This window comes from Acinonyx jubatus, chromosome A2 (genome assembly GCF_027475565.1).
Source record: "Acinonyx jubatus isolate Ajub_Pintada_27869175 chromosome A2, VMU_Ajub_asm_v1.0, whole genome shotgun sequence".
Lineage (NCBI taxonomy): Eukaryota > Metazoa > Chordata > Mammalia > Carnivora > Felidae > Acinonyx > Acinonyx jubatus.
The window spans coordinates 13,119,266-13,407,623 of NC_069383.1; the positions used below are offsets into that span (position 1 = coordinate 13,119,266).

Consider the following 288,358-nt stretch of genomic DNA (forward strand, 5'->3'; position numbering starts at 1 on the left):
TTCTTGCCTGATAGCTGCCTTCCCTGCCAGGCTATAAGCCTGATGAGAAGCGATATCTGCCTTCTTCCTGGCTGCCCCATCACTGTGTGCAGGGCTCGGCATATAATAGGTAGTGCTACTTCAGTGAAATTCGGCCAACACTTTAGGCACAATGAAAGGGGGAAGGGCTTGAGTATCCAACAAGGAGAAAATGGTTAAGTAAATTTTCAAACATACATACAATGGTAACCATTAAAATGATGCATACAAAAAGTTGCTAAAAGGACACGAAAATGTTCCCGGTCCGATGTTAAGGAAAAAAAATACAAAATTGATGTATGGTATGATTTCAACATAAACATGGAAAACTTTTCATTATATCATGTATTTTAAGATACAGCATTATTTTTACATGCCACTAAGAATTTTAAAATGCCCCAGGTGAGGAGTCGAGCACAATACCCCATATACACCTGTGGCAAATAAACCTTCCACATGGACAGGGCCAGGTAGGGAAACTTGTCTCTACTTTGTCATTGGCTGGAGGGAAGAAAAACATGTCGCCCAAGAATTTGCACTATCAGCCGGTGTTTGCACTAGCTTGCGTTTGAATTCACACTACCAGCACGGTCCAAAGAACCTCAAGCACAGGACTTAACTCAAAGTAGTCTCTGGTTGGCTGTGCCTGCAGAAGGCCGGCAAAAGTAAACACAAATCTCCTCGGTGAGAACTCGATCTCAGTGGGGCTGGCAGCAATTAGGAGTCACCATAGCAATGCTAGCAAGTGAGAAGCTGCACCCGAGAACTAGCGAAAAAGATAAGCAAAATCTTAACAGTGGCCAACCCAGTGGTGAGATTATAGATCAAAATCACTTTTATATACTACATTTTATATACATTACGTGTTTTATATCTTATAGATATATAATGTAGATATGCTCAGTATTTGGGAAAATAAAATAATTTTATTTTAAAATTGAGATATATGGCATTCTAGGGGAACTCATTTTAAAATATAATATCATCCAGGGCGCCTGGGTGGCTCAGTTGGTTGAACATCCCACTTTGGCTCAGGTCATGATCTCGCGGTTCCTGAATTCGAGCCCCAAGTCGGGCTCTGCACTGACAGCTTGCTCAGAACCTGGAGTCTGCTTCGGATTGGTGTGTCTCTTTCTCTCTCTGCCCCTCCTCTGCTTGCTCACGAGCTCTGTCTCTCAAAAATAAATAAATTTAAAAAAAATATTTTTAAAATATAACATCATCCTAGGGTCCCTGAATCTGACTGCCCTTCATTTCTTCTTGCCGTTCACACTCCTTTCCCACCAGAGCTATTCTAATAGCTAAATTTAATTAGTTTCTTTTCCTATCATTTCGTGAAATTCAGTAGATACAGAGAAGATAAATCTGATGGTCAGATGTAGAGCCCTTTCAGACTGTGAATGTGTTAAGAGGTCTGTCATCACCATCATTAACATTTTTGAGCACGTGTTAAGTGCAAGATGCTAGGTTAAGCCTGGCAGGAGGAGCCAGTTGTACGGAGGTGTTAAGTCTCTACTTTTATTCATCTGCTTAGTTGACAAATGCTTCTTGTGCACCTGTTATGCAGGGCACTAGGAATCTGCAGATAGACGTGGTGGCTGGTGAACTAGGACACATACGTTAATAAGTGTGGGAAAGGCTCTATAGGTTTAAGGTTTGGACATTTTAGTCTTTTGTTTATATAGCAAATTATATATAGCATTTATATATCTGAATATATATAGGATGGAGATTATGAGTTTATTTCCTGGCACATTCACAACTTTTGGTACCTACACAACTTGAAGGTACTAGACTAGGGCGTTCTGGGTGGGGTTCACACAAAAGACCAGGAAAAAGAAGTCCCTTAGGGGAGAAAGAGAAAAGCTGATGGCTTTGGAAATTGAGGATTTTCTATGAATCCCCCGTTTTATATTTAGAAATTATATTTTGAATGCCCCAACCCTTGGGTATATCTGGTGGCTAAGTAATCAGAGGAGGTGGGAATACGAAATAGCCATTAAAATAATGGAGGAGCCCCAGCAGTTTGTGCACTGGGTGTCACTCAGGCAGTGCTGAAGAAGAAGCCTATCCTAAGTGCCAGAGATACAATGAAGACACGATTTAACCCCTCTTCCTAAGGAGATAATAAATGACTGCCCGGGGCTGCTGTTTCCAAGCCAAAATCTATGACATAACCATTATCTATTTATGCGGCATTTAGCCTACAGAAGGGGGACTGCTTTCATCGTTTGTATATTTGGCTCAACCTCCCCTTCCCGGGCCCAAGGGCAAGTAAATGACCATCCACCACCTTCTCTGGAGGTTTAGTCACTGAAATGGATGAGCCCCAGGCAGGGTCCAGGGAAGGCCGGGCCCAGGCAACAGCCGACTGGGTTCTGCACGCAAAACTACCTCAGGCAGCACACCCAAGCCCACAGCTCCAGGAGGCCAGGCCACATCCAAAGCCCAAATAACCCCGGGGCGGTCAAGGCTCCCTCTCCCGCTTCACTTCCCAGCCCAGCGCAGGCTTCAGCCACACTTCCAGGATTATGTAACACATTTCTGTCATGGTCCATATGACCAGGGAGATTACAAAAAGAATGGTGGCGTATAAAAATTCAGGGTGGTACAGTTATCCGACGGACTCCTAGGTGAGAAGGCACCTCACCCCAGCACAGGTGGACGGATCCAGGTGGATGCGCGTCCATGCCGCCAGACGTTTCCCGTGCACCGGCACACACATGCACCCGCGAATCCCAGCCAGGCACGCAGTTGGGCGAAGCCGGTGGGGAGGACGCCTCCTCCGGCTGGATCCGAGCGCCGGCCCCGGCGGGAGGGCGGCGGCGGCGGCGGGCGGGGCGGCGCGGGGCAGGTGCGGCCTCGGGCGGTGCGGCGGCCCGGCCCGGCCCGGCCCGGCGAGGGGAGTTCCCGCAGCCCGCCCCTGCGCCCGCCCCTCGCCGCCCGCGGCTCCTCCTCGCTTCGCCATGGTGGAGCGGGGAGACGCGGCGCCGCTGCTGCGCTGGGCCGAGGGCCCCGCCGTCTCCCCGCCGCAGGCCCCGGAGCCGCAGGCCGGAGGCCGGGGCTGGGGCAGCGGCGGGGGCGGCCGGCCGGCCGCGGAGCCGGCCAGGAGGCGGGGGCCCGAGGAGCTGGGCGCCTCCGAGGTGCTGCTGCAGCCCGGGCGCCTCGAGCTGGGCGACGTGGAGGAGGACCAGGTGGTGGCCGTGTTCGTGGTCACCTTCGACCCCCGCTCGGGTGAGAGCCGCCGCTCCGGGGGCCGGGAGAGGGTCGCGCACCCCGGGGCTTTGGGGGCGGCGGGGGAGGGGCTCGCTGCGCGCGCACCCTCACCCACACACCTGCACCCCCCCCCCCACCCCGCCGCCCCCGCTCGCTCGGAGCGGCCAGAGTGCCCCCGCGAGGTCCGCGCGCGGGACGCGGGGCTTTGTTCGCGGAGTCCCCCCGACCCCCTTCTCCTTCCCGTCCCGCGCGGCCTCCCGGCAGATCCGCGGTCCGCGCCCGGGTCCCCACAGCCCTGTCTGCACTTGTCCAGTGCTGCAGGATCCTGTCGGCGGCCGCGGCGCGCTGCCTTTTGTTTTCTGGCTCTGCTGAAAGGTGTTTTGTTTTTTTTTTAATTTTTTCCCCATCAAGAGGAGAAACGCCCCCCAGGTGAACTCCTGAAACAGATTGTACTGAACTTCCAGGTTTTCTGCTTCCCTGCCCTCGCTCCCCGTCACTCCCGGCACGGTAACTTTCCGAGCGGCCAAGTTCACTTGCTCTGGCAGCATCATTTTGAGGAATTAGTGCCGCGAGCATTAAGGGATAGGACTGAGGGATTAAACTGGAGGCGGATTAAAGGAGAAGCCTCCTCAGGTAGACCCTTGATGGTTTGTGTGGAGAATTAAAGGGTTATCTAAAATAATCTTGAGCCTAATTAACCAGGAAGGAAGTGTCCAAGTGAGTGGTGAAAGACTTCGTGGGGGTTCAGAAGTGAGTAAATACACTCTCTGGGAAAGCCTCAGGTGGTTGCTGCGGGGGCCTCAAGCCCGAGCTCATCAGCTCTCAGCATTGAAGGAAGGAGTGCCCTATTCCTGGTTCTGGGGTTTTAGGAAACCCAGATATTTCTGACCCTAACTCCCCGAGGGGAGTCCTGGAATGAAGAGCGCCTGGTAGTGAATGGAAATAACTTCTTCGTGATCCTCCAGGGAGGAGCTGTAGAACTCATTCACAAGAACCTGATGGGTGGCCGTGGGGTGGGAGGAGAAAGGCCTGGGATCTTCAGGTGGCAGAAGGTAGCGTCCAGGCCGGGTAACTGACCTAGGGTCCGGGATGATAAAGCAGCAAAGATGCAGGAAGAAATGGCACAGAATAGAAAAATAGTTGGTGGAGGGACTAGGCCTTTCAGCCTCCTGTCTGTTCCTTGGCCCTTATCCCAGTGGCGTTCAAACTTTTTTGATTGTGTGTGACCCACTGTTGGAAGTAAATTTGACTTCACGACCACTACACTCACAGGCATACAAATGAAACTGAAACAAGTTTCATGAAATAGTCCTAACCCCTTCTGCATGTGGTGCATACTGGTATTCTCCTTTTTCTTTTTTAACACCTGCTGGTTGACTCGTATGGTTGGGACTCCTAGATACCAGTAATTTCAGAAGCTACTGTTTCTGACCAAAAGCAGTCTTTATTGGTAAATAAAAACGGATACTTTGTAACTAATAATATTCCTTATCCCCTATCCCATCACCTACAGGTAAATGGACGCAGGCATGGGACTGTGGGAAATGCTGAAGGCTAGCTAGAAGAAACGGCAAGAGAGCACTGACAGGGTCCGATTCCGCAGTAGTATAGCACTGGCAGTAGAGTCTAGGGAGGGGAAAGAGAAAAGGAAAGCCCTACACTAACCATAGATGCAGTTGATGACATTAAAAAGCACTGCAGAGCTGGGACCCTCCCCCTGCCTTGTCAGTCCCAGCTGTGACATCATTTGGATGGGTATATGTATATGGAATATACATACAAGGGGATATGTATGTAATGTTTTCAAATTAAGGTTAGTGTGGACAGAAGGGATTGTAACTGGTCCTTGGACTCTTTGTGCAGGCGTTTTACTATCATGGTGTTTCATGTAGTTGTAATCCTCTCTTTTGATCCCCGTTCGTACCCAGTTTATACATGAGCAAGCAGACCAAGGGTGATTAATTTAGAGACATTAACTGGCCAATACATACTTGACTCTTAAGTTCAGTTGTCTAATGTATCCCACACTGTGTGAACCTCTGCCCCCCAACTTTTCATCCTTACTGTGTCCAGAGGGTGGAAAGGAAGGGAAGGAGTGGGAGAGAGGACAGGGGAAGAGAGAGAGAATGTGTGTTTAGCTTTGGTTGCCTTTGGTTTTTGTTTTTTCTGAAAGCTGCTGTTCCCTGCCCATAAACCTACCTCTCCTTTGTCACCTATCCCAGTCCAACAAGTCTCTTTGCATCTTGTAAAAATACTCTGGAAAAAAAAAATACTCTGGAAAAAAAAATATAAAGTACCTCTATAAAGTGAAAGTAATATGGTGCATCTCCTAATGTAGAAGTTGGAATGAATGAATGCTGAGGTTCCTGGATCCTCAAAGGTTAGCACTAGGGCTCAGAGCTCCTGCTGTGTCCCTTATCTGGTGGTCTAGGCAGTCACTGTCCGGAGAGGTGAGATGCCAGTTCTCAGTTCCCCAGTGACCTGGAGACATCACAGGACCAGACCATGGTTCCTGGTTCAGTTCCGTGTCCTCCTCACTCTGCTACTGAGGCTGATCTGCTATGTGTTACTCTTTAATCTTGGTCCATGTTGTTCAGTTGGGTTAGAGCACAATGCTAGTAACCTTGGTCCACCAAGACTTTTGCCTTCCTTAGCCTTTGATACCAAAAATAGTAAAGCAATTACTGGCTTCTTTATAAAAATCAGAACATATCACAGAGCTTCTCACGTGGGAGAGATTGGAGTTTTTTTCTCTTGCCTGCCTACCTACCCACTCCCCCGTGTTTCTTCCACCTGTGTCCTGTTTCGTTCCCTAGGAGCCCCTCCCTTTTACCCTGGCCTACCCAGTCATTTACTGCCGAGCCCATGGCTATTTCATTCAGCTTCCCATCTGGTGGAAGTAACTGTTGGCACGCGTGCACATGAGAGGGCGAGAGAGAAGATGTGGGAGGAGAGAAATCCACGGTTGTGGTGCACCTTGCAGCTGGGGGAGGGGGGCGGAGAAGGTTGTGAGTGGCCTGTGGTGAAAGCGGATGTAAGAGGGTGTGAGGGAGGAGTGGGTCCTGGTGAGGGTGTGGGAGGGTGTGGTTGGACGTGTGCATGAGCCCATGCTTCCAGCGGGAATACACTTAGGGATTCTCAGGCTGGTGTATGACAATGGGAGAGAGCAGTTCTTTTATACTTGTGGATACAAGTTTTGGGTTGGACATCTGTAGGAGGGATCAGAGAAGAGGGTAGAGGCGTAATGCATGTGATTTTCATTGGATTCATGGTTTGAAAATTATGGTGGTCGTGTCTACAAATGACGTGAGGACCGGGTCCTCAGGTTCAAGTGCAGCAGAGGCGCGCGCGCGTACGCTCTCTCTTTACTCACTCACTCTCACACACTCAGTCTCTCTCTGGAGCAGGGAGCCCTGGGATGGCAGTTCTGGCCATCTGGGCTACAAAGCTGCTATTGACACCAGGCCCAGATGCTTACTATGCAAGCCAGGTGGGAGGGTTTGGCAGCCAGAATCTTGCTTTTTCATTGTGATCAACCCATTATTCAAGCCTTCGATTCTTAATTTCTGTTTTTTTTTTCTGCCCACTTGTGTGTGAGCCTGCAGCAGGTAAAGCTTTGGACACAATGAATCGTTGGGGCTGTTTCTTTATAAGAGGGTCACCTTATTTTTATTTAATGTTTATTTATTTTAGAGCATAGGCAGGGCAGGAGCGGAGAGAGAGAGGGAGACAGAGGATCTGAAGCGGGTCTGCCCTGAAAGCAGTGAGCCCGGTGTGGGGCTGGAGCTCACAAACCGTGAGATCATGACCTGAGCCCAAGTCGGAGGCTTAACCCACTGAGCCACCCAGGCGCCCCTGTAAGAGATTTGCTTTAAACTGCTATATTCCCCCCAGCCTGAGTTATTTCGTGGGGGGTCTGCAGATAATTCCTGTGTGGCGTATGCTTGCTTTGGACCGCTGAGGAGGGCACAGGGGAAGGCTGAGGGGAGGAGAGCTGAAGTTTTTGAGATAACCTCTTCCTTTTTGTTCTTCCTGATGAGGAATGAATTACTACCCGTTCCTCCCTCAGCCGCTAGCCACCCCCTAAAGTACATCTAAACACCTGTTTCATTTTGTGAGTCTAAATGCCCCTAAGTTTATGTATTTAAGATCACTCACACACCAGTTTTAATCTCCATACGGTCTCCAAAAGACCACACCGTACAAACACGTTCTTTTCCACAGCAGACATGAGGGGGCACGGCAGGATTAAGGTTAGGTGTGGTGTCTGAGACCCAGCTTGGAGCACGGCCCACGTCCCCTGACTTGTGCAAATAGTGGCTCCAGCCGTGACAGGGGCGGTGACAAAGTAGAGTGAGAACGGAAGATGTGGGACATAATTTTGAGATGCAAAGAGCAGCCCTAAGCACGGCCAGCTCAGAGGGCAAAGAGAGGGCGCTTTCTGCCAACCAACCAGGAGGTCCTTAGAATGATCTAACTGCCACATCCTTTCCCAGAGTTCCCTCAGATGTCAGTGGAATGCAGTTGTGGTTAATTTCATTAATCCCACGTTGGCAGAATCTTCCCCGGCTGTTGGTGATTCACCTGCTTGTGGTTTTCAGGGAAAAGTCAGTCTGTGGCCATCTGTGAATTCTGTTTCTTAAGAGAGTCAAGCAGGAGTAGGAACCATAACACCCACCACTTACTGGGTCCCCACTTTGCGGGGGGTTTCGGGGACCTGGTCTCTAATCCTTCTGACGCTGCTTATCACGGTAATGGCTCAGGGCTGTGGGGGGGGGGGGGGTGGGCAGAAGATGCCCTGAATTCAAGGAGCAGAGAGGTCAGAGCCCAGAGGCCAGCCAAGTCTCCAGGGCCAGTGCTCCCTCCTCACACCACTGCCCAGGGTAATATGATACAGAGTCTGTGAACTGGAAGGGTTTTTCCACTTGAAATTAATGCATCGGAATTCAGCCATGGATTGGTTGAGGGCTGACTTGAAATCACCAGGATTGATTTCTTCCTGCCCCAGGTTTCTTTATCCTGACTCTCCTTTTGCTTCGCGCATACTCTCACCCTAGGTGGTTTTAAAATTATTTAAGACCATTTAAGACCAAAAATCAATAGAAGCTATTTCCTTTTCTGGTGTTTGGAGGCTGAACCAAATAATCTTCTGAGGTTTCTTCCCTCTCTGGCATTTGGTGCCCCCCCCCCCCGCCAAGGAAATGGTTCTGTAGAGGGAAGGTGGGGAGGGGAGGCGCCACATACCCCTGGATTCTTGCCTTTCTTCCCGAGACAAAGTTCCTTTTTACTTCCCAGCTAGAACTAGGGCTCGTGTCTATGCTGATGAGAAGATGGAATAGGTGAAAAATCAAGGCATATGTTGGGGAGGGGAAAGGGGGCACAAAGCTCTGCTCCTGAAGTCAGAAGGAGCTGTAGGACGTGTGCTGATGCAGCCACCGATAGCAAGACCTCAGGAGGAAATCCTTGATTGGAAACCACCCAACAGGAGGGAGGAGGGGGAAGGAAAGTCACGCGTTTCCCGTTAGCGATTATTTCTGTGAAGATCCTTGCTCTGTCTACTTTAAATACTTTGAGATGAACTTTGTAACGGGCAGCAGCAGTAACAGCCCACGTCTGTTCTCCCAGAGCAGTGGTGGTGCCGAATCACCTCAGTGTACACGGAAACAGTCCCGTTTGCAGTAGATGGGACAGAGCAGATCTCGCCCAATGCAGGAGTTCATCAAACATCAGCCCTGGGAGGCTCTGCTGTGGACACAGCTGCCAGGCTGACCTTCCGAACCGTGGAGAGGCAGGTTCAGACCATCTGTCCATCTGCACCAGGCTCAGCCTCGCCTTCTGGTTTCCCCTGGATGACTGGGCTGCCTGCGCAATAAGCTGGGAGTCCAAGTTCCACGGGGACATACATATTTGCCTTTGCATGAGCCCAGCCCCTGGCACTGGCTGCCAAGTTATGTTCTGCCAATATTTATTGAATGGTCGGCTGGACGTACATAATGCAGATTGCCACATGTGACCCTCGTGCGCTCATGTGGCCCTTCCCCATAGGTTGTCTTTGCAGCTAGAGATGAGGCTGGGCCTCCAGGTGGGCCCACGGTTGCGAAGGAGAGAAAGTGAGGCGGAAAAGCACTTGTCATTGTCAACTCATCTCTTTTTGATCGATTACCCCTCGGATGAGCCCTTCTGTAGAATCCTTTTGGGCCCCAGTTTCCTGGCTGAGTTCGTAAAATATGGTGAGGGTATTTGGGAAGCCAATAATAGTCCGAAGACCAAGACCGGGGTAGTTAGCATTCAATGGGAAGTTTTTCTGGCATTCAATGGGTTTTATTTTTACAGAATCACTTGTCTTTAAGTCTCTACAAATTTTATATGTAAACTGGCTTCCAATTTTTGTGAATGGTGTAATATTTCTGGAAAGGATGACCTTTAGCCATGATGCCTCATTATTACCCTACTTAGTGTAGATTGCCCCCATTTATTTTCCTTTTGCAAAGTCCTTTCTGCTTACCTTATGTTTTTTTCACATCCCTATCATTTAAATTATGTTCTCCAATTTGTTGAAATTTTTTAAACCTCAGAAAAGTCGGAGGAATAGTACAGTGAATACTTCGAGCCCGTCCCCATTTGTGGACATTTTGCCATATTTGCTTTTTGCGTACACAGCTCAGCTCTAATGTGGAACATGCATTCCTAAAAGTCACTGTGCTGTGAAAGACTTGTGGTAAAAGTCACAAGGTTTATGGGGAAGATGGGGTCAGGGTACAGCGCTCAAAAACTGTCAGTGACACATTTTTTTTAAAAAAAGGGACCCAAATAAAAATGGTAGGACAACTTTACATATGATAACTAGTTAGGAGATGCATAAATACTCAAAGTTTGGCACTTTACCTTAAGGCACCTGGGGAGGTGGAGCCTGTGATTTATGGTGAAATGAATGAAAGCGGAGCTGTGTGACATTTGATGGACAACAGTAGGCCTGGAAGTGATAGTCAGGGCTCTTAACTCTGAAGAAGGTAATGCGTGAGTGTTTGAGTTTGGGGGGGGGGGGGGTTGTGTATTTCTGTGTGTCTCATTTCAACTGGGTGCAGTTTTCTGCATTCACATTGTGATCCTTATGATCAAAATCACCTATCAGCAAACACGAAATCCCCTACGATCAAACGGCTCCCTAATGTATCAGTTGCTTTGGATCGAATTCAGTTGGCGTTATAGCAGAACTGACTATATATAGAGGTGTGCTTATCTTTTTCTGCTGAACTATTTGACAGTAAGTTGCAGACATCATAACATTTCTTTTCTGAATACTTCAGTACAAATCTCCTAAGAATAAGGCCGTTTTCCTACATGACCACAATATCATTACCAATCCCAGGGTAATTCACCTACATTAACTGATCCGTTACCTTCTTTTTTTAATATTTTTTTTACGTCAGTTTCAGATTTACAGAAAAACTGAGAAGAGAGTGCAGAGGGTCCCATATCCCGCCTTCGCACCCAGTTTTCCGTTTTTATTCACATCTAGCATCAGTGTGGCATGTTCGTTACAATTGATGAACCAATATTGATAAATAATTATTAACTAAAGCCCATAGTTTACATTAGGGTCTACTCTTTGCGTTGTACATTCTATGGGTTTGAAAAATGCACGATGTGGGGCGCCTGGGTGGCTCAGTCGGTTAAGTGTCCGACTTCGGCTCAGCTCATGATCTCATGGTTTCTGAGTTCAAGCCCTGCGTCAGGGTCTGTGCTGACAGCTCAGAGCCTGGAACCTGCTTCGGATTCTGTGTCTCCCTCTCTCTCTGCCCCTTCCCATGCCCCCCACCCCCAGAATAATCATCAAAAAAAATAAAAATGATTGCTTTAAGTACATATAAATCATGATGATTTGATAAAAGGAGTTTTAACATTATTTAACAAAGCATACCAACTGTGAAAGAAATATAACAGTTTTATCCTTGGGGTGTCTGGGTAGCTCAGTTGGTTAAGTGTCCAACTTTGGCTCAGGTCATGATCTCATGGTTCGTGAGTTCAAGACCCACATCAGGCTCTGTGCTGACAGCTCAGAGCCTGGAGCCTGCTTCGGATTCTGTGTCTCCCTCTCTCTCTGCCCCTTCCCACTCATACTCTGTGTCTCTCTCTGTCAAAAATAAAGAAACATTAATTTAAAAAAAATGAAAAGAAAAATGTGCGATGTTACATATGCGCTGTAAGAGTATCCTACAGAAAGGGTTTTATTGCCCTAAAAATCCTCAGTGCTTCCCCTACTAATCCTTCCTTATTTGCTGATCTTTTTACTATCTCTTAATTTTTTCTTTTCATGGATGTCACAGAGTTGGAATTATATAGTATGTAGCCTTTTCAGATTGGCTTCTTTCTCTTAGCAACATGCATTTAAGATTCCTTTATGTCTTTGTGGCTTGATAGCTCATTATTTCTGAACAGTATTTTATTGTCTGGATGTTCCGCAGTTTGTTTATCCATTCACCACTGAAGGGCACCTTGGTTGCTTCCAGTTTGGGACAATCAGAAATAAAGCTGCTGTAAACCGTGGGCAGGCTTTTGTGTGGACCTAAGTTCTCACTCTTGGGATAGATGTGAAGGAGATGATTGCCTGATCATACGGTGAGAGTATGTTTAGTTGTAAGGAAATGCCAAACTGTCTTCCAAAGTGTTTGTACCATTTTGCATTCCTACCAGCAACGATGAGACTTCCTGTTGCTGCATGCTCTTGCAATTAGCATTTGGTGTTTTCCATGTTCGGGATTTTGACCATTCTAATAGGCGTGAGAAGAATCTTGTTTGGATTTGGAATTCCCCAATGACATGTAATTTTGAGCATGTTTTTCATAATCTCATTTGCCATCTGTATATCTTCTTCGGTGAGATCACTGGTCTGATCTTTTGTCCATTTTTAATATTTTTTTAAGTACACTCCACGCCCGGCATGGAGCCCAACATGGGGCTTAATTGAACTCACGACCCTGAGATCAGTACCTGAGCCGAAATCGAGTCAGATGCTTAACCGACTGAGCCACCCAGGTGCCCCTTGTTCATTTTTTAAATTGGGTGTTTATATTTTTCTTAATGTTGTATTTTAGTTCTTTGTATATTTTGGATTTAAGCCTTTATCAGGTATGTTTTTACAAATATTTTCTCTGTGTATGGCTTGTCTTTATTCTCTTCATAGTATCTTCCACAGATCAGAAGTTTTTAATTTTAATGAAGTACAACATACCAATTTTTTTCTTCATGGATCGTGCTCCTGGTGTTGTATCTAAAAACTCATTGCTAAACTCAGGGTCACCTAGATTTTCTCCTTTGTTACCTTCCAGAAGTTTTATAATTTTGCATTTTAGTACACTATTCATACTGAATTAATTTTTGTGAAAGGTGTAAGTTCTGTGTCTAGATTCTTTTTTTTTTTTTTTTTTTTTTTTTTTGCCTGTGGTTCTCCATTGTTGAAGAGATAATCCTTTATCCATTGTATGGCCTTTGCTTTGTTGGCAAAGATCAGCTGACTGTATTTGTGTGGGTCTCTTTCTGGGCTCTGTGTCCTGTTCCGTCAATGTGTCTAATCTTGTCTAATCACTGTCTTGATTACTGTAGTTTTCATGGTAAGTCTTAGAATTGGGTAGTGTCAATCCTCACTTTTTCTTCAGTCTTGTGTTGGCTGTCTGGGGACTTTGCCTTTCCATATAAACTTTAGAATTAACTTTTCAATGTCCACAAATAATTTGCTGGCATTTGGATTGAGATTGCATTGGATCTCCAGCATAAGGAAATGTGAAATCCCTATGCTCAGATCGTTATTTAATACTTCAATTGTGTTGGGGCACCCGGGTGGCTCAGTCGGTTGAGCATCTGACTTCGGCTCGGGTCATGATCTCGCGATTTATGGGTTCAAGCTCTGTATCGGGCTGTCTGCTGTCAGCATAGAGCCCACTTCGGATCCTCTGTCCCCCTCTCTCTGCCCCTCCCCTGCTCACTCACTCTCTCTCTCTCAAAGGTAAATAATCTTAAAAAAGAAAAATACTTCAGTTGTGTCGACTCTAGTTCAGCAAGCAATGTGTCAAAACTGACTATATACAGATATACTTTTTTTTTTCCTGAGCCTTTTGGTAGTAAATGCAGACATGATGATCCTTCTAAATTCTTGAGTATAAACCTCCTAAGAAGAAGGACATTTTCTTACATAACCACAGTATCATTACCCCTAGGATAATTAACATTAATTCATCAGTTGGCTCTTTAAAAAATGCCTGCCTGCAATAAAGCTGTTTTTCTTTCATTATTGTTATTACTACGTAACACCCATCCTGTACCGTGCTAAGCGGTGTGCCGTGTTGGGATGTGACGATCAACGAAGTTCCTGTCTTTAAGAAGTCCCGTCTCCTGTGGAAATAGACCCGTCTCCTGTGGAAATCACCTCCAGTGATTACATAGGCTGGCATGAGGACCGAAGTAGCTTCGTCTACTTCATTTACTTTCCTTTCATTCAAGGAGAGTGTCAGTAGGTAAAGGTGAGGGTAACTAGTCCCAGAGCAGTGCTCTGGAACCCGTGCTCATTCCATGACTCCCCAGCCTGACCCTGATGGAACTTTCCATCTGGGAAAGACCCTGAGGGACTTACATCCATCTAGAAGTCAAGACTGTAACTACCAGATGTCACTCCCTCCATCTGAGTCTGTCAGTTTCTGTAGCGTGAGGACCAGACACGCACAGAGGGACGAGGGTGGCAGCTTTGAGAGCCAGGCTGAGGAATGGGGGCTTTCTTCTACAGGTCAGCGGTGTTGGGTAACATGTGGGTTTGGCCATGAATACCAGGGACCCAAAGTAACGGTGGCTTAATCAAGATAGGAGTTTATTTCTCTCTCATGCAACAGGAGATAGCTGGCCTAGGGCTGGAAATGCTGGCTCAGTCCAAGCGGCCATCCAGGGACCTAGATTCATGACGGCTTGTCACCACATCCACATTCTAGACAGCAGGATGGAGGAAGGGGCAGCACGTACACCTGCCCTTTAAGGTACTTTTTGGCAACCATACACCTCACTTCTGTCCATTTCCCATTGGCCAGAATTGACTCATGTAGCCATTCCTACAGGCAAGAAGATACTGAGGAACATAGTTGTGATTTGGCTAAATATAGGAGGTTTTGTTCCCTGTAAGAGTGGATATTGAGGGTCAACTTGCAACTCCTTGTGTGCTGGCATTTCTTAAAAAAAAAAAAATGTCTTCAGTAAAATTAGTCCCTTAAGATGCTTCTTCCCCCCACTTTGGTGGGCTGTACAGGGGATGCTTGTTAAGAATAGGTTTATTAGCCCCCAAATTTTGGAAACATTAAGGTCTCGTAGAGGTCCACAAAGCAGAGTAACATACTAAAGGCTCTGAGAAGTTCTGCAGTAAAGAAATGTGTCTATCCTTGTTTACCCTAAGATAATTTGGCCAAAATCCCTTTTGAAAAATGTGTTTTGTTTTTGTTTTTGTTTTTGTTTTTTTGCAGAAGCTCTGTCAACAAAAGCTTTGGGAAACACTGCTTTGGGAATTGTTAAAGAGCTCTTAGTTAGCCCCGATGAAGACATTTTTACGGTAGTTCTATTCCTAGGGATGTTGTCGACGGAAATGTGTACATATTGTGTCAAAGTTTAATCGAAGAAACAGAACCGCTAGGAGATGTCTAAAGGGATTTATTGCAAGAATTTGATCTTATGCAGTTGTGGGAACTAGGTAGGCAGGCTGTATAAGGCTGTGGTCTTTCTGCCTGATGAGGGAGCTGGAACTCTATTGGGCCGGCAGCTATGGAAGAAGAGAGTATAGTTGGGAACATGGAGAGAAGCTGGAACTCATGTACAGGAACCCGGGTCAGTCCGCCTCCAGCTTTCAGGATGTGGGTGTCCTGATGAAGTTGATGCCCTTCATTGTGGAACGAAACACACACCTGGCTTAGGAGTCCGAGAAGGTGAAAGAAGATCCAGGGGAGGGTGGGTCCAGCATTCATGGGCCTGGCTGCCACCCCCAGACCCCCCGAGGTGGTCCGCAGACGAGCAGTAATGCACACAAGCTGCCTGGTGCTCCTTCCCCAGCCTCCTGATGTGCATACGATATGCCGACTGCTGCCCTGCCACATCACTCCCACATCCCACATCCCACATCCCACCCGTCTCACCTGGAATTCACGAGGAAGGCAATTCTGAGAGATGTAGTTCGGCCTAGCCCGGCTGACCTATTACAAAGCCACCCCACATGTGTTCACCAGATGACTTAAGTATAAGACCTTTTGTAGCGGTCTGTTTGTAACAGCCTCAAATTGGAAATAGGCTAAACGCACATCAACAGTGAAATAGATAATCTGTTACATGCATAGGGTGGAAGTAGCTTCGTGGATCCACATGAATGAATCTTGCAAAGAATAGTGAGCAAAAGAAGACCTAAAAGAATGTAAACTACAATTGCATCGATATAAATTTCAAAACAGCCAAGCTGATGTACAGCGTTAGAGGTCAAGATAATAGTTCCTGTTGAGAGAGGGTCACGAGGGGGACAGCGGGGCTTCTGGTATACAGAAGGCTTCTCTTTCTTGGTCTGGGTGCTGGTTACGCAGGGATGTGCATGTTGGGGAAATTCACTGAGCAATAGTTAGGATTTGTGTGCTCTTCTGTACTTAGCTGTCAGGAAAAAAATTTTAGGTAAAAAGTTTTGTTTCTTTGTTTTAAATGTTTATTTTGAGAATGTGTGAGCAGGGGAGGGGCAGAGAGGGAGAGAGAGAATCCCAAGCAGGCTCCATGCTGTCAGTGCAGAGCATGATGGGGGGCTTGATCCCCAGGCCGTGAGATGATGCCTGAGCTCAAAATCAAGAATTGGATGCTCAACCAACTGAGCCACCCAGGCACCCTGGTGGTGTTTTAACAAGTTTTTTTGTTAGAAGTCATGGATCGGCTGGGTTGGAGGAAAGAAACAGTGTTAGGGCTCTCTGAACCCATTATGGAGCGGCAGCGAGGGAAGAAGGCAGCGGATAAGAGAAGAGGCAGGTTGGGTAGGCGAGGAGGACGGCGTCTACCTGAGGGACACTGCAGCAGCCCTGTCCCAGGCTGTCCCTTCCTAGGCCGGCCACCTGTTCCCATCACAGAGGGTTAGGGCCGTGTACACAGGCTGAAGCAGGAGCTCGCCAGCAGAATCCCCATGTGCTATGAGGCAGGGACCATGATCCTGTATATCGGGGATAGGTCCCAGCACCCTTATAAGTTCCCTGGGTGTCCTCATACACTCCACAGGCCGAAAGCCACTGAACCACAGAGATAGTAGACATGCACAGAAGGGGAAAGATGGAAATCCCTTTATCCCCAAGTTCACCCCTCTTTCAGTGTGCAGCATGCTTTTCCTGTCTTTAACCCGGACACGCACAACGTCATTCTATCCTTTCTGTTTTATAAAATCCTAATTCCCCTTTACACGCTTTTGGGTTTAGCTCTTTGTTAGAGCCATGGTTCCTCTCTTGAAAGTAAACTATTTGAAAGCACCTTAGGCTCTGAAGGTGAGGCCGGATAACCCTCCGTGGTGCCTGCCATGTTTGGAGACTGGACCCATATGTAGGTAGACGGATATGCAGCTTCTCTGATGCTTGGAGCACGGTCTGAAAGCACTGTTGGCTGGATTATTCACGGCATCTCTCATGCCTAGGAAAGTAGGGTTTGGAGTAGTGATAAGAAGTTTGTTCTAAAATAAAGTGTCATAATCCTTCCCACCCCTGTTTATACTCACAGGGCCATTGCCTACTCCTGGGCAGGTCACCCAAGGCCTGCCGCATCTGCTGCCCTCACCCCCCAACTCTTCCCACCTTTCTCTGCCCTTGAAAGGGTCATTTCACACGTTTCTTTCCCACTTGGCTGAGGCCTGTGCCAGGTGCTCAGAGCACAAGGGAAGTGGGCGAGCCTCTGTCTTCAAGGAATATGTATTCCTCTTGTACTGGATACTTGGGAATTTATGTTTAATTTTCTCCCCCTCATTGTAGTTGGGAATTAAAAGCTAGAAGCAATCTTACAGGAGAGTCAGCCTCCTCACGTATTGAATTGTCTTCATTTTACAATAAGGAAACCGAGAATCCAAGAGCTTTTACCAGAGGCCACACAGCTTGTGACAAAACCAAGCCTTGAAGCCAAGTCTAGCCTGGGCTAAGTGCATATTTAACTGCTCCCCCCACACCGCTGTCGGGTGACTGGTCTAGCTTCATGCAGGGAGTCCAGGCCCGGCCTGGAAACCAGCTCTTTTTTTTTTTTTTTTTTTTTTTTTTTAAGTTTATTTATTTTGAGAGAGAGAGAGAGAGAGAGAATGAGCAGGGGAGGGGCAGAGAGGTTGGGGGACAGAGGATCGGAAGCAGGCTCTTTGCTATCAGCATACAGTCCAATGCAGGGCTTGAACTCAAGAACCAGGAGATAATGACCTGAGCCAAAGTCAGACACTTAACCCACTGAACCCTTCAGGTGCCCCCGGAACCCTAGTTCCTGGCAGCCCCTGAAGCACACTAGCTCAGCTGGTTAGGGGTGACTCTGAGCAAGTGCTCTATTTGTCTCTTTGTTTCCTCGGATGTAAAAATGGGAGAACGTTGAAAATGTGGTAGTTGGTTGCACAGCTGACTATACTAAAAGCCGTTGAATTGTTTGCCGTAAGTGAGTAGATGGCACGGTGTGCGAATTGTATCTCAAGCTGTTAGAAAAAATAAAATAAACTCACGCATAGCTCGATACTGTTATTTTGAAAAATTTTGAACACACAAGAAAACAGTAGGGAATATTCCATAGTGTTCTGTCAGTATGTGTTCTGTCCGTGTTCTGGGTAACAGTGCTATTGTGCAAATCTCCGATTCCCTCAATCTGATAGATGCTCATCACTGCTCACATTCTCGTCTCTCATAGCGTTTATCCCCTGGAACTGTAATCTGTGGTCTCCTTGTTTATCTCTGGATTCTAATCTCTTTGCAGTCAGGGACTATGTCTTATTTGACTTTGTAGCTCCAGCGTCCAGCTCGGTAAAAAGTCAGTAACTGATGATGAGTGAATGAGCCCCGAGGTTCTGGAAGCAAAGAACTGAAGGCTAAGCCTTGGATATGGTCCTCACCTAGGGAGAGAAGAGAAAGACTTTGGGAAGGAAGCAGAGCTACCTAGACAGAGAAGTAGGGAAAAAACCAAAATAGTATTTTGTCATGGGAATCAAGGCAAAAGAGGAATACACTTTTGAGGAATTCTCAAATTCCACAAAGAGGTCAATGACAACGTGAATTAAAAAGAGTTCAGGGTTGTCAGAGTCATCAGTAGCTGTAGAAGGAGAAGTTGGAACAAGATCTCAGGGGGTTAGGGAAAGGAGACGGGGGGTAAGAATCATGCCCTCGGAAGTAAAGCCATGAAAGGAAGGACGTTTGAAAGTAGCTATGCAGAATGGAGCACCAAAGACCATATCGTCACTAGAAAGAATGAGCTCCTCTCTCGGCAGAGGGCAAGGCTCCTTTAAGGCCTGTCTCCTGGCCCTCTGGAGTAACTGGGGAACTCTGCCAGCGTGTGGGTGGTGGATGAGATGACCCACTTAAGCGTCTCGGTGGCTGAGCCAGCAGTGCGTGCATTGGGCAGCTGTATGCCCTCAGCCCTTGTACTACGTCCTTTTCTTTGAATGACTTTGTTTCTTTTAACTTGTCACCTCCCTTTCCCACAGGGAACATGGTGGAATGGTGCTTACCTCAAGATATTGACCTTGAAGGTGTTGAGTTCAAGTCTATGGCCAGTGGGTCCCATAAAATTCAGTCTGACTTCATGTAAGTATTTCAGAATGTAAATCCCTGTACCATCTCTCTCTTCTCACAGACTTTCCCCACAGCGTAAGGGCTCTCATCAGGGGCTCTCATCATCTCTTCCAAAGGTGTGTAGAAATGCCCTGAAAATATATAGATAGATAGATAGATAGATAGATAGATAGATAGATAGATAGATAGATAGATTTGTGTTTATATCAGTTTTCCAGCAAGAAGGCCCCCAGCTTTCATTAGGTTCCCAATGGGTTTCATGACCCCAAAAGTTAAGAACTATCAGAGGTTCTCTCTCCCTTTTAAGAAAACGCTAGGTCTTACCTGAGGTTTGGCTTTGTTGAAAGAATGGACTTTCAGTACAGTTTGGGTTAACTTAAGCCATTTGTGGGCTAAAACTTGAAAGTCCAGCTTTCAGTAAGGCCAAGTTATAGTCCTGTGTAATTAAGATTCGTGTGAGGAGCAAACGAATAGAACACGAGGGTAACCAGAGTAGCTTTAATCTTCTCACTGGGCTGAAACCATGACAGAAGTTTAAGAAAGGGGGAGGAGATAAAGTGACAGCTGTGGTCATCCGCCCTGTTAAAAATATCAGAGACTCAGGAAGTGAGGAAAGAATCGACGTGGCTTATGCTACTAAAACAGAGCGCCCTTCCAGAGGGGCCTGAAGATGAATCTTTGTTTTGGTTCCTTACGGCATCAGTAGTTATGCGGGAGCGAAGGAATCTGTCCATGGTCATGGGCAGTGCAGCAGCAGACTTGCCAGAGGTCAAGTCCTAGCTCCTGCTGGGTGACCCTTGGTGAGTTGGGTAATCTCTTCATACCTGGGTTGTCTCCTCTGTGGGGTTGAGTGGCCTGGACTGACATTCCCCTTTGGTTCTAAAACATTGGTCTTCAGACTGAGAGCTTTGTCATGCAGACCCCTGGACACAGCTCTCTGTCTTCCTTGGGGCTGCATCTCACATTAAAAACCGAAGCCAGGGGCATCTGGGTGGCTCAGTCGGTTAGGTGTCCGACTTCAGCTCAAGTCACGATCTCGCGGTCTGTGACTTCGAGCCCCACATCGGGCTCTGTGCTCACAGCTCAGAGCCTGGAGCCGGCTTTGGATTCTATGTCTCCCTCTCTGTCTGCCCTTCCTCTTGCTCACATACTCTGTCTCTCTCTCTCAAAAATAAAAAAATAAACATTAAAAAAAATTTTTTTTAAACAAAACAAAAACCGAAGCCAAACAAAATTTCTCTTCTCTGATTTTGAGCCCCACGACGCATTTGTTCCATTTTAGCTATTTCCGAAAGGGACCCTTCTTCGGCCTGGCCTGCTTCGCCAACATGCCTGTGGAAAGTGAGCTGGAGCGTGGTGCACGTATGAAGTCTGTGGGCATCCTGTCTCCGTCCTACACCCTGCTTTACCGGTACATGCACTTCTTGGAGAACCAGGTTCGGTATGTGGCTCGCATACATGTGCAGGGTGGCCATGGGAATCTGCCAGCCAGGTGTGTGTGTGTGTGTGTGAGTGATGAGCCCTCAGAGACATAGGTTGTGTGTCAGAACAGCAGATGCCCTTGCTCGAACATCCATGGCCACATTTCATACCTCAGGTGGTGGTCTTTTCTCTGTCAACCCAACTCATGGCCTAAAGACTCTTCATGCCGGGGCGGATTTGCCTTCGGTCTGTGTCAGTACTGTCCTCAGTTTTGTTGAATGACATAATCTGTTAATAAATATGTGATCTTTGTTTACCCTAAGCCACAGCAATTACCTCCATCACCCCAGGTAGGCAAATAGACTCTAAACTCTTTTTAAGCCTCATCGTTCATTATTCGGGGTCATTATTACTGCTTGTGGTAATAGGAAGGGAATCTTTAACAGAAGCAGCGAAACTATTCGTTATCTTCTATAGTTTTCCATTACTCTCATTTCAGATTTTGAGAGAAATCTATCCCTAACCCCTGAAGCACTATTAAAATCTTAGCACCTTTGCCTCTTTTCTGGTACACACGTGTATACTTTTTTAAAAATGTATATACTTGGCATCATACTACGTATACACTTTTATACTTTTAGAATTTATTTGAATTTTTTAACATAACAGTCATTCTTGATGATGATCTTTGAAAGAACATGAAATTTGTTGCTTGTGGGAAAAAAAGTTTATTATTTAAAATGTATATAAAAGTACAAAGAGGGGCATCTGGGTGGTTCAGTGAGTTAAGCATCTGATTCTTTTTTTATTTTGTTTTAATGTTTGTTTATTTTTGAGAGAGCGAGCGAGCAAGCACACAAGCAGGGGAGGGGCAGAGAGACAGGGAGACAGAATCTGAAGCAGGCTCCAGGCTCTGAGCTGTCAGCACAGAGCCCCATGTGGGGCTCAAACCCATGAACTATGAGATCATGACCTGAGCCGAAGTCAGACGCTTAACTGACTGAGCCACCCAGGTGCCCCACTTTTTATTTTTTTAATGTTTAGTATTGAGAGAGAGAGAATGAGAGAGAGGGACAGACAGAGTGCAAGTGGGCGAGGGGCAGAGAGAGGGAGACACAGAATCCGAAGCAGGCTGCAGGCTCTAGGCTCTGAGCTATTGTGGGGCTCGAACCCATGGCCTGTGAGATCTTGACCTGAGCCAAAGTCAGACGCTTAACTGACTGAGCCACCCAGGCATCCCCGATTCTTTGTTTGTTTGTTTGTTTGTTTAATGTTTATCTATTTTTGAGAGAGGCCAAGTGTGTGCGTGTCCCTTTTGATCTATAGATACATCTTTTATTTTTAATTTCAGGAACGTTTCCTCCTGTAAGAAAATATTCCACTTTTCCATTCCATTTTTTTCCTTCTTTATGCACTGGTTAGGCATATGTTTCCTCTGCATTGTCCTCCATATGTATCATTTTATCATTTTGATGATTATTTTCATAATTCTGTAATGCTAGAGCTGTTCTTCAGCTGTCTTCATTAAGTTGTCTTCATTATTCACTATGGTTGTCTGAGTCCTGACTTCGGCTCAGGTCATGATCTCACGGTTCATGAGTTCGAGCCCCGCGTCAGGCTCTGCGCTGACAGTGTGACCTGTGCTCGCTCACTCTCTCTCTCTCTCTCAAAAAAATTAAACTTAAAAAAATAGATAAAATATTTATTATTCACTGTGGTTGAGCACTTAGCGTGTTGTTGTTGTGTTTTTTTTTTTATTGCTCCTCTACATTTTGGAGCTGTGGTAAACACCTCACACAGATCTCTTTTTCTGTATTTGAAGTATTTCCTCAGTTTTGTGCCCCAGAAGTAGTATGACGGAGTTAAAAATTTTTTTGATTGGGATCCTGACACTTTGAAAAAATTGCTCCTTTTGACAAAATTAATTTTCCCAAGTAGACAGTATTGTCTCATGGTTCAAAAGTTAAAAGTGATAAGGAGGTATTCTATTAGCATCCTGCTACATGGCAGTAACAGAGGCCCCAAAATACAATGATTGAAATGAGACAGAAGACTCTTTCTCATGTAATAGTCTAGAGGTGGGCCGGTGGTCCAGGTGGGTAGCCTGCTGTTCTATACAGCAGTTTAGGGACCCAGACCACTTCTCTCTTATGATTCTACAATATCCTAAGAGTGATTTTCGTATTCTAAGATGTCCTTCTCCAGTGTTCTGAGCTGCTCACCTCTACTGTCTGCATCTAGCCCCTAGGGAAGAGGGAAAGCCCCAGAAGCTGCATACATCACTTGTTACATACCATTGTCAAATTCTCCAACACAAGGAGACACCTAACAGCAAGGGAGATTGGGAGAGGTAGTCTCTAGCTAGGTGACCCTGTGACCAGTTAAAAATCTGGTGGTTCTGTTGCAAACAGGAAAAAAGGCACAGAAGGATCTGGGGGCAAAATCAACAGCCCCTGTTTCAGTGCGCCCCTCTTGCAATCCTGATATCCATGTGCACTCTTCTTCCCACATGGAGAGAACATTCCTCCCACCCTCCCTCTCTGAGGGAGACCTCAGAGAGGCTCATTGAGTTGATGCTTCTAGTCTACGGTCCAGGATTTCTGGGTGATATGAGGCAGTCCTTTTCGATAGATCAGCCCATGGTTCTTCATATCCTGAAAACCTGCAGAAGAACAGACAAGTTCATTCACTCTGCACTTCCTAAATGCAACATCGAAGGTGAAGTGGGAACCCCAGTACAAGCTCCTATTTGGAAAAAGGAAGGATAAGAAATACAAGTAGCCATTAGTCCATCATGCTCATGAAATTCTGCTGCAGGGGCTGCAAAGCCTCCTTGTCCTGGTGGAGTAGTAAGTTCACTGGTGAAACCGTCGTTCTGTTATTGAGAATCCCCTTGCCCGTTTTCCTCCGTGGCTCCTGGCTCTGCCTTCCAGGAGATTTTGTACCCATTTTCCACCACAACCACTTCTGAAGCAGGCATGGGGGAACGTGATCTCCCTGAGGCTGCACACCTAGAGAGCACATTTCTTGCTGGTGTAGGTTGGTGGGTGTAGTGGTTTCTTTAAGGGTGGAGCAGTCACAGGCTTTTATAGGCCAGCCACATGACAGTACAGATCCCTCAAAAACCGAATAGGCTTCTGATCTGTTTGCTTCTAGTCGGTCCCAAGTTAAAGTATCTGTTGCGAAAGATTCTTTTGGGTCTTAGTTTTTAGTGGACTGTAGACCGGTTACTGTTGTCTGTTCTTGGCCTATCCATCTTTTTCTCATTTAAATGGCAACTACCATAAATACATACATAAATACATACATATATATATTTATATATATATATTTATATACATATATATTTATATACATATACATATATATATTTATATACATATATATTTATATACATATACATATATATATTTATATACATATACATATATGTTTATTTATATATATTATATGTATACACACACATACACACACACACACACATATATATATAAAGTAAAATATGATGCTACCTTGAGGCCGTACCCTAAATCTGATCTTTGCAAATGGGTCTGTCTCCCATGACTCTACTCTTCACTGGAGAGTTTCATAAAAGCTTTGAAGGAAATTCTTATCTCCTGGTTTTGGGGTACAAAAGCGGTTGGCTTTTCTAGTCCCATGGGATCTCAAAGAGTTGGAGCCTCAACTAACTTATATTGCAGAACTCAGAACACACTGTCCCTTAGGCCGTATTTCTTCCCATTTTGGCCTGCAAAGTGGCCAGTTCTTGCCTGTCTTCATCTCACTCTTATAGCAGCTCACGGCAAATGAGAAGCAATCAACGTTTGATTTCTAAGTGCTTCCCCTGGAGGTACAAGTTCACATGACACGGGGCCTGTCCAAGTTACTGAAGTTCTAGCAGGTTTTTGCTACAGGGGGACAAGGGTTACCAGCTTTCTAGTTATAACACCTACTTCCTTACCACCTTCCCGTGCCAGCTGCGAATTCAAATGCCACAGTGTCTTGTCTGATAGTGCAGCAACTCATTTTTGGGCACCACTTTCCGCTTTAGCTAGAGCACAGGCTACGTTGCTACAACAAAGAGACACAAAATCTAGTGACTCAAAGGAGATAGCTTTTCTAGCACAGCAGCCCTGGAGGGGGAGAGGCAGCCCCGTGTACTAGATGGCTCTGTTCCGCTGGGTCATCCTGGGACCCAAGTCTTTCTGTGTCCTATGCTCCTGTCTCCTAGAGTATTGTCCTCATCTGCATGATAGAGGAGGACTCACCATTACCAGGTCATGGTCAAGCCTCCAAGAAGAGGAAGAACTCAGGAATCCCCCAAGTTAAACACATCACTTCTGCTTACGTGCCATTGGCCAGTTCATTCCTAGCCACACCTAACAGCAAGAAAGTCTGGGAAATGTGGTCCTTGACTAGGTGACTCTGTAATGCGCTACAATCAGAAAGTTCTATTATTCAGGGAAGAAGAGAGTGGCAGTCTCTACTACTGGCATAAAATGAAAAGTCTTATCCCAGTTCCAATATTCATCCAATAATCCCAGCAATTACTGTTAATTTCTCTTCTGTCTTTCCAAAATGTGTGTGTGTGCACAAATACAAATATATGTTCTTTTTTCCCCTCCTTTTCATGCAAAAAGTATCAGGTTGTACATGTTGTTTTACACCTTACCTTTTTCAACGAACAATATATCCAAGGAGATATCAGTACAGAAAGTTTATCATTTCTCACCATTGTATTATATGCCTTGTCTAGAAGAACCATGCTTTATCAAGTCTCTTATTGATGGACATTTGGTCATTTCCACTCTTTTGTTATTACAAATAATGCTGCACTGAATACCTATGTGCAAATATCATTTCACATATGAACAGAATATGTGTACAGTAAATTTCCAGAAATGAAATTGGTGGTTCAAGGGGTAGAGGTATTTGTAATTTTAATAGATTCTGTCCAGTTGTTTTCCATAAAGGTTGTACAATTTTGCCCACCCAGCAGTAATGCAGGAGAATGCAGTTTCCTCACAACATTGCCAACACAAAAATAAAACTTTGAGGTTTTTGGCATTCTGTAGGGTAAAACACCATGCATGAGCATGGTTTTAATTTGCATTTTTCTTAGGAATGAGATTGAGCACCTTTATATTTATTTGAGTCACTTGTTTTCCCTCTTCTGTGAACCATTTCTAGCCTTTGCTCAGTTCTGTTTTTTTGTTTTTTTCGGTTGTTGACCTTATTAATTTCCAGGAGATCTTTGTATAGTAGGGACATTTGTTCTTTGCACTATAAATTATTTTTCCACTTTGTCATTCATCTTTTAGCATTACCTTTTGTCATGCAGATATCTTTCTTGATTGAATTCATTAATCTTTTCATGGCTTCTAGATTTTGAGTCACAGCTAGGGAGGTTTTCCAGCTTGCTGATTACAGAGGGCTTGAGGTGACCTGAGAGGGAGGGACTTGCGTGACAGTGTGAGGGGGAGAGGAGCATGTGAGGCAGGTGCAGGTCCGGGCACGGGGCTGTTAGTCTAAATTAACTAGACTTGGTTCTGAAAACACCGAATCTGTGTTTTCTGTCCATTCTTACTTCTTGTACCCAAACTTATTTATTAGATTTCCTCCATAGACCTGGGCTTCAGTATCTCTCTAGCTAGTCCTTTCTGTGACTAGTTCTTATTAATCAGAAGATACTGGAGAACTGTCTTATAATTTAAAAACTAAATTAGAAAAAGGGGAGCGTTCTAGCGTAAAACAGGCTTATAAACATGTTAGTTACCATATCTCTGGACCCTCCTTCGATCATGATTCAAACAACCAACTGTAAAATATTTTGGGGACAGTTGGTATAATTTGAATGCGGACTGGCTATTATTTTGCATTCGGGCTTTGTTACTGATTTTGTTAGGCAAGATAATGGCATGGTGTTTAAGCTCTGTTTTAAATACACTTTATCAATTAGAGATGCACACCAAAGTGTTTATGGGTAAAATATTATGATAAGGGATTTTCTTTAAAGCATTCGAGGAAAAAGTGGTGTGGGGGCAGGGATATGGTGTAGATGTAACCATACTGATAAAATATTGATCATTGTTGAAGCTAAATGTTGGATAATGGGGCTTATTATTCTTTTTTCTACTTTTTGTAGAAGTTTAAAATTTTCCATAATGAAAAGTTTAAAAGGACTAAACATAAAATTATCACATACTTATTGCAGAAGACTGAAAAATAGACAACCCCCCCCCCCCAAAAAAAAAACCCAACCATGATCCCACTAGCCAGCCCTATCTGCTGTGAACATAGCCTTCTGGTCTTTTCCCTGTATAAATATATACATTCACAATTTAAAAATATATATATCAAAGTCATTCAGCATCTAAAATTTCTAACTTCATACGTTAACCTTTCTGTGAATGTCGCTCATAATAGTTCTCAACATCATGGTGATTTCAAAGCCTCTCAGTATGTAGACGTATCATGGTTTATTTCACTATATCCCTGTTATTAGGCTTTTGAGTTGTTTCTTATTTTTTGCCACTGTAAACATGAGCAGCATTGTAGGTAAATGATCGTTCGTATCCAGATATGGTTGTTTAGGTCACCTTCCCAGAAATGGAATTGCTGGGTTAGACAGTATATGCAGTGTACAATTTGATACAGATTGCAAGTGACCCCTCAGAAGGCTAGTACCATTCTATACCCACACCAGCAGTAAAAAAAAAAAAAAAAAAAAAAAAAAAAAAAAAAAAAAAAAGCCTATTTTTCTGTACTTGCAAAGCCAGAAGCCAGACTGGGTCAGACCAGCAGTGAATACACCAGAGTGAGGAAGGGTACCTATCCCGCAGACGCATCTCGGACTCTGACGCTGGCCACTTCATTGCTGGGTATGTAGGGGAAGCCAGGATTAGCTGCAGTGGGCATCTTTGTGGTCACATGAGCTTATGTTATGTCCGTGAAGGGGCTTGGGCTTAAGGAGAACCCCAGCGTCTCTGGTCCTGCAGGGGAGCCCTCGACTTAGCCTAGAAGCCTGAGGCTTCAGATCAGTAGTATCTATTCTGCCGTCATTCTCTAGTTTTTACAATGTCCTATGTTTTGGACACTTTCCCTAGATGACTTGGCCTGCCTTTCAGTGTGGTACTATGCGTCCTGAGAGGCAAGATCACCCAGAAACTCACCCCTTGCATGTCTTTGAAGCTCACCATCCCTTCCAGCTCTCAACCTTGCTACAGTACCTTTGGGGTTATCTTGATACTGAGGCTTGATAATCAGTGTTGTTTATTGCAAAATCTCCAGTGTGTTCAAATTTTGACACTTTCATACAACACTTGTTTAACATTTATCAGGAACTGCCTATTTATATTCCCATCCGTCCTCGTATTCTGTCTTCCATATTAGTGCCTTGTTCCGTTCCATCAGTCAGTGATATCTTAGGCTGTCAGAGGACAGGGTCCTGAAACTAGCTTTTTGTCAAGGGACTCTAGCTTAGTGAGCTTTTTCTTTAGAAGCTGGGTTCAAATATAGCATTCAAGGCAGTCAAACAGAAAAGACACTGAGCAGCAAACCAAGAACCTAGAAAATGAAAAATTATCATAGCAGTTACCCCCAGCCCCCTTTACTGCAGAAAACAGAGTACTGAGAATACAGTAAACTGATTCTCATTGTTCTTTCAGGGAAATTACGTCCCAGTGAAAACACTTTTGAACTTAATCATTTTTGAATTATTTTGTATTAAGCAAATTTTCATCAGTTTGACACATGTCCTTGAAGAGTATCTGGAATCTGCCATCTTCTTAGAATTAAACACAATTTAGCCACCACAGGGTTCCCATCAAGCACATGAGTAGGAGTGAAAAAAGGATTATAGGCACCCACTCCTCATGGTCATTTATTGTTATATCACATGACTTCCTTCTTGTGCAGAGCTTAAAACAAGGTATAGGAACCCCCAAATTAGCCTCCACTCTAAGAGGAACTTATCTTAGTAGTGTGTGTGTGTGTGTGTGTGTGTGTGTATTTAATTTTAGACAGAGTAGGGGAGTAGGGGCAGAGAGAATCCTGAGCAGGCTCCAAGCTCAGCATGGAGTCCAGTGCAGGGTTCGATCCCACAACCCTGGGATCGTGATCTGAGCCAAAATCAGGAGTCGTATGCTCAACAGACTGAACCACCCAGGAGCCCCTGTAATAATTTTTTTAAATGTAGTTGATTTTTTTAATGTTTATTTTTTTGAGAGAGAGAGGGAGGGAGGGGAAGGGGCAAAGAGAGAGGGAGACACAGAATCTGAAGCTGGCTCCAAGCCCTGAGCTGTGAGCACAGAGCCCAGTGTGGGGCTTGAACTCACGAACAGCGAGATTATGATGTCGGATGCTTAACCAAACTGAGCCACCCAGGCACCCCTACTTGATGTTGATTTTTTTTTTCTTCTTAAAAGGTGAATTTGCCTGTAGATCTCTTCCAGGGCTGGGTTTGAATTTGCCCCATTTACCCAGTGTTTTGAGCCCTCACTGTGCACCTGCCTAGATGCTGCCGGGTCGCTGGGGAGGAAGGAACCTAATGTTTGTGAATGACTGAAATGTGGCACAAGGCATATGAGGCTCTTCCTGGTTTATTTCATTTAGCTCTCAAAATAGTATTGAGTTGGCACTAGTACCTCTCTTCGAGGGAGAGGGGGCAAACAGCGGATTTTAAAAAGCGTAGTAACTTCCCGGAGATCACCCAGTGCAGAGTGACAGCTGGGTGGCACCTTGGCATCAGGAGCTGGAAGTCATTCTGGAGAAGAGACCGTTTGAGGGCAGCTGGCTCCCTGTTGGAGTAGGAAGATCCTGACTCTGAGCGGTTTGAGGAGGTCTGAGGTCTGAGCTTGGAGGAGGCCAACAACGATGGACTGGGGCGGTGGGGGGTTCCCTGTTTTAGTCATTGTTGCTCCGGGGGCCAACCATAGTTTGTATGCTGAGTCTCTCTCACCACAGTATGATGGAGATTGTAGGGCGCCAAGAAGATAAGACTAAAACGGCTTTACTGCCTTTTATTCCTCCCTATATTTGTTTCCTAAGGTGGTCGTAGCAAAGAACCCAAATCTAGGGGACTGAGAACAAGAGAAACCCTCCCACAGCTCTGGAGGCCGGCAGTCTGAGGTCAGGTGTCCGCAGGGTCGATTCCTTCTGGGGCCATGAGGGAGAATCTGCTCCTTGCCTCTCTCCTAGCTTCTGGTGGTTTGCTGGTGATCTTTGGTCTTCCTGGGCTTCTAGATGCGTCTCTCCCGATGTCTGCCTTTATCTTCATGTGGCGTTCTCCTTGTGTATGTCAACCGTGTCCAAACTTCTTCCTTTTGGTAAGATCAGCAGTCATATTGGCTTGGGACCCACCACAATTACTTCACTTCAACTTGACTCTGTAAAGACTCTTGTCTCCAGAGGGTCACATTCTTAGGTATTGGGAGTTAGGACTCCAGCTGATCTTGTTTCTGGTGGGGTTGGAGGGGGACAGTTGGACCCATAACACCCCTATCAAACATAGCGCCCACAGCACTCCTGCGCTTGACTCGAAGGCAGGATTCTCCATTGTCCAAATGGCCCAGGGCTTCACTGAGGCTTTCTTGGTCTTGCGGTCGGTTGACAGGGTTCCCCACAGCCCAGTCTCTGTGGGCCCGAGCAGGTGGGTGGGAAAATAAGAGATTCTGAGTCCGTCCTTCCTTCCTTCTTTCCTTCCTTCCTTCCTTCCTTCCTTCCTTCCTTCCTTCCTTCCTTCCTTTCTTTTTTAATAATTTTATTACTTGATGCAGAAAGTCTGAGGCCTGGTGACATCCAATAATTGTTTTCCCTCATTTGAGACGTTGAGGGGTAAGTTCCCTCTGAGTCTTCTATAACGAAGCAAACAAGCATGGTTTCTCAGCAGAGAGCAGCTGTAAGCAGGGGATTTGTGGCCTTCCACGTTGTCCCTTGGCTCAGCCTTCCCTGGGAGGCGCCACACCCTCTTCAGCACACCTTGCTGGAGAACAGTAAACATTAGTCACGGTCTGTACATTCTGGTGGTTTCCCGCGAGGAGGCGTGTGTCCCATGGTGTCAAGGAGAACCAGACCCCACGTGAGGATCTTCTGTAACGCCCGAGGGGGCGTTCTGGGCAACCTCGAAATGAGGGTCTTTTTGGTTTATCGCTTCGTCCCGAAGGGTTCCAGCCCTTGGGGCAGGGCGACCGAGGGGCAGAGCCGGGGCCAGAGCTGTTCTCACTGTGTGTGCGTGTGTGTTTTCAGACACCAGCTGGAGACGCCAGGACATTACTCTCATCTGGCTGCGTTCTATGAGGACAAGAAAGGGGTGCTCCATGCCGGTCCGGGGAGAGGCGGCAGCCTGCCCCCTGTCTACTGGCTGCCTTCCATCCACCGATACATGTACCCTGAGATGAAGGTGAGCCTGGCCAGGTGCTCGCGTGGGCCTGGGCTCGTGTCTGCTACAGTGGTTGTTGATTATTTTTTTGATTCATAAGGAATTGATGTCTTGGGCTTATGCCCAGAGTCTGATTTTGATGGAATAGGTTTCTGACGTAAGCATTTGGGTTCTTTGGAAACCCATATGCTTTCCAGACCTTTCTAGAACCATGGTGCAAAACCATATAGGATGATAGGGCAGGCCAGTTGTGGTAGATTCCTAGCAGAGAAGAAGTGGATTTGTTTCTGCTGTTTGCTTTAGATATTTAAAGCCAGACATTGGAGTCGAAAAGACGAAAGATGAAGAATTTGATGAACACATGTTGTATTTCGTAGTTACCATATTACTTTTTTTTTTTTTTTTTTAAGATTTTATTTTTGGGACACCTGGGCGGCTCAGTCGGTTAGGCATTCGACGTTGGCTCAGGTCATGATCTCACCAGTCATGGGTTCAGGCCCCACATCAGGCTCCGCATTGACATTTCAGAGCCTGGGGCTGCTTCGGATTCTGTGTCTCCCTCTCTCTGTGCCCCTCCCCCTGCTCTCTCGCGCTCTCTCTCTCTCAAAAGTAAATAAATATTAAAAAAAAAAAGATTTTATTTTTTAGTACTCTCTACACCCTCCATGGGGCTCAAATTTACAACCCAATATCAAGAGTCGCGTGTTCTACCTGCTGAGCCAGCCAGGCTCCCTGTAGTTACCATATTCTTTTTTTTTTTTTTTTAATTTTTTTTTTTCAACGTTTATTTATTTTTGGGACAGAGAGAGAGCATGAACGGGGGAGGGGCAGAGAGAGAGGGAGACACAGAATCGGAAACAGGCTCCAGGCTCTGAGCCATCAGCCCAGAGCCTGACGCGGGGCTCGAACTCCCGGACCGCGAGATCGTGACCTGGCTGAAGTCAGACGCTTAGTTACCATATTCTTGATATGACTTTGCGATGCACTTTTTCTGAAGCACTTAGCTTGTGTACTAGAATATGTTCGCTTACAGTTGACAAGCGTGAGGCGTTGGTAGGGTACAGAGATGACTGTGAACATGAAGCTCCTCCTTCTCCCTCCCCTGTAGGTGGCCACAAGGTACTTCAGGAGAAACCTAGGGCTCCCCGGTAGAGAAATTATGCCAGGGCTTTAAGGGTAAACTCTGGAAAGGCTTCTTGGAAGAAGGGTTAGTCCCCGAAGTATTTGGCCAGGTGAGAAGTGAGGGAGGCTGGTTCCAGACTGAGGGAACAGGCCAGTGGGGGCCGTCACCTTCTCAGCCCCTCCTGTGAGGCTGGCTTTCTGCCAGCTATTTATCTATACCTGTTGCAGCATATTTTGTCTTAATTTTAATTTTAATTTTATTTTAATGTTTGTTTATTTTTGAAAGAGAATGGGAGCAGGGGAGGGGCAGAGAGAGAGAGGGGGCGACACAGAACCTGAAGCAGGCTCCAGGCTCTGAGTTGTCAGCACAGAGCCCAACGTGAGGCACGAACTCACAAAACGGTGAGATCATGACCTGAGCCAAAGTCAGACGCTTAACCAACCGGGCTGCCCAGGCGCCTCTATTGCAGCATGTTTTAAAGTAAATGATTGTTTACTCTCTGTTTCCAGATAGGCCAACTGTGGTCTGTAAAGGTCCAGTGACTTACCTAGGGCCTTACAGCTAGTAGGAGATAGAGCCAGGACTTAAACACAGGACTGGTGCCAGAGTCAGTGCCAGCTGCTTAGCCCACCACCTTTGTGAAGGGGTAGGCGTGAAAAGGCCCAGGCAGGTTCATGGAGCACGAGCAGGCCACAGGCATGTCTGAGATCCCGCGGGTTCGGCTCCAGGCCATGCAGGAAAGCGAAAGCCGCAGTAAAGTGAGTCAGATGAAATTTCTGGTTGCCCAGTGCATTCACAAGTTAGGTTTATACTGTGCTGTAGTTTATTAAGTATGCAATAGCACCATGCCTAAAAAACGATGCACATCCCTTAATTAAACCATACTTTATTGCTACAAAATGCTAACCATCATCTGTGCTTTCAATGAGTCATAATCACTGATCACAGTTGACCATGACAAAAAAAATAATAATGAAAAACTTGAAATATGGTGAGAATTACTAAAATGTGACACAGAGATGTGACATGAGCAATTGCCATTGGAAAATGGCACCAATAGGCTGGCTCGATGCAAGGTTGCCACAGACTTTGATTTTATAAAAAAAAACAAAAAAAAAAAAAACAAAAAAACAGTCTGCACAGCCTGATAAAGTGAAGTGCAATAAAACGAGGTCTTCCTGTACCTGGACTGGGACGGAATTCCTGTGTCCACTGAGCAGGAGAGAAGAGAGTGGAAAAATAGATTGGAATCAAATGGTAGAGAACCTTAAACACTAGACTGTGGAATGTGAACCCTAATAAGTACCAGTTAGGGTCTCGTCAGGAAAACACAAACTATGTTAGATATTCCAGGCTACTTCCATACAGGGAATCCATGATCTAGGCACTGGAAGACTGAAGGAGTAAAAAGGGAGCAAGGTAATACAGATACTTCTAATTGGAGATGGCTACCACCTTATATTAGTTATCGCCGCATTGAAAATTATCCCCAAATTCACGGTTTGAAATAGTACAAATGTATTATCTTACAGGGTCTGTGAACTAGGAATTCAGGCATGTTTTGGCTGGGTCCTCTGCTTCATGGTCTCCCATGACACCACGGGCAGGGTATCGGCCAGGGTTGGGGGCTTGTCCGAAGGCTTGACTGGGGCGGGGGCAGTATCCACTTCTGGGCTCATGTGACTGTTGGAGGATTGGTTTCCTTGAAGGCTAGTGGACCAAGGCCCTCGGTACCTCCGCCTCTTTGTTGTCCTCAGTCCATAGCCAGGTGGGTCTCTCCAACATGGTGGCTTGCTTCATCAAAGGCAGCAAGTGAAAACAAAAGGGAAATCAGAATCCTTTGTAACCTAATTATAGAAGTGACAGCCCTGCAATGTTGCCATATTCTGTTGGTCAAAGCAAGTTACTCACGAGGAAGAGGGGATTACGTACGGCTGTAAATACCAAGAGGTGGGGATTACTCAGGGCCCTCTTCCAGACTGCCTGTCACACCCTCACGGGGCTGGGGTAACTGGAGAGGTGATGTTATCAAAACCGTGGCAACCTGAGGAGGAGTCCTACACAGCCTGTGCTCAGGTGTCTTAGGCACTGTGTACCTGCTGTTGCCGGACCCTCTGGGGGGTCTGGCTCAGCTGGAGCTGCGGCTGCTGGGAGAAACTGGAGGTTAGAATCAGACGCGTCCTCTGCTGCTGGCAAAATACCAGCATGAGTGAGAAAGCGGAGAGCTCCCTCTCCCTGCCTTCTGCCTTCCAGTCCCCAGTCATTGCCTCCCGCGGATGAACTTAACTGGAAGCCAGCTGCCATGGGAGTCCAGGGAACATAGTTTAAGGATTTCCCCACCCCATGGCATGCCCTGAGAGGCAATAATCAAGAAATGGTCAGAGGGTCATTAGGGCGTTCTGGGTCTGTATTGACTGAACCCTGCTCCTTTTCTCACCACTCCAAACTCTGACCCAGCTTTTGCTCTGAGTCCAGTTGCTGCTGGGCTACCTTGAACCCTAAGCAAGGTGACCTGGGTCACTAGCATCTGACCTGGGTGTCCCCAGATTCCTCTCCCTTACAGGCCACAAAGGAGGGACAGAGGAGAGAAAGTAAAATCGCCATCTGCTTTTCTCCAGTGAGGGCTGCTCATTAACATGCCTACCAAACTCTAGTTGATGTGATGCGGGAAGAAGTGTACTTTGTTGGTTGCAGATGGAGATGTGACTGGTCTTCCAAATTTGTTAGGGGGTGCCTGGGTGGCTCATTTGGTTAAGCGTCCAGCTCTTGGTTTCGGCTCAGGTCATGATCTCACAGTTCGTGGGTTCAAGCCCCACATCGGGCTCTCTGCTGACAGTATGGAGCCTGCTTGGGATTCTATCTCCCTCTCTCTCTGCCCTTTCCCTGCTCTCTCTCTCTCTCTCTCAAACATAAATACATAAAAACATTAAAAAAAATCAAAATCAATTTGTTAGTACCTATTGAAAATACAAGTACCCTTTGCGTTAGCAATCCCACCCCTTAGGATCTGCCCTATATTTGTAACCCAACAGAATATAATGATGTCTGTATAAGAATGTTTAAGTCAGCATCGTGTAGAGCGGTGGAAAATTAGAATGCCCCATATATTATACAGCCATTATAAATAACGCATTAGAGCATACATAGTTGACGTGCAAGGTTTACCAGCAAGTGTTTTTGTGTGAGAATAGCAAAGTACAGAAAACCGTTTGTGATACGATCATACGCTTTTGTAAAATAATGACAGCCTCAGGTGCAGAGATGATAGGTACACATACGTGCATATATAAACATGAGGCAGTGTTTGGGTGTATATGCTAGGTTATTAATATATGTATTACCTGGGGATGAGATAAGGTATGGAGGGATGGTGCTTATATATGTAAAACAGGAAAGGACCAGGGGAAAAATGGCAGCACTGAAACAATAAATATATGATATGATTCCACTGGCTGTTTATGGACTATCATATATAGGTACATATAAAGAAATTTGTCTGTAAGCTATTGAAACACCATATTTTGTCCCCACAAGTTAAAAGAACACCATACATATAGAGTTAAGTGAATTTTTACAGAGTGAACACATGTATGAAGAACATGTAAAGTCGGGGTCAGATCTAAGGCTGTTGCAGAGTCAACACTAACTGGCAAGGGAGGAAGGACTGCCAGAGGCCGCTCGGAGGGGTCCAGCAGTGGCTGGTAGAGGCCCCTCCTTGGGAAGTGGACAAGTGGGGAGAGAGAGAAAGGAGCAGACGGAGTCCCTGGGCGGGGGCACAGGAGAGGCGAAGGACAGAGAGAGCCCAGGCGTTGCCAGCACAAGCCAGGGAAAGAGTTCCTTGTAAAAGCTGCAGCAGAACGAGGCCCAGAAGGGAGAGGTGGATTTCAAGAGGAGAAACGTCTGTTGTGTCGTGTGGTCGGACAGGGTCAGGTCGAGAGGGGTGCGTGTTCTCTGCCATGGCCTCCAGAAGAGGGTGGCTCTTCCTCATCGTGGCCACTTCCTGCATCGCCCTGGCGCAGCCCAGGCCCAGCGCCTCAGCTACTGGCAGTTGCGTCCTATCTCCGGGCCTCGGCACGCGCTGGTCCCGCCACCAAGAACGCCCTCCCTCCAGTTACCCTTCGTGTCAAAGATGAGACACGCTGCCTCCAGGAAGTCTTCCCTGTCTCTCTAGAATCAGTCTCTCCTGTGCCCTCCTGCAGCCCTGCCCTCTCCCATTTCGGCTCTCAGGCTGGGATTGGCTCACGTGTGCACCTGCTTCTTCTAGTAGTCTCCACGCTATATGGGGGCAGGGGCTGGGCCTTGCCATTCATTGTTGGGCTGAGACTAAACAGTGTTTGTGCAAAGTATGTGAGAACTATTTCTTGTGTGTGTGCGTCCATGCATTCATGAATGAATGAATAAGATCAGAATTAAGGATTGGTCATTTATTCTGGGATCCTGGGGCCCAGGACACGTTTGGACAAAATGCTGGCAGGCCTTCCCGGTGCTTGGGGCCTGAGGATCAGCGGAGGGGAGCTGGGAGGGACCTGAACAGGCCTGGGCTCCCTTTCCTCTATAGTTGCCTTTGTTTCTTTCTTATTTAAATTCAAGTTAGTTAACATACAGTGTAGTTTTGGTTTCAGGGGTAGAACTCAGTGATTCATCACTTACACATAATACCCAGTGCTCATCAGAACAAGTGCCCTCCTTAACACCCATCCCCATCTAGCCCATCCCCCCACCCACCTCCCCTCCAGCAACCCTTAGTTTGTTCTCTGTAGTTAAGAGCCTCATGGTTTGCCTCCCTCTCTGTCGTCTTATTTTTGCTTCCCTTTCCCTATGTTCATTTGCTTTGTTTCTTAAATTCCATGTATGAGTGAAATCATATGATATTTGTCTTTCTCTGACTTATTTCACTTAGCATAATACGCTCTAGCTTCATGCATGTCATACCAAATGGCAAGATTTCATTCTTTTTGATTGTGGAGTATTCAGTGTGTGTGTGTGTGTGTGTATTACATCTTCCTTATCCATTTATCAGTTGATGGACATATGGGCTCTTTTCGTAGTTCAGCTATCGTTGATAGCACACTGCTGTAAGTATTGAGGTGCATGTGCCCCTTTGAATCAGCATTTTGGTATCCTTGGATAAATACCTAGTGAATGTTGGGTCGTTACCTTTGGACTTTTGTGAAAGATTGTGATTGTAGGAATCTGACCAGATGCGGTGGCTCGGCGCCTCTGCCCCTGGAGATCTGGGAGAGGGGCAGGCACAGGAGCAGGACAGGAACCCTCAGCGGAGGGCAGCCTTTCGGCCCACTCGGGACAACTGAGAGGCAGTGGTGCTGGGGTGCTGCCTGGGAAAGGGAGGCTCTGGTGCCGCGTGTCTCAAGGTCTCCTAGCCAGCAGGCCCAGGGTACCGCTCCTCTGAAGTGCTCTCACCGGCGCCCCCCAGGGGTGGTGAACGATACTGCTTCTGACACTTGTGCTTGGAAGTGACGCTGCGCATTTATTTGTTGCATCAGCTCCTGTGTATATCATGTGTTTTCTCTCATAATCCTGGAGAGCCATGTCAGGGATGGGATGGCCTCCCCGTTTCGCATGCGGAAAGTGAACCGGAAAGGTTGGCTACTTTCTCAAGGCCTTCCCTTACTAAATGGCAGAGCCGCGTTGGAATTCAGCTTTTCTGAGGTCAGAGCTTCTGGGGTATTCCTGGCTCAGGGCTCCTAGAAGCAGTCTGCAAGGGCCGATAGGCTCTTGCATTTATCGAGAAGGAAGAGGCTAGACCCGACGTGCAGTGATGGTCAGGCCGGGGAGGGGGCAGGGGGTGTGGGGTCTTCCTGCCTGCACAACCCCTCACTTCACACAGCAGCGGGTCCCTGAGTACTTGGGGAGCTGATATGAGACCGTTGGCTCGTCACTGTACTCCTTCCAGGGCTCAATCACGGTTTCGAGTTGGATGTTCTCATTGAGAGGTACTGTCATTTCAGAGACTTTTCTGACTCTTCAAAAGTTAGGTTCAGCCTTGTTTCCTCTGTGCCTCTCTCTCCTGAGTCCTTAATGATCCCTAAACTCAGACCTCACTGTATCAGGGGAGCTGTTGCAGTATCGAAACCCAGCATAAAGGTGAGACTTTAGAGTGAAAAATACCATCTTGTGTGGAAGTAACCGTCCCTTAATGCATCTGTTGGTTGTACTTTGTGATGTCTGTGGTGCAGGGGTGTGGGGAGTGGTTAGCACACATCTGCATGGAACGTTTTTCACATTTTTTAATAAGCTCTTCTCCTCTCCTTTATTTTTTCAGATCACTCACCCAGCCGGCTGCATGTCTCAGTTTATCAAGTTCTTTGGAGAACAGATCCTCATCCTTTGGAAATTTGCCTTACTTCGAAAGCGCATTTTGATATTTTCTCCCCCTCCTGTGGGTGTTGTATGTTATAGAGGTAACTAAACACCAAGGTCGGGTGTTGTGTCGTGAGTTTCTCGGGGCAGAAACTGCTCGAGTCTTTGCATTGTTGACCGAGTTCAGAAATGTTGGGGCTGTCCCAGGAGGGTCCCAGGTTTTCAGCCTGGGAATGCCAGGGCCGGACTTGCATTCTAGAATGTGGGTTCTGGCGGCCGTGAAGAAGGTTGGTTGGGGGACGCATCCGTGGTCTAGTGAGAGGTAGGTGGCGAGAGGAGATGGGGATTCTGATACAGTAAAGAGGAAAACTTGGCAGGAGTTGGTGTGTGATTGGGTTGGAAGGTTCTGGTGTGTGTGAGGTAATGGAGGAGGGGTCCAGGATGACGAGGATGGGGGGGGCCACCAGATGAGGGTCCAGGAGGAGTAGGGGGTGGAATGACAGCACTGGCTTTGAATACGGTGCGTGTCTGCTGTGAGGCCTCCGTGAGGTGGACACAGGCGCTGGTGCAGGTGGGTCAGGACTTGGGGGGAAAGCGAGGCCGGCGTGTGGAGTGTCAGTGACCGCGGGACAGATGGCGTCACCCGGGAAGAGCGCGAGTGCAGGGAGGTGATGCGGGCACAGGAGGTGGAGCAGTAACAGTGGAGGACAGAGGAGACTGCGGTGGGGCCATCAGAAGCAGGGAGGGAGCCGGGAGAAACAGGGGTTATCACAGGCGGGGGGTTCGGAGACGGGGGAAGGTCAGCAGTGCCAGAGCCTAAGCAGGACGCCGTGAGCCGCGCACTGGAAGCTGGAGGGGGTGAGGCACCGTTGGCGCGACTGGAGGTCCGGTTCCGCTGTGGGGCCCGAGAGGCTCGTGCCCCCGCCCCACCCCTCAGAATGCCAGAGCCTCCTGTGACTCCAGTGCCGGGACAGCGCAGAGCCAAGCCCTCCGCGGCGTCCCCAGAGGCTGACTGCTCCGAGGGGGGCGGGCCACACTCCTCTCTCACCTCCCCTGTCCCACAGTGTACTGCTGCTGCTGCCTGGCCAACGTCTCCCTGCCTGGCATCGGGGGCGCCATTCCTGAGTCCAAGCCTTTCTTCTACGTGAACGTGGCCGACATCGAGAGCCTGGAGGTAGAGGTGTCCTATGTGGCCTGTGAGTACGGGGCCCTCCCTGCACCCCGCCCGCACATCCTTGCCCCAGGTCCCTGGGCCGGCTCTGCCAGAAGCCAGGCTCTGGCCTTCCAGCTCGCTCCCCGGGGGCCCCTTCTCCTCACCTCGCAGTGCGGGGCTCCCGGACCCCTTGTTTCCCCGGTGGGGTTGGGCTGCTGCCTCTCAGCGATGGCCTCCGGGTCCCCATACCCTGAGCTTGGCTGTCACAGGCACCACGGAGAAGATTTTCGAGGAGAAGCGGGAACTGTATGACGTCTACGTGGATAACCAGAATGTGAAGACGCACCACGGCCACCTGCAGCCCTTGCTGAGGATCAACAGCGCCGACCGGGAGAAGTACCGGCGGCTCAACGAGCAGAGGTAGCGGGAGCCGGTCCCGGCACGTGCGTGCCCACGCGGGGTGGCGGGCGCGGCCAAGGCCAGCACACCCTGAGAGAGAGGGCCCCGGGGCACTGCCCTTCTCAGTTCAGCCGGGCCGGCCGACTGCCCGGGAGGTGGGGGACGAAGGGGAGCCTGGGGCGGACGAAGCCGGGCTCCTGGCGTGTTGGCCTGATACGCGGGCGGCGAGCGTGTGGAGGTGACCTCTGGCTGATGGGCTCGGAACCGGGGAGGCCCAGGGAAGAGCGCGAGCACCTGGCGAGCACAGTGTTGGCAGCTTGCCTCTGCGTCATCTCCCGCGGTTCTCAGGAGTTTGGTTACCCCGTAAAGTAAACGGCACCCCCTGGTACCGGTGGCGAAATAAATACCATCACCATCCCTATCCCTGTTTTAGGGGCAGTTACGAAAGATTGCCACTTGCCTGAGGTCACCCAGGGGCAGAGCTGGCCCTGGACCCTGAGGGCTTTGGCTCCAAGGCCCGTTGATTCCCTTCCGGTCTCCCTGCTTTCGGGTTGGGGGCAGGGGCCGCCCGCCCCGTGCAGGTGCCTGACCCACGACCTGGCCGATGTCCGGGGTCCTGTGACGGCACCGGAGCGTGACGGGGGCCTCCTTCACCACAGGCAGATGCTGCTATACTCCCAGGAGCTGGAAGACGACTACACCCCCTGTGAGGAGGACCTCTTTGTGCTGTAAGTCAGCCCGGGCAGCGGTCGTGGGGCTTCCCCGGGGATCCCTGAGCGCTCGCCGCCTTGGGCCTCGACCCCTCCCGTGTCACGCTTGGCAGGCCAGGGATGGCCTTTATTGCTGCCGGGTACACTGAGAGCTGGGCTCCGTGAGCCCTAAATGCCACTGGGGGACACCCAGCGGACAGGGAAGAGAAAAACACAAGTCCTGATGTTTTATCTTTCCGTTGAGCGTGTGCATCCAGATGTCCACTGCCCAGAAGCATCTGCCCTGCAGGGTACGGGGGCTTCTCATCTGTTGCTTCGCTCGAATAAAGAGTTCCTTGCGCTCAGTGTTACGGGACGATCAGAAATGTTAACTTTTGAACCTAATGAAATCCCCTGCCCCCAGATATGTTGGTTCGTGGTCGGGGGCAGGAGCCATAGTCTTTATACGTTACAGCATTTATGTAACTTCTGAGCAGCTTGTGAAACAGCGCTCGGCAGGGCGGACAGAACTATGATTGGAACGGAAACCAATTCTCCTGGCTTCCTGTCTGGCCTTCCTTCCCCAGGCCCCGGGGTCGGGGTGAGGAACATGGCACTTGCAGCGAGAACCATCTCTGGCTTGGATGTTGAGAACTTAATGTGGACATTTCAACAGAGGTGTAGTTCTTGGATTCTACTAAAGCATACCTCCCCACCCATGCACGATGCTGAGAGGTACAAGTTTTCGGAAATGAGCGGCGAGCCAGGAGGCTCGTCAGGGTCTGATGCGTTCCACTGCACCTGAAATTCACGAGCAGTTAGAACTTCTTTGGGCACTTAGGTGCCTTGGTGGAACCGGAGAGCCCCTTGGAATACATCTGAAAAGTCTAGACAGTTCACGCCTTTTCTGAACATGGCTCATAAATTTACGTGGCACCATAAATCGGTGACACATAAGTCACACTCTGTGTATAATACCCCCCCCCCGACACACAAAAAAAGTAACCAAAGGGAAAGAAATACCCAAGGATGGTGGGGAGCTAGGGCAGTATAGGTGCCTACAGTGGGGCTCCATGGCCCCTTGGCCTTTCACTCCCAGCCGTGGTGGCTACAAGACATCCCCGTGCCTGCCCCAGCCCCGAGCTCCACCTCTTCCTTGTGGACGGCCAGCCACAGCCTGGCGTGCTCTGCGGTGGCTCTCAGGCTGGGGAGCCTCTCAGGGCCCTGCTCTGTCCCCACAAAGGCTCGTCTGTGCTGCTGGCCCCAGTGACCTGTCGGGGGCTTTGAAGGTGAATTTTAGTTTCTCACGTTAAGTCTTGACCTCAGAGCTGGATCATCAGGATTTTTTTAGGGTTTTGTCTTTTCTTTCTCTTCCCCTTCTGACTAAGCAGAACAAAGAACACAGTGTATGTAGTAACCTTCCATAGGAAAGTTTGTTTTTGGCAGGCAGGCCAAAAGTCCCCAAGTTTGGGGACTTTGCAGGTCATACCATGATTAATGCCAGCAGTTTCTTTGCTAAAGTTGGTGTCACTTTAGTAACCCTTGAACTTTGGTCCTAATTTTCTTATTTTTTAGAGATCATTCTGATTTTTGAAACCATTTAAAAGCATATTAAAGCAATGTAGTTTTGGTTCCCCATGTGTGGATTATTTGGTGACCCTTTTTTTTTTTTTTCTGCCCTCCCTTCTGTGTGTCTTATCTTGTGAACACAGGTTTTTCCTAGAGCAGAACAACCGGATATTTCAGACTCTGTTGGAGGTGTCCGCCAGTCAAGACAAAACTCTGACCGCTGAGCACGCCAGGGGCATGGGTCTAGACCCCCAAGGGGACCGGAGCTTTCTGATGGACCTGCTGGAGGCCTATGGCATTGACGTCATGTTGGTCATTGACAACCCCTGCTGCCCATAGGAAGAGTGAGCCCAGACCGGTGAGCCGCTCCTCATGTGGGGAGTTCACACTGGGCCCCCAAGGACCTCCTTTTTTATTAAGTTGACACGAAGGAATATGGTTTATACTTCCCAACAAATGTGATTTTTTGCAATCTCCTTTCTCCCTTCCTTCCTAGTGGTAAGATGAGACCACCTTGGTTTTGTGCCCTGCCCTGGTGCCATGTTGGAATGGACCACTTTCTCCCAGAGCTACTGCCTGGGTTTTGTCATAGGCATTATCCGAGTGGCTTCTCTTGCGTCCTGGTCGAGTGACTTGAGGGGATGTGGTGAAGGCCATGTGTCACTGGGAGCGGGCTGAGCTCGGAAACACTGGGGTGTGCTGTTCAGAAAGTCTCCAGGAGTTTGTCCCTTGCGGTATTCTGTCCAGGGTGGCCTTGTACGTGCATCTCCTCAAGATGGAAGCTAGAGCTCATGACCTTTCGAGGTGTTTTATCAGTTCTGGGAGTCCAGTGTTGGGATCAGATCCCTTTTCCTGTTCGCTGGGGCTAATCTGTCTTCTCTGTTCACGTGAGTGGAGACCTCAAAGAGGAACAAGAGGATGTTTCCGTCACAAAGCATGAGCTTCTCTAAGGACAGAATGACAAGAAGAGGTTTCTTACCAGCCAGCTGGAAACTAAAATTGTAGCCTGAAGCGTTGAAACTTTCCTCAGAGTAAGTTAACAGTGGCCACTCAATGTAAAACTACTCCTTTTTCTGAATCCCGTTCCTTCAGGGATGGCCCTGGAGCTTGCAAGCAAATTCATTTTACAATTGAGCTTCCTTTAAGGGCTAACTATGCTCTTAGAACAATGTTTGTTCCCACCAAAGGTAGAGCAGTTGGGGTTCAAAGAGGATAGAGCAGAAGATGTTTCTCTGAGAGTTCTCTGGACATATCACCAGCAGAGCCTCGGGATCAAAACAGAGATTCACTGGATTCCATATTCCAGCAAGGATCCGGAGCTGGTTACTCAGAGTTTGAAGCATGGAACAAGACTGTGTACCAGTCTGGAGCCCTCACAAACAGATTTCTTGTCAGCAGAGTTGACACGCCTTGAGCTAAGCAGTTGGGGCCAGAGACAGAACACGTTTGTTGGAGAGCGAATTTGATAGTGCCTTCACCTAGAGAAGTGGTTGGAACCCCCGAGCATCAGTGATGAGTTTACCTGTGTCCCTGTGACATGTTTTGGTCTGGGACGGCTCCTGTGGGTCCCTGCCTGTTCTCTTTGGCTGTGCATTCCAGGAATGCCAACTTAGGTGAGACCGTAGGTATTTGAAGCCAGCTCCTGTGAGTAGAGGTTAGGGCTTTTTTTGGCCATAGTTTAGGATTCTGACTTGGGCTCCTGGGTTGTTGGTGACCATTTCTTCCCTCTCGATCTTCTTGCCTGGCTGTGTTATTGGAATAGCCATCCGTGTATCCGTGTCTGTGACCAGGTTCCAGCCAGGCTACTACACACAGCAGAGAAATGACTTCCAAGTGGATGGCACACAAGTCTTACAGCTTTTCAGGGCTCACTGCTTTATTCAAAAATATTTTCACTGTAGTTCCAAGATAGGGGATTCACGACTAAAGAAATTCACATGTAAAAATGCAAATACATATTGATTAATCAAAGTAGGTTCTTTTATGTAAATATATAAATAAGTTTGGGCATTGAAATGTAAACTGTACAACTAATACACTTTTCTCCTCTGCAGTGTGGATTTAGCCATTTCAGTAATATAGATGTTTACAAAAAAAGCCTCGCCGCCTCTTTCCTTGAAGAGCAACCTTCTCTTGTCTCTGGGGAAGGAGCAGCCTTTCGGACTTGGGTCAAGTCATGGTGACTTTTAGTGCTATCTGAAGGCTCAAGGTTTTCTAAGTTAGGGGGATGGTCGATCGGAAGCAGGAAAGGTCGGATTCTCTTGGTGGACGCAGGCCCCCTTCCTCTGGAATTGAGGGGTTTGTTGGAAAGGACTATCTTAAGGCACGTCCGTCCCCGCGCCCTTCTGCATGCAAACACTTGTGTTTCTGTGGAATTGTAACTCCAAGCTCATAAGTGCTCACGTAAAGGTCGTAAGGTGAAAATAAGGTTTCTGTTCTTTCCTTTGCGTGGCGGGTCGGGGTTCTGGGTTCCCTTTAGCTGCAGACTCTTCCAGGCGGTTGTCTGGTGGCTGTGGGCCGCCCCCTCGCCCTCGGGCAGGGGGCTGGGGGATGGGCACGGAGGGGAATAATACGAGTGAGCCTGGGCTCAGCTGACCCCAGAACAGAACTTCTCCCCCTCCTGCCCTGTATTCCCTCTGTGAGGAGACCCAGCCGTCCTTCCCTTGCCAGCATCGTTATCAGCCAGAAACCCAGCACAGCACCTCTGGCTGACTGAGCAGCATGCCCCGTCGCTCTGTAGTCAGTCATACGGAGGTCCCCTTTGGAAGACTTGCTCTGTCCCCCTCCCTCTGCTTCCATCCCCCTGTCCTCTCCCCAGTGTCTCCAGTTAGCGGCTGCCCCTTCTCTAGAAGGGGAACCGGAGAGTGAGGTACCCGGCAGGACTCCCTGCAGTTACAGAAGCTAGAAGCCACGTGGACCAGCTTTTCTGTCACTGTTGAACTATTTCCTTAAAACCCTTCTGCTTTCGGTCAGAAGACATTGGTCAACGTTCTTCTTCACCGCCTCGTAGATCGATAAGCTCTGGAGGGCGGGGATGGTTGCCACCGACTCTTGGGGCAGAGCTGGAAGCCTAGGTGGGGTGGCTGGACCCGTGGTAGCCTTCTGCCCTTCTGTGCTGTTGAACCTCACCCCCTCCCCTGCCTCATCTCAGCTGGCTGGGTCCTTCTGAGAACTTTCAGCCTGGTCTAATGCCATGCTATGAGCCATGTGGTCACCTGGAAGCTGACCTGAGACACCTGGGCTGCTGCTGCCGTTGAATCAAGGCAGAAAAAAACCAGGTGGCAGGGCTCCTTGTGGGACCAAGAACCCAGGCCTGGGGTTTACTGATGTCCCGCCAAATGTGACAAAGGCCCATTTAGGTGGATTTTTCCAAATCTGCAGGCTCGGCAGATGGTAATAGTCAGCCTTGGAGAAAATGTCTGGTTGCCCTCTGGCTTAGGCTTCTTTCTTCAGGAGTCAGAAACGGTAGGATTTATCTCCTACGAGAGCAAAAAGGGTGGGCCAATTTGTGTAGAATTAACTATGGCTTTAGACAAGCACGGAGCACTCCTTAGGCCCGGTGTCTGTTCCAGTATCATTGTGCCATCTGAGGCCTTGCACGGTCCTCCGGCAGCCAGGACGCCGTGAGTCAGAAGGCTCTCGCCTCCCACAGCCGCCATCCAGCATGGCACCTCTTCCACTCAGCCGGGGAGGGGTGCCGAATTCATTGGTAATGATAGAAATAATTGGCCCAGAATTTGCACCTATAGCTTCCCTTGTTTTGCTCCTCGTGAAAATCAAGATGGGAAATTGAAGTGTAGCACAGGGCACAGATCATTCTAAATACCACCTGTGAAGACTCATTTATCAGTGTAACTCCCTGATATTTTAACCGGAAGATAAAAGTAAAGAGAAATCCGAGCTGAATCGCTGTTTTTCATTCCAGTGGCTACGAGGATGAACTTGCTATTCGTCTTGATCCACTGAGAGCCCTTCCAATACAGTAAAAAGATGAGATGATTCACCTTTAAACCGAGGCCTTCAGGGAAGCTTTTGTAAAGGGCAGTCATGAATTAACGTTTTAATGGTAGGACAGCAACCCTCTGAGAAGAGGCAGGGACCTCAGGGACCTTTTTTTTTATCCCCCCCCTGAAACTGCATAGCCCAGGGAATGGATTGAGATGTTTTCCCCAGTCCCCGTACAGATCATACTTGGAAAGGTAAAGGAGCAGGAGGGCGTCGAATAAAATTGTAAGACAACGTTCAGCTTGACAGTGAACTTTCCTTCGTAGGATGCCAGTTCTGAAATAGGAAAGTCAACATGGGGACCAACAAGTCATGCGGGGGCTTTCACCTCCCTGTCCAGTTCCTCACTAGTGGGCTCAGGATCTGAGGTCCAGCCCCAGGGTCTTCCCGCACTTCGTGCCCTGCGGTGAGGCTCCTCCAGAGCCGGGGGTGCTTACCTCCGCTGGCCCCCACCTGCCCCTTCTTGTTTCAGGAAGACCCTTCTCTGATTTCAGGTAGGGGAAGAGAAGGGGTCAAGGGCTCCTCTTACCCCTGAGTCCGTGGGTTTCGAAGATTCCATCTGATGACTAATATACCTCTGTTCCCAGGAGCTGCTAGGGCACTGAGTGTTGGTAAAAAGGCTAACTGTGAATTAAGTTACTGTTTTTCTTATGAGAAATGGGAGTTTATTTTTATGTCGATATTATTATGTGATGAATTAAGTCTGCAGATGTGGAAACAGAAGAAAATCTCTAAACTAGAATCCTGGATGAAACAGAAGTTTTGTAACTTGGAAGCAACTGAAACCCCATAGAAGTGTCATTATTCGTCTTTGAGCTTGAATAAGGACACTGTGCTGGGAGACTTAGCCACGCTCTCTGGGAGGTGAACGGGAGGGTCTTCGTGAGGATGGCACGGGCAGCGACCTCAAGGGAAACTCTTGCTTCACGTGAGGAGGCCCATTAGGCAGGCCTCTTCCTGGAGCCGCGTGGTCTTCTGCCTGGCACTTTCTCTCTGGAGCCGGAAGACGGGGGCAGTTGGGTAAAATTGCACATTTAGAAAGGAAGTAAGAATTTTCTAGTGATTACAAACAATGATGGGGGGGAGGGGAAGCCCTCTTTAGAGTTATTCCAGAAGCTCAGCATAGGATGGGCTTTTAGCAGTAACGTAATCGAAATTCAGAAAATGTATTTACTTACCGTAGTGTAAGGAAGGATAGATGTGAATTACTTACGTTGGCTTTAGAAGGCGTGTTTAGACTAACGATACATTTAGTCTGCTTTCTAAAGACAGCTGGGGAATGCAGGGGTAGAGTAGGGCAGGGCCTTAGAAATTAGCCAGGGAGGATCCACAAAATGAAAAATCCCCAGAGAGGTCATAGAGTTAGCTGGTTGCAAATAGATTTCATTGACGTTGGAGTGAAAACCTCCTTCGGCCAAATGAAGCGAAGATAAAAAGTGTACAAAAACTTGGAAGGTGGCCTCAGGAATAGTTTGACTTGAGTGCCCACAAAGACCATAATGAGGAAAGGTATGAATTCTGTGCTGTTGAGCAGACCAGCTAGGACACTTCAGGGGTACAGAGGAAAAGAAAATCAACCTCCTTATTTACCCAAGCTTGTTGGCTGCATTTTTTTTTTTTTTTATAGGTGTGGGAAGTCAACCTTTTCTGAAAAAGGAATGGTTGTAGCCTTGGAAAAATGGTTTTCCTATTTCTCCCAAGTTAGGATTAATATAGCCTCCCTGTCGCCTTAAATGTCAAACCCCTATTTTAATACCCCGGCGTAAGAGTTCTAGCAATAAGAGACACTGAATCTATTTTTGTTTAAATTCTTGACCTCATAGTATGAAGTTAGTAAGACAGTTGATAAATTTCACCCTGAATACTAGTCGCATAGGTACGTTCTTCTGTTTTGATGGTAATGATTTTAATGCCCTAAAGAAAGCTGGTGTTAATCCTGAAGCTACAAGGAGTGAATGTTTCTTTAATGATTGTTTTGTGGTACAAATAACATCTGTGTATATCATATCTGTATATATCGGAACCAAGTTGTGTGCAGAGAGGTTGATATATTTACAGAAAACAATTTTTACAATTAAAATTCACATTTTAACATGAACGTGTGCGTTTCAGTCCTTCCCTGGCCCGAGAAATGTGGTTTGTGGTAGGAAGGAGGGATGGCCCAGTGTAGGAGCAGAACCTGAATGCGGACGTCACAGTGACAGAGCAACCGGGGCGCCTGGTACCTGTTCTCCTAGAGGCCACGGTCTGCATGAACATCCTCCAGGTAATGGGGACCAAAGCTGGGAAGAATCCTGCCGTCCGGAAGAGCCAGGACTGGGCGTACATATATACACCCACACACTGAAGTTTTCTTTCATTTTTAACCTTTGGGGGAGTGAGTGTAAGGGTAAAATTCCTAACATCACTGATGCTGTATCCGACGCCAGGTTCCTGCTTTCCAAGGCACATGACCGTATGATGTTACCGGCTTCCCAGGGATGGGGTGAGAACACGGCAAATCTGTTGTGTGTGTAAACAAAGCACTGCACGCAGTCACGACTGCCATGTGCCCAGACCAGCCATGGCACCAAGCAAAAGACTTGTGTGCTAGGAAGCATCTGGATTTGTATTAGAAATAATCTGGCTTTTGAGTAAAATTCGTCTTTCAAAAGGTTTGTGCCTAACAGGAGTGTCCTTCACCTGGATGTTCTGCGCCAGGCCCATGGAAGGAAAAAGAGCATGAACGATAAGAAACCACGTTCTCACGGGAAAGAGCCTGAATCAAGAAGGCAAAATTCACACCAGGGAGCCTAGATTTCAGAACGAATACAGATATTAATCTATTCGATTTCCTTCCCCAGTTGAAATCCCACTATTTCACCGCAAGGACCCGATTCACTAAATAAATACACATGCTGGTAGCCGATCAGGGAGGGAGCGAGCCGGCTTCTGGGCTCGTCCTTTACAGTCTTATCAGAAAACCAAGATGATGTAAGATGCTCCTCACTCCCGTACAAACTTTTCCTCCTCCCACAGCATCCCTGCTCCCCTCTGTGGGCACCAGGGTGTGGGTCCTCCTTCCACTGCAGGGTTTTGGAGGCCAAAGCACGGCTTTTAACACCACTCTGAAGGATACAGAGCTGAACAGGTAAGCCTTGTTTTTTTGTGTGATCTTCATTCATGAGCTTTTTGTAGCTGCTTTGTAATCCTTTGAAGCATTAGTCTTCACTCTCCAAGGGACTCATGGGCACAGGCATACATACGGTCCTAAAACTGATCTGCCCAAGGATGTGCCTGTAGCCAAGGCCTGCCCATCTGCCCTTTTACACTCCTGTTTCCTCTTTACAAAGAGGAAGGTTCACATCTCCTCCAACCTGGGCATCACCTTCTGGAGTCTGAAAACCTCAGGGGCACCAAAGGGTAAATCCCGATGGTAGTATTGAAAGTAAAGGGCTATAAAGCCTGGTTAGCAAATCCTTCTCAAATCAGCCAGTTTCTGGTTTCTGCTTTCAACAAACTAAAGGAAGATCATTAATAATCTTTGACATGTAATTCCAGAGGAATTCGAAGAACTGTATGTATGACATTAGAATCATCTCTTCTGCTTATGTGCTTAGATCTATAAAGAACAAGGAATATCAATGATGTTGAGTCCTGTTCTAAGCTGTAAGTAACATGTGTTCTTGAACTCGTTAGGATAAAGAGCATTCTCATAAAGTGTTTATAGTATCCATTTTTGGTAATTAAAAATTACTGAAATAAAATGGATGAAAACAATATTAGTTCTGGGTTAACACTAAAGAATTTCCATTTATATTTTTTGTTGGCAAGAAAATAGGGCAAGTGATAAAATTTCAAGCATGAAAATAGATCACGATAGCATTCTTTGCTGAAAGTGTATAGAAATAACCAAAGAACCTATTCGTGTATTTTTGTAAATGGAGGATGAGAGTCAAATTGCTGTATATTTAAATTGCACCAAATATGTTTAAAAGAGTGATATAACAGCTTTATTTTAAAATAACCAATATTTACATGACACCAGGAAATACACATACTGGCAACTCTTAGGTTGATATCTAGAAAGTGTGAGGGATACACGATCTTCCAAAATACTCGTAGGGGTGCGTGAACGGTGGCTGGTGTGCTTTGCCACACTGACCAGCAAGGCTGGGGGACCGCATGGAGTAGAAGCACCTGGGCTTTTAATTAGAAATGCAGATCCCGGGGCTCCACCCCCAGCTTGAGTTGCTAGGTTTTCGGCATGCACCCCCGGGTGGTTCTCATGCAAACCAATACTTAAGCGCTACTGGAAAAAATAATACAAACTAGTATCTTACAGCATCGCGGCTGAGGGGGAAACACCTCACAGGTTTCCGGACTGAGGGGAGGACGGAGACCAGCGACATTCGAATCTGAGCTCAGAAAGCAGCAGCACCCATGGAGAAGCCGGCTGCACCTGGGGGCCGGCGCGAGGTCGGGCCCCTTTCCCTCCACCGCACGCGGGCCCCCGGCGGGGACGGCGCCACGGAGGGGGACAGTGGTCACACGGAAGGAGGAGCATGCGCGGCGAGGGGGGGGGCGGGCCGGGGCCGCGGGGAGGGGCGGGTACTTGCCGAGGCCTCTGCTCCCTTTTGGTCCCACCGGGGGTGCCGCCGCTCCCTGGGCGCTCACGGGGCCGAGCGCGGCAGCAGCTGCTCCCGCTTCCTGGGGTCGCAGAAGAACTGCAGCTTCCGGGGCAGCAGCTTCACCTCCACGGGCATCGCCTCGTACTCCTCGCTGTCGATGCTGAAAGAGCCCCCCGTGCCCTGCGGAGAAGAGTATTCGCAACGGCTCTCACCCCCGCAGCCCCCCGACAACGTCACCCTCGCTCAGGGAATTACCCTCCCGTTCTTTAATAAAAAACCCGTGTCACTCTCTTGACTGGTGCTGGTTCCGGAAATGTCTCCATTCTGCCACCGGCTCTTTTTTTTCTCCCCCTCCCCTTGTTTGGCTTCTCTCTCTTCCCAGGGTATTTTTTTTGGGAGTCGAGAAACAAGGTTAGGATTTTAAAATACTTACTAAAATACGGGGGTCCTGCCACATCTTACAGGACGTCCTAAACCTAACAACGTTCTAGGACCTAGGAAAACCACTCTGTCCCCCTGATGGTTTGCATGGTTCTTCTGGAGGACTTGCTTAGCCTTATAGCTAAAGCACAGCAATATTAATATTACAGGTGCCACAAAACCTTCCATAATTTGTGCATTTAGTTCTGAAACTGTGGTGCCACCCACGGTGGGGACAGCTTCTGTTTTACCTACAGTCCTTTTTGAATGCCGTGGGACGATGAAGCCTGCCAAAGCCATCTGCAGCAACCCTTTTTCCTGAGGTATTACTCACAGAGTAACTACGTAATTTGGATTATATTCCTAACATTTTCCCCACTTCGATGGGTTATTCTAAGCTTGGCATTTTATAATACAGAAAAACTTACTGCCATCCCCAACGTGGTTTCCTGATCCTTTATAAAAAATGCGAAGGTAGAATCCACGAGGAGTGTCTGCCAGCTAGAAAATTCTGTGATGGCAGCCTGTGCCTACTTTACACTCAGAAGAATAAAGGCTGAGGAGCCACAAAGGTCGCTTTACACAACCGTGGCTTGAAAACACCAGAAGTCTGCGGGAAGCCCGCACCTCGGTCCCGGTCCCCGTCGCAGGCAGGGGGTGCTCTCGGCTCCCCAGGTCTCCCAGAGCCTGGCAAAGTGCTCTCGGCCCATGCTAGGCGCCCACGTGCGGGTCTGGCACTAGAAAGGCAGATGGACCAAGACAACCCGGAGCTGTGGGAGCGGAGCCCCCCACCCCCGCTCACCTCAGGAAGCAGCAGGGTGCACTGGCTGGCCTGGAGACACTCGGTGCCAGCCGCCCGCAGCCTGGGGTCCCTCACCTTTTTGCTTCTGTCGGTACGAGAAAAAGCACACTTGGGCACCGGCAACTGCGTTTGACTGCCGGAGCACAGCAAGTTCTTTTGTTGAGAGTGAACAGACGGGCTCGTGACAGGATGAACCGCGGGGTTCAGTGAAGAATTTTCCCACACTGATTCTTGCTTAGCCGTGTGATACATTCTAGATTGAGAAGGTTAATTTGCTGAAAAGAATGGTGCAGCAAGTTAGATGGAGTGATTTTGTACCTAATTCTTGGGCTATTAAAAATCCTCCATTTAAAAGTTAGAACGAATTGAAATTTTTGTAGGGAACTTACTAAACTTCTGCTATCTGATACTTGTGAGTCCATCATTACTTAAGGAGAAAATATCTTTATGCTAATTTAAAGGAGACTTTTCTGTTATAGATGTATATGAACAACCAGTTCTGGGGACGCTCTATATTCACGTTTAACAGACCACTTGGCATATACTGCTATCTACCTGGGAGCACAGCGAGCAGACCACACACCCGCCTCATGCACATACACCCAGGAGAGCTTGTCACGGTCAGTGGAGAGAGCAAAAGCTAATCCAAGGTAGTCCGTTCTTTATCATTAATTGATAACCAATTCGTTAGTATACGGAACTTCAGAGGTTTCTAAAGCAGCTTCACGATGTTCTATTCAGAGACCCAGAGGAAACGGACATGACTGAATCTCGCTTCCCGTAGAGACCAAAGGAAACCGTGTTACTGCTGCCGATGAAAATGTCGACGGCAACGATGCAGAGCATCATGACTTCACCTACACGAAGCAACATAAACATAAGCAGTTTTTGGTCTCAGTTTTGGACGTCAGTATTATGAAGGAAATTTGAGCACAGCTGGCCCCGTGGGCCAGACTCTCAATCAAGACAGTGTGTGGCTTCTGAACAACCTCTAGGAGAAGGGAAAGGCTTTTCCCTTCCTCCTTCTACGACAGATACAGCAAGGAAATCAAAGGCTGCAGAATCAGCTATTCAGCATTTGAAGACTGTAGCAAAAGCAAGAACAACACAAACCAATGAAAGCCATTCTGCTGAGGGTTCTGGTGCAGACAATGGAGTAGCCATGGAGACAGGGCTGCGGCAGCAGCAATGTCTAATCCTTAGACGGGCACAAGAGGGAGCTCTGGGACAAAGCACAAAATAACATAGCTGAGAAGATTACCAGTTGGCATGGCAACACGCAGGCTCCTCGGAGGGGTGGAAGACTGGTGGGGGGAGGGTTTAAGCCGTTCTTAACCAATAAAACTCTGGCAGAGGTCGGCCTTAACAAATCAGGACTGGAGAATATTTGCTAGCGGAAAAGGGGAAAAGCCTGGAGAATGTCCAAGGTACTCAATACCTTTTCAGGTTTTTCATTACTGCCCTGGGAATAGGACAAGGTGGACCGACGTCCATGGTAACCCACCCTCTGAAGTGCTTCACAGCAAGGACTTTCCCACACATACTCTCATGTGAGACTCAAAGACAACCCTGAGGTAGTGAGATGGGATTACAGTATTCCTTTCTACACACAGAGGAAAGGATCCAGAGAAGTTAAAGCGTTTGCCCAAGTCACGAGGCCAGGACGTGGCAGATCCAGGTTTGTATCCAGTAACTCTGACCCTGAAGCCAAAATCCTGGACACTGTGCAATGCTACACAGAACCCTTCACTTCGTTGGAAAGGCAGCGCGTGCTCCCACGACGTGATTTTCCCAAAATGAACAGGGAAGGCCAAAGCAGGAGAGCTGTGCTCTACCCGTCAGCCCAGCTATTTGAAAGAAAGAAGGCGTCTCGGTCCCCAAAGCAGATGAGTCCTCTGCCGGGTCTCCATCTGAGGCTTCCTGGGCACGCGCTCTGAAGAGTGTTTCTGAGGATACAAACACTGAACCCTCACTTCCTAGGAGCCCAGTCCACTTACCCTATGGTTATGAAGTCTCCTTTGCTGACAGTGTCGGGTTCAATGCAGATGTTCATGAAGTCTTCTTTGCTCTACAAGGTCAGGAAGACGAACATTAGCACTCTACATTTTGGCGAACGCGGCCTGTTGTCCTCCTTTGCCCCAGAGTTTTATACTTTGAAGCTTTTTATTATACAAAGGCCTTTACTTGCAGTAACTCCATCCTGAATACAGTCCCTTTCTTTTACCTTAAGACTCTGGTTGAGGTACAATTTACGTAGCATGAAGCTAATCACTGCTTGCTTGTTCGGTTGGTTCCTATTCCCCAGACAGCGAAACGAAAACTCAGGTTTGTCGGAACTCCGAGCAGGACATTTGTGAGGCTTTCACTCGTCATCGGAGCTGTTCTGGTGTGTACGGTTCCCTCCCTTGTGGGCCAGGTTTCAGCCCTGCCACCGGCAAAGCCCGGATCCTCACCGTCCGCCAGCATCACCCCACACCGGCTGGAGCCGCTGCTCAGTGTGTGGGGCCCCACTACCTGTGTTTTTTAATGTTCTACGTGCAGTTTTGATATGCAACCAGAGGTGAAGGTCCACAACCTCGTTTCTGCCACGGTAGTGTTTTTAAAACTTTCCATTACGGACCACCGAGAGCTCTGGAAGAACGGAGCTATGAGGAAGTGGCTATAAAACTAGACTGGGCTCTTGTACCCTCCGCCCCCGTTTACTACCAGTTGGTGGCTAGCGATACAAATCTGGTCTGTGTCTGCTTCAGGCAGAGGTTTTGTTTTTTTGGACAGGTTCAGAATCTGTTGCCCCAGGATATCTGCTGAGAGCAGACAGCCTTTGCCTAAGACTAAAGAGCGCTACCAAAGCACAACTTTCTCTCTCTCCCAGGAATTACAGATCATAGGGGGGATGACTGTGCTCTAGGTTCACCTTTTATCCAACAACTTGCTGAGTGTCAACTACCATAAACTCTTCTAGGTGTGTGAGTTACATCAGTGAACTAAAAAAAACAATTATTTCTGCTTACGAAGAGTTTATATTTGACTGGGGAGTGGAGATAACCAAAAAAATAAAAAATAAAAATAAACCCTAACCATAATAAGTTATAGAATATACTAGAAGCATGTGAGAGTGTATCAGTGCAAAAATAGCAAATTACATAGAAATATACATGGTAAATTACAGAATATATTAGAAAACAAGTATATTAGAAGTATAGGAGACTTTATTAGGAACGTGAGATAAAAACTAGCACAAGAAACACCAGATGGTACGGGTGGTAGGGGTCCAGGTGAGCCTTACTCAGGTGGCAGGGGTGTGGGGAGAGGGTGATCTCTGAGCAGACACCTCAAGGAGGTGAGGGAATTAACAACGTGGATATCCAGGACTGTGGTTCTCAGACTTCAGCAAGTATCACCTGCAAGGCTTGTTAAAACTCAGACTCTGGCCCCATTCTCAGATTATGGCTCAGTAGACCTGGGGTAAGGCCCGAGAATGTCCATTTCTAACAACTTCCCAAGGACTGTACTCAGAACCACTGGCCTAGGGAAGAGCAATCCACACAAAGAGAACCACCAGGGCAGGCGCCGAAGATGGAAGCATGCTCGACAAGCCCAAGAGCAGTGAGGAAGCCAGTGTAGCTGGAGTAGAGCGAGAGAAGGGGAAAATAGGAAGTCAGAGAAGAAGGGAGGCCAGAGCCCTAGGGCCTATAGACCATTCCAAGGAATTTAGCTGTTAGGTTGAGTGAAATGAAGAGTCACTGGAAGGTTCTAAGCAGAGAAATATGATCTGGCTTCATTTTAATAGGACCTCTCTGGCTGCTGTAGTTAGAATAGGAGGAAGGTGGGGGGAGCAGGGCAACCACTTGGGAACCCACTGGAATCACCCAGGCAGATGATGGTGGCTTAGAGCAGTGACTCAGGGAGATCATGTTAAGCACTGGCAGTAATTAGAAGGTGAAGCCACCAGCACTTCCACAAAGATGTGGAGGGGAAAGAGGGTGGCTTCAAGATGTTTGGCCTGAACAACAGACAGAATGGAATTACAGTCAACAGCAATGGGGAGTCTGGATGGAGCACCAGCATCCAGGGGTGGAAGTCAAGAACAGGAGCTGTTGTGGACACACTGAGATTGAAAAGCATATTAGCCATCTAAGGGGAGAAGTAGACAGTTATACACGGAAGACTAGGATTTGTTTTTTACAAATAGTGCATGTGCAAAAATCAACATCGTAGACACACAGAATTACATGAGAAGACTCGCTCAGTAGATGCTGGAAAGGGACGTGATAAAATTAAATATCCACTCATGATAAAAAAAAAAAACAAAACAAAAACCCTTAGCAAATTAGGAACAGAAGGGAACTTCCTTCATCTTCCAAAAGGTGTCTACAAAAAAATCCCATCAAGGGGCACCTGGGTGACTCAGTCAGTGAAGCGTCCGACTTTGGCTCAGATCATGATCTCGCGGTTCATGAGTTTGGGCCTCGCGTCGGGCTCTGTGCTGACAGCTCAGCCTGAAGCCTGCTTCAGATTCTGTGTCTCCCTCTCTCCCCACGCCTCCCTTCACTCACACTCTGTCTCTCTCTCTCTTTCTCTCAGAAAAGTAAATCAACATTTTTAAAAAGTCCCATCAAACTCAAGAATGAGGCAACGAAACCTTTCTGTCTACATCGGAGTAAGACAATGACATCTGCTAGCCCTACTTATACTTAACACTCAAATGAGGTCCCAGCCACGGCGATGAGAGAAAAGATTAGAAGGCCAAGTAGTTGAAAGGAAACACAAAACTGGCACTACTTGCAGCTGATATGGATGAATCCATAGGAAATCCAAAGGAATCCATAAATGATAAATCAGAACTTGGTCATAAGATTGTTGATCACATATCTATAAAAAATCAATTACATGTCCACCTAAAATATTTGAAAATGAATTTTTAAGGGATACTATCTACAATAGCATCAAAAATTAAGATAACCAGGAATATATCCAACAAAAGACAACATGTTAGAGAAAACTATAAAACTTCATTGAAAGGCATTAAAAACCTAATGAAGAGCTATGCCACTTCATATGATAGCAGAGTCAATATTATAGAAATGTCATTTCTCCTCAAACTGATCTACAGATTCAGCGTAATCCTGATCAATATGACAGATTTTTATGTGAAACCTAATAAACCTTTTAAGAAATTTATAGAGGTCAAAGAGCCAAGAACAGCCAAGAGATTCTTTAAGAAGAAAAACACTGAAGGACTTATAAAACGATAATAATTAAAAGCAGCATAGTACTAATCCAGGCCTAGAAAATCAGATCAATTGAAGAGAGAAACTGCGAACACGTCCATGTATACCTACACTTACAATACAACGGGGGTTTACAGCAGATGGGGGAGACGAGGGTGAGGAAATTCAGTAAATGCTGCTTGGACAACTGGCTTTCTATCAGAAAAGATTATAAAACTGAAGCCCTGCCTCCATCATTCACCAAACTCAATTATAGGTGAAAGTGTTTCTTTCTTTTTTCTTTTTTTTAGAGAGTAAAAGTGTTTCTTTTTAAAATAAAAATAGAATCATGTGATGCATACCACACTAGCCTGGTTTTTCACTTAACAATATATGATAACTATCTTTCCATGTCCGTACACAGAGAACATTTTAAATAAATGCACCAGAATGTATTTAACCAGTCCCTTGGTTCATTTGTTTCATACACTTTGCTATTATAAATACAGTGAACAAAGCTGAACAAGAGATCCTAATTTGCACACACTCCACACCCCTTAAAGCCTCTTTGACTCTGAATGTACTTTTTTAAACGATAAATGAATTTTGAGCTATTACATGGCGGCATCATTGTCTTTGAATTATTTTATTGCATTTGCTTCTATTTCTACAAAGAGGTGTGGAACAAGGAAATGAATGTGCTGCTACGGGTGATAAGCAGCACAGTACCCTACACTCTCCTAATTGCATGTGGCTAATCTTGAGCCACAATCACATCCTCGACTGAACTCCATCCATTCACTGGTATTCCATCATCAGAGAAAAGAACGACGATGAAGAACATGAACAAAATACTAGAAACACACATTATCAAAGACTGGGTATAAAAGCAATGCGTAATTAGAAATTTTATCTTTCTTCTTGAAATCCTCCGGAACAAAAACTATTTTTTCAACCTTACTACATTCACTCCCACCAGTGTGTTCAGAATCCCATCATGTAAGAAGGGCATGTCTACACTATGTACGCATCTGACTGTTCCTGTACCATAAATTCTGGAAACATACTCAACAGGGCCAAAGGTGTGCTTATGTTTTAGATGCCTCATAGAGATCACCAAGATGCCATCAAGAAAGGGTGTTCTGATTTACCATTCCAGCAGAAATGCACGAGAGTGCCCACTTGCCCACCGACCCCAACAGGGCACACTAGCATGCTTAATTTAGGACATTTCAATAGTTATTATTTTAATTTGCACTTCTTCGGTGTTGAGAGTCTTTTCTGTTTCCTTGCCCATTACATGTTTATAAAAGTTACATCTACCTGATAAGGTAGTTCTAAGGATCCCATGAGTTGACACTATGTAAAATTCTTAGGACAGTGCCTCGCTTACATTCAGCAAATGTAAGCTATTTTTTCAGGTTTATGTCCTTTGTGAATTTCTATTCTTGTCCTGTGCCTATTATTTATATTAGTACTCTGCCTATTTCTTAAGAATTTGTTATAAAAGAAAGCTATTAACTCCTGCTCTATCACTTCTTTTTCCCAATTTGTCATTAAAAGTTTGTTTATAGTTTCTTTCATTATGAGTAGGCAAATGCATCAATATGATTTTTGCTTTAGATGCCATGCTTAGAAAGACCTGGTCCTCCCCAAGTTTACATCAATAATCACTTAGCTTTCAGTCGAGTGCTTCCATGGTTTTATCTTTCTAATTTAACTCTTTAATCCAACTTGAATTAATCTAGGGGAAGGAAGCTGTGTTATCCAAATCTTATAGAACGGACACATATTACTCTTATAGTTGGAAAACAAATCAGTACTCTGTTAACATTAGAGGCGAACTCCCCACTGTACTCATACGTTCAATCCCCACGTTCAGTCTCCAGACTGACTGGGTCAAGTGTAAACATACTACTTGGATCTACATAAAACCCGATCTTAGTAATTGGTCCACAGGTTAGGACAACTTTTCTATTAGCATTCTCACTAGCATAAACTGCTAAGGTTTTCTCTGTAGCAGGGGTCAGAAAACTCCGAATGGCCCGAGAGTCAATATTCTAGGCTTTGGGGCCAGAAAGTCTGTGGCAACTACTCGACTCTGCCGTCATGGCACGAAAGCAGCCAGACAGCATGTATGTGAATGAACGTGGTTCTTCCAATTAAACTTTACTTATGGACATTGAAATTCGAATTTCCTATTCTTTCTGCACATCACAAAATATTCTTTTTGATTTTCTTACACCCATTTAAAAATGTAACATCGATTCTTAGTTTGTGGGTTATACAAAAACAGGTGGCAGACCAGTGTGCCGACCTCTGTATTATGTCAACATTTTTTGGTGCATTGTCAATAGGGACACGATCCAGAACTTTCTGCACTAACGGAAACATTTTGTATCTGTGCTTTCCAGTGTGGTAGCTACTTGCCACTATGGCTAACGGGCACTTGAAATGTGGCTATTGTGGCTAAAGAAATGAGTGCTAGAGTTTATTTAACCCAAAGAGCCACGGGTCTAGAGGCCACTGCACTGGACAGTGTATGTCAACAGACTGGATTCTATGTATGTATATATATCTTTTTTTCTCCTGGGGACCTAAGTCCATACATTTAATGTAGTCACAAAAATAATGGAGAGTCGCTCAGGTAAAGTTCCACAATTTTCTATTCCCGCGACAAAAAGGAACAGGTCAACTTTTCGTGTCTACTAAGCAGTGGCCAGAATCCTTGCTCAGAGCCCGTTAAGCGGGCTCTTCACTTGCTGTTTCTTTTCATTGCTATTATTCCTTAAAAGCACACCACACCCTCTTCTTCCCGATTCCTTTCCTCTCTCTCGGTCACTTTTCCCAGATACCAAATGCTCTCCTAATAAAGAGCCACACTCACCGTCAGGTCCAGCTGGCTGTTCCGTGTGGTGATGGACAGTTCAATGGTGGACAGCTGCACTTCTTTCCAGACCTCGGGGCTCAGCTCCTGGGACAGGGCTGCGTGGGTGCATGAGACTCAGGTCAAGTGCTCCCGTTAGCGTTCCACCACTGCCCCATCAAGGGCCAGCTGCCGGCTGCTCCGCTTGGCCTCCTCAGCCTGGCTGCTGACTCTCCCCGTTTCCTTCCCCAGCTCTTACACACAGGACAAAGAGCCACGCGCCAGTGGCATCTCTACGCCTGCGACACCCCTACCCAAGCAGCCACAATAACATCAAGCTTGGTGACAGAACGGGGGAGCCGCAGTTGGTCAGCAAAGGCACGGGCTGCTGCCACATCCGGGACGCTGTGCTGACTCGGGTCCTGCTCTGTGGCGCACACACGGCTAATTCAAGCATCCTTGAAAGGCTCCCCCTGCGCAAGAGAAGTCTCTCGCGCTGATCTGGGGCCCGCGCCAGGCAGTCCCGAACGGGCCGCGGCACCACCACACGGCTCACCGTCCTGCGGTTGGGCCCAGTAGGACGCGAGCCTTCGCAGGATTCTCCTGTACAAAGAGGGCCGGGGAGGGGTCTCTTCTGCTCCACTGGGAAGTCTCTCTGTGGGTCCCGTGTACGAGATAGAGGCTTGATGAGTCTGAGGCCACTCCTTTTAATGTGAAGAGAGAAGCTTGTCAGGCACACACCGGTCCCAACTCTGGGAGTATCTCTACCTGCACCTGCCTGGACGCTAATTAATAATCTCTCACTGACTGGAATCATCTCTACTTTGGAGCGTGGAGTCCCCAAGCTTTCTTTTCCTACCAAAGGCCTGTCTTCTATCTTGAGAACCATGAACTCCGTGACTGCTGCCTCCACGGCTCTCACAGAGCAGAAGGTCCACGTGGACTAACCTCCACTGCTTACGCTTCTCCAAAAACAACCATTTGAATGAGCATACAATCATCCCATAATGAGTTTATCTTCGGTTTACAGAAAATGACACAAAAATGACACGCGTGCAGTCCCGCTGCATCGAATACCTTCTTCACTTCTGGAATCGTACTCCACACAGAGGCCAGAGTGGCTTCGGCCAGCCTCGTGATCCAGCCCAAGGCTTCCAAGTCCATCATTCTCACACTCTAGATTTTTTTGTCTTCTACTTCCTGACACCCCAAGCCCACCTCATCAGTGACTACAGGAATAATTAAAACAACACCCTAGCCTCTCAGTCCTTGACATCATCTCTAATCCCCGCCCCAAGCCACCCATTTCCATGGCCACATCCTGGTCGTTCCTGTTACCCAGAACTATTCCACCATGAAGGTCTAAAACCTTGATATCCTACTCTCTAACCACACCCCATATTCTTCTTTTGACTGATTCTTTTGTGCTCAATATACCTCTTAGGGTGAACCACTCCTCCCTGTTCTCAGAGTCCCATGCAGTGAATTACAAAGGAGTAACAATTTTGGTTTCTCTCTCTCTCACTCTCTCTCTCTCTCTGAAAGCGGCCGTCCTGGGGACTCTGCTTCCTACAGCAGTCTGCCCTGAAGGAGACGTTTTAAGGGGATGAATTCAATTTGGAGTACTCGGAAATCTGATTGTGACCGTATTATCTAAGCTGTGTCCTTTACTCCTGCTGACATTTATAAGGCTGGTATTTTGATCTCCCTCTGCCTGGTTCCTGCATTTGCTTTCATAACCTGGTTCAGACTCAGAAGAGGAAGACAGGGGTGTTAGTTTTAGAGCCATGAAGATCCTAACCACACCACATTTCTAATCACATTGAGAATTCCTGTCCCTGACCCCATTTCCTTCAGTACCTAATTAACAGTTGATTACTTCAAATTGCTCCTTTCCCATCACTGTTGGCTCTCTTATGTCTTTGGTGTTCCATAGTAGGGGCCCTGAAAAGCCCCTATTCTGGATCAGTCTTATCACTAGGTTTCTGTACTTGTACATCATGGCTCAGTGTTATTAGGAGGGCAAACAACACTCCAGCTAAGAACTGATACAGGGAAAGGGGCACATGAGTGTCACAATTCTTGGTCTCAGGTTCTCAATGTCATTTGATAATCCTTCTCAACCTCCCTGTGTTCATCTTTCTTCAAATCCCCCCTCCCACTACCACCCACCTCGTTTTCAACAGATCACTTTGCTCCCTACGCTTCAGCGAGACTATCGAGACATCAGTGAGAACTGCCTCAACACTCTGTAAACCTGTTTCCACCTGGACCTCTGCTTTATTTCTCTTCTGTCTCAAGGAAAAGGGCTCCCCTTCCTCTGTTCAAGGCCCGTCCGTGGGCCCCACGCCCTCCTTCCTGCGCGTGCATTTTGCCACCTCAGTCACGCTTTGTGTCTCCCCTCACCTGTCCCTAGTCTCCCTTTCTCGTTTCAGGGTATAAAGACACGGCTCTCTCTCCAGTCAATAAAAACAACACTCCACCGGCCCCATATTTCTCATTAGTTTTTGCCTTTTCTATCTCCTTCCCGTCAAAGTCAGGCTTCCTGAAGGAGTGGCCCAATCCTCTGTGTCCACTTCTTCCCCTCCCATTTATTCCCTAACTTGCTTCAATGTGGCTCAGCAGCTCCACTCAGGAGGTGACCAGACCTTCAGAGGCCGCCGAGCTCAGGGGACACTTTCCTGCCCTTATTTAGCCTCTGTGCCACTGCCTCACGAGGCTCTGGCTCCCACCAATGTGCGTGTGTCCCCTCCGGGGACTTCCCTCCCCTCGGGCTCCGGCTCCGGAGGAAGCTTTGAGGCTCTTTAAATGCTTACATTGCTTGGGGCCATCCCTGTATCCCTGACCATCTGTCCTGCACACATCCTCATCCAACCCACAGTCACAATGGCACTCAGACACTTACGATGTCTACACCGGCTTCTTCAGACCAAAGTCACAATTATGCCTCCACTGGCCTGTACCACAGGGAGGTTACACTCCGTATATGCCAAACTGAACATTTCATTTCTCTTTACAAACTTGATCCTACTCTAATATTGGCAATGTTGATGGAAAACTCTAGGTAGCCAACTAGTCCCTGAGACCAGAAATCTGGGGGTCCCATACTCTCCTTCCCACTTGTGAGGGGTCAACCTCAGTATCTCTGTAATCTATCCTCCTTGTCGACACGCACTGTTCTCACCCTATGTGGGCCTCATCCCCTCCCACCTGACTTACTTCCACAATCTTCGATCTGATGCCCTCGCCTTAACCGCCCACTGCCATCTCTTGTCTACACTGCTGACAGGTAACTTTTCTAAAATGCATACCTGCTCATGTCTCTCCCCTGCTTAAGACTCAGTAACTCCCCAACACTTTAATGGTATAAGTTAGATCCCACATTCAGACCTGCCGTGACCGGCCCCTCCCCAACCCCCCCAAACCCCCTTCCTGCCATTCTATTGCACTGGCCATGTGACAGCACAGGGCCATCCCACAGTGGCTCCTCCACTCAGAATTCCCTTGATCTAGTCTTGTACAGATTTCAAACTTTAGTAAAACTGTTCCCTGCTCTGAAAAGACTGCTGTCCCTGAGTCAGATATGAGTGCCCCTCCTCTCTGCTCCCACCTCATCCTTCCATGCTCTCCCAGCACTTGCCAAACCACGGATTTATTTGTCCTTCACATTCTCCTTCTTGGGGGCAGGAAACCGGACTTATTTGACTTTGTATTCCAAGCATTAGCAGGGCTTGCCACAAAAGATATTAAAAACCGTTCAATGGGCACCTGGGTGGCTTAGTAGGTTAAGCATCTGCCTTTAGCTCAGGTCGTGATCTTGCAGTTCGTGAGTTCAAGCCCCACATCAGGCTCTGTGCCGACAGCTCAGAGCCTGGAGCCTGCTTCGGATTCTGTCTCCCTCTCTCTCTGTCCTTCCCCGCTCTCATTCTCTCTCTCAAAAATAAACTTAAAAAAAAAAAATAACTGTTCACTAAAGAAATGGTGGAACCAGTTCACATTCTCCCTACTCTACAACTTAAATAGGTACTCTATTCTTCCTAAATGCACCTACTACTCCACCACTGAAATTATTCTCTTAAGCAAGAGTAACAATGCATTTTGCGTTTTAGTCTGCTTTCGGTGTAGAAACGCATTGCCCTCCAAGTTCGTTTTCATAATCATGTAAATTGGTTACCCCTAGTACTTTAGGGATTTCATGTTTTTACATTTCTTTAACATAGTGGGAATTTATTTAGAAGGTAAAGGGAGCTTTGTTTTCCAAATGTTTTGCAATGGACATACATCACTTTTATAGTTAGAAAAACACTTGATACTCTGAATATTAACATTAGAACCAAGGTTTTCACTACAAACTTCATCTGCAAATTTTCAGATTGACCTGCCAAATTTTGTGTTTAGAGCTTTGATTTATATAAAAGCTGAATATAATAGATCACCCACAGATAAGGATGACTTTTCTATTAGCATTTCCATTAATACACATTGTTCAGCTTTTCTCTATGCCAACATTTTTCAGTGTATAGTTTATAGCAGCAGCACTGCCCGACAGAACATTCTCCAATGTTGGAAATATTCTTTATTTGTACCGTCCAAGACAGTAACTACTACGCATATTTCGCTAGCACTGTCTGAAGCAGACTTCATTATACACAAGTCTGTACAATCATACATTCAGATAACAAATCTCCAATTCATTTCCAGATACTAATACAGATACCCTTACAAATCACTGATGAGATCTAGGTCATTCTGTTTCAGGTTTGTCTGGCAAGAGTGAGTGAATAAATAGGCAAAAAGAAATGGAATATCAACAACAAATTAAGTATGGGTTTGGTAATGGAGGGAATGAGCTGGTAGAGGAGGGGTGACTGCTTAGTTAACAGGAATGCTTTCTGCATTCGTACCTATGTAAATATCCCCCATTTTACAGCATTGGAGCATGTCATATGTATCTGTAGCAAGAGATTTTTAAAAATCCAAATACACACATCACAGACTAACAACACAGTAACACAGGGCAAATTTCTACACTGTAAATTGCATTTACCTTAAGAGTACTGAAGAAGTGAGCCGCTTTGGTTTTTAGGGGACCAAGGTACCAGTACCTGAGAAAGATCAAGATAAAAATCTAATTAGAAAATTAAGAGAACTGGGGTACCTGGGTGGCTCAGTTGGTTGAGCATCCAACTTCAGCTCAGGTCATGATCTTACGGTTTGTGGGTTCAGGCCCCACGTCAGGCTCTGTGCTGACAGCTCGGAGCCTGGAGCCTGCTTCGGATTCTGTGTCTCCCTCTCTCTCTGCTCCTCCCCTACTCACACTCTGTCTCTCTCTCAAAAATAAATAAAGATTTTTAAAAAATTTTTTAAAGAAAATTAAGGGAACTATCAACATGATAGAGACCATTCATGAAGGACACTACATTCGATTTCTGCCTCTACTGGGAACACTAGTCATAAGCCCCCTAGTGTGAGCGGTGTACTAAGAATTACACTCTACTCTGAGCTCTGGAGGCTTAGGGATTGTGCTTTAGCAGAAAAAAGTAAGGCAGTTAAGTTTTTAATCTGCATTTCAATGCTGCGTCGAACAGCGTGTAATTAGTTATACACTGGATATAGATCCTTGCAATTTGTAAGAAATACATAATCAGCAACTCCCTGACTCTCTCAATTCCCAGGTATCACTGTAATGTACACTTTCAACCAGAGAACATAGTGGAGTCTACATTCAAAAGTGCAATGAGTGGAGGACAATGAAGCCACAATGAGAGGCAGATGCCAGGTGATCTGGTGTGTGACTCACAAGCTAAGTGACTGTATCCTGTATACCATGTTCTCTCTCTCTCTCTCTCTCTCTCTCTCTCACACACACACACACACACACACACTCAGAATTAAAATCTGTAAATCAGCATAACTTCACATTACTCATGTTATACAGCTTTAAAATGGCAAGTGTTAAATCTAGGAATGAAGAGGGTCTTCATGTTGCTAAATACATAAAAGCCTGGCGTAAAGAGAAAGAGGACTACTGGAAACTAGAAAAGTGGCATAAAATAGATTCCTCTTCCTCTCCGGCCCCTACCAGCACATCTGAAGTGCTCCCTATTTGATTCTGATCAATATGCATTTATTTAGCACTTACTATGTATATGAAGCAAACAGAAGAAATACAGAGTATAAAATTCCTGCCTTTGAAGGCTTATAATTTGAGAAAACCCAAAAAAGTAGCAGAAAATGATAAATGACCATGCATATATATATTGGTATAAACCCATCGCCGTTGATTGGTAAGGAGAGTCAAGAAGGGATAAGAAATCACTGAGGGCCGAAAATCGTCAGAGCAGCCACGCCTATATAACGAATGGCTCAGGAGCAAAGTAAAGGTGTGGGATTTAGAAGGATCGTTTGGATTTAGATACATGGAAGAGGGAAAGGAATCATTCTAGGCAAGAAGAGAAGCAAAGGCACAGGAACCACTGAGAATAACACCCACAGCAAAAACTTAAAAGTAAAGATCTGTAACTATGGAATTAGAGTTGATGACAGATTAAGTTGGGCCTTGAATGCCAGAATAAGGAGGTTTGCTAGGCTCCAATGAGCCATGTGGAACCATCCTAATTATTATCCAGGTTAATACTGTGATGCTACTAATGAGGGCCTTGATCATCTGATTTAAGCTTACGTAATAATTGACTTCTCTTCCCAGCTAGCCAGAGAGAAAGGCGGTTTATTTCTCACTATCCATAGTTCCACTCATCTCTACCAATAGCAGAACTTGAGATGCACTCGTAGCCTGATGGCCAGCTAGGAAACCATGGCTTGCAAGCCTACTGTTTCCCACACAGCACACGGAGCAACTCGAGTCCTACTCGAGGTGTTAGAAACCACCACCCAAAATTTTAAAGTCCCTGTTCCAAAACCAACCAAAATACAGACAAGTGTGTGAGATATCCCTATGACCTATGCTAGTGTTCAGTTGTCAATGAACACATTTCAGGAAGCCATTTGTTCTCATCAGACTCTTTCAGGGAAAACTAAGCAATTCCTCTTGATGGAGTTGCTGGTATTCGAGATCACAGATAAAACCTAGGGTGACTGGTGCAGTCAAGGTAATCATGGCAATCTTGCAAATAAAAACAATGTGAAACGCTGAACAACTGCAGGGCATAGTGTAATACAACCCATCCCTGACATTCCACTCTCAGGAACTTCATCGACAGGATACAAAAGTGAGACAAGTACGAGAAATTTCCGTAAAGAAAGTGTGGTAGGAAAGCCTATGAGGAAAGAGTTTTTTTGATGAAAGCTATGTGTCAGATCGATCATAACTCATTTAAACTGCACTAAACCTGTAAGTCCGATGTTAAGGAAAAAAAAAAAAAAAAAAAAAAAGGCACCACCCACCAGATATGGACCAAACCTCATGCAGTGTCTCCTTGGTCCCACCTCAGGAAGCCTTTGCCTGCACCACCCTCCACTTCTAACAGAACACGGCACACCCTCTCTCCAAGCCAATAGTTTCATTTAGCACAATGAACTTTGCAAAAATAAGTCCATTTCTGTGGAAGCCAGCGACAGCTTCTCATCCCTGACTCCACGGGTTTGTTTCTTCCAGCTCCAAACACCACCAGGCGTCCACCTTTCTTCCCTCTCAGATAGGCAGCCTGCGGTCTCTCAATCTGCTAGGCTTGAGTTATACAGTGGATAGATTTACAAGAATATACAAGAAATACATAGTCAGCATCCGCCTGACCCTCTCAATTTCCAAGTATCACTGTGTGTAGCTAGGCTTTCAAAAAGAACACATCTCAAGAAGTTGCTCTGGCCGAGGTCCAAGAGGTTTCTGCCTGGGTTCTCTTCTAGGATTTTGATGGTTTCCTGTCTCACATTTAGGTCTTCCATCCATTTTGCATTTATTTTTGTGCCTGGTGTTCAGAAAGTGGTCCGGTTTTCCCAACACCATTTGTTGAAGAGACTATTTTCCCTCAGATACTCTTTCTTGCTTTGTCGAAGATTAGTTGGCCATACAGATGTAGGTCCATTTCTGGGTCTTCTATTCTGTTCCATTGATCTATGTACCCATTTTTGTGCCAGTACCACATTGTCTTGATGACTACAGCTTTGTGATAGAGCTTCAAATCCAGAATTGCGATGCCTCCAGTTTTGTTTTTTTCAGGATTGCTTTGGCTATCCTTTTGTGGTTCCATACAAATCTTACATTTGTTCTGGCTCTACACAAAAATGCTGGTGGTATTTTGACAGGGGCTGCATTACATGTGTAGATTGCTTTGCATAGTATAGATATTTTAACAATGTTTGTTCTTCCAATCCATGAGCACGGAAAGCTTTTCCATTTCTTTGTGTCCTCTTCAATTTCTTTCATCAGTGTGCTATAGTTTTCAGAGTACAGAACTTTTACCTCTTTAGTTAGGTTTATTCCCAGGTATCTTACTGTTTTTGCTGCCATTGCAAATGAGATCAATTCCTTGATTTTTCTCCTGCTTTGTTATTGGTGTATAGAAATGCAACAGATTTCTGCACATCGATTTTGTATCCTGAGACTTTGCTGAACTCATGTATTAGTTCTAGCAATTTTTTGCTAGTCTTTCAGGTTTTCTACATAGACTATCATGTCATCTGCAGATAGTGAAAGTCTGACTTCTTCCTTGCTGATTTGGATGCCTTTCATTTCTTTTTGTTGTCTGATTGCTGAGGCTAAGACTTCCAGTACCATGTTAAATAGTCATGGTGAAAGTGGACATCCTTGTCCTGTTCCTGACTGTAGGGAAAAGGCTCTTAGTTCTTCCCCATTGAGGATGACATTAGCTGTGGGTCTTTCGTATATGGCCTTTATGATGTTGAGGTATGTTCCGTCTATCCCTACTTTGTTGAGGCTTTTCATTAGGAATGGATGCTGTATTTTCTCAAATGCTTTTTCTGCATCTATCAACAGGATCCTATGGTTCTTATCCTTTCTTTTATTAATGTGGTGTATCATGTTGATTGATTTGCCAATATTGAACCAGCCCTGCAGCCCAGGAATAAATTCCACTTGGTCATGGTGGATAATTCTTTTAATGTACTATTGAATTCAATGTGCTAATATATTATTGAGAATATCTGTATCCATGTTAGGGATATTGGCCTACAATTCTCCTTTTTAGGGGTCTTTGTCTGATTTTGGAATCAAGGTAATGCTGGCTTCTGGCTTCATAGGGTGTTTGGAAGTGTTCCTTCCATTTCTATTTTTTGGAACGGTTTGAGAGGAATAGGTATTAACTCTTCTTTAAAAGTCTGGTAGAATTTCCCTGGGAAGCCATCTGGCCCAGGACTCTTGTTTGTTGGGAGATTTTTGGTTACTGATTCAATTTATTTGCTGGTTATGGGTCTGTTCAAATTGTCTATTTCTTCCTGTTTCAGTTTTGGTAGGTTGTGAGCTTCTAGGAATTTGCCCATTTCTTCCAGATTGCTCAATTTGTTGGCACGTAATGTTTCATCGCATTCTCTTATAATTGTATTTCTGTGGTGTTGGTTGTGATCTCTCCTCTTTCATTTGTGATTTTATCTATTTGAATCCTCTCTTTTCTTTTTGATAAACTAATCAATTTTGTTTACTCTTTCAAAGAACCAACTTTTAGTTTCATTGATCTCTTCTACTGTTTTTTGTTATTGTTGTTGTTTCTATATTATTTATTTCTGCTCTAATCTTTATAATTTCCCTTCTTCTGTTGGCTTTAGGCTTTACTTGCTGCTCCTTTTCTAGTCCTTTAGGTGTAAGGTTCTTCTTACTAGACACAAGGCTGAAGGCAAGGGAAAGAAAAGCAAACAGGTCTATTGGGACTTCATCAAGATAAAAAGCTTCTGCACAGTGAAGGAAAGAATCAAGAAAACTAAAAGGAAACTGATGGAATGGGCTAAGATAATTGCAAATGACATATCAGATAAAGGGTAGGTATCCAAAATCTATACAGAACTTATCAAACTTAACACCAAAAAAACAAATATGGGCAGAAGACATGAATAGACACTTTTCAAAGACGACATCCAGATGGCTAAAAGACACGTGAAAAGATGCTCAACATCACTCATCATCAGGGAAATACAAATCAAAACCATAATGAGATACCACCTCACACCTGTCAGAATGGCTAAAATTAACAACCCAAGAAACAACAGGTGTTGGTGAGGATGTGGAGAAAGGGGATCCCTCTTACACTGTTGTGGGAATGCAAACTGGTGCAGCCACACTGGAAAACAGTATGGAGGTTCCTCAAGAAACTAAAAATAGCACTATTCCTATGATGCAGCAATTGCACTATTATTTACCCAAAGGATACAAAAATGCGGATTCAAAGGGGCACAGGCACCCCAATGTTTATAGCGGCATTATCAACAATAGCCAAACTATGGAAAGAGTCCAAATATCCACTGACTGATGAATGGATAAAGAAGATGTGGTATAGGGGAGCCTGGGTGGCTCAGTCAGTTGAGCGTCCAACTTCAGCTCAGGTCATGATCTCACAGTTTGTGAGTTTGGGCCCTGCATCAGGCTCTGTGCTGACAGCTCAGAGCCTGGAGCCTGCTTCAGATTCTGTGTCTCCCTCTCTCTCTGCCCCTCCCCTACTGGCACTCTGTCTCTCTCTGCCTTCAAAAAATAAAGTAATAAAAAAAAAAAAAAGATGTGATATATATATACAATTCAATGTTACTTGGCAATCAAAAAGAATGAAATCTTGCCATTTGCAATGACATGGGTGGAGCTAGAGTGTATTAAGCCAAGCAAAATAAGTCAATCTGAGAAAGACACATAACGTATGATTTCACTCATACATGGAATTTAAGAAACAAAACAGATGAACATATGGGAAGGGGGTGCCGAAAGAGAATAGAGGAAGGCAAACCTTAAGAGACTCTTAAATACAGAGAACGGAGGGTTGATGGAGGGAGGTGGGTGGGGGATGGGCTAGATGGGTGATGGATACTAAGGAGGGCACTTGTTGGGATGAGCACTGGGTGTTGCATCTAAGTGATGAATCACTGAATTCTACTGCTGAAACCAATACTGCACTGCATTTTAACTAACAACAATTAAAGTTTTTTTTAAAAGGGGGAAAAAAAAACCCAAAACACCTCTCAGGCAGTCTTGAGACCAGGGCGGTGAAAGCTCCACAAGGCTGGGGCTCCAGCACTGTCTTTCACTTGGTGCCCAGCTGAGCAGGCTGCAGTATGATAGGCAACTTCTGTGTAGCATGAGCCTAACCTGCCCTCAAATATGACCTCCAGGGACAGAGATGCATCTCCTCCACTCCAATACCAAGCTGGGGGGGGACAGGGAACCGAACCTTCCCTAACTGCTCTGTGTGGAAGATACAAACCTCTACCTGTATTAGTCACACATAATTCAACCGGCAGGCCCACCGGATTTCTTCCTAGAAGATCACTGTAGATCAAAATGTCAAGGACAGGAGCAAAACAAGATTTTTAAAAAATCATCCCACGGCAGTACAGCAATCCTTTACTTGCTAACTTTGACGCCAGCGTCTCTGAAGGATCCCCATCGAAGGCCGGTCACTGCAAACACTGGCTTTTCCTTTGCACCCTGGAAGTTAAATACATTCATTTTAAATTAATGATTACAGTTAACTTGGAACTCTCTATAGTTAAGTACCCAGCAAATGCTCACAGCCTAGTTTTCCTCAAACCAAATTCTAAAAAGGGTGTTCAAGGGGTGCCTGGGTGGCTCAGTCGGTTAAGCGTCCGACTTCGGCTCAGGTCACGATCTCGCTGTCCGTGAGTTCGAGCCCCGCGTCGGGCTCTGTGCTGACTGCTCAGAGCCTGGAGCCTGTTTCAGATTCTGTGTCTCCTTCTCTCTCTGACCCTCCCCCGTTCATGCTCTGTCTCTCTCTGTCTCAAAAATAAATAAACGTTAAAAATAAATAAATAAATAAATAAATAAATAAAAATAAAAAGTGGTGTTCAAAATCTCAGAAATTAACTGAGCACTCAGTAAAAGGACCTGAATAAACCATCCTGTAAAATGAATTAATTTTTATATATTAGGCCTCATGAATCTGCTGGCAAGGGAACATATTATCATACTTCAGACTGTAAAAGAAGTACCTAACTATGCTGGCTTTTTGACCAATCACAAGTCGGGTCAGCCAGAAGTACTTCTCTCTCAGACTTGCCCAAGGCAAAGATCATTTCAGCCTGCATTCTCTTTAGAGGTCCAAGTGTTCTCAAGTAAGATCAGAATCCTGGTACTCTAGAAAGTTTCACCTGAGCATCTAACAATACAGCCAGATATCTGTCACAACAAGTCAGAATAAAAAGTGATTCGGATTGGGGCACCTGGGTGGCTCAGTCGGTTAAGTGTCCCACCTTCAGCTCAGGTCATGATCTCACAGTTCGCGTGGGTTCGAACCCCACGTTGGGCTCTGTGCGGACAGCTCAGAGCCTGGAGCCTGCTTTGGATTCTGTGTCTCCCCCTGTCTCTGTCCCTCCCCCACTCATGCTCTGTCTCCGTCTCTCAAAAACAAATTAAGAAAAAAGAAAGTGATTCAGATTTAGCCCAATGCTTTATGGCAAAATACTGCAATTACCATCAGTGAGTTACTAATTAATCTGCCAGTTAAGCATTATATAGAAAACATACACAATAGAGTCATTGTCTTTAAGAGTTTATACTTTATAATGGACCTTCCTTAGAATATAAAAATATATAAATATATAGATATAGACAGATCAGGATCTATCTATATCTATCTATATAATATATACAAGATCCAGATCCTAAAAGGGACTTTTCCCACAGCTCAGAATTAGAGCTAAAGCCCAAGAGTGTGCCCACATTCTAAACAGAGCAGCCACACGCTAGACATAACTCCACAGAACTTGCTAAATGGGGGCAGAGCCAGCTCGATTTCCACCAGGCCATCAGTACAAGCAAAGATTAGGAGCTGGAGGAGAATCCTGGACACCATAAATTGCTGGTCTAGGTCAAGTATATCAAGTGTTCTCCTCGGGGAGGGCATGCTTCCCCCTCAATCCCACGATACCGAAACCCAGTGAGAGATTTCCAGGAAAATCACACACTCACAGGGGCAACTTGTAAACAAAGATACTGGCCTCCCATTCCTTGCTTGTGTGTCTGTTCCAGCAGATTTGCTTTTCCGCTCTCTGCACCAGTTAAGCAAGGAAAAGGGAACTAGACAGAGATGGTGGAGCACAGAGGTCATGGTGAGGCACCTTGGCCCCTGGCACAGGAGGGGTATGTTAGTCCCCTAGGTGCCAAGTGGGTATTGTGGAAAACAGCAGGACTTTGAGCCATCCTGATGATGGAAAGCTCATCTTTTTTTTTCCCCATGGAATTATCATTGACAATATGATACATTAGGGAGTAGTAATAAAAATACCTGCTCTCCATTGAGGAGGGCACTTGCTGGGATGAGCACTAGGTGTTGACTGTAAGCAATGAATATGGGAACATAACCCAAAACCAAGAGTGCACTGTATACACTGTATGTTAGCCAACTTGACAATAAATTAAAAAAAAAAAAAAAAAACCTGCCCTCAAAGAGCTCAAGGTACAATGAGGGTAGACAGACACAGACAACCACAATCCAATGCAGGAGGTTCCCACCACCAAGAAATGCATCGAGTGCTATGAAAGCACAGCAGGTGCGACTGGATGTGGTGTGTGAGGGGATCAAAGGACACACATGGTCAGGGAAACACAACATCAATTTTAAAACAGAACAAATTTTAAAGAATAAGGTGTCTAGATTGAGGGAGGTTAGAGAGAAGCACGGAGAGAAAGAAAAGGGAGAAGAAAGGTCTAACCTGAGGAAGAGAAGCAACACTGTGTGAGTCTGCAGTGGACTATTTCCCTCAACTGTTCCATAAGGGGTTTGTAAGCATCACAACTAATAATAATGATAACTGTAGAAGATTCCATGATGAAAGGAGTTGAGAAATACCAAAATTCGTTGGTTTGAAACAAGGTATGTTCACTACAATTCTTCTTGGGGTCTTTAATATGTTAATGTATATTATAAACTTCCAGAAGGAGAAATACGAATAGTTTTCCTGAATTGTTAACCGTGCAACCCTTCCCTGGGAGGCACTTTGTGTAACTAATACTCCTGGGGAAAGGCTGATCAAAAGCACATAGTCTAACACGATGTCCTGGTTTTAGTATTGAAGACTTCCCAACTGGTGCTCTAAAAATGTTTTCTCTGTCTTCATTGAGGAGGATTTTAGGAATATTCTGGGAAGATTAACTAAAAAGCCTTGTAACTTCAAGGTGCTACTGATTTGGGGTGCTATGTCCTAGCAAGGGGTAGGAATGACTCTGGACACTAGGAAATGAGTGTGGAAAGATCTAGAGAAGCCCAGCTAACAACCAGATGGTCATAGGGCCCTCAGGATTCAGGAGAGGACAGAGGGTCAGTAATGAAGGGACTCGTCCTTGTTGGGGTACACAAGAAAAATAAGGGTGGTTGGACAGAGGAGAAGCCAACAGACAAACTACCACTGGAATGTTAACCTGATGAAGGTCTGGGTAATTGAGGATCAGATGGAAGGGTCAGTAAACAAAAACAGATAAAAAGAGGCACACAACCAGGTCTTAACAGCAAAGGACATATGTTGTCCCAAGTCATAGACCCTCTGCAAAGGGAAAAGGGCCTACTGGTTTGCTAAAGAAAAATAACTCAGAAACCTGGCTGGAATAAAAGCTTAAGGAACAGTGAAAAGAAAACAATTCTGGTCAACTAGATAGGTACCTAATCTAGGAATTTTAGGAACTCTAGATGAAGAGAAAGAAAATAGGAATTCTGAAGTTCTGAAGCAGCCCTAAGCGTCATCTTGAGAGAATGATCAGTCAGGGTTAAAAAAAAAAAAAAAAGGAAACCAGGAATGACAGAGGAAAGGGGCAGATTCTAACTTCAACCAGCAACCCTATCCTCCTCTTTGGGTTCTGGGTTGGCAGATTCTATGAGCCAACTGAAGTAGCAAAAAGAAAGAACTAGAAAGACTTCTGTAAGTCTTTAAAGCCTTTGAAGTTAAGTACCAGGCTTTGTAGATGTCTATATGGGAAAATGCCATTTGGAAATCACAGGATGGTGCCAAGAGTGATACCACCTAGACAAAGCAGTCAAGTTGAAAAGCAATGGACTATAAAACAGAAAATCTAGACTCTACTTCTGTCTTCAGCGTGACTAGTCAGATGACCAGCTGACTTTTTGTTTTCACTCTGTCAAACGAAGATAATAATACACATCTTGTCTTCTTAAGCTGGAGGTCCAAATGAGATGTGAGCATTCAGTAGAAACTATAAAAAGCTAAATATAAAGCATTATTATAGCTTCCAAGGACTATTTTTGGGGACTCTTCAGTTATACAGGTTTAATTGGGTTTGGGTTTGTTTTTTTTTTAAGAAGAGGAATCCAGTATCAGGCTTTACCTATCATGCTGCCCCCATATTCTGAAAGCAATTTCTAGGAATAAGGAAGAAAGAGAAGACAAATTCAGCTCTAGCTGAGTGCCTCAGAAGCCACAGAGGAGGCTGCTGCACTATGTTTTCTAGGAATTAATTTTCAAAGTTTTCTGCTTCCTGGGCTGTGTCATCAATACACGGAGCCTGTGGCAAATTTGATGCTGGTTTCATCAATTCACAAAATCAGTACATTTGGGAGAAAAGAAAAAAATCAGAGAGAAGACTTTTAAATACAAGCACAGTCAACAATTTCCAATTAAATCCTGATTACTCTGGAATGTATTACTCCTCACACATTTATAAGCAGCAGTTAATTACCTAGTTATTATAAGATACAGCCTGACTCCCCTCCTTCGGTAATAACAACATTTTAAGATAATATCTTCATAGATGCCAATCTGTGGTGCGTTCCTAGGCTAGACTTTCACCCAGCTCTTGCATTTTGTTCAGAATGACTTAGATTTATTATCGCTAAAATACAACTTAAGTCACTTTTATCACGATCAATGACATCATGGTGGGAAGTCCAGACATCAGTGCAGAAGAACAAAGGAAAAGGGAAGGAAAACAGGCTGCAAGTACATGGGTTCACCAGTCATAAATATGCCTATTTGCATATATGCATAAATATGCATATATGGCCAATGCTATATAATTAACACCAATATTTTAGGACTCAGGTTTGGAATTCTGACATAGTGTGGAACATTCTTTCAGAGATATCAGGAAACTTGAATGAATATAAAATGTTCAGAGCCTCTGAAGGACAACCAGAATGTAGCCAGTGCATTTTAAGACCAAATCTCAGTCAAGGACACAGGGCTCACTGTTCATACAATTGTTCGGCTTTATGGCTTAGCCTTCTCGGGAATCTGTCCTTTTGTTGTGGGGAAAGAGGGGAGAAGATCTGATGAAGAAGGAATGGTTACTTAACTGCTGCCCAGTGAGAATATCCTTCGTTCCAGGAATTAAATTCTTTTCTTTTTAAATGTTTATTTTTCAGACAGTGCAAGCGTTGGAGAGGGGCAGAGAGAGAGAGAGGGCGACAGAAGATCTGAACTGGGCTCTGCATGGACAGCACAGAGCCCAACGTGGGGCTCGAACCCACTAATTGTGAGATCATGACCTGAGCCTAAGTCAGATGCTTAGCCGACCGAACCACCCAGGTGCCTGGGAATTAAATTCTTCTTAAAGAGAGGATTCCAAACAGGAATCGGGAACGGCTACTGGGTCTTCTTCCCTCCAAAATTTTTCGTTCGGAAAAATGTCAAACCAAGAAATCCTTTAATGTACAATGAACACCATTTACGTCTTTCACCTACATTCACCAGGCAAAACATTGTCCCCTATTAGCTTTATCTGTCTACGTGTTTTGTAGTTTTGTTAAATCATTTTCAAATACGCTGAAGACTTCATGACCCTCACCCCTCAAATTTCAGCACGTCTCCTAAGAACAAGGACAGACATAAACATAATGCTGTCACCCTCAAGAAATCTAAATTGACATAGAATATCTAATATACAGTCCCTATTAAATAGCTCTGATCGTTCCAATAGTATCTTTCATGGTCTAGTTTTTCATTCTTCTAATCCAGGATTTTGTGCCAGATTTAATTCTATTACTTTAGCTTCTGTAATCCTGAATACACCATCTTCTTTTGGATTTCATGACACTGAAATTTTTGAAGAGGCCAGACCAACTGTTGTTTTTAGAAGGTCCCACAATTTGACGGACTTTTTTCTCGTTATTATTTTCAGTTAGATTCAGATAATTTAACATTTTGAGCAAGAAACTATATACATGATGATTTATCCTTCTTGATAGATCACATCAGAAGGCAGATAATGCCCATCTGTCCCATAACTGATGATGCTAAGTTTGATCACTAGGTGGTACATGCTAGATCTCTCTACTGTAAAGGTACACTTTTCCCTCTGTAATCATTAAGTAGCCTGTGATGCTTTAAGACTGTGTTGATATTTGTTCCCCAACAACCCTTTTATCCAGCGGTTTGAGCATCCACTAATGATCTCTACTTGAATCAATTATTTCATTAGTGATTGCAAAATAATAACTATCATGTCTTCTACGTTTACAAGCTGGAAATTCTCTAATATTAAACTGTAGGCTTATAGATTCTTCATTTTTACTTATTGCATTATAATCCATCAGCATTATTCTTTTTGATGTTCAAACTATCCCAAAACTGGCCAGGAGGATACCATCAGACTAGCCTCCTATGTCTTTTCCTGTTGTCTCCATCAGTTTCTGAGTAACTCTTTGCTTTGTTCTTGCCTTGCCTCTGGAAGCCATCTTTTCACAGAGCCCTGGTCATGTTTATTATGGAACACTATTTAGAGACCAAAATCTGAAGGTCAGGTACATTCTTTGTTGTTTAGTGTCACTGCTTCTAAGCCCTTTGAGTGTGCAAAGCCAGCAGAAGTTTTTTTTTTTTTTTAAACAATTCACAAGTTCATCTACAAATCAATAAAATGTTAGACAACCTAACAGAAAAATGGGAAGTCCTGCTCCCACTGAACATTAGGGTGGAACATTGTTTCCACCCTAAAAAAAAAAAAAAAGCCAGATAATTTACAAACTATCATTTTTCTTGAGCTCATCAGAGAGAGAAAGCAGAGGCTGCAAGACATCGAAGTAACCTGAATTCCAAAGGACGGATGTGACATGAGAAAGGTTTCACCTTTAGCAAAGCCTGAGGGATGGCCACCATGCAAACAGGTTCAGATGAAACCAGTCACTGTCCTCAATGCTTTGTATAATTAGCTCTTCTAATATTCCAAACAACCACATGAGATAGAGAAATTATATGGTCCAAAGGTAATCAGTGGAGGAAGTACAAATAGTAACAACTATATTGAGAGGAGATATAGAGGAATTCTTACAGGGTACGGAGAGGTCAAGAGAGAAAGTCTGACACCGGTAAGTCAAAGGCAATGTTATATACTGAACACTAATGATCAAGTGTACACGTAAAAAAGGTTATGATGGTAACTTTTCTTTTGTGGGTTTTTTACCACAATTTTAAAAAGGAGTATCATGAGCATGTTAACTAGTGATAACAACTAGAATAAACAGGTAAAGTTATTTTTCTCTGGGAGTTATGCCTGGGACGGAAACAATATTGTTTTCATTGTAACCTCATTTGAACTGCTACAGCTCCTTTCTTTAAAATGTATGTGTGCACTATATTGTTAAATTTTCAAACTCTGGGAAAAACAGACTTTACCTTGATCTGCAAGACATCGAGTGGAATGGTCTCTCCTTTCACAATGGCAAGTGTAGCATCTGTAATATGTCTAAAAGACAAAGGGAGGAAACGATCACGTGCGGAAAACAAGCAGCACTTCCCCCATCACACACACACACACACACACACACACACACACACACACACACACTCACTCTCTCTCTCCTGTCCAGAGTACTAACAGGTTCAGGGAAAAGGCAAATTCGTTCAAAATACTCCAAGATAGCAGAACAAGTGAATATAAAAGAATTACTGATACAAACGTAGTGAAAGGCTCTGATACAGACTCAAAAGAGAAGGCTTTGGCCAAGAGAAGTTTATACAAAGTGCCAGTCATTTGTTTATTTCACGTTTGACTCTCTACTAGGTGTCTGACTCCTATCACTGGAAAATAGGATAGTTAATATTAACAGCATCTTTCACTCATTCTAAGAAACCCAAGCACTTGAAAAAACATTATTTCTTTTTACTCTATTAACCCAAAGGGTAACTAAAGGACAGGTTTGAGTTATCTAAGCAAAATATAATCCAGAACCCAAGACCTATTCCTCTGACTTTCCAGGATTACAAGGATGTAATTTTAATTGCTGATTCTTTTGTTCAAGGACACGAGACTGTCCCTATCTACATTCTGGTTGTCAGTTGAAAAGTCTATAGGTAAAAAAAAGCTTGTACTATCAGCAACCGTTCAGGGCATGTGAAACTATGCCAGGCTTGAAAGTAGTTCTAGGTTCATACTCTAATTAGATCCCAGGTCAGACACACATTAGGATACAAAAGACAGTCAGCAAAAGAAATATTAAATCAACAAGTGGCCAGACAATAAGACATTTTCTCTTGCAGCAGAAAGAACAAGCAAACCCACACTGAATACTTTCCTAGCCCGGCCTGTCCACCCCTCCTGTCACTTACCCGCTGTCCCTTTGCATGGCTCACTAGTCTCACCCTTCAGATCTTGCTGAGATGTCACCACTTCCCCTAAGCAGCCTCTAGGCCCTTCCCTATAATTCTCTATCACTGAACTGTGTTCATTTTCCTTCACAGCAGATCACAATCTATAATACATATTTTTTATTTACATCTTTATCATCTGCCTCCACCTGGAGACTAAAAGTTCCACAAGGTTGGCGATAATTTACATCCCTTATTGACCAATATAAAACCTAACACCTAGCCTAGTGCATGGTGCATACTAGGCAATCAATATTAGATGGATGATTTTATTCTATAAAATTCCAAGCATATAAAAAAAGTACAGAGAATAGTATCATGACTCCTGTGTATTCCTCATCCAGCCTCAACAATTATCAATGCACAGCCGATCTTATTTCCTTATACACCTCCCACCCACTTCTCCCCATCTGTATCAGAGCAAATCCCAGATATCTTAACACTTTATCCACAGATATTTCTTTATGTATCTCTAAAAGATAAAAAGGTTATTTAAAAAAAAAACATAAATTGCTATTATATCTAAAACACTTAAATAATTCCTTTATATCAACATACATTTAGTCAATGTCAAAATTTCCCCAATTAACTCATATTCTTTTCAGCTTCTTTGTTCAAATCTGGGCCTAATAGATAAGATCTATACATTGCAATTGGCTTATATGTCAAGTCTTTTCAGATCTACGGAGTCTCTCTCCTTTTCCCTACTGATTAAAGAAATGGGTTGTCTTACTGTGTTGCTGAGGATCTGGATTTTACTGATTGCATTCCCATGATATTAACACGTGTCCCAATTCCCTGCATTTCCTAAAAATCTGATTGAGCATGGAGTTTTTGGCAAAAATACTCCAGAGGTAGTGGTGTGTACTTCTATCAGTAAATACATGAAATCTGTTTGCCTCTTTTTTGTGTGATAGTAGCAACCATTGACAATCAATGGCTAGATTTACTAGTTAACAGAGAGTTGCAAAATGGTGACCTTTTAATTCTATTATTCCTTCTTATTTATTATCTGGTCCACAAAGAGAAACTTTCCTTCATCCAAAATTTGGTACCATAAAATTGAGGTCATATGAGAAAAATCAATAAATGCTTTTTTTTTTTTGTTAACTTCACCAATTTTCAAAATAAGTTGATATCCTTAGTATCCTCTAAAAAGGACCAGTAACTTTTTCATTTTTATTTCCTAGTATCATTATGAATGCATAGCTTTAAATATATTTGATATGTTTCAATACATTACAGTTATTAGCCTGATACTCAAATTGTCCCAAATGAATGACCTGCAAGGGTGGGGTACAAGGGTCAATAGATAATCACAAAGAACAAAGAGAAAGAGGAGCCAAGGAAGGTCCAGGTCAATGTCAACCAAACTGAGAAGCGACTAACACTTCCACCCAAGCACTTATTCACCCAAGTAGAATTATCTAAGCTTAAAAGAATTAGTTTAATATTTTAACTTCTTTTTTGAAGTTAGATTTATTGAGATATAATTTATACACAGCAAATTTCATGCTTTTAGTTATACGGTTCTACAAATTTTGACAAATGCCTTCAGTCATGTAATCATCACCATGACCAAGATACAGAACATTTACAGCATCTCAGAAAGTTCCTTCATGGCCCTTTGTGGCCAACCCACTCACGCCACCATCTGCTTCTGGCAACTACTGGCTGCTTTCTGTTTTCCAGAATGTCCTACAAATTGAAATAAGTGTGAAGCCTTTTCACTAGCTTTTTAAGACTCCTAGCACGAGTACGAGGCTCATGCTGTTGGATGAATTTAAAGACTATTTCCTTTTATTGCAGAGTTGCATTCCGTTGTATGGAAGTACACAGTTTATCCATTCACCGATTGATGGATGTTGGGACTGTTCCCAGTTTTTGGCAGTTACCAATGAAGCTACCATAAACATTCCTCTATAGGTTTTTGTACTGGCAGATGTCTTCATTTCTTTTGGGTCAGCACCTATAATTATGGCTCACAGGTTTAATTTTATAAGCAACTGCCAGACTGTTTTCCATAGTAGCTATACCACTTGGCATTTCCATCAGAAATATGAGAGTTTCAGTTGCCTCATATATATGTCAGCACTTGATGACGTCAGGTTTCTGTTTGGCTTAAGCCATTCTAATAGATGTGTCTCAAAGTGGATTTAACTTGCACTTCTCTAATGACAAATGCCATCTATGTCTTTGGTGAAGTGTCTGTTCAAATGGTTTGCCCTTCTTTCTACAAGGGAGTTTGTTTTCTTATTAGTGAATTGTGAGAGTTATTTGTATACTCTGGATACTGGTCCTTTACCAGATATGTATCTTGCAAAATTTTTTTCCCAATCTGTGGCTTGATTTTTCATTTTCTTAACAATTATTTTCAAGGGACAGATGTTTTAAATTTTACTGAAGCCCAATTTATCTTTTTTTAAAGGCTTCTGCTTTTTGTGTCCTAAGAAATCATTGCCTAACCAAGATCACAAAGATTTTCCACTAGAAATGTTACAGTTTTAGGCTTTACATATAAGCCTATGATCGATTTCATGTTAATTTTTATATATACTATGAAGTATGTGTTATGGTTCATTTTCTTGCATGTGGTTAGCTCACTGTTTCAGCACCAACTGTTGAAAGAGTTGGTCTTGGACTGTTACAGACTTAGTCTTAGAATCAGATAGGGTAAGTCCTCAAACTTAGTTATTCTTTTTCAAAGTTATTCTGGGTATTCTAGTTCCTTTATTTTTCCATATAAATTTTAGGATCTACAAGTCCATTTCTATAAAAAATCTTGAAAAAGAGATCAATTTGGAAAACAAACATCAAAATATTAGTCTTGAAGTCCACGAACACAGGTCTCTCCATTTATTTATGTTTTCTTGATTTCTCTCTTCAAGGTTTTGTAGTTTTCAGCATATACATCTTACACATATTTTGCTGGATTTATCCCTAAGTGTTTCATGTTTTTTTGTAAAGGCTCAGCAACGTTAGTATTCTATTACCTTTATTGTTATATTTTAGAAAAAAACAGTAATTACTAATAAAGTAAAAGATTTGGTGTGTCTAGCCTTTAAGTACAACTATAAAAAAGGAGACATTTAGAAATTACTATAATCTCTGTTCAAAAAAGTGTCGTTTCTCTCCTAATATGGCTCCTCCTAATCCGTTCTGCTCTGTACCCCACTGGTAGGAAAAAAAAACCTTTCTATAGTAAAATGTTCTTTCCTTTAAAAATAAATGCTTTTCCTGGGATGCCTGGCTCAGTCAGTTAAGTGGCCTACTTCGGCTCAGGTCATGATTTCGCAGTTTGAGAGTTCAGGCCCCGTGTCGGGCTCTGTGATGACAGCTCAGAGCCTGGAGCCTGCTTCAGATTCTGTGTCTCCCTCTTTCCCTGCCTCTCCCCAGCTTTCACTCTGTTTCTCTCTCTCAAAAATATATAAACATTAAAAATTTTTTTCTAATAACAATAAATGTTTTTCCTTAGGTGAAACAGCAAGAGAATAGAGGGTTGTCTTTTTTGATTTATGTTGTTTTAATTATAGAATCTAAACTCATTAATTGTACAGTCAGCCTATTTCTTATTTACTATTTTCCATCCTAAATCACCAATAAATATGCATAAAGTCTTATCCCATGGTTTACCAAGCATAATTGCTTGTTTACCTAACTAGTCCTTATTTTAACTTGTTAATCTTCTGAGGTACTATTGTTGGGCATCTGATAAATGCAGGTAAAGAAACTGACTCAAGAGGGAGATTTAATCATATTCTCAAGATGACAGGGCAAGCTGGTGGCAAAACAAGGTTCAACTAGGTCTAATTCCAAGGGTGCACTCTCTCACCTTCTGAGATTACTGTGGACGTACCAAAGGAGTACCTATGGTTCCCAAAGGGCAAGCCCATGACTTATAGGCCTCCTCATCAGTGCGATCAGACTTAAAATGTAAACAGCTAAGTCAGGAATCACATCCACTTGAATCGGCGCTTCTAGCAAAGTTACATACAGTTTAAGACACTTTCCCCAAAATATACACATGAACTCACTTAGAGTACATTCTGGGTTCCCCGGTAAGCAAAATCAAAGTGAAAAGATGGCCTACTTTACTTTTCCATATTTCTCTATCGACACGTCTTTACCCCATTTTTCCCCCTCCAGTACAGATGCTATCCAGGAAGGAGGCAGCAGTTTAGAAAATGAGGTTCAATTTAGGAGAAAGCAAGCAGCATGATCACAGGTTTAGTTAGATCCTATAAATATATTAATTCTGAAGGAAGCTCTTAGAAAGGATCCAAAAGCTCTGGACTTGCTCTGAGTAACACCTAGCACATTGAGGGGTTTAGGAAGAGCTTTTGAGAGACTGACCTTAAAATACAATGTTGTGGCTGAAACAATCTTTTTTTTTTTTTTTTTTTTTAAAGTAGGCTCCACACCCAGCAGAGCCCAGTGCAGGGCTTGAACACATGACCATGAGATCAAGACTTGAGCTGAAATCAAAAGTCAGATACTTGGGGCGCCTGGGTGGCTCGGTCGGTTAAGCGTCCGACTTCGGCTCAGGTCATGATCTCACGGTCCGTGAGTTCGAGCCCCGCATCGGGCTCTGTGCTGACAGCTCAGAGCCTGGAGCCTGTTTCAGATTCTGTGTCTCCCTCTCTCTCTGCCCCTCCCCTGTTCATGCTCTGTCTCTGTCTCAAAAATAAATAAATGTTAAAAAAAAAATTTTTTTTTAAGTCAGATATTTAACCAACTGACTACCCAGGTGCCCCATGAAAAAGCCTTTTAATATTATTTTTTCCCCAAAAATTATGTGGCAGAGAACAGCTAAGACACAACTCCAAATTTATCATTCTCTGGCAGTAATGGAAAGTTCTGAATAAAGCAGCACTGTAGCATGGAACAGCTATTTTTTAGGATTATTTACCTGCAACATTCCAGAGGCAAGACTCTTTTTTCTCCTGTAGTAATTGTGGTACAACACATCTTGAGAGCAGTGCAAAAAACAAAGCCTTGTTCTCTTAAATGGCCTTAGGCATCTGCCATGTTGAGAGGTCTACAAAGTTCCAAACCCAGGGCAAATTTACTTAATTACCTAAGAGCCCTTGGGCATGCTTATAAATTAAGTTTTATAAATCTTTAAATTATAAATAGAAGCAGCAACAACATTAGTTTAACCACAGGGAAAATCAGCTCCCAAAAAACTGAAGACCTTCAACAAACTAAGACCTTGAGGGCAGCTACGACGCGCATAAGCTGGCTTTTTGGATAGGCAAGGTGTTCTCCAAGGAACATGGTCTCCCTCTGGATCACTGACATATTTGGGAACATTGGCTAAACAATTCAAATAATCTGTATTGACACAGAAAGAAAGACTAACTCTTTAAAGTAGCCAAGGCCCAAACCACATAGAATTTATCTCAGATAAACAAAAATGTTTGAATAATTCATTTTTTGTTATATCTACTGCTCCTCAGAAATTCTAAATTGGGAATAACAAGTCTGGCAAACTGAAATGCCATGTCAGGCTTTAGGATGACTAATGAAGAACTGGACATCCCACACAGATTAAGGATTGAAGCAAGAGACGTTAGATGAAGGCCTGATATATGTCTATGTTTATGCCTCGTGTTTGACATACGGACCAAGACTTTTATAATATATATGTAGGTGTACACATATGTGTGTGTGTGTGTGTGTGTGTGTGTGTGTGTATGTGTGTGTAGATATATATACACAGAGAGAGGAGAGAGAGAATTGGTAAGAAGATATAAAATAACTCCTAAAATTGTAAATCAAAAATAAATCCACAGAAACCAATTTAATCAAAATCCCAAAAGCAGAAAGAAAAAAAAAAACCCAAACAGTGTATCACCTGAACACTATTATTGTTATGATTCTAGAACCTTATATAACCAGAAATATCACGAGAAGATTTTAGTTAACACATTCAACAAGTATTTATTTATTGATCTCCCCTAACTGTGTCACAAAGCTGACATTAAAGATCAAGCAACTAACGAGAGCCTGCAAAGGATTTTCTCAGTTATACTATTTGTCACTGTTCAAAGCCAGGACTCATATTCAAGATTTCCATCTTCTCGAAGGACTACAGCTTTGTTTACATAAGGCTTTTGAGAGAAAAGAACAACAACAACAACAACAATCTGCCCGACTCCTGAAGACAGATTCACAGCAATTTCATTTCAATGTTGCTTCCCCAGCTGCTTTATCCACACTGCCTTCCACTTTAGGCATTTCCCAAAGGATGCCACTATTACTTGGTATTCTAGCTACTTATATTATCAGAATAAAGAAGCCACGGCTACCTGTTCAGTTTTCACAAGGGACATGCTGTTTGTGATCATGCATTTTTAAAGCAAACAAATGATCAATGCAAACCTGTCTTCACTAGACAATCTTACAACATAAAGGCATAAAGACAGTTTGGGTCAGGCATGCAATCTTCAAAACTGACAAAAGGACATCAATATTCATCTCTACACCTGACCTGGGCACTTGATATCAGATCACCAGGGTCCCAGAACCCAAAAAAGGAAACTTCCCAGTGAACAGAAAGGTTGAAATTTGATCTAGGTCTTGCGCTTAATGATTTGAGGTTTCAGGCTATCAAAGCTAGAAACAAAACCAAAAAAATCATATCACCCACATGTGAACTGTCCATTCCCAGGCTCAGTCTCCCACAAATGCTACCGCCCCACATTGACAACCTACTGGACTTTGTTTCCACTTTCGGCAAAGAGAGTATGACTCAAACTACTGGTCTGTCCCAGTGGGATAAATCCGATGGGGATTTTACTGAAGGAAGCCTAGGGGAAAAAAAGAAAAGTTTTATGGTTATGGTCAAAAAAAGTCAGGCTGAACAGAGACACAGACGCGTCCACTATGACAAAGTAACTGACCCTAAGTCCACTACCCTGTCTCTCCCTTCCCTAGAGCAGCAATCAGGTAACATTAAGTGAGCAGTTTCTAGAATGAGAAAGCCCTTAAAAACAGGACTCTGAATCTGGGAGAAATATTTGGGTACTCATTAACGGCAATTGGTTCAAAGAAATTTGGTTACAAAAATGAGGGTCTTAAAGATATTAGACAAATGTGCTATTGTGACAGAAATTGTATTATGTTGTCACAGTATTATTTGAAAAAATTGTGGATAAAATTCAACTAAAAATATCTAACCTTTGTAGAGTAACTAATGACAAGGCTTTATAAACAATCTCCAGTATAAAGAAGGCAAAGAGAATAAGCACATTCAAGGAGAAGTCCTTCATCGGTTTCCCTCCCTCCCTTCTGAGAGGCAACCATTATCCTGCCGCTGATGGGATTCCTTTCCAGCCACATTGTTATTCTTTTACAACATATTTAGGCATTCATCGATAGTATACAGTATTGTCTTCTGAATTCCAAAACCTAGTAGTAATGCCTAACATACTTTGGCAACCTGCCTTTTTCATTCAGCATTTTAAAATTTTTATATGTACACATAAATATATATGTGTATACACACACACATAGAGAGAAAGATCTATGAATACTTATAGATCTAATTCATTCATTTTCACTGCTCCATGGCTTCCAGTATATGGATATACCACCATTCATGTATGAAGGAATTCTGTGAACAAGAGTTTCCATGGGAAAATTTTATATTCCAAACAATAGCTTTTCCAGTAAAAAGCTATTGGGTACTCTGGAATACTACAGCAGAGAAGTCTGCCACAGATTAATAATAAAAGTGTTCTAGGACACAGGCAGCAGTATTTACTAAAACCCAAGGAAGCACCTTAACATATAAAATGGTAAAAAAAAAAAAAAAAAAAAAAAAGGTAAAAGAAGAGAAAAAGAACAGAAATGCAGAAGTTAAAATGCAATTGCTCTTTCTTTAAAGCTCACCTCATCTGCTCTTTGAAGAACTCCAGTAATAACCTACAAACGTTAAAAAAAAAATGTTATAAACAACGTGTATTCCCCTTATCATACAAGAATTAGACTCAATTTTCATGGATCACAAACTTGTTCCTATTTTCTTCCTAGAAACTATGTGAAAAGATGTACTAGCTCTTCAACCACAGTATTCTGCAAAGGGATCAGAGCTATATTAGATTTTATTCTTGACCTAAAATCAATAGTCCAATAGAGGCTAAGACAAAATAATTATAAAACCTCCACATCATATTAGCAAAATTGTTTTAAGTTCTATAAAATGGATACAAGTGTGAGGCACCATCAATCATACGGAAGAGCTGAGGTTGTACTATAAGTGCACATACAGGAAAAAACTAACTCTTTGCTACACGCGGGAAAGTCTCTGCTCAATAAATGTTTCTTATTGATGAAAATGAAGACAAGGGGAAGAGCGGCCCCGCTTTTAAAAGATATTTTTAATTTGAATTTGTACATGTTTTATTTTTAAAATATAATACACAGGTCTTGTAAAAGTGGTGAAAAATACCCGAAGAAGAAAATTCTTTCTCAAAGTCCCACCATGCAGAACAACCATCATTAATCAGTTTTTTATGTTTTGGCATATTCAGTGCCTATTTTTATATGACTGTGATGATCCAGGTACGCGATTTGGTATATTTCTTAAAAACGTTTTGTGAAGTACAGGCTGATGCCAATCTTCCCCCTTCACCTCCCGTCTCACTGAATTTCAGGATTAAAGGGGGCTGTCGTGAGGTCTACTTCATTCTTTGTTGGCATGCTACCAGTATTCTTCACACTTCATTAAAAAGCCATAAAAACAATTACAAGATCATTAGCACAGCCTTTCTAAAAGAAGCTTACTAAGGCTCACATAATTGCTAAGTCAAACATAGGACACTGCTCTGTCTGCTGTTAGCTCCAGATCCCTCAACACTGAGGAAACCACCAAATGGAGGCAAAAGGCAATCAGAAATGAGGCACAAATGTGAATTATGGCCCATGGGATGGAAACACTGAGCCGGAGGAGGGGCACCTGACCTGGCTCTTCAGGGGTTTCCAATACATAATGAAGGTTTCAGTCTGCTGCCCTCCAAAAGAAGAGCACTTCTAGGGCAACATACTTCCTGTCCTCATTGGACCAAAGTAAGCATTAAGGACATGAAGTTTTAAAAGAGAGGCAGATACATACACCTAAATATGTAGACGCCAGCCTCTAACTGTACTATTAGGAGATAACATTCCATGTGATGGAAATGATGTGAGGACAGGCAAATGCATTTTGTTCAAAAGGGGATTTTTAAGTTTATTTCAGAAGAATAAAATTCTTCCTAATTAAAACTGATTCCCTAACTCCCTAACCAACAGGGCTTCTCCATCAGAGTCTCTAACGTATAAAAATCTTATTATACTCAACACCATTTCTTCTCTGTATTCATTTTTATCCAACTTCAATTTGATAAAACAAAAATCCTTCTATATGCTGGGTATAAAGTTTATCCAAAGCGATGAAATAAAAGCACATGAGGAAAACGTAATGCTATGCCTGTTTCAGAGAGTAACAATCCTAAAAAAGTAAACTAAAAATAAATCATTTCCTTAAGTTGTAACCACTTTGTGCCATTGCTCAACCATCTAGTTTCCATTTTTCTCACCTTCAAAATGGTTTCAAACAGAACAACAGCCATACCTCCTGCAGTGTCCCATCTCCCCCTGCAACAATGATCACATCTGTGTTTTCCAACAGTTCCAGGAGTTTCTTGGCTTGGCCCTCATAATCAGTCTGAAATACAAAAGAAGACTTTGGTAAATTTATCATCCTAGGGCCATAAGATCAAAGATGTAAACATCTGGGATATTTTCTTTAAAGTTTTACACAAGTCTTTCCCCAAAGTCTGCATAATTGATAGGCATGAAAAACTAAGCAGCTATCAAAGCAATTATATACATACTTTTGTACTGTTTAGAGCTGGAAGGGACCTCAGAAACCATCTTTAAACTTCTTTAAAATATAAAACTCGGGGTGCCGGGGTGGCTCAGTCGGTTCAGCATCAAACTTCGGCTCAGGTCATGATCTCGCGGTTCGTGAATTCGAGCCCTGCTGTCAGATGTCAGCACAGAGCCTGGAGCCTGTTTCAGATTCTGTGTCTCCCCCTCTCTCTGCCCCTCCCCCAGTTGTACTCTGTCTCTCTCAGAAATAAACACTTAAAAAAAATGTTAAAATATATATTTATACATATTTTTATATATATATTTATGTTATATAAATTTGTATGTTTATATATATATATATATATATATATATATATATATATATACACACACATATATACATATATATAAAACTCAAACCCAGTGATCTGTCTCCAGTTATACAGTTAGCTAGTCAAAGGACTCATTTCCAGTCCGGTGCAGATTCAATTACACTATTTACTGGGTGCCTTTCATCTGAAAGCAGGAAGTCATGTGTATATGCAAATACAGAGTAACAGATGTAATGAAAAGAGCACAGATTTGGGAACCCAAGAAACCCAGATTAAAGGCCAACCCTGCTACTTTTTAGCTGAGAGGCCTTAAACTCTCAGGAGCTTAATTTCCTTATCAATGAGATTATGTGTGTTGGGGGATGGGGTAATAATAGCTTCCCCTTAGTACGGTTGTAAAGCAGTGTATAAAACTACTAAACTAGCAAGGTAACTGTTCATAACTTGTACTGTACTTAAATGAAAGGTTAGGTTTTGCTATGACTACACGTTAAAGATGTACAGGTATGATTCAGAGTAGTTACAACACAGTACCTAAACCTCACCATTTTTACTGAAAGTATTTCCTCAGATACGTATGCAGACTTCAATGAATCATCTAAGCCACTACCTCTAAAACCAAACATTAAATTTTAAAACACATAATGCAACTAATACTAAAATAGGAAACAGCCCTTCCTATTGACACTGTACAAGACACACTAATAGGCAAGGTGCCTGAGCACAGTTAACACAGAGGAAAAAAGAAGCCCCTGAACTAACACCATTAATCTTATGATGAATTATCCCACTTTTATTCTAAAAATGAAATGGCTGGCTTTATAGTTAAACACACATTTGCAAATAGTTAATTTTTTTTAAAAAGAATATATGTCAATCCTGATTAAGAGGATGGGTTGTGAGTATCCCAAAATAGGCGATCGTCAGGAATCAGTATGGGTTCGCTAAGAACGAGGCATTTTGGACTATCCTCATCTTCTTTGACATTACTAGATCAGTAGATATGGGAAACTAGACAGACATTGTATCTGCTCTTTAGCAAGGCACCTGGCAAGCTATGTGATGAGGTCCTCGGGGACAAAATAGAGAAATGTGGGAATGATACGCTAAAATTTAAGCAGGTTAGTTAGGTACCAACTGAAGGTCTGTGCTCCAAGGGAGCAGCTCAGTGAAGTGACATCAAATTGTAGGTAGATTCCCAGTGATATTTCTTTAGGACTCTCCCTTGAGCCTTTCTCTATACAACACTATCAACAATAGAGGCAAAAGGTAATTTACTGAATATGTAAATGACACCCCTATTCCTCCTGGTCCTCTTACTCTACTTGATATTTCTTCCTGGCACTCATCACCATCCGACAAACCGTATGTTTGTGTATCTGTTTCCTATCTGATCCTTCCCTTTCCCACTTTGAAGCTCTTTAGGGACAGACATGGAAAGCTTATTTTGTTCAGCCTGTATCCCCAATACCTAGAACAGGACTTAGCTCACAGTAGACAGTCAATAAATACTTGCAAAAAAATTAATAAATATGAATATGTACATGAACGCACCAAAATTCTAAAAATTTTTGACAGATTTAATAGACAGTTATTTAAAAGATTACATTTATAAGGATAACATACTTGAAGATGAAAATTCCAAATGCACCAACAAAGGAAGGATTAAAAAAAAAAAAGTGGCCTAATGATATTAAATAAAGAAAAGTGAATCAAGACACTAGCTCACATGACATGACATGGTATTAGAGAACTGTTACTTGTGCTGGGTATAATAAGGACACCGCCGTTACAAAGAAAGGTAGTCTGATTTTTTTTTTAAGTGCATACTGAAGAATCTAGGGATTAAAATGACATGATGTCTGTAATTTACTTCAGAGAACCCAGCTGCCAGGTGAAGATGTGTGCTGGGGACCACATGAGCCAGACAGCAGCAGAACTGACCCACAGATACATGAGTCAGGCCATCTTAGGCCATCCCTCCTCAGCCAGGCCATGGGTGAGCCCAGTGAGATCAGCACAAGGGCAGCTCTGAACAGACCACTGACCAACAGAATCAGAAGCAGAGAAGCAGTTGTCAAGGTATTTCTTATGTAGCAGTAGATATCTAGTGTAGAAAGAAATACGGCACTAATTATAATAAATGTTAATGGATTCAATGGTCCAGTAAAAAGACCAAAAAAAAAAAAAAAAAGTTGGATCCTTAAAATACCCTGTTTTCAAGCCTTTACCAGCAGTATATCTAAAATATAAAGATACAAAAAGGCTGAAAGTAAAGGGATAAAAAAATATTACACCAAGCAAAAACCAACCAAAGCAAGCTAGAGTCACTAATACTAGAGAAGACAGACTGTGGCAGAGGTAATACTGGGGCTAAAGAGAATTGCTCTCGACAGGGTCAAAGTGCAAGACAAATGAGGTGACTTGAAACGGGAGAGCAATCTATCAACACCATCTCAAAATATAAAAACCAAAAATGAGCAAAACTACATAGAGAAATAGAAAAATCTGCACTAACGGTGGGAGCGTTCTAATACCCCTCTCTCTATAGTTAAAGCAGAAGGAAAAAACTCAGGACACAGAAGACTAGAACCACACAACGAACAGACTTAACTCATTGGGCACAAGCAGAACATGGTACCCAATGACTGATACTCTTTCATGCATACGAGGAACATTTATGAAAACAAAACACGCGCTAGGCCACAAAACAAGACTCGATAAACTTCCAAATGCTGGAATTGTATAGACTACATTCACTGACCCATAATGCAATCAAATAAGAAATCATTAACAAAATGCTAACTAGGAAAAAAGATAACTAGAAAAACTTTATATTTGGAAATTTAAAAACGGGTCTAAAGAACTCACTGGCCAACCAAAATCATGATGGAAATTAGAAAATATTTTTTAATGAATGTTAATGAAAATATCATATATCATAACTTGGAAGATGCAGTTGAAGAAGTAAAGCAAAATTTATAGCTTGAAATAAATACAATGAAAAACGGTAAAACATAAATAAACATCCAAGTTAAAATGTCAGAACAGAACAGCGGGAAAAACCCTAAGTAAGTAGAATAAAGGAAACAATAAAGACAGACTAGAAATTAATGAAACAAACATAAACGAGAGGATCAACATGCCAAAAACTGATTCTTGGCAAGGATTAAATTGACATATCTCTCACAAGACTAATGAGAGAAAAAATGGGGGCACATATAAACAATATGAAGAATTAAAATGAGATACTACAAGTATTACAGAAACTTAAAGTCAAAAGGAGGAAATTAGGAACAACTTGGTATCAATTAATTTGAAAACTTCAATGCAATGAACAAATTATTTGAAAATCATGCCTTGCCAAAATTAATTCAAGAATAGAACCTCACTACTTCTAGAACCATACAAAACAATCTCCCCTCGGAGAAAGCTCCAGGTCCAGATGGTTTTGAGTTCAATCGAACATTCAAAGAAGAAATGTCAGTCCTACATAACAATTCTAGGATCTCTCATACGTGGAGCCTGAAACGTGCATTACAAGAACTCAGATGAATGTTAGCTCTCTTCCCCCTTCTCCCGTCCCTGGAGGTGGACAACTGAAGACCACATCTCCGACCAGCTGGACATGATAGGTCAACACGTCACGGTAAATTGGATTCAATTACCTTTTAATCTCTGATTTCATGAAAGTGTGTAATATTAAAAATAAACTACAGACTTACAAACATGAGAAGAGTGATTTTCAACAAATGCACACGCCTCAGTACCCCCCATATACATATTGCTTCAAAGTTTTGGGGCTTTGAGTGGAGTCTTGGAGCGTCTTCTCTATAGCACAATCCTTCTAACTTACTTTTGTCTCCTTGTCTTAGCCAAATGTCACAAATTCTACAGCTTTACCACTTAAAATTCCTCACCAGAGAGAAAATGTTTACCTGTCTGTGGCACTACCAAGTAATTAATTACTCAAAGTGGAAATTTTTTTATTTTCAGGAAAAGAATTCTTACAGCTATTCCTACTTTCATCTTCTAAGAGACAGTAATTCCACGTCCTATCTTGCAGATGAAAGGAATCAAGTTCATGCTTCCATCTAATCTTACTCTGAAAATGAAAAGCTGGCAGTGCTTTGAAAAAAATAAAAATAAAACCACTTTTATTAATGATCAGAACAAAGACACAACATTGATTCCTCTGTTCCCAGCTTCTTGTGTGTTAAGTGATTTCTGCTATGGAGTCAAGAGAAGAAGGTAAGTTATAAGAAGTTATAAGTAGCTCGGAAAAAATCAACACTCTGGAGCGTTCTTACCTTAACGACAGTCACATCCATGCCAGATAAGTGTAAAATCGGGGCAGCATTTTTTTCAAATAGAGTCCTGGCTTTGCTGTAGACAAAGGAAAAATACAAAAATGTTAACACAAGTTCTCAAGAGGGAGAATAAAAAGCCCAGCCATCCTCGCTGGAGTAGAACAAGAAGCAAATTTCCTCTATTTGTGCAAGTACAGGAACTTGAACAATGAGTGATGAGCTTCTATGGATAGAAATGTAGATGCTACCACTCTGGGGCCTCCAGGAGTTTACCTTCTAATGCAATCAGCTCTTACCCATCTGGGATGCTTACAGTTCAGAGTCTAGTTCCTCTAGAGGAAGAATGTTCACTGCGTATGGCTCCCCTCAGGAAACAACATTTGATTCATTCAGCAAGTATTTACTGAGGACCTACTATGTGCTAGACACAGGTATAGGGGCTAGGGACACAGCACAACAAAGCAGACAAAAACAACTAGAACTTAAGTATAATGTAGTAAGTCCTCATGGAACTGATTTATATTCCAGGGGTAGAAGGAGAGTGTATTTAACATTTTTCATATGGCCCAAGGGAATAAACTGAACCCCACAGAATATTGATTAATTCTAACTCAGTGGACACAATTTTTGATGAAGAAATACACCATTTTTAACAGTTTCAAATACTAGAGATATCTCCATTTCTTGAGTTTCAAACCTGTAGTGAAATCCCAGGAGAAGGAGCAAAATTCTTTTCGATGAAGGCAGAATTTCGGCTAAGAAGGGGTAAGTTTGAAATTAATGTAACTTTAGGATAACCAACAGCTTGTCTGAAGCTCCCAGGCATAGTCACATCCTTCTCTTTATTGCCCTATCACTTTGTATACACCTCTCTTAGGAATTTTCCTATTGCATGACGATCAGTGATCTGGCAAGACAGTCTTTGGGACAAGACTGAAAGCCTTCCAAAAACAGACACCGAATCTTATAATCCTTGCAACCCCCGGCCTCTAGGATTACGTCTGGCACACTCAGAAGATATTTAATAAGTATCTGATGAATGAATGCACTAATGCATGAATGAATAAACCTGCCCCAAATGTAGACATGTAAATTCTGTGGAAAAGGAAACGACACAATTGTGAGGTGATCTAAGAACAGAAACAGAGTCCTTTGAAGAACGTCTGTGTTTAAAAGCATCAAATACATCATTCTGACAGTGACTCTTGTCCAGTGCAGGTGAGGAGTCAGAAACACAGCCCAGGAATCAAGGGTTGCACAACTTGCAAAGAGTCCCCAATGGCATAGTCTCAGAGTTGAATAAATGTTAAGCATACCAATCAGTTGACCTGTTTTTTGCCCAAACATTTTCAACTATTACATCGAAGAAGAACAAAAGCTAGAAGAACTTTCAAAACGCCGAACCTCTAACTTTCACATTCACACTTACTCAGTCCTCTTTCAAAGACTTTTTTTGTGGGGGGTGCTTGGGTGGCTCAGTCGGTTAAGTGTCCGACTTCGGCTCAGGTCATGATCTCACGGTTTGTGAGTTCAAGCACCGCGTCGGGCTCTGTGCTGACAGCTTGGAGCCTGGAGCCTGCTTTGGGTTCTGTGTCTCCTTCTCTCTCTGCCCCTCCCCCACTTGTGCTCTGTCTCTGTCTCCCAAAAATAAATAAATGTTAAAAAAAAAAAAAAGATTTTTTTTTAAAGCAGTTATGCATGCATGCTTTGACTTTCTCACAGGCATTTTATACTAGGAAGAGATGCACAGGTAGCTCATGGGCCACATGTGCAGTGAGGCACAGACCAAATTCAACATACTTTAAAAAGAAATAAGCACCAAAGGGCAGAGAGAAACACGTAACATTTCTGATTCTGAATTAAAATAGAAACGGAGAAGGTTGGACAAATTTTCACGAGAACCACTCAAAAAGTGTGTCTCCAACTCGTGATTTACACGAGCACGTCAGAAGCAAAGGGCACAAATATCCCCTGCCCCGTCTAGTGCCCTGAATGCTTCTTAGAACAAGCAGGGAAGGCTACATGAAGACCTCCCTTTTCCAGCTCACCATTTCTGGGGCTTCACCCAACAGCAAAGGGCTGAGCTAGTAATACTACAAATGCTTCTCCTTCCAGGGTTGTTTTCATTACTAGATTGATAAGAAAAGATCAGCTAGAAGTGGATCAGCTCTCACTGAGAAGCACAACTATGGACCAATCTCAATCTGCTATTTTAATCATTTACAACAAATCGGTAAACTCCTCCAAGTTGAAGAACTAGGATTTGAACATTTGGGCTTTTATTCACGTCTTTACGGGATACGATGGCTACAGACAATCTCTAAAATGAAAGTGATTTTTTTCCCTTCTCATGTTCGATGTAAAAAATTGAAAGTGTTACCAGGAAGAAATGCATTATTTATTACATAATTAAAGGTGAGATAGCACCAGAGCTAAAGGAAAACTTTATGTACCTACAGCAATTTCCAGGTTCACATACACACCAAAAAAACAATTACTTCTTAATGTATTATTTATTAATGCTAAACACACAGTTATCTTATTTCTTAAAGCACCCATGTAGTTTTAAACCAGCACTACATAATGAAATAGCTACACGATGAATTATGAATTATGCGTCAGAGCAGAGCCAAGATGACAAAAATAGTGCAATTAAATAGTGAAAGCTTAGGGGAAAAAAAGATGCTGGAGAGCTGCAGAGTGGCGGCTGGCCAGAAGCATACAAGGGTTCACCTTGCTAAAAGGGACACTAACTTTAGAAGACTTTCCCTTGCCTCACCTTTAAAGATAAAGATTTCATACTCTTAGACAATAATCCACCTTTAGAAATGCCAATACCTTCACATGTAAAAATGTACACAGAACCTAAACTGCTCTAAAAAAGTTTAATTTTTTAATGTAAATATCTAAGTAGGAACTTAATGTGTCATATTTTTCTTCATCAGAATTAGCAAGTTGCTAACTTACTAGGTCTCTAAAGCAATAGGACCTACAACAGTTATACTACAGTAGGCAGGGGGGAGTTACAAGCACTTTCGAGAGCAAGTAGAGAGCGTTTTGAATCTCGCCAACAAGTCAAAGTAATCACAGCGGCTTATAGTCCCCTTTTATCCAGTGCTTACAGGAAATAGAAACGCCCAACACATTATAGGCATTATCTCATCTAATCCTAAAGGCGTCTATTCTATATGGCAATTGTATAAGGTAGGAGCTATTACTTTCCCATTTCACAGATGAGTACACTGAGGATTTAAGTTATGTAACTCCCGTAGTACACAGAACCGAAGAGTATACAAGTCTGGTCCTTCCAACTCTGAAGCCCACAGAGTTCTCTGCCAGCTTCTGCCACAGGCCACCACTGTTTAGTTATCTTGGGTATTTTGATTATGTGGTGTGAGGACGAATGATCAACAGGCGTTAAGATTGGTATGTTCATGGGGGAGGGAGGGGGCTCTGACCAAGCCAGTCTGATAGGATTCAAGCAGGCAGAGTCAGTTCAGACAATCTGTAGTTAAGTGTCAGAAACTGCAGAACTAAAAATAAGGCCTGACTCCTCCTTCTATCTGTAAAACCACACTCACTATTCTCAAGAAATTACTTCTTTCTTACTCAAGAAACTTATTTCAGAGACCCTGCGTTTTACACAAGACTACTTAGAAGCTGGTCCCAACTATTCTTTTTGTTGTTGTTCTTAATATCATTTGACTTAGATCTTAAACGATCCAACCTAATACGTATTTATTAATTTTCTGATCCTCAGAAAAGACAAAAAGAATTGTTCTGGTCATTAGGGAGAATAAAAAATATTATTCCGCCCAACAAACACACACACAACCTTTTAATCCTTACTATATTTTAAGAATAATTTTGCACCTTAGGGGCGCCCAGTCGGTTAAACGCTTGGCTCTTGATTTTGGCTCAGGTCATGAACTCACAGTTTGTGGGTTCAAGCCTTCATCAGGCTCTGTGCTGACAGTGCAGAGCCTGCTTGGGGATTCTTCCTCTCTCTCTCTCTCTCTGAATCTCAGACGCGCTCGCGCGTGCTCTCTCTCTCTCTCAAAATAAACTTAAAAAGAATAACTTTAAGTTTTAAATGATTTTTTCTAAAAGCCTTCAAAATCTTTTTAAATTCACCTTTCCAACTAAATGAGAGCAGCACCTAAGAATGAAAAAAAATTTTTTTCCCTTATGGTTTTTTAAAATTTATACACCTTATTATTTAGAGCAGTTTTCAAGTCCAGAGTAAAAATGAGCACAAAACACAGAGAATTTCCACGGACGCTTTGTCCTGCTAAATGCACACACAACCTCCCCCACTCTCAACGTCCTGCACCAGCACAGGACCCTTGTTATGATAAATGAACACAAACATGTGATTATTAACCAAAGTCCCATGGATTCCTCACACCTGAATGCCCACCATGTCTTCACACAACTCTTCCAGGCCAGCCAGACCAGGTCACAGACTGTCATGGGACACAAGAGGGACCTAACTAGTCATTCCTGTCCCTAGCACAACCCCCGCCCCCTGGCCCATCTCCTCCATCAGGAAGACTGAGTGCTGTCAGTCTGCCAACCTCCAAAGACCTAGCTCAAGGTTCCCTCCTTCTGGAAAGGTCATTTCTGACTTCACAAGCCCACAGTGCTCTTGGCCATCGTGGAACATCCTGTGACAGAGAAGTCTCGATCATTGCCATCGCAACAGCAGGGGCTGTCCCCACACAGGGAAGACTTATGTGAGAGTGGGAATTCTGGGATTTTTATTAAACTGCAGCTAGACACGTTGGCTAAGCATCAGACAGCTTTACAAGTTACAGCTCATTAACTGCTATTTCTCCATTACAAATTAATCATATTGCTAGATGAGTACTGAGCCTTCTTCTTCCAATTCCACACAATCCAACTAGCTGCCTGATAGTCCAGGATTCCCCCCACCCCTTAGGAAAAGGGAGGATGTGACAAATCACAAACTGAGCTACCCTTTGCAAGCTGCGGGATTGAGAAAAACCGTGGCCTTCTTCACTTGCGCATTGGGAGGAATGAGTTGGTTGCCAAACACCTAAAAAGGAAAGAAGAAAAGTTTTAAGCAAATGTCTTTTTATTCAGTTAGCGATGACATATATTCTTTCATTCCAAAGGCATTTACTTCCAGGAGACACAGTATCTACTCTGGGGGAAAAAATGTTCTTTCCGGATTTCATACTGACAAAAACACTGTGGGCAATAACAAAGTCTACCATTATTTAATGACAATCACCTAAATTCTAAAAGAAAAAAAAAACCCTGCTTCATCTACTAGAGGTAAGTAACTTTTCTGTTCTCCATAGGATACGGCCAGGTTTATTATAAACACATAATCAGCAAGGCCACAGTCGATCAGAAGGGAAGTTTAACTGGATTTGTCCTCAGTTTTCAGAGTATAATCTTTTTCTCCTTCAATTTATTACTAAAGCGTACTCATAAAGAACCTATGTGTTACCAATTAATCTTCCTATTTTCAAAGCGCCTGGGTGGCCGAGTTGGTTAAGCATCTGACTTCAGCTCAGGTCATGACCTCGCGGTTCATGGGTTCAAGCCCCGCGTCAGGCACTGCGCTGACCGCTCAGAGCCTGGAGCCTGCTTCAGATTCTGTGTCTTCCTCTCTCTCTGCCCCTCCCCTGCTCATGCTCTGTCTCTCTCTCTCTCTCTCTCTCTCTCTCAAAAACAAACATTAAAATTTTTCATCTTCAGATTTTCATACATATAGAAAATAAACCTAATAGTCTATTGCCTCTTCCTCTTTGCGACCTTGTATAACTTGATAGCCAAATAGCATTAACTAGCAAGGAAAAGAACGACGACACTTACTAAGCACCCAGTATTTGCCTCTGTCCTACACATTATTCTTAGTTCTCAGAAACTAAGGAGGTATTAAATGTTCCCATTTTAATAGTTGAGAAAACCACGATTCAGAAAGATTAAGTCATATAGTTAATAAATCACAAGCCTAGAATTTACATGCGACTCCAAAGCCCAAACTTCTTCTATCTGTCAGCTCTGAAAAGCAGATAAAGGAGGTGGTGGCACTCAGAAACACGCAGAACCGGATGCGCAGAACCAAGCTGGGAACAAAGGTGAGCTGGCGCTCTCCCACCTGGGCTGGAAAAGACCATCACCAGAAGGAGTGAGTAGGAAAGCTCCAGAGCCAAGCTTTCAGGTCTTTGATTGTGGAGAGCAGGTCTGGGCCAAGGAGGCAGACATCAAGTGTACAAGCACAAAGTAAAGTCAGGAGAAAAATGAAAGTTACACCAAGAGTTTTATTAAGTGACTCTAAATCCACTGAGTCCCTGACAGTCCTGGGGAGAGCTGTTCTCACCACGCACAGTCTTTTAAAACAAAACAAAGCAAAACAAAACACTTTCTGAATGCTTCTGAAAGACCTACCATGTGTTTGTAAAAAGTTTCTGGTGTGCTCTAATTTCTACGGTTTTCAGTTTTGTTGAATTCAACCTTAAAATTTCACTGCCAAATCTCCAAACATTGTAATGTGTTCTTTCTCTAGCCATATCTTTTCTGGAATGTGGCCAGAAGTCATTTAATTAACTACTTTCTCTGGCCTACCAATTCCAGATCTACAGTTCCAGATGATTCTCCCATGTCCTGGTTTCCTAGTCTCTCCAATTCTTACCTACCTCCAGTCTCAGGTTTACAGTGGGCTAAGGAGCTTATGTGAAGCTACAGTACGTTGAGTTTACGGGAGATTAAAAAAAAATTCTTTCAAGAATTTAGACTGTAAAAGGAAGGACATAAACACAAAGAGTAATGAGAGTAGGCTCTAAGGATGAATTCACTTCCATCTGCCTGATGGAAGGAGGTCCATGGGTGCTGAGAAGTAAAGAATTAGAGCCGTGGGAAGAGGTAAATATGAGGGAGCAAATGGCTAGAGGAGCAGTCTCTAAGAAAGGAAGAGACGGCACTCAGAACAGAGGTGGACACATTTTCCTTAAACAAGAAAGAGAGGACCCTGTAACCACTCTTCCTTAGGGAGAAACAAAGAAGAGCGTCCCCTCCCGAGAAGATTTTCCAGTTGCTAATGGAAAATTAGCTTGGGGTGGGAATCACCTCGAATTTAATACTGAAATTTATTTGAAATTATATATATATATATATATATATATATTTTTTTTTTTTTTTTTAAGAGAGAGTGTGTGTGTGAGGGGGGGAGAAGGGCAGAGGGAGGGGAGGGAGGGAGGGAGGGAGAAGAGAGAGAGGGAGGGGGACGGAGGGGGAGGGAGAGGGAGGGAGAGAGAGGGAGAATCTCAAGCAGGGTTCACACTCATCACGGAGCCCAACATGGGGCTTGACCCCACGACCCTGGGATCATGACCTGAGCCAAAATCAAGAGTCAGACGCTCCACCGACTATGCCACCCAGGCGTCCCTTGAATCGATTTTCAAAACAGCAGAGCCATAGGAGATAAAAACAAACAACATAAGTAATCAAATTCTTAACCACAGATTTAGAACAGTTAGATAATCACCAAAGAGAAGAATTTATTAATAGTATCTATTGTCATTGTCATCTATGAAAACATTTCAGTAACAAATATGAGGCTTGCCACCACATCTTCTAAATACATCATACCTTTGCCGTTTTTTACTTCATGTTTCCTTTTTGGTATTTCTGATATCATAAGCTTAAATGACATACAACAAAAAGGCAACTTAGGAACTCATGGAATTTCACCTGCAAGGTATAATGTACAAACTTGGAGGGGATGGAAGAACAAAAACATGGTCTTGAACTTGAAAGGATTTTTTTTTTTAATGTTTTTTATTTTTGAGAGAAAGAGAGAGAGACACAGAGTGCAAGTGGGGAGGGTCAGAGAGGGAGAGGGAGACACAGAATCCAAAGCAGGCTCCAGGGTCTGAGCTGGCAGCACAGAGCCTGATGTAGGGCTTGAACGTTGAGATCAGACCTGAGCCAAAGTCGGATGCTTAACCGACTAAGCCACCCAGGCGCCCCATTCAACTTGAAAGGATTTCTAATTCAACCATAACTAATGCAGCCAGATAGAGGAATATTTAAGTGCAGTATCACAGGCCTGGGAGAACAACACACACATGGTATGAATCAACTGTGCTAAACAGGCTTTAAAAATATGAATCAACAGTTTTAAGAAGATTTGACTTCGAGGGGCAATACCTGCTCTGAACGGACATCCTTGGGGGTTATTTGGAGCAGGGGAGATTCAGGGCTTAGTCTGATCTTCAAGGACAACCACAGACATGAACAAACTCCCCGAGCTCCAACCGGCCCACTTAATGCACTCTTAGGTCGAATCCAGAAGTAAGCATGTCTAAGGGGGTGGGCGTTAGAACTGCTCTTCACCAGATGGCTAACTTCCTCCAGCTCTCTTCAGAGCTGGCTCTCAGCCTGACTCATCCGGATAGTAGGAAAATCTCTCCAAACCACACCGAGGCAAGGCACCGCGCAGGTCCCCTGGAAGAGCCGGGGTGTTCTGCGCAGTGGAGATAAAGCGGGTTTTCACTTTAGCACATTAAGTGACATTACCTGAGCTTCTTGGCAGGCGGCTCTCCTTAGCAGGTTATCACTATCAAAGCAAACAAAGAGAATGAACATTAGCTTTAGCAAGCAGGTTAAGATCCAAACAAGTAAGACTGGCTTTTTCAAGTATTTAAAAAAAGAAAGTACAACCCTTCCCTATAAAATACCCAAGTGAAAGTTTCTAAAAGACCTGTAACAAAGCACAGGCACTTGTGAAAAGTACTTTCCCTGAATGAAATCCTGTGTTAAGTATTTACATAATGGTAGACAAAATACCACTCCCTCCAGGACGCCCACATCCTAATCCCCAGAACCTGAAAATATGTCACCTTACTTAGGTGGCAAAGGGGCTTTAACAGATGTGATTAAGTTTAGGATCTAGAGATGGGAAGATGATCCTGGTTTTATGCAGGGGAGCGTAATCTAATCACAGGGGTCCCTAAAATTTCCTGCCTGTGATCAGCACCAAAGGGGACTATGGAAAAATTGTCAGAAAGGTGCAAGTTTGCTGGCCCTGAGGATGGGAGGAGGCCGCCAGTCAGCGAATGGAGGTACCTTCTAGAAGCTGGAAAGGCAAGGAAATGGCTTCTCCCCCAGAGCCTCCAGAAGGAGTGCAGTTCTTGTGGACACCTTGATTTTAGCCCAGTGAGACCCGTGTTGGACTTCCAACCCCAAGAACTGGAAGATGATAAATTCTTGCCATGTTAAGTCACTAGGTTTGCAGTGGTTTGTTAGCCCGGCATTAGAAGATTAACGTACCTATCCTGTACTTTTATTATCCAGTGGAAATTACTCAGGTCATTCTCCAGAAATAAATCTGATGTTTAGTTGCTTCTGCTACTGTTTTATCTGAATCTCTTATTTTTTATATCCCTGTCAGACACTCAATTATATCACAAGTGGAAAATTCTGGCATGAGGTGAAATTTTGGCTTGCAAAAATGAAAACATTCTGTCAGAAAAATGTTTGTCTATTTACCATAAAAGGTTCCTAAAATGTGTCTATGCCATTTATACTATAAGAGCATTTTAAATGGCTGATTGCCTACCAGACCCCAGGTCTTCTCCTTGTAAGAGTCTATCCTAATGCATGTTGATGGCGCGAAGATAGTAATTTGAACCTGGTTAACCACAGTTAAAAACACTAATAAACAATTTATAGGAAAGAACTGAAAGGAGAAAAGGGTTCTTTCACTTAAATTATTTCTAAAAACAGAAAAAAAATACTCTTTCTAGACCATTCTCATAACATTGGAGACTTTGAATTTTACATTTTTTAAAAAAAAATTTTTTTTAACGTTTATTTATTTTTGAGACAGAGAGAGACAGAGCATGAACAGGGGAGGGGCAGAGAGAGAGGGAGACACAGAATCTGAAACGGGCTCCAGGCTCTGAGCTGTCAGCACAGAGCCCGACGCGGGGCTCGAACTCACGGACCGTGAGATCATGACCTGAGCCGAAGTCGGACGCTTAACTGACTGAGCCACCCAGGCACCCCGAATTTTGCATTTTTACAGTCATTCAAAACCTAATTTTGAGTTAAGGTTAAACTGAAAGAAATTAAACAACCTTTCGCTTTTTGCCATAGCCGCGGTCAAAGGCTACTCAATGATTTTTCTTCCACAGCCAGCCTGGAGAACCACCCCAGATTTCACAGAGCGGTCAACTTTCAGAAGAAAGCACTGTGTGAGGGAAGCACCCATGCCGCCCATCTGTGGGTTTTTACCAAAGCACAACAACACTTAATTTGAAGGGATATGTGTCCCCCTGTGTTTACTGCAGCATTATTTACAACAGCCAAGACGGGGAAGCAACCCAGTGTGCATCGACAGATGAATGGATACAGAAGATGTGGTATATAAATACAATGGAATATTATTCAGCCATAAAAAGAATGAAATCCTGCCATTTGCGAGGACATGGATGGAGCTAGAGAGTATAATGCTAAGCAAAATAAGTCAGAGAAAGACAAATAACATGATTTCACTCATATGTAGAACTTAAGAAAGAAAGAAACCAAGGGGAAAAAAAAACAAAAGAGACAAACCAAAAAAGAGACTCTAACTAAAGAGTGGTTAGAGGGGGTTAGAGTGGTGGTTATGAGAGGGGAGGTGGGGGGCGGGTAAAAGAGGTGATGGGGAATAAAGGGTACATTTATCATGATGAGATCGCTTCTTGGCCTTTTGGCTAAGATCAAGTATATGATGGTGAGCACCGGGTCATGTCTGGAACTGCTGCATCACTGTATCGTGCACCTGAAACTAATATAACACCATATGTTAACAATACTGGAATTTTCACTTAATTTAATTTTAAAAGTGCTCCCCATCTGAAACCTAAGAACAATGTGCTATTAAAATTAAAATGACACTCAAAAGTGCAGGCTGCTCTACAACAAACATTTTAGGGGGGCTAACCCTTTGTGAAATCTAGATGACAGGCACCTTTTACTGCCAGGCTCAGTCCCCACTTGCTTGAGTGACCATTCCCTCCTACCCTGTGGCAAAAGGTCGCTGCATAAGCTTCTCTCCTCTCCCCCACCAGAGATTCATAAATATTCATGTTTTGCTCTTCTACCCAAAAGCTCTCCATCAACTGCGCTCAGTGAATCGTCCTAACAGCAACAGTTATATATGTAATTTAAACACACGCGCACGCGATTAGGGAAATTCAAGGCACAAAGTAGTAAAATATTTAAAAGTGATTAACATGACAACACCACTTTATAGTTGACTTGACACCTCACATCCACGACTTCTCTACCATGACAAGGTAAAAATACTAAACCCTTGGTAACCAATAGATCACCAAAGAAAACTGGGTTCCTTGCAGCAACCTGAGCATTTGTCACTGGATCCCCTGGACTGGGCTAATCCTCAATCCAGCTTCCACACTGCCCTGGGGGGACCACTACCACCACGCAGAACTATGCTCCTCCAAACACCCACTTTAATGTATTTTTCCTATAAAATTACCTGTGCCTCCAGTCTTTTATACGACAGATACATCCTACGGATTACTCTCTACAAGGCCTCTGTACTGCTATAAAAGCTGCGTACCTGCCTGTATGTCCCCATCCCTTTCTCCCAGCTGGCTCCCCTCCTAGCAGGGGCAGGCCCTTGAATGTGCCAGGCTCCTCTGGGTCATTACTAGATACCATCTGCCTTACTGTATTTCAGCCACATGGATTCCTGCAGACCTAGGTAAAAAGAGAATGACCCCAACTACAGACAAGAATATGGATAGCACCTTGGATCATTTTTTTCCCCAAATTCTTTTTCACTAGAAGTAAAATTTTGAATGTTAACTTGTGATTAAGTATATGATTAAAGACCTCAGTTCTCTTGAGCTTGCTAATACTACTTGATTTATCAGAGCACTATTCAAAATCAAAAGACTTTTTTATAATTAATTCCCTGGATTTTAATGTGCCAGATGGAATATGCTGTCAATGCCACCTGTGAGAAAGCTAGAATATGTACCAATTTAGATGCTACAAAAGAAAATCTCATTATAATCACAATTTTTTTAATATCAAAAATGGTATTAGCTATCTTGATCTTGCTCTCTGAACCAAGCTGTTTCTAAAAATCACACATCCTCAAAGAAAAAATGATTTCTCCCATTGATATATTCTGATGATCTATAACCAGCTCTGAAAACTATTTCAAAAAAGAAATTCCAAAAATGTTTCAGGAAAGGCAGCTTTGTTGGAATAAAAGAGAAAATAACTTAAAATTCATAGAGCGACTTCCATGTGTCAGATATTATAGCAGCTGTTCTCACAAACCTTTAATCTTTGTAACAACCTTGCAAGACAGGCATTATAGTCTCATTTTATGTATGAAGAAGTTGAGGCTCAGAGCAGGAACTGACTTGCCCGAGACCACCATGTGACTAAATGGTAGAGCTGGCATTCCAACCCATGCCAACTTGACCCTAAAGTGCATGCTTTAATGCTTCCTCTTACCCTCAGAGAATCGTGAATGGGCAATACTCATTCATCTATCTACTTTATAGCACATTCATTCAATTAACCACATTACCTCCTAATCTCACTTAACTTTTAAAATTTGCATTCATATAATGTTTTTAGTAAGTTCAAGTACAATAAAGTTCCCCAAAGCAGCAGGTGAAATATTCATTGAACACAAAGTGTTTGGTACGGTGCAACGAACCAGATTGGGTCCTGACCTGAAATAGCTCTTGGCAAGTATTAGTGATAAAGTAAAAGACGGGTTTCTTGATAAATGATATGCCAGGCGCTGTGCAGATGTCCTGGATATACTAGTGAATAAACCCAGCCCTCCCCTCATGAAGTTTACAGATTAGAAGGGAAGAAAGACAATTTGACAGGCAATCGTAAGGTGATGTGACTTTTATGTGTTCTGTAAAAGGGGCACATTTAGGAATACCTAATCGAGTCTTGGGGGAATTAGAGAAAGCTTTTTATAGGAAGTGGCCCTCAAGTGTACATTTAGGGGAGAAATAAAAAGTAGCAAGGCAAAAATAGGGAGGAGAACGCAAAGGAAACAGCATGTACAAGCCTGAGAGCGTGAGGCAGGGCCAATATGGGAAAGTGAAAGTTCAGGACAGCTGGAGGCCAGCCTGCGATGGGAGAAGCCATGGAAGAGGAGGGGAGGCACAGGACAGACTGCCACGGTCCTTTTAAGCTATTTAAGGAATCAGGGCTTTACCCTTAGGACATAAGAAACTTTTTTTTTTTAATTTATTTTTTAATGTTTATTTATTTTTGAGACCAAGAGAGACAGAGCATGAACGGGGGAGGGTCAGAGAGAGAGAGCGAGACACAGAATCTGAAACAGGCTCCAGGCTCTGAGCCGTCAGCACAGAGCCTGACACGGGGCTCGAACTCACGGACCATGAGATCATGACGTGAGCCGAAGTCGGACGCTTAACTGACTGAGCCACCCAGGCGCCCCAAAACTTTTAAAAGGTGTTAGGAAGATACAGGATGTGGCCAGAGTGATGTGTTAGGAGGACCATTCCAGCTGCAGCGTGAAGTCAGCCAGCCATGGTTGAAGCAAAGACTGGAGCCAGGGAGGCCAGGGAGGGTTCTCCAGGAATGCAAGACAGCCAGGACGACAGGATGACCACGGGAACCAGGATCCAGGAGAGGACAGAGGCAGCAGATGTTTTGGAAGCAAACCCAAGGGCTGGCCTGTGGGGAAGAAAGGGAAGGCAGGGGTCCAAGGCAGTGTCCACATTGTTGCACTGAGCCATCGGTGGAAGGCGGTACCACTCAGAAGCGGGCTGTGGTAGGGGACACGGGTTTAGGAGGGCGGAAGCTGGGCTTAGTTCTGGATTTGTCCATCGGAGATAGGGGTGAGTCCAGGTAGGGGTGTCCAAGGGACAGCTGGAAATACACGTGTGGAATTCCAACAGTAATCTTGACTAAAGATACATGTGGTAATGGAGGGATGAGAGCGGATCGGATGGTCTACGTGAGAAGGTGAGAAGCAGAAGCAGCCGAAGAGATGCCCTGAGCCCTGGGACAGATGACAGAGAACGCCAGATGAACCTCACGTACACAGACTGTACCTCATTTGAAAGCCAAAGGAAAAACGCAGTGGATAACTGAGGAAAGAAGTTAAGAACCACTTCCTTATCTCCTGTCATGCTCTTGATGCTGCAAAAACCACACGCTTTTGCTTTTCCTAAAACAGTGAACATTCCCCCTGCAAGGATCTGATCCCTCTATCCCCCATCCCTTTTAAAAACTAGAAAGGCCACACCCGATGCCACCCACACCCTTAGCCCACCACACACAAAACTGCTGGTCTCCCCTTTCTTCCTTCACTATAACTGCCTTGAATTCATGGATAATTCACCATTTTCTCATTTTCTCTTCTGCACACAGCACCCCTTGTAGATAAAAGGTACTCAATAAATAACTGCTCAATAAATAAGTGGCAAATGTTTGATCAAGAGAGACTGACTCACTGTGCTCACAGGCAGACTTTGTCCCGCAGGAAAAACTGAAGGTGATTCTTTGTATGAATGTTTGGCATTCTTGAAGCCACAGACCCACCTGAGATAGCTCTTCTCTGTAATTACCACCAAAGGGCAAGAGAAGAAATCACCGTGGTACAGTTGAGGATGAAAAGTTAGAACAGTCATGGAAACCTGACCAGATCAAGAACCGTGTGTGTGCGCGCGCGCTTGGGGGAGTGGGTAAAAGAACTAGTTAAATGAGGAACTAGAAAGCTAAATGAAGAACTCCTTCTGGTATACTAAGAAGCATCCTAAGAACTGTCCCAGTGGCTGAGTCTGTTATCAGAGAAATTCTAGATTGCTCGTGGATCAAAAATCTGAAGGTGAAGCTGAAACCCTGACACACGTGCGCGCACGCACACACACACACACACACACACAAAGTACCGTATATAAATTCCAAGTCCATGTTCTTTCTACTACATCATGTGGTCTCCCAAGAGAACTGAAGTTTAGCACAATTTAACATGTAGTCACATCAAAAAGGGGTCCCTGAAGGGGTGCCTGGATGGCTCAGTCAGTTAACCAAGCAGCCGATTTCAGCTCGGGTCATGATCTTGCGGTTCGTGAGTTCGAGCCCCAGGTCGGGCTCTGTGCCAGACAGCTCAGAGCCTGGAGCCTGTTTCAGATTCTGCGTCTCCCTCTCTCTCTCTGAACCTCCCCAGCTTGTGCTTGCTCGCTCGTTCTCTCTCTCAAAAAGAAATAAACGTTAAAAAAAAATCATTTTTTAAAAGGTCCCTAAAGATCTATCTGCTCAGTACTAAAATGCAGGTCCTTTGACAGAAATCAGAAGCTTCTGGATTAGGAAGTGAAAAAAATCTGCTGATGTCACTCTGCCTGAGGCTTTAAAAGAATACAAACATGCCTACCACAGGAAATGGGATGTTCACAATTTATTCTGAGCCATAAATGTTTTATTTATTACTTTAGGACTGCAAAGTAAGATAAGTTGTAATTTCAATAACAACTTTGCATGTTAACAAAAAAATCATATTGATCTATCCAATTTCCCAAAAACAGACATTTCCCACTACAGTCTAGAAGCAAACTGTATAGCAATTTCTACCACCAGCTTTTCCCCTGGTGCATGCAACCCAGTTTCTGTTTTATACAAAACAGATTTCAAGTTTAGATGTTTACAGCAACTACTTGAACTCACCCAAGCCTACTCGAGTAATTAAGCATGATATTGCCAGGGGCGGTGAGCACTGGTTGTCCATGGAACAGCCTGGATGGAGTGGAGATGGAAGGAGAGACAGAAAAAACCATAGAGAAGGGATTCTCTTATGTGCACAGCAGGGAGCTTTGTCAAGCACACTTCGCCCCCACCCAAACAGATAGTGGCGGCGGCAGTGATCAGTGTCACCCGTGAGAAAATGGTGATCATCTCCGCCCAAGGGAAAGACTGGTCACCAAGCGGGAAGATATGCAGTGTGTTCAAGAACGCTCGAAGATCTATTCTGGACCTAAAGAAGGCTCACTCGGAGAGACGTAAATGGGGAACGTGATGGGTTACAAACTCTAGGAGAACGATAAAAACACTTATGACTTTGAGAAGGATTTTAGGGCCTTCCGGTCTGGTCTTCCCGTTTAACCAGAAAATGATGTCCCTTCTGGTTCTCCAGGCCTCTGCATGATGTGCTACCTGAGACTTCAGAAATTTGTATCTTCTTACCTCTCCCAACCATAATGAGATAAAGAAGCTCCCTAATGTCGTGAAAGTATCAAGCCTCAAGAAGAATTACTACTGATAAGCATACGTTGAGTGGTGACTGTCTTCATTTTAATGACCCTCAGAATGCACAAAAGAAGAAAGAAAATAAGGAGGCAGGCAGGCAATCGCTGGCATTAAAATTCTGTCACCCCTGGTGCTGTCGGTGAGGTTAAGCAAAGGAGGAAGGAAGCTAAAGTCTACCATCAACTGTAAAGGACAAGGGTTCTGGGCTAGTGACAAGGATACACCGAACTTGGGTTCAGGAGTTCTGAGGTCAAATGGTGGTATATTTGGACTTCTTTCCCTGGTGGTATATTTAACAACGCAAGGATCAACATTTCCAATAACACTATAATGAAAGCCAAGGGCATTTTCCCCAGACTGTATTTACTAAAACAGGAAGGGGGAGTGGGGAGAGCCCAAGTCACTCAAGTCCACAAGTGAACAAGAATGGATAATGCAGCACTGAAATTAAAAAGCTAGTGGAAACAGCTACTCTTGTCAGTTTTACACAAAGTACTCTTATCTACTCCTGTATTAAAAGGCAAGAGAGAAAACGTTACAGAGAGGTTATGTCAGCTATTCGAAAAGATACCGTAGGCCGAGTCCCTTCTTCCCTTCCTCCTACCCTCCGAGTTGTGCTCTATAAACCACATGCATAAAGGGGTATTCACCCTGGGCTCCAGAATACAGGACAGACCTTCTGACCTATAAACTCATCAACTATTGTCAGTATTTGTGCTGTTTCGTGACATACAATATTGGAGATGTCAGTTACCACCTACAGAGGGGTTAGTTTAGCCTGAGCTTCGACTGTTCTCTCTGCAGTGCTTGGAGCAGCTAATACCACTGATAGAAATATCACTAAAAATGATGTGAAATCAATAAAACAAAACATAACTTAAATATATCTCCTGCCCTTCCATCTCAGTCCTCTCCACCCCACCCCACCCCCCCACCAATAAACATATGGGAAAGAATAATACAGATTTTTTACAAAAGAACAAATCTGTTTTCTAAATAAAATGACAAAAGGCTAAAAGGAGAGGGAATATAATTAAACTTCATTGCACTTGAAAAAAAAAGTTCCTATTCCCTATCAAATCTGGGCTGACAGGCATGTTATTTAATTGCCCATAAATGAGCTTCTTTAAATAGCACCTATTAATACCCCAAACTTCAGCATCAGCCTGCACAGAGAGAGAGAGAGAGAGAGAGAGAGAGAGAGAAACCTGAAATGGCTGAAAAGCAAAACAAACTGCTTTCTTAAAACCACAATAAAATGTGAAATGAGGAAAAGCCAGGAGGGGAAAAATCCCTCGCTACCTTCGGCCCGTGCTGGACCAGCCAGGCCTGGGACCACCGACTGCAAAGGCAGAGGCTAATCTCAACGGATGTCAAGGTAAAACATCTGCTTTGTCAGAACCCCAGAGATCCAGAACAAAATGAAGCCCAAGACATTACTAAAACCATAATGTGTACCCAAAGAAATAATACAGGTCTAGTCAAGTGTGGCGCATGCATAATTTACCCCTGGAATCTAACACATTTCCCCCTGGATCTGCTGTCAGAGTCTCTAACTCAACATAGCTTAAAGGGAAGAGAATAATACCTCCTCCTTAAACCAATTCTCCCTGGCGACTTGCCTCTTTCTGTATCACCAATTATCCTAGTCTTGAAACCAAAAAATGACTTACCTTCCTCTCCTTCAGCCAAACAGCCAGTCCATCATAGAATGATAATAAGAACGAGCATTTACCAAGGGGAAGCTAGGAGACGGGCACAGTAGCAGGTACTAGGAAATGCATCATCTCACTTAATCCTTACAACTAACCTGCAAAGCAGATCTCATTAGCGCCATTACCCCAGAAGGTGACTGGGGTGCAGAAGTTGAAGGGATTAAGTACTTGATAAAAGTCGCAGCTAGTAAATAGCAAAACGCAAACCAACCAGCAGGCTACCTGCCTACAGTGCTCATGCTCAGATATTAGTCTATCACAGTCTTATTCCACCCATTTATTTTCCCCCTCCCAATGCCATCACTGTGGTCTGGCTTCTCTTAGCTTCTATGATGAAATGCCCTCCCAAACCACACGCCCTCCCCCTCCAACGTATCTTGCCCAAGGGTGCTAGACTAAGCTTCCTGAGTGCCACTTTGCTCATGACATGCTCCTCTCCTTAAACATCTTCACTGTATCTCCACTGCTCACCAAATACTACAAACTGCCTACAAAGACTTCCATAATTGAACTTTTTCTCCTATTCTACCAAAAAAAAAAAAAAAGAAGTAACTGTAGTCTATAGTGAAGTCAAATTCTTTGCTAATCTCCAAAAATACACTGCATTTCCAGTTTCTGCCTATGCTCAAGGCATTCACATCACCTAGCACACTGTCCCACTCACCGCAAGGCCCAACTCCAAACAAATCTTTGTTATGAGGCTTTCTCTGATAAGGATGGAAAAGCCAGAAGACGAAGTGCTATTTCTGATGGAGAGCTTTTTTGTGCCTGGCCCTATTCTAAGAAAATCGGCATGACAACCCAAAGAAATGAGTTCCACTAGACAGAGAATTGAAGTTAGAGTTTAGAGAGAATTGAAGCACAGCGAGGTTTCACAGCTGGGCAGATGGAAAGCCGACATTCGAACACGTATGGTCACGCCTCCTCTTAACCACGTGGCTCTAGTAACTCTAAGAAGCCACGGTCTTCACTTTCTAATGGGTGGACTAAGCTGACTGCCTCCCAATCCACTGACCGATCTTAATATCCGCCAAAGCAGGACAACCCCACACCACGTACTTCCTGACACGATACGGGAAGAAATCCACAACACGTGTATGAAGCATGCTTCCCCTAAAAATTAAACCTGAATCTAATTCTGCCTTGGGAGCCGTGATCCTCAATCTCAGTATACACACAAATCCCCTGGGGACCTGGTTAAATGCACATTCTGACCCAGCAGGTCTGGGTTGGGTCCTGAGACTCTGCGTTTCTAATCCATTCCCAGGAGGAACTGCGCTGCAGGAGCACAGCCCACGCTTTGGACAGCAGCAAAGCTCTAGCACCTGGGTCTGATCGCCAGTTTATAAGACACAGGAGAGACAGGGGAACAGATTAAATGACTCAGGGCTGAGACTACAATGAGGCGAGTAAGGCATTCACCTCAGGTGCAAAATTCACGCCAAAAAAACCACAATGGAGACAATTAATAATTCTAAAAATCAAAACGAATGCAAAAGACCCATGATGAACATAGTATCACGGTTTGAAATAAACACAGAACCAATATCACCGATTTTTCTCCTTGCCTCAGGCCCCCACAGGACTCTGCGCAGCACTGAATGGTATAACTTATCCACCAAATCTCGATTATGAAAAACTCTCCAGGGAAAAGGCAGACCTGCCTGGTTTTGAAAATAAATAAATACTTTAAAAGAAGGAGGGGGTTATAGTTCGAGAGGCTTTAGAAATAGATACTAAATGCAATGTGTCAAAACTTGTTTTGATATTGATTTGAACAAACCATAAAACAAAAAATGGGGGGATAGGAGGGAAAATATAAACAGGCTGGATATGAGAAGACATAAAAGAATTTCAGTATTGTTAGGTTCATAATAATGCCATTGTGATTTTTTAAGTTCTTACTTATTAAAGACAAGGTACCGAAGTATAAATGATAGAAGCTAGAATTTCTGAAAATCTGCATCAAAATATTCCAGAGGGGGAAAAAGAAAAGTAGAGAAATGAAATGAGATCAGTAAAATGTTGGTATTTATCGAGGCAGGGTGAGAACACATGGGGATTATACTATTCTGATTTTTATATGACTAAAATCTCCATAATAAAAAAATTTTAATCTTTTCTTAGGCACCCCTGACATTTACTTTGTACCTTCAAACAGGACCCAGCACAGAGCGCCTCATGCATTCATAATAAAAGTAACTGCTCTTTTAATTTGTGCCAGCAGCTGTGATTATGTCTCCTAAGTGTCACAATAAGGTTGTCAGATGTTATATGGATGAATAAGGTGAAGTTTAACAAGGTTGAATAATCTGCCCAAAGTCACTCACCCAGCAAGTGGCACACGCAAGGCTCGGACCCAACTAGCTCAGAAGCCCAGACTTGAAGCACTACGTTAAAGTATCTGTCTTATGTCCTATGGGGTCTATGACAGAAGACAATCTTCAGTTTACGGCTCTTCATTTCTCCCCGGCTCCCTTAGATACAGGAGCCATTTCCAGAGGTTAAGGTAAGGACTACGTGGTTTGGTATCAGGGCTCTCCCACTTTTTAGCTGTGTGACCTTGGGCAAATTACTTAATCTTGCTCTCCCTTGGTTTCTGCCTCCTTCTAGGGTTATTAATCTCACACTAGTAGGAGATGAATAACCATCTCAAAGTTGTTCGGAGGATAAAATGAGTTAATAAACATAAAGTGCTTAGAATCACGTCTGGTATATGACAAGCCCTGATCGAGTGTGAGTGATTATCATCATTACTATTACCAAGTTCTCGATAAAACTGAATGACACTCAACACACCCCTCGTGCCAACTTAAAACCACTTATTTTTACTTCTTCTAAGCAATTGTTTTTTGGCCACAGAACTTGAAAGGTGAGCTCCCACCCATGCTGGTGAAAGCTGATGATACAGTAATCAAGATTAACCTTTCTATATTCGGAGGGAAAAAACTCCAGTATCAATAAAAACCTAGGGACACACGGCCCAGGACCATCACTTAGCTTCCCATTTGCTTTGCAAGTTTCACGTTCAGGGATTAATAGTGTCAATGGGACTTTAAAATCCCCAAGAAAGTATCAAGAGTTCTGGCTGAGAGACTAGATGCCCCACAGAAATGAATGGCGGGAGCCCTGGGTCACAGGCCCAGGTGGGTGACTGAACCAGTGCCGGAGCACGGAGCCAAAGGACGGAGCTGGGCACGAGGAGCCAGAACAGAGGAAGAGCAGGGCTACTGTTGACTGCGGAGCCAGGAAAGGAAGTTCAGAACCTGTGCCAAGGCTCACCAACCAATATCCCAGGGAGAGAAACCAGACCCAGGACGAGCAAGCACGAGATCCCCAGAGATGAAAGCAACAATGGGAGCTAAAATCAGATGCATGATGGTCCAGACCTAGCCAACTGTAACTGCTTACGCCCCGCCTCGTCTGGGGTTATGTTCTGTCGTAAAACCACACTTTCCAAGCTGTCCTGTTCCACGTAAAGTGAAAGAATAAGGCTGAGATCTTATTAGACCATCTGGCAGATCCTGGTCTTCCTTCCCCACCGGTTGTCTCTCAAATCATTCACTGCCAGTTACCAGAAGTAATTCATTTTAACTCCCAACGTACTGAACATCAAATTTACTCACAATTACTAGCATTTGTCAAACCCCATGTCTATCAGGCACTACGCTAACAGCTTTATGGTTCCTCACTCAATCCTTCAATGACCCAGGGAGGCACTCTTATCATCCCACTGTACAGGGGGACCTAGTTTAGGGAGCCCGAGGTCACACTGCTAGGAAGCGTCAGTTCTGACTCCGGAGACAACTTTAAGACTACACTGCCTCCTCTCCCCCGCACTTTTTATTAGTAGATTCTGTGCTACTGAAGGGTGAGGAACAAGAGAGGGACTGTTGCAGGGAACTGCCGACACGATGAACTAAAGAACCTGGAGCATAATCGCCCCCAGGGAGCCCAGAAAGCCTAGAAAGAGCAGTTGAAGAGGAATGAGCAACACTTAAATTCACTTTACTTTCAGCAAACAGGGTCATTTCCTCCTCTTCAATTGCTCTTGCTGAGTCCTGAGAGCAGCCCCTGCTGCTCCTGCTCCGGTGGACTCCAGCAACTGGCGGTGGGGAAATTATGCAGAGGGAAAAATATCACAGGTTTTCTTCCTTGAAACTGAGAGGAAGGGAGACTAAAAGGGGAAGGCACTCCCGAGGAGGAAAACTTACAAGCACATTAACAATGGAAAAGAGCCTGCAAAATAATGATACCTGGGTCAAAAGGCAAATTAAGGGCAGCAACCAAAAATGGAACAGATCAAGAGGAACATATGCAACTTCTTCCAAATCTGTTGCAGAAAAAACTTTTCCTTAGAAAAACCATGACCATTATTAAAATCTCAAAATCAACATTAAAATACAGGCAACTGTTATTACTGGCACGTGAATCCTTTATCAGGAAAATTGTTTTTCTTTCAAAGGGAAGAAAAAAGTCAAATACATATAATCAAACATTTGTCTGGGTTTTTTTTAATGTTTATTTTTGAGAGACAGAGAGAGAACATGCATACATGCGCAAGCAGGGGAGAGGCAGACAGAGGGAGAGAGAGATTCCCAAGGTTCTACTGTGTCAGCCCACAGCCCAACATGGGGCTAAATCCCACGGATTTTGAGATCATGACCTGAGCCCAAATTAAGAGACACCTAAACGACTAATCCACGCAGGTGGACCACAATTTGTATTTTCTAAAATGAGTAATGCAAAATATTATGTTCACCAGTCTCAGAAATCAAAATCAAGGAATTTACAATTCTCTAAGTATAAAATATTAACCATTATAATATGCTTACCTTCTATTGAGCAATATAAAGGAGTGAACTATAGATAAATGCAATAGCACAGATGAATCTCAAAGCCACTGTGCTGAGAGGAAGAAGCCTTTCAAAAAAAGAATGTATCTTATTCCATGTACATAAAGTTTGGAACAGGGGGGAAAAAATCAATCTATGGTGGGGGAGAAAAGAATCAATCTATGGTGGGGGGAAAAAAATCAGCAGGACAGTTACCTCTGGGGGCAGGGGACAGAGATTGACCACGAAGGGACATGAGGAAAACACGCAGAGTGATGGCAACATTTTGTATTGTGCTAGGAATCTCAGTGATACACGTATATGCACCTGACAAAAACTCAGTGCACGTACATCTAAGATCCGTACATTCCAGGGGCACCTGGGTGGCTCAGCTGGTTAAGTGTCTGACTTCAGCTCAGGTCATGATCCCAAGGTTCTTGGGTTCAAGTCCCGCATCCGGCTCTGTGCTGACAGCTCAGAGCCTGGAGCCTACTTCAGATTCTGTGTCTCTCTCTGCCCCTCCCCTGCTCATGCTCTGTCTCTCTCAAAAATAAACAAACATTAAAGAAAATTTAAAAAAAAGATCTGTACATTCCATTTTACACAAATTCTATAACTAAAAAACCACCATAAGCAAATACTAATTTGCCTATAACCGAATTACTGATAAGCATCTTCAGGTATTTAGGTGGTAGTACAGACCTCTACAAATTATTTTGAAATGCATCAAAAAGTGAGACAGAGAGGGATGGACAAATGGAGAGATACGTGATAAGGCAAATACAGTAAAATCTAGACTCCAAGTAATAGGCAGGTGTTTATTGTAAAATGCTTTCCATTTTGTGGTATGTTTGAACATGTTCAGAGAATTTAGGAAAATCCACTCATCTACTTATCAAGGAAGCTAAAAAGGGAAAGGCAGAGGGAAGGGCAAGAACAGTGAGCAAAAGGGGAGTCAGACAAAGGTATCAACAAAGACAGCTACGGAGCACAGAGGAACCAACGACACTCTGGAGGTTTCGAAATAGGTGTCTTGGTCCCTGGCAGTGTGTCCGGTTTTCACCACGGGTGTATAGTGCATGCTAATAAAGGTGTTCTAAGGGTTTTATTCCATTGGAGCAGTTAAAACTACAACAGGAACATTACAGAAGAGTTCTGATAAAGTTACACGAAAGGCAGTGAAAAGGTAGTGTCATTAATAAATACAGTGGTACTTATACACAGAAGTGAGCATTGCTCTCCAAAGTCGTCATCAGCAAAGAAAGGACATGGGATTTCGGGTAGGATTTACCTGGGTCCAAATCCCACCAGCTACTAATCTACCTGAGCCTCAACTTCCTAATCTCAGGTATGGAAATCTTCTTACCCCTCTCACAAGGCAGTTCTGAGGATTCGATGAGACCACACACACGGAAATGACTAGCCTGGCACGGGGTTAAAAGTAATTCCTCAACACATTGTTTTGAATAATGAATAATTGAGTAACTGTTGTTTTTCTTTCCTCTTAATCTGAGAATGCCACCTCTGTGACATTTTTGAGTTAATGACCAGGTGAATAAAAGTCCAGTGTTTGTGGGGAGAGGGAAAAGAACACACACAAAGAGAAGGGTAGCAGAAAACAGGCCTTCTTTTAGGAACCGCTGGAACACAGGTCGAGCTGAGGTGGGACGAGAAGGGACCAGGAAAAGACTGGAGAGGAAGACAAGGGCAGGGTCACCAAGGACCTTCTGTGCCAGATTAAAGAAGTGGGTCTCTGCACTCTAAGCACTGGAGAGCCATTTACAGGCTGTCTGCTGAGGAGGGCCATGATCGGAGTTCTCTTTTGGAAAGGATGTTCTGATGGCTGATCCCAGGGTAGAACTCCAGGACCACTTATGTGCAGACAACATCAAGAGAATCAAGGTAAAGACTAGAAAAATAGGACTCCAAAATCGATACATCATACTTACAAACAGTAGTGTGGTTATGACCATCTAACCAGTGTGTGGAATAAAAAGAGGAACCCAGGAGAGTCCAGCATTTAAGGGATGAGCAGAGAAAGACACCCTACAGGTAACTAAAAGAGAGACAAAGAGAAACTAATGTGGTCGATACGGACTGAAAAGTATCCATTGAACTTGACAACCATGGGGCTATTAATGACCTTGTCAAGAGCAGGTTCAATCAAAAGATGAAACAGAAATCAATTTTACTAGGCTTACTCTAAAGTGAAGGTAGAGACTGAAGATGTGGGATATGCTTTCAAGATGGCATCAATGGGGGGCACCTAGGTGGCTCAGTTGGTTAAGCATCTGACGCTTGGTTTTGGCTCAGGTCATGGTCTCATAGTTCATGGGCTCGAGCCCTGTGTCAGGCTCAGTGCTGACAGTGTGGAGCCTGCTTGGGATTCTCTCTCTCCCTCTCATTCTGCCCCTCCCCCAAGTGCTCACACGTTTTCTCTCTAACATAAAAAGATAAACTTAAAAAAAGAATGGCATAAATGAAAGAAGACAGAGCAGTAAATAAATGGAAGTACACAGTTGAGAGACAATATGTTTAAGCCACAGGGGTTCAACAAGGAGGAGGAAAAAGCAGGAAGGATGAGATTTAAAGATGAAGTGAGGGAGAGGATAACCCATGAGAAAGAACAGAATTTAGATCAGCGTTGGAGGGACTGGCTTTGGACACGATGATAGAGACCTCACCCAAGGAGACAGAAAGGAAGAACATAAGTGTGTGTGCAGTGGGCAGGGAAGAAATAATGTTCAAGACTTGGAGGAAAGGTAGCTGGCTGGGGAAGGAGGGAGGGGAGAGTGCTCCAGGAGGGAACAAGATGTGTGAAGGCCCTCCCAGGAGCCCTGAGACAGAACCTCAAGGAAAGTGAACTTCTTCCAAAGTGACCTGAGAGTTCTATAGACTAAGGTGTAGACGTGGCAGGGCTGGAGATGTGCACACACAACACCAAGTCAGGTCGAGTCGAATCCAAAAGCAATAGCAACCCGCACTTCTTTAAACATCACTCTGGCAGTGGAGTGCAAATTAGATACAAACCAGGCAGGAGTAGAGGCAAGAACAGTTAGGATGTATTTAATAAAAATCCAGGCAAGAGGGGCATCTGGGTGGCTCAGTCAGTTGAGCGTCTCACTTCGGCTCAAGTCATGATCTCACAGCTCGGCTCGTGAGTTCAAGCCCCACATCAGGCTCTGTGCTGACAGCTGATAGCCTGGAGCCTGCTTCAGCTTCTGTGTCTCCCTCTCTCTGTTCCTCCCCTGCTTACACCCTGTCTCTCTCTCTCTCTCTCTCTCTCTCTCTCAAAAACTAAACAGAATCCAGGCAAGAGATGATGGTACTGTGGTGGCGACAGCAGAGCTGGCAAAAGAAATCAAATACGTTCCGAGATTTAGAAAAGGCAAAATCGCTTAGAATGTACAGCCTGAATGTAGGAAAGGAGAATGAAGGACAGATGGGGGATGAGGTTCACATCTCTAGTTTGGGAGGTGAGATAGATGGTGAGTGGTACCAATCACTGAGAAGGGCAGGTGCTGCCAGTGAGCTTTTGCTCTTCAGCCGGCCGAGCTTGAGGCATCTATCTGTGAAGCATGCAAGCAGACGCATTAAGGAAGCAGGTGAGTGCACATACAGGTCTGGAGCCGCGAAGAGATCTTTAGGGCAACAAACCTGGGACTGGTCTACAAACAGCTGGAAACTGCAGGCATTGAGTAGATGAGATTGAGTAGATGAGATTGAGTAGAGAGAGGACGTAACGGGGCAGGGCCCGAAGGAACCGCTTCCCTAATATATGAGTGGAGAGGAGGAGCCAACGAGGAGGAGGTGGAATAGTCAGACATAGACGAGCAAAAACAGAAAGCAATGAAAAAATTATTTCAAGGACAGTAACTGTGTCTAAAGCTGAGCTGTCAAAAAGAATGAAGTAAAACTGGTGAGAATAATTCTAACAAAGACTGCATGGGATATAGAATGAGTAGGAGGTAGGGAAGAAGACAAAATCTACTCAAACAGCTTAACTGTGAAAAGGAGGAGGAATGAGGGATAGAAAAGGCCAGGGAGGACACCTGGGTGGCTCAGTCGGTTGGGCGTCCGCCTCTTGATTTCAGCTCCGGTCACGATCCCAGGGTCATGGGATTGAGTCCTGAGTCGGGCTCCATGCTGTGAATAAGGGAGGGAGGGCTGCCTGCCTCTGGCTGAATGGAGTCAAGAGAGGGCCCTCAGGGTGCCCGTAGGGGCTCCCAGGTGGGTACATAGCAACAAGGCCGTGGGTGGAGTGCCAGCCAAGCCATGAGCGAGGGACAGGGGAAAGAAGAGGGCATTCCCCAGACACAAGCACCCCTGAGCCAGGCAGGAGCAGGCTGGAGACAAGACCAGCTCTGAGCACCGTCCTAGGTGAAACATCCTCTCAGAGAGGGGCAGCTGGGGCTGTCACATGTCAGCTCAAGATCCCAGGGTGATGGGACAGAGCCTCGTCAGGCTCTGTGCTGAGCATGGAGTCTGCTTGAGATTCTCCCTCTCCTTCTGCCCAGCCCCTGCATGCACATGCTCTCGCTCTCTCTCAAAGAAAAAAAGAAAAAGCCAGGAGGACTCGTGAAAAGTGCAGCTGAGAAGTGTGTGACAGGCGCATCAAGAAATCGAGGGAAAAAGTGAAGAAAGCAGCAAAGAGTGATAGATTTGGAAGAAACTGGAGGCTCTCGGGGACAAGAAGTCTTGGTAATATTAAAAAATACGAGTAAGGTTGGGAAACGTGGAATAACAGAAGTCTGAGAGACTGCGATACTGAAGTTCCAGATTTCAGAAGAACAGGGGCAAGCAGTGAGAAGGTCTCAGCCACGGAGGGTCGGGGGGACCCAGAAGAAGGCGGAGCAGCAGTGAGAGTCCTGGAAGTAGACGAAGTCAGGAAAGGAAGGCCAGGCTGGTACACGGGTCACGCGCATGTGTACTTGGGGTACACGAGAAGGTAACAAGACTCGGCGGGAAAAGGACACTGGTCAACCAGGCACTGAAGCCTACAACTAACATAAGTGAGATCCCAGAACGCCAGAAGGTTTACAGTTGTAGGATATAGGCAGATATTCTGAGCCTCAAAGGAAAAGAGACTTGTGTAAGAAGATGGAAGACAAACCGTTTGGAACAGGTACTGAGGAGCTAAGAGATGTCAACCCCACCTTACAACCCATTCGAAGGAGCAAGGCAGCTCCTACTCAAGAGAGCCGCAGAGAAGATTTTCTCAGGAAAAAAGTAGATTAATATAAAGGACGAATGTGAAGATTGCTATATGAAAAGGCTGAGGATATATAGGGGTGCCTGGGTGGCTCAGTCAGTTAAGTGCCCGACTTCGGCTCAGGTCATTATCTTGCTGTTCAGAGATCGAGCCTCACATCAGGCTCTGTGCTGACAGCTCAGAGCCTGGAGCCTGTTTCAGATTCTGTGTCTCCCACTCCCTGCCCCTCCCCCACTCATGCGCACAGGTGCTCTCTCTCTCTCCAAAATAAACAAACGTTAAAAAAAATTTTTTTAAGGATAAGGATATATAGATAAAAGGAAAAAGACAGTCACAAGAAATAATCTGAACATAACCAAAGAACCCATGTGTAAAGCCCACAGCTGACACCATACTCAACAGTGAGAAACTGAAAGCTTTTTCTCAAAGATCAGGAACAAGGCAAGGATTTGCCACTTGTATCCGGTGTGGTATTGGAAGTCCTAGACAGAGTAATTAGGCAAGAAAAAGAAATAAAAGGCATCCAAATTGGAAAGGATGAAAAATTATCTGCTTGCAGAGGACATGATCTTTTACACAGAAAACCCTAAAGATTCCACACAACAAAAAAACACTGTTAGAAGATACAAATTTAGCAACATTGCAGAATACAAAATCAGCACATAAAAATCCAGTTTTTATATACTAACAATTAACAACCCAAAAAGGAAATTAAGAAAATAATCCCATTTACAATAGCATCAAAAAAAAAAAAAAAAGAATATTTAGGAATAAATATAACCCAAGCAGGTGAAAGACTTGTACACTAAAAACTACAAAACACTGCTGAAAGAAAGATACAAGTAAGTGGAAAGACATCCGTGTTCATGCACTGGAAGACTTAATATCATAAAAATGTGCGTACCACCCAAATAAGCTGCAGATTCAATGCAATCCCTATCAAAATTTCAGTGGCATGTTTTGCAGAAATAGAAAAAAAAATCTTAAATTCATATGTAACACAAGGGGCCTTGAATAGCCAAAAGAATCTTGAACAAAGTTGGAGGCCTCACACGTCCTAATTTCAAAACATATTACAAAGCTACTAAAGCCAATGGTATGGGCATGAATATAAAGACCAGCAGAACAGAACAGAGCACCCAGAAGTAAAAATTTTAAAAAACGGGCTGGCATATATGATCGATGGATGTTACACAAGGATGCCAAGACCACACAATGGGGAAAGGACTCAAAATGGATTAAAGACCTAACTATAGGACCTAAAGTTATAAAACTCCTAGAGGAAAACACAGGGAGGAAAGCTTCCTAACACTGAATTTGGCAGTGAATTCTTAGATATGACACCAATAAGAGAGGCAACAAAAATAGACAAATGGGATTACACCAAACTTTAAAACTTCTGGGCATCAAAGGACACCATCAAAAGAGGGAAAAGGCAGCCTATGAAATGAAAAGAAACATTTGCAAATCATCTATCTCCTAAGGGATTAAAGAATTCCTACAACTCACCACCAACAAAAAAACCCCAAGGAACCTGATTTTTTTTTTAATTTTTTTTTAATCTTTATTTTTGAGAGAGAGAGAGTGTGTGTGTGAACAGGGGAGGAGCAGAGAGAGAGGGAGACACAGAATCCGAAGCAGGCTCCAGGCTCTGAGCTGTCAGCACAGAGCCCAACGCAGGGCTCAAACTCACAAACTGTGAGATCATGACCTGAGCTGAAGTCGGACCCTCAACCGACGTAGCCACCCAGGCACCCCGGGAACCTGATTTTTAAAAACGGGCCAAGAATTTGAACAGACGTTTCTCCAAACATAAACAAATGGCCAAACAGTATGTGAGAGGATGCTCAACATCACTAATTATTAGGGAAATGCAAATCAAAACCACAAGATACCCATATCATACCCATTACGATGGCCATTATCAAAAGCAAAGCAAAACAAAACACAAATAACAAGCCTTGGTGAGGATGTGGCAAGATGGGAAACCTCGTGTCTGTGAAATGGTACAACCAGTATGGAAAACAGAATAGTGCTTCCTCAAAAACTTAAACCTGGAACTGCCCTATGATCTAGCAATCCCACTTCTGGGTGTACACCCAAAAGCATTGAAAACAGGATCTGGAAGGACTATCTGCTCACTCAAGTTCATTGTAGTAGCATTATTCACAATAGCCGAGAGGGAGAAGCAACCCAAATGTCCATCAACAACGACTGGATAGAGAAAATGTGTTAGGTACACGCGTATGATGGAATATTATTCAGCCTTTTAAAAGAATGAAATCCTGCCATCTGCTACGACATTGATGAACCTTAAGAACGTTACGCTAAGTGAAATAAGCCAGTCACAGAACACAAAAACTCTATGACAACACTCATGCAAGGTCCCTAAAGTAGTCAAACTGACAGAAATAGAAAGCAGACTGGTGGTTGCCAGGGGCTGGGCGGGGAGAGGAAATGGAAAGTTGTGTTTGATGGGTACAGAGTTTCAGTTTTGTAAGAAGAAAAAACTCTAGAGCTCACTTGCACAACAATGGGAACATACTTAACTCTACTGCTGGTACACTTAAAAAGGGCTAAGGTGACAAATTTTAGGTGTTTTCTACTACAATTTAAAAACAGAAAGACCACATGGCATGAAAGAATGGAGGAGAAAAGTCGGAAGAAAGGAAGAGCAACAGGACAATAGGGGTTTGCATTTTGAATGCACCCTTGAATGTCAAGGATGGAGGCAGAGCCAAAAGAAGCCAAAGGCAGGCTCCTACTACAAGATCAAGCTGTTTCTGATCTAATTCAGAAGGAGCGGGCCTCTTTTAAAGTCTCAAGATAACACTGGCAAAAAATTATTAGGGTGCCTACAAGACATCTTGAACATGGTTATTTCCTCAAATCTTCACCTGGTAGCAGAAATAACAGTGATCCTTAGGGTGTGGGATGGGCAGTTGTCCCAAATGGACTTCCCTGTCGCCTGGAGCAGGTGCTCCTGCAAAGGGCGTCCTAGTTCCCACCCAGGTAGACGGTGTAAGGACTCAAGGGTGGTTAGAAAAGGGAGAAAAAGCACACATTATAGGTTTCACATTCCATTTGTGATAACATTTCCTCCACTTTTTTTTTTTAAACACACTACCAATTTTTTTTTTAATGTTTATTTATTTTTGAGACAGAGAAAGACAGAGAGTGAACGGGGGAGGGTCAGAGAGAGGGAGACACAGAATCCTAAGCAGGCTCCAGGCTCCAAGCTGTCAGCACAGAGCCCGACGTGGGGCCCGAACCCACAAACCACAAGATCATGACCTGAGCCGAAGTCGGACGCTCAACCGACTGAGCCACCCAGGCGCCCCCAGACCTGAGAAACTTAAAATTGGTAGTATACACGGGGCGCCTGGGTGGCTCAGTCAGTTGAGCGTCCGACTTCGGCTCAGGTCATGATCTCACAGCTCGTGAGTTCGAGCCCCGCATCAGGCTGTGCTGACAGCTCGGAGCCTGCAGCCTGCTTCATATTCTGTGCCTCCCCGTCTCTCTGCCCCAGCCCACTCACATTCTGTCTGTCTCTCTCAGAAGTAAATAAACATCAAAAAACATTTTAAATAAGCTTCTCAGTTCTGTTCTTTACATGCTAGCTAATGGAATTCAAGTGCTGAGCCTTGAGAATACTTGGGGGGAAAGGGGATATGTCCCATTCAATCTACAGCTGTGAAAAACTAGACACCATGCAGCATCCCCAGATTATCTCTGACAGTGGTGAACTGAGATGATTTACAAAAATATCAGTATGAATCTCCTTTTAAATGTGGAGACTTCCAATGTGGATTACAAAAGCTTAATCCCCAAAATACTGTAACTTGATTGGCTCTCTTAATTGTTTGGATAATTTTCATATAAAAATGTTACTGAAATCTTATTATCATGCTAAATCAGAGGGAGCTCTGGCACTTTCTTCTCCCTTCATGCCTAGAGGCTAATAAAACCCACGACTGTTGAACTCCTTATTCAATCAAAAGGTTTGAAAGTCTTTGTCTCATTTAAATTAACCCGGGCTAACTGTATAAATGTGGAAAGTCACAGGGGTTGGAGGAAACAGATTCACTCAGGGTCCTACAACAGTAGTGATAACAGATCAAGAGGCTACAGTAAGAAACAGAAGGAATGAAATCCCGAGGAGACATAGGAGTTCAATCCCTGTCTACTAAGAACTTGGGAAGTGACTCCTCTCTCCCTAGGCTGGGCCTCAATTTGTTCAGCTTCTGATCTCACTACTACCATCTATACCCGCTGTTATCCAGTGTTGATGGCACTGTTATAGTTACAATTTTCCAGAACTGATTACAACAAGAAGCCTTGGTCTTTGTGGTTTTAACATTTATTTTTCGTTTACACCACAATGTGTTCTAGAGAGGAGCACAGCTAAGCAAGATTTTGACCTTGGGCCCTTTTATACTGTTGGAGGTTGAAGGTGGGGTGGGTGGGGGCTGTCCGATATTTACCAGTGTTTTCCATACAGCCAATGGCTTCCCCATGTCAGCAGACAGATCCCAGCTGTAGTTTTCTTCCAATGATTTCTAAGTGTTTTAAAGAACACAGTCATCTTCTCCTAGGGATTTGCTAGGTTAATAGAAGCAGAAAAAGAAAAAGGTCAGTACCCAAGGTAATTGTGTAGAGGCCCCATGACGCCTTCCATCTGCCCATCCTGCCCGTTTCCTTCCCTCACTCCTGTTCCTTATTACCATTCCTCTGGCCTCTTCCCACCTGCTCCCTTCCGGTCTCACCAAATCTTCTCACTGCCCACCTGCCTCTTCTTTCTTTCTTTCCTTCCTTCTACCTGAACTCAATTCTTCCCCTCTCTGCTCCCTTATGCCTCACTGTATTAGAAGCAAGGGGGGGGAAGGGCAGAGAAGAAGGCAATTCCAGGCCTCCTGCTTTTTCTTTCTTCCTACGGTCACTATACCACTGTTTAAGAGTGTCTAAATAAACAGTTTTAAAAATTAAAAGAAAATAAAAACTAATAAAAGGGGTACCTAGGTGGCTCAGTTGGTTGAGCGACTGACTTTGGCTCAGGTCATGATCTCTTGGTTTGTGAGTTCAAGCCCCGTGTCTGGCTCACTGCTGGCAGCACAGAGCCCCTTTCAGATTCTCTGTCCCCTTCCTCGCTGCCCCTTCCCTGCACTCTCTCTCAAAAATAAACATTAAAATTTTTACACACAAACAACTCAATAATAGATAAGTAATATAAAGAGCTTATTCAAAATAGAGGAAAACACTAGCCACTCAACAGGAAAATAAACAGAGCAGAGAACACACACACACACACACACACACACACACAGAAAATTCCATGAAGCACTAATACAAATGGCTGTGTGCAGTTTTCAACTTCCTGAGTAATCAAAGACATGCAAACTACAAGGAACTATCACTGTTCACCTCTCAAAGTAACAAACTTTTGAATGATCGTATTCACAGACGACAAAATGAGAATCGACCTTCTCGTGCACTCCTGTGAGCAAGGTAAATTAATACAACTTTACTAAAAAACCAAGTAACCATATAGATTCTTATTCTGTTTGTTTTCTTCACAGCACTTATCACTGGATGATCTTTATTTGCTGATTTCTTTAGTAGCTCACCCCAAAGGAACATAAACTCCACGAGAGCAAGGACTTGGTTCTGGTCCCTGCTGTACCCCCAGGGCCTAAAATAAGATCGGGCACATAACAGTCAATTGATAGCTAGCTAACTGCTGAATGTGACAGGGTTCAGGACGCACTACCCCCAAAATATAGCAACTTAGCATGGTGAATATTTTAAGCTAAAGGAGTCTGAGAAACTGTCAAAAGCAGGAAGGTCACTTTAGCCTCACCACCTGACTCGTCTTCCCTGAAATCGGTCATAAAATCCTCATATATGAGGTACTCTCCCTAAACCTAGAAGGAGTATCACCTGCAAAGAAAAAAGGATGCCAAGAAGAATCCTAACAAACATGCCTTGCTAAGTTTCCCGTTAACTTCAATTTCCTGGAACTCAACCTACCATATTCCTCTGTGACTGTCCACTCTTCATCAAACCTAATTTTCTATCCACTGACCACCCCCCCCCCACGCCCGCTCCTGGCCTAGAAACCTCACTTGCCCACTTGTAGGAAGGGAAAGCAGAAACCAAGCCAGGTTTGTGCTTGGGCGACCGACTGGATAAGGATTTCCATCATTAGATCTGGAATGTAGGTTCGTGGAGAAATGTAATGTGTGCAGTTGAGGAGATAGTGAGTTCGAGATGCCTGCAGAACATCCAAGTGGATATCCAAATGATCAGTGGATGTCTGGATTTGGCAGTTTGGAGTTAGGAGAAGTCTGGTAGAAGATACAGATTTGGGACTCCTCAGTGTGAAGGAGGTCAAGTTTGACTGCAGATAAAAAATCACCCAAGGCCGGGGCACCTGGGTGTCTCAGTCCATGAAGTGTCTGGCTTCGGCTCAGGTCATGATCTTGTGGTCTGTGGGTTCAAGCCCCTCATCAGGCTCTGTGCTGACAGCTCAGAGCCCGGAGCCTGCTTCGGAATCTGTGTCTCCCTCTCTCTCTCTCTCTGCGCCTCCATCGCTCACACTGTCTCTCAAAAAGGAATAAAACATTAAAAATAATAATTTTTAAAAAAATCCCCCAAGGCATGGGTAGAAATGTCAACAGTATTGGAGAACAATTTAAGAGTCAATAAAAGTCTGTTTAAAGATCCAATGGAACTCCCTTTTTGTCACAAAACAGTGATTCGTACATTATAAAAACGTGCAAACACGCAAGCACTCTAGTGTAGTGGAAAAAGCACTGGTACAAGGGTCCTGAGGCCTAGATTCTAGAGTCGCTTAATTACTTCCAGACAGCGAGAGCCTGGGTAAGCCATTTAACCTCTACCTCTCTCCCCTTGTCAGTAAAATCAGAATACACCACCGGCTCCTTTGGCTCAAAAGATCACGCCCCAAAGAACTGTGAATGCACTTTGTAAATTTCTCTGTAAGTATGTAAGTTGTCATGGCAATGTGCAATGTATTAGCTAACAATGCATATTCCTTCTAAGTACCCAAAAGAATTCTTACTCCTCAATCTCTGTGAAAGTCTCAATGTTATACGTTCAAATCAACATCTCTCCTCTGAAAAAGCAGATCGGCAGGTTGGTTGGTTGGTGGTGGTGTTTTGTTTGTTTAAGAACTCCCCAATTCTAATTGTATTCAACCCTCCTCACCTGTCAGGTGGGGATTTTCTCACTTGTCTGTGAACCCCTCGTGGGTAGGTGCTGTCTATGCATCTCTAGCAAACAGAACCTAGTAAAGCATCTGGAATGAATGAACCCATCCATCGATCAGCAACTACTCGCCCCATCTTGCAAGTGAGTAAGCCGAAGCCCAAAGGGAAAAAGGGAGTAAGGGTCGCACAGGCTAGCGACAGCTCCAGTACCAGAACCCAGGCCAGCTGACTCCCAGCGTGACAACCGGGACCCCGCCATCCCCCCGCCCGCACCCGCCGCCCGGACCCCCGGCCCAGGCGGGCTCCCGCGGCTGCGCCCCCGCGCCCCGGAACCCCCGGCCCGGCCCCGTCCCAGCGCCCCGGGCTCCGCTCCCCTCCCAGGCCCCGCGCCGCTCACCCGGGCCGCTCCCGCTCCGCGCCCTGCCTTCCTGTGTGCTCCCTCAAGCTTCCCCCGCGCTTTTAAGGGAAACCGCGCCTCCGCCCTCGGGTTCCGCTGCGCCTTCCCGACGCGCCCGGACCGTGCGGCGTGCGGGGGCCGCAGCCTGGGGGCCGCCTTCGTTTCTGCTTCGCTCATTTTTTTGTCCGTTCGTCCCTTCACCCCTCCGTTTGTCGCTCCACAGTATTTTATGGGAAGCCTACCAAGGCAACGCTGTTTTGGGACCTGGTACTAAATCGGAAAATAAACGAACAGGGTAAATTGAGATCAGAAGTACGAAAAAGAAAAAAAAAAAAAGAACCCGAAATGCGTGGAATCAAGAGAGTGAGGAGGAGGCAGTCTCAGCCCTTCCGAGTAAGGGGCAACCGATCTGAAGGAGAGGGAGCAGGTCCCCAAGGATCTGGAGGCAGGGAGCGCCTGGGGGAGGGAGCAGCCGGTGCAAAAGCTCTAAGGCCTGAGGCAGTTTGGCAGGTGGCCGTCAGGGCAGGCGAGGAGGCAAAGGAGTAAGCTGGGGAGGTGGGCCCAACAGGCCGTGGTGGTAAGGAGTTTGGACGTTATACCGCCGAATGGGACGTCACCTGGCCTGGGTTCTGGTGCCAGAGCTGTCGCTACCCTGTGTGACCCTTACTCACTTTTTCCCTTTGGGTTTTGGCTTACTCATTTGCAAAATGGGGCAAATAGTTCCTGATCGATTGGTGGATTGATTGTCTCATTCATTCCAGGTGCTTTACTAGGTTCTGTTGGCTAGATATGCATAGACAGCACCTACCCATGAGGAGTTCAGCCAGAGGGGCGATGTGATGTGGTTTACATTTTAAACATCTCTCCGCCACCACGTATTGAGTAAATTCCAGAGAGCAAGAGAGCTAGAGAAGCCAGGGCCAATGCTGACCACCAGATGGCAGTTTTAATTCTGTCCTCTTCCCACCAGTACCTCTCCCTTCCTCACCCCCACCCCCACTTCCAACGTTGGTGTTAGAACCAGTCAATCCAGATTTCTTTCTTACCTTCTTTCCATCATTCCCTCAACCAACTTTGCTGCGTGTAGACTGGGGATGCACTCATGCACAGCACCCCGCATGGTGCCTGCATTCATAGAGCTTGCATTCTAAATTCCCCATTTGGGACATACAGACATGCATCCTTCCTATCTTCCCCTGGATGTATATTTTAGGAAAAATGAGAACATCCAGTGAGGTTATGGGGCAGTAAAGCGTTTTCTGCCAGGTTCGAATCCTCGCTGGGCTGCACTAGATAACGTGAACCTGCTAGTCCTTTCTCCTGAGGTTCTGTCTGTATATTAGGGGAGGGAGAAGATCATCCTAAAACATACCTTCTAGCTATAAAATGTTGTGATATTGAAGGCATGGGAGACAGTTATTTTCACTTCTCCTGTCCCAACTATTTAGAATATTTGCATTTGAAAATGAGTTCCTGGGGGCGCCTGAGTGAGCCTGGGTGGCTCAGTCAGTTGGGCCTCCAACTCTTGATTTCAGCTCAGATCATGATCTTGCGGTTCCTGGGTTGAGGCTCCGCATTGAGCTTGAGATTCTCTCTCTCCCTCTCTCTCTGCCCCTCGCCCCCCTCTCTCTTTCTCTCTCTCTGTAAATAAATAAATAAATAAACTTTAAAAAAAAAAGAAAGAAAAGAAAATGAGTTGCTGAACTGTATCCCTGCAGGCTAGAAAAGTCTGGGTCTAGATGCTGGATGGTCCAATGGGCAGACTAAGCTTTAAGGCTTCAGCAAAACAGTAGTTCCCAAAAATAAGAGAAGTTCTGCGTGGATGAAATTACCATAATTTTCCAATCAGAAAATCAAGAAAGAAGTTCTTTCTTAAAACTTAGGAGAGGAAAACTTGATTTTAGTTGAGTGGGAGCCATGTCCTGTTGGAAAGATCAGGCATCACAAGGCAGATGCCCAGAGTGCCGGTGAAGAAGGGTGGGCTGGCGGGTCTCTGTGACCTGGGAGAAAGCCACACCCCAGAAGAGAGGCAGCCGCTCCCTGGGAGGGCGAACACAAACATACACAGCATAGCAGGCCTCACTCAGAACCACCTCTAATTGAAAAGTGCTCATCAGGCCATGGGGGGGGTATTTGTGAGTTTACATTCTTCCTTTAATAGGCAGGCTTTAATTCACTGTGGCCAGCATGGTGGCAAATGGGGACGTCGATGTCACTCTGTTGTGCTCCCAGCAGAGAAATCTGGAAACAACTCCCGGGCTTCTATATGGATTATGAAACTAGAAAAGATGAGACATCTCCAGAGAATACAAACCTCAGAATTCCATGTGCAAAAGAGGAATGTGGTGGGGGTGGGAGGGGCATGGCAGGTCTCTGAAAGACATTTTGTGTTCCCTCCTTAAATTGCACGCTTGTATAGATAGAAACAGTGGGTCCTATGACTCAGATATGTCACCTGCAAATGGGAAATATCTGCATCAAAATAGGACTAAGTCAGAAATTAGTCAGAAATTCATCTTCAAGGAGTTAACGGGACCCATTACATGACACGTATTTACTGACATTTTAATGCGTTGTTGTAATACCCCATTTAGTTTTGAAGTTATATAACTCATACTATTAATATTTTCCCTGTAGTAAGTACCTTTTTTTGGCTACCATTGGACAGTTGGTTAAGTTAACTATTGTCCCCTCAGATTGCTTCCAGAGGGACACAGTTATAAATTAAGGATTGTCCATGCTTTATAAAACTTAACCTCCCACCCTAGGAGGGATTATAGGGAAAGCCACATCTTAAAACATGTAGCTTGCACATGCGTAAGGACACAAATGACGCTAAAACATGGAAACTTCCCAAATGCTCTTTTCAGGCATCATTACCAGCATTGAGTGTTGGACATAGAGATGTACCACCTGCTGCCCCAGCTGCTGGGGGTAGTTTGGGCAGACAGCCTTCAGCTGTCGGCCCCTTCAGGGACAGCCTCCAATGCAGTGAGCCTTCTTAACCAAGGTCACGCCTTTCTGCGGATGGCCCACGTGCAGTGACTGATCTAGGAGGGAATTCAAAAGCTTGGTCATTTGGCGCAAAGTAAAACACCTCTGAGAGCCCCACAGCTCCTCACGGGGTCAGCTGAGGCTGTCCGGATACACCACAGCTCTTCTCCCTCTGCCCAATCTTGTGTTCTTCTCTCCCTTCTTCAAAACCATTAGTGCTGAATGAGAAACACTGTGGTAGAGAGAATAATGACCCCCTAAAGATGCCCTTAACCCCTGGAACCTATTGTTCCTTTGCGCGGCTGGTTAAGTTAGGGCTCCTGAGTTGGGAAGATTATCCTGAATCATCCAGGTGTGTCCGATGTAATCACAAAGGTAAGGGTCACTATAAGAAGGAGACCAGAAATCAGAGAGAAAGGGGCAATAAATGTGAAAATGGTAAATAATTTATAAGTTAAAGGTAACATTTGAGAGATCTGGGTGAAGAATATACTGCCAGGAGGTGGTCTGCATAGTTTAAGACACATACAGTGGTTCATCCTCCAGCACCAGCGATTGGATTAAAAATTGAGCACGTAGGGGCGCCTGGGTGGCTTGGTCGGTTGAGCGTCCGACTTCGGCTCAGGTCAGGGTCTCATGGTCCGCGAGTTCGAGCCCCGTGTCGGGCTCTGTGCCGACAGCTCAGAGCCTGAAGCCTGCTTCTGATTCTGTGTCTCCCTGTCTCTCTGACCCTCCCCCGTTCATGCGCTGTCTCTCCCTGTCTCAAAAATAAATAAACATTAAAAAAAATTGAGCGCGTAGCTCAATTTAGACCAAAGAGTCTTAAAGATGAGTCCGCTGAGAGACCTCAGGAAAGGTTCATTCTCCTTAAAGGGTGAGATTTAAAAAAGCGACGGCAACGGGCCTTAAAACCGTTATGCTCATGCTTGGTAAAATAAACCGGTCACAAAGACTGCGTATTACGTGATTCCGTTTACACGAAACATCCAGAATTAGCAAGTACACAGAGATGGCAAGCAGAGCAGAGGCTGCCCAGGGCTGGGTTCGGGGCTGGGTGGGGGGGAAATGGAAAATGGTTGCTAATGGATGTGAGATTTCCTTTGGGAAGTAATGAAATGCGCTATGGTTGGCTGCGGTGATAGCTGCATACGTGTAGGAATACAAAGGGGGACATTGCATGGTATCGAGTCGCATCCCAATACGGCTGAGATGAAAATGGCAGAAATGGTCCCGCCTTTTCCCTCCGATGGGATCGTCTGTGTACATGATACCTGAAACTGCTGAGGGAGAGAAGCGGAACAGACTCTATTTTAGAAAGGCTCTCTCTCTGCTGTTTTCCTGCTGGGCCCCATTTACTCATGTTCTATATTTTGCCTCTGAATAAACCAAAGAAGCTATGTTCCCACTTCAAAGGAGAAACAAGAAAGCTAATCACGCTCTGAGTTTTGGCCCAGACCCCCCCACACCTGATAACACGTAAGAAGAGAGGCAGATCCCGAACACGTTCCAGGACGTTAGCTTCAAACAAAGCTTGGCCGACTCGGGCCTAGATACCCCCCCACCCCCCTTCGGTAATTTGTGACACCTGTTATTCACCTGGCATCAGCCTCTAATCAGACCCTGCCCTGGATTCCTAAAGGAACACGTACCCCAGACCCCTCTCCAATCTAAACCCCTGACCCCAAGTGGCAATGAGCCTCCTTCTCCTCCCCTTTCTGAGTCTCCCAGACACTCTCCCTGCTCCTCTTCACTTATCACTCACACTGTTCAGTAAACTCAGTTATCACTTTCTCCAACTGGTGTTTGATTTCTCTCCCGCGTGAATCCAAGGACCATCTTGGCTGCTCCTGCAGGACCCTCCTCTGGGTCCTCAAACCCAGCCTGCCTGCGTCACAGCCACAACCACTGTTCAGCCACGAAGGGAACCAGTTTGGGCCAATGCTAACTCACAGGGGACAGGAGGGGAAAGGCAGAAAGAACCTGGGTCGTTGATAACATCATGGAGCCAAATGGTTGTCCTGTGCCTGGAGCTTGCTCAAAGGCTGGATGTCCTATTGCGTGAAATAATAAATCCCCTTATTGCATAAGCTGGGTAGAGTCAGGGTTTTCTGTCTCTTGAAGCCAAGAGCACTGAACTGATAAACTGCAAGCCACAGGCTATTGGTGGGCAGAAGACATGGTAAGGACAATGCTTGTAAAAAGATGATAAGTTTTTGTGAGGAATATGGATGAAAGTAGATGGCAGACACCATTGATATCGATGATATGCTTCAACGTTTATTGTTCCTAAAATCATTCTCCAGCCATCGCCCTGGCCCCTGGGCCTGTGCCACGCTTGCTGTCTACAGATCCACTAACAATAAAAGACAGAGGTTCGAACAACCTGAGATAGTGCTAATCATCACAAACAGCCTTCTGCGTAGCATCTCGGATGAAATCTGCCTGTGGGAACAGGTGCCCCCTATTCTGATAGGAGTTAGAACTTCCACCGTGGAAAACTATGTATGAATTCTTTTAACATTCATTCTTGGTTTACTTACTTTATGCATACAGATTCTTCTTTAGACTGCTTAGTTTCCCCTAAGAAAAAGTATAAAATGGTGTTCTTGTGGTATTTATGCTTAAAATCTCTTCCTTATTGTGACCTTTAATATCCACTGCATCTACTACTGCCAGATTGGAAACATGTAAATGAGGCCTTTTAAGAAACCAGCAGATTCTTAGGAGAGAGAATATCTTCCACAATGTAACATGGGATTTTATCAGACCCTCTGTAATGCCCATTCTCACCCATGCTCTGTATGGGCCTGCCTTTTTCTGAACAGGGCTTCTCTTATTAATGTGTCTCCTTGTCATCCTTTACCACCTACTCCTCCTGGCGACATCTAGCTCTGGCTGACACTTTCTAGCTGCCTGTTTAATATGGGAGTGAAAGGGGCGCCTGGGTGGCGCAGTCGGTTGGGCATCCGACTTCAGCCAGGTCACGATCTCGTGGTCTGTGAGTTCGAGCCCCGCGTCAGGCTCTGGGCTGATGGCTCAGAGCTGGGAGCCTGTTTCCGATTCTGTGTCTCCCTCTCTCTCTGCCCCTCCCCTGTTCATGCTCTGTCTCTCTCTGTCCCAAAAATAAATAAACGTTGAAAAAAAAATTTTAATAAAAAAAAATATGGGAGTGAAAAATGACAAAGGTGGGGTCCTCATTGCATCAAACAAGGTCTCCAATTTTGTTTTGCAAAACCCAGTCTCCCAGGGTAATTCAATTCTAAGTATTCTGGAACAAGAGGGGGGTGATTCCATCAACAATGAATCTCGAGTAAATTTTTTAAGACTTTGTTTTTTAGAGCAGTTTTAGGTTTATAACAAAGTTCAGAGGAAGGTACAGAGATTTTTCTATACATGTCCCTACGCCTACACTTGCATAGCCTCCTACATTATCAACTTCTCTCACCAGAGTGGCACATTTGTTACAACTGATGAATCTATATTGACACATCATAATCAAAGTCCATGGTTTACCCTACCGTTAACTCTTGGTGCTGTACATCTTATGGATTTAAAGAAAGTATAATGACATATATCCATCATTATAATATCGTACAGAGTAATTATCCATGCCCTAAAAATCCTCTGTGTTCTGCCTCTTTACCTTTCCCCACCCCCACCCTGGCAACCACTGACGTTTTGTTTTTGTTTTTTTAATTTTTTTTAACACTTACTTAGTTTTGAGACAGAGAGAGACGGAGCATGAATGGGGGAGGGTCAGAGAGAGAGGGAGACACAGATTCTGGAACAGGCTCCAGGCTCTGAGCTGTCAGCACAGAGCCTGACGTGGGGCTCAAACTCTTGGACCGCGAGATCATGACCTGAGCCGAAGTTGGACGCTTAACCGACTGAGCCACCCCAGGCGCCCCTGATTTTTCTTTTTTGTATTAATAGTTTTACCTTTACCAGAATGTCATATAACTGGAGTCATACATTATGCAGCCTTTTCAAATAGGCTTCTTTCACTTCACAATAAGCATTTAAATTTCCTTCATGTCTTTTCATGGCCTGATAGCTCATTTCTTTTTAGCACCAAATAACACTTCATTAGATGGACCACAGTTTATTTATCTATTCACCTACCAAAGGACACCTTGGTTGCTTCTGAGTTAAGGCAATTATGAGTAAGTCTGCCATAAACATATGTGTGGAGGTTTTGTGTAGACATGTCTTCAACTTCTTTGGATCGATACCAAGAAGCATGATGGCTGGCTCATATGATAAGCGTATGTTTAGTTTTGTACAAAGCCACCAAACTGTCTTCCAGAGTGGGCGCACCATGTTGCATTGCCACCAGCGATGAATGAGAGTTCCTGTTGCTCCACACCGTCACCAGCATTTGGTTGTGTCCAGTGTTCCAGATTTGGGACATGTGAATAGGTGTGTGGTAGTATCTCGTTGTTTTCATTCGCATTTCCCGGATGATACGTGATGTGGAACATCTTTTCATATGCTCGTTTGCCGTCTGTATATTTTTTTTGGTGAGGGGTCTGTAAAGGTTTTTGGCCTATTTTAAAAATCGAGTTGTTTTCTTATTGTTGAGTCTTAAGAGTTCATTGCATATTTTGAATAGTTGTCCGTTACCAGATGTGTCTTTTACAAATGTCTTCTCCCGGTTTGTGGTTTATCTTATTTTTTTTTTGAAGTTCATTTTATTTTGGGAGAGATAGAGAGCATGAACTGGGGGAGGGGTGCAGAGAGAGAGAGAGAGAGAGAAAGAGAGAGAATCCCAAGCAGGCTCTGTGCTACCAGGGCAGAGCCCGATGTGGGGCTCAAATTCATGACTGTGAGATCATGACCTAAGCTGAAATCAAGAGTCAGATGCTTAACCAACTGAGCCACCCAGACACCTCTGTGGCTTGTCTTCTAATTCTCTTGATATTGCCTCTTGCACAAAATAATTTTTTCATTTTAATAAAGGCCAGCTTATCAGGTTTTTTTCTTTCAGGGATCATGTTTAGTGTTGTATCTGAAAAAGCATCACCACACCCAAGGTCATCTAGGTTTTCTCCTATCTTCTAGGAGTTTTATAGATTTGTACCTTACATTTAGGTCTATGATCCAAAAGTTTGAAGTAACTTTTGTGAAGAGTACAAGGTCTGTGTTTTGATTCAGTTTTGTTTTTGTTTTTTGTTTTTTGTTTTTTGGTTTTTTTTTTTTTTTTTGCATGTAGATGTCCCGTTTTTCCAGCTCCATTTGTTGAAGCGCCTATCTTTGCTTCAGTGTACTGCCCTTGCTCTTTTCCAAAGATCAGTTCATTATATTTATGTGGCTCTATTTCTGGGCTCTCTATTTTGTTCCATTTGTCTATCTATTTTTTCATCAATACCACAATGCCTTGATTACTGTAGCTTGATAGTAAGTCTTGAAGTTGGGTAGCATCTGTCCTCCAACTTTGTTCTTTTCCTTCAATGTTGTGTTGTCTATTTGGGGGTCATTAGCCTCTCTATATAAACTTTAGAGGGAGTTTGTCAATATCCATAAGCTGACTTGCTGGGACTTTGATTGGGATCATAATGAATCTATGGATAAAAGGAACTGACATCTTGACAATATTGAGTCTTTCTGTCCATGAACATGAACTATCTCTCCATTTATTTAATTCTTCTTTTATTTCATTTACCAGAGAATCAAAATATAAAAGAGAGTTAACAGGCATGAAAGAGAGCATGAGAAGATCCCACCACCATCTAGTGGTATCTCCAGAAGGAAAGAATAGAGAATAGGAAGAAGCAGTATTCAAACATACTGGCAGATATTCCATACTGAACCTGCAGAACACTAAAAGCAAAACCCTAAAAGCAGCCATAGGAAGAGGAAGGCAAAGGAATTAACTGAAAATGTATAAACATATGTGGGAAAGGAAGTACAGGTGGGGGTTTCAGTTCTTGTTCTGCCACTAGTCTCTGACCTGTAACAGTGACCATAACCTGCCCCTCCACTACCCATTCCGTACTTCCTCACCTTACGCCAGGTTGTAGCCGGCTAAAATTTGAGGTAGGAGATCAAATCTTCATTCTCAGGGGACTGAGTTTGAGGTCCTGCCTGGACAGAAACACAGTAGTCCCTCATGAACATTTGCCCTTAGACTTGGCAAAATAAAGAAGTGCCCGGTGATCCCCTGGGTTTCATGCATATAACTCCCTGCTTTCATTGTATAGCGACAACTTCATTTGCCCTTAAAAATTGGGTAAAAGTCCCTCACTGGGAGAGCCAGATCTTTTGCTTAAGGTCCCTGATGACTCGTTTCTGTCTTCACTTTATGCAGGTTTGGTTACAAGCTGAGTCAGTAGGACTGAGCCAACTCAACAAAGAATGCAAGATCTGGCCTCAGGTGTAGATTCTGTTAGTTGAGCTCCAGACCCTAGTTATTTCCCTAGTAAAGATGCTCCCTTCGTCACATACTAAACCAAATGTTCCTGTCTTTCTCCCAATTTCCCTGGAAATACGGAAACTAGCAGGGACAGGATTTCATTACTGGAAGACTTTCCATGGCATTTCCAGCTGTGCCTAATTTAAGCACATCTCAATATGGAATAATGAGAGTTTGCAGGATCAATTATACACATTCTCCTTCTCCTTCTCCTTCTCCTCCTCCTCCTCTCTCTTACTGCTGCTGTTTTTCTCTTTAACCCTCCTTTACACCTTCAATACTATTTGTATGTGACAGTGTGTGTTTGCCCGTGTGTGTACATGTGTATGCATGGCCATCCACACCCTTCACACATTGCCAGCTATCTTAGCCTACCATCTATGAATGCAGAGGCTGAAAGCTATAACGTATTGTTATTTTTTAAGACATGCAATCCCAGGGAGGAGCAAAAGAAGGAGGAACAAAGAGGTGAGGCAGCAAAAGTGGTCTCCCAAGTGAGGATGTGTTATCAAGCTGGCCACCTGTAAGTGTGAACCATTGCTTCATCCGCGGGGACTGTCCTCCGAATACCCACATCCACTAAGTCTCAGAACTATCCCTGGAAGGAGAAGTAGGGGAAGGATCTATTCACCAGCTCTTGCCTTCAAGTGCAGGCATGGGTGCTGAGCAGGATCTCACAGCAGTATCAAGAAGGATGCCAGGGATACGAGACAAGCGCCCTGAGCCACATACTCAAGATGGGTGTGATCTGGCTGTGCCCCTCCAAAGTCAGAGCACATGCAAAGCTGGTTGCCACAGTGACAGCTGGAACAAGAGACGGGTCCTTAGACATGAACTGACGCGTGGGATGTGTCAGATACACTGACTTAAAAGCATAACCCTGATTTTTGCCTGTGTGCCCAGTGACCTCATGAGATATAATACCCAGTTGGTAGTCTAAGCTTCAAGTACAGTAAAAATATTGTTCTCTTGGTACCAGCATTTCTATTTTAGACATTAAGCTTTTCATACAATGGGGACAGGGAGTAAACATTTTAGAAGGAGGTCACTGGGCATTCATGAGATGTGCTACTCCCAATTCTACTACTTGATTCCCTGGCTTACGTATTCTAGTTAAAGGAAGAATAACATCATATATTGTGCTGGTTCAAAGAGTATTCTCTATCTTTCAGGCAACAATCCTTACTGAAAGTGCTTACTTAACCAGCTGGAGGCACAAGTGAATTTTAATAGACTATTTCACTATTCTGTGAGACCAGCTGCTTCTGGGGGTTGGGTACGTGATAAGACCAGCGATTCTAATGGGCTACAGCCCATTATCTAACTTGGACTCCTTGGTTAGAAGCAATGTTGTACAAGATACCATGGCCATTTTTAAGGCCTCTGATAAGTCCTCAGACAGTGGTTCTGGCATGGCATGGCAGGCGGAGAAAATAAAAGCCAATCTGTGCATCCTTCACGGTGTCTTGCTGTGAGCTCCGTTCGACATCCTGATCTGCTCCTAGATTCCAGGGGTATTAAATCTGCTAGGTCTTAAGGGCTGAAGGACAAAGTTGATGTACCAGATGAGCAAAGGAGCCTTCTCATGCTCTGAACCCACTCAAATCTGATAGCTTTTCTTCATCTGTGAAATGGGCCACTGCAGGAAACAAAATCTCATATTTGTTGCCTCAAGAATATATGCCTTCTTGTGGTAGAGGATACAGTGCCCAGCACCCTTCCTTCACTATGATGGCATTAATGGAGTGGGCCAGCCAATATGATGTCTTTGGGGTACAGTAGCAGGGAAAGTCTCTTGCCCTCTGTCACTGCATAGTCCCAGGATCACATAGATCACAATATTTTTTAAATCCTCTTTAATTAATGTATGATACTGCAACATTTGGATACATCCCTTCGTTGTTAAAAGGTAGGGCTTTGAGATTTTAACTAAAAAACAAGATCTTTGAAGTCTTTTATGGTTACATTCCTAGGGTTAATTTTAAAAACTGGAATCAGAGGAAATATATTTGAGGTTCTAGATGCATATTCCCAAACTGTTTTATTAAAAACTTATAACCATTTTCCATTCCCATTACCTATATGGGATAGCACCTTCACCGTCATTAATTTTTCTCCCAATTTCTATTTATGTAATTGTTAGGAAAATGCCATTTCATTTTTTTGCAATTTATATTTTTTATTATGAGTTAAAATGCTTTTTATGTCCATCTAGCCATTTTCATTTTCTCTTCCATAAAATATTTGCTATGTCTTTTACTTGCATTTTTATTATATTTTCCCAACTTGCCTCCTACACTTATTTTTCTTTTTAAAATTCTCTAACTTTATGACCAAAGTATCACATTTTAGAAAGACAATATTATAGTAACTGGATTCTACTGATAGTTTGATGCCTTTCTCATCAATTTGATGCATGCTCTTTATAGATTTAGGACAGTAATCCTTTGATTTGTTTGTTGCTAATATTTTCCTGGTTTATTTGCCTTTGTACTTGGCTTGTGATGCATTCTATGTGAAAAACAAAACAAAAACCTTGAATTGTATGCAGATGAATCTTTAAAAATTTTTTTTTTACTGTTTATTTTTGAGAGAGGGGGAGACACAGCACGAGCAGGGGAGGGGCAGAGAGAGAGGGAGACACAGAAACAGAAGCAAGCTCCAGGCTCTGAGCTGTCGGCACAGAGCCAGACATGAGGCTTGAACTCAGACCGTGAGATCATGACCTGAGCCAAAGTCGGATGCTAAACTGACTGAGCCACCCAGGCGCCCCCAAGTTTAATTAAGTAATCTCTATGCCCAACATGGGGCTTGAACTCACAACACCAAGATCAAGAATTGCATGTTCTACCAACTGAGCCAGCCAGGTGCCTTGTATGTGGATGAATCTTAATCATACTCTTGGAGAATCCTCTAATGATTAGAAATTCACATATCTATTTTTCTGTGGTTTCACTTTCTTATAAAATGAAAAAAATTCACCCATGACTATGTTTCTGTATCAAAATGTACCAAAATCTTTCCAACTTCAAGGTCTTCACTGAGGCCCCTGATCACCTTGTTCCCACTCATTCTCCTCCCCACAACCTGTTCACCCAACAGACTCCTCCTGCATCATCCATCTAAATCAGGTTCCTACTGCTACACTTGGCCAAAGCTCCCGTGTCCTTTATGGAATTCATAATAACCTGCATTTACATATTCCGTTGTGTGGTTATTTAACGCCTGACCCCTCTTCCCACCACAGTGTTCTAAATTCTGTAAAGGCAGTGACATTATTCTTTTTCCTGCAGAGTAGCCACATCCTAATATATATATAATGCCAGGTACTATATATGTATATGTGTACATATATATATATATATATACACACATATATATACACACACTGTATATATATAGTATATACTATATATATTTCTATGTATATAATATATAATATAATAATATTAATATATAATATAATAACAATATAATATATAATTATATATATAGGAATATATATATATAGAAAGAGAGAGAGAGAGAATTTAAAATAAATATTAAAGTTTAAGTGAACCACGAACTTCCTCCACTCTCTGCCCTCCCACATACTAAGTTACACATATATTTACTCAAACAATACCACACAGCACCTTCCACCACTGTACGTCTGGGAAAGAATGTTCCCTCCTCCCACCCAAGGCTAATGCATCCACCTGTGTTTTGTACAGCACCCCCTTCTTCCTCTCTGAGAAATCGGCCTCACCAGTAATCTTCTCCCTGAAGTATTCTCTCCCTCCATCTCCACTGTCCTTCCCTCTTAGCATATAACACCTACTCAAAAACCATCCACTTCAACACACAAATATAACAAAACCTGTCCCTTCTGATCTTTCATTCCCTGCCACAATTTTAAAAATCAATTTTATTACCATACGATTTACATATGACAAAATGCACCCATTCTAAGTGTACAAATTGGTGACTTTTGATGACTGTATATGTTCCTAGAGTGGCCACAATGGAAATGCAGAACATTTCCATCACTGCCCCAGTGTCTTTCTGCCCTTCCTGGCCAACTTTCTCATGCCCTCAATTGGCCCCAGCACTAAGCAGCCATGACTCTGCTTTCTGCCACTGTACATTACATCTCTCTCTTTCAGAGTTTCATATAAATGGAATCACACTGTAGTTGCCTTTTGTCCCTGACTTCTTTCTCTCAACGTAGTGTCTAAGATGCATCCATGTTGTTGGGTGTATGAGCAGTTTGCTCTTCTTACTGCCAGTGGTAGCCTACTCTCAGGGTCTATTGCAATTTGTTTATCCACTCACCCATTGATGGATGTTTAGGTTGTTTTAACGTTTAGGGTATTATAAATCAAGTTACAGTTAACATTTGTATACAAGTCTTTGTGTGAACATATGCTTATGTCTTCACCACTTTAGGGTAAATACATAGAAATGTAATGGCTGGGTTATATGATTAAGTGTATTTTTAACTTTTTAATCAACTACCAAACTATTTTCCGAAGTGGTTGTACCATTTCACATTCCCACCAGCACTTTATGAGAGGTCCAGTGGCTCCAAATCCTCACCAACACTTGGTATGTCAGTTTCTAAATTGGAGGAATCCTAATGGGTCTAATTGTCTATTATATACCTTCTTGGGTTGAGCATCTATTCAAATATTTTGCTCATTTTGAAAACTTAGGTGATAGGTCTTAATTGAATTTTGAGTTATTTACATACTTTAGATACAAGTCCTTTTTCACGTATTTTTTTTTATAAATATTTTCTCCCAGTCTGTGATGTGCCTTTTCATTTTCATAACAGAGTCTTTTGAAGAGCAAAAGATTTAGATTTTGGTGAAATACAATTTATTTTTTTCTTTTATGGTTCAAACTTATGTGACCTATTTAAGATACTTTTTGCTTAACCCAAGATCATTAAGATTTTCTCCCATGTTTCTTTTAGGAAGTTCTATAGTTTTCCTTTATATTTAGGTCTATGATCTATTTTAAGTTAATTTTTTGTGAGTGGTATGATGTAAGGGTTGAGGTTTCTTTTTTACATATGATTATACAGTTGTTTCAGCATTATTTTTCAAAATACTATCTTTTCTACCACTAAAATACTTTGCAAATCATTTGACCACAGATACATGGATCTATTTATGGACTTTTTATTCTGTTTTGTTGGTCTATGTGTTTAACCTTATGCCAATACTATCTTGATTAATAAGGTTTTGTAGGAAGTCTTGAAATTAGATAGTGTAAATGTTCCAATTTTGTTCTTCTTTTCCAAAATACTCTGGCTATTCTAGGTTTTTTGAATTTCTATATGGAGCTTAAAATCATTCCGTCGATTTCTACCCAAAATGTCTACTGTGATTGTGATGGAGAGCAGACAAACTTTTTACAATATTATTTCAATCCATGAACATAGTATTTCTCTCCATTTATTTAGGCATCTTCAATTTATCTCAGTAATGTTTCTTAGGTTTTAAGTGTACATGTCTTGTACATATTTTATTTAATACATCTATGTGTTTCATGTTTTTAGTATTACTGTAAATTGTACTGTTTAAATTCTAATATCCAATTATTTGTTTCTAGAATGTAGCAATACAGTTTGGATCCTGTAACTTTGCTAAACTCCACTATTAATTATGGTATTTTTTTTTTTGTAGAGGCCTAAGGCAATACAGTTTGGATCCTGTAACTTTACTAAACTCCACTATTAATTATGGTATTTTTTTTTGTAGAGGCCTAAGGATTTTCTATGTATACAATCAAGTCAGTTATCAATAAAGACAGCTTTACTTCCTTTTTATCTGAATGTGCTGTATTTCTTTTATTTTCTTATCTTACTAATTAATTAATAAGGTGATATTAAATAGGATTGGTGAGAGTGGGCATTCTTGTCTAATTCTTGATCTAAGGAGAAAAGCATTCAAAATTCCACCATTAAGAATGATCATAGGGCACCTGGCTGGCTCAGTCAGTAAAGCGTGTGACCTTTGATCTTGGGGCTGTTGGGTTTGAGCCCCATGTTGTGGGTAGACTTTACTTAAAAAGAAAAAGGTTTAAAAAAGAAAGAAATGATCGTAGCTCTAAGTTGATCATAGATGGCCTTCATCACTTCAAAGACGTTCTCTGCATTTCCTAGTTTTATGAGAGTTTTTGTCATGAATAGTTGTTGCCTTTTTTAAAATGCTTTTTCTGCACCTATTTATCTGTGCCTCTAGATTTAGGACTGGGATGAGAGTCCCAGTTTGGACAGCACTGAATCTACTGCAGACACTGAGTGACATGGGAAAATAGAACACACACGTTTAGGGTTAGAGGCAGACAATCTTTGGTACTCTTTCCCCCAAATCTCTCCAAAGCTAACTGAAGTTTTCCAGTTAGAGAATTATTTATATCAATTGCAAACACTCCTGAAGCACTAAGGACTGGTAATATAATCAATATGAACTTGATCAGATTTTTTCCCTAACCTTAAACTGACAAAACACTGAGGAAATGGGAATAGGTGTCAAAGGTAACTTTGAAACCTAGTGCGTGTGGAGATGAGCAGATTAAGATCGGCCACTAGGGTAGCAATACAAGAAAATTTGAGAGATGTCACAAAAAGGAAGTGAGATGATACCATAGCATAGATACATTTTAAATTTTCATGGAGAAGCCTGGAGATGATCACCATGCCGTCTAAGTCCTGTTCTCCTACATTAATTCTTTCTTGAACAAGGATGGTTAGAAACAAGAATTTTAAAATAAAATCATCCTCTAAGCTGTTTTGGGCAAGTATACCCAATAACTACCTTGAAAGACTGAATCTTCATTCAGTTCACAACTATCTCTCAAGCCCCCCTCTCCCCAGTCAGACTGTCCAGCCAGCATTTCTCATGGTGTGTTTATAGAGCACTATTTCAGAGGAAGGTTAATAGTTACACACACACACACACACACACACACACACCCCAAACAACAACAATGCCATAAGCTTGGGGATCACTAGGCCAAACGTGTCTTTATATTAGAATTCAATAGAACCTCTGATATACAAATGAGCATACAAATTTCCAAAGGAATAATACAGCATATGGTGTTTTCTGTATTATTTAAGCTGGGAATAAAACTTCACTTCTTGGCTTCAATTCTGGTGGAGTCAAGTGGTGTGGCAGAGATAGTGCTAGACTTCAAACCAGGAAACTTGGCTCAATGTCTAGTTCTTCTGACCAGTTGCTACGTCACTGGGGGTGCTTTATTAAAATGTCTGAGGGGCGCCTGGGTGGCTCAGTTGGTTAAGTGCTGACTCTTGATTTTGGCTCAGGTTACTTCCTGTTCGTGAGTTCAAGCCCTATGTCGGGCTCCGTGCTGACGGCACAGAACCTGTTTGGGATTCTCTTTCTCTCCCTCCCTCTCTGCCTCTCTCTCTCTCTCTCTCTCTCTCTCTCTCTCAAAATAAATAAATAAACATTAGAAAAACATGTCTGAGGGGCGCCTCGGTGGCTCAGTCAGTTAAGCATCCGACTTCAGCTCAGGTCACGATCTCAGAGTTTGTGAGTTTGAGCCCCGCGTCAGGCTCTGTGCTGACAGCTCAGAGCCTGGAGCCTGCTTCGGATTCTGTGTCTCCCTCTCTCTCTGCCCCTCCCCTGCTCATGCTCTGTCTCTGTCTCTGTTCTCTCTCTCTCTCAAAAATAAACATTAAAAAATTTAAAAAAAAACATGTCTGAATCTCTGTTTCTTCATCAATATAAAGATAATCCTCTAACTTACCTATAAGGCTAGTCATAAAAATTAAATTAGTTATTGGATGTGCTATCACCTGCTCAGTATCTCACGCCAAGTACACATGTGGTCTTTCAATTCCAAACTGCATCCTCTTAAAGAAAATACAGATTTAAAAATCCATTGTGAATTGTGTTAATTAGATTTTAAATGTTACATATAGTGATGGACCTAAAATGTTATAACCAATAAAGGGATATAAGTTGGCATTATATAGAAGGTACTTAATGTATACAACAAATGTAATAAACTGCCATCCACATTATCAAAATTGTCAGGAATTCTAGTTCCTGTGTGAGGGACAGAGTAACCAAAGCCCTTAAGAAAACAGGTTGTGAGTATAAAATAGAATAAAGACTGACCCATTCGTGGGAGAATATCAGAGAAATCGTAGCAAAACAGAAAATATCAAAAGAAAGAGGGCACTTTGAAGCAGCATAGCAAAGGGAAAAGACATTCCACCCAGTCAGGGTTCTTGCCTCATTTACTGGACACTTGACCTTGGGCAGTGAACGGAGACTGACTTGCTTTAATTGTGAAATGGAAACGACACGTCCCCTGTCTGGAGTCAGGGGCTGGATCAGATTCTCTCTCTCCACTTCTTAGTTCTGTATTCTCTTTACACAACTTTAATTTTTGATCTTGGCCCCATTGTCCGGAATTGCTCAGTATTCAAAACAGCAAAATGGTAAGCACAAATACAAGATCCTGCTCCTAACTGTGTATGTAATTGCTGAGATTAAGTCCTGTGACTTAAAATTCTCTGACATTAATTCTAAAGCTCTCAATTTATTCCTTATTTCCACATAGTGTCTTATCTTGAACCTTAAGAAGAAGGCTTTAATCCTCCCAGCTTTAAACCAGGGCAGGAAGCCCTGGTGGGCGCTTTGGCAATGCAGTGAACCCGAAGGGAGCACCACTAGGTGGCGCTGAAGATCCGGCTGTAGAAGGAAAATCGGGATAAACCCCGCACCAGCGTTAATTTCCTCTGGGTCTATTGGCTGGCACGGGGCTGTTATTTCCTTTATTGTCAGGGATCTTGGGGATGTCTTGGCTTGAATCTAATGCAAACAGTCCCTCTGCAGTGCTCAGCAGTTGGTAAAGGGGGTCTTGGGCTTGGCAATAGTATCTCCACGGGTTATTTACAAAATCACTAATGACCAGATCTTTCTGCCTCCTCCCAGAACCTTCCCTCAGTTCCCAGATCTGGGACCTATTCTGCTTCTTCAGCCATTCATTCATTCATTCATTCAAACATTTATTGCATGCTCTTACATATCAGGCATACAGCCGGGAGTAATGTGGTTTGAGAGATCCAGAACATTAGAATTTTTTTTCTTAGTCGGCCAACAGCACCAAACCCAGGTATGGTGCCTCAGAGTGACTGCTCAGGCCGTGCACTGAGGGGGCCAAGTTGCTGGCAGCTGAGCTGTGTTCCCAGGAGGGAGCAGAGGAGGAAGTATCCTGGTTCTTGCATTTACAACCAGCCCATAACATCTTCATCCTCCAGCGCACTTACCTGTATGAAGGCAGTGTAGCCTCTTTGCCCGACGACCTGCATGTCAAGCTGACCTTAGCACATTCTTTTTCTCATTAATGGAGCTATTGATATTTACTTTAACTCTATTACAATGTAGTCTTGGGTTGTTTTTTTTTTTTTTGAGTAAAAAATCTGGGGAAGTGAAAATACTCTGTATGATAGCAGAATGATGGCAATATACTATCATACATTTGTCCAAACCCACACCAAGAGTGAACCCTAATGTAAACTACGGACATTGAGTGATTACAGTGTATCAATACAGGTTTATCAATCGTAACAAATGTACCATCCTGGTGAGTGGTATCGATAGTGGGGAACGCTCTGCATGTGTCAGGACAGACAGTATATTGGAAATCTCTACCTTCTCTCAATTTTGTTGCAAACTTAATAAAACTGCTCTAAAAAATAAAACCTTTTTTAAAAAGTCTATTGGGAATTCATTTATAATGGAATAGTATTCAGCAATAAAAAGAAATGAGTTATCCCGCTATCGATGAAAATACATGGAAGAATTTTATATGCATATTACTAAGGGAAACAAGCCAATCTGAAAAGGATACACACTATATGATTCCAACCATACGACATCTGGAAAAGACAAAGCAATGGAGACTATAAAAAGATCAATGATTGTCAGGGGTTGGGGGAGAGGGAGGACGAGATGAACACATACAGCAAAGGGGATTTTTAGGGCAGTGGAACCATTCTGTATGATCCTCTAACAGTGGATACATGTCATAACACGTTTGTCGAAGCCCATATAATGTACAATACAAAGAATAAACTCTAATGTCAACCAGAGACTTTAGTTAATAGTTATACATCAATATTGGCATATCAATTGTAACTAATTGATTCAAGAAGTTAACAGGAGGGGGAACTGCAGAGGGAGTAAGGGTTTATGGGAACGTCTTGCACTTTCTATGCAATTTTGCTGTAAACCTAAAACTGCACCCCCAAAATAGCCTATTAATTTTTTAAGTCTGTTTGGAAAGACCTCATATTTATATGACGCTTTGTAATTTTCAGATCAATCCACTTGATTCTCACAAGAGCACTGTAAGATGTAAAGGATTGGTCATGTACCACGTTTGCAGATATATGGACATGGAGGGCAAGGAAATCAAGTGACTTCTCAAGTTCATGAAGGTAATTAAACAGCAAGGCAAGGACTTGACCCCATGTCTTCCTGCTGCAGATCCAGAGCACTTTTCTCTCTATTCTAAGTACTTACAAGCAAGGAAAATGATACCAGGTCCTCTGTACTCTCCAGTGACTTTCCTTTCTTTCTCCCAGGGTTTTGGAGTCAAACTCAATAGAGATATACACTGTAAATTACAGTTCAAGATTTTGGTCTGTGGCTATTCGATACAATGTAGTACCAGGATTTCACGTGTAAAACAGCAACTTTAACTTTTTTTCCTACCAATTATTTCCTCCAGTGTCTTTTGAAATCTTTGCTTCCTCTCCACTTTCAGGATACTCCATGGAACAAGAATGAAAGCAGAGATGAGCGACAAGAATCTGGGGACATTTTTACAGAATATACCACTGAGAATGTGGGATTTTTTTCCCCTTAAAGAGCCACAGCAGCTTGGGATGAAAGGGGAGCCTTCTAGGGGGCATCATTGTCCCAGAGCAAATCAGCACCAGCTGTCCAACTGCACAGACAGAGCCTTTGACAGCGACACCTTGTGGTAATGAGAATTAATAGCAGTAAAAGAGGAGACTTGCTCTCTTGGGTATGGAGATCAGACTGACTCCTCTTGAGACTGTGCAAACCTCCTCCAGAATTCCTTGACATGGTTGGGGGGAGGGGAGTAAAAATTTCCAAGAGAGGCATCTGTTTTCAGCTAAGTAATCATTTAGACATTCGAGCAATAAATTAGAAAAACAAAAGAGGGAAGACCTATGGAGGGGCAGAGAGAGAAGGTGGTAATCTACAAACCCAGGAGAGAGGCCTCAGGAGAAACCAAACCTACCAGCACCTTAATTCCGACTTCCAGCCTCCAGAACTGTGAGAAGATAATTTCTGTTGCTTAAGCCACCCAGTCTATGATATTTTGTTACAACAGCCCTAACAATCCAATACAGGCATATAGTAGGCACTCAGTAAAGTTAAAGGGATAAATGAATTCTGCAATTAAAAATTCACAATTGGTAAATACTAGGAAGGATAAATAAATGTTGCTGGGAACAAATAATAACGTGACCTGACCTACTCTGGGACAATGGGGAGGGCCGATCCAAAGAAGTGATATTTAGGTCGAGGTCAGGAAGAAGGTGTTAAAGGTCAGGAAAAAGCCTTCCACACGCAGAAGGAAGTAGCATGTGCAAAGGCCCTGAGGTGGAAAGGAACACAGTGTGGTTTTGGATTTGGAAGGCAGTAGAGAGAGAAGAAGAGGGAGAGAGGTTCTGGAAGAGGCTGGTGAGGCAGCTCAGAGCCTGACCAGATAGGGCCTTTCAGGCCATGTCAAGGAGTATGGAGTCATGGCAATCCATTTCAATTACGGGAGTGACAGGAACATATTTGTGTGGCAACAAGATTCCTCTGGCTGCTGTGTGGAGACTGCAGGGTGGGGTGGGGTGGAAAGGGGTGGAGCAAGGCTGGATGTGGAGAGACCAGGAGTCCACAGGAGGCAAAGTAGGACATTGTGGCTTGAACTAGGGTGATGGAAGCAGAGGTGAATGGGTAACTCCAAAAGATATTTAGAAAGATATGCAAAAAAGAAAACAGCTGGATCCTTACCCTCAGAAACCTTACTTTTCCTGAGCACAGAAAGCCATGGGGAAGGTAGGAGTGGTAGTAGGGAAGGGAAGGAATAAATAGGAAGACAAAGAAGGAGAATCTGGTCTAATAAAACCTGAAAGTGTTAGAAAGGGATTTCTGAGAGGAGATAATCTAAGACTTGGGGGAAGATGAAAACCAGGATCGCCCTGCTAACACTGCTGGTTTGATTATTTTACAAAATCCCCTTGGTAACACTGGAGCCACAACACATATTGGTTCGCCACTGGAAATAATCATATTTTGCATTAATAGTTTTGGCTTTCAGCTCATCTTCATGCACTTTCGGATCTGATTTTTTTTTCTGTTTGACAGATTGCACTCTTGGTTGCCTTTTAATTATTGAATCGCTGTTCTTTATCTGCAGTCTTCGACTAGTAACCTTATTATAACAATTGCCCAAGACTCAGAACTGAACAGTGCACAATAAAAATCCACAATAATAAAAATGCTTAAATTAAATAAAAATCTCCTAACAAGTAGCAGAGCATGCTGGAATGGATTGTATGAGTCACCGATTGTATGAATGATTTATTTTGGAAGTTATATCAGCTAAAGAAAAGCGTATTTTGATCTTAACATTCAATACCCAGGCCTAATACACTCATCACAAAGCCTCTGAATGAAATAGCCTCATGCAAGATTATCAGCCTATAAATAACATCCTAATAGTCTGTTGGTATTTATGACTACTGTTTTTAAAAATAGTTACTAGGGACTTTCATAGTTATTGAGTATTGCTTTGCACTGTCCCGTACCCATACATGTTTGTAACTCTGTGTGTGTGTGTGTGTGTGTGTGTGTGTGTGTGTGTGTGTGTGGTGAGCTCATTAAAATAGTCATACTGTGATACACAGGCTAGAATCTGCTTCTCTTTCTTAATTTTAAATAAGAATAGGAAAGAAAAAAATCTCATAGAACATTAAAGAAAAATCTCAATTTTGTGACTTGAGAATGCAGGATGGTTTTACGAATAGAACTAGAAAGTTATGTTCTAAATTCCATTCCTCCTTTACCGCAGCAGCAAAAAAGAACCACTTGGCTAGAGAGTTGATCAGGCACTTTACAAAAGAGGAGATCCAATGGCCCATAATCATATGAAAAGTTACTCGTCCCCCTTAAGAATCAAAGACACGCATGTTGAAATACAAATGAGATACCATGACAGAATGGCTATAATTAAACAGACTGATGATGCCAGGCGATGATGATGATGTTGAGCAAGGGGAACCCTCCTGCATACCGGGTAGAGGTATAACTGGTCCAACCACACTAGAAAACTCTTGGAAATACCTATAAAAGGTGAACATAGACATACCCAGTGTCTACGTATATTCCTATAGGTAGTATAGGAATATACTATATTGTATTAATTTTCATTGTATTAATTTTCTATTGCTGCCGTGACAAATTACCGTGAACTTAGGGGCTTGAAACAACAAGTTTATCATCTTGAGAACTTCAAAGAAAATTTCACTGTCATAGAAAATCTCCTGAGTGAATAAGTACATCAAAAATTACCTATTACACCCATATCTGCCCTTGGCTATGACAAAGGCCGTAAAGAATGGGTCCCAAAGGGGAACTTCAGAAAATGATATTCCGAAAGACATTTTCCTGTGGATCGCATGTGACATCTCTCTGAAGGATCAGGGGCAAGTTTCCAGATACTGAGCGTCTTTGCTAAGTGTCTCTTTCCATTCCCTAGGGGAAGGAGTGGTCTTTGTTGCTCTCCCTATTACTATGAATTCTTATGTTGTGTTATTTTTAAAAAGTAAAGCCTTTAAGTACTTTTTGAATGAAACAAGATTTTACTTGAAAGATGGGTCATACGTAGTATCATTTCAATGAGTTAAGCATACGGCAATTTCCATATGCTTCTACATGTAAGTTTACAGACACTTATATCCTAATGAAAGAAGATGTTACCTGAAACAGTGATTACACACAGCATAGTTTCAGTGAGTTAAGCACAGGGCTATTCCCATACAACATTATTATTAGCCAATAATATGGGCTAATCCCATATTATTACGATTTTAATAATAAAAAGCAATGACCCTCTCCCACCTCCCTCTGCCGGGTCTGCACCAATATTCCAGAGCCCGCAAGGGACTGTCTGTTGCTTGAGAGACACTCAGCAGGAGATAGGCTGAGCACATGGCTAAGCTCTCCCAGCATCAGGGGCCAACCCCTTCCTAATTTCTCTTGGGGCCACACGTTCTCATGAAGTCCATCAGGTCAGAAGTTCTCACCTTCTCCCCCCAACGAGGAGATACTTAGCAAATCCTAGCAGTGGTGTTTATTTTTCTCTTTCAATCGAATGAGATCTAAAAATTCCATCACATGAAAAAAAAATGCCATCACGTGATTTGAAACCACAGAAAATAATAGTAATGGGGGAGTGGCCATGATATTACGGTCGGCTTCTGTCTTTTGCATTCAGTGTCGCTGCCTGTCTGTGGGTTGCATTTGCTCTGCTCACAATGTGTCATTGCAGTTAGCTAACCCATGGTGGAGCAGAAGAGAATTCCTGGTGAATTTTAGTTGATGTGCAAGTGGGAGGCATACGCTGCTTGCTAACTGACAGATGTATGATGTCGTAGAGGTGAGAGTCACTAGGTAGCAGTGACCTGCACCACAGAGGCGGGGCTTGTTTCTGAGCAACTGGGAGGGATTTTCCCCTCCCCAATGCTAATTAATCTGTAGGAGCAAGAGATCAGATGAGAATCATAGTATTCAATGCCTCTTGTTTCCAAGGCTGTGGTTGAGGGAATGGTCGTCAACCTATTCCCTTTGAAGTGCAAAAAAAACCCTTTAAATACTTTTTTAAAAATGGCTTATCTTATAGTTCTGCAGTTCAGAAGTTTGAAAAGGCTCTCCTGGGCTAAAATCAAGGTTTCAGCAAGGCTGTGTTCTTTCTGGAGACTCTAGGGAAGAATCCTTGATCATGTCAGCATCTGGAGGCTGCCCATAGTCCTTGGTGGACGGTCCCAAATCCAGCAACAGTGGGTGAATTCTCACATGTATCACTCTGACCTTCCCTTCTGCCCCCACTTCCCCATTTAAGGACTCTTGTGATTACACTGGGCCCAGCCAGGTCTTCGAGGATTATCATCTTCCTGTCTCAAGCTGATTAGCAAATTTACTTTCATTTGCTACCTTACTTCCCCTTTGCCATGAAATGTAACATATTCATAGGTTCTGGGGATCCAGATGTAGACATCTTTGGGGGACTATTATTCTGCCTACCACAATGGCCAACAGCCATGCATGCATGTGTACATCAAAAGACACATATAAGGATGTTTAGAGCAGTGTTATCTTTATTGGCCAAAAGCTGGAAATACCCCAAATGTACATCCACAGTAGAATGGATTGTTATATATTGTATACTGCGGTATGTTCATAAAACAGAATCCTTTACAGCAATGAAATAAATGAGTCACAACTTCATGCTACAGCTTAAATGGACCTCACATAATGTTAATCAAGAAGCCAGACACAAAATAAAGCATATGGCAGGATTCCATTTATGCAGTTTAAAAACAGGCAAACTTGCCAATTATACCTCAATAAAGCTGAAAAAGAAAAAAACCAACAATAGGCAAACCGTGCTAGAAGTCAGGGCAGTGATTAGATTTAAGGAAGAAGAGGAAAGGTAATGACAGTGAAGGACTGGGCCTTCTGGATGCTTCTGGACACTTCTGGATGCTTCTAGGTCATGTTCTCATTCTTGATCTGGGTGGTTACATGAGTGTGTTCATTTTATGAAAATTCCTTGAGCTATACAGGTAAGATTTGCATGCTTTTCACATCCGTGTTGATAAAAAGGTTTAAGAAAATGGTTCCACTCCTTATTAAATATTTTTTACCTATTGTTCTCATCTGTCGTGGGGCAGCCCTGTGGAAAAGTCCATATGGTGGAGCTTAGAAGCATGTGATCTATGGCGCCTAGGAATGGCTACACCAGTGAGTTTCCAAGTGGCCCTCTGAGCTTTCAGGTAAGACTGCAGCCTTCAGGGGCCATTGTGCCAGAGGCATCAGCTAAACCACTCCCAGAGCCCTGACCAGCAAGAATCATGACATAATAGATGTTTGCTCTTTTAAATCACTAAGTGTTGGGGATAATTGGTTAGTCGGCTATGGATCCCCAGTAAGGAACCACGCGGTACTATTCCCCCTTAGCAGAGATCTGTGGGAGAGGCCAGGCTTGTACAGTTCACACCCCCTCGTGAGAGCAAGTGCGGTGCTGAGTGGAAAGTCAGCTCCTTGAAGGCAGTGCCCATCATGGGGTGTAAGGGACAGGTTTAGTGTGCAAAACACATTTGTTGGTCAAAGAGCAACAATACCTTAGTGACAAAAGCAGACAGAAGACAGCCACCACGTGTCACAACAGCCACGTCTAGACATCCTGTCACAAACATTGGTAGCAGCGATAAAGCTTCTGTTGGCTAAGATTCCTACATGACCCAGATATGCATGCCAGGGCATGGATTCCTTTCCCAGGACACTTCAAATGAACTCTTCTTCTCCTTCTATTACAGCAACCAGTGGTTCCCGATTCAACCCCTATGATGGATACTGAAGACTTTCTTGGAACAGTTGTCTTGAGGAATGCCTTCCAAGTGAGGGAAACAAGTGAGTTCTGGGAAGTCACACCTCTCCTCACCTGCTCCAAGTCTGGCCCATTCGGTCAAGTAAGTGAGATCTGCCATTGGCTGCCACGTCTTCCCAGCTGCACCCCCTACAACCCATCTCCAAGGGGGCATGAAACCTCCTCCAGGCCAACTTGTTCAAATATGTTGTGGGTATATGTCATTGAACCCAGTCACATGCTTTCATAAGGATGTCTCCAACCACATCATATGTACCACAGCCAGACCAAGCTGGCTAGCTTTCTAAGATGGGTATTTTGCCTCATGCACCCTCTGTAGCATCACACACAACAGCAGGTTGGTCACATGCACCCTTGAACTCACGCCAGGAGCCACAGAGATGCATATGTGCAGAAGGAGGCTTGTTTCTACAGTTCACTCAGATGTGATTTTCCCTTCCCTGTAACTGATCTGCTCTATGTTATCAGTCCCTCATCCCAATGGGTAACTATGAAGAGAAACAAAACTAAAACATTATCAGTGTGTATTTCACAAACTACTTTGCTTTAAGTGACCTTTTAAAATGTATCACCTAGCCTCTTTGTGGTATAAAGCTCAGTTGTTCAGATGTCCTTCAAACCCAGTTCCCTTAAAGGATGGTGTGGGGGAAGGTAGCCAGTATTCAGAGCCTTATGGTAACAAACTGGGGGGGGGGGCAGGAAACTGGAATCTTCAGTTGAGTCATTTCACTCAAAAGATAGCAATCAAGCACCTACTATGTTCCAGGCGGTGCTCCAGGTGCTGGATATACAGCAACGAACAAAAGAAAGCTTTTTGCCTACTGGCCTTCTGGATCTCACATTCTGCTGGATATGTGGCAGATAATAAATGGACATAATATGTGCTGTGTCAGGAAGATAGGGATATGGAGGGTCGGAGGCAGGAGAAAGGAAATCGTGCAGGCGGGGCAGTTGTTATCCCATAAAGGGAAGGCCTTATTAATAAGATGATTCTAGAAGCAGAGTCCTGGAGACAGCGAGGGACCAATTCTGGGAAGGCAAGGGTGGAAGAAGTGTAGGGCATCTGGATGGCTAGACTAAATGCACAGGCAGCCTGATTGTGGTGCATCTGGTGGACAGTGGTAAAGAGTTTTGCTTTTACCCTGAATGAGATGAGAAGCCTTCGGAGGATCTGGAACAGGGAAGCAGCTTACATGTTTACAGCTGCACCCGCGGCTGTCGTGTGCAGAGCAGACGGGAAGCAAGAGTGGGTAAGGTGGGTGAGTTAGGGGGTGACTGCAAAACCCCTGGTGAGGAGGGTTGAGGGTGCTGGAGAGCAGAATAGTAGCACCAGCGGGACTTACCAATGGCTCAAGGAAGAGCTAGGACTGGACACACATAGTTGAGGTCTGTAGTGTACAAAAACGCTTAAAGCCATGACATTGGACAGTATCACTGAGGGAGTTGAGAACAGAAAGAATGCCAGAGTTTAGAGATAAAGAGGAATCTGCAAAGGGGACTTAGAAAGAGTCCAGTGACAGCCATTTGCCTAGTCTAATGTCCTGCCATGGCCATGTCCTCCACCAACCCCCAGCTCTGTGTGCCCCCAGCACTCTCCCTTCCTTTTTCTCAGCCAGGTGAGAACCCCAGATGCTGTGCTCTTCCTGGTCTGGCCATGGGGGGGCCAGAGTACTGCCTCTGACCCCTTCATCTGGCTACCTCCTCAGCCAATGCATGGCAACTGCTCTTTTGTCATCTTGCATAGATGGGATTTCAGCTGGGAACTGACAGTGTCCTCTAAGATGTGCCCAGGCACCTGTGCCACAGGCCCTGGTGACAAAAGCCCGTCACTTTAATATTCTCAGGTTCCCCCATAACTACCTGTTTCTCTACTGTTTCTCTCCCCATCCTCCACCTACACACATATATATACACGCACACAAGCGCATATGCATGCACACACACACATCAGGGTCCTGTCCCTAAGAAGGGGTGACAAGAACCTCTATGACCTCAGGTCCTAGCTCAATCTCTTCTGGCCCTCCATACCCTCCTTTTAAGCATCCACTGGATAGGTCTTCTCTCTGATGTGGACCTTCCTTTTCCAAAACGTACCCATCTACCAACTAGGCACGGCTCTCCATATATCAGAGGAGGAGTTTGAGAATTTAGAAATCCCCATTGTCTTTCTGCAGTGCTAGCTTCCAAGTCCAAGCTCTTGATTAAGAGAGATTTAATGCCCAAAGGTATCAGTTGCCCCTTATTTCTTCCCACCTTCTCCCTCCCCGGGGCAGTAAACACTTTCAGACTTGGGGTCGGAAATAAATCTGAAAGTAATAAGGTTTAAAGGAGAAACAAAAATAAGTCATTTTTAATATTTTCAAAATATGATTCCAGTCTCAACTCAACCATCTACCACTCAGACACGATTTTTAAACATTTTTAACGTGCAAGTTCCCCACCTCACCCCTGCTTGAACTTGGAGTCACGTGCAGAGAGAGGCACAGAATGTTTAGCTGTATGGGCAGCAGAGGAAAGCACAGGGTGAGTTGCTACTGAGCCCAGTGAAGATTTAGCACATTGATTTTCCCCCCTTTATTTTCTCTCGGCACTGTGGTTTGTGATTGAGTGGGGAGGTTGGGGAGGACAGCCAAAGCTTTTAAAGGTGCCAATACTTTAGCAAGAAATAAGGAATAGTGGCTGTTAAAAGAGCCTAGATTCTCCACTCTACCCTCCCGTGCCTCATTTTTCTTTTCCTCTTTCTACTTTCTTAGATGACCCTGCCTGTCAGTGAGGTGACTAACAGCTTTGGTGAAAGGAGAGGAGAGGGAGGGTTTGGGGGAGGGCTCAGAGCGGGAGTCGGGAGTCGTGGGTCCTGCATTCGACCGGTTATCCCACCTTGAGCCGGTCACTGCCCAGCTCCTCGGTTCTGCTCTTCCTTCCTCCACGTGCTCTTTCATTGCTGCATCCATTGAATCTTTCAGGAGGGTCTACTGTGTGCCAGGCACTCTGCGTGCAGCTGGGACAGAGCGGACATGGGCCCTGCCCTCAGAGAGCTTACACTCGAGGAAGGCAGCAACCGAGAGAATGGCAAGAAATAAATATGATGTGACAACAGGTAACGAAAAGTGCCACAAAGGAAAATGACACCACACCATGAAAGAGAATCACCGGGCAGGGGCTTCCGACTTTAGACGGGAGTCAGGGACAGATTCCTGAGAGGCGACGCTTAAATGGGGGCCGGAGGATGGCGTGAAATGGAGGCAGGACCCAGATCACCCCCACAGGAACAGGGCGCCAAGGAAAGCAAGCGATCATGACGAAAAGAGCTCAGGTGGACTCCTCAAACCCAACAGAACAGGTTGGGGAGCGACTTGTACATTTTCTGTCATGCTTATTCATTAGCATCAATCTGTTCAAGTCTGCTATTTTTGGGGGAAAAAAATTGAACTTTCTAAATTAAAAAAAGTCGTGAACGATGCTATAATTAGGATCTAAAATACTTCTTAAAACAAAAGTCAGAAAGCACAGATACTTGTGAAATTAACTCTCTTCCTCGTTTTCAGGGAAAAGAACAGAACAAAACAGACTAGGTCCCTCTTCTCATGAAGATTATCTGTGGCCTGAGTGAGACAGTCAATGAACACATCAATAGGCAATGGGTCTGTTTGCCTTCGGTGATAAAGAAATAAAGAAGAGAAATAAGGCAGAGAGAGGGGACAGAGACCGACTCATGGGGGTCAGGGTTCCTACATTATAAACAGATGAAGATTATATTTGAACAGAGACCTGAAGGACAGAAGAGGAAGAGTATTTCAGGCAGAGGGAACGGAAGATATTAAGGCTCTGAGGTGGTGGGGTGTTTGCTGTGTTGTAGAAACAGGAAGCTGGCATGCCCGGAATAGGCTGAGAGGTGCCTTAGTCTGCAAACTCCCTGAGACAAAAATATGGGTCAAGTGGTTTATTCTGGAGGTGATCTGATGAAGCACTAAGAGAGAATGGGGAAGTGAATGAGGGAAGAAAGGCAAGCCAATAAACAGGATATGAATGAGTGGGTTACCACTGTGGGCTACTGAGATTCACCCCTGCTAGGGACCTCTGGGACTGTAAGGAATATGCTTCAGAACTACCCCAGTGAGCAGTCAGCAAGCTGGGTATGTATCCAATTCCTGTCTCACTGACGAAGATGGCTTCTGGAACCTGCTCCTGAGGCCATACAGTACCTCCAGGCAGATGTAAGAAGGCCACTGGAGCATAAGACGGTGTCTGCAGTAACCTCTGGGCCACCCTGGGGATGTGGGCAGGGCACTGGCAGTATCTGCTAGAGGGAACGGCATGATGAGATCAGAGAGGAGGTGGGGGCCCAGATCGCATAGGCCTGGTAGACCACGATAAGAACTTTAAATTTTATTTTCATCAAGATGGCAAGCATTTGGAGAGTTCAAGCACCATTATCTGCTTTCCTTTCCATTTTTAAAGAAAAACCTGACGAATGTAGGAAAAACAAACATGAGGGGAGCAAGGATGGATGCAAGGAGACGAGTTAGAAGGCCTTTGCAATAATGTAGGCAAGTGGTGACAGTTGGATACGGGGTGGTAACGGCCTGATGGTAAGAGGTCGCCGATCTCTCCGTGGATGTCGAAGGTGAAGCACACAGAATCTGCTAACGGATTAATAGTGGAGCATGCGAGAAAGAGGACAGTTAAGACTATGGCTTCTGGCCTAAGAAATGGGGAAAAGAGAACGGACACTGATAGAGATGGGGTGGGCTTGGGGAAGAACTTTGGTCCTGCTATGTTTGGAATGCCTCCAAGTGGAAGATATCCGAGCGAAGATGTGGATTAGGCAAGATGTGCACTTGGAACTTAACTCATGCCTACCTGACCCACAGCGTGGGCCAATTAATTCCCTCCTGGCCAGCCCAGAGTCTTCTCATTCTTAGCATGAAACTGCATGAAGGGGGCTCAGTTGGTTAAGTGTCCAACTCTTGATTTTGGCTCAGGTCATGGCCCCAGGGTCATATGATTGAGCCCCACACTGGGCTCCATGGTAGGCATGGAACCTGCCTGGGATTCTTTCTCCCTTAGCCCCTCCCCACGCCCCACCCCCAGTTTTTTTTATCTGGGCCCTTCCATCCTCACCCTACACTTCTGAATTGGTACCATTATTTTTTCTCCGTTCTCATACTCCTTTCTCTACCCCTAAACAAAAGATGAACAGGTGACTAGGAAGTAAGTAGACTATGCTTGGAGAATGACCATTTTAATGCCTCCCTCCCCCTTACTTCCATTAGTTCCTTTCCAGTATCTCCTAAGCTACAGCAGAAATGCTAGCCTAAGATGTACCACAGCTTATATAAATACCTCTCATGGCTTTGGTCCACTTCCAGATAACCCAACAAGTCTCTGAGGACAAGGTTTCTCACGTACAATACCTGTACGAGCATCTTCGTATGGGAAGAGAGCGTTCGGAACAGTGGAAACAAGTTATTTTTCCCTGGAAAGGTACACTCATGCTATCTTAGGACATAAACAATCTTTAAAGCTCAATGTTTTAACATAATACAAGTTTACTTCTTGCCCACATCACAGTCCATTGTTGGTCAGGCATCTCTCCTGGTGGTGACTCAAAGATCCAGGATCCTTCATTGTATGTCTCCTGTTGCAGAGTCCTTCACTTCCAGCACTTGGGACATTTTACGGCCAGGTCTGGAAGTGGCATATGTCACTTCTGCCGACATTCTGTTAGCTAGCATTAAATCACACGGTTCCATCTATGGGCAGGTGAGGCTGAGTCATACAGTCTCCCTACGTGTCCACGGAGAAGTTGCAGGATTGGCGAGCATCTAGCCCGTCCCTGACACAAAAGGCTTATCCCTTCCAGTAAATTAATACATTGCCACTCTGGTTTTGTCCTTATTCTCTTGCCACTGGTATGGGTGAATCTACTTTGCAATGAGTGATAGCTCCCAGTGAACCAAAAAGATCAAGTTCCTGAATCTGCAAAGTTGAGGACCAAACAATGCTGACCCCAAAGTGCAGTCAACCCACGAAGTTCCTCCAACCACATCTCATCTGGAATACTGCCTACCGGAGTCATCAGGGAAGGACCAAGTACATTACCTGTGCTCTGTTTAATATGCCAATGAAGTATGTCCTAAATTTCCTTATTTCTAGCATCTCATCCTAATTCCCCAGTTGAGTTAGGTTTCACTGCTGTCACGTGCTACCCATGGCTAGGGAGGTAGCAGAGGGAGTGATTCAAGAAAGAACAAAGAAAAGAAAGAGAGGGGAAGGCTATGCAGAGAAGACAAATGACAGAAAAGCCTGTGAATGACAGAAAAGAAGAGGCGCCAAAGGTGAAAGTCACACGGGAGAGAAAGGGGTGGGAGAGCAAAACAGCCAAAGGGCGAGAGCTTGGGAGAGGTGAAACTAAGGTGAGGGGGTGGGGTGGGGTGGGGTGGGGTGGGGAGGAGAGCTGGCTGCGTAGAAAGGTGCCAAGGTGCCAGCGTGCTTTTGGGAGACCCGGGGCGCAGCCTGGGAAAGGCGCGGGTCTGTTACTACTCAGGCGCGTGCAGCTCATTGGGCGCCCTGGTGCCCGAGCGCCCCCCACTGGGGGAGCTGAGCGGCCTGGTCCACCAGCCGGGGAGCGGGCAGAGCAGGGGAGGGGAGGCTGGACAGGCTGGGAAGGAGGGGGAGCAGAGACTCCTGCGAGAGCTGGGCAAACTGCCCGTGCAGGAAAGATCAAGCAAGCCCCTTTGTGCTGGGCACGTGAGGTTTTTAGCCCCTGAAGACACTCTAAGCTCCCACTTTTCAGTCTCAGTTGGGAATAAACACACTGGCCCACCAAGAGAGGACGGGAGCGAGGCTGGTGTGCCTCCTTCCCATGAGAGCTGCTCCCACGCCCCACAGGCATTGACTGGACCTACCTGGGCACACCTGGCCGCACCGCCGCTGTTCTCCCGCGGCGCTGGCTGCCTCCTGGACTTTGTCCTGGATTTTGTTCCGCGGCCCTGGAGAATCCGGGTCTGGGAACAGGAGGCCAAGAAGGGCGAGGTGGGGTGGAGCTGGCGGGGGTGGGGGCAGTAATTTGGGTGCTCGGGAGAGAGCTCCCAAGGAGCAGCGATGGCCAAGGAATCGGCCACAAAGGATCAAACCCTCTTTCTGGCTTTCTCCTCTGAACGTTAGCCTCCGTCGTGTGCTTGGCAGCATTTTTCAGATCGCTGGCTGTTAGCAGACGGAGCATGTGCAGAAGAGGTAGAGCCGCTTAGGGGAAGCGCTCGAGGGTTGAGGAATCAAGTCCAGACGCAGGTGGGGCGCGACCCGTACTGAAGGTCACTCCCTTCGGGGCGACTTCCCACAGCGGGGCATCCTAAGGGCCTCCAACCTCCGGCGACCTTTCACTCTTCCACTCCATCAGGTCTGCCTCGATTTTACTTTGTCTTTCTTTTGTTGGATCTTTTGTGTGTCTTCTCCCTTGTTTTTTTCATCAGTCTGGGCCACACCTGAAACTTCTGGAAGTTCCTAAGTCTACGGGGCATTTAGTAATAGGATATCCCCAAGGCCATCCCAGATGAAGGCTCTTTTCTCCAGGCACCTTGGGGAACTTTCTTCTCTTACCATCAAGCCTCCTCGCCGCCAAACTCCACCCAAGCCAGTCAGTTAAAATGCTTAATTTACCTTACAGCTGTTTAAAGTAATGGAAAGGAACAGCTGATGTTCATAGTGCACTTTTAAAGTAATACACTTGGCACTAGGAGCCACATAGGGAAACCACGTTATCGCTTCAGTTACATCCGAACCGTGGTATGTTCCTTTCACTCAACTATCTCCTTGGGGGTTGAATGCCCTTTCCAGGCACCCCCAGTTATCGTTCCGTCTTTGGTCCCTTTAGCCAGGTTCCCAGGATCTGGGGGAAGACCAGGTGTGATTGCTACCTCCCGGCTTGCACGCCTGCTTACCTGCCTCTCCAAGGCTTCCAACCCAAGGCTCTGAAGTCCTCTGAACTCTCCAGGTCTGCCAAGCACCTTCTGGGCTCCGTTCTTACAGATCTGTTCTTCCTTTTAGTTCTCGCTATGCTTCTTCCTGTCCTTGCTCCCAGGGTTTCCTGGCCCTCCCTTCACTGGGATTCAGTTTGTTTTAGTGGCTCTCTAGCTTCTGAAATAACTTACACTAGAAAGTTCCCTTAGCTTGCCACAGCTCCAGCGCCTGGCCTTGGCAATACTGGTCTACCCTGGATGTCCATGTTACCTTGACCAATACGGCTCAGCAGGCTCCAGATGATGGCCAGTCCCAGCTGGGTTCTGCCTTACAAATAAACATTCATAAGAAGTTAAAGCCTTTTTGCTTTACAGGGGACACTGCTCCATTTCCAAGTGCAATCTCAGATTCTACTCAGGATACAGCCATTGTGAGAGAAGATTGTGGCGCTAGGGTCCATAACTGGGATGTCTTTGAATCATAAAGCGGCTTCTGGACTCTCGGAGCTGTATTGGACCTTTGAGATCACCTAGTCCAGTGGTTTCCAGCAGAGACGGGGAAGACTGACAGAGATGGATCATACCAGTGATAAGAGACAGTGTGCCCAAGCATCTGTAATGTACTGGGCAGGTCATCTGGAGAATGGCTCTAAGCCAGGCTGACACCAGGATCACAGAGGAGCCGGACCACAGAGGCTGCCGCGGGGTGCAAGCTTCCCTTCTCTACTGGCTTTCTCCAAGGTGCTCATTTAATTTCTTGAAATTCTTTGTCCACTTGTTTTTGTGACCACTCCCTCAGCGGTTTTCTCCTGTTTGCATTCTCTATTTTCAAAGATTCTCTGCTTTTCCACCCACCGATTTGAGTCCCGCACAAATGCCAGAAAATAGCATGGACACTTTCATCCCTTTATATTTGCCACATGCCTTCATTCCATTCTCATTCATGCTGTCTCCTCAAGAAAACATCTTGATCAGTTTCCCTTCTATCCTGTGCCCACTTGGCACACACAGACACGTCTACACTTATACACACAGAACAGAATGTTTAATCCTGTCTTTCCTGAGGTCTGCTTGTTTGCACTGAATCCCCAAAGGTAGAGAGCAATATAATAGATGTCATATCCCACAAGTCCTAGTGGGTGTTAGTTCACATGTAGGACACCTTACGAGATTAAGAAAACGAGTGTTTCCAGAGTTAGTCCATCCTATGAAAGAGAAGGCCTTGGAGAACCAAGGAGGAGACCATTCCTTTGGAGAGAATGTTGATGCTTTGTCCTCCTCTCAAGTCAGCAGGGGTTGCTAGGGACTGCCCAGGCAGCCTGGCGTGTTTCTGGGGCTAGTATATTGGGAACTAGTATATAATACATGGCTGAAGAATGTAAAAGCAAAAGGCTTGAGATGGCAGAAGAGGGGAAGGGGAGAGGAGGATGGGGAGGGGGAAGGGGAGAGGAGGAGGGGAGGAGGATGCGGGAGCAGGGGGAGAGAGGGAGAGGGAGAGAAGAAAAGAAGACAGGGAGAGGGGGAGAGGGAGACAAAGAGAGGGGAGAGGGTGAGAGGGAACTACCCCGGAAGCAATGTGCACTTGCACAAATAACTATAGAGCACTGATATTTCCTGGTGGAAGAAGTGTGTGACATGCTAGAAGGAGATGGCCTGGAGCCATCTTCACAGGGACCTGGCCCAGGAGCACTGCCTGGGAGGATAGACTGACCCAGCAGAAGGGTGGGCTCCTGAAGATGAGAGCCCGAGTGTTGGAGGCTTCAATGGCTTTTGGGAGGAGCCATCGCCTGGCTCATTGGAAGGGCACTGGGAGGTCCTGTTGGGGAATCTCAAGAGAAACCACAGTAGAAAGCCTGGAGTGAGGTAATCAGCTTTGAAATTCTACCAAGGCCAGAGACTATACCTTTTCCCTAATCCCTTTCCCCGCCCTCACCAGGGCCAGAAACAGCAGCTGGCTAATGGGGCAGAGAGAGTGGAGAAAAGAGAGCAGCAGCCTTCCACCATCCTGCCCCGGTCCTGCACTGCAGGCAGGAGAGCTGGAGGAGGAACCAAGCTCAAGGTGGAGTGCCTTATTATATGGACTGGACATATTGACTATGAAAAGAAATCAGTTCTTGTGATTGCAAGGACCAGGAAAATCTTAAGACTGGCCCACACTTTCCCCCAAGGCAAAAACTAGGCCACAGAGCAAAGGGCCACACGAGGAAGGAGTCCCTCTCGTTCAATATAATGAGCACACATATTCGTGCACACAGGTGATGGCAGCTGAGCAGGTAAGTATATAGCAAGACATTAATTGACCCGTAGTAAAAGCGATGGGGAGGAATGTGGACTTTGTATTTTGACTTGGTCATTCCCACTGCGGTGTGTCTTAGGACTAGAGGGTGGGCTCGCACACCCAGCAGCCGTTGTGGAATCCTTGTTTCCTCCCAAGTAAATTTTCTGTTAGGCACTCTGCCATCCAATGAAGCAGGGTGGTGGGAAGGTGACTTGGCCATGTGTTCATAATCCAAACCACGAGGCTTTCTATAGAGTATTGAACAACACGCTTTTTTCTGCTCAGTTATACTTTTTGTATAAAAAAATAGAAAACTTTAATAAAACCAGATAGGCATGGGGCACCCGGGTGGCTGAGTCTGACTTTAGCTCAGGTCATGATCTTGCGGCTGCTGAGTGTAAGCCCCACATCGGGCTCACTGCTGTCAGCCTGTCAGTGCAGAGCCCGCTTTGGATCCTCTGTCCCCCTCCTCCCACCCCTGCCCCGCTTACGCTCTTTCTCTCAAAAAATAAAAACATTAAAAAAAAAAAAAAACCCAGATCAGCGTGTTAGCAGAACATAAGTTATTGCTTCAAATGGTGAATTTTCTTTAAAAAAATTTTTTTTAATGTTTATTTTATTTTTGAGAGAGAGAGAGAGAGACAGAACATGAGCAGGGGAGGGGCAGAGAGAGAGGGAGACACAGAATCTGAAGCAGGCTCCAGGCTCCGAGCCGGACGCTGGGCTCAACTTCACAAATCATGAGATCATGACCTGAGCCAAAGTCAGAAGCCTAGTCGACTGAGCCACCCAGGTGCCCCTAAATGGTGAATTTTCTTTAGGGGTATTTTCTTTCTAAGCCAGAGGCTCACATGTGCATAAGAACTATCTTAGGACCTTGCTAAGCAGGTTCCCAGGCTGTGTCCTCAGAGACCACAGTTTAGGAGGCCTGGGGCAACACCAGAGGAAGCATTCCTAGGGGCTCTGATCCCTATCTCAGTTGAACAGAGATTGTATCAGGGCACCTGGGTGGCACAGTCAGTTAAGCCTCAGACTTAGTCTTATGGTCATCATGATCTCATGGTTTGTGAGTTCAAGCCCTGCATCGGGCCAGCTTGGATTCTGTCTCTTCTCTCTGCTCCTCCCAGACTTGTGCTCACTCTCTCTCAAAATAAAGAAATAAACTTACAGAAAACAAATTTTTTAAATGAAAGATTGTCTTAATTAGTAGTGATCACAGGGCGACTCAGTCAGTCTCCCCCTTTGCTTTCTCCTGGACGGGATGGAAATAGTTTACTCCGAGTCTTTTAAAGCTTGAATGTTTCGGACGGCCTGAGGTTTTAGCAACTTTGCCAGGTATCCAACCCGCTAACATTCCTCTCGTGGAAAACTAGTAAATTAGTCCTAATTACCTGCCTTCTGGCTGACTAGGAGAATACGTACTTGCCCCTTGAGCGAGCCTGTTTCTTCAGGCGACCGAATGAACGGAATGGCCAGCTCACCTGTGGGCTCACAGTGGTACCCCGTTCAGAATGACTGTTCTGATCAATACCGAACAGCGCTGACGTTTACTCACGAAACGCTTTCCCGAGCAAAGATCACACGCTTGGGATTACATACCAGTCTGCTTCGGAGACATTTGCTTTCAAAGCTTGGGGTTTAAAAAAATCTAAGCCTGCCCTGTCCCACCTAATTGGAATTTAACAAGATTTTAAAACAGATACAGTAATTTCTTCACACGCCTGGAGATAATCAGATAGAAACAGGTGTGACTAGAATAGCAAAAATCGGGAGGGAGGGAATCCATCTAGTCAAGGATTTAATCAGAAGCTCCAGTCAATGACCTTTCGGGTCCTTTTCCTCTAAGAATCTGCCCTTTGTTTTTCTCTATTAAATTTCTTCCTGGCTTTGGCCCATCATTCCAGCCTGTCGGCTTTGTCTTCTAATCATATTAGCTATTCCTGCCCCCCCCCCCACCAACGTTTATTTAGCGTCACTGTGCTAGCCCTGTGCACGCATGATCTCATTTAATTCCCATAACCTGTTATAGGAAAGAACCAGTAGCTGGCAGCATGGGCTCTGGGGGCGAACGGCTTGGGTTTGAATCCTGACACTGGCACTTACTAGTTGTGGCCTCGGGAGCGTTTTCTGCTGGAAGATTCTCATTCGCAAGTGATGAGAGTAATAGCCCTACTCATGGGCTTGTGGCATTTTGTAGGGGACTCCACTGCTGAAACAGATAAGCCCTCAAATCTGAATGGCTTAACATAATGAAGGTTTACTTCACACATGTAATGGTCAATGCGGGGATCAATGGGCAGCCTTCCACGTGGACATTTAAGGGTCCGTGTCCCCTCTACTTTATGATTCTGCTAGCGGCTAGGTGGAGAGATAGGATTAGGGGAACGGGCCGAATGGGAGACGCGAGACTTATGGACCAGACCCAGGAGTGAGGCACATTCCACGGTACCCAGACCTAATCACGCGGCTACTCCGACTCCAAGGCAGGCTGGGAAATGGGGTCCGTGTGTCCAGGAGGAAAAAGAATGAATTTGGTGTCTTCCATGGTTGTGATGATTAAATTTAAATCCCTTGGATCGGTACCAGTCACGTAGTAAGTGCTCAATAAATGATGGGTGATCATTACCACTTCTGTCACCCTAGCTCTGGCTGTTTTCCTCACGTTGTCTTTCCAGAATGCCTGTGTCCCGATATCTTAACCTTTTGCTCCAGAGCTTCCCCAGGTTTAGCCTGACGTTTGTGATGCTTGGGGGTTCTCCCTGAAAATCTTGGCAACCTTTGGGCATTAGGGCTGCTGTTTTGTGGACAACAAACCCAGCATTTTCTCTGAACCCAAAGGTCCCTGCAACCCCAGGGGGATGTGAGGGAGAGGTCAGCTGGGTCTGGACTGCCTCGTGCAGGCCTGCATGGCCGACCTGCTCCTGCATTCCTGTATGCTATTCCTGAGGGCTAAGGAGGCCGCTGCAGAAACCTTTGCATGAAAGCCTGTGATTCGGAGTTTGTCCCTGTGCCATCATCTAATCATTAATTGAGAAAGCAACTTGATCTCTCCACCTGCTACCCTCAAAACACCCATAAACATAGTCTGAATGAAATGTTTGAGGATGGGGGGGCAGATGGAGTACAGAGTTTTTGAATATAGAAGTGTAGAGCTTCAAGGTGGCTTAGTTGGTTAAGTGTCTGACTCTTGATTTCGGTTCAGGTCATGATCTCCCAGTTTCATGAGTTCAAGCCCCATGTTGGGCTCTGTGCAGACAGCGAAGAGCTTGCTTGGGATTCTCCCTCTCTCTGCCCCTCCCCTGCTTGCACTCTTCTGTTTCTCAAAAAATAAATAAATAAATAATCAGAAGTAAAACACTTAAAAAATAACATAAAAAGAAGTGTAGAGTTTTATTTTCTAGCTTGATGAGATATTTGGAATTTTCATACCACAGCACAAGGTGAACTGCGACGTTTGTTTTACGGTTTACGTAGCAGATATAAGAAACTTTGAAAAATCAATCGTGCTCTTGTGAGCATAACAGCATGGTCAGGGCCAAACAGATCTGTATTTGAATTCTAGCCCTGCCTCTTTCCTGCCTTGCGACTGTGGGTAAGATACTTAATTACTCAAGCCTCACTGTCTTCATCTGGTAAAGGACAACACTAGTACTTACGTCATAGAGGGGCTTTGCACAGCACTTGGCAACAGTGAACTCAGTAAATGGCAGTTATTTTTGTTATAATAATGATCTCCAGAACTTCCCATAATTCCTCCTCTGTACCATTGAGGGAGAGGCACACGTGTTCCTCCCCCTCCCCCACCAAAGCCACAAGTACCCTACCTACCTGGAGTTTTGAAGAATATTACTTGAAAGTTGTCTCTGGCATCCTAGTTCTGCATTTTTCCTTTATGGAGGCATCTATCTATCCACGTGATCTTCTTTGCACATTTAAGATGGAGGTACCCAAAACAGCTAATGTTATTATCTAAACAGTTTGGTAGAAGCTGAGGGCTTCAGAAGATAAGCGTTTGTGGGGTAAGGGGTACTGATGGTGGGGAGGTTCCCAGGGAAAGACCAGTTGAAGCTGGAGGAGGGAATCTTTTTTTAAAATGTTTTTAAACTTACTTCTGAGAGAGAGAGAGAGAGAGAGAGAGAGAATGACCAGGGGATGGGCAGAAAAAGAGTGAGAGACAGACAGAATCCCAAGCAGGCTCCACACTGTCAGCAGAGACACTAATGCGGGGCTTGAACTCACTAGCCACAAGATCATGACCTAAGCTTAAACCAAGGCCAGACGCTTAACTGACTGAGCCACCCAGGTGCCCCTGGAGGAGAGACTCTTAAATGCCATCCAGTCTCACTCCATCTACTTGTTAATCCTCATGATGGTTCAATTTGGCAAGAAGAGGTTCTCCTCTTAGTCTTAAAGACCCCTCTGAGGAGCTGATGATGTCATGGTCTCTTGTCCTAGAAAAATGCATTTATAGCCATATGCACAAAGGTTTGCAATCAATTTCAGTGGGCTCAAGATACCCCTATGACCCATTTGTGGACCTCAGGTTAAGACATAGCCCTCATATGGCCTATTTGTTTCCTTATGTGGCTGAAAACAGCAACCTGAGGCTCGGGACAAGAATGGTACCATCAGATCCAAGGCCTCGTGGCACTGCCCATGATGGGCATGACATTGGAGGCAGGGAGGCCAATTAGACCCTTCCAACAGATGATGAATCTGATTTCAGGCAGAGAGGAGGGAAAGGAGGGAGCCCACTCAGGTTGAATAATAAAAGAAGATTCCATCACTCACCCCAGTGGCTGAGCAGTGACGAGGGAGAAGGAGGGTCTAAGGATGACTCCCAGTTTTCCAGCTTAGATAACAAACTGGTGCCATTCTTTGGGGGTAGTAAATATGGGAAGGATAGATGATGATGGTTTGTATAGTTTAGAAAATGATGAATCTAGCAGGGCTGTGAGCTATCTAGTGAGGATATCCCATAGATGGTTAAATCTGCATTAACAGCTCAGGAGACAGCTACAGACAGAGATAATGGAGTCAACATTATATCCAATCTATGTGACTAGATGAGAAATCACAAAGGAGGAGATGAGAGCCTACGTCAGAGTCTTGAGAAACACCGGCATGGAAAGCAACGTTTCCCAGACCCCAGGCATTTGTATATTCTAGTCCTTTCTCACCTGGACTATTGGTTTTCTCAGGCTTTTTCTCAATTCACCTCAACTTTGATTAATTTTTTATGAGATTATTTGAAAGAAAACGCATAATATAATATTATAAATGATATATATTTAAATGATATATATATCACTTATATAATAAACGATAAAGTAATATCCCTTGCCACCAAAAGATAGTACTCCTTTTTTTTTAAGTTAGTACTCCTAAAAATAACTGCAAAAGGAAATCAAGAAAACCCTATTTCTACATTCTAGTTGGTGACTGTTGGCCAGAGAAGGCTCCAGGTCTGAGACTGCTCTTTTTTAATTTTAGAAAAGGAAAATGAGCAAGCCTTAGAAAAGTGTTAAAGACACACTAATTCCGAACAGAGACCTTTTCTTTGCTTCAATCAGAAGAAATGAAAGAGGATTAAGAGAGAATTTATTTTCTCACTATGCAACTCACATTTTATTTTGTGCTGAGGCAGGGCTGAAATACAGAGGGAAAGATTTTACACAGTGTCCCCAGCCCTGGTTGTGGTCTTACAGCATCTAAAATTACCCCTTCTGCCACCAGTGGTTTGACTCCTTCGCTTTGGGAATGAAGTCATGGGATATGGGGGTGGGGAGGCCCAGGAAGGGGAGTGGTCAGTGTCAGCAGCTTCAGAGAGGCCCAAGTCAGGACCGAAAGGCTCTCTGAACTTGGCAGCCAGGGGCCACCATGTCTTTGGTGGAGTGGATTTCATGGCACAGTGGGAGGCGGGGGTCAGAATACAGCAGCTAGAGAGTGAGGGGAAGGAATCACTTGGCTGTGAAGGGAAGGAAAGAGATAAGGTGCCACTTGGGGTTCAAGGAGATGTTGTTTTGCTTCCTTTTGTAAAATATGGGAAATAATCTGAACCCACTTTTAGGTCCTTGGGAAGGAGATGGATGCAAGTCTGTGGGTGCTGGAGAGAGGTGGTGATAGATGGAGCTAGGTTCTGGTTTGGGGGAAGAAGAGAAGGGTTCATTCAGATCAAGAGCACAGGGGGCGGGACTAACTCACAATAGGAGAAGGGTCATCTTTTCTTAGTTTGAGGGTAAGAGGTAAGGGCACGTGCAAGCCCAGGTAATTGCTTGCATGTTGTAAGAGTGGAAAGTGAGGAAGTTCATGTTTGGAACATGATTTTCCTGTCAAGCAGGGGCTGAGATTATTTCTGGGGGCTAAGGAAAAACTGAGTGCAGGCTTGAACTATTCATCCTCCAGTTTAAAGAGTGTATGAGGGTTCTATAGAGAACCAGAACCAATAAGGTGTATCTCTATCCTTCTGAGAGAGAAAGAGAGAGCTAGTGAGAGCAGGAGAGATTGTAAGGAATTCAATCACAAGTTTGTGGAGGCTGGCAAGTCCAAAATCTGCAGGATAGACCTGCAGGCTGGAGACCCACGGAAATGTTAACCTTGCAGCTCAATTCCAAGGCAGTCTAAGGCAGAATTCCATCTTCCTTCTGGGGACCTCACTCTGCTTTCTATTTAGGTCTTTAACTGATTGGATGAGGCTCACCCATGATGGAGGATAATCTGCTTTACTCAGATTAGGAGAAAAAATACCTTCACAACAATCTCCAGACTGGATGTTTGACCAAATATCTGGGTGGCCAAATCACACTGATGCATAAAATTAACCATGGTAAAGAGTATTAATGACCTGGTTTATATCAATAGCAAAACAAGACATGATGTAGATAAAGAGAAGACTATAGAATGTGGAAAGAATCATCCAGATTCTAGGAAATTCCAAGTGGAATTAGGAGCTCTTTGGACCACAGGGATTCTAATGAAGCCAGAGCAAATGAAGACAAAAGCAAAGAGCTGTGGGGGACGATCCACTATGGAGAGTTATCATCTCAGCATAGAAAGATAGATCCAACGAAAAAGAAGCTTCTAGATGCAAATTTTGATTCTGAAGCCCCAGTCAATAACTTCTGGGGACCCTCCCACCATGCAAACAGCAGGGCACAGGTATTTCAAGATAACACACTATAGAAGCTATCTTTTCCCTCTCCTCTCCTCTCCTCTCCTCTCCTCTCCTCTCCTCTCCTCTCCCCTCCCCTCCCCTCCCCTACCCTCTCCTCTCCTCTCCTCTCCTCCCCTCTTCCCTCTCCTCCCCTCCCCTCCCCTCCTCTCCTTTGTTAGAAACACAGAGAGAGAGAGAGAGGGAGTGGGGGAGGGTCAGAGAGAGAGGGAATCCCAAACAGCCTTCATGCTGGGGCGGGGTGGGGGGGGAAGGGGGGGAGGCTGACACAGGGCTGGATCCCACAACCATGAGATCATGACCTGACCCAAAATCAAGAGTCAGACATTCAACAACTGAGCCACCCAGGTGTCCTTCCTTCCTCTATTTTTAACAGGGTCAAAGCCATATACACTTACCTCACTGAGATCAGTATGATTATTTATTTTCAAGGCCACCTTTTCTCAGTGTCATAGAATTTCCGGCCCAGCCTATTTTTCCTTCACTCACGAGACTGAGGTCTTTTCACATCCATCATGTCCTTGGCAAGAATCCTTGGAGAGTGGCCTGGGACATACCTAGTGGTAAAGCCACCTGCTCTGGGTTGAGGGTGGATCTATTCTGGTCATAGGCTTTGTGATCTGGACAAAGGAATTGAGTGTGTGCCTGTCGAATTGTAAGGCAATACTAAATTTGGCAGGCCAGCTGAATTCTACCAGAAAATCATGCAAAATAAGGTTTAGCAATTAGGAAAAAATTGGCCCACAGGAAAAGACAATTGGATAAAATTCAGCAGGACTTCATGGCCATAGAATTCTAACTCTAAGACTGCAGCTAGCTATGTGGGCCTTGTAGCACAGGGCCCAATCCTCAGATCTAAGAGGGAGCTGTGTCACATCAAAGAGTCTTGGAGCCAAAGTGACCCTTGAGGAGAAGCCATCTCCTTGCTTTATAAGCATTAGAAACAACAAAACAACAACAACAACAACAACACAGGTTTTTTCCAGCTTCAAAAAGTTATGGTTCTCAAAGTTCACTTCCTTTGAGCCTTCGTGAACCTCTTCCTGATCCTTCTAACCAGAATTACTCACATCTGACCCTCCGATGCTCACCACTCTGTAGTGTTTCCTTCATATGCCTTTGATTCTCTCCGAGATTGTCAGCACCTTGACAATAGGACCACACTCTGTGTGTCTGTTTACGAGGATTTCTGAGGATTATTATAGTGCCTGGCACATAATTAATGATCAATAAATTTTGGTTAAATAGTAATAAAAAGAAATCCCATTTTTTTCATGTGTTATGGTTATTCTCATCCAAGACACTCTCGTCTATGTACAGCCTAATTCAGTGACTCTCTTAAAACTGCAAAGGTCAAATATTTAACATGGTTCACCAGATCTTTGACCAACATAAAATGTAGGGTGAAAAAATCCTTCGTGCCTGCACATTTTACTTCTGGTAAAAGAATCTGAAAACTGCATTGGCTTAGTTTTAACCCTACATCACATTAAGCTTGTGGCCAACTGAAATACTAAGATGTTTTCATGTGGATATCTGCCAAGCCTCATCGCCTCCATTCTGCGTGTGTGCAACTGACCTTGAACCCAAAATGTAGGACTTTGTATTTTTCGTTTCAGCTCAAGGTTAAATCCTATCAAAATCACTTTGAATTTGATGCTGTCAATGACTACATTAGTAATCCTTCCTGGCTTCAGGTCACTGGCAAATTTGACACGCATATCTTTTTTGTTCTTCCCAACAATGATGTTAGAAGAATTGACACTAAGACAGAAGCTCCAGTAGTAACTACCCACTACTCCATGTCGACCCAGAGCCATTCATAAAACTTATGGGTAATCAGGGGCACCTGAGTGGCTCAGTTGGTTAAGCGTTTGACTCTTGGTTTCGGCTCTGGTCATGATGTCACAGTTTCATGATTTTGAGCCCCACATCGGGCTCTGTGTTGGCAGCTCGGATCCTGCTTGGGATTCTCTCTCTCTCTCTCTCTCTCTCTCTCGCTCTCTCCCTCTCTCTCTTCCCCTCCCCTGCTTGCATGGTCTCTATCCGTATCTCTCTAAAAATATATTAAAAAAAACTTAAGGGTAATCAACCACAAACTGAAAATACACTGGAAAATTCTGCATCCCTTATTTCTCCATCTTACCCACAAAGCTCTTATGGATGATGTTTCAAAAAGATTTTCTGAAGTACACACACACTTCGTCTACAATAGCCCCTGAAATTTGCCAGCCAAGTTACCCATTAAAGAAACACACACACACACACACACACACACACACACACACACACAGCTTGTATGGTACAACTTCTCAGTATGGGGATGCTAGACCTGATGCCCCTGGCACTCTTCTAAACTTCACAGGTTTCTCCCCCTTTAAATAAATCTAACTTACTGATTATAGCCTGGCATTGACATCGAGCTGATTTTCCATGGTTGGGATCCCATATGATGGTTTATCCAATCTTATTTATCTCTTTCATGATTCCTCAAAAATTACCCACTGTGACTTTCAGATCATAGTACAACTTCTTGACACATCCCAAGACAAAGTTGTTTGAACTTTAAACAATATTTGTGGAGAGTGGTCTTCATAAGCACAAGGAAGCTATTCTTGACTCTTAAGTGGCCAGGGTCTGCACTCACATCAATTATTGTTTCTTCTGATTTTTACCAAATTCTGTAGGATGAGGCAATGGAATAGGCCTTTGTGACCCTGAACATCTACCACTATTAAACACAGCCACCTGCTGAGAATCTTCATCCCAGGGTGTTTTAAATCTTCTCCCTTGTGGATATGAAGAATCTATACATGTTAGTATTCTTCTGATCTTTTGATGCTGAACGTATGAAGGGCCTGAATGATACCTGTAGTACCAAGAGGCCAAGCTGATTGTCAAAAGATGCCAAGAACTGAGAAGAAGACCATCCAGTCAGCTATGTTAGAATTTGAGATGAAAGCCACAGGGCAGGCTCACTTTTCCCTAATAATACCTCTGGTTGCTCTCATGAGTAGAAAGTGCCAGAACTGAGAGAGAACTAAAATGTCCTGATGGGAGAAGCTTTCCTCTCACTCCTTTTTTTTTTTTTCTTTTTTTCTTTCAGAATGTAAGCTTTGGAAGCAGGTGGGATACACCCATGCTTTTGTTTCCATAATGTGTCAGACATAATGAGATCAACAAAATATCCTAAGATTTAGAGCATGAAGCCAGGCTTTGTCTTTTCCACCTGACTCTTGAACTCCAAAAAGCCTTATATGTTCAAAAAGGGGTCCAGTAACAAGCTTATTTTACGGGAGAGTATTGAAGTCTGAGTCTTTAAAAGGTAGCTTAGAGATGAAGGAGTCAAAGTGCATCCTTTTATAGGAAGGGAAACTGAAGTTCAAAGGGGTTCAATGGCTTGTCCAAGGTCATGCGGTTATTGAAAAATGGAGCCGGCCCCTGATCTCAGGGCTTTGTAGTGTGGGCCCCTTCACCATAACAGGTGCTGCCCCTTTTGTACATGGTGGTAGTTTCTCCACCACCCTTTATTTACTTCTACTCTTTCCAACTTGAAGATGTTTCTTTCTTCCTAGACCATAGTGGAAGAGAACATAGTTTGAAGAGTTCTGGCTTCTGCTAATCTCATGTTGTATTGTCTATGAGCGGGAATATGGAAGGTGGTAAATTTAGAGACAGAGAAGCCAGTAATGGAAAAACAGGGCTGGGGGGTGGGGGGGACAGATTAGGCACAGGTGCAACACAAAGAGACGACAGAGGTCATGGCTGACCACAGCGGGAGGGGTGCAGCAAGGGAGTGCCATTGCTGAAAAGCCAAAATGATACCAGGCTGTATTTATAGAAGGATGGCATGCAAAGTCCAGGAAGCAATCATTAGGCTACGATCTACATTAGTCAGCTCTCTATCGAAAATGATGCCCAGTTTGCCACACTTTGAAACGCAAGAGCCCGGAGCGGGGAACAAAGTGACAGGAAATCATTACTTAGAGTAAAATTAAAGAATCTGGATTGCTGAAGGGAACCTTTTCACTGATTCCACCCATTGTCTGATTGCTTGAGCAGCCAGGAAGAACGATGGGGGGTGGGGGACACAGAGGAGGAATTCCAGCTAGAAATTTCCCTTCACCCTGCTGTCCTCTCAGCACAGAATTTTCGATATCACGTCTCTCTCCTCTCTTCCCAGTCAAGGTTAAGATCCCCTGACTGAGGTCTCTTTCTGCAAAGACTTGAAAGCCCTGCGTAATCAATTCTTATCAATTAAGGATGGCTTCTCTACCTGTGCAGGGCTCTTACTAAGTTACCACCTGCACACGCTGGTTACAGGGGCTTCAAGAGCAAAGCAGCTGGGCAGACTCGGGCTCATGGCTGGACCCCCACACTGACCACAGCAGCACTGGTTGTCCACATGATGTCTGAACTTGTTTTCAGCCTGTACGTGAAAGATTTTCTCATTCTGTCTTTAGTAGATCTCTGTAGGAGTCCACACCACTATCACCTTACCTCCATTCTTGAATGGCTCTTGAATGGCTTACATAATTGTACGTTGAGTCTGATGGTAGAGACAGATCAACCTCAGAGACCCAAGGCTGACTTCCAGAAGGTAAAAACTGAGGATCCTTCTGATTTTAGACAAATCGGACGCAGTAATTCCATATTTTGAAGAAAGGCGGTAATGACTTTAAAACAGTTCTTCTCTGTCATGTCTTCTTTGACCTTCTTCTACGGAGGTTTTAAGCTTCATTTAATCTCTCCTGAAAAAAAGAAAGACGGAAAAGAAAAAAGACACCAAAGCAGAAAGAGCCTTGTAGGGGTCATGCACAGGTTCTTGCAGACCAAAGACTGTAAGTGGACAAGTCCTGGGGCAGGCTTTTCCTATCTTGCCTCCAAAGAAATCCCTGGGGGGGAAACAGTAAGAGGACACTGCATCCCTCCTGCAGAGTGAGAATTCAGGAAGCCAAGTCCCTAGTGGCTGGCGGTAGCCAGATGGTCCTCATTTCTCCAGAGGAGCGTGAAGTCTGCTTGCTCTTTCTGGTCCCAGAACTTAGGGACTCCTTTAGCAAGAGCTCTGGGGCACAAGGGGCCAACAAAGTGGGGAGCATAGCAGAAGAGTGGCTGAATCTTCAAGCATCTGCCACCAGAATTTCAGAAGACCAACTGTGTTGACACGAAGAGGCCATTAAAATTTGGAGGCACAATAGGGTGCCTGGGTGGCTCAGTCGGTTGAGCGTCCGACTTCAGCTCAGGTCACGATCTCACGGTTCGTGAGTTTGAGCCCCGCATCAGGCTCTGGGCTGATGGCTCAGAGCCTGGAGCCTGCTTCCGATTCTGTGTCTCCCTCTCTCTCTGCCCTCCCCCCCCATTCATGCTCTGTCTCTCTCTGTCTCAAAAATAAATAAACATTAAAAAAAAATTTGGAGGCACAAGCTTTGCAATGAGGCAGACCTGGGATGGAACATCATCTCTGTCAGCTCCCCTCCCTCAGCCCAGGGTGAGCCTCAACTGCATCCAAAGATAATCCTACACACCTTCCAGAAACAGCTGGTCTCCTACAGGACCAAAGCACATGTCTAGTGTTTTTACTCAGTGCATTATCTTGCACATCTCTCTGTAGCAGCACTCAGATTGACCTTGGTGGTTTTAATGGCTGCATGGAACACCATGCATGAATATGGCCATATTCACTCTTGCCACTACCCAAGAAAGAATGTGAACTTGTTTACGGTTTTTGCTGTAGCGAACAATGTTGCAGTGGATGTCCTCATGTAAATATCTGTACATGAATGCAGCTGCAGGCAAATTACAAGAAACAGAATTGCTGTGTCTCCAGAATTTTGACACTGTTAAATTGGTCTCTAAAGAGCCTCCACTGATTTACCCACCCACTAATGGTGCCCAAGAACGCTTCTTTCTGAGAAGGCTCCGTGAAGGAGGGTCCGACCGGCATGTGGAGGAAGGAGCTAAAAACGTCTTTTGTTATTCTTTGGCTCTCCAACAGAGCGTTGTTGGTGCTATTTTGGGGGGTCCTTGGTGCTGACTCCACAGACAAGGAGAGCACACTTGTGCTTTTCTCAAAGGGGACACCTGTCAGAAGCTGGGCTTATTTTTGGCAACTCAGTGACATGCTCCCTGCCTTTCCAGGGGATTCTTGGCTTCCCTCACCAATGACCCATTTGTGGCTGAATATTTAGCTGCTCTCTCAATCCTGATGTCTGTCCTGCAAATTATTTTGAGATTTGATGGGTTGGTTCCCAGCAGACACTGGATGCAAACCCTGAAGTCAGGATCTTCCACTCTGTTATTTGTCTGGGAAGGTAGTACCTGGTTTAAACATGTTTTCAACTTTTATTATTTACTTAAAATTTTTTATTATGGGAAATGGCAGACATATATAAAAATAGAAAAAAATAGTGTGAGGACTCCCTATATACCCAGAACCTAGCTTCAATGATCCACTCATGATCTATCTTGTTTATCTGCACACCTGCTAATTCCTCACCTCCTGTATTGTTTTGTAGCAGATTCCAGACATCTTGTCATTTCAGCCATAACTGTTTCAAGGTCTGCCTGCAAATTTCAGGTCTTTTTAGAAAGACACAGTCACATTACCATGAACACACCTAAGATAGCTCACAGTGATTTTTGAACATACACAAATAATCCGGCCAGTGTTCAAATTTGTTCCAATTGTCTCCTAAAATGATTTAAACATGATTTTTTTAAATGCTAGAAAAGCAATGTTCAGGGCCAGGAGAACTGAGTTTGAGTCCCAGGTTTGCCCCTCTCTCTTTGAGTGACTCTCGTTAATTCCCGAGTCCCCTTTGCCTCATTTTTTTTTTTTAGAATATGGGCATTGGAAAAGACCCATGAATCTAAACACTCTCAGATGATGCTAATGAAGAAAGGAAAAGAGCAGGAAAAAACCCACTTTCAGCTACTAGCTGAAAGTAAAGTCAAGTTCTAACTTCTATATAATGGTGACCAGATCAATAAATGCCTCCGAAAGTCAATACAAGTTACAAAATCTGTCTACCCTTCTCCCTGTGAAAGAGAGATGTTAGGGTCAAGGGATCCTTATCTTCTCCTCTTGGCAGATAAGTGCTTTTCAAAATGAAGTAGATATACTTTGTAGTAGATATACTATGAGCTGCTTTCATTTTAAAACACTTCATCTTAATATAGTATTTGTTTAAAACCCACAGATACTCTGTTAGCATATCCTCATGTTAGTTAGGAGACTGGAAAGAGGGCTGGGGGAAAGGAAGAAAGAAGAAAGACTTGTCAATGATTCTGGAAGTCAGGCAATGCCATTGGTGGCTCCGTTGTCACATGAGATAATGTATGCATGCATAAATTATAAAGTGCCATAAAATTGTTATTAGACAAATGAGGATCTCCAGATGATCCTAAATCATGCCTACGGTTTTCCCCATTGAATTTCTATTAGCAGCAGATTTCTCTTCTAAAGAAAAAAAAACACGTATTCCCTAGAAAATCTAGAAGACAAGGAGAAGGAAGCGGAAATAGCCAAATAAAGACATATTGGCAGGAAATTGAAAATACTGCCAAAAACTCTTGAAAGACTTTTTTAAAAAAAAAAAGACCATTGCAAATACCTTTTCCTTGTTCTGTATGTAGGTGGGAGCACGGGAGGCGGTGAGCTAGGAGTGTAAAGGGAGGGAGGGGAAAATGAACAAAAGAAGAATCTTCGTTTCTCGTGGTGGTTGGCGAAGACAGAATGGAGAACACCTTCCCGGGAGAGGTGGGTTACAGCTGTCAGAAGAGGCGTGCGTCTCTACCTTCTCAACGAATGGGATCCTTTAGCAGAAAAACAGCTAGGAAACCATGAGGGGTAGGCACCTTCACTCTCTCTCTCTCTCTTTAAAATGTTTATTTTTGAGAGAGACAGAATGTGAGCAGGGGAGAGGCAGACACACACACACACACAGAATCGGAAGCAGGCTGCAGGCTCTGAGATGTCAGCACAGAGCTCGATGTGGGGCTCAAACCCACAAACCGCAAGATCATAACCTGAGCCGAAGTCAGATGCTTAACCGACTGAGTCACCCAGGTGCCCCACTTTTTCTTTCTTTTGAAGACAAGAGTGCTCAGGGTTTGAAGAGACTGAGTTTTGTTAAGTTTATTTATTTTGAGAGAGAGAGAGAGAGAGAGAGAGAAGGGGGGGGGGAGTGCACAAGCAGGGGAGGGGCAGAGAGAGAGGGAGAGAGAGTCCCAAGCAGGCTGTCAGTGCAGAACCCGACAGGGGGCTCGAACCCACGAACCACGAGATCATGACTGAGCCACCCAGGCGCCCCTGAACAGACTGGATTTCTGCTGTTTGAACATCTGCAGGGCACAATCCCTGACCTTTATCTGAACGCAAGTGCTCACACATGCAGATGTGATACTTTCTCCCCCCAAATATACAGAAGACTCTAACAAGCCGCCCCTCTGTTCAAAGAGCAACGGTGACAGTCAGCTGCTTCCTGACATGTCAGGGGATGGGAGAGAGAGAGAGAGAGAGCGAGCAGGGGTGGGGGTCTTCACGGGTCCGACCCTGAGAACTCAGCCGGATGCTGTGGGTGGGTGCAGAACCCCCATCCTCACTGGCCATGACTGGTCAGAGCAGCAAAGATGAAGATTCACAATTACCTTGGCAACCAGATAGCAGGCAAAACTGTCACTTGGCAATTTCCATAGACTCCCTGTCCCTTCCCCCCACACCCATCGTCTCCCACGGCAGCGCATACAACACTTTCCCCCTTGAACGCGTCTCTAAGATCACAAGACTGTGTGTGAGGACGCGAAGAGGGAAAGGGAAGACAGATCCGAGACAGACGTGGGGAAAGAGAGACCATTTTCTAAGCCCAGGTGGGAGGTCCTGGTTTGAATGACCTCCTCTCACTGGTGACAGGACACAGACGAATGGGGGACAGAGGGAAAAGGAAGAGGGGGTGGTTAGCAGAAAAGCTGGAATAACAGGCGGTTCGTTTGTTCATTGTTTCCAGAAATCACGAAAATGGAACAAAGGCAGGGGGAGAAGCAGAATGCATTTGCTCCCCTGTTCGATTCCCTCCGTCCTCCCTTCTTTCTGGAAGTCCTATTATGGAAACCCGCCTTCAGCGGTCTGTGCCCACCTGGGGCCTGCCCGGTGGCTGCTGGCTTTGGACTCACGGGCCTGCCGCGTGCAGTTCACACAGACAAGTCTCTGCTCCCTTGGAGCCTGCAGTGGGGATGCCAAAGTCCAAGTGGGCAAACAAAATCACTGGAAATTAGAACAACAGTGGTGCCAACCCAACAAGGACTGGGCACAGAGCAAGGGCTTGAGTGCAAAACTAACAAGAAAGGGCTTACTTTTGGTTTCCTTGGGTTTTATTAAGTTTATTTATTTATTTTGAGAGAGAGAGAGAGAGAGAGAGAGAGAGGAAGCTTATGAAAGTGGGGGAGGGACAGAGAGAGAGGGAGAGAGGGAGCGAGAAAGAGAGAGAGAGAGAGAGAGAGAGAGAGAGAGAATCCCAAGCAGGCTCCAGGCTCTCAGCACAGAGCCCGATGCGAGGCTCGAACTCACCAACTGCGACATGGTGACCTGAGCCAAAACCAAGAGTCAGATGCTTAACTGACTGAGGCACCCAGGCACCCGTTTGTATATTTAGTCTCTTAATTCATTCATCATTGCTTTCATTACTTGCTTTGATTCTTTAAACTTTCCATTCTGGAATATTCTTAGGCAGAAGAATTGAGTTCTTATCCACACCTCCCCAAGCTCTCTGTAACGTTCTTAACAATTTTATTGAACTATAACTGATGGAGAACGGCACACATTTAACAAACGATTTCATGGGTTTGGACACAGGCAAACTCCCCGTCATACCTTTACCACAACAAAGGGAGCGGGCACATCAGTACCTCCTAGAATTTCCTTGTGTCTTTCGTGTGTGTGTGTGTGTGTGTGTGTGTGTGTGTAAGAACACTTAACATGAGATCTACTCTCTTAACAAATGGGTTTTGGAGTGTACAATTTCACACTGTTAACTACAGGCACTTTATGGTACAACAGGTTTTGCCAACTTCCTCATCTTGTAGGACTGAAACTTTGTAGCCATTGGATAGCAACTCCCCGTTTCCTCCACCCTCCAGCCCCTGCAGCCACCCCGGTGTTCTCTGCTTCTAGGAGTCTGATCCTTCAGAAACATCACAAGAGTGGAATCATGCAGTGATGGTCCAGTACAGCATCATGTCTTTCAGGTTCACCCCTGTGATTGCAAATGGCAGGATTTCCTTCTTTATAAGACAGAATAATATTCCTTCGTATTTTTTCATCCACTCATCCATCTTTGGACACTTGGGTTGTTTCCGCGTCTTGGCTACCGCGAACGGTGCTGCAATGAGCATGGGGGCGCAGATGCTACAACTTAGCAGATGTGGCAGGAGCAAGACTAAGAAGAAAGGACTCTTTTGATTAGGAGCCGGGGGAAGAAGGCCTTTCTGTCATTTAGGCCAAGATCTGAAGCTTTGGTATTGTACCACACACAGGGCCACTGTAAATGTTGTCCAGGTTGTACACTGCACAAATCTAGAGGGTGCTATTTGCGTTAGGGTTTATTTTGTACAAAAATATGCAGAAACCCTGAATCCACATTCAACCTCCTACACCCTAGTTGTTCTTCTCAGCTGCTTTTTCCCATCTCCTAGCTATGTATTCAGACTTACTTCTGGTCTACTGGTAGGGCTCAGTGGTGTGTGCGCGCGTGGAGAGAGTGAGAAGGAAGGGGAGGGGGGGAGAGAGAGAGAGAGAGAGACAGAGAGAGGTATTGGAGGGCAGAAGGGAGGAGAAATGAGGGACATAACAGGGCAAGATAGAATATTCTGTATATAATCCTTCAAAAGGCTAACAACGGGCAAAGCAACATTTTAAGTTCTGATAGTTCTAGTAAGAAAATCCGTTAAATTATGGAGAAGAAGAACCAGCAGCCTAGCGATTGGCAGAACATCTGTGCTGATTATTAGGGGATAAAAGGAGGCAAAATTTAAAGGGAAGCTTCACTGTCATGCACTTGAAGGCAAATATGAAGGACTGAAAACTGAGGTCGACTTCCAGATCGAGTCTGGCACGGGTGCTTGGAGTCTGGCCTCATTTCAAGCCAAAGCATTGTGATGTTGCAGGAGGAAGTTGATATGATGAAGGACTGAAGGTCGGAGCTTTAGTGCAAGGAAGAGCATGCTTCTGATTTTTATAAGCTGGAATATCATTTGTGCTGCATAACCAGCATATTTACTGTGATCTTAAAAAATAACAGCTAGAAAGAAAGTATGTCAATATGTTACTGGTGATTATCTTCTTTGGGTTGTGGAACTCAGCAGATCCCCTCCTGCTTCTTGTCTCCTCCTCCTCCTCCTTCCTCCCCCTTCCCTCCTCTCCTCCCATTCCTGTGTGTGTGTGTGTGTGTGTGTGTGTGTGTGTATGCATTTTCCTTATTTTCCCCAATGAAACTATTTTTTTAAGGTAAGAATCATTTGGTGCTTTTAATTAAAGTTTTAGTGTGGCTAAGATGGCATATCACATTTTTTCCTCTAAGATGGCAAAAAGCCATTGTGTATTTTAGTTTCAGAATATCCTTCAGTATCAGAGGAACTGCGTTATTCTAGAAGAAAATGCAGATGCCAGGATATGCAATATTCAACAAGATGAATCCACACTTGGCCTTCAAACTAGCTAAGGATAGATTTTATTTTTGCTTAGTCCTATATGAAGCTCATTCCTTCAACATTTAAAAGTTATATTAAAAGGCAGACCTCTAGGGGCTAGAAACCAAATTCTTAAGCTTGGATAACTAGAGTACTTTCTGAAGGCCATTTTGTTTTTATGACCATTTGGTGCAGAATTAATAAGAACTACTTTGCATAGACATCATTTATATTCTAAAGCAATACCTTTTGGGGATTCTTCCACTCACCTTGTAGATATAGATGATCAAAGCTGGGTTTTTTGTTGGTTTTTTTTTTTTGTTGTTGTTGTTGTTCCCAACACATTCCTGTTCTAGTCTATGAACCTCAGAGATAATTATCTTTTCAGGCCTACAATTTTAGAACACTTATCAGGTTATTAAAACCACCAATTATCATGGTAAACACCCAAGGAATTTGGAGACTGTTGGAAAGATTAAGAAAACCAACTGCAGTGATTCCTTTGGAGGGAAGGGGTACACAGAACAGAGAGAGCTCTGTGTCCTCATTGAACCCTTATATTTTTACGTCTTTTGAAATGTTTCTTGTTTCGTCTCAAATAGAGAGGACCCTTCTTGTGAACGAGATGCTGAGAAGGCGACTGATGACTACGTATAAAATTTTAGACAGGTCTTGATGTCCCCATGTGGTTTTAAGCCACGAAAATGATTTGTGATCTCCGAGGACACAATACTGGAATTGGAATCGTACTGTCTTCGGCGGAGGGCCGTGTGGTCTGGGATGGATAGTGAAGACCTTTGTTGGCCTGGGATCCTCAGTGTCAGGTGTGCCGACTCCATTTAAAAATACTTTTGAACGCCCATCTCAGTGGTCTATTCTCAGTAGAGTGTGGGTAGGAGGAGACGGATGAAGAACTAATTTTCCCCGGGCCTCTGATCTATAGGAAAAACAAAACCAAGCAAAAACGGAGCCAAAGGTAGGTCCAGCTCCTAAGAGGTTGGGCTTCCGGGGAGATGAAGCATGAAGAGTGAGTCGTCAATATCACCGCGGGCGGAAGGTCTTATTTGGGTCCCACGGTTGTGGGAATGGTCACAGCGTGATGGAATAAAGCCGCGTGGATTCAACTTGGCACAGATTCTGTTGCCCCACCGCCCCCGCCCCCCATCGTTCCTCCTTCTACTGTATGTTTCTGAAATCTGACCCAAGGACAACGGTGCACGTATGTCCCTGCAAGGCAGGTGGCTTCATTAAAGGCACACCCCCATCACCTCCATCCCCCTTCCCTGATTTTTCCCCAAAGAACTTACCATATTGACGTTTACCTAGTTCATCATCTATATCACTATATTTACTATATCATACCATCTGTCTCCCCGCTGCCCACTCTATACCATGAGCGGGCTCCGTGAGGGCAACCCTTCCCGCCTGTTTCATTCACTGCTCAATCATCGTGACCCAGGACAGTGCCTGACACGAAATTTGCACTTGAAAAACAGTCCACCGCTCCCCAGTGATCCTGACGCACTTTCGAATTTGAGGACAGTGGTTACCGCCTCTTTCAGAACGGATCTGCTGTGCTTCTGAAGTGATTTTTCATTTTTATTTGCCGTATTTATGAATTGCTTTACCTTGTAAGTAGCAGTATTTTTGTTTGTTTTTGCTTGTGGTTTTTGTTTCGCTTTGTTTCTTGCTTGTTTTTGTTTTTCCCGTAGATCAGAGGCCCGGGGGAAATTAGTTCTTCTGTCTTATATGGCACATTGCCAAAATTTAAGGAATAGTGTAGGGAAATAAGGGAGCAGAAGCTAAGGAGAGCCACCCCTTCCCTGCCAAGGTAAAACCCCTCGTTCGAGGTAGACTCAGAGAACACAGATAAGACTGATGTCAAGACGCAGGAGCTCTGTCCCCAACTGTAGCTTATCCTTCAGCCCTTCTGCACCCGTCCCTGCCCAGGGAGAAGCTGAGGGCCAGGATGGGCATTATCATTCGGGTTCCTCACACCCCACAGGTGGGGCCCCTGGACCCCGGGAAGGACAGTTGCTGTCTTTGCTCCACACGGAACACCAGGGGAGTAGGATCTCAGGGCTCCACCAGGCATAGACGGGCCACTCCGGTCAGCTGTGGAGTGGGGGAAATTGTACCAATCTAATAGAATTAAAGATTAAATGAGAGAACACAAGAAAGTGTCCGGCAGAAAGTAAATTCTTCCCCGCCCCCCCCCCCCATTTATTTTGAGAAAGAGAAACCAGGGGAGGGGCAGAAAGAAAGGGGAGAACGTTAAGCGGGCTCCAAGGTCAGTCCAGAGCCTGACGTGGGGCTCGATCACATGACCATGAGATCATGACCTGAACAGAAATCAAGAGTCAAACACTGAACCAACTGACCCACCCAGGTGCCCCAAAAGTAAATTCTTAACGAGTGGAGCATATGAGGGGACGCCTGGGTGGCTCCTTCAATTAAGCGTCCGACTTCAGCTCAGGTCATGATCTCATGGTTCACAGGTTCAAGTCCCGTGTCAGGCTCTGTGCCGATGGCTCAGAGCCTAGAGCCTGCTTCAGATTCTGTGTCTCCTTCTCTCTCTGTCCCTCTCCTGCTTGCGCAGTCTCTCTCTCCAAAAAAAAACCCAAAAACCAAACAACAAAACATCAGACAAGTGGAGCATACGACCATTGGCTGGTTCCAAGAGAGGCACATACATTACACTGTCTCTTCCTTCCGTGCCTTACAAATGGGTCTCACAGGCCTGGAGCGACAAACTTGGTTGGTAGTCAGAAGAGCATGTATTTGTTTAGCAAAAAGGAACAATTAAAAAAAAAAACAACAAATAACACCCTTGTTCCAAACCTCCATGATAAGAAGGGCTCTGAAGACATACACCGAAAACTCACCTTGAGGGGAGGGGTTCCTGAGGCAGGGCACAGAGAAAACCGAGAGGGGTCACTGCGGTCCTAGCCACTGGCCAGGAGGTAGAACTGGGGATCCCACGGCTCTAGGGGCTGCAGCCTGGCACGGGAAGGGTCAGGCCCCAGCCAGTGACGCCAACGGCTGCTCGTGGAGATGGGCCTCCCCACCTCCTCCACACATCAGGAGGCCCCATCAGCTTCACAGCGACGTTCTGCAGAAAACTCTCCATTACCCTCTTCCCCATGGCTCTGTCCTCATGTGTAGCCCCACAGTCCCACCTTCTGCTCAGGTCTCATTAGCCAGGGCGACTTCACCAGGCTACTTAAAATTTGAACTGTTTAGTAATAAGTACATACATAGTACCTGCTGTGTGTCAAGCACCGTTTTAAGCACATGGCAAGTATTAACCCATTTTACCCTCGCACAAAAAGGTACAAGGTAGGTATTGGTACCACCCTCATCTGTTGAGGGAGAAACTGATGCTAAATATCCTGCCTGAGGCTATATCACTGGCAGGTGCTACCAAAGTTGAATGCGGGACGGGCTTTGTGCCATCTAGTTCACAAAGAGCACGAAAGAAGGGACATCAGGGCAATGGGCTTCCAATCCCCGTTCTTCAGATCTATTTGGTCTCACAGCCCGGGCTTTCTAAGGATGAGGCAAGGGCACACAAACGCCTCCCCTTCGGGCCACCCCAAGCCTGCCCTCCATGGTGGCCGAAAACCACGTGGTGTGATGCACACCTGCTGGGACACAGCTGCTATGGTGTCGGGGCAGCCCGACACCTGCTCATGGGGACACACAAAACCTAATTACTTGGCCCCGTTCCCCCAGTGCTTACCCCCCCAAAGCAGGGTGAAGCCCAGAAGGAAGGATCTTTCTTGAGATGTAGGTTAAAATACATAATACCTGTTCCGATGTGGCTTGAAACCTCACCCTGGGACTAATTTTTTTTTTTCGTTGTCCTTTGAAATCCTCCTGTGATCTCTATCCTAGATAAAAGATATTAACAGAAATGTTGAAAACAACTTTCCCATCACGTAGCGAGGTTCGCTGAACGCTCCAGACCAGTGTGTCCGAATCACCTGGAGGTCATGTTAAACTGCAGATTCTGATTCCGCGGCTGTGGGGTTAGACTGAAGATTCGGCATGTCTAGCAAGATCTCTGGCGATGCCGGTAGAGTGACAAGGTTGTAGAGCGTTTCTGTCGGTCCTAGAAAAGGAAAAGGCCTCCGCAAAGGGAAAGAGCCTTTCCAATACCAGATTTTCCTCCTCCCCTGAGTTAAAAATATTTCAAAGGATGATTTTATTGCACTAGCCGTATGCCTATGTAGGAGTTGTATGGACTAAACAGTGGTTGAATTCGGTAAGTGTGAGTTTGCACCTAAAGGATCAATGTTCGCCCTCTGTGGGATTGTGGGGTGGTGACTCCTATGGGACTCTCACATCGCACAAATCTCCGTTTAGAAAGCCTTCCTAGAAAGGGAAGATGTGGGGCCTGCTTAACAATGAGAGGGCAAAGTGCAGGCGTACGGGGTGACCGAAAGGCACTGAGTGACCATCTGGGCCAGGCATCTCCTATGGGTCCCTCACTTTGTGGAGTGGTATGGGAGGTAGGTGTTGCAGGGCTCAGTTACGTACCTACGGGGACACAGGCTAAGGGGGGCAATGACACAACTTGTATGCAGAAGGACTTGAATTCAGATCGGCTCAAAGACTTGAGCTCCTGTGTTAACCTCCCCTGCCCCTCACCCCAGCCCCTTGTGAAGGGTGCATAGAGCTGTCTGCAGAGGCTGGATGGGAAGGGGACCAAGGCCAAAGAGCTTCAGTAAGTGACCCTCAAAGGGCAGGACCGGGCTTGTCTGTAGATGGTCAAGGGGCAAGGGAAGGGATCTAGAAGATGTGGAGAGGAGCTGTGTTCACATGGAGAGGAACCGTGTTCTGCTCGATGGAACGTATCACACAGCTTAGCGTACGTACGATAAAGGGCTGACACAGCAGGTCTGGGTTGCCCAAACCCCGCGCTTTCCAAAGAAGGAATATCCAGCTTGATGACTGTGTCTTGCCTTACCTGGTTTACCTTGGGCCGTGCTGGGAGGTCTACGCTACCATTGTGATTTACGGCGGAGGCTTTGTCCGTGGGATGTCAGTTTGACTTCAGGAGGGGTTGGAAGCTGCTCACATGAGGCCAGCTGTATGAATGCTTGAGCCTACATGGCCGACCTCCCCCAACTCCCTGAACACGAAGGCTTGGGTGAGCTCCCTGGTTGGCAATTCTTCTGTCACACAGCATTGCTGGGAGAATTAAGTGCCATCTGTATAAACCCCCTGGGAGAGGACAACTGGAGCTTGTGTCCACTCTCTCCTGAACTCTGCCCCATGTGCCTTTTCCCTTTTTGTTTCCTTTCAGCGTTATAGACAATAACCCTGAGTGTAGCAGCTTTTCTGAGAGCCCATCTAGCGAATCGTTGAATCTGAGGGTGGATGTGGGGACCCCCAAGAACACTTACTTACAGAAGAAATTGGACACCAGTATTGAGGGCCAACTTGAGTGAGCGGATGGGGGAAGACTGTAGTGTGGTTCAGGTCAGTCCGTATTTACTGAGCGTTTACCTCACACGAGGCACTACTAGTCACCGGGATACGAAGGCGAGTTAAGTCAGGATCCCTGCTCTTCAAGACAACCCAGTTCCTGGGGAGATTGGAGAAAACACCAATTCCATCCCAAAGTGCTAGGTGCCATGAGAGAGACACGGCATGGTGCCGTGGGGGTTCGGGGGAGGGCACTAGGGGAGCTGGACATTCAGGAAAGGAAGGCTTCCTGGAGGACGGTATCCCTCCGTGGACCACCCTGGATATTTGGCGGACTTGGTCACAGTTCCCGGAGCTGCCTTTCTCCAATTACGTAACAGCTCTCCCTGTGGGGGCCTGTGTGCCTGGAGGCACAGGTGCTGGGGCAAGAGGGAGTAGGTGTGCTTCTCACACACCCAGCGGACTGCATAATTCATCAGACACAGAAATCAAAGTAGTGCTTCATTGGAAAAAGGAGAGCCAGGCTGTTTATCTCTTCGTGGCCTACCCCAGGCTGTCGGCGGGGCATCCGGGCATCATGCCTGAGAGCTGCTGGTGCCCTCACCCAGCCCTCAGGTCAGAGCGCTGCAACACACATCCACACATCCGCAGGCCCTGGAGGCAGCGTCATCCTCCCCAACTCCACTCCATCTTGGGTGCGGCAGAAGCTCCTTAAGTCCACCCGCTTTCCCTTGAAGGCACAAGGACTGAAAGGCTTTCCTCACTTCTTAACCCCAGTGGGGTTTCCATTCTCTCTCTCCCAAGGGACATGACTACCAAGGAGGGGAGGGGCCCCTTGGGATTCTAGTCTCCCATTTCTTCCGAGATTTTCTCTACTTAGAGCCCTTCCCCCACCCATTCTGCAAGGCACTTACCTTTGACCTCTACCTACTTTTGAAACGTTTTACGGCTTCGTTCCATTACCTCCAAGACGATGGTGGTGATTCTTGGTCTTTTTCCCCTTTTAAAATTCCACTGCCTTAATATTAGTGTTCTTTTTTTCAGATCCAATCTATGCAGGTCTTCTGTACGACGGCCAGCATCGTGCCCCTCTTTCTACAGAGCTGTCAGCCGTGCTGCTAATCGCTATCGTGAAGATTATACACATACGCCCTTGGCCACTGCTCAGATGCACCTCAAAGATGGAGCATTATACCTCTCATTCAGGGAGCCTTCCTCTAATGGGCATTTCCCCCTTTTTGTCTTCCCAGCGTTCTATGCCTCCTCGTATGTTTGGGGAATTGTCGGATCTTGGTGGGAGGCAGAGCTCGCCACCACAGAGAGAAATAAGAGGCTCTAGGCTTGTTTTCCTGACCCCTCGGATGGTGCGCTTGCCTGGGATTTGGACTCTGGGGCTACCGCCTGAAAGGAGGAGAGACCTGGGAATTCATCCTGGTGAAGGTGGTGGTAAAGGCAGCACCGTCCGGTCTCCAGAGTCCAACAGCAGCATGGGCGAGGGTCCGGATTTGCCTGGGGTGTGATTCTGGCTATCTCGTGGCTTCCTCCTGCCTGTGCCATGGGCTTCCAGCAACCCAAGCTTCTCAGGAAATTCCTTTTCCACTTGCACCAGATGGAGCCAGTTTCCTTTGCTTAACACTGGCGATGTTGACGGACACGTAATGCCCTTTAACAAGCACATGCCTCCCACCGTCTTTCTTTCCTAGCTGTCCTATCCGGGCTGTCCCATCTGAGCCAGAAACTTTTAAAATGTATGGGTGGCTGGCAACTGTGATTCTATGGGAGGGACAGAGATAATAGAGACTGAATGAGAAATTTCTCTCCTCACTGAGAGCCGGGAAGTAGGCTTAGGGGTTAGAATGTAACCACTAATTGCAGCATCTCATAAAGCTTTTTTTTTTTTTTTTTTTTTTTTTCCGAAAAGTTACTCAATGCTAGCGATAGGGAAAAAAGAACCATTGATTCCTTCTTGTTCTCTTCTGAGTTGCTCTCCATTTCCCCGCTGTCACCCAACTGTAAAAGCAGGGACATTTGGCTTGCACATGCTTGAAATGTTTATTATCTATTTCCTCCAGGATTAGTCTTCTGTCTGTTATCTATAGAAGAGTTGTCCTAATTTTTTTTTCTATACGAAACCTGAGGGATGAAACATGGCTCTCCACCAAATACTGCGACGTCTTCCTCCCCTCCCCCAGCAGACACAATTACTTAAAACACACAACACGATCTTCTTTATTTAATTGTTTAATCAGTTTACATTCCACAACTGACAGGTTATTTATTTATTTTTTTCCATGAACAAGTCATTTCATTAATTACCAGACACTTTTTTTTTCTTCAATCGATGGAAATACGAGATTTCTGCCAATTTGAAAAAGAAAATTGGAAGATGCAGTCAGTGTCCGCGAGGTCCCCAAATGCTCTCTGCTTCCTCAGTCCTTGCAAAGTCACAGGAACCTGGCAATTTCCTTTTTCATCCCCCCCCTCCCGCTTCCCTGTTAAATTCACCTCTCCCGAGAGCACAATGGTTTCAAGATCTGGTTTGGATCACCTTTCCTGTAATTAATTAGTTAATTATGAGAAGGAATGGACAGTACAATAGATCTGATAAGATGTCGCATTCTTGTTAAGATTAAACAACACAGTTATTCACATCGTATCAGAACAAATTAACATAATATTTATTCTTATTTTAGCACCAATAACCGCAGGAATGGCTACCTCCGAGGGCAGAGGCGGTGTTGGAATCCTGCAGTACATACTGCTCCTTGTCTAACCAATCAGAAAGCACTATGCAAATGAAAGGTAAATTTATGTAAATTTATATTGACCAAGCAATAATCTGGGACCATAAACCCTCCAAGATTCGTTTGAGAGTTTTGTCAGCTATGGTCCCCGTCTAATGACCATATATAAAACATACTCACCAAATCAGCTCATTTTCTTTCACTTGGTATCAAAGGGCTCAGAATGTTATATTTTAAATGAGTTAAATCGTGTCATACTGGCTCTTTGAAATGCTTTGAGAAGGCCCAGGGGTTGCTGGCGTGCATTTGATTCTGTTCTCTGTGCTGAGATCTGGCAACTTGTCTTCCTCCCCAACCACCTCCACCCCAAACAAAAGAGGTTTCTTCACCTCTAAGGAAGGTCTCTAGTCAGGAAGGACAGGGAGGCGATGGTGGACTGAGTCCCAGGGCAAAGGACAGAACCCGTCACCTCCTAGAAAAGCCAGTCTTGCCTCTCTACGGTCACTGCTCTAACACATCCCCTTTTAGCGTCTGACTTTAAGATACAAATGTAAAGAAATGAAGGGATTGGGGGGAAAAAAAACAAAACAAAACACAGCGCCAGATATTAGTGAGATGTTATGAGCAGGTGACTGGACTCGATGACAAAATGGTGTGGAGACTATTATTCTTGACCGAGACAGGGAGGCCTGTCTGGCCCCCTCTCCCCTGTAAGATAAAGGGCCTGTGGACAAGGGATAAGTGGATGGTCCTATAGCTGAAGAAAGTGACCTGCTCTGGCAGGAGAACATTGACGGGTCACTGGCACCGTGTCCAGGGGCAGCACTGACACCCTGTGGAGACGTGACATGTATTTGACAGGCAATAGTCCTCTCCTCCGACTAAGCAGGTGAAGTAGAATTTCAGGGGCCAGGAGGGCAGCTTGGCCATCACTGCTGTGCTCTCTACTCGGGGCCAATGCCAACTTCTGGCTTCCGTCCGCCAGGAGACCCGAGTGACTCGTGGGGGAGGGGGTCCTATTCGGTCTCTTAACAAAGAGTCTAAATCTTTGCTGTCCTATACGGTAGCCATTTGCCACACGTGGCTGTCGAGCACTGGACATGTGGCTGGTCCAAACTGAGACGTGTTCTAAGAATAAAATTCACATTGGATTTCAAAGACTTCATTAAAAAACAAATATGGCAAAGTATTTCAGTAACTTTTTGATATTGCTTCCATGTTAAAATAATATTTTTGATATATTGGGTTGAAATGTGTTAAAATTAACTTCACCTGTTTGTTTGGACTTTTAAGAAGGGGGCGGCTAGTAGAATATTTAAAATTGCATACGTGGCTTACGCTGGTTGGACAGCACTGGTCTAAATGGCCTTCCTGAAGCCGGTGCCAGAGTGATGACCACTATGGACGGTCAGAAAGGAGGAGGGTTTGGATAGAAGGCGCCATGGATGGAGGGTTAGGGTAAGCGTGGTGGAACCCCCTCCCCCCAGGGCACCTCATCTTCTCAGTCTTAGGGGAGGCAGTCCCTTGTGCTATAGTATCACCCGCTCCCGCCCTTCCTTCCTACTTCCCCTTACTTCAGGGTGCCCTGCCTTTGGGGGATCCTTCTCCGCTGCCATGCTGAGGATGCTCTGGTGATTCTGTGGTTTTCCCTTCCAAAAGTTTTATCTTCCCTGCACGGCCAACTCCCATCTGCCGCCCACTGCCCTTACCCCACCCTCCCACCCGTACTTTCTTCACGGTGGCGGCATCCCATAGACAGCCTCTCCGTTTCTGACATCACAAGCCATGTTTGTATAGTGAGTCAGAGATTGCAAAGCCATTTCAGTCACCATCTCCTCTGATGTCCTTCTCCTACCAAAACTCTGTCAGTAAGGACAGTCAAATGAGATAGGCAAAGTGGGGTGGGAAAAGGCATCTGAGAACAAAAAGGTAGATCGAAGGCTTTGGACTGGAGCACACACTGGCTGTGAGCTTGAGGTCACTTTCGGAGGAGTGAGGGGGGCGAGAGCAGGGGGGAGGAAAACTCTCCAAATGTGCCTTCACACAGGAAGCAGACAACCCACGTGGGCTCGAAGCCTCTGAGAATAGCGGCGGCATGGCCAAGGAGACCCGGTGCCCCAGGAGCCTCTGCTCCCGGTTTGCTTGAGAGGACACAGAGACAGTGAGGTAATGAGACTCGCCCGAGGCCCCAGGTGAGCCAGTGACAAAGCTATGAAGGCAAACCCAGGATCAGGTCTTTGTGTTGACCTTCACGATGACCTTCACCCTTCAGACTTTGATAACTTGCTTTCTACTTTCTGGAAAACAGATTTTACTTTAAAGGCAAAAAGCTTTTAGAACAGAGGGTCCCAAGCAGACACTAGTGACTGTCAGAGAAACAACCAGAAAACGAAACAAAACAAAACAAAACAAAACCTTCTGTGCCAACGGCTTTCCTCCCTTCAAATCCCACCCAGAGTCAGGATTTTGGGGCAGTCTCTACATAAAGTCCTCCAAAAACTGAGGGCTACATCAATGCATTTGTTTCATCTCAATTCCCTCCCCCTTATTTTCAGTTTCCACTTTTATTTGTACATTTTTACAGAAAGTCTTGGATCTAAAACAGTCACAACCATGGACGGAAGTGGGAAAGGAATCTGAGAATGAGTGAGTGAAAGGCATCATTACATCCACAACACAGGCACACCAATACATTCAGGCTCGAAAGGGTCTCCAGGTAACCAGGGAAAGAAGGGAAAGGCTTGGCCGGAGGGAGTAATGGGAGACAGGAGAGAGGGACACAGAGTTCCAACACCCAGTCCTTGGAAATGAAAGGCAGGGCTGTCATTGCTGAAGCTGGCATCTGTCAAAGTGAGGCCAGCCCCCATGCTTATGGTTTTCTGCCTCTCAATAGTGAACAAACACCCCCTATGGTTGGGTAGTCCCCCCATTTCTGGTTGGGCTCTACCCCTATAGTGAGCAAGGTTGTGGACTTCCCTTAGAGAAGGCTTCCCTACAGCACCGAAGCCAGTTCCCCTGCAAAGCAGAAAGCGTGCAAACCCTTTTGGAAGTGCAGTCTTGTTTAGAATCTAGGATTCAGTCCTTCCCAAACAGGATCGCACCCAGAACATCTCCCAGTGAATGCGCCATCCATTCTCAATCCCATGAGAACCCATATGCTTTTGATGAAGCCATCTGCTTCACCAACTGACAAGAGAAAGAAGATTCCAGTTCTCTGAAACTTGTTCCCATCTTAAACGACCATTAAAACATTTCAGAACCTGATCTGCTCCCACCACCAGTGCATGCACGGCTACAAATGATGTTTGCAGGAAAGAAAAAAAAGAAAGAAAAGCATTGACCCTGTGCCTTGGTTAATGGTTATATGCTCTTTGCTCCACATGGTTTGCTCATTCCATCACCTCTGGGAATAATCGAGAGGGATTAAGAGTGCCTTTTGCAAAACTGGCTTTGGACAAAAGGAAGGAAGCCTGAGAATGGGTAAGTTAAGGAGCCAACCTCCGTGAGGGACCCGAATGATAGAAGAGGAGAATCCCACGTACTGAAGTTGGATAGGGACGGTCCTGTTTGGTGGCCAAGATGACCTCCCACTCACGATTGTCCTTTCAGCAACAAGGCCCAGGCACCACATACGTGGAAGAACTCCGTGTAGTCAGGGTTCTGCTGCTCCAGGATCATTTGAACAGCACATAACTTATATGATACATCATGTCTGCAAATCACTTGGCAATTTCTTTGCCGCCCTTAATATACCATGAGGTAAAGTGTTATCACTATCCTCATTTTGTGGATGAGGAAGTTCAAGTATGGAGAAGACACAGTGCCCAGAGTCACAAATCATTGGAGGGCAGAGCTGAAAGAAACTTTACAGTAACTGTGTTAGAGAAGTGTAGCTTAATTGGTGAGTTACTCTGGCTTCCATGCTCTTACACCTACAATTAGATTGAGATAGCACTTAAAAAAAAAAAGAAGAAGAAGAAAAGAAAAAGAAAAAAGGAAAGAACGTAGGAATCTTTTCCCTCTGTTCCACCCATCCCTAAGCTCTGGCACTGACCTTTTACAAAAGTCCCTTTGCCATCTTTAGGGGCTCAGAGCCCTGCTCTTCTCCTGCTATGAACACCGGGTTAACTCCATGCAGACCAGTGTGGTTCTGCAGCCTTAGACTACACTCCTAGCCCCAAGTGCCAACCCAAGACAACCACTCACCGTGTAGGTACTGGGGTCATCATGATGCCTCTGAGTGATGAAATTATAAACAATCCTTTTGTCTTTTTGGTACTTTATTTTTCTAATTCTCTACAATTTTCTATTATTCAGAAAAAATAATCCAATAGCCAATAATAAAGTAGTCTGAGAACTAACAATAATGTTTAAGAAACATTTTGCACCATGGAAGCATCAACGGAAAGAGTCCAAACGCAGCCCGCCGAGTTGACTGCTTTGAGACACCAGAATCTTTTATGTCCATCAGCTCAAGGGGACTTGTTTAAAGACCTGCCCCCTTACTCTGCCAGATACCAGCTAGAAGATAGCACAGAAGCCAACCTGGCTGGTATGCACCAATGACTTCTAAATATGGTGAAATCACCTCTTGATTCATCATATTGCCCTGGAAAGGGCTGGATTTGTCCACTGGGATGGTTGGCCCCTGGGGGAGGAGGAACACTTTCAGAAAAGCAGCTTCCCTTTAGTTGCAAGAATCAACCAAATGACCCACACAAACCACACCAAAGATGACCGGAGTGTATTTTCTTCTCGCTCCTTCCCCTCAGATACTTAAAAAACAATTAACACTCTCAGAATAAGCCAGGGGAAGACAGAGTCCATGCCTCTGGGTGATGGGCTTGATTTCATTACTTTGAGTCTGACTCAGGTAGGCAGCTTTAGGGACCTAAGCAGCACATCCCCCGTTGAATCAGAACAACCACACCTCTTATCATGACTGTGGAGGACTGTTAAGAGGTAGGGCCTATACTCAAGAATTTCAGGATATCGCCTTCCCTGACCAAAGGAAAGGCAAGCACTGTTAGGTGGAACCACACACCCCAATAAGAGAATATGCCAGAATGGGCTCCGAGGGTGGCATACAGACATGTGAACAAGGAAGGCTTTGTCTTGGCTGGGTGATGCTGAGTCTTCTTGACTTTGTGATCCCTGAAGCTGAAAGGATGTAAATTGTTGAAAGGCAGAGGGTTTCAGGAGGATTGAAGCTGGAATAGGCACATTTAAAAATGTTTTAGATTTCAATGCCGGGAAGCCACGGACCTCCTTCTGAAGCCCACAGCCACAACAAATAAGGAAGGGGTTTGCTTGGAGAGTATGAGCCTCTCCAGAGACAAATTCCTTAACTATTTTAATTGATTGACTATTTTAAGTTGATGCAGAAGGAAAGAGGAAGGGAGCAAGGAGGAAAATGAAACATAAAGAAACCAAAGCTCCCAAAATGGGGAGAGAAAGAAATAGGACCTCTTTCCAGGCAGACACCTCACTTGTCTGAATCCCCAATCTCATAGGGTAAGGAAGGAAATGAAAGCTGAAAGCCCCATGCTTAAGGCTAATTCACATGGAGCTCAAAACACATACATGGTCATAGACCTTTCATGCACACCGGTAAGGAATCTGAACTTCACCTGGGGTCGGGGCTGGGACTTTTATGAAGCTGCCGACCCTAAATCCCATCAGTAGGTTGGGTTCCACTTTGATTTGGAGTTAGCAGAGGCTCTCTTTTCCTTCCCCCACCCCCCTTCCCTTCTTCTTCAGCCACACCAGAGCCTCACTAATAGCGTGGGGACGGCGGGTCTTAACTTGGATCCCTACACTGGAGGGATTGAGCCCCTCCCTGGCCTCCGCCTCCCCGGTCCCCCACCCCTGGGCAAGGATTTGCCATCTGTATGGGGCTTTATTGGCCCCAAGCAGGATCAGACCTCAGAGTGTATCTGTTCCTATCTGGCCCCGCTACCAAAGAAGTAGCTCAAAGCGTCTGTTCTACTGATGGCAAGTTAAGCCCAGGTGGTTTACTTCTTTCTTAGGAGTCTCTTAACATTTCAGGAAGGCTTCAAAGGGACACAATAAGCTGTATTAAGGGTCGATCACAAAGATTAGTAGCTGGAAAGAGTGGATGATCCATTTATGGCAAGCATGGGATAAAAAAAAAAAGAAGGTATAAATAGTCACAGGTCAGCGAGGCAGTGTCCTCAAACACAGTTACTCAAGAAAAGTTTAAATGACTGATAGCAAGTGGCCCCTTGTAGAATTTCTTTCTCCATTTTCCTGCACCTGGGAAACAGCTGGTCACAGACAGGCCCTCTGCTCCAAACAGACGCTCGTGGACACCTGCCTCTCCCTGCTCAGCAGAGCCCACTCAAGATGCTTGGAAGGAAGACACGAAGCCTCTCAATCTGGGATGCTTCTCACTTTTCCCTCAAGCCCTAGCATGCCTTTACTTTAAGGGGGAAATCTAGCTTTCCAAGAAAAAGAAATTTTTAATTCTGTATACCATAGAAAAGTTAGGGTTTCCCAAAAATGATTTCTCTTCTCATAGAATTAATCCTTTATTAAAAAAAAAATCCTTTGAAGCCCAATTGGAAGAGAATAGCGTTTCCTGCTCCACACCTCACCCCTCATCTCTCAGCATACCCATACAAGGGGCACGCGCACATGAGACCTTTTGCAGAAGCTGACCAGTGTCGCTGGGAAGGAAGCCTTGAGTAGCACACCCACAACCGTGTCCAGGTACATACTGACAAAAACACACAGAAAATGCACCAGGGAGCTACACATATACAGAGACCCACATTCAGGCCCATTCATGCACATGGGATGTCTTAACTGGATGTGAATCACACACACACAGTCAAAAAGAGCAGATGAGGGGACAGGCAGGACTCGTAGCCTGGCAGATGGAAGAGGGAGAGGTGGTTACTAGATGAGAAGTGGGGACTGGCAGGAAGACATATCAGGAGACAGGTCAATGAAACAGGTACATGGGTGGGAAAGAAGGCTGTTGAGCTGTTGGCAAAGCGCCCAAAGCATATCTATTTGTGAAGCAACTGAATTCTCAGCTACATGGTTGACCCATGGCTGTACAGCTCGGGGATTCACTCCTTGCCTCCCTGGGGCTGCTCAGCCCCAGCAGGGTCACTGAGGTGACTGTCAGCTGCTCCTGCCCACTCTTCCCGGCAGACTCTTGTCCCTACAGCTTCCACGACTCTGGCTGACATGGTAGTTCGCCGACACCTGCAGGGCCAGTGTGCTCGAACGAGCCTGAGACGTCGGGCTGGATTTATGCCACCTCTGTTTGGGGGCTAGCCACTAAGATGGCTATTTGGGGATGCGTGGCCTTGAATACCAAGAGGGAAAGGAAGAAGATGGAAAGAGTCCGGAGTTCGCCATTAATTTACACAATATCATACAAACTTGAGCCCACGGAGCATGGAGATGCTCTCTCTGCATGTGACCCATTTTCTTTCATCTGTACAGAGGTCGCCCCCAGGAGAGGGGTGGATGTCCAGTGACAAAGGACAGCTTCCATGATGGGGAGTGAAGATCTGGTTTGGTACGTACTTGTGCAACAGCAACAGAGGCAATGTTCCTTCTCCCTCCTGAACCATGTTCCCCCTCTTCTCTCACGGCTTTGTGCCCAGCTTTGTCTTGAACTTCCAGATTTAGAGGACTAAATCCCGTGGCATCCCAGAACTGTGATGTGAAGGACCACCGGGCCCTCTGCCCAGTGATTTTGTTCTCAGTTCTGCCCTCTGGGAATTTCAGCTGCACTACAAATAATAGAAAAATGCAACACAAACAATAAAACCCCACACTCAGAAAACACCCACCACACGTACACACTCCAGGGATCTGAAACTACAGAATGGGCACCCACACTGGCCTGCCCCTCATTATTCCTCCTAGGTCTCGGGACTCCGCCCTGGCCCACGAAACCACCACAAACGATAGAGACAACAGTCATAATGAAGTCTTTCCATTTTAAAAGGTGAAAAGGAAAAAAGGAAACCACCAAAAGTAGTCTCACACATACACACACACACACACGCACACACACGCACGCACGCACGCACACGCACGCACACATCACAGCATTACTCCAAGGCTCCAATCTGCCCAGGGAGTGCAGGTGGGGTCGGGGGTAGGGCGGCCTCTTGTTTAACTGGATGTAAGGCAGCTGGAAGGTAAGACTGGGTTTTCTGAGCATCCACTGAAGTGTCCTTTTATTGACGTGGATCTTGCCCCTCAGCACGTTGTTCTCTCCCCCTTCCCACCTCTGTAACTTTGTCCAAAAGTTTGGCAACAAAGAGAAAACTTCCTCCTCAGTCTGTTTTCTCTTCCACTTCTTGTGTGTTGCTGGTGGGCTAGGAAGGGAATCAGAACAGGAAGATCAGGAGAAGTGGTCTGCAAATGACGTCAAAGATGTGGTTACATTCTATGAACTAAGGGCTTTGTTTCTCTGCAACACGATCGGCGTTGGGGTGGTGTCCTCACGGCTGGCCCAATGGATGGTACCTCCTTCTCTACATCCGTGCCGCTTCAGACCACTGGCACTGTCCCTTCCCAGCCCACCACCCCATCCTCCTGAGTGATGGGATCAGGACGCTATCACAAGTGGTGATGTTCGCTCTGTCTTCAAAAAACCGTGGAGCCAAAAGTTAAGAAATGATGGAAGAGCCACGTGACAGGGACGCTTTCCCCATCTCGGTGATGAGGCAACACAAAGTCCGACGAGATGCGGGTGCCTGAGCCAACTCAACTCTACCTTGGCACTGGCATCATCTTGAGTTAGTTTTGTTTTATATATGTATATTATATATATATTTATATATATATATATATATGTATGGGTTTGTTTTTTTAGCACACTGTCCCATTCTCGGGTCTGGATTTAGGGCAGTTGGTCCTCGGGACAGGTTGGACAGAAGGGGCCAAGGTACAGAAGAATCCCGAGATTAGTGTGAGGCCCAGGCCCCCCCATGCACAGAACATGGACCATCCGTATCCATGGCTGATGTCATCGGGGAGTCCATACAGGTAGCGTGGGTAGCGTGACAGCTCAAAGTTGATTCCAGCCACACAGGTGCACAGTGATATGATGCAGAAAGTTCCTGGAGGGGCAAGGCAAGGAACATGGGGTGGGGTGGGGTGAGAGAGAGGGAAAGGGAAGAGGGAAAGGGGAGAGAGAGGGAGAGAGAAAGAGAGAAGTGAGGTTGACAGCATTTTTCAATTTTCTTGAGTAGGCAAGGTGAAAAGACGCAGATATAAGCCACCAACATCCGTAGCTGGAAATATTCACGGAGAGGAGAAAAGTGTCAGGAGATCATGGCTTCCTCACTCTGCAATAATTGCCTGGTCTTGGAACAACTTGGGAAGTCTTGCCTGTGGGAAAATACTAAATAAGCTTCGCAGTAGAGTCTCATGTGGGGTATGGTGAGGCAAAAGAATATTCAACTCCTTTTTCTAAAGCATTGAAAATTCACCATCTTTCTTGGGAGACACAGAAAACACACCCCACCCTCCCACCCGCTACTTATTTACAGAGAAAAACAACGTCTATTCTTTCCTATATAAAACATTCCGATACGACATTGGGTTTTCCTTTAACCCATTCACCAACAAGTCACCCCAATCCTGGGAGCCCTTTTCCTTTTCCTGTAAGACAGCATCTCCCAAAGTTGGAACACCGACCCTCTGAGAGATTCCTTTACAAAGGGGCAGCAGAGTCAAAACCTCCGGGAAACTCTGTACGTGACTTCTCACCACGAAGATGTATAACCCACGGTAGCATAAGCTCATGCATCTATGAGTCTTATGAGTATTTGACAGACTTAATGATGGGAACTCCTCTTTTTAAAAAATTACTCCTGGGGCGCCTGGGTGGCTCAGTCGGTTAAGTGGCCGACTTCGGCTCAGGTCATGATCTCGCGGTCCGTGAGTTCGAGCCCCGCGTCAGGCTCTGTGCTGACGGCTCAGAGCCTGGAGCCTGTTTTGGATTCTGTGTCTCCCTCTCTCTGACCCTCCCCCGTTCATGCTCTGTCTCTCTCTGTCTCAAAAATAAATAAATGTTAAAAAAAATTTTTAAAAATAAAAAATTACTCCTACTAATCTTCAATGAGAAGGCTGCTATAAGAGAGAAAATGTTATAAAAATGTTATAAAAATTAAAAAATTTTTAACCATTGGAGATATGTGGCAAACCCAAAATGAGTTCAAGAGCTTTTCTTGGAGCACCTGGGGGGCTCGGGTGGTTAAATGGTTAAGCGTCTGACTCTTGGTTTCGGCTCAGGTCATGATCTCATGGTTTGTGAGTTTAATCCCTGCGTCAGGCTCTGCGCTGCCAGTGCAGAGCCTGCTTGGGATTCTCTCCCCCGGGCCCTCCCCCATTCCCTCTCTTTCTCACTCTCAAAATAAATAAACTTAAAAAAAAAAAAAGGTTTTCTCGATATTGGCTGCATCTCACGTTTCTTCTGTCAGCAACTGATATGACAGCAATGGCCTGTGAAGTTTGAGAAGGCTGGGTTGGGTCAGCAGAAGAAAGAAAAGGGAGAAGCATATTTTTTAGGGGGCGGGGACAAGAGGAGGGGCATTATATTTATATTTATTATGAGACCTCTTGCTTCCTGATGGCCAAGTTTCCTTAAGATCCAACCTTTTTTCCTCCAGGCCTCAGGCCCATGAGCTTATGATAATTTCAGCGGTTATAGTGACAGTCGCTGTACCTAACATTTATTAAGTGTGTGTGCTAGGAACTGTGTTGAGTGCTTAAACATGTATGGAAACTTTAATTCTCTAAATAAATCTATGCAGGTCACATTATTATCCCTATTTTGTCTCTGTCCCTATTTGATGGAAGAAATCGAGGCTCAGAGAGGTTAAGCCATCTGTCTAAAATCACACAGCTAGTAACTGGTGGAGCTGGGCTATAAGCTCAGGCAGGCTAGTTCCTGAGTCTGTGGTCTTATCCTTCATGCTTAGATGGGTGCCGTACAAGGTGGGTCCCTCCTGTTGTGCACGTGGGTTCAAGATGAATTCTCTATCACTCAGGCTGGGATAGGGCAGTCTGGAGTCTTGGGTGGCTTATTAAAGCAGACTGCTGGGCCCTACCCCAGAGCTTCTGGTGAGTAGGTCTGGGTAGCACCTGAGAATTTAGACTTTTAACAAGCTCTTGGGTGATGCTGATGCTGCCGGTCAAGTGACTACACTTTGGGACCACTGAGTTAGAAAAAGGTTTTAGTAGAGAAAGACGAAACTTAATAGTCCAACATTCAGAGAACAGAGAAAAGAAGACAAACGGGCAATAAATGTGAAAAATGCCCAATTGTGCCAATAATCAGAGACTTGGAAAATAAAGACATAGTAACAGAAGATAATCGAATCGGTGGCGTTTGGGTTTTCGTCTTGTTTTTTAATGATTATTTCCAAACCTAGTGAGGAAGCAGCAAAACGGACCATCCCATAAACTCTGGGGGAGATGTAAGCTGGTGTTTCCTTACAGGAAAGTGATCCTCAAAATATTCATACATTTGACCTAGTGACTTCCTTCTAGATTAAGAAAGGAATCCCACCTGGGAACAAAGATTTAAATACAAAGATGTGCACGTGGCGAAGGGTGGCGCTGAGACGTGGCAGTTGGAGGGGCCAAAGTGAGCCTCAGATCCACGGTGAACACTGCTTTTTGGGCTGAGAGGTCTGAACATTAGGCCGAGTGAAAGAAGGTGTTGAGGCACTTTGGTGGCTCCGATCTGCATTCCCAAAGACCGCGAAGGAGCCTGCTACAAGGACCTGGAAGAAGGGAGATGGGGGCTGGCGTGGAGGGAGGAGGGCGCAGTGAATACCTGTTCAGTGAACACTCCTTCTAGAGGCAACGTAAAGTGATGTGTCAGGGAGGACCTGGGCTCAGGAGCCCCAGAAATAAAATGCGTGCATATATGTGCCTGTGCAGTGTTTCTGTGTATGTGTATGTGCATGCACGTGCATGCATTTGTGCAGTGTGTATGGGATTGTGCACACGTGTGCATGTGTAGTGACAGCCACTATGTACATACACGTGTGGCAGCATCATTACCTGGTAGAGCAGGGGTCCCAAACTTCAGGGAGTTGACAAAGCAACCCAGTCTCTCCTGCTGTGCACTGGGGCTCAGATGGAATTCTATGATAATATCTACACGGACTAGGTCTCACCTCGGTCCTGCTGAGTCGGCATGTCTTGGGGAAGAGGATGGGAAACTTTTGGTTTGTCAGGTGACTTCCGTTGACCAGGCTGGTGGGACCCTTGGGTTAGGGCAGAGGGCCTTTGTGTAACCTTGAGACAGAGCCAGGTGAGGGGAAGAGGAAAGGTGGTCCAGAAGGAAGGGGGCAGCCTGTGGGGCAGGGCCAACGAGAGGGTGACAACCTGGAAATGCAAGAACTAAAGAAAAGCTGCGTGTGACACCAGCTTCAAATAATCCAAATGCCAACAAACCAGAGCTGGCCTTCTGTGCCTCAAGAAGGCTTCTTTTACTGCCTGGCTTGCGAACCTGAGTGTGCACGGATACAATTTGCTAAAACTTAGATTAAGGACAGGAAAAGTGTGTGTGTGTGTGTGTGTGTGTGTGTGTGCGCGCGCGCGCGCGCACGTGCATGCATGTGTGCTCAGTTCAAATCTGAGCTGCCGTTGAGATGGCGAGGCACTTGGAACCATGGATCTGGAGCCTGATAGAAAGTTCTGAGCTAGAGATGTGGATTGAATCATCATCTTATAAACTGAAGCTCTGTGTGTGAGGAGGTCACCCACTGATTTTATATGAAATCTACAAGATGCTGTAAAAAAATGGAGACACTCCTTATCATCAAAAGGTACACTATCCTCCCGATTAAATCCAGTGATTTGTTCTGGGGGAGAAGGTTGACCTCGAGTAGTTTTGATCTTCCTGAGTTGCCAGTAGCTGAAAAATGTTGATACACGCTGTTTTAATGGTGTATTCTGCAAGTACAGTGGACAGGACACAAAGGATGTGGTTGATACGTTGCGAGTAAAGAGCTTAGGTCTGTGTGGAGCTAATTACCAATTGGAAATGGCCCAGCCTGTGGACAGCATACATCTTGTTGGGTTACGTTAATGGAGTTAATAGGGGATCTTCTAGCCTTAACTTCCTATCCGCTCTTCTGTGACTTTGGAACCTTTTGAAATTTCTGTTAGTGCTTGTCCATATTGCCCTTGACGGGAGAAAACTTCTAGGAGACTCACGAAAGAGGGCCCTTTGAGACAACCATCTAAGCGACTTGTTAGGAAACTGTGTGTGAAAAAAAGACTGGAAACAGGTTGTTTCCACATAAAGCTACTGTTTTCTGTTACAATCAAGAACTTAATCGTTTTTACATATCTTTGTACTTGTAAATTCAAATTTGAAAATGCGCATTAGTAATTACGAATGGATATTCACATGTATATGGCAGGTCCTCCATCAATGGACTGAATGAATGATGTGCTGCCCTTGTTCCTCAGCCTAACAACAGACTTTGACAAACACCCACTGAGTCCCTTGAGTCCCAGAGAGTAGAGGAGATGGGGACAAAGGTGGCCGAGCACCCTAACTGTCCCAGTTTTCTCAGATGATGAACTAAACTCTCAGACCTGTAAACTGGTGACTAACTGGTGAGTGTAGGGTGCAGACCCCACCCCACCCCCGCCACCCCCACAGCTCTCTGGGGTTCTCTGCAGAGTGAAGACAGATTCTGAAGGCTCCTGCTGGAAACCATGGATGGCAGTGGATAGGACGGCCTCCCCTCATTTACCCAAAGTACAGTGTGAGGTCCTCCCGTCCCCCACAGCAGTAGACTGGAGCCTCTGGGGCTAGGTCTTTTGAACGTGTCATTTTGTTCCTCATGAGCACTTATTGAGAGATAGGCGAGGATCCAAGAAATAACGCAGCGTCACATCTTCTTAGTAATCCCCCCCGCCCGTGGTTTGGGGTTTGGGCCTAATTCTAATCAGATTCCTAGACTAACTGCAGTCAGAACGGAGCAGTTAAATGAAAAGAACTTTGCCCCAAGCTCTTCCCTCTGGAGCCAGGCTCTGCTGTGTGCTCCAGACCTGGCTGTAAGAAACATCAGGTGGAAAGCAGGCCAGGGAGGCAGGGACAGTGCCCATATGATTGTCACGTCTCGGTGACGGCAGGCCTGGTGTGGGAGCGGGAGGGGGACATCCCTGTGGCTGTGGGCTCTGTGATGCAACACAGCTCATCAGCAAGTATTTGTTGAACTGTGTTTATGCTAGATGATAAAAAGGAGAATAAGATATGATCCCTGTTCTTAAGAATCTTTAAACCTAAACTAAAAGAGATTTTTTTAAACAAGCTTCTCATCTAGTCGGCGATAGAACTGAGGATGCTGTCACCACAGAACCGGACCCAGAGGCTGCAGTTTAGAGCCAGCTCTGGGCCTCTGTCTGCCCCCGCTTCCAGCAGGAAGATGGGGAGCGGAGCAGATGACTGTGAGGCCCCCCCCCCACATCCAGCCGTCTTTAGGAAGAGGAGGAATACCCAGTAGTGGGTGGTTAGGGTCAATCTCTGACAGAGACAATCAAGCTGGGCCAGGGAAGGTTTCCCAGGCAAAGAACAGAATTCCCACAGGCAGTACACAGAAGTGGGGGGCCTCACCTGGTCTGGAGAGTGTCCCTCCTTTGTCCTCAGTGCCCTCCTTGCCCCGGGTTTCTATGCAGAGATGACAAGGCAGGCCCGTGTGCCCCTGTCACAGAGCTTCTCACTTCCCAAATGCTCACTGCTCTAGCCTTGTCCAGCCTCCATCATTTCTCACGTGAGCGGCCGTAACAAGTCACTGCTATCTTGCCTTCTGTTCTTGCCCCCATAGAGCAGCCAGTGATATTTTAAAAATGTAATCAAATCATAATTCTCTCCCCTGCTTAAAACCCTCCAATAGCTTCCTATCACACTCAGAATACAAACCCAACTCCTTACCCTGACCATAGAACCTTATCTCAGTAGACCCTGCCTCCCCATCTGGCCTCATTTCTCACCTTGACCCCCACACTCTAGCCACAGAAAAGAGCATTCTGTGTCTCAAACTAGCTAACCGTCTACCCACCCCAGGGACTTTGCACTTGCTGTTCTCTCATCTGGGACGCCCTTTTTCTAGCTCTTCTCAGATCTCAAATGTCATCCCCTCAGAGAGATCCTCCCTGGCCTCCTTCTAAAATTGTGCCTCCCCAGTGGTTTTCCAGCTGTGCCCCATGGAGGTTCTCAGGAGAGGGGGAGGGAGTAGAAGAGGATCCAGCCCTCTCTCCTCTCTTTGGCCAGAATAGCCCTGCTTTGATGTGAGTCCATGTGAAATTCCATTTGAAGAAAGGAGTCCAGTGATTTCAGCATTTCTGAAAAGCACTGGGCTTATCCATTCACAAGGGGGCCTCAAGGTATGTCATTACAGGGACTGAGCTTTGGACAGCAAAGTCCGATGGGCTGCCCCCATAGTTGCAAGTCTATGCCTTTGGCGGCAGAAGCTAATAGGCCTCTGCTCTCATCGCTGCTGGCCCTGGAAGGGGCCTCCAACTCCTACTCAGCCCAACCCTCCAGGCAGCCAGCCCCGACTCGCCAGCTGGTTGGAAGAGAAACGAACTCTAATTACCCTTCTCTGTGCCAGGACCCTCATTCGCAAGGACCCGGAGTTCAGGAAGTCCAGCTAGAAGAGAAGCCACCACTCCTGGAACCCTGAGAGCCCGCGCTTGAAGACCCCCTGGCGTGGAGGGAACACTCTCCGGTCCCCTCTTGTGTCCCTGTTTGCAAACCCCACCTGGAAAGGACGGCCAACAGGTGGGAGGAACTATGTAAACATCATGTTCCTTCTGATTGTACAAACACACCACCTGTTTCTCTTAATGACCGTTCCCACCTGAAGCCCCTTCAGGACTCACGACCACCTTGTAACCCCTGGCCCCGCCCTGGTCGCACCTGCCTGTGTCCTGTCAGCCCCCGGCAGGCCGAGGACAGGGCCTGCTGCCCGCCCCGTCCCCAGTCCCCTTGGCTCCAGGCGCAGCTGAGACTCGAGTGGGGGCGAGGGAGGAGACGGCTTCCGCCCGGCCTGCCAACACCAAACACAGCTTCCCCATCCACCTCCTCCACATGGCTGCCATCTCTAATTAGCACTCCCTGCATTGCCAGATATTAGATTCCAGTCTCCCTGCACCCCGCCCCCCAACCCTGAGCTTCAGTTTCTCTGTTGGACAACTTCCCCTTGCTTGACGTCTCTTCCCTGGGTCTCCGAGCTGCCTCTTGATCCCAGCTCCATGCCACCTGTCTGTCCCTCAGAGGGACTTCTCCTCCTCTAGTCTTTGTACACTCAAGGTTCCCAGCTCCCCTCTTCTGCCAAGTCCCTCCTTCTGGCAACTTCACCCTCTTCTCCAACTTCAGCTACCACCAGAACACGACCGATTCATAGGATTATGTGATATTATGTGACATCCTGTACTGTGTCATTATGTGTCCCCAACCCCAGGGACACAGTATGGATGGTCAAGGTATTCCCTGGCTACAGGTTTCCAGCCCAAGTTCCCGTAAGCTCCTGACTTCTTTATTCTTTGGAAGCCTTGCTTCCCTAGTAGGGTGACCACCCATCCTAGTTTGCCTGGGAGTCGGCGGGGACAGGGGTGTGTCCCTGGAACGTGGGATTTTTATCCTCAAACCAGAAAGTCATGGGCTCAGTGGGACACATCAGTCACCCTTCCTACAGGCTCCCTCACAGTCCTCCCCACTCGGGTGCCAATCAGTGATACTGCAGCAATGACACAAAGTAATCCTTGCTTGTCAATTCAATTAGACATAATGCCTTCACCCAGCGCAAGGACGGAGACTCCGATGCCTGGAATGTGTTGCTAATGTTAAGAAACACCATGCTGGGATTGCATTGTTTGGGGTTGGGGGCTGGCAGCTAAGTCTGCCACCCTGAAATGTTGCCCAGGAACACTTAATCAGCAGCCCAATAATGGTCCCATCCCAGCACCACCTTAAAGTTCAATTATTTTTAAGCGGCTCTTCAGAGTTCTGGTGGAAGCTTCCTGCTCAGTGCACCCTGGAGCACGGATTGCAGGTGTATAGGGTGTGACCTGGGCCTCCCTGTGTGGCGGCTGCTGTGTTAGCACACACGGGCAGGGAGGGGAGGACGTGTGTCTCTGCCTCCCTGTAGGGACCGTCAGAGATGTCATGGTAGTAATGCCACAGCAATGGACCTGTGTAGAAATAGCATCAAAACTGAGGCCTCAGATTAGGCAGCAGCAAAGCTCTTATTAATTCAAGAGGCCACGAGCCAGGAAACTGAGGGCCTCGAGAAGGTTCTCCCAGGAATCCAGGGCAGTTACATATTCGGTGCACAGGCACCTTCCCAAATGTCTATTCCTTATGGGGCCAAGTGGTACCCAAAACTTCACTGGACATAATTTCTGCAGCTTTCTGGGGCAGGAGATCCATCTGTGTGACATTTTCTGCTCCTGGGAATGAGGAATGACGTCTGTGTATCCCTGGCCCTCCCACGTTCCCGTGTGGCTTCATGGCCAAAGAGCCCCTGGTCTGACCTGAGCCCACTAGCTTGCTGCAAAGTGGTGACTGCAGAGGTGCCCTCGTGGGCGTGCAGGTCAGGGACATCTGGGGAGCAGCCCAAGTCTTCCCTCAGACACTCCCCCGTGAGCCCCTCTCTGATCTTTAAAACCATAAAGAAGCAAATCAGCAAACAGAAAAAGGATCCCTCCTCCTCCAGCAGCAGCGAATGCACCCTAGGAAGCTGGTGTCCACTAAACCCTTCCTTTGCGGAGATTAAATGCCTCGGCAGCATTGAGCTCTCAAGAGCTCTTTATAGCTTTGCTCAGACCTGCACGGAATATAAATTACGGTTGAATTATACACCATTGCATCAGCAGCAGCCAACAGGCAGGTCACGTGGGGTTTTCCATCCAGGGTGCCTTAGGGGTTCGTTGGGATGAGGCATGGAGTGGTGACAGGCCCCCGAGAACACACTGTGAGGCATGGCGCCCTGAGTTCGGACACAACCATCCATCATTCTGGAAGCTCTGCAAACGCTCCAGGCAGAGACACTGCAGGCGTGCCGCCACACCCCCACCCTCCCGGGCAAGCAGCGTGTGTGTTCCCGGGGTCGTGCCTGCGTGCTACAAGGCTGTTCTCTGGGCATAATGCAACATCCCCAGCTCGAGCACTGAAAGGGACTGGCCCGTGCATACAGGTTGGCATCGGTTCTAAAGACAATGCTTCCAGATTCCTAACATAGAACCTGGAGTCTTATGCTTTGGTTTTTGCATATCCACAGGGTGGCCTCCAAATCTGGAAGCGCTGGTGTCACGGACCGAATTGTGTCCTTGCAAACTTTGTACATTAAAGACCTGACCCCTGTGCCTCAGGATGTGACTATATCTGAGACAGGGCTGTTAAAGAGCTAATAAAGGTAAAATGAGGCTGTTAGGGTGGCCCCTAATGCCAACTGACTAGTGTCCTTACAAGAAAAGATTAGGACATACAAAGAGACACCAGCCAGCTGTGTGCACAGAGGGAAGGCCACGTGAAGGGGCAAGCAAGAGGGTGGCCATGTGCGAGAAAGAGGCCTCAGAGGAGACAACACCACCGATGCCCTGATCTTGGACTTTCAGCCTCCAGGACTGTGGGAAGATAAATTTCTCTTGTTTAAGCCCCCCAGTCTGTGGAATTTTATCTTGGCGGCCCTAGCAATCTAATGCAACAGGTGAATACATAATAAGTGGCTTATTACCGTATCATTACAATCCATAATAAAATAAGATCATCTACGTTTCCAGACTTTATTGCCACCCTGTAGCTAAAACAGGCATCTCAACATAGCCCTATAAAACAACAGGTGCTGGGCATCTTCTGGTTTTTTGCCCCCACCTCGTCTTCCTCACCTATGTTATCTGTGCTTACTCTCACTCAATACCCACTAATCCATTTATTCTTTTGGGTGTAGATTTAGATTTGATCTTAAGAGCAGTGGCTCTTGCGGCCTCTACGCCAAGGACGGAGCCTTTGCAAACTTGGGCAAATATCTAAAGGGCTGAACAAATGGAAGAGGCTGTTGGTGGATGTCCACATACTTTTTGTGGTGGGAATTTACTGAGATCAAAGAACCTCTGTCCATTGACCTTGACTGGAGACACAGACATTTCCGCTGTCCTCCCAGTCTACCCAGAGTCCACATAGCCACCCCTGATGGTCCAAGCCAAGTCCCGTCTCCCAAGAAGCCTTCCCTGAACATGCCTAGCATTAAGATTATTCGCATTTTTTCTGGTCTGGAACAGGCAACCTGACAATTATAGGGTCCCCCCTCTTGTTCTTCGTTCTAGTTTGTGTTCAGCTAGATTGTCATTTTCTCCAGAAGTGGTGGGTAGTGATGTCTCTTGCATTACACACAGCACCAAGCATGAAACTCCATGTCACTGGGAGAAATGGACTTCCAGGCTATAGGGCTTTCCAGTGAAAATATGGGCTTTGAAACCTAGAGGGGAAGGAAGGCGACACCATGCCCGGTCCTCCCACCCTTCATCCTCCCATACCGTTCTGCGATGGCTGAGGGGTTTGTGCACCCACGCATGTGCTCGCCTACCCGTTTCAGTGGGCACCTTGGGTTTCAGGAAGCGTTTTTGTATTCACAGAAATTCAGCATTGGAATAATGCACTCTCTGCAGGATTATTTTGAAAAGCGATAATAATAAATGTGAAAAGGCTTACAGAAGTTAAAATTGCTTTCTATATGTAAGGTATAATATTAGAAATGGAAGGCTTTAAGTGAGGGTGAAGAAAAATCGTCCTGGAGGACGAGAAAAAAAATGTGACTGCTGTTTCAATCTCCATCACCCACTCCATTTCCCCCCAGCCCTGCTCCAGGGTAAATACTACACCAGGAAAAAATGGCCCTTGACAGAAACCAGAAGAGCTCACTCAGGACTCTTCATTCTATGGACTTGGTTAAACCAGAACCATGGCATTTGGAAGATCTCAGAATACATTTCTGAGAAGGACCATCCTCAGAGGGGGCTCAGAGAGGTCACGGCAGCCAGCAGAGGTCACGTGACAACCTTGGTGGGTTTGCAAAGCAGCTTATAAGCCTGTGGCTCAACCAGGATGGGTAAAAGGGAGCAGCCCTGATAGCAGTGTTGGGATCACTATTTAACAGGAGTTGGGGACCTTTTACAGGTGCCACAAAGCTTCTGATCTGGTTCCGCTGGAACACGGAGGTGGCCATCTACAGTTATCCCACACTTATTCATTAAACATCTACTATATAGTGGACTGTGAGAGCTATATTTTTATTATTTTTAGTCTGCATGACAATTTCCTTTCTTCCTTCTGTTAAAATCCACCACCATTTGTTCTCATGGGAAAGCCATGATTCATTCAGACATAAGCACCTGATATAAGCCAAATCTTGGGTGTTGTATCTTCTGCTCCTCTTGAGGTTGTGATTACAGACATGCGCATATAGATGTGAATTATACATATATCTATATTTTGCCCACCTACCCTTGGATATTTCATGCTTCATGGAGCAAAAAGTTGGGAAGATCTGAGGTGGGTGGTCCGTGGAGAGCTATGAGCTTTCTATATGGCAGGCACATATCTACGGGTGAGAAAAGTCCTAGGAAGACAATGAATCAAGAGCACAACATCACATCTTTCTCAATGTGAATCTTTGGAGCTTCCTATCCATCTGGGTCTTGGTTCAGAGCTGAGAGTTGGTGGGATCCAACTGGCTTCCTGACTAAACTGAGAGTGGCATCTACAGCTGTGCAGAAAGGAACATTCTCAAGCTGTGAACAGTGAGCTTCCAAGAGTAAAGCCACTTAGCGCATGCCATCTTCCTGCCACTGCTTCTCTTTTCTTTCCTTCTCTTTCTAGGCCAACTCTCTCTGATGAATGACAATGGTCCACAGAGCAAACTTGGAGAACCTCTAGGATGGAGGGCGATCTTGTCCTGAGTTTCTTGCTTGGGACAATGCTTGAAGGAATTCAAAACCTCCTGAAGATCATCTCTGATTCCTGGTTGCTCTACTCATTGGTCTTCCAAAGTAGTACACGAGGCATTTGCAGAAAAAGCCACATCACCCCCCAGGGCCAGCATGAAGCCGGCACAAGTAGATGTACCATTACCTACGAACTCCTGTCTTGGTGGTCTAATGCTCTCCTGGCCCAGAGGTCCACCAAGGCAGCCTGCACCAGCTTCCCAGTAGGAGAACTGTAGCCAACAGAGGGTTATGCATGGTGGAAAGAGAACTCCACCAAGAATCAGAACATCTGAGTTCTGGTCTCCTCTCTGCCCATGAAGTGGGCAAATCACTTCACCTCTCTAGGCCATGATCCCTCAACCACACAATACAGAGGATGGAACCAGATCTCTACAGTCCTTCCAGTCAAGCGATTCCCTGACTCTTGGTATTGGGGTAAGAAGGTGCCCTTCTCTCTGAACTGCTCTAGGACCGGTTACCGGTTATTTTGTCACATGTGAGCCACTTGGAGAGAAGTTACTGCTTCTCACCTCCTGACATGCACAGAAGAGCTGGTGGATGAGACCATTAGATGTCATTACTCGACATCGATGTGCATATGAGGCTCTGCTCTAAATTGCCATGATTGTAAATGTGGAAGGATTGGGACCCAGCTGTTTTAAGTGCCTGGAAGAAATTGGCTCCTGAAAGAAATCTCTTAGGCTTCTGCCCTATCTGATCCAAGCCAATGCCATGTTAATTAGGAGAGGAAGAGGCTTAGGGTGGGAGTCAGAAGATCAGGCGAGCCTGCCACATGGTGTGGTTTATGTTTCCATATGCCTGGCACATTTGTCAGCTGGCCCCGGCCTTTCTTTGAGATGATGTCACCTCATCGCTGGGTCACTGAACACATATATAGTTTCACATGGATCAAACACTGATATGTAATATTTATAATGTGGCAGGCATTGTTTCAAATGCTTTTAATGTTAGCTCTTTTAATCTTCAACGCAACTTTATGAGGTTTGGATAAGGGAAGTGAGGCATAGAGAGGTTAAGTAGATTGTGTAAGGTCACACAGCAAGGACGGGAGCCAGTACTTTCAAATCCACGCTTCTGATGCTTGTTATGTTGTCTCTCATTTCTCGTGCATGTGGACTGTCTCTGGAGCTGGACTGTAAGCACAGAAGCTTCTTCCCCAGTAGGGCTCTCTACTCGGTGGTGATTCATTCAATCAGACTTATTGACTAGATGATGAGATTGGGAGAGGAGCCCTGTCATGACTAAGTGCAGCCCCAAGGAGGTTCTGGGTACCACACAGACTCACGGCTCAGGCAATAAACTCTTGTTGCTGAATTCTTCAGAGAACTTGGAAAACCTATCATAACCTGCCATAACATGGCTTTGCTCCTTATCTGGGCCACTTAGAGGGCTGAGCTTCGGTGGAGGAACAGAGGTTTTCTATGAGGTGTAGGGTGGGCAGCTCAAGAAAGGCAACGAATCAAGATCACAGCATTAACTTTCTTTCAGTAAGACTCTTTGTAACTTCCCAGTTGGCCAGAAACTAAAACCAGTGGACAGAGGAAGCTGGTGGCCAGAACAGGACCCGCAGGAGCTCAGTGTGGATCCCAGCCCGTCAAAGGGGTCTTCCCTCCCACCAGCATCTCCTGGCTCATAAACAGGACTCAGCCTGGGCACCTCTTTTTCCTCTTTTCTCGTGGAGATTTGGAGAGTGATAATTACTCATCTTTGCTTGATGAATCCATACTCTAGTGAGGAAAGAGTCACAGGAAGGAGATTGACAGGGCAAAAACATGTCGGCTTTATAAGGCTAGCATGGCAACCGTGGCCACATTCAAGTGCACCTGTACCTTCCCTCAGACTGACATTTTAGGATGGTTTTCCTAGAGGAACATGGAGGTTTACAAAGCAGATACACTCACCTAGAAGTGTTGACTCACACTGGTGAGCCTCCTGATGCCAGCCTGGGCCTGGGGCCTCAACCCAGGAATTCTGCCCATATGGAGGAGCAAGCAGGGGCAGAGGACCCAGGTGGTGCTAAGATCCCACAAGCTCAGGCTCTTGACCCAACCACACCAGAGAAGTCAGTCCCCTCTTCTCTTGGGACTTGAAGAGAGCCTTGAAAGGTAGCTTGTCCTCCTGAAGAGAGAAGCTTCCTACTTTATGGACCCTGATGGGAATGCTGAGATCAAAGGAAAGAACACTGTCCAACCTCCCCTTGGCCATACTAACTTAGGGACCAGGAGCAGCTGTGACCCAGAGGCTTCTGGGAAATGTGACTGCAATGGAACTTGTCTGAAAATGTTAAGAGCTGAGCCCGAAGGGGTAGTTTCATTAAATGAAGTGTAGCCTGGAAAAGTGGCCGAATCTTTAAGAAGCTCCTAGGTTTTGTTAGCGGGGGAAGTGGGAAGGACACAGCTATTGGCATTCCTCTCTAGCCACGGCCAAAATTAGGGGATCAAATATCATACTAGACTTATATTTTACCTTCACATAAAGCAGCTTAAGCATTTTTAGATAAAGGGATTTTTTTCTTTTTGCTTCATTCACGACCGTGTTTAGTTACAGTGAGATATATAAAAAACGGAAATGTATTAATGACATGTGAAATCCTAAACGAGAAGGGATAAAAACTTGGCATACTGCTTCTGGAAAGTGGCCAACTCTTAGTCTCTGTGCAGGCTCAGGTGATCGATGGCATGAAAGCCCTTTGAGGACAACAGTAAGGGCAAGTTGACTTGATTCTTCCTTTGGCCTCAATCACTACCTCCCCTTGAGGCTGCTCCTGAGTGTTCAGCACAGAAAAATCCTCTTTCTCTGTGCACCCACCGGCCCTCTGCTATGGCACCGGTCATCTGCCTCCACCACGGCCTGGGTGGCCCTTAAGGACAGGAGCCATCCATGTTTTTGTATGTATGTCCTGGGTGCTACCACATGACTAGCATTCAGTAGGCACTCAATTAATGTTTAGTGAGTTGAATTTAGTTTGTAAAGCAAATAATTAAGAAGTGCAATAGAGCTGTCTTCAAATATTTGAAGGACCTTTGAAGGAAGATGGTCCTGACTTTAACTTACGTTACTTTAGCAGAAAGGACCCAAGTCCAAAAAGTCAAAGTTTGGAGAAAACATATTAAGGTGTTTTTGTTTTGTTTTGTTTTGTTTTGTTTTGTTTTGTTTTACTTTAGAGAGAGAGACCGCATAAACAGGGAATAGGGACAGAGGGAGAGACAGAATCTTAAGCAGACTCCATGCTCAGTATGAAGCCTGATGTGGGACTCGATCCCATGACCCTGGGATCATGACATGAACTGAAATCAAGAGTTGGATGTTCAACGGACTGAACCAGCCAAGTGCCCCTAAGGTTTAAAATAAGGAAGAGCTGGGGTGTCTGGGTGGCTCTGTTGGCTGAACATCTGACTCTCGATTTTGACTCAGGTCATGATCTCAAGGTCGTGAGATTGGGCTGAGCTTGCTAAAGATTCTCTCTCTGCCCCACCCCCACTTGCGCGCATGCTCTCTTTTAAATGAAATAAGAGCAAAATGACAACAGGAGGAGCCAATAAGGAAGCGGCCCCCTGCTACCATGGAGACTTTGACCCAGAGGGGAGACAGGAAATTATCTAGATTTCTGCTCCCAGGATACTCATAATGAGGTGAGTGCCATCAAAATGGTACAAAGTGATGTCTGAGTTCAGATGCAGAGTCTGGTTTTAGTGAAGCTGATTCAGAAAGTTTTACCCTATGACCCAGCAATAGCACTGCTAGGAATTTACCCAAGGGATACAGGAGTGCTGATGCATGGGGGCACTTGTACCCCAATGTTTATAGCAGCACTTTCAACAATAGCCAAATTATGGAAAGAGCCTAAGCGTCCATCAACTGATGAATGGATAAAGAAATTGTGGTTTATATACACAATGGAATACTACATGACAATGAGAAAGAATGAAATGTGGCCTTTTGTAGCAACGTAGATGGAACTGGAGAGTGTTATGCTTAGTGAAATAAGTCATACAGAGAAAGACAGATTCCATATGTTTTCACTCCTATGTGGATCCTGAGAAGCTTAACAGAAGACCGTGGGGGAGGGGAAGGAAAAAAAAGAAAAAGGTTAGAGAGGGAGGGAGTCAAAACATAGGAGACTCTTAAAAACTGAGAACTGAGGGTTGATGGGGGGTGGGAGGGAGGTAAGGGTGGGTGAGGGGTACCGAGGAGGGCACCTGTTGGGATGAGCACCGGGTGTTGTATGGAAACCAATTTGACAATAAATTTCATATTAAAAAAAAAAGTTTCTAGAAGATGCTGAGTGCACACTGAGCCTCAAGGAAGTGGAGGCCATCGGCAGGCCTAGCAAGATGGCTTGGAGGTGGGCAACGGCAAGTGGTCTAGAGGAAGCCCAGGATATGTGGCTGAAATGGAGTCTGAGGCAAGACTGTGGTCAACGTTCAACTCCCGGCTGGTGCTGCCGACAGAAATGGAGCCACAGAGAAAGCACGAGTGGGGGAGGGGCAAAGAGAGAGGGGGACAGAGGATCTGAAGCGGGCTCTATGCTGACAGCACAGAGCCCAATGTGGGGCTTGAGCTCACCTGAGTCCCAAATCGGACACTCAACCAACTGAGCCACCCGGATGCCCCACAAGGTGTATTTTTAGAAAGGCAGAGTGGTGTAAAAGTTGAATTAAGTGGCAAGTAGAAGAGATAAACATCTATGCGATACTTTTCCTCTGCTAGATTGCTTTTCCTGTATACTATTTCATTTCATCCACACAAAAACCACAGAGGGTAGGCAGCTCTGTTTCAGTTTTACAGATGAGAAAATGGAGACTTGGGAGTTTGGTGACTCAGTGGTGGGTCAGAGGTGTGCACCAAGGGCTGAGTGACCACCAAACACTGCCTTAGTAAGAAGGGCCCCGGTGGCACTCGGGGAGTAGATGTGGATGAAAAAGCCACACAGAATACAGCACAGGAAATATTGGCAGATGTTGACAATTGCTGCTAAGGTACGGGTGACACTGCAAAAGTGAACAATGACTCAGAAGTGACTGGGAGACTCCCCGTGCTGAGGAAGGCAAGAAAAGCAGCTCATTTCATTAGAGGAAAGGAAAGGACAGAAGCTGATACTTGTCAGGCACCTGCAGTAAGCCGGGCACTTAACACATAGGCCAGAAACATAAAGCACATGCATACCATACACAGAAAAAGTGCAAGTCTAGTCCTAGGCATGTTTGAGTGTCCAGAAGGGTGGAGATGTCCAGTGAACAGTTAGAAACACAAGGCTGGAGCTCAGAACAGGCCATTCCATACAATTTCCAGGCTCGTCTGTGCAGAGATCATTACCACTGTGTGAGGAGATACTGGTGCCAAGGAGGCATGTGTGTAGGGAAAAAGAAAAGAACACCGAAGGTCAGATTTACAGGTGAAGCAAAGAGCAAAGGAAGCAGAAAAGGCCCAGGAAAAAGGAAAAGTCATGAGTGTGCTGTCATGTAAGACAAGAGACGAGAGTCTGAAAACCAGAGACAGGTAAATCCACAGGAGCTCAGCAAGAGGAGGTTCAAGGATAGGTGACGGGCAGAACAGCCAGGAGGAAGCAGGTCTCCAAGAAAGCAGCTTCTGTGACATGGTGGGAACAGAAACCAGACTTCAAGAGATGAGGGAGGTTGGTGCAGAGCTATAGAAGTGATAAGATTATTCTTTTTGCTACATGAGCCCCAAGCTTTGTCTTTGGTCTCAGAGCATATGAAAAGGTAAGGCCCTCAGCCAAAGAGACTCATTTTCCTATTCCTCTAGGAAACATCCCTTGAACAGAATCAGGCTCATCTTTTCTGCCCCCCCCCCACCCCCGCCAAGAACAGTAGTCTTCATCTACCATGACAAGAGGTCTGTACGGAGTCAGCTCTTACCCTATCAGGTGATGAGCTGCTGGAGGCTCATTAATGTGTCAACAACTTAATTTTGATTTGAGAGAGAGCAGTGCATGGTAAGTACAAACCCAGGCTTCAGAGTTGAATAGATCTGAGGTGGAATCCTTGGTCTGGGAACTATGTGACTTCAGGCAAGGTACTTAAACTCTCTAAGCAAGCACTAGCAACTCCAAAGAAGGTAGAGCCGGTGATAAACTGAGCACAGATGAGTAAAAACGTAGGAAGTGCTATTATTACAGGCCGACCATGTTCATGTGTTCCACTCCTTAGTTACTTCTCAGCACAATCCTAGAAGGCAGGTACTATTTTGCAGATGGTGAAATTGAGGCTAACCTTCATCGCATCTGGACCTGATGCTATTGGTAACACTTTGGTAGTAGAAGTGACTCCCTTCATGGCTTCTCTACCCCTCTCTTCCTGTCTTGCCCCCCAACAAACACCTGCCTGCCACTGGTGGGGGGCAAAGAGGAGCCCTCCGCCTTGCTGGCAGGGGCAAGGAGGACCCCTGCGTCTCGGGTATAAACGAAGGCTTGCCAGGAAGCCTGCATCTGCCTTGCTGGTTAATTCCTCAGGCTGCTGTTTTGTCCCAGGTGGGCTCACCAAGTATCCTTCTCTTTAATTCCACGCGTCCCAGAAACAGAGAAAAAAGAGCGGGGATTAGTCTGAAGACCTCAGTTTAAGGTTCTACCATTTACTTAATCGCCTGACCCTGTGCTTGTTTTGTGGTTCTCCAGGCCCAGTTCTAGGGCCTGGGAAGGCCGATGGGAAGATGCAAAATTAGGGCCGATGGGAAGATGCAAAGAAATAACGGTGGAACAAGATCTACCGAGGATATGGCAGAGATGCTCTGAAATGTGAGCTCTTTCCCTTCCCCGGTCTGCCTCTTCCACCTGCCTCTGAAGGTGGTTTGAAGGTCCACTGAGACTATCCCCTCCCTTTGGAGCTCCGTGAACTGCAAGTGTCACCCAACTCATAAGTGACCCCCTTTCTGCCCTTTTCTGTGTGGCCAGCACCTCTTCCCTAAGAAGCTGGGTGGATAGATTGAAGTCTCCTTGTCTTCTTCGCTGCTGAAAATCCAGACACAGAATTCTTTTGTTTTTAACATTTTTCAATTTAAAGGTGTCTGTCATTAAAAGGAAAACAGCTCTATTATTACACTAATTGGCCTAGGTGTCTGATTCTTCTCAAAGATTGTGAGCAACCCCAGGACACTGAGTTTTGTTTTATCATCCACAGTGCCTAGAACCCTAGTACTTAGCGGGTACTTAACAACTGGTTGTTTATTTAATGAATAATTCACACTGAACGGGTTCTAATGGTTCATTAATGTGGCAATGGGCTCCCCTCTTTCACAGCCACATCTTGGACATCCTTGATCTTCTGATGGCTTCTATAGATAGGGAGAGTGTATTTTCCAAAGCCCAGGTCAAGACATGTGGTATGGGACAGGATCTGATAACAGGAAAGTGTATTTGAAATCAGGAGACTTCCAGAATGTCTGGGAGGTAGCACAGCTTCACACAGGCCCTCATTCTCCAATTATTTTATACTTGGGAATAAAATGCACATCATTACCCACCTGTCCCCCCCCAAAGCCCAAGTTCTGTTAGGATGGAAAGGATTCCTTTACCCTCTCTGGGGCCATCTTCATAAACCCTTTCCAGAGTAATGCTTTAGGGCCTTTCTGGAATCACTTTCCCATTGGTATGCCCTAGGCCATCGCCAGCCCCCCCGCTAAGGTGCAGAGAGCTGAACAGTCCAGGCTTGTCAAGCCCCTCCCCATCCCATCCACAAGGGGCACGCTGCCCTGGGTTCACAGGTGTGCCTGCCCGCCCTGCCCCCCAGCTCACTGATCCAGGCCAGGTCAAGTCAGCTTTTGGGTACCCAGAGAGCATGGGGACCCTAACTCCTGTGTTCACACAGTGCATTTCAGCCATCCAAGTAGTGGGGGTGACAAGACACCTGGGGGGGGACAGAGCTCCCCTCCTCCCTTTCTTGGGTCTGGCTATTTCTGCTGCAGCTTCTCACCTGTCCTTAACCCCCCAGGGCAGGAGGGAGGAAATTCCTCATTTATATCTGCTCCTCCCTTTTGTTTCCCCAGGAGCAGCTTTTATGCCCACTAGGAGGGGTCTCTCCGTTTATTTCAGGAACCAGCATTTTTCTTTGATTTATGATTCATTTCAAGAGCCAGAGGCTTGCCTGACAAGTTCCCTTTCTCTGAAGCTTGCATACCTCTGTAAGAACATCCTAGAAGAGCCATAGGGATGGAAGCTTTTGAAGCTGCTTTAGAAATTACCTAAGTTTCCATGGCAATCAAGCACTGTGAAGTCACCACCACATTCTGGGTCTTTCTGTTTCCACTGAAAAGGCTGTTGGAGAAATCTGTTCTTTCTCAACAACCCTCCCCCCACCCCACCCCCATGCCACCTCAGTAATAGAGATGGTCTTCCAGCGACCCTGCCCTCTCTCTCTTCTCCTGCCTGCCCTTCCCCCATCCCATTCTTGTAACAGTCCATTGTCTTCAAGCAAAGACCCCCAATTCAGGGCAGCAATGTGATTATTTCTACCCCAGGAAAAACAGGGTCTTCTTACCATGATAGGAGGAGACCTTAGGACATCAGTCTCCTTACCTGACTCTGGACTATACTCATTGGATAACTCAGACATGTCTGAGCATGTCTGTGTCAGCAGAGGCAGGCCAGTCAGGAAGGAACCAGGCTGAAGAGAAATCACTCATTCTGAGTGAGACCCCCAATCGCCCACCCCATACTCAGCCTAGACACTGAACCAAAACCATGCCTTACTGTCTAACCCAACTTTGCTATATTCCCTTGTCTCCTTTACACTTCTGGGTCTGTCCTGCCCGCGTAGGATTAAAAAAAAATTTTTTTTAATGTTTTATTTATTTTTCAGAGACAGAGAGAGAGAGGAAGAGCAAGTGAGCAAGCACGTAAGGGGCAGAGAGAGAGGGAGACACAAGGAAGCTCCAGGCTCTGAGCTGTCAGCACAGAGCCCGATGTGGGGCTCAAACTCACAAACTGTGAGATCATGACCTGAGCTGAAGTCGGACACTTAACTGGCTGAGCCACCCAGATGCCCTTTTACATTTAAAAAAAAAATGTTTACTTTTAAGAGAGCGAGCAAGCACGAGCGGGAGAGGGGCAGAGAGGGGGACAGAGGATCTGAAGCAGGCTCTGTCCTGATAGCAGTGAACCCGACATGGGGCTGGAACTCATGAACCTCAAGATCGACCTGAGCCGAAGGTGGAAGCTCAACCGACTGAGTCACCCAGGCACCCCTGTAACTGACTGGTTTTGATTATTCATTACAGGAACTTCACAAAAGATCCATCAACTTCCACTGAAAACATTGACAGTGTGGGCTCTTAAGATTTTTTCAACCCTGCTGTTTCCATCAATTCTAGACATCATCAGTATTTTCAACCAATCTTAATCAAACACCTGCACTGAAATAAAGGCCTTCAAGCAAACTTCTAATTCTCAGTAAATTCTGACCTTACCTTCCTGCTCTGAGACCCTCCCAGTTTTGCAAGGTGCTGTAGTAAGCAACAAATTCAGCTTAGTCTTACCAGCAGCAATGCTAGTTGTGTGGGCAATGCTTGGGGAGCCAGCTTTTGATTAAGGAAAGGGGAGCACATGTCTATGTGATTATTTGGTCATCAAAGAACAGGGGTGATTTTAAGCAAAGCAGAATTGGCCTGAAATTAGGGAAAACAAGGTACTGTAAGCAGAAGAGAGGGAAGACCTGACTTCTCAAGACCTTCTGGAGCCCCTGAAGCAAAGGGTTGCCATGCCCGGGTCTCAGGGAGGGTGAGTGTGGGACAGTGATGGAGGCAGAGCTGGCTTCCTGGGCATGCAGCCCGCATAGTTGTGTGCTTGTTTTAATGCTCTGCTGTCACCATCTTGAAATTTGTAATGCTTAAATAAGGAGTCCAAGTTTTCATTTTGCATCAGGCCCCACAAATTATACAGCTGGTCCTGGTTGCGGGAGTGGGGGGAGGGGGGTGCTTCCAGATGTGTGACAATGCAACATTTTCAGGGGCATGTGACAGTCCCCCTACTTTACCTGGCCACCCTGGGGCACAGACATCATGCCCCACTCACAGGAACTGCCATGGGAAGTTGAAGAAGCTCTAGCTATCAGCACCCCAGAAGGAAGCCACCTCACTGATAAAAGCCACATAATATCAAGTGATCACCTAGGGGAGAACCCCCAGGGCAATCTGTGAAATTGAAAGAAGGCCAGAATGAGGGATGATGCCCCCTCGATCTTCAAACCCATTAGCATTGCCTCCAAGGCCCTACATCTTCTCTGTTTGAGGGAATACCTCCATCTCACTCGGTTCCTGTTACAACGGTCCTCTTGCTTAACTTCCTTGGACCCACCAGGCTCATTTCCATCCCAAGTCCCTTGCATCTGCTGTGCTGTTTGCAAGGACTGATCCACCAAGTCTTTCCAGGAAGACTTCCATTCAATGGAAGAGGAAGACTTCCAGTGAAGGCTTGAGAGGCCTTCTGCCTACCCACTGCCCCCTCGTCTACAGCAATGCCCCATCACTCCCCTCCTCCCTCCCAGCTTTCTTTTTCTCCACAGAAACATCCCATCGTCTGGCAACATATTATATACTTACAGTACTTGCTTATCTGTCCCTCCAACAAGAATGTAAACTCCATGAGGACTTTGCCTTATTCCCCACTCTAGCCCAAGTACATAAACAGTGTCTGTCACAAAGGCAATCAAAATTTATTGAATAAGTAAGGTGGTGATTAACCAGAGAGGCATGATCTGTTCAAGCAATTTTATCTTTATCATCCATGGAATGTGTCTCTGCATGGCGCTGGCAGTGATGGGATAAGACTGTTCAGAGCAGTGTGTCATTGAAGGTGGCTGTTTAAAAAAAAAGTAGCTAAAACAATAATATCTCAAAATTTTTTGAGAACAGCACTAGGAATTGTCCTAAGCCCTTCACATGAGTGAACTCTAGAATTCTCACAACTGCTATGCTTCTGGTAGGTACCATCATTAGTCCTCTTTACAGATGAGAAAGTTGAAGCAATACAAGAAAGGTGGTTAAGTAACTTTCGTAAGTCACAAGGCCAGTCCAAGGCTCCGTTAGTCCTGGACTAGTTTTTCATGACAAAACTATAATTTTCCCTTTTAGTTGCATGATTCTACTTCCTGAACAAAGAAAACTTTAGTTTGGTGGCGGGGAATGGAAGGAAGGTAGCTCACGGTCACATGTGCACAGGGACATCCAAGAGACGAAGGTTGGTTCCTCCCATGAGATCTCATAGATACCTTCACCGTCCACCCTACTTTCCACCTCCTTCTAGGGTCTGCTTTCTGTCTTAGCATTCCCTTCCGGGAATTTAATGACAAAGCTTCCCCTAGTTCTGGAGACTATGTAGCACCGTGGCTTTGCTGAGTGTTTGGTGGGCAGGTTGTAGGCATCCTGGTACGGCCTTTACTGACCAGACTTGGGTTTACAGGACCAAGGCTGCTTACTAGTCTCCTCTGAAGTGCAAATCTATAATGGAGGCAGGTCCCCTTAGGTAGCAAGGACGGAACTCCTTCAGATCTGTTCTAGTTCTTCAGGTGAAAGTGAAGCCCTTCTGTTGCCTGGGTTGCTGGAGTGATTAATCCTGGCCACTCGTTCTACATTAGGTAAATGTGTAGGTCATTTCTTAATCCCCCTGGCAATGTGTCTCCTCCCTCAAATGTCTTTGTTGTGAATGTAATTATCAAATGCTAATAAATATTCAAATATGCACCTTCCAAAAGGCAAGATTTATTCCAGGGTATGAAGTAGTTTGTGAATCTCTGCTCAGGATTTTATAGGAAATGTTGTAAGACAAAAAGCCAAGAGGAGAGTTGTGATGATCTAGTGAAATCTCACATGAACCTATAAAAGCAGTTTCGCAGGGTAAGTAGATGGGTTTTATGCCCTTGTTTGGTCACGGTAGATTATAGATACTTCTCTGCCTATTAGAATGGACTTCACTTAGGGCATACATATAACAGTAACAGCTACTGTTTACTGAGGGTTTTATAAGCTTTGCAGCATGGTAAGTCATTGAGTTACTGAATTTACTCTCTCCTCCAACTCAGAATATCTAATTTATATGGTCTCCCTCTTCTTACCCATGAGTCATGAAGTAATAACCCACGGTCATGAAGTTGGAGGCACGGTGCCTCTGGGACTTATAGAGGTGCAGTCCTAGCCACGTTTCTAAGTAGTGCTGGAACTAGGAGTGACAGTGGGGAGAGGCTGATGGGAGCCCTGGATGTTGTTGTACTTTGTGGGCATCCCCCAAATCACGTCATCACCTAATGGCCATAGTCCCCCAGGAAAAACACCTATTGCCTCGGACTTTCCATTTTAGGCTTGTAAGTTCTCAGAATTGCTGGGCCTTTATCAAGGTTTTTGTCTATCAGAAGAGGAGTATCTGGGGGTTAACTGTACAGCTGAACCGCTTTCCGGTGAGCCTAGTGGAAGGGGTGACATCTGGCCTCGTTGGTGTGCAAACCACTGCAATCACTCAAACTTGATAGCTCGAGCTCCTTCAGGGCATTCTCTTCGCTCCCCTTGGCTGACTGGGAAGGTAGAAAAGGCCACACTGGTCACAGGTGGTAGGAAAAGGACCTTTAATGATTTCCTTTTCCCATTACCACCTGTGCCCTCCATTCTGGCCATGATCTCCTCCAGATGCCCCTTTGTGCTTTGAGAAAGGAAGAAAAGAAAGGGAATGGAGTGAGATTCTGGGACTGGAACCTGCATAGAAGCACAGCCTGGAGCCGTGCCAGGGTGGGAAGATGGGTGTGGGGCCCGGGGTCATGTGGACCTTCAACACGCAGCCGAAAGCCCATGCAGCAGGAGGAACTTCTGTCACAGGCCAGCTCTGGCTCCAGTGCTGCAGTTCACTAGCTGGGGGGCCTGGGACAAATGACACAACTACTCTGATCTAGAGACACAGACGGTGGATCACAGTGGATGGTCTCTAAAGTTCCTTCCATTCTTGGCACTCTTGAGCCCCCATTAAAGACAAAGCGCTTCATGAATTCAAGTACAATTCATACCCTACTTCCAAAGGGAATTTAAGACATTTTATAACAGAAGTATAGAGACCTTGGGACTGTTCAAATAAAGAGAGAAAGAGGATAAGGAATCCCCCAGAGGGGGAGCAGATTAGACCAGGAACAGAAAATAAGGCAGCGTACTTTTTCAAGGATAGCTGTTCCACTGAGACAAAATACTTTCTCTCTGTTACACACAATTCATTTTTGCAATGCACGCATTCAAAAGATATTTGAGAGTGCAGACGCTGTTCTCAACTTGGGGGGATACCTTAGAGAACAAGGTGAGCAAGGTTCTGGAGCTTACATGTTAAGTGGGGGAGAGAGGCAGTGAACAAACACACTGCAGACACCTAGGGCCCAGATCTTGGTGTCTAATACCATTGTCCAATAAAAGGAACCAGGGCTCCTTGGAGAAATGGCTCATCCTAGGTCTGGGCAGGAAACATAGATGAGCCTGGAGTACCTTGTGGTATGCCAAAAAGTAACAGGGGCTCAAAAACCCCCTCAAAACAAGACAACAACCAAAACCCACATTGATGTCAAAGAGGCACAGGGCCACCTGAAAGAGTTCCCAATGGCCAAAGCTGAAGCTGGGGCACTAAAACAAATCTAGAATTGGATTATAAACCAAAGTAAAAAATTAATATCCACAAGTCCACACTGATATAAATAAATGACTGGATCAATTTATAAATGGAAAAGAGAGGGACGCTTGGGTGGCTCAGTCAGTTAAGCGTCCAACTTCGGCTCAGGTCATGATCTCACAGTGTGTGGGTTCAAGCCCTGCATCGGGCTCTGTGCTGACATCTTGGAGCCTGGAGCCTGCTTCGGATTCTGTGTCTCCCACTTTCTCTGCCCCTCCCCCACTCACTCTCTGTCTCTTTCTCAAAAATAAACAAATATTTTAAAAATTTTTTTAAATTGAAAAAATTTTCAAGTGGGGAAGAGAGGCAAATCTCCCTTATAGAAGAATTCCAAATAACTTAAGTAGATACTCCGCCCTAAAGGAGAGGGAGTCGAACTCCCCAGTCCTCAGGGATGGGCTGTGCCTGGTGACATCCTTCCAAAGAGAAGAGTATGGACAGAGGGAAAAGAGAGTAACTCTGCAGTAGAGAAACCCACACACACGACTTCAACCGGGTGATCAGGGGCAGTGTCATGAATCACGTGGGCAGGTTGTACTTGTAACACGATGTGATGGAATGATACTTGACCTCTGCCCTTTTTCCTCCCAAACCCACCACTCGGCCTAATCACGCACAAAAATCAGGCAAGTTCCAGCAGAGGGGCCAGACTGCTCTATGGATGGGCAGGGCTCTGTGGAATTGCTGAGGTCATTAAAACAAGGACAGTCTGAGAAATGACTCCAGCCCCAGGGAGCCTAAGGAGATGTGACAACTAGATGGATAGATATCAGGTAAAAACCTAGAGAATCTGAATAAACTGTGGACATCCGTTAATAATAATTTATCAATATTTATTAATTATAACAGACTATGCTAATGCAAGATGTTAATAGTAATGGAAACCATGCGCAGGGGCAGAGGGTAATACGGGAACTCTCTTTACTGTCTGCTCCATTTTTCTGTAAATCTAAAATTATAAATCTAAACAATGGATCTATTAAAACAAAAAAGGGGATCTGAAGGTCTGAGAGGGAGGAAGTCCGGGCCTCTCTCCTGCTGGCCCCGAATATGCAAGCTTCCTAGAATTCTGTAGCTGCAGGGAAATGAATCCCACCCACAACACTGTGAACCCTGGAAGAGGACCCTGGGCTCAGAGGAGACCAGAGCCCCTGCTACAGACACCTTGACTGCCGTTTTGTGAGTCCCAGAGCTGAGAGCCCAGTTAAGCTGTGCTTGAAATTCTGATCTGTAAAAACTGTGAGACAATACATGTTTGCTTTAAGCTGCTAAAAAACAAACAAAAAAACTGAAACCACGACACAACAACAAACATTTCAGAAAGCCCTGAGTGTGCTGTAGAAAGTTGAATTAATGAAAATGTAGAGAGTGACTAGGTGGCGCCATGAATTTGGGCGGTCAAGGAAGCCCCTTCTTGGGGTGACTTTTAAGCTGGAGTCTGAGTCCGAGGAAGGAGCCAGCCAGGAGGCCCGTGCAGGGGGGACGCTGTGAGCAAAGGCGGCAGTCAGCCCAGGGCCTTGCAGCAAAGCCCTGTGTGCTCCAGGAAAGGCAGCCGGGCGGCTGGACTGACCTGAAAGCAGGCAAGGGAGGGCTGGGGGGATAGTATGAGCCAGATGATATGGGCTTCCATTAAGGACAGAATGTCTGGTTGCCCCTAGGATTCATATGTGGTGATATTACCCCTGAGGTGATAGAATTAGGAGGCGGCGATTTGGGGACATGATTAGGTCACAAGGGTGGTGTCCTCATGACTGGGATCAGCAGTCTCATGCAAGAGGCCCCACAGAGCCCCCTGGCTCCTTCCGCCACCTGAGGACACAGCAGGAAGGCACCAGCCTGTGAACCAGAAAGTGGTTCTCACCAGATGCAGAATGTGCCAGCACACTGATCGTGGACTTCCCAGCCTCCAGAACAGGAAGAAATAAATTTCTGTTGTTTGTAAGCCATCCAATCTCTGGTATTTTGTTACAGCAGCCCAAGCTGGCTAAGACTGCTTTTAAAAAAGGGTGAAGACTTTGGATTTTATTTTCACTTTGACTAGAAGAAGCCTTTGGAGCACTGGTGGCAGATAAGTGACATACCTGACTCACAGTTTTAAAAGCATTATGTTAGGGGCGCCTGGGTGGTGCAGTCGGTTAAGCGTCCGACTTCAGCCAGGTCACGATCTCGCGGTCCGTGAGTTCGAGCCCCGCGTCGGGCTCTGGGCTGATGGCTCGGAGCCTGGAGCCTGTTTCCGATTCTGTGTCTCTCTCTCTCTCTGCCCCTCCCCCGTTCATGCTCTGTCTCTCTCTGTCCCCAAAATAAATAAAAAACGTTGAAAAAAAAATTATAAAAGCATTATGTTAACTCTGCGAAGGACTGATTGCTGGGTGCCAGGGTGGCGTCACGGCATCTAGATAGGAGGCTCCAGGATTAGCAAAAAGCTCACAGAGGCTTGGACCTGAGTGGTGGTGGAGAGGGCGGATGTCCCCCAGGAGTGTGTGAGAGGGCGTGTGGCGGGGGTGGGGTGTAGGCTGGAAGTTCACACTCATCTTGTGGATGTGGGCCCTGCGGTGGCTCTGAGGGTGCCCAGTGGGTGAATTACAAGGAACTGTAGCCGCCCCAGGCTCCCCCACCGCGCTGTCTTTTCCCCGTGTCATCTTGTTCCTGTGATTCTGAATACCACTGATGACTCATCAAGACACGCGGCTCTGGCAGTTTCTTGCACCCAGTTGGTGCCGTGCCATGCCGGGCCAGATTCTCTCCCGGAGGCTCTGGCAAAGGGGACACTGGATCCCACCCACTGCCCCCAGCCCCCGGCCCGACTAATTCGCCCTACTTAATTAATTGACTCCTCTGCGCTGAGTGTTAATTAAACAATTTGTTGCTAGTTGTTTCCCAAGGTGCGGGGTACCCTCTGTTTAACCAGGAACTAGTTAAATCTGGAAGAGAGTCGGGCCCAGGGTGGGCCATCCTCCTTCGCGTTGGAACAGAGAAGAGGTTAATGGAATTCTGGGGTTTTTTTTTGTTTTTGTTTTTTATTTGGCCCTGGTAGTTTCAACTAATATCAGGTAAAATTCCATCTTGGACTCTTGACTCCAAATTTACCTTTTTCATTCTTGCTGACCCTTCTTCTTCCACCTGTTCACCACACCCTTGCCTGGCCAGCACCAGCCCAAATGCTGCCTTTGGTCCCCACCAGCTGTTGTTGTCACTCAATCTAATCCTTGGGGCACCAGCCTGTGCTCAGTACAGATGCCTGGAATGCCAATCTGGGGGAAAGCTAGGGCTGTGAGACCTTTTTGCCACAAATACCCGGAGTCCGAGTGACTGATTGTTTTGCCATATCCATGACGTGGCTGTCACTGGTAGTGGACTCTCCAAGCACCTCAACAGCCTAATCCTAGAAGGTTGATTCCCAGGGGCCAGGGACGGGTCAGATGCTGGGAGGGTTTGGTGCTGAAAGGGCTCTTTGACACACGGGGTTCTATAGGCCAAAGCATCTTTCGGGGTTGACACCCGGGCCTCTCTAGTAGATCTCTCTGCTGAGCAGGGTCAGGGAAGGACCGCATCTATTCCTCAGTCGGCTCCCTCTCCAGCTCCTAACCGAGCCAAATTCACGGGGTCAGGAGATGGCAGCTGCTCTGGGCATCTGGCCCCCCCACGGCTGTGTCTGGCCTAGTTGGAAAGGACACTAGCTTGAGGCAGAAGAGAGTGTTCTCCCACCCTTGGGAGCTTCAGCTTCCCCAAAAGACCACTGTTCAAGGGATCAGCTCTTCATGGCTTTGACCTTGTTCTCCTCCGTGGGAGCCTGGCCCGATGGTGCCCATGAGGTGTGTGGACACCACTTCTCTCCCTAGCCTCTTGTGGGAGGACACAGCCCTACTTATGGACCCAGCGAACGAAGCTCCAGGCTGGAGGGAACGGGTTAACGCCAACCAGGGCGGTGTCCCAGTCGGCAAGAAACAGCTCTTAGAACAGCAACTTCCCCGAAGCTCTTCTTGATGCTAACATTTTATCATGAACTATGATTTTGCCGTAATAAAAAAAATATAGTGTGTGTCCTAGAAGGCAGATTTCGCTGAGCCCCTCAGTAACCAGGGCTCGGCTAGGTCTCCACAGGAATAACTGAAGCCCTTTCGTAGCACCTGCCCGTCTCTTGCCGCATAAGGCTTTGAGAAACAGTCACAGAGGTGCGGGAGTGGAGGGAAGAAAGAAAACAAATCGTGAGAGGTCTTGGCCAATTGGCTCATCCCTAGAAGCATAACATTTTACAACCGGAGAGAGCTTGAAAGTTCAGCTATTCCTCAGGCTCTCGCCCTGCTTGCACATGAGGATCACCCCCAGAAGTCCTCCTTGGACTGCTCTGCAGTGAGGGCCCAGCATCAGTGTTTTTAAGGGCTTTTCAGGTGATTGGAATGTGCAGTGACTGAGAACACAAGGTGAGCAATGCGCTCACTCATCCACTCTGAGGGATTCCTCTGATTCCTCATCATTCCAAGCTTTCAGACTGTCTTCTCCAGAGCCCCAGGCTTGCTGGTTGTGGGCAGGGTTCCAGGCACCCCTCCCTCTGCCCCTACACCTTCTCCTGGGAGAGTTCTCACCTATGTCTCAGGGGAGCAGGAAGCGCCCCTGACCCCACTCCGGTCACAAGCTGTTGGCCCAGCCATGGTCACTCAGTTCTGGCCCGTTTTACTGCCTGACCAATGGTGTGTGACCTGGCCAGAGAGGATAAATGGGCTAATCACATTCTCTCTCTCTCTCTCTCTCTCTCTCTCTCTCTCTCTCTCTCTGTGTGTGTGTGTGTGTGTGTGTGTCTAGAAGCTGACTTGTGCCGCAGGGAAGGAGGTCACCAGAGTCCTGGAGACGCGGCACAGTCACACAGGATGTGGGCTGTGCGCCTGGCCCGGAGAGCAGGCAGTGCGTGCGGAGGGGGCTGGGAACAACTCAGAAGGGTGGGGATGAAAGAGTGTCAGCGCCTAGAGCTCCAGGATTCCTGCTCTGCCTGCGGCCTGTTTGCTCAGCTTTTCTCCAATTCCTAGGAGACCTTTCTAGAGCCTTAGAAGAGCCCTGTTTTACTGGAGCCTATCTCTGTATAACCAAAAGCGTCTTAGAGAGAACACTCACTACAAACAGGGCCATTCTGCTTTTATCTTTTTACATTTCAGGGTCCATGGGAGATTTTGACTGAAAGGTGGACACAAAAAGGTCTCCACTGTGGCGAAAAAGGAGTGAGGAGGCCAGGGGCTGAGCCCGACCCCTGCTTCACTGAGGACATGAGGCCCGGAAAAAGGACCGGCAGGTCTTGCGGGCCTGTCTCCATGGGAGACCAGAAGAAGGGGTGTAGGGGCTGCTAGGGATCCCCCCTCCCTCCCTCCCTCATGACTGCAAGCACGGGACATCAGACTCTGGGGGCAGAGGGTTCCGTCAGCCTGGGGCACCCTGGAAAGCCCTGTCTTGTCTTTGGCTCAGAATGGCTGTGCTTCAGTGGTAGAAGGGCAAACTGTCAGGCCCCAAGACGAATCCTGCAATTCTCTGGTAGCTCACCAGCCCCAGACATCTCTCCGTGCACCCAGAGGGATGGCCATTACCTTTCCCCAGGCTGACCCAGTCCTTCACCTGCCATCTCTGCTCAGCAACCCGGAGTCAGGCCCTTCACAAAGGGAACTTGAGCTGGTCATAAGCATGTGGTGCCTAAAGTCTAGCTGACATCGTTTCCATCTGTAGGACTCACTTTCCTTTCTTCCCATAAATATGTCTAATTCCTGCTATTCAAGCTCAGCTCCCCCTCCACCTAGCTCCACACGGTGCATCAGTCCACTTCTTGCGGAGTAGACTGTGAGGAATGTATCTGACGGTTAACCTCAGGTCTGGACTGAGACGTCAGGGAAGACAGGCGCATGCAGAGCGTGGATTGACTTTGCTTTCCGTGGACTGGAACCTACTCCTGCATAGCCATACGGTTCTCTGTATCTATAATCCTTTATAAGGACACTGGATCAGTTCAATGGCCATGACACTACCAGAGAGTAAGGGAGACAGATATGACAAAGGTCTAGCCTGGTCCTACCACCCTTAGAGTGCCTTATTTGGAAACGGTAGAATTTAGGACTCGTAAATCAAAGGTGAGGATGGGCTTTTAAACAGGAACTACCCAAATAGCACCTGCTTCCCATCCCAAAGTCCAGTATCTGCATAAAAGGCCTGAGCATTTTCTGAGTTCACGCTCACCCCTAGTCTGATACCGCTCTTTCAGTGCCATAACCTCACAGTCTGCCACACCAGGCGGTCAGCCCCTCAAGAGCTGAGGACCAGATCTTATCAGCGTTTGCATCCCCAGAAGCTGGCACAGCGACGGATGGCTAAAAGGAGCTCAAGACATGTCTGATGAATGAATGAATGAATGCGTGTCCCCTAGCCATTCTCCCAGAATCCCAGGAGCCAGGACCTTGGCTCCCCAGCAGCTCCCCAAGCCTGAGGCCTTACCTCCCATGAGGAAGAGAAGCCCTGCTACATACTGCATAAGGCCCCGGTCCCAGCAGCAGCCCAGCACGCCGATGATCCAGCCGAAGAGGATGATGGCCACCGCCATGCCCATGAAGCCGGCGGTCATCCTGCGCAGGTCTGTGGGGAAGCGAGTGGGCAACAGTTAGCATCGGAACCTAGAACTCGCAGTCAAGGTGCATCCCGGCCCCGGGTAAAAAGGGAGAGGGTGGCACACTGCAGGGGTGGGAAGGCAACATACCCTTTTCAGACAAGCTTGCACAACTGAGCTTCTTTTGTACAGGAGAGAGGGCCCCTGGCGGTAACTCTCCTCAGGTGCGAAAAGCATGCCAGGACAGTTTGGCTGGCAGGCACAAGGAGAGACTGCCGTCCCAATCGGCGTCATTTCTTATGCACCTTTGTGCCAGGTGCAGCGCTGTCGTTCCCAAGCATCAGGCCCAACGGTCTGCAACAGGAACTGCCTTTATCCTTCTTTGAAAAACGGAGTCAACTGCCGAAAGCCTTATGGCTACTGAGTACCAGAACAAGGCATCAAACCCCGATCCGGATGGCTCCTAGGTGCTAACCACAGCATCAGTCACCTCTCAGGAAGAAACGGGCCTTTAGTGGAGGGCGGGGGCTCAGCAGATGGGCTGCACCTGCCGAGTGCTCCCTCTCTTCCCTCCAGGGCTGACGGGGCTCTCCAGGAGGTCCAGTGCGAGGAGGAAGCTGCTGGCGGTGTCCTGTTCCTTCCCTCTAAGCCAGCTGGCAGGGGCTCAGCTTTCCCCGCACGTGGGGCTGCAGGGCGGAGAGCCAAACTTGCTGCTCTCAGACCGAGCCCCTGAGCAGGCCTCTTCAGCTCCCGTGGACCCCAGGTCAGCCCAGCTTTCTAGGTCCGGCCTTTCCCCGTTCCACGCCTCGCTGACCCCACCGCACAAAGCCGATGCGGGTACGGCGAGGAGGGCCGTCTGGAAAGGCGGTGTTGTTAGTAGAAGGGAGAGGGCAGATATACTGTCACCTGTCAGCCTCTTGCTAGGTGCGGCTTCCTCCTGGCTCTCTCCACTGCCCTCCAGGGCATCCCCACCAGCCTCACGCTCCCTCCCTGGCGTCCAGCCTTCTTACCTCCCTCCTCCTCCTTACCTCCTCGCTGCTAGTCCTTGACTCCCTCCACCCTGCCCCAGCCTTGCCAGCCTGCCGTTCCCTGCCTACCTCTGCAGTTTGTGCAAAGCCCATCTGCCAGCCCCAGCCCCAGCCCCACCAATGGGGCTCCAAACAGGAACAAGCCATCTGCCCAGCCTCTGCCCCGGGGCTTGCCAGGACAGCCTGGAGGGCGCCATGGGCACTCCTCCCTCTCAGGGAGGGGGAGACTGGGAGTGGAAGTGAGGGCACCTGACAGCTAACCACATCCACACCCGTGGAAGCACGGGGTGATCTCGCCTCATGCCTACAAATGCCTGGCAGGTCTCCATGCACCGCGAGGGCGCCCTGCCCGCTCTGTTCCTCTGTCACTCCAGTCACCCCCGTCGGGAGCTACGGCAGATCCTGGCACAGTCAGGCTAGAGAAACCCTGGCCTTCTCCCCTCGGAAGAGGGATTTGGTCCACGCTCCCTGACCTGACACGGAGGATGAGACCCTGGCAGCCCCCCCAGGAGGCTGGCTGGAGGCGGGGAGGGAGGGGCAAAGGAAAGCAGCTCGCACAAGGGGCAGGACAGGACCCTGTTGCAGAGGCAGAAATCCACCCACGGAGCACGTTCCTGCTCTACCCGTCCTCCTCTGTCCTCCCCTGCCCGACCCGGAATGCCTGCCGCACCGGGTAGAAGTAATGCCCGTTCCTGTCACGTATGTGAACTGCCAGCAATGCCTCATCATCATGCCACACTACAGATGGCTCCGATCACGACGGTGTCCGAGGAAGCTGCACGGAGGGCATCACTCGATCGCGGCACTCAGACGTGCACCCCGCTTCCCGAGCCGGCTCCCCGCTTGGTGCGCGGGCACCCACAGCCAGCTTGAGGTGAGGAGGGAGGCACAGTCTTGCCAGCTGCACAGGCACCACCTCGTACCGCGTGATCTAACTGCCCTGGTCGTCCTGCCACCTGTCTCAGCCCTTCTTCCTCAGGCGCCGCCCCAGACCCTCACGTGAGCCAGGCCGGAGTTGCCTCCTAGATGGAGAAGAGCATCCCTTGATGTGTGAGTCCATTTGGACGGACTCCCGGAAGTGCTGCATCCACTCTCTACTGTGGTCAAGGGCAAGGAGGCGGTGGGGGCGGCGGAGGAGAGCTCGGGGTACTTTTGGATTAAGGTAGGCTTACACCCCCTTAGACAGGTCAGGAAATTTCACTCTATGCCCCTTTTCAGTGCATGAAGGGCTTCTAAGATCTTGGTTCCTTTGGCAACATCAGAGATGGACAGCACTGCTGAAACCACCTGGCCCCTCCCACTGCACTTGGCCTTGCTCATGGAGAAGCCTTACTGAGCCTCAGCCCCTGCAGATCCACGGGAGATTGCCTGGGGGATTAAGTGGACGATGTGTCCGGTAAGGTGTTCCCCCCCCCCCACCCCCCCGCCCGGGCCAGAGACGGAAAACTGGTCTGGGCAGGAAAAGGAAATGCGAATCGGAGAAATAGGGAAGGCTATCATGGTTGGTGGAGGAAAGCAAAGTGTTTAACTTACAGGAAAAGGCACAACGGCAGGGACACGGGAAAATCATTTCTCTTGTAAAAGTCCAGAGACAGGTAACAGTCATCTGTGTCCCAGGCCCGGGAGGGGCCGTGGCCCTCTAGCAGGGATTAGGTGCACTCTGTCAGCCAAAGCCGAGGGCCGTGCTAAGCTGCTGATCTGGAAAAGCAGGATGAAGACCAGAGGTCGGGCCTGAGTATTTTCACTGACCGGGAGGATTTTTACCGTCACCCCGTGAGTCTGATTTTGCCAGAGCTGTGCACGTGTGTTTGGTTATTTCGTTCTCAGACCCACGTGGTAATTCAGGGCAGCTGCATCAACAACTTGCAAACACAGGACAAGAAATAGTCCTATTTTACAGACAAGGAGAGCAAAATCCAAAGTTTGTTTATTTATTTTGAGAGAGTAAGCAGGGGAGGGAGGGTAGGAGGGAGGGAGGAAGGGAAGGAGAGAGAGAGAGTGAGAGAGGGAGAGAGAGGGAGAGAGGGGGAGAAGGAGAGAGGGAGAGAGGGGGAGAAGGAGAGAGGGAGAGAGGGGGAGAAGGAGAGAGAGAGAGAGAGGGAGAGGGAGAGGGAGAGGGAGAGGGAGAGGGAGAGGGAGAGGGAGAGGGAGAGAGAGAGAGAGAGAGAGAGAGAGAGAGAGAATCCCAAGCAGGCTCCAAGCTGTCAGCACAGAGACCCATGTGGGGCTCGATGCCACGAACCTGAGATCGTGACCTGAGCCAAAATCACAAGTCAGATGCTCAACCTATTGAGCCACCCAGGTGCTCCTAAAGAAGTTAAAGAATTTATTGACAAACCAGTGAAATAAAGGAAGAGTAAGCTGTGTGGGAAAAGAAAATTAATAATGCAGTTAAAGAACATACTGAGCATTTCTTCCTCCCAAATAAAGGGAGAACTATAGGCCTGGGATTTTTTTTTTTTTTTCAAAGATGGGAATCCACACGGATGGGAAAAGAGGAGAGATGACAACACACAGGACTGGAAGCAGCAAAGCTGGCGGACGGTGCACCTGGCTGGAGCCAAACTGGAGGCAGCAGCGTTGAAGCAGAAAACCAACCTCGGAGTTCCCCAAAGTCTCGTGAACTGGCACCCACAGGTTCCTTTGGATCAGTTAGTTACCCACAGAGGAGGAACATAAATAGAAGCAGGATTTGGTGGAAGTTGTCTGAGATGGAACTAGATCCCTCGATCCCTCATCCACTCTGCGACACTAGGGGACCCCCCCCTTCCCTTTCCCTGGAGTGGGGGTGCTTAGCACTGGCGGTTGACAGGCTCGGTGAGGGCCATTCCACATAGGTGATGAAGTGACCATTCACATACAGAATGTTGTATCCTTGCCCTTGGGACCCTAGCCCCCTTCTCCTCAGCTCCCGGAAGCTGACTGCCTGGCCTCTGCCGTCCAGCCTGGGGGCTGGGAGAGGTCTCTCCAGGGATGACCAGCCCAAGAGGAAAGACCTAGATAGACACTCAGCACTGGAGGAGCCGGACAGGAAGCCCCTCTGACCACTGTGCAAGGGAGCGTCCCACGGACAAGCCCGCCACCCACTCGGTGCTTCCAGACAGCTTTGGCAGGGTCACCTGCCGACCCAGCACCAACCACGTACGTATAACCTGGGAACAAAGGAACTTTAGGAAACGAGCTGCACAGAGAAGAGGCAATAACTCAAAATTATTATTAATATTCCCAGAGAGGCAAGACATGAAACGTATTTGGCCTCCATGAAATAAGAACAGGAAGGAGTCCATCGAAAAGAACTATCTGGAGAATACAGCACCTTAAAATAACAGAATCAAAGTCACTGAAATTTTTATTATAAAATCAATTCCAACTTATGTATTACCAATCCTATCATGTTCCTAAGAAAAAGACTCGAGGAGGCTTATAACACACGCACAGTGTAACCAGGATAAAAATAATTAATGAGAAAATGAAGGAACCAGAAAATAAAGAAAAGGAAGATGAAGCCGGGCATCACATTCATATGCAAAATTCGATTCATGAGGTCCTTAGGAAGGGAATTAAGCTTGCAGTACCTCAACTTAAAGGCAACACTCATGACTTCCATTGTCTTTACCTTGGTTGCTTTCTGTTTGCGCTTGAGTAAATCCCGAGGACCCCTCTGCCTGTGGAACGACCCACGTGCAGAAGACGGCCCCCTTCCTGCCCATCTGCACCTACCCTATGTGCCAATTTTATCTCCTGGAGAGGAAGAAACTGTCTTTTTTATTCTCCGTGACTGCTCACTGTCCCAAAGCAGTACCCTGCACCCAGGTACTTACATAGCTTGTATTTCGTTCCCCGTTTCTTCCTGCCTTCTTAGAAAAGAAAGAAAAGGGGACACACCTCACTCGGGTATCTGAAGCCTCGTTAAAATATTATGCGAAGCTGGTCTAAGAATAAATCCCCTTAAAGAACCCGGGATGATGAGTCGGACTCTGCCAGCCAAAGCGGAAATAAAGAAAAATCATCTCATGAATCCTTTTGGGTTTGAGCCCATCATCTGTATTCAGGGACCCTAATGTTTCGCGTTCTAAGTTTTGAAATGAGAAAGGTGCATTCTAAGCTTTTTAGAGAAGGAATTTAGTTCTGTGCAGTGCAAAGGCTGGGCAGAAGGGGGTAGATAATGAGGGCGGGTGGAGGACGAAAGGCCAGGAGAACCATTAAACAGAACCAGAAAAAGCAGTTCTTTAACATTGAAATTGAAAGGTATTGCTCGCAACTCTACACGGGAAACCAGGATATCTGCATTTAAATAAATACCACTTAGAGAAGGAAAACATATACGGGCTCTGCATCTCTTTCTATTTGCTCTTTAAAGACAGAAAAATGATGATGATTGTAATTTTTTTCCTCATTAAAAAAAAAAAAGAAATGGTGAAGGTAAGTATGTGTCAGACCCTCAGGGATGGTAGAATGGAGATGTGGGGGGGGGGGGGGCGCGGGGACACTGTATTAATGGCTCCAGCGACCATGGTGTGGAGTGAGCAGCAAGGCCACGGTCCTCTGCGGGCCACATGGGTTTAGCCTTCTTTGCTGGAAGCTCTGCCTTCTGCATGATAGGATATGAGCACATCGCCCTGGCTGCAAGGGTGGAAGGGGGTGGGTGGCTAGTCACCATTTACGAATTCATCAGTCCCTTGGGGTTTAAGGTCACAGGAACTGGAAGGTAGAGCAAGATGGTGAGGCCAAAACTCAAGTGTTTTTGCCCTAAGGGATCAGTCTGGGAGGAGAGAGAGATGGGGGGCAAGAAAGAGAGGGAGGGAGGGGATGGAGGGAGAGAGAGAGACAGAGACAGAGATAGAGACTTGGCAATGAACATGCCAGCCGTGGGATTAACTCAGGACAAATGGATTCAAATGAGAAGGAATATTCCAGGAACCAATTACGGCACAGCAACCATCTCTGAAGTGGGGGTCTGGCTCTGGGTAGCCACACAGAGATGTGACAGCTGGGGAGGGAAGCACGGATTCTGGGAACCAGGCTGCCTGGTTCCAAATACTACCCTGCCACATTCTGGCCGTGCGAGCTTGAGCAGTTAGCCTCTGTCTCTGGATCGCGGTCTCCACATTTGTGAGTGGAGGTTAGGACAGAACTTGCTTTAAAGGGTTTTTAAGAGGATTAAATCAGTTAATATGTGTCAACTGCTTAGAAGAGTACCTGGCACAATGCTAGAGCTACACAGGTGTGAATAGAGAGGGACGTCACTGACAGTGGCTCCCTCTTTTTATGCTCCCAGTCTCTTGCATTTGTGGTATGGAAGCATAAAATGGGCCGAGTAACAAGTTGGGGTTAGCCCCTAGTTAAACACTGGGTACCCAGAGGGAACAGCCTCCTGGAATCTGTTCTTATGCCTCTAAGGTACCTAGAAAAGCTGAGGGGAAGGCTTTCGTTTTCTTTTCTGTTTTCTTAATTAAAAGAAAATAAAAAAAACAAATAAATAAAAGATTTTTTTCAATGTTTGTTTATTTTTGAGAGAGAGTGAGACAGTGAGCAGGGGAGGGGCAGAGCACGAGAGGGAGACACAGAATTGGAAGCAGGCTCCAGGTTCTGAGCTGTCAGTGCAGAGCCCGATGCGGGGCTCAAACCCACGAGCTGAGCCGTGAGATCATGACCTGAGCGGAGGTTGGATGCTTAACCGGCTGAGCCGACCAGGAGCCCCTATTTTTCTTTTTTATTAATACTGATAGGCATCCACCCCAGAGCGTGGACCAAACAGCGGGAGGGCTAAGGCAGCTCACAGCAGGGTGCTGCTGGCCCTGGAGGCTGTTTGAACCCGGGGCTGTCCCAGTGAGCACTTGGCTGACTGGAAGGGACAGACACAGGCTTGACCACAACTCTGCTGTAGAGGTAATGAAAATCAAAACAGAAGTAGCTAATGGGGGACTTTGCCTACAGTTTTCTCTTAGAGTATAAGTTGACTCAGCATAATGTTGTTATATTTAAAGAATACTTTGGGTGGGGGTGCGCCTGGCTGGCTCAGTTGGTTACACTTCCGTCCAACTCTTGATTTTGGCTCATGTCGTGATCTCATGGTTTGTGGGTTGGAACCCTACGTCGGGCTCTGCACTGCTGGTGCGGAGCCTGCCTGGGATTCCCTCTCTCTTCCTCTCTCTCTGCCCCTCCCCTGCTCACCCTCTCTCTCTCTCAAAACCACACTTAATAAAAAGTAATTTTTACGTGAAAACAAAATAGCTCTCAGGTTTGACTTGCTCCGATCCCTGAAAGGCCCTTCAGAACTGCCCTCTGCCTGTCCCTGCATCTCCGTCTTTCTCCAAGGCCCCCTGGGCTCAAAACCCAGCGGTCTGAGTTCCAGAGAGGCCTGGCGCTTTCCCCCCTTTCCCTGAGGGCACAGCACTCTCTGCCAGTGTGGCTGCCCCCACACTCCGCCTGGCAAGCTCCTCCTCATCCCCAAAGGTGTCGCCAACAAGCAAACGTGTGGGACACTTCAGCAGACGCTGGTGTTCGGTGCCTGGGCTCTTCCCACATGCCTTATTGTAATCCTTCCAGTAAATGCAAGCTTGTTCAGGGCCGTGCTCACGTCTGGGTTTTTTCGTTTTTGTTTTTTGTCCTTCCCGTCCCCGGCACATTGCCTGACATAAACAGGTGCTCAATAAATGTTGGCTAAATGAGATCACCATCCCACCCTGCAACGGTTACTAAAACTGAGTGCACCACAGAATAAAGCAGAGCGAGGAGGATGTACCTGCCCAATTCAACGCGCTTTGGTGACTCATATGTCACCAGGATTTGCAGCCAATTTCTCTCTCCTCCAATCTTATTTTTAAACGCCAAAAGTAACTATCACTTAACAATCCAATATAGTTGTTTATTGCATACAAACAAAACATCAGTGTACATCCAGGTTCCAGATCACAGAGAGCCGTGCAGCATGGGGGGCTCCTTACCACAAAGTTTAATGACACATAATACCCCACAGGTTAGAACCCCATAGACCTTTCCACACCGACCCCCAAGTCAGGAAGAGATCATGGGGGGGAAAGGTAGTTGCTGTAGAACCAAGAGGTGGTTTCTGGGTCAGAAGACAGGCTTGAAGCTTCCTCCTCCTCACCCCTACCTCTGGATCAGAGAGCTGCCATAAATAGGGATATTATGTGATGATGCCATACACAAATCACATCCATCGTCAAAACAATGGGAAGCAAATTGCAAAATGTGTACTCGCCTGATGAGAGCTGGGTCAGCAGCTAAACAAAGTGTCTGGAAGAGAAGGCTGAAGGGGGAGAAAGCCCAGAAGTGAGAAGCAGAGTCACACACACACACACACACACACACACACAAAATCACAAGACTCCCTTCTCCCTGTAGTCCCACGGCTACATCAACAGCAGAAACCACAGAAGGGAATGACAAAAAGGGAATTCAACTTAGCCAAGCAAACACACCTGGGGAGACCAGCTCAGCACCTGGCCCTCTGTCCCCAGGGTCTTCCTACTGTGAGTGATGAGCTAGACCATTACAATCCGCCATTCCATCTTGAGAAGCTCCCACGTCTCTTCCTCTCTATATCACGTGTCACCGACAGTTGCTCTGAGGGCACGGGACAGAAATCAGGGTGGCTTGGCAAGCACGTGTCCCCAGAGAGTCCCCACAAAGCAGTCAGAAGATGCAAGCTTTAAAGCACACAGGCAGCTTACAGGGTACTATCTCTCCAGAGAAATGCTGCAGGCGCAGGAGAATGGGCTAATGACAAAGAACATGAATAGCCTGGGGAGATAAATGGGCATGAACTTCATTGTGCATTTACTATGTGCCTGCAGCGGGTTGTGTAATTTACATAGGACACGTCCATTAAGCCTCTGAATGGCTCTGTAAGGTAGATGCTATTTTTCTCATTTCGTAGACTTAGAACTCAAGACAAGGGAATTTCAACCAGTGACACAAAGACCAAGGTCACCAGCTAGGAAGAGGCAGGTCTGGGAAAGGTCCCCAGTCTGCCTGTGCCCTTTCCACTTCTCAGACCTTTTCAGATTCGGTGCCACTTCAGACTCCAGAAGAGAATTTAACATTCGATAAGAATGCAATGGAATATGATTTGGCTATTACAAATTATTCTTTTGAAGAATGTCAATGACGAGGGCAAGTTCATAATAGACCATTAGATGAAAAATAACACACAGATCCATTTATTCCATATGACCCCTACAGTGCAGGTGTGTGCCCATGTGCATTGAGCAGGCACACCTACATGGGAAGTGCAAGGAAGTACACGAGATGTCAACAGGGAGAATTTCTGTAGGCCTGCAACTTCTGCGGGAGCTTCCTGGGTGAAATCTGAAACCTGCCCCCATGTGCAGAGGGTGGGGAGAGACTGAAGAGAAAGACAGCCCCTCCGTGTTGGTAGGTGACAAGTTTCATAAGCAAAGGAACTTACTGACGAGGCTTGTCTTGGCCCGCACAAGATGAGCCGACCTCCACACTTGCCCATCAAATCTTACAAGTTCATGTAGAGGCTTTAACTGGGTTCAGTCACATCTACCATCCAGATGGTCTCAACACCACATCACCGACTATCTTCAGGCTGTGTCCTTACAGCAGCCTCTGGGAGCAGGAAAGGCAATTAGAACCCACTGTCCCAAGGACAGAGGACAGATCAGAAGCCTCTGAGGGCCAGGGTCCAGCTCATGGGTCAACCAGTGGTCACGTCCTCTAGGTGACCTCCTCAACACTTTCTGGCTTGTGATCTTTTGGATTTTGTTTCTTTTCTGCAATGGGAAGGTGTACTTTAACTATCAGATGTTGAATTCTTTGGAAGATTTGAACTTCACCGTTTTTAAAGTTCTAGGTCCAAATAACGAGGCCACCTGCCCCAATCCGAACTATCACAAAAGATAGTGCTCTCTGGCCTGGCCACAGATGCCTTCTGATGAGTCCCGCCTTTTCAAAGACAGACTACCATGAAATAGTTTCTGGTTTCTTTTTATTTTTTAATTGTTACTTATTTATTTTTTTAAGTAGGCTCCATGCCCAGTGCGGAGCCCAATGTGGGGCTTGAACTCAATGACCCTGAGATCAAGACCTGAGCTGAGATCAAGAGTCACACACTTAACCGATGGAGCCACCCAGGCACCCCTCTTGTTTCTCTTTTCATGGTGAAATTTAAAGACCTGCTATGCTCCTCTCTGGCTAACGGCGTGGACTGCGGAAACATCCGCCACCGGAGGACAGAGCTTCCCTCACTCGGCAGCCTCAGCACAGGCCAGCGGGAGCCGATTGTCAGGAATGGGCTCTACGATGTCATTGCCCACGCCGGAGTTACCCCAGAACCTCTAAAGACTCACACAAACGTCTACAGCCATCTCCTTACCCCCAAAATGTCCCTCTAACCCCTGAGATCCCCAGGAACAAAGCACAGCAGTACCTGAACAGCACGATGGCAGAACAAAATTAACAAATGAACAAAAACACCAAACGTTATGTTAGAAGACCTGCATTTGAGACCTGGTTCTCCACATACGGGCTGGGTGCACCGGACGGGTCCCAACTTAACTCTTAGTTCTGAGGCGTCACGGCTGAGAACAACAGGTGACGAGCCCCCTCCCTCCATCTTCTAAAGCTGGCTTGTCCAGCACAGTAGCCACCAGTCACATGAATACCTGAAGCTGCTACTGAGTCCTTGCACCGAGGCACGTGCACGTGGAAAACACACACCAGCCGCCAAAGGCTCAGTATGAGTTTTCACCAAATATTGCAGGGATAATGTTTTTTATTGATTACATGGTGATAAATGGATTCGATAAAATGTTATTGAGATTAATTTTACCTGCTTCTTTTGACTCACTTAACATGGCTAAAAGAAAATTTAAGATCAGAGGTGTGGTTGGCGGTATATTTCTATGGGACAGCGCTGTTCTAAGAGGTGGAAGACCTGTGCTAAATGTGCCGCCAGGGGCCCCAGGCTATTCTGCAACCCCTTGGAGAGCTCAGCACCTTCTGTCTGCATATAACAGGAGGACCCACCCTTCCCCCATGTCTCTGACAACACCACTTGAGGCTGAGGAAAGGGCGCGGAGAACACCACTCGGAGAGCCGCCCACAGGGACCCAAGACTTTGGAGGGCACGGGATGGTACCTGCATGTAGCCTGAAAAAATGAGGCAGGAAGTTGGTAAGAGCCACCTGTGGCCACAGAGTGGTGACAAAGCCACGCATCCAGAGTTTGGCTAGGGAAGGACCCGGTGCTTTCTACCTGGGCCACGTGAAGGCCAATGAGGAGTAAGGTTTCCTTAAAAGGCTCCATTTAAGATTTTGCCCATAGGGGTGTGATGACTACAACAGAAATAGTCTTCATGGGGGAGGGGGTGGCCTAGGGGCTAAGGAGGAAGTGGAACTGGGTCATCTGGAAGGCACATGCCTGTATCGGGAGGCAATAGTACAACAGTGCATGTCTGTCCTGTCCCTGTGAAGCTTCCCCAAAGGAATCACAAAAGTGCCCCCCAGAAGACAGAGCCGCCACCAGAGCCCTGCCACGTGCAAGGCATCAACTCAGACAGCAATCACACCCGGCACCAGACCCCAGGCGCCGTTCACCCTCCTCCCTTCTCCTCCCCCAACCCCAGGGAGCCAGAACTAGCAGGGCTCAAGGGCAGCAAGGGGGCACAATGAGACTACAAGGTTGAACGCACCTTTCCTCTCACTGTGGGTTTCCAAGAGCGGGGCAAACCCAAGCTAGGAAAGGGAGAAGACTGAAACTAGGCACAAGGTTGAAAATCTGCTGTCAGGTCTGACTCACATTTTAATTTCTGCAAATGAAAGTTTACTCATACCTGAACGTTACCCCCAAAAAGCTGTGCGCTCTCCCACAGATGTCATCTCGCCATGGGGATGGGAGATCAGACAGAATGACCTTAAGAGGCTACAGTGAGAAAAAGATAAATTTGTAGATGGCAGCCTTTTCTTTAAATTGGTTATAGGTAATCTTATACAAGTCATATCTTCCCCACGAACGATGATGATAAAATGAGCATTTTTTCTATGCCAGGTATGTCCTAAGCACTTCCTACACACCACCGCATTTAATCTTTCCAGCACACTGATGAGTTTATCATTCCTCTTTTACTGAGGCGATAATAAGTAACTTGCCCAACCCAAGTCAGGCAGCTTACAAGTGGGAGATTCCAAAACCCAGGCTTTGAATCACTGTGCCCTACCGCATCCTATGAGATCCGTGACAGCACTTTGTAAACTCTAAAGCGCTACCACAAATGCCAGTGATGGCTTATGTTCATTGCCAGGCCACAAGGCTGAGGAACAGATACAACGGACCTAGTGGACATTGTTGGTATCATCTAATGTGTTTTTACCAGGCTCAGGGCACAGCAGTCATTGCAAACAACATGGGAAATACAAGACCGATAACTTCTTCCCCCTTAAAAATCTTTAAATTTGCAATGCAGGGAAAGTTTGTTTTCTAATTTGTAAGTATGATAACGAAGGGGTCTGAGGAACGTGAGCTCACCTCTGTCCACATACAAGCAAAGATGTTTCCCAAAGCCCACGTGCACAGGACGGCAGGAGCAGAAAGTGGGGGAGAAAAAAGGGTGCTTGGAAGTAGCAAAAACCATGGAATAGTGGTGAGCACTGCCTTGGGAACAGAGCTGGCCTCTGAGCCTGTCCAGTAGTTCATTACTTCAGGGAGTCATGTAATTTCTCTGTTTATCCATCTACTTTCTGAAATGGGGACGGTAATATCTTTCCTGCCTGGAGCCCGGAGGGAAGGATGATTCTGCTCCAGCAGGTGTGATTCTCAGCCCCATTTCTGCAATATGTCAGCCTGCCCTTATCTCGAGAGAGAGAGAGAGAGAGAGAGAGCACAGCTCAAAAATAAAGAGTAAGTTATTAAAACAATAATACATGTTTGGGTGCCTGGGTGGCTCAGTTGGTTAAGCGTCTGACTTTGGTTCAGGTCACGATCTCACGGTTTGTGAGTTTGAGCCCCGCGTCAGGCTCTGTGCTGACAGCTCAAAGCCTGGAGGCTGCTTTGGATTCTGTGTCTCCCTCTCTCTCTGCCCCTCCCCCACTCATGCTCTATCTCTGTCTCTGTCTCTCAAAAATGAATGAATGTCAAAACAATTTTTTAAAACAATAATACATATAGAATACATACCTAATACATCATGAAGTCATTTTTGAGGAGTGCTGAATAATCTTAAATCAATGATACCTGCCACAGGTTGGGAGTCACCAGGCATGAGACCCCAGAGCCTCTACCAGCTCCCCCCTAACCCCCGGCCCAGGGTCCTCTCCTGTTAAGCAGATGCTTGATGGTGGTCAGTAATGAGTAAATGAACTTGGCTGACCTCTCCTTTTCCCTTCCTCTGTGGCTCGCCTGACTTGTTTTTGGAAGAAGGGAATTCTGTAGAAAAAAAACCCTTAACGTTCTATCTTACCCTCCACTTGAAAACAATTCTATCAACAGAAATTCTCTCTTTGGGGTCATCCCCTATGCATTTATTTATTCATTCAATGCATTAAAAAATTTTTTTTAATGTTTATTTATTTTTGAGAGAGAAAGAGAGAACGAGCATGAGCAGGGGAGGGGCAGAGTGAGAGAGACACAGAATTGGAAGCAGGCTCCAGGTTCTGAGCTGTCAGCACAAAGCCCAACACGGGGCTCAAACTCACAAACCGTGAGATCATGGCCTGAGCTGAAGTCAGACACTTAACTGACTGAGCCACCCAGATGCCCCTCATTCAATGCATTTTTATCAAGCAGCTGCTATGTGCCACAACCAAACTGAATTCAGAGAGCAAAACTAAGTCCCCAGCTTACTGAAATGTACTTTCCAGGGAGAAAGACAAACTTTACATATAGACACAAGTGTGTGTGTGTGTGTGTGTGTGTGTGTGTGTGTGTGTGTGTATACTAAAACAATAATACATGTTTGGGCGCCTGATATATATGTATGTAACCATGTATATACAGGTCATATATATATATAAGGTCATAAAACAAACTACATACCTATACACAAACATTCACATCTATGTGACATAGATCAATGCTATGAAGGAAAATAAAGTAGGTAAGGGGACAAGATGCAGTGGGGTGGAGGTTGCTGTTTAACACACAGAGATTAGGAAAGCTCTTTTAATTAGGTGATATTTAAGCAGACATCTGAGGAAGTGAGGAAATGGACAGGTGGATATCTGGGGGAAAAGCATTCCAGGAAGAGGGAACAACAGGAGCAAAATCATCGAGGCAGGAATCTGTTTACCATATTTGAGGAACAATAAGAAAACTGCATAGTCTATATAATCCTGTATCATAGTTTTCTTTTCACAGTTATAACAACATGCTGACTTAGAACCACCATGATAAATCTTAGTGATCATGTGAAAACAAAGAAGTACTTTCTATAACCAGCTAAGTTCTCTTAGAATTTAGGGGGTGGGGGAAGCAGCAGAATTGATAGAAATTGGTGATGGAGTGTGAGAAGCATGGAGAGGGGTAAGTTGCTGGCAACTCCCAGGCTTCTGACTTGGATGATGGGAAATGGTGATGTCATTGACCAAAAAACAGAATAAAAGAAAAGGCATAGAATGTTGCTTCTCTGCTTGGATTTACTTCTTCTTTACTTTTTGGAGGGGAAAATGGGAGGAAGGATGGGAAGAACAGGTCTTAGAAAAGAAGGAAGTGAAGTTCAGTCTGTTACATGCCTAACAGAGATGTAATTGGAAATATCCATTATGGCACCAGATATATGGGTCTCGTGCCTGGGAAAGAAACTACTATTTGAGATAGTGATATGAGAACCACGTAAAGCTGTAGGATTGAATGCCTGCTCTCCCAAGATAGGTGTATAAAAGTGAGAAGAAGGCTAAGGATAGAATTTGAAGACCAATATTTAAGAGATGAGAAGAAGGAGAGAAGAATGAGAATGGATGGCCCAATAAGATCAGGCAAAATCCAGCACGAGGGACATCACGGAAGTAAAGGGAAGAAAGAGCTTCAATAATGGCTCATGTTGTTGAGATCAAATAAGACATAATGCCATAAAACAATGATTCAGCAAAGATTTTCTGAGCACCCACTCTGTGCCAGGCATTGTGCTAGCAACAGGGAACACAGTGGTTCATAAAATCAGAACGGTCTGTTCTACATGGAGCTTACTGGATTTATAACTAGGTCCCTCCCGATCTTGGCAAAGGGTCTTTAATGGCAGTCAGTCTCATTGAGTTACTAGAAATGAATGGGAGGCAAGGAATAAAAGTCACTTAGATGCTGTGCTTTCAAGTAGGCTGGCCGTCGAAAAGAGGAGGGAGACCGAGTAACAGGGTAGAACACAGAGTGAGGACTTTTCTTCAATTGAAAAATGCAAGACTGAGTATGTTTCTATGTAGAGGAGGAAGAATTAGCGGAGGGAATCAACCTGAAGATACCTGAGACAACACCCTTTCACATGCTCTGCATTTTATCCAAACCCAAAGGTCAGACGCTCACACACTCAGGGAAGTCACTGATCCCACTTGACAAACATGGACAGCAGAGCCTGGTGGTGAAAAGCACTGAATATGGGGCGTCAGACTACCTGGGCTTGAACTCCAGAGCTACTACTTACTAGCTGTGCGACCTTACCATCTCTGTGCCTCAGTTTCCTCTTCTGTGGGCAGGGATAAGAATAGTACCTACCTCAAAGACTGTTGTGAGGATTGTATTTGTATATTACTTAGCACCAAGTAAGTGCTGGAAACAGACAATATACACTCACACCCACACATGTACATGCGATAGAAGGCATTGAGAAACACGATGAAATTTGGTAGCTGGGAGGAGGGTTAGAAAGAGGGTGAGTATCAGTAAAAACACCTTCCCTTTCCAAAGTCACTCAGGGCTCAGCTCAGACCCCATCCCCTTAAGTACTTCTGCCCAGAATCGCCCATTCTGTAGGAAGAGCCCATCATGTAGCATACTTGTGGGCTGGACCTCACACTTACTGGACATTCATTCATTCATGGACTCATTCATTTGGTCATCCTTTGTGGAGCTCCATCTCTTACTGAGGTATTACTTTGCAAATACGGGTAAGACACAAGCTTTCCTTCGAGAAGGCTGCTGGTCCATAAAGCCTTGGATTTTCTCTCCTGTCTGCAGTGCCTTGTAGAGTCATTCAACCACTTGGAAAAACGAGACAGCATTACTTCTTCTTTTTGTCTCTCACAACATCTAATACATACGAGGAGTTCTAAAGCTCCACAGAGTGAAGGAATGAGTCTATTCCCTTCAGTAGATACACAAATGAGTTGGAACCCACAGTGTCTCTCCCGGAAGATGAGTTAGCAAGAGAGAAAGGAACTGATATTTATTCATCACTTATTACATGCCAGGCACTGTTGACAGCTCACTTAGAGCCAGTCAATGAGAAAGCCTTTTCTATTGGTTTTGTTGAAAAGTGATGCCTAATGGCTTCACTTTTATGTTTTCAAATGTTTTCCATTTTGTGTGGTTTGCTTTCTAAGCCTGAAGTGTCTCACGTGACTGGAAACATTTTTCATGCTTCATGTGCAGTCAGTCACTTTTGAATTTTGCCAGTGTTTGGCTGGTGGGCCTTTTGTTAAGTAAATGCTTGTTATGTACTTTGTGTCTGGTTCTACAAGAGACAAGCATGCCCACCCCTTTGGCCCCATGTGTGCCTTTCTCTCCCTCCGTCCTCAACGTTGCCTTTGTTCTGGGACAGGCTATCGAAGCCTGTTCCAGCAAGGTGCTCACTAATGAGGCCAGGGTCATTGGCAGGTATGTGAACACTCAGAACAAGATGGGAAACATTGGGTAGAAACTTTGTTTTGGTTCTCCTGGAGGAATTGGAATGTTTGATTTACTTCCGAGTTAGAAAAAAACAAATGGATCATGGATGTTTTTTAAAGCATGATGGATAAAATATTTAAGGCAAGATGTTTATCTTCTGACACCCAGCCTTTCCTACTCTCAAATGATTGCTATAGGAAAAGTAGCCAAGTTGTTTATCTGCTGCTAGCTCATCAGGTCTGTGGACTCCCTGTGTCCTCATACCCAATAGCAGAACAAATCTTAAGTTACAGATCCATTTCTGCCTTCTGGGAATACTGTCCTTGTCACTGGAAAGGGGAAAAGAGTCAGGGTCTTCTGTGCTTGTAGGATTTAGATGCAGGGTTTGGGGGGACCCTCCTGGACCCTGGGCTGGACCTTGCTGGTCTGAGTAGAAGGGATTCTCCTGGCAGAACCATCTAGATACTCTTGAGCAGGTTAGAAACAAGGTACTCATTGTTCTTCCTCCTCACAAGAATCTGAGAGCACAGGACAAGAAGACTCAATATTTTGGAAATGGAAGGAAGCTGAAGTCTGGCTCCTTCTGGTTCTGGGACCTTATGAATCACCCAAGAATTTAAAGTATTCTTTTTATTGAACGATGAGCCTTAAGATTTATCTGAATTTATAATATTAAATTTTACTTTGGTGGCATTCAAATATATTTGTAACCTGCCCAAATTAGAGCTAAATCTCTACTAATCTGATTTCTATTAACTGCAGATCAGCAGCACAGACCTTTCTCCTGGGCTCCATATGCCTCACAACTTTCTGGACATGTCGACAAGGGTGGTCTGCTTACGTGTCTAATTCAGAACCCATAAAACCCAACTCCTCATCTTCACTCTCAAAGCGCTCCTCTACTGGCGCCAATGGCACCGCCATCCTCAGGACCCAAAGCTCGGCGCCATTTTGAATCCTCCTCCTTCCTTGCCCTCTTCACTTTGACCAGTTGCTAAGTGCACCAGATTTTGCCTCCATGATAATTCGCACCTGCATCCCATCCCTTCTATCCCTACTGCCTTGTCCTGGCCCTGGCCCTCCTTACCTCACCACTGGTGTAGTCAAATGAGCCTGAACTTCAGTATTCAGGTTGACATCTGGCTCCAATAACTTTCTGCCCACATGACCTTCGGCAAGCCTTGATTCCCCCTCTCTAAGTATAGGTGAAAAGATGAGAGGATTGACACAAAATCCCACGCACAGTGCCTCTGGCCCCTCATGGGACCCCAATCAGCATCAGCACTCTTTCTCCTTGCTGAAACATCCCCCGAGAAGCCCAAGTCCTTCCTTCCAGGGTTTCTCTTCTCCAATCTGGGTCCTGCACCACTGCCAGGTTAATTCTTCTAAAGCAAAACTCTCTCACCCCCGTGCTCAAAGCTGTGAATGCCTCCCATGGACTGAGTAAAGGCCACATGTAAGGCCAAGCTTCAGGCTCTTCAGATCTGACCCTCATTGCTGGCACAACCTCTTTCCTGGCTTCCCTCTTTTGTGCGCTCTGTGCCGTGGCCATGGGAGGGGCTCACCCTTTCTGGAGGATGCTCTCTGCTCTCCTGGTCTCTGCTCACCCCACCGAGAGGGCGCCCGCCCCACCTCTGTGTCCAGATGCCCACCTGCAGCTCTGCTGTCAAACCTTCGGGAAGTTCTGCCAATCCTCAGCCGAAAGATATGCCGCTCTCCTTTTTACAACACGTAAGTGATCAATTTACCTTGATTTGTGGCAAAATCAAAAATAAATAATAACACGTACATATAATTCACCCAACTTTTAGCAGTCGTCAGGGATCATCTGTCATGCTGAAAAACATGTATGTTAAACAGATGTCATGAGTAAGTATACACATATAAATTTACAGTAGCTTAGGGTATTTGTGGGCATGTGGAGACAGACAAAGCCAGGCACTAGCTTCCTTTATTGAAGCCTCCCTATTTCTATAGAGTAAATTAATTTGAGGAATAAAAGCCATGCGCAAGTATTCCCTAGTGAAGTATTAATTTCCAAATGTTATAAGCTGACCAAACAGATCCTTCTATGTCAGAAGTGCACTGCAGACATTCAAAACCCCTCTGTGAAAACTGCCAACAACTTAAACCATCCCAATAGTTGGCAAATAGTTAAATAAACTGTTGCATACTCACATTATGGGCTACTATGGAGCCATAAAAATGATGTTGCAAAAAGCAAGATATGAAACTGTACATTCTGTCTGCTCCCAGCTATGGAATAATGATTATGAACACTAATGATAAGAATAAGAAAAAAAAAAAAAAGACCTAAAGAAAAGATACCTTCGAACAAGACATATTCTCCTGTGGGGATCAGAGAGCACTCCATTGCTGGTTCCCATAAAGCCTGCCTCCCACAGCCCCCGTGGGCTCCCTCTGCTCCCGAGTACAACTGGCATGTGGTCTGGATTGTTCTCCTCCCCTGGACTGTGAAATGCGTGTATATGTGTGATGAATAAACAGCTGCCAGTCAAGGAAGGAAGGGAGAAAGGAAGAAATATCTATATATACACACATACACCGAAAGGTTAATGGGGGAAGAGGATTATGGGTAATTTTTATCTTCTTTATCCATTTCTGGGGTTTCCAAATTCTCACAATAAGCATGCGTTGCTTTTATAATCAAAGAGGAACATATTCAAAACCTGGTTTAAAAACAAACACTGCCAAAAAGCCATTGTCCTTGAGCTTGGATGAGGTATACAGGGATAGAGGAAGTTCAAACAGCTTGAGCATTCTCTAGGTGCTCAAAGGTTGTCCGTTCGTCATGGAGGCATCTGGTTGCCACAGCCCGATCACAAAAAGGAGGTTTCCTCCTCATCAGCCAATACTGTGAGCAGCTGCCTGCTAACTACCCTCAGGGGCTTTACTTTCAGGCAAGATGACCCGGAATGCCAGGGGAAAGGAACCAAAGTCTTGCAGAAGAGCAGAGTATTTTTTTTTCCCTGTAACATCTCTGTCCGTGACTGCCAATGCATACTGGGAGACGTCTTATTTTTATTTATTTAGTTTTTCAAATTCTTAAGACTGTTATGCCATCTCAGCACCTGGCAATCTTTCCGTAGGTCTCTTTCGAGAATCAGAACAGGGGCACCTGGGTGGCTCAGTCGGTTAAGCATCCGACTTCGGCTCAGGTCATGATCTTGCAGTTCGTGAGTTCAAGCCTCGCGCTGGGCTCTGTGCTGACAGCTCAGAGCCTGGAGCCTGTTTCAGATTCTGTCTCCCTCTCTCTCTGCCCCTCCCCCACTCATACTCTCTCCCTCACTCCCTCTCTCTTTCTCAAAAACAAAGATTAAAAAAAAATTAAAAAAAAAAAAGAATCAGAACATACACAGCAACCTCTGAAAGTGCCAGGGTGACTCAAAACAATGACAAATTTATGGACACACGTCGTGATGGTGGCACATGCTGTGACACGAAGCCAGTCTTCTGTAGACCAGAAGAAATAAGCAATGCACACATATCCTGAAGAGTGTACCAGCTCAACATCCTGAGTGTCAGACAGAGGATGGGGGACAGCAGAAAATGGCTTTGAATCTGACACCATGCTTGGCATGTAGAACGTGCTCAAGAAATATCCTTGGTTGACTGACAATTTTTGTAACACGGAAGATCGTAATGACGTGGTGGTGGAGGCTATCATCGGCGCTCCTTCGTGATGTTACAAAGCTGATCATTCTTCCAGAGAGCTAAAGAGCAAGGGTTCCGAAGTTACAGAAGTGCTTTTCAATTAAAACTAAAAGTTTTGCCTTGTGAGAACCAGCAGGGTCTGGAGTGACACTGCCCAGGCCTGAGCAGTGGCTGTTGTCGGCCGTGTGACTTCAGTCAGCGCCAGAGCACAGCCTCCCCAACTGTAAAACGGAGTCAGTGACAGGGTCGCCTTCAGAAGGTAAGGTTAGAGAGGGCCATGAGTGATGCGCATCAGGTTCCCCAAAGTGGGGAGGTATTTGGGGAACTGGGCGCTGGAAGGGCTTGACTCTGGGTCCCACCGGGTTCCACATGGCTGGCAGGATGGTTTCTTTCCATTGGCTCCCCTCAGTCTGTCCAAATCCTCATTAGCGAATGGCTTAGACAAAATAAAACCCCCCAAATTTCCAGAATATAAATGCATAAGTTAAGTGAGAGGCGTTTTTTGGTCAACCAACAGCATGAATTTTGTTGTCAACTAACTCCTGCTGGGTGCAAATCACTTAGGGCCGTGATTCCAAAGCAGACACACAAGAGATGATCCAGCCGCTTCTGCCCTTGCCTAGATTCAAGCCCCGGGCACATTCAGGGCAGGTTATTGGACAATGTATATTGAACGAGGCTGATACGGAGCATCCAAACCTTGGTCAGATGTTACACCCTGTCCCCGCCCTCCCCCACCCGTCTTCTTAGGGTCTAACAGGGCACCTTCCTTCATAATAATGACAGCATTTATTTGGCCCTCAGCGTGTACTGAATGAAGCACTGTTCTAAGGACTTTGCATCTATTAACTTATTTAATTGCCATGACAACATTAAGCTTCAGAGGTGACTCAGAGGGACACTGGGCCCCACGGGGTCCCTTATTACTGAAAATGACAGGCTGACTAAACCAGACCCTTTTGGGGGATTCAGGAAGGGGAGGCACAGATAGAAAGAACAGGTCACTCAAACTCAGCTTGAAATCCAAGTAATGCTGAGCTCCTTCGTCCGTAGCCTTCAGCCTCGTAAGCTCTGGGCCCTGGGAAGCTGTGGCGGAAAAACGCGGCTTCCCTCCATACTTTGTTCCTCGCGTATGTCATTCCCTTGCATCTTTGGAGCAAAGACAGTCACCAAAGACAATCTGGGCCTGCCTCCTCCTGGCAACCCGAAAGAGACTCACCAGTAAAACCCACAAGAGCCAAGAGATGCTAGATTCCTTAAGTTCAGCAGCTTCGTCGAGCTATTTGTAAGAAGAATGTCAACCATTTAAAATTAAATTCAATTAGTGAGTCTGCATGGATTGTTTTCTTCAACGCTGAGCACTGTGCCTCCCACACCAGCTCCATAAACGCACTGAATGAATGGGTGAGCTGTCTGAGTTATACTTTTAAACTGAATACACCAAACATGATAATTTTGTGAACAACTCAAGTTATACACAATACATTTTTATATTCCAAAGCTAAGAGAATGACTTCGAATCAATAAATGGGGCTTTCAAAAAAGTTATTTTTGTATTTTTGTTTCCCCCTAAATGTTCTTTTTTGCTTTAAAAATCTCCTCATGGTGTCCCCCCCACCTTTTAAAATTGTGTTTTTATGGGGGAGGGGGACTGGGTCGCTTAGTTGGTTAAGCATCCAACTCTTTTTTTGTTTGTTTGTTTTTGTTTTTTTTAAATTAAAAAAAAATTTTTTTTGACGTTTATTTATTTTTGAGACAGAGAGACAGAGCATGAACGGGGGAGGGGCAGAGAGAGAGGGAGACACAGAATCGGAAACAGGCTCCAGGCTCTGAGCCATCAGCCCAGAGCCTGACACGGGGCTCGAACTCACAGACTGTGAGATCGTGACCTGAGCTGAAGTCGGATGCTCAACCGACTGAGCCACCCAGGCGCCCCAAGCATCCAACTCTTGATCTCGACTCAGGTTGTGATCTCACAGTTTGTGAGATGGAGCCCCACGTCAAGCTCCAAGCTGACAATGCAGGGCCTGCTTGGGATTCTATCTCTCCCCTTCTTTCTCTGACCCTCCCCCAAAATAAATAACTAAACATTAAAAAAAATTAATAAATAAAACTGTGTTTATACAATTTACCCTACTAGCCGTTTTTAAGTATAAAGTCCGATGGTACTCAGCACAAACACATTCACATTGTCCTACAAGCATCACCACCATCTCTAGAACATTTGCATCTTCCCCAGCTCAAACTCTGTACCCATTAAACACTAACTCCCCATTCTCCCCTCCCTCCAGGCCCTGGCAACCACTTTCTACTTTCTGCCACGGTGAATTTGCTTATCTAGATATGTCAAGTGCCATCACGCAATATCTGTCCTTTTGTGTCTGGCTTATTTTACCTAGCATAACATTTTCAAGATTCATCTATGTTGGAGCATGCATCAGGATTCCATGTCTTTTTTAAAAAAATGGGAAAATACTTACAACATAAACTTTACCATCTTAACCACTTTTTTTAAAGTTTTTATTTATTTTGGGTGACCGTATGTGTGCAACAATCAGGGGAGGGGCACAGAGAGAGAATCCCAAGCAGGATCTGCACAGTCAATGCGGAGCCTGACGTGGGGCCCGAACCCACGAACCACGAGATCATGACCCGAGGCGAAACCAAGAGTCGGATGCTTGACAGACTGAGCCACCCAGGCGCCCCATGTCAACCATTTTTAAGGATACAGTTCCATGGCCATGGTGGCTCACTCTGAAACATTTTTTTTTTTAATGTTTATTATTTTTGAGAGAGAGAGGGAGAGAGAGACAGAGTGCGAGCGGGAAGGGGCAGAGAGAGAGAGGAGACACAGAATCGGAAGCAGGCTCCAGGCTCCGAGCTGTCAGCACAGAGCCCGATGTGAGGCTCAAACCCATGAGCCGTGAGATCATGACCCGAGCCGAAGTTGGACACCCAACCGACTGAGCCACCCAGGTGCCCCGGCTCACTTTTAATATGATAGTTGTAGCAACAGCCACAATAGATTACAAGGTGCAGACCTAACTCTGCCAAGTTCCTTCAGAGCTAGCATCTAAACAGAGGTCAGGAGTCTGGATTGGGACCTGGCCCTGTGGAGGACTATTCAAGTCACCTCACCTCCTGAGCTATTTCTACGTCTCTGATGACGGGTCCCAGGCCCTAGTATGCAGTGGATTATTACATCCCACTCTCACTCCTGGCTTTTTTTTTTTTTTTTTTAAGAAAATGCCCAAGGACACAGTCTCAAGGGAAGCAGTGAGGATGATAAAAAGACAGAGCTGGAGACCTGGCTCGTGAAGGCATCTGTTTAGGGGCTTTGGCTGCATCTACATCAGCAGAGCAGCGGTATTTCTGGGTCGTCGGCCGCGGTGCGGAGAGGCACGCGGCATATACCCAGGCGCAGGGCTGAAGACCACGGAGGCCCACCAAAGCAAAGGGCTTGGAACTGAAACGAAATGTATGTCCCTTTGTGCCCTGGGGAGAAATGAGGAGGTTTTCCAGAAAGGAGACGATGAGGATGTCCAGCCAAGAAGGAAGCAGTGGAACAAGGCGCACACGACAGGTGACCGTGGAGGAGGGGCGTGGCCCACATTCTCCCGGCTGCTGGGCCCAGGACAGGAGCAAGGACAAAGGGGGTTCCAAGGCACAGGAGTCCCCAGGGCTCAGAAGAGGCGAGAGGCCACAACTCAAACCCCAAGTGAGAACGGATGAATCTGAAAGGACTCAAGTGCTCAGATCCCACATTGTGTTAATTAACAGAACAGTGATTTGCCAATGAATGCCCAGCAGGGGCGATCATCTGCCTGATAGAGAGGCCCTGCTTTCCTGATGGAATCTCAAGTGCATGAGCCATGAAATTACTTCTAAAGAAAAAAAAGAAAAAGACAGAGACAGCCAAAGAGGACAAGCACTTCCGTTTGTGTACTAGAGACTTGTTCTCTTTCTTGAAGGAAACGGGCTAGTCACAGAGACCAGAGGTGAAACGGTAATATCCAACCTTATCCTCTCTCCTAGGAGCGCAGAAAATGCTAGCTAAATTAAATTAATACAAATACCAAACCTGTTAGGACCCTTCCAGTGTGCCCAGATGTATTTAGCCCACACTATCCCATATAATCCTTACAACAACCGGCTCATTTCCCAGAAGAGGAAACAGCCACACAGGTCAAAGTAACTTGCCCGAGGTTGCACAGCGAAACAAGATCACAACAAACATTCCGTCTTCCTGAGACACTCAAAAACTGTCTTCCAATGTTAAAATGTGGCCTAAAACGGGGGAGCGAGGGTCCCACATAAAATGGAGCTCAGAAAAGTTTGTCTCCCCTTCCTCTTGCCAGATGCCTGCAGTAGTTTGGGTCCACGTCCCTCACAGGTTCTGTCACTGCTTGTGGCAGTGCTACGTGGTGGCCAGATTCCAATCTGAGAGTCTCTGCATCTTTTTCCAACACACGCTTGATCTTGCCATGGCTCAGCATAAAATTCTTCAGTGGCTCCCGGTTGTCCTCGGAATGAAATCCCAGAGTTTCCGTGTGCCATGCTTGGCCTTTTGTGAGCTGGCTCCTGGGAGACTCTCCAGCCTGGCTCTATTTCCCTCAGCCCACTCTATCTCCTGCCCGGGAATCTGTCTCTCAGGCCCGCCACACGCATCAGTGGGGAATCCCTCACCTTGTCCTGGACTCTCTCCCCGCTCCTGCTCTCCTACCCCTGGGCCTTTTCACCTGCTGCCCCTTGGGCAGAGAATTGCACCCCCCTTCTGCCCGGATATCACCAATAGAGCCCACCCACGGCCACCTCCTCTGCAAAGCCTCCTGTGCCCAGCCACACTGAGTGGGCTTCTTGTCTTTGCTTCCTGCGCCTCCCATACTTACCTTGGCTATAGCCCTTCCCAAGCTGCACTGCAATGGTCCCTTTCCTCCCGGTCTCTTCTCCCCTCCCTGATAAGACTCATTCATCTACCTACTCACTCGGTAAGCTCCATCCAGGGCAGGAACCACAACCAGCTCTGTGTCTCCTGCCTCGCATCCTGTGGCTCTCTAAGTGTGGTCCCTGACAGCAGCCAGAACAAGCCAAGAACTTGATAAAAATGCAAATTCTTGGGCCCCGCCCCAGGCCTCCTGGATGGAGCTCCGCAGTCTCTGTTATAACAAGCCATCCAGTTCGAGAACCACTGCTCTGATACGATGCTTGGCGCAGTGTATTCTATAAACGTGGAATGAATGAATACACAGCTATCACTAGAAACCAGCTACCCCTCAGCCTCTGGAGACCTCGTATTTGCTCCTCCTCCCCTAGGGAGGTGATCAGACATTCTTTCTCAGCTTCTCGGTCTTGCCCAGACATTCTGGCCTCACCGTATTTCCACCCTGCTCTAGCCCTGGTGGCTTCGGCTAGCTAGGTGACTGTGAAACAAAACAAATCAATAGGCTTGGGGCATGTGGCCTTTTGGAAACATAAGGACCCTCAGAGTCAGAAAACGCAAGACGAGGCCCAGGTGGCTCTTCCTAGTAATACACATGCCCCCCCTGGTCCTCCAATCCTCTTCTGAAAAGGTAGCCTCCTAATCACAGGGCTGCAGGAGCACCAAGAAAGAGAATCTACATGAAATGTGCGTCCTCAGCTTCAAAGTATCCTATGAATATTCATTCCTACTGACAAAATGAGATCTGCTGGGCTATGCGAATACCAGCGTTTTTTGTCCTAACGTTCCATGATTCTGCGAAATCTAGCCAAACTATTTCAACAAACACTTGAAAAAAAAAAAAAAAGATGTCTCCTCAGAGACAGTGGTGAGCCATGATGCAGCTTGGGGCACTGGATTGGGTTCTAACCAGCTCTGATGCTTCTGGTCACGTGACATGGAAAATTTACTCTCCTTCCCAGTACCCCAGTTTCCTCTTCTGTGAAGTGGATCCCTACGACCACTCACTTCCCAAGGTCGTGTAAAGGTATGTGAGATAGTCTAAGTGTATCGTAAGCATTCAATAAATGTTGAGGACCCCTGCTACTAATGCCTGCCTGCTGCTGTTAATGGTGTTATTTTCATTCCTAAGGGGAATACACAAAATGAGAGAAGACCTGGTAGCAAATACTCTACAAAGAATAATTTTGGTGGGGCGCCTGGGTGGCTCAGTCAGTTAAGTGTCTGACTCTTGATTTCGGCTCAGGTTGTAATCTCACAATTCCTAAGATCGGGCCCTGTGTCAGGCTCTGTGCTGACAGCACAAAGACTGTTTGGGATTCTTTCTCTCCCTCTCTCTCTGCCCCACCCCCCTGCGCTCATGCTCGCGCATCTCTCTCTCTCTCTCTCTCTCTCTCTCTCTCAAAATAAATAGCCATGTTAAAGAAAAGAATCATCTTAGTTAACGTAATTATGTGACACTGGACTGTAGATTTTGCTGTGTTCCAGACTGTGAGTACCGTTTCTTTGGTTTTTGTTTGTTTTGGTCTTATTTGGTGGGTTCAAACATCAAGCAGGGCAGCCTTTCCAATCCTCTCAAGTTAAGCATTTCAGGGATCCTCGTGACAAAGAAGTTCACCCATCGGTGCTGAACAGCACAGAAGTACCCAACAACTTAGAGCAGAGGTGGGCAAACTTCTTCTTCAAAGGGCCAGACAGTATATATTTTAAGCTTTGCAGGCCATAGTTTTTGTTTCTATTGTCACTCACCTCTGCCATTGTAGCTGGAAGGCACACTAGACAAGGCGTAAACCAATAGGTGTGCCTGGGAGAACCAAGGAACTGGAGGTGACAGAATCATGGTCCCTCCTTTTCCCTGCCTCATTCAACACACTTCGTTTTCTTTCTTAATTCATTATAGAGAAACTGGCTATCAACTCTATTAGTTCATACAGCCCAGGGGTGTGAATTCTAGAAATGTATAAATGGTAGCAAAATCCCACTTTAACTTCAGAATTCAAGTCATGGGGCGTTCACTGTAAGATTTTAATCTTCACAAATGACATTCGAAGGAAGGTCCAGCATTATAAAACCCAACAATTTTCACATCCGCCCTCACAAACTGCTCCTCTCTCGTTCTCACTAGAAAACGATGCATTTTGTTAAGTGAAAATTTCGAGCATACTACTATGTACACTTCAACTAGTCTGTTTTTCCAGGAGTTAGTCAATGTTATGGAAAGATGGAAACACGGTCCTTTTGACTCAGTATATTTGTAAGGTAATTATGTAAGAATACCAGCGCAATCATCAATAATCTTAGTAGGCTTAGACATAGATCCCTAAGTGGTGGGGGATGAATTAGTGTTTGTTTAATTCTGTTACAAGTCCTTAGGATTCATGAGTGGGGTATGTTTCCATTTTTACATCCAACTCTGACGCAATCTAGGACAGAGGATCAGGGGCTTGGTCAAGTACAAGATCAAGATAGAAGGCAGGGAATAGGGTAATGGATGGAGAGAGGCAGGAACCTCCTGACAGCTTAGGGCAGGAGCGTCACAGGGCACAAGATGGAGAAGAGGTCAGAAAGCAGAAAGATGGCAACCAGAGCCAGGGACCTTGCTGAGAAAGGACAGAGCAGAAATAACCCTTACAAATTGCCAGGGAGCTAGACAAATCAGATTTCAGAGGGTACCACTCAGGGCTTCTGACACTCTGGTAACGTAACATTTAACACACAATGTGCAGGGAACAGATGTGAGCTGGAAAATGACAGGGTGGAGAGAGGTGGGTGGCAATTTTATCTGCCATTTGAACCCAAACAGCCCAGTTTTAGGAAAACAGATAAAAAACAATAAATAATGCAGCACACCTCCTCTGTTCCCCGGTGGCAATGGGCTTCCATTTTAATGAGGACTGAATGCAACATAGACATTTGACGTCCTGACACATCCATTAAAATGGAAATCTATCTGTACAGCCTGTCACAGCTGCTTCATGACACCAGGAAGCCCAATCCCCTCTCCAAAGAGACCCAGGGGTATCCATGCAGTGATAGAAGGAGCCCTTAGGTGAGTGGCTCCTCCTTTAGGCTAGACCCCAGGCCCGAGGAGGGTAGAGCCTGAAAGGTCTCCAGTGGTTGCCCTTGCCTCTGGGCAGGGGGAGGAACCACTCCTGGTGAAGGAGCCTGGTTTCTCCAGAGTCTGAGTTTTAATGTGTGGGTCGGGGGGAACGGGGGATGAGAATATAATCAACTTTCACACTTGCATTAAAGAACCTTTATAGAATTGAGTTCATTTGATTCTCAGCCTGCAAGATAGACAGGGAGTGTGTTTTTCTCATTCTATGTTTGGGGAAATGGGTTCCACGGTCAAGGTCAGGTATGGTCAAGGTAAGGTATACAGACTGATCATGACCTTGTCTCTGGACTTGGGGCAGGGCCTTCAGAGTGGTGAGGTTCCTCCTCTGAACCAGGAACGTGTGGTCCATGGAACTGCCCTGGCGTGGCCTAGCCTGGACACAGGTGTCTGGCTGCCCGTGGGGATGAAGCAAGCCGCCCAAAGTCCCCGTTGCTCGAACGGGACCGGTGAGAGGAGCTGCAATTCCCATGTCCAAATTCCCACCAGAGGGTTAGGATCTGAGGTCTCCAGATGCGACTGCCCACAAGTGTCCCGGTGGGACCAGGGAGCGTCACGGAAACAAGTTTATTTCCATTACAAGGAATTACCAGGAGGCAGCTGTCTGGGCAGGACACACAGTCTGTGCTGCCCAGGGAGGCAGGGTTGGAAAGCCCGAAGCAGAAGCACCATGCTCCCCTATGCTGCAGGGGAGGCCACAGAGGGGAACTGTGCTCCTAGGCCTTGCCCTAGGGGTTCTGGGTGCTGACCAGAGGTGTGGTTCAGAGTACTGGACACAGCATTGGACCAGGCACAGGAGACCTGGGTTCTAGACTCAGCTGTGTTGCTAAGCTGCCATGTGACCTGGGAAAAGACAGGCACCCCAACTTCCTTATATGTAGAATGGGTGTAGTGGGTTCAACTGTGTCCAAGCTCCAACCCGTGGTACCTGGGAATCTGACCTTATTCTGAAATAGGGTCTTTGCAGATGCAATTAAGGATCTCCAGAGATCATCCTGGATTTAGAGTTGGCCCTAAGTCCATTGACCGGTGTCTTTAGAAGACAAAGGACAGGAAGATGGACATACAGAGCCAGAGGAAAGGTCATGTGCAGAGACAGGCAGAGACCTGAGTAATGCAGCCCCCACCCAAGGACTGCCCAAAGCCACCAGAAGCTGCTAGAGGCAAGGAAGGAGCCTCCCCTGGAGCCTTGTAAGGGAGCAAGCACGGCCTTGCCAACAACTTGATTTTGGACTTCTGGCCTCCAGAAGTATGAGACAATAAATCCCTGTGGTTTTAAGTCCCCCAGTCTGCGGTAGATTGTTACAACAGCTTTGAGAAACCAGTGCAGTGAACAGAACACCTTCTTATCTCCTAGGGTGGCCACGAGCTCCAATGACATACCGCAGCTAGAAAGGACGAACTAGGGGAGGGGCTGCATTTTCTAGGGAGAATTTTTGGTCCTCCTTCTGGAGAAACTCATGACCTCCTCTTCCTCAAGGATTAGGGGACTGGGCTGTCAGGGCGGAGGACGTCCTACAGAAGGCTGTCTCTGCTCTAGGCATGGAACGAGGTCTCAGGTGTAGATGTTCTCACTCAGGCTTTCACGACTCATGAGATAGGTCCCATGATCATTCCCATTTCACAAAGGAGAAAACAGACACAGAGAGTGAGCAGCTGGCCCAAGATCACAGTCAGCAAGTGACCGAGGCAGGATTCCAATGACAACAACATGGGCTCTTCCCTATCACAGGAGGGTGAATAATAACCAGGCCCCTCTCTGTAGGGCTGTGCCCCTCCCAATGGGTGGATGGAAGCTCTGACATCTTTCTCAATTCTGCTACGAGCACCTACACTGTGCCCAGCACTGGAAAAGGCCCCTGACACGTTAATGGACTAAATCACAAAAAAGCCCTGTTGTGCCCATCTGCAGGCAAGAACACTGAGGTTCAGGGAAGGCAAAGTCAATTTCCAGGATCACACAGCATGGAAGTCCAGCCAGGTCCCTAGGACAGCAAACTCCTGCTATTTCTGCCCTAACCCACAGCCGGCCCAGCCAGAGTCACTGTTCCATGGGCCGCTCTGGGGAGCCCAAGGAAGGCCAGGAATGGAGCACCTTTCTCACTGCCTCTTGCTTTGGCCTTGAACGCTCACACAGGTTTGCCTCCATGAACAGCCAGGAAGGCATAAAACAGCAAGTGAGTAGTGAATCCCCAGCGAGCTCCCGCTCCTGGCTCGCTTTGCGTGAATGTTCTCTGTTCACAAAGGTCAGGAGAGGCCCAAGAGACCTCAGCTCTGAGAAAGGATTCCTTTGCGGCCTGTCCCCAATGGCCGGGGTGTGGCCATGTGTGTGGATGTCTTCTCCCCCTCTTCGCTGTTTTCTCAGACCATTATCTAAGTTTGAGGCCAGCCATGCTTTTCATTCATCAGGCAACAAACGTGCAGTGAGAGCACGTTTTGTCCTACGCCCAGGGAGAGACCCTGTGGAGGTGCACAGGGAATGAGGGGCTGCTGCTGACTCCAAGGTGCCCCCGCGTGCAAGGTGGCACACACACGTCCTCATCCACACGTACAGTCAACTGTGTCAGCAGCCGTGCTTGAGTGTCAGGGGAGGTAATGATCTGGGGAAGACTGACAGGGGCTTCTGGAGGAAGGAAAATGCAGGTGTTTGGGGCAAAGAACATGGTTCCCCTCAGCAGAAGGCAAGAATATGTGAGGACTGGAGGGAGGAGACCCGAGATCTTGCAGCAGAAACATGATCGAGGTTCCACGGTGAGTCCACCGCCAGTTGGAAGGGTTTGCGCATGTGTTCCTTTCCTGGCTCTCTCCTTTCCTTACCCCAGCTAAGGCCCCTCACCGCCTTTCCCCAGCACCGCACACACCAGCAGTGAACGTGCCATCGGTGGACCTGGGTTTCAGGTTGGGACTTTACCCTGATTGGCTTCCTCGCTGTGTGACCTTGTGCAATCCTCCCTTTGGGCCTGCCCCCACATCTGCAGAGGGGGTGAGGACTGGGTTGGGGTCCCTCTAGTTCTAAGCTCTGTAATTAGCATCTGAGTGTGTTCAGACGTGGGGGAGGGGTATGACACAGACCCAAGTGTGGTCACCCTCACTTACCCTAATGCTCCTAATGGAGGCAAGCCCTGTCCCCGAGAAGGGGCCAGTGTTCCTTCACCCTGCAGGAACCAGGCCAACCACTGTCTCCTCCCACATTACAGTCACCTCCCAAACCACTGGCTTGGTTCCAGGAGCACACAGATGTGAAGGATGCAGGCAGAGGGATTCTTGGAACAGCAAAGAAGCAGTGCTTATATAACACCACATATTTCAGACTATCAAACATGCAGACTTTTGAAGCATTCACACTTTCCTTAAAGAAAGAAAGAAAGAAAGAAAGAAAGAAAGAAAGAAAGAAAGAAAGAAAAAAAGAGAAAGGGAAAGAAGGAAGGAAGGAGGGAAAGAAAGAAGGAAGGAAAGGAAGGAAAGGAAGGAAAGGAAGGAAAGGAAGGAAAGGGAGAAAGGGAGAAAGGGAGAAAGAAAGAAAGAAAGAAAGAAAGAAAGAAAGAAAGAAAGAAAGAAAGAAAGGAAGGAAGGAAGGAAGGAGAGAGTTACTGGCTGAGTGCCAACTCTAATCTGGGCTGAGCTCAGCCAGGCGGCTCTGCCATTCTCATCCATGTGCACAAAGCTAACTGGGTCAAGGCTCTGCTCCACGTGTCTCTCCTCCTCTCCTGGGACCAGAAGGCCAGCCCTGACACATCCCCTCCCACTTTGTTATTGCTGTAACATAGACACAAAGCTTACTATCTCAATCATTTTTAAGTGTGCAGATCTGTGGCAAGTATAACCACATTTTGGGGCAATCATCACCACCACCCATTTCTAGAACTCTTTTATCTTCCCAAACACACACTCCATCCCCATTAAGCTCTAGCTCCCCATTTGCCCTTCCTGTGTCCCTGACAACCACTGTTCTACTTCCTGTCTCCTTGAAGTGAGTACTCTAGATATCTCACCTAAGTGGGATCATGCAATATCTGTTCTTTTGTGTCTGGCTCATTCACTTAGCATAAGGTTTTCAAGGTTCATTCCTGTTGTAGCAGGTGTCAGAATTTTACTTACACACACTTAAAAGTCATTTTAAAGCTGACTATAAGGGCGCCTGGGTGGCTCAGTAGGTTAAGCGTCCAACTTCGGCTCAGGTCATGATCTCGCAGTTCATGAGTTCGAGCCCCGCATCGGGCTCTGTGCTGACAGCGCAGAGCCTGGAGCCTGCTTCAGATTCTGTGTCTCCCTCTCTCTCTGCCCCTCCCCTGCTCATGCTCTGTCTCTCTCTCTGTCTCAAAAATAAATAAAAACATTAAAAAAAAAAAGCTGACTATAAAGCCTGGCTGAACCATGGCTCTGATGTTACAGGCTACAAGCCCACGGGCTGTACTGCCGAGGTTTCTGCTGCCCAATACACCTGCCACGAGCTGCATGGAGCCCCTGAGCCCTTGAACGTGACTAATCCAAATGGAAATATGCTGTAAAGCATGAAGAAGAGTGTGAGCTATCTCACCAATATCTCTTATTGTTTTATTTTTATTTTTCTCTAATATTTAATTTTGAGAGAGCACGAGTGAGGGAGGGGCAGAGAGAGAGAGAGACACAGAATCCAAGGCAGACTCTAGGCTCTAAGCTGTCAGCACAAAGCCCACCATGGGGCTCGAACCCACAGACCGTGAGATGGTGACTTGAGCTGAAGTCAGACGCTTAACCGACTGAGCCACCCAGGCGCCCCCCAATACCTCTTATTCTGATTACATACTGAATAGATTTTAGATATGTTGCGTTAAGTAAAATATATTAAAACTCATTTCACCCATTTGCTTTCAGACCTTGTCATATGGCAACTAGAAATAATGAAAAGTTACATATGTGCCTCATATTGTATTTCTACTGGACACTGCCGGCTGAGACAGTGCCCTACGCAGCACACACGTGTAAAAAGCTTTCCAACAGGCACAAGCCAAGGGCAAATGCAATTTCTACTGGCCACATGGAGAACACTCCCCGCTGGAGACTGCCTCCACAGGATTACATAAAACAACACTGACAGAGTTTTGCCTAAGGTAGTACGTTCTTCTTTAGAGGGGTTAAATAAAAAACAAAAGAAACTAAGGATTCCTGCTTCTCATTCTACTCCTCTTTTGCCTATAACCCAGAACCCTCTCCAGATCTGCAGTGGCTGTCAACACGCAGGCCTTTCAGAACTTGGGCTGCCTCAGGCCTCCCCTTGTCACTGCTAAGTGCCTATAATAACAGGTTGGTTGGAACTCGGATAATTACGGGCCCAAACTAGCTAAGGTTGTGACACTTGTCTCGAGTCTGTCCGTCCTGCTCACTTCACATCTGTCTCCCTGTCTCCAGGCAACTGCTCATAAATTCCCTTTCCTCCCTTTTTTTTTTCACCTGTCTTGTCCTCCCCTTGCTGGGTTTGCCTGTACACGGCAGCACTCACCCGCTTGATCCTAGGCCGCCAGCGGCATGGGCCTGCAGTCACAGAGCACAGCATTGATCTCCGGCGTGATGCAGCGCCCAACATGACAGGTGAATTGTGAGCGGTAATGACAGGCACGGGGAGGGAGGAGAAGATGAATCGCCGAAAAGCCCAACTCCCAGCTCCACAGAACAAGCAAAGAAGGGAACCCACACCCACACGTGCAGACAGGCAGACACCCACGTGCCAGACAAGGGGAAAACCAGGTTAGCTAAACACACACGCATTACGAACCTCCTGGAGAAGCCTCCGTGCCCCTCCAGGCCAGAACGGATTCTTCTCGCTCTAGAACTTTAATAATACCTATTGTCTGTGCCACTATTCTTTTCAGCCCTTCCTTGTAGAGCCTGTTAATGTGCTGAGGTCCTGAAGGGCGGAAGCTAAGCCTCGTGTTCGCGCCTCCTAGACTGCCCTGGCATGGGATACCTTGCAGGTTGGACACGCTTGATGTGTGTTTATCAATGAAGAAAAAACAGGGCAAAACCAGGGATATTCCTAAGGCCACCTTTCCTGGTATGAGGAAAAAACTGTTCAAGGTTTGGAAACCGAACAAACGTGGGTCCTTCTACTGGAGTGCTGAAAGGCAGGTGTCTAGCTGCCTGGGGTTGTTGGGATTCTTTAGGGGTGTGCACCTACTGGTTTCGACTTGCTATTGATTAGCAAGGTAGGGCAGACGTTAACGTTTAGAAAACCAATGGCAAAGCAAATGATTCTATCCAATAGTAACGCAAGTGAGTATCATCCTATAGATGCAAATACTTTCTGGCCTAGAGAAAAGATAAGCCCAGTGTGTACTATTTATTGCCCTGCGGTCCGTGCACCAACTCCGTATCTTACCTGGCAACCTTATATCTTATTCTAGTATATTTTAAATGCCTTTCCCCATGGAGTATATAAACTGTTCTTTAATTGTCTTTGAACCAGTTTGCTATCTTACTGGTTCCCTCATTAATAGATGGATAAATTGTTGAAACATGTTCATTTGATTTTGTAAGAGAGTCATGTCTTTAACATTTTGGAAATGATTCTTTGGCATCAGCTAGAATTGGGAGGGGTGGGCTCCCAGTCTATAGCTACCCTAAGTGATCAGTGAGCCATTTGAAATTTGGATTGTTAATGGTCACTGGCTTCCTCTCTTGTTTTCCCTAATAGTACACCCGGTAGGTCTTTCAGGAGGAAGAGGTCCTCGGACCTTTGGAGAAGGTTTTAGAGAATACAAGAAAAAGAGGACATCAGGACAACTGGTCACCATCAAAGCTGCGGCAGAGAGGACAAGCCAGAGGCAATGACGTGCCACACCATGTCCTCACGCTCTGTGCTTCTGGGCTGTCCTACCAGTGATTCAAATACCTTCCTCACTTTACTACTCACACCTCAAGGCCCAGGTCAAGGGCTCCTTTCTCCCGAAGACTCCTTGATCATCCCCTTCCAATCTCAAGGAAGAGATGCTGTGGCTTTCTTTGTGAGAGTGTTCTGCAGGCCCTCACTTTACAAGAGAGCTTCAACGTCTCAGAATTGCATGAAAGACCATGTCCGATGTAGAGCTGCCAGCTGCCTTATTCTGGGCATGGGTGGGTGTATTCCCAGCTTGGAATGAAGAGGAGAAAGGAGGTTCTAGGAAAATGAAACAGCCTTGGAAAAGGAAGGGCATAACTGATCCAAGCTAAGGCAACATGTGCATCCCAGGGCTCTAGTTGAAGCAGTGGGATAAGGCAGGAACATGCAGATTTGTTTGAAAGAACAAGCCAGAGGCAAGGGCTTCTGAGACTCATCCCTGTACTTCTGAAATTGTCTTTTTTAAAAATATTTTTATTAAAATTTTTAAGAATGTTTCTTTATTTTTGAGAGAGAGAGCCAGAGCATGAGCGGAAGGGCAGAGAAAGAGGTGAGACACAGAATCTGAAGCAGGCTCCAGGTTCCAAGCTCTCAGCACAGAGCCCGACGCGGGGCTCAAACTCAGGAGCCACGAGATCATGACCTGAGCCGAAGTCGGACGCTCATCCGACTGAGCCACACAGGCGCCCCTGAAATTCAGTCTTAATTTGGACATATATTTGTTCTTGTCAACTGGTGAATAGATGGAAGTCAAAAAAAAAACCAAACAAAAAAAAGAGGCAGTGAACTCTACCAAGCTTGGTCCAAAACTTTAGAACTCTGTGCATATCAGAGTGGCCAGTGAGCAGGAGAATCCCTACCAGTGAGTCAATGACAGCCTATGGCACTTACAATGTCATGTTACAGCTATCTGTGTTCATGCCTGTAGCTTTTTTTTTTTAATTTTTTTTTTCAACGTTTATTTATTTTTGGGACAGAGAGAGACAGAGCGTGAACGGGGGAGGGGCAGAGAGAGAGGGAGACACAGAATCGGAAACAGGCTCCAGGCTCTGAGCCATCAGCCCAGAGCCTGACGCGGGGCTCGAACTCACGGACCGCAAGATGGTGACCTGGCTGAAGTCGGACGCTCAACCGACTGCGCCACCCAGGCACCCCACGCCTGTAGCTTTGACTTGACCACAGACTTCTTGGGAACAAACACCAGCTTCTAATTAACTCTCTGTTCCCAGAAGCCAACACAGAGTTTAACATAGAGGAAACTGTTTTTAAAGTTCCTGCAAATGCACATTGTTGCCCATTAAGTTCTCCTTTCCAACAGAGAATACCTGCACATTTATTTTCAAATACAGCACAGTAATGAAAATCCCAAGACCCAAAGTAATACATAACTTTAAAAAGAAAAGTAAAACAGAGCTCTGGGGCAAGAAGGAAGAAAAGGATTCATAGTGGTGTAGATATGCCCTTGATTATCAGGAGGACAGAAGTCATCTGACTCTCCCTTTAATGTGGTTCAATGTACAGGCAAAGGAACTTAACAGAATGACATCTATAAACCATCTTCCAAGAAATGGCAAAGACACATACATGGAAAACAGGTGTGAAACTAATCTCTCAGGCCGAGGCCCAGAGGTGTCTAACAAACCCAGTGAAGACAAATTACCTTCCTAGGACATTTGTGGTTATAGGGAAAAGTTCATTACCATAAACTGGAAAGAGGAGCCAGAAGGCTTGGGTTCCTGCCGTGATGCTGTCCTGACCATGTATCAGATCGTATATTAAAATGTGACTCCACCACCTACCATGTTTCCTACTACCTCCCCAAATGCTTATTCTAGCAAGCGAATGAACTGTTGTTGTCCATGTCAGGGACAGACTCAAGGGACCCAGTGAGGCAGCTGCAGCCCAAATCCAGAAGTCATTAGAAAAACAAACTGGGGGCTCCTGGGTGGCTCAGTCAGCTAAGCATCCAACTTTGATTTCGGCTCAGGTCATGATCTCAAAGTTTGCGTGATCGAGCCCTGTGTCAGGCTCTGCACTGACAGCTCAGAGCCTGCTTGGGATTCTCTCTCTCCCTCTCTCTCTGCCCCTCCCCTGCTTGCTGCTCCCTCTCAAAATAAATAAATCTGAAAGAAAGAAAGAAAGAAAGAAAGAAAGAAAGAAAGAAAGAAAGAAAGGCACTTAAATTGGCTAGTTCCTACTTGAAGATGAAGGCAAGGCCTGAGTGGGGATGCACGTCATCCATCTGAAGATAAGAAACAAGAAAATCACAGGGAAGTCAGGACAGGGAGATAAATCTGGTTGGAATCTACACTGAAATGAAAACTTTCCAAAACTAAAAAAGAAAAACAAAGAAAGCAAACAGGTGCTGAATCTCTGCTGGCCACATACCCAAAGAATACTGACTATAGTTTGATTATTTTTTTCATTTCATTTTTTTAGTAGTCTCATTTTTTTAGACCCAATGCGGGGCTCAAACTCACGACGCCGACATCGAGAGTCACACGTTCTTCCAACTGAGCCAGCCAGGCGCCTCCAGCTTGATGTTTCTAATGTGGGATCACCGGGGAGATGGTGTGCTTTCCTATCGATGAAAATAAAATGCCTTTTTGAGGCTCTCTGTTCAATGCCCCTTCTCCAGAAGTGTAGGAGGAGCTTCAACAATGACAAGTAGTAGAGTCAAGGTCCTGCCTCTGTCACCGCCCGGCCCTGTCATCTCCGAGAAGTCAGTTCACCTTTCTGGGTCTCAGATTCCTCATCTGTACACTGAGAGGGCTGGACAAGAGCCACCAGCCTCACGTGCCAGCTCCGGGAGCTCACACCAGACGCCATCAGAATACAGCTCGCTGAAGCCTCTGCACACCGCCTGCAGCTTGCAGAGAGCACGGGATTCTCCATCAAACCATTCTAGCAGATCATATATTCTGCTCCCTGCCTAACAGTCTAATTTGCCTCCCATGTGCTCTTGCAGATGGCCCGGCAAAAAGACCACACTGGTGTCTGAGGCTCCAAGCCTTGGGGACAGAAGAAACCCCGCTGCGGTGGGCAAGAGCAGGGAGAGTGGAGACAGAGATGGGAGGGAGACCACAGGGAGGATGGAATGGCTGTTCAGCACATCTTCCACGTACTAGCACCCGCACCTCCTAGCGTGTTGCCCTGCTCCAGGGCATAGGGACTGGGTCACAGCTGCTTCCCGAGCAGGGCAGTTAAACCAGGGTCCCTTTATCTTCAACCTATCTAGATGGCAAAGATTTTTCAGAAGCAACAGTCATGAAGAGGACCCCCCCCCCTTTGCAAAACGGGGATCCAGAACTTAAATCCACCCCTCTGGTTAGATTCCAAGAGTTGCTACAAAGTTCTAGGTTGTAAAAGTCAAGCAGAGATCTCAAATACCCTGAAGTTTGTCCCTGATACCTCCCTTAGCCCCGGTCAAAGGCTCCTCCCTGAGTCCCCGATGTGTTAGAAAGCCCACCTGTGTATGCCATGGTACCCCCGCCCCCATCCTTCCCTAGTGACCTCTCACCCACCCATTGTCCTTCCCCTGCACCGTCTCCTGACCCTGAAGATGACCTGACTCAGCCTCTGGTAGAGCCAGAACTGGGCCCCCTCCCATTTCTCCTGCTGCCCTGAGGCCAAAATTATGGTTCCAGCTCTACTCTGAGTCCTCATTCGCCTGAAAGTTGGTGGACAGCACGGTGGGCGGGACATGCCCACTTCTGCCCCTGATTGGGCAGATGCATTCTAGGGCTGCAAATTACAGACTGGAATATAACTTCTCACGGAAGGATTTGCAATGGTGACAAAATTCTCCATTATTCAATATAGCGGGGTCATCAGTTTTCCAGTGAAAAAAATTAGGCGGGGGGACTAAATGGCTTGCCTATAGTCACATAAGCAGCTAGTGACAGAGCTGAAACTAGATGCAGGGCTCCTAACTCCCAGCTCAGTTACACAGGGCTAACCGGACATTTACTCACTGGCTTGGAAACCTGCGTATTGTTTTCTCACATGTATCTATCAGAAATTGTGTTCTGAGATCCAAATCACCCTATTACAGGGAAAATTTGGAACATGGCTCATTCTCTGTTGGAGACCCCAGCTCTGTATAAGGTCTCTCTGAGGGCTTGCTCAAGGCCCTCAAGGCCCTCAAGGCCCTCAAGGCCAAGGGTTGGACTCAAGGAAGGGGTGTTACTCCAGGACTGATCGGCCCCACATAAGAATCTTCATGATGCAGGGCCCTCAGGACCCTGTAGGGAAAGTAATCCAAAAATTATTGGTGTAATAAACCTTTTCTAATCTCCCAAGGCCATGCTTAATTTTATTTTTCTCACTGTGCTACTTCTAAAGGAAAGAAACTGAATGAAATGGTTCATCACTGTGACTTGAGAAAAAATGCCATGATCTCATTCATTACTTCAAGCACCAACTGAAGTTCATCTTTAGTGCAACCCACAAGCTCCCATAAAGGTAGCTGACATGTGGTTTTCTTGGGCTGATGGCAACTGTAATGGTGGCACTATTCCCACCTCTCTTTTACCCTACTCAGGTTCATGGGACAAAAAAGTAAGTTCATTCTGGATGACAATTTGTCCTCTTGGCTCTTTCTCCCGAGTGACAGCAAGTACAGATGTCATAGAGTGTTACTGTCTGTCCCCGGACAAGAATCGATGGAGGGATTCAACACCACCTAACTGCAGAGACTATTGGAGTGTTTCCAGTCCCCACACCACTGCATCTCTCGTCTTCACTCTGCAAGCCACCTTCCTCATGAGCTCTGTCTTCATGCCATGTGGACTTCCAGGGGACTGCTAACTGGTCACTATGCCAACCATCAGTGTTACCAAAAAAAAAAAAAAAAAAAAAGTCTTCTGTACCCTGAGCCTTGTGCCCTCTTTTCTTCTTTGAGACCACATCTGGAGCGGCCCCTAAACAGATGTGGGTACAATGAAGAGAAGAGGAAGGCAATGATCAGCCCGAGTGGAGGTCAAACCTTTAACGGCCCCAGTTCCATCCCTTCATTTTTCTGAGGCTCTGTTTTCTTCTCTGTCACATGACAGGCCTGGAGCAGGTGAGCCCCAAGGTTGTTCTGGCTCTCAAGACCTTTAATCTCCAAAGGTAGCAGGATCAGGCATTTCCACATCAAGAAAACAGCTGAATAAGCAGCGGATGCCTCTGGGAAATCAGCTAGAGGGTGGTCGGAGGGGTCAGTGAGGCTGGAAGGGCGTTTGCCGCTTTTGACTTCTTGAAACAAATTCTCTCTCCTCTTCCTTGAGGATTTGGGCAGCAACACACACAAGAAGACCAGGGGCAGTTTGGGATGACAAGCGGGTGAGGGGTGCCGGCAACGTGGCTCCCTCCCTGGTGTGATGATGCACCCGCTACCCCCTCCCCACCGCCCTGCTCCTCATGTGCCTGGGGTAGGGTAGGCGTGGGGGTGGGAGAGGGCATCGGGACTTGAAACAGGCCCCCAAACTTCACTTCATCCTACTTCACAGGGGATGGCCAGACGCACAGCTGGGAGGAACTCTGCATCTCCATTATGATTAGGAGGGTGAAGATAATTCTATTACCAGTAATAGTATGTTGTAAACATTCCATCCCCCCTGGTTAATTAGCACCAACCCCCCTCTTCCTCCCAAATATGAAGCAACGCTGTATAATCATGGCATTTTGCGGATGATACTGTTTATTACATGTGGTATTTCAGTGGGTTGTGTGGGAGAAAGAATTAATTATAGCTCTCTGGTTCCAACCCGTTCTCAACCCCACCCCCGTCCTTTTCTCCCATTCCTCCGATATAGAAAGCCATATATGTATAAATAAGCAGAGTAAATATGGAGTGCTCGTTCCCCAGTTACTGAGGAGGGGGCGAGCAGAGCCCTGTGGACCAAGCACTCAAGTGGAAGTCAGGGCTCTACCTCCGGTACCAACACAAACCCACAGGAGGCTCCGGGCCTCGGCCTCCTCATCCTCAAACAGGAATAACAAACGAGCCCTGCTCATACTCTGAGCTTGTTAGGAGAATCAAAACAGTGAAACTCTGGTAGCCGTGTAGTGCTATCTATATGTGCAGTTAAATTCTTAATAACTCTTCCAGGCATCTGCAGAATTCCTTCTGTAGATTCTTCTGAGGTATCTGTAGCCAGGTTTCTTAGGAAACTTAACTTGGCTAAGGAACTAGAATCAGAATTACCGGAAATAAACAATAAGCCTGTGGTGGGGGCTACTTGGGCAAAAGGAAACGGGAGGGAGGGGGATCCTTTGGGTTCACATTAGCAACAGGGGATTGTGGGTAGACAAAAAGGAGGTTCAAAAAATGGAAGGTCAAAGGTATCATGCATGGGTACAGAATGTGTAGGGAGTCCATATTTAAAATACGGAGCAAGAGCTTAAAAATGGGCCAGCATAATGGAGGAAATTGAGAGTAGAAAGGCAAAGGAGAATTGGGGTGATATGTGACTAAGGAGAAAAAAAACATATATATATATTACATAAGATATATTAAAAATATATGTCTAAAAGAACTATTTATGTAATTTGCTTCATCTGTATCTTAGAATCTGAAAATATGTAAACGAACCAGGCATAGATGAAAAATGGAAAATGACAGAATTTGCTCAAAAGACCAGAGATCTACATTAACACTGGTGTTGGTGGAAAATAGCCACCGTATCCTTGGGACAGAGGTGCCAGAGACATTATTATTCTATACAGGGGCCACGATTTGGCTTTTGTTATCAGACATTGTAGAGGGTGAGGCATTTTATCATTTATAATGCTCTAAACAACTCTTGCAGTTAGATAGCGTTACTGATCAGGAAGCGGAAGCTAGAAAACCATAGATATCTTGCCCAAGGCCACGCGGCCAGAAAGTGGTAGAGTCGGGATTCACCGCACACCCAACGCCTGAGTCACTACATCGGGCTGCCTCTCATGGCAGACCGAAGGGTCCCTACTTTACATTAGGTCCAGATAGTTAGGATGTGGGGGGCCAGGCCTGAATCAAACTCTCTTGGGCCCAAAGCCTAAGTTCTTGCCATCACCTGACACTTCCCTATAGAAAACCCCAGCCCACGTTCATCCTGGAAGTTTGGAAGAAAAGTACCAAGACCAGCAACAGTTGGGCTATAGACCAACCACCATGGAGCGGCTGCTGCTTCCTTCCCAGTCTTTCCAGGGTCTTCTGGAAGGTGCAGAGGATGCTCTATGGTCGTGAGTGGGAAAACCCTTGACTACATGGTGCAGAATCAATCTGCAAATAAAACCCCCAGAAATGCAGTCGCAAGTCGAGGAGAGGTCAAGTAACAGTGTTTGCTGATGATGTATTGAGACAAAAAAAGGAGTTTCCTTCAATGGGTACTTCAGGAGGTAAGAGAACATAAATTAAAGCAATAGAGGATAAACTCCAAAAAAAGGAAGCCGTCCCTCTGTCTAAGGAAGAAAAGGAAAGTTCCAGGCTAATAAATTCTTCCTAAATTAAGGTGAAAAACTTGGCCTTTGTACTAATTCTGCCAAATGGAGTGTGGCACACCTGAAAGGCACGTGTCTAGTGAGCCTTCTCCAACCCAAACACGGCTCCCAGAAGAGAAAAATGTGTGTGTGGCCTGTGATGACTGCATGCACAAAAACCAGTAGGAAGAAAATGAAAGTCTTCTGGAGAGCATGAGCACATCGTTGCAGGAAATTTCTGACATTTTTGGCTCAGGGACCTTACTTCTTGCAGTAACCAGCTTCTGGTAAGCCCATCAAGCCATGAGGCAGGGTCAGAACTAAGCTCTGACCCTATCATGCTGAGAGGATGAATTCTTTCCCTTCTCCCAACCCCTTAGCTACACCCTACAAATCCTTCAAGATGCTTCAACTTCCCTCTTTTTTCTGGAAGTCCTCTGGCTCCTTTGTTCCTCCTGGATCTGAACATCAATTACACATTGCACTCTGGGTTGAAAGCATTGATTCCAGAATTCTTATGCTTCTATTAGTTCCCTGTCCCCCGGTTTCAAGCACTTTATATTTTCTTTGACTCCCCCTTCGTACTGAATAAAGAGTTGCCACTCAATAAATAACCTACCGATTCAGTAAAAGACTAAGGATTTAGGAATTCTGAGTTTCAACGGTTACCTAAAGACAGAGAGAAGGAAAAGAAAAAGAAGATGGAGACTCCCTGGGGGAGACAAGCCCTGTGAAGCACCCTAGAGGGTATCCTTCCCCAGTAACAAGCTCTCTTTACCCAGGAGAAGAGGAAAAGCCTTGCAGGAGAAAAGGTGTTATTATACGCATTGTGAATTCCCAGCATCAAAACGTACCACAAATGCACAGGCTCCAATTGCTGAGGCTGGTGAGTTATTTACCTTAAATAACAGGAGTTGGAGATAGTACATACACAACTTCTGGTAGCTTGGGAATGACTCACTGGAAGTCTTTTTTTTCAGACATGTCGAACATTTGGCAAGAGCACATGCCAGATGCAAGCCCCATTAGAACTTGTATCTGGTTTGCTTCGGAGCAGGGAATTCACTCCTTACTCTCTTTCTTAAATCTACTCCCAAGAGTTAGGTTATGGCCCTGAGGAGTCCAGAAAAAATGCCACTGTCCACAACACCAGATTTCAGTGTCCCACTCAAAACCCCCACTGTCTCTTTCTCAACTGCTGCATAGAGTCAAAAGCCTGCCACATATGATCCCTGGTTACTCAATTCCGGTTCAGAAAAAGAAATCCAGCCACAAACGAGATCAGGGGACAACCGTGGACACCAGAATATGAGCTAGGCATAGGTGATGTCAAGAAATTATTGTCCACTTGGTTGGATGTGATAATGGCAGTGTGGATCTGGAGGTACACTGATATATTTAGGGTCACGAAGTCTGCAGTTTACATTGAAGCGGTTCACTAAAAATCAAAACATTTTTGATAGGTAGACAGTGAAGAAGAAAGATGAAGTTAATACTGCAAATATTAGCATTTATTGGATCTGTATTGTGAATCTAGGTATGGCCCCTACTGCCCTCACATACAGGAGTGGAAATGTTCTTGCAAGTTAATACATATCAGAAGTTTGCATGTGATAGGAGATTGAGAGCCCAAGGCCAGAGCTAGGAAATTACAATCATTGCTTCTCAATCCCAACCTGTATGTAACATCTCGAATCACATGGCATTCAGGTGAGTATATTACTATTCATTTCCCTTCTTTTTTTTTTTTTTAACTTAAGAGCATGTTTAAAAATTTTCATAATAAAAATTGTATGCCAGTTCCTCAAAAAATTAAGTAGAACTACCCTATGGTCCAGCAATCTCACTTCTGTCTACACTCCAGAAAGAGGTGAAAGCAGAAAGCCGAACAGGTATTTGTACACCCATGTTCATAGCAGCATTGTTGACGATAGCCAAAAGGTGGGAGTAATCCAGTGTTCCCCGACAGATGAATGGATAAACAAATGTGCTCTGTCCACACAATGGAACATCATTCAGCCTTAAAAAAAAAAAGGAAGGAGATTCTGACATGCTCCAATATGGATGAACCTTGAGAACATTCTGCTAAGTGAAATAAGCCAGCCACAAGACAACAAACACCATATGATTCCACTTACATGGGGTATCTACACTAACCAATTCAGAGCGAGAGCAGAACGGAGGTTACCAACCCCTAGCAGAGGAGGAGATGGGGGGTTAGTGCTCAATGGATACAGAATTTCAGTCGGGGAAGATGAAAAAGTTCTGGGGATGGATGGTGGTGATGGTTGCACTTAATGTTAACTTGTTGAATGCTACACACACAAAAATGTACATTTAAAATGATTAAATTTCACGGTACACATGTGTTTTACCACAATGACAAGGTTTCACAATACAGAGTCGAGAGAAAGAAACCGGTTCGCTAACAGTAAGCTTCCTCAGCCTGATGTTCAAGGCCATCGGCTCTGCTGAGTGTCCCCACCCAGCCTAGGCCCTGCACGTGCCCCCCTACTGCCAGCCTCCCTGTGCCCTTCCTCCTGCTTGTCCTGCTATCTGTCCTCTCTCTCCCTTGTCCACTTGGCAAATCCCAGGCTTCAGAGAGTCAAGTTCAGATGCCATCGCCTGGGTGGCTCAGTCACTCAAGCGTCTGACTTTAGATTTCAGCTCAGGTCATGATCTTGCAGTTCGTGGGATTGAGCCCAAGGTCGGGCTCTGTGCTGACAATGCGGAGCCTGCTTGGGATTCTCTCTCTGCCCCTCTCCCATGTGCATGCATGCTCTCTCAAAATAAACAAATTTTAAAAAGAAAGCGGGGGAGGGGGAGGGAGAAAACCCCTTCACAACTCTCCTGACCAGAGGGATCCTTTCCTTCTCTGATTCCTGCTGCAAACTGTTTGTATTCTCCGCAAATTCTTGTTTGCTCTTAAAAACAAAATCAATGCTGGGGCACGTGGGTGACTCAGTCAATTCAGCAGCCAACTCTTGATTTCAGTTCAGGTCATGCTCTCACAGTTTGTGAGTTCAAGCCCCGCATCAGGTTTTGCTCTGACAGTGTGGAACCTGCTTGGATTCACTCTCCCTCTTTCTCTGCCCCTTCCTGCCTCTCTCTCTCTCTCTCTCTCTCTCTCTCTCTCTCTCTCTCTCTCTCTCTCCCCCTCTCAAAATAAATAAAGTTAAAAATAAAATAAAATAAAACAACAAAATCAATGCTTAGATACTGGCCAAGACTGAGCACACTGCGTCTATAGTTCATTTGAATCCCTGCAGATGTGCAGGAGCATAAATTTTTCTGCAAGGAAATATGCACATTACAAAGGTTATGGGTAGCATGGGAATGAAAGCTAAAGGTCATAGCTGGGAAATTATGATCCCTACCTCAATCCCAAGCTATGCCTAACATTTCTAACCAAATGTCATCTCGGGGCGGACCAGGCAGTCTCAGAATTCCTGGCTTTGAAAACCCAAAGACAAGGTAAGTCAGACCGTAGAAGGGAACGAATGTCCTTAAAACCCTGCCAGCCCCTGTCAGAGCAGGCGATGAGGCTGGTCCCTCTGGAGCTAGAGAGAAGCAGGCACAGAGTTCTGGTTTCCCTAACAAGGACAGATCAGTTGATTCTGAGTGGGAGCTGATCCCTCCAAACCCACAGTAAAGTATTCTTGTGAATGGTATACGGTACATGAAGGCACAGACCGGCAAAAACTTGTCACTAAGCAAAAAGCCACCAAAGCTTGTTCACAGCATCAAAGTGTGCCCTAGGCTTGGAGCCCACAGTGCACACGGTAAGAGTAACACGTAACCACTTCCTGACTCAAAAGGAGTGTTGCCCCCAAGACACAGGGAAGACGAGAGGAGAGTTGCAGAGAGAAGTGAGAAATTACCCTTTAACTTCAATCTTGGCTTGTCCTGCTCTCATTCTCTCCTTGAAGCCTAAATTATTTTCTCTTCTTTTCTTGAAGGGAATTCTAACTTGAAAGGAAATGGATTTTACTGCTTGAAGTATTTCTGGGTGAGAAGCTAAAATGTCCCTTAGTAGTAATTGCTCGAGCCTAGAACAAGATGACTTCCAGCCATGCGCTTGGTCCCTGAAGGCTACCTTCCATCAGATACTGTCTCGTTCCCAAAGCAGCTGTATTTGTTTTTTCAAGGAAAAAAGAGAATCTCTCATTATTTTCCAGAGATGCCAGGAAGATCAGATCCCATCCCTGCTAGAAGACAGGTCTCTGGAAACATCCTTTCTTCCCGAAGGTTTTAAATGACCCCCCTTGCTCAGACCCAAAGGTTTCTTATAAAACTGTAGACTCCACACAAATTTCTCTATTTGGATTCACTCAGACATTTCTCAACAATTAACAGTGTCATTGACACTGTCCAAACAAAGTTTCGAAAATAAAGGAGACTGTCACTCTGTTGATGACTTTGGTAGCACAACGTTGCCTAGTGACAGCCGGTGTAAGTGGTGTATTAATGTGTCACTACTCGTTAATCAGAGGTCTTAAGAATCTAGAACATCACGGACTCCCACGTGCACCAACCACCCAAGCTCCAAGTGATAAAGACGTACGAGCTTTCACTACTTTTCTTTTACTATATTAAGTTGTGTACAGATTCACCTTCTTTTTTCCATTAGGCTGTATAAATGGAAGTCCAGGCCAGAATATGACCCAGTTTCAAAATCAATTTACTAGAGAGACCACTCTATGGGTCCAGAAGGGGCTATTAGGAGAGCGATATGACTTGCTCGTTACGGCAAGCTGGTAATAGAGAAATAGATACATTTTCCCTTTTACATTATATGTTACCTGTGTAATTGACAGAAGAGAGCCCAGAAGACCTACATATTTTGTTTACTATGAATTCTCTATTTATACCTCCCGGACCTAATAAGAATAGTGGTATCAGGAAAGAGTGATAACCTTACCAGTGTGTTTCTATTGACTGGAGTTCAGAGTTAGGATTTTGTTTCTGCCAACATAAAGAAACCCAGGAAGACCCAATTCCTAGACTCAGTTGATCAAGGTGTGGTGACATCACAGCAGACTTAGCTGGGCTTTGGAACCTGGGAAGATCTACTGAATCTTTACTGCTCCAAGGGGCAAGGGTACCACAACTCAGCTTTGGGACCACTGCAGGACACTAATGTGGATGAATTTACAGAAATAGTGTTTTTAAAACTTCTGCCAATCTGGGGGTCTTTTAGGGGAAGAGAGAAATGATTTAATGTCTATAAAATATTCAATAATTAGCATACAAACTGGTATTGGTAAATACATTGGCTACTATTCTATTTACCATCTGAAAATTTTTTTCAACTTTATTGACTTATAGTTGGCAATTTAAAATTGTATGTTTAGGGGTGCCTGGGTGGCTCAGTTGGTTAAACGTCTGACCTTGGCTCAGGTCATGATCTCGCAGTCTATGAGTTTGAGCCCCGTGTTGGCAGTTCAGAGCCTGGATCCTGCTTCAGAGTCTGTGTCTCCCTCTCTCTCTGTTCCTCCCAACTTGTGTTCTCTCTCTCTCTCTCTCTCTCTCAAAAATAATAAATAAATAAACATTTAAAAAGCTATATGTTTAACATGTGTGAGCCGATAGACTTCTACATTGTGAAATACCGCAAACTAACACATCCATCACCTCATATAATTACTCTTTATTTGTTTATTTGTGGTGAGAACAGTTAAGATCTAGCCTTTTAGCAAATTTCAAGTATACAATACAATATTGTTAACTACAGTCACATCGCTGTACTTAGGTCTCCAGAACTTATCTTACATAACTGAAAATTTGTATCACTTGACTAATCATTTTCCCACAGCCCCTGCCTCCCACCATCCCTGGTAACCACCTTTCTACTCTCTGTTTGTAGCAGTTTGACATTTTCAGATTCCACATATCAGTTAGGTCATGCAGTATTTGTCTTTCTGCCTCTGGCTTATTTCACTTAGCATAATGTCCCTGGGTTCATCCACGTTGCCACAAACGGCAGGATTTCGTTTTACATACGCACGCGTGTGCGTGCGCACACACACACACACACACACACACACACACGACTATCATTCAGACTTAAAAAAGAAGGAAATATATATATATGTAATACACATAAATACGCACACATATATACATATATACACACACATTTCCTTTATCCATTCATCTTTTAGTGGACATTTGGGTTGTTTCCATGTCTTGGCTATTGTGAATAATACTGAAATGAACAGGGGAGTTGCAGACCTCTCTTTGAAACACTGATTTCATTTCCTTTGGGTATTAACCTAGAAGTAGGATTACTGGATCAAACAGTAGTCCTGTCTTTACCTGTCTAAGGAAACTCCATATTGCTTTCTACAGAGGCTGCACCAATGAAAACATCTGCAATTCTTACAGAACTTCCAGGAAGCAGAGATATTTGATTTTACCCATACTTTGCTTGTGTAGATCTTTGGAAATGAGTGAGAGTTTTGCTGACTCCTACCTAAATCAGCCCCATGCTGTATAAGACTTCCAGCATCTTGTAAAATTTTGGAACTGCAACAGAGCCAGGTGTGTGCAAACAGTGAAGACCGTTCACCAGGCTGCCGTGGCTGGTGAGAAAGGTTCGTGCCGACTTGGAGTAGCTGGTACCCTAGTCCTTTAAACTAACTCCTCAACCTCTTCAAGGATTAGGTCTTTGGGCATCACAGTAGGGTCTTTCTGATTGGCAGGAAGAGGCTTAGGCCGGGAGCCTGAGAGCCTCAGGAGAAAGAAATGATAAATCTTCCTTGTTGCTCAGAAGAATTCAGCATGAATCCATTAAAGTGACAAGAATATTTCTCACCTAGAGAAAGCCAGCTCCATCGGTAGTGAGTTCAGGTATATTCACAGCAGACTAGGCAGTCATACTTATGACACGCTTTTTAAAGCAGAAAGGCAGGGGCGCCTGGGTGGCTCAGTCGGTTGAGCGTCTGACTTCAGCTCAGGTCACGATCTCACGGTTCGTGAGTTCGAGCCCCGCGTCAGGCTCTGGGCTGATGGCTCAGAGCCTGGAGCCTGCTTCCGATTCTGTGTCTCCCTCTCTCTCTGCCCCTCCCCCATTCATGCTCTGTCTCTGTCTCAAAAATAAATAAACATTAAAAAAAAAAAAAGCAGAAAGGCATGCTTACTGTGTACGCGAGACACGCATCTCCAGTTGAAGCCTGACTGTTTGGGTGACATGATGGAGGCAACTCAAGGTCCGTGCCGAGCACCTACTATGAGCCTGGAGTTGTACCCGGTCTGGAGGAACCAAAGGCACACCTGAGCTGCTTCCTGCTGCTCTCTGGGAACTCTTATGTCACCCGATAGACATGCAAGCTGGAATAATAACATCCGAGTAAGGAACGCTGCCTCACTGGCAGAAAGATCATATGTACACTTGTCATCTCTATGTACTCAAATGCTACAATGGACACAACCTCACAATCATGAAGGTCCACACCCAAAGAGTCAGCTGCTGAAAAGCTAGAAGAACGTATCACTTGCCAACTCCAGCAAGTAGTTATGGGAAGTGGAAGGGGATTTAAACAGCAGGTGGGCAGGGGTAAGAATGGGTTTCCTGTAGAAAGGAGTGGCCTGCAGGATGACCATGGGGGGAGGGGAGGGAGCGGCCTGAGTTTCAGGTTGTGTGACAGAAGAACAGAGCAAGAGTGGGTGGACGAGAGGCCCAGAAATGGAACAGTTGTGGGTGAGCCATGTGGTGATAGGACACAAGTGTCAGGCCACAGGGAACTACAGCAGGAGGTAGTGGGTGGGCAGAGGGAGTCCATGCCACCAGGTGACAGGAATGGGAGAATGCAGGAAGGCTTCATACTTTCCCTTTATTGCAAAGGGGTCTGCTAAATAGAGCTTCTCCTCCTGAAAATTTCTTCCAGGTCCCGGTCAACAAAGATGGCCACGAGGAGGGATTCATCTGTCCCCAACTCCATTTTATCTTGGAAAAAAATGTCATTCCACAATTTACTTCTGACCTATTTAGATTCACTAGAAAGAAAATTTGTAGCCCTAGGAACTCGAGAGGCAGGAGTCGAATTCTTCCCCTGACTGGCAAGTTAGGAGGACCAGATATGAGCAGCTTTGCAGATTCCACACTAGCTTTTTCTAAGTGTTTTGGTTTCCTCATCTGTAAAGTACATGATATGTACGTGAAATATGGAGCTAATGGGAAAATAAAAGATGGTGCATGTAAGGTGTTCAGCCTAATGTCTGACACACTGCAATAAAACAATAAATATTATCTAAGGGTCCTAGCATTCTAACATTCTGAGGCTCTATGAAATTCTGTCAAAACTAGTTTTATCTTCCTCCAAAGTAGGTGGGCTGCGAATGCACCGAAATTGCACGCAAACCTGAGATTATGGGAGATGTGCTGGCCCAGCTCACGATGTTTTCCTGTTTCTGGGAAAATGGCCTCATGCTACACAAAATGGATCTTAAGGAGCATCAGGCCCTTCTGGTAGAGCTGACCAGCCTGATTCAAGCTAGGACCATTCATTTCTTTTTCTTGTAGATTTTTGAAGTTTGGGGCAGATGTGGTGGGCACTGGGGGTTACTGGAGCTAAGTCAGACAGAAGATGCCCCTAAACTCCAGCTGCTGACCCCCTGGGACTGGCCTGGTTCCTGCCTCACTCTTATCTACATTACTTATCTCTTACTCTATTCCACGGGCCAGCCCAGCATCTTTCTTTCTTGTTCACATTGGCTGGAATTGATTTCCCCTGCTTACAAAGCAGTGATGCACACAGGTGTGTGCATAATCACATTACTTAGAAAGAAGATCCATACTTTTGATAATAGTCTCATGGTATTCTTGACTTCACCCCAGAATGACTAAAACCCACGATATAAGACTTTAATGTAATAAGGTAATAGCTCAACAGAGAGCAAAAGTAGCATGTTATCTGATTCAGTGGAAAATAAAGTTCCTGAGATTGGATTTTAATGCTTTTGACTTCTCCCATGTTCCAGAGTCCAGGGAATGGTGCTTGAAATATGGAGGTTAGGGATTTCTGCAAAATCCCCAAACAGCCCTTTGTACTAGAATGCCACCAATAAGTAGATATAATTTTTAAGTCACAAGTCTTCCCAGGAGAAGAAAGAGCTGAAGGAGGAAACAGAAAAGACTAATTATATCCGTAACAAGTCAAAGCCTAGGAGATGGGAGCAAAATTTCAAAACCCCTAAATCTTTTAAAGGCTAACTGCCCGGGGACCCAAGGTTTCCGGGTCCTTGGGACTGTGATGGCTGGATGCTGAAAGCTAGAGGAATGTTGTGGAAAGCCCAGGGACCCAAGGAAAATCTTGTCATCGTTGTGTTAGGAGTTCAGGAAGAAGCCCCAGATGGTGAAGAGTCTGACAATCTCTTTGTAATACAACAAAGCCTAGATAAGGCCTAATTATGTATATAGAGCTCAAGAAATCTGGTTCAACTTTAAGGGCTGGCCTTGCAACATGTTATTCTATTTCAGTAATGGACACATAGCATGTGCTGAAGATGTAGCATAATTAAGAACCCTGCAAAGGCAGGTACAGAACCATAAGACCTATATGGAAAATAGGAAAAGAAGGGAAAAGGTTCTCTTTTTGGTGGGGAAAAAAAAAATCGAAGGACATTTTTGAAAATTCATATAAATTTCATTTAGGATAGTCACTTGTAGTAAAGAATGCTTGGGTTTTATTTTGAATTCAGGGATTCCTAACAAACTCAGAAAGACGATTTATCTGGGAACAAAGCAATGTGGAAAGGGTGATGTAAGAGTACCAGTGTGCCCTGCAAAGGTAAGCAGACTAATTATGCACAATGGCTTTCCACACTAGAGAGATTATCAAAATACCAGATGATCAGTGAGATCTTGAGTACAACTTGACCTCCAGAAAGTGTTGAGAACAGATTTCAAAACGGTTAAATACACAACAGAAAAAAAAAAAAACCAAAAAACTAACCCTATTAAAAATGGGCGGAGGGCCTAGACATATTTCAAGGATGACATACAAATGGCCAAGAGGTACATGAAAATGTGCTTGGCATCACTAATTACCAGGGAAATGCAAATCAAAACCACAAGGAGCTATCATCTCATATATGTTAAGATAGCTATTATCAAAAAGACAAGAGATAAACGCTGGTGAGAACGTGAAGAAAAGGGAACCTCTGTGCACTGTTGGCTGGAATGCAAACTGGTACAGCTCCTAAGGAAGACAGTATGGAGGTTCCTCAAGAAATTAAAAACAGAACGGCCATATGATTGATCAGTTCCACTTCTGGGTATACATTCAAAAGAAATGAAATCAGGATCTCAAAGAGATACTTGCACTCCCATGTTCACTGTAACACTATTCATAACCACCAAGGTATGGAAGCAACCTAAGCGTCCATCGATGGATAAAATGTGATGCATATATACAATGGAACATCATTCAGCTTTAAAGAAGGACACCCTGTCCTGTCCGACAACATGGATAAAACTGGCGGAGGTTATGCTAAGTGAAATAAGCCAGACAGAGAAAGACAAATATTGTATGGAATCTAAATTAAAAAGTAAAGTTAAAGTCATAGAGACAGGGAGTAGAAAAGCAGTTGCCAAGGTCTGGGGGTTGGGGAAACAGAGAGAGATTGGTAAAAGAGTACAAACTTTCAGTTATAGGATGAAGAAAGTCTGAGGATCGATCTAACGTAACATGGTGACTATAGTTAATAATACTATGCTGTATAACTGAAATTTACTAAGAGACTAGAATTTAAATGTTCTCTCACACACACAAAGGTAAATATGTGAGGTGATGGATGTGTTAATTAGTTCAGTAGGGGCCATCCTGTCACAATGTATATCAAAGCATCAGGTTGTATACTTTAAACATCTTACAATTTTATTAGTCAATTATATCTCAATAAAGTTGGGGGAATTACACAAAACATAGGCAGATGAGCAACTCTGCAAGTGAACAGTCTC

The 288,358-nt window shown here is 45.5% G+C and overlaps 3 protein-coding genes and 1 long non-coding RNA gene across 11 annotated transcripts in view; 2 read left to right on the top strand and 2 right to left on the bottom strand.

Moving 5' to 3' along the window:
• The first annotated feature begins 2,944 nt into the window (after positions 1-2,944).
• On the top strand, positions 2,945-58,700 carry DENND11 (DENN domain containing 11). 4 transcript variants are annotated; one of them, XM_027075623.2, is made up of 10 exons: positions 2,950-3,252; positions 18,929-19,028; positions 20,299-20,457; positions 30,684-30,837; positions 38,223-38,361; positions 39,325-39,456; positions 39,683-39,833; positions 40,472-40,540; positions 42,214-42,428; positions 56,492-58,700. In XM_027075623.2, exons 1-9 carry the CDS (start codon positions 2,985-2,987, stop codon positions 42,407-42,409), a joined length of 1,368 nt encoding a protein of 455 aa, XP_026931424.1. In that variant the 5' UTR covers positions 2,950-2,984; the 3' UTR covers positions 42,410-42,428; positions 56,492-58,700. The 4 variants fall into 4 exon arrangements, with proteins under 4 accessions (XP_026931425.1, XP_026931424.1, XP_026931423.1 ...); XM_027075622.2 differs by lacking the exon at positions 56,492-58,700 and adding an exon at positions 42,567-48,173; XM_027075621.2 differs by lacking the exon at positions 56,492-58,700 and having other exon boundaries at positions 2,952-3,252; positions 42,214-48,173.
• AGK (acylglycerol kinase) lies at positions 46,195-130,037 on the bottom strand. Of its 4 annotated transcripts, none has more exons than XM_027075625.2 (16): positions 129,890-130,037; positions 126,748-126,865; positions 102,756-102,795; positions 99,182-99,261; positions 94,203-94,278; positions 89,319-89,411; positions 87,599-87,631; positions 86,420-86,514; positions 78,731-78,800; positions 71,503-71,582; positions 65,031-65,088; positions 60,540-60,687; positions 60,005-60,102; positions 53,905-53,975; positions 51,908-51,992; positions 46,195-50,865 (listed from the first exon to the last, which is right to left on the bottom strand). In XM_027075625.2, exons 2-16 carry the CDS (start codon positions 126,846-126,848, stop codon positions 50,728-50,730), a joined length of 1,266 nt encoding a protein of 421 aa, XP_026931426.1. In that variant the 5' UTR covers positions 126,849-126,865; positions 129,890-130,037; the 3' UTR covers positions 46,195-50,727. The 4 variants fall into 4 exon arrangements, with proteins under 4 accessions (XP_026931426.1, XP_026931428.1, XP_026931427.1 ...); XM_027075627.2 differs by lacking the exon at positions 129,890-130,037 and adding an exon at positions 129,491-129,742; XM_027075626.2 differs by lacking the exon at positions 129,890-130,037 and adding an exon at positions 128,291-128,831.
• On the top strand, positions 129,334-150,670 carry LOC113604185 (uncharacterized). The gene is made up of 3 exons (XR_003426052.2): positions 129,334-129,418; positions 129,498-129,634; positions 149,644-150,670. It is a non-coding gene; the product is annotated as an uncharacterized LOC113604185 (long non-coding RNA).
• Positions 150,671-199,844: 49,174 nt separating this feature from the next.
• The window catches only part of TMEM178B (transmembrane protein 178B), a 356,181-nt gene continuing 267,667 nt past the window's right edge, over positions 199,845-288,358 (bottom strand). Inside the window, exons 3-4 of one of the 2 annotated variants that reach the window (XM_027075619.2) lie at positions 234,427-234,564; positions 199,845-202,399 (exon numbers count right to left, since the gene is read on the bottom strand). In XM_027075619.2, the coding sequence (XP_026931420.1) occupies positions 202,149-202,399; positions 234,427-234,564 (389 nt within the window). In that variant the 3' untranslated portion in view covers positions 199,845-202,148. Of the gene's footprint in view, positions 202,400-223,781; positions 225,896-234,426; positions 234,565-288,358 lie in introns of those variants that run through there. The other variant, XM_027075620.2, reaches the window with a different exon arrangement.

Bases quoted from the DNA above. Each gene is read 5' to 3' on its own strand.
- AGK (XM_027075625.2), bottom strand. From the start codon at position 126,848: ATGACTGTGTTCTTTAAAACACTTAGAAATCATTGGAAGAAAACTACA. The intron at 99,262-102,755 runs GTAATGTCACTT...TTTCCTTTTTAG, and splicing joins CCGCCTGCCAAGAAGCTCAG to GTGTTTGGCAACCAACTCAT. The intron at 65,089-71,502 runs GTAAAGGATTGC...GATCTTTCTCAG, and splicing joins GCTGGCGTCAAAGTTAGCAA to GTACTGGTACCTTGGTCCCC.
- DENND11 (XM_027075623.2), top strand. From the start codon at position 2,985: ATGGTGGAGCGGGGAGACGCGGCGCCGCTGCTGCGCTGGGCCGAGGGC. The intron at 3,253-18,928 runs GTGAGAGCCGCC...CCTTTCCCACAG, and splicing joins CACCTTCGACCCCCGCTCGG to GGAACATGGTGGAATGGTGC. The intron at 39,834-40,471 runs GTAGCGGGAGCC...CCTTCACCACAG, and splicing joins CGGCGGCTCAACGAGCAGAG to GCAGATGCTGCTATACTCCC.